The sequence below is a fragment of the Neomonachus schauinslandi genome, chromosome 3 (genome assembly GCF_002201575.2).
Source record: "Neomonachus schauinslandi chromosome 3, ASM220157v2, whole genome shotgun sequence".
NCBI classification, from domain to species: domain Eukaryota; kingdom Metazoa; phylum Chordata; class Mammalia; order Carnivora; family Phocidae; genus Neomonachus; species Neomonachus schauinslandi.
Genome location: NC_058405.1, coordinates 148,210,342 through 148,498,699, shown reverse-complemented (window position 1 = coordinate 148,498,699; position 288,358 = coordinate 148,210,342). Strand labels below are relative to the sequence as shown.

The 288,358-nt window shown below is 36.3% G+C and overlaps 2 protein-coding genes and 1 pseudogene across 2 annotated transcripts; 2 read left to right on the top strand and 1 right to left on the bottom strand.

Moving 5' to 3' along the window:
* The first annotated feature begins 91,112 nt into the window (after positions 1-91,112).
* On the top strand, positions 91,113-234,316 carry COL5A2 (collagen type V alpha 2 chain). Its single transcript, XM_021703353.2, has 54 exons — positions 91,113-91,412; positions 161,649-161,873; positions 164,427-164,440; positions 168,789-168,821; positions 169,897-169,929; positions 170,900-170,953; positions 176,344-176,454; positions 178,007-178,084; positions 179,678-179,722; positions 180,711-180,764; positions 181,161-181,214; positions 182,557-182,610; positions 185,526-185,579; positions 188,130-188,183; positions 189,151-189,195; positions 189,881-189,934; positions 192,980-193,024; positions 194,135-194,188; positions 196,627-196,725; positions 197,059-197,103; positions 197,221-197,319; positions 198,533-198,586; positions 198,817-198,924; positions 200,013-200,066; positions 200,656-200,754; positions 201,897-201,950; positions 202,798-202,896; positions 203,006-203,059; positions 203,168-203,221; positions 204,687-204,740; positions 205,481-205,534; positions 208,367-208,411; positions 208,751-208,849; positions 209,893-210,000; positions 210,320-210,373; positions 212,616-212,669; positions 212,879-212,932; positions 213,364-213,417; positions 213,848-213,955; positions 214,074-214,127; positions 214,648-214,701; positions 215,395-215,556; positions 216,197-216,304; positions 217,452-217,559; positions 218,993-219,046; positions 221,252-221,359; positions 221,900-221,953; positions 224,547-224,654; positions 225,053-225,106; positions 226,100-226,207; positions 228,224-228,515; positions 229,458-229,645; positions 231,681-231,920; positions 232,594-234,316. The coding sequence occupies exons 1-54, from the start codon at positions 91,316-91,318 to the stop codon at positions 232,738-232,740; spliced, it is 4,500 nt and encodes a 1,499-aa protein (XP_021559028.1). The 5' UTR covers positions 91,113-91,315; the 3' UTR covers positions 232,741-234,316.
* Positions 186,115-186,931, top strand: LOC123324302 (annotated as a pseudogene).
* A 14,686-nt stretch (positions 234,317-249,002) lies between the features above and the next one.
* COL3A1 (collagen type III alpha 1 chain) lies at positions 249,003-288,018 on the bottom strand. The gene is made up of 51 exons (XM_021702871.2): positions 287,813-288,018; positions 277,128-277,330; positions 276,819-276,869; positions 276,266-276,379; positions 274,876-274,953; positions 273,019-273,072; positions 272,500-272,553; positions 271,655-271,708; positions 270,963-271,016; positions 270,742-270,795; positions 270,054-270,107; positions 269,581-269,625; positions 269,389-269,442; positions 268,759-268,803; positions 268,102-268,155; positions 267,622-267,720; positions 267,067-267,111; positions 266,814-266,912; positions 266,558-266,611; positions 266,362-266,469; positions 266,085-266,138; positions 265,383-265,481; positions 265,035-265,088; positions 264,687-264,785; positions 264,267-264,320; positions 264,099-264,152; positions 263,724-263,777; positions 263,124-263,177; positions 262,754-262,798; positions 261,851-261,949; positions 261,656-261,763; positions 261,163-261,216; positions 260,720-260,773; positions 260,581-260,634; positions 259,811-259,864; positions 259,087-259,194; positions 258,579-258,632; positions 258,231-258,284; positions 257,882-258,043; positions 257,657-257,764; positions 256,527-256,634; positions 255,804-255,857; positions 255,608-255,715; positions 255,104-255,157; positions 254,627-254,734; positions 254,276-254,329; positions 254,074-254,181; positions 252,927-253,221; positions 251,689-251,876; positions 251,041-251,283; positions 249,003-250,094 (listed from the first exon to the last, which is right to left on the bottom strand). The coding sequence occupies exons 1-51, from the start codon at positions 287,889-287,891 to the stop codon at positions 249,948-249,950; spliced, it is 4,395 nt and encodes a 1,464-aa protein (XP_021558546.1). The 5' UTR covers positions 287,892-288,018; the 3' UTR covers positions 249,003-249,947.
* Between the last annotated feature and the right edge of the window lie 340 nt (positions 288,019-288,358).

The window sequence follows — 288,358 nt, the reverse complement described above, 5'->3', positions numbered from 1 at the left end:
AGTGAATCTCTAAGAGGCAGCATATAGATGGGTCTTGTTTTTTTTTGTTTGTTCGTTTTGTTTTGTTTTTTGTTTTTATCCATTCTGATACCCTATGTCTTTTGATTAGAGCATTTAGTCCACTTATATTCAGAGTGATTATTGATAGATATGAATTCAGTGCCATTGTATTTCCTGTAAAGTCATTGTTTCTAGAGATTTTCTCTGTTCCTTTCCAGTTTTTGTTGCTTTTGCTTATTCTTTCCCACTCAAAGAGTCCCCTTTAATATTTCTTGCTGGGCTGGTTTAGTGTTCACAGACTCCTTCAGTTTTTATTTGTATGGGGAACTCTTTATCTCTCCTTCTATTCTGAATGACAGCCTTGCTGGATAAAGTATTCTTGGCTGCCTATTTTCCCCCTTCAATGTTTGAATATATCCTGCTACTCTCTTCTGGCTTTCCAGGTTTCTGTGGAGAGATCTTCTGCTATCCTAATCTGTTTTATCTTGTAGGTTAGGGATTTCCTCTCCCTTGCTACTTTCAGGATGCTTTCCTTACCTCTGTATTTTGCAAATTTTACTATGATATGTCTTGGTGTTGGCTGTCTTTTGTTGATTTTGATGAGTGTTCTCTGTGCCTCCTGGGTTTGGATGTCTGTTTCTTTCCCCAAATTGGGAAGTTTTCAGCTATAATTTGCTCAAATAATCCTTCTGCCCCCTTTTCCCTCTCTTCTTCTGGAACTCCTATGATATGAATGTTATTATGCTTTATGGAGTCTCTGAGTTCTCTCAGTCTATATTCATGATCCAATATTTTTCTTTCCCTCTTCTTTTTGGTTACATTATTTTCCATAATTTAATCTTCTATGTTACTTATTTGTTCCTCTGCTTCTTCCATCCTTATGGTCATTACATCCAGTCAGTTTCACATCTTGGTTGTAGCATTTTTTATTTTAGGCTGACTAGATTTTAAGTCTTCTATATCTGCAGTAAAGGTCTCTCTTGTTTCTTCTATGCTTTTCTCAAGCCCAGCTAGTATCTTTATGACTGTTGTTTTAAATTCTGATTGAGGCATATTACTTACATCTCTTTTGATTAGCTCCCTATTTGTGACCTCTTCTTGTTCTTTCTTTTGGGATGAATTCCTCTGTCTTGACATTTTGTCTAGGTATCTCCCTGGTCCTATTTCAACTAGAGGTGAATCTATGCAGTACCCTATGATCAGTAGACCTGGTGCATGCGGGGCAGAAGGGGGGTTGTGCTGGTCATCTAGGGGAGGGGCCTGCTACTGCTCTGGCTCTGAATCACACTTGTCCTATTAAAAAAGACACCTGCAGAGTGCAATGGGGTGGGACTTGGTGTAAGTGGCTCAAGCCTCCACTGTGTACACTGTGCCACTTGCTGAAGTCTGTCTATGCTGATGGGAGGGTGAACAATGGCTTTGGCCTGCTCTCTTTACTGGAGAGAGGAGTTTGCATCTACACTGTTCAGGAAGCCCTCACAGAAGAGTGAACAATCTCCCTTCTTGTGTCCCAGGCTTCCATCAGATCCCTGCCTTCACCCTGTATGTGTCTGTGCTGTTTACCCACCCAGCAGTGGTGCAGTCTTCCTGTGTTTTATCTCAGGTGCGTGGCTCTGTTTCAAAACTTCAAATATTAGGGACCTTGCACAACTTGGACCTGCAGTGATCCTGGGGGAAGGTCTCGTCATGCTGTGGTTGGTGCCAGTTTTTCCCAGAAAAGCAGTCACACCACCACACAGAGGCTTGGATTTTATGGTAAAGTGTAGCAAAAAGCTGGTGCCCAGGTTAGCTGCCCTCATCAGGTGTCTCTGCTTGTATGCTAATGAAGGGGGCAGCTCAATGGCACCTGCTGGCTCTTTTGTCCCCTGAGAGGCAGTGCACCTCTCCCAAATGCACTCCAAGAAGTAGAACTCTCTCCCAGTGTGACCCAGGGATCCTCAGAGCATGTTGTCCACTCCTGGGCCTCTGCCCTTCTTCTCCACAGGAGTACCACTACTTTTGCCAGGCTTGACCCTGGTGATGGCGTGGACTTCTAAAACTTCAGACTTTGTGCTCTGCTGCTTGTAAAAACTAGTCAGTGGTTTTGGGGAAGTGTTTTTCTTGTGCAGCCCTCTGCATGCTGCCTTAGCTCTCTCTCTCTCTCTCAATCTCTTTCTCTGTTTCTCCTCTCTCCGTCATCAGGACTCCCTCCCCTCTGCTGCACCTGTGATTCTTTTCTCCCCTAAATCACATCACTGCACCTCCTACCTTACCTGATGTGGCCTCTTTTCTCCCTCTACTTGTGCAGTTTGTTCTCTCAGTCCTCAGATCAATTTCCTGTGTGTTCAGAATGATTTGATAATTATTTAGCTGTGTTCGAGGGAGGAGGCAAGCATAAGGTCCTCCTACTACCCCACCATCTTAACTCCTCCTCTGCTTCTAATTCCTCCTTTAATTTTGAAAGCTTACCCTCTTCTCTCCAATCTCTGTTCCCTTTCCTTTACTAAGTTCTTGACATATTGGTATATGTCTGTTTTTTCTTCCTTTCGTATTTCTTTCCTTTTCATCTTCCTACCATTCTTTTCCTTCTTTTTCTTTTTGGACTAGGATTTTTAATATAAAATGAAAATAGAGTTTGAAAACAAAGGTGATGGATTGAACTTAAGTTTACTTCCATCTCCTCAATGTTGTAAATATATGAAATATCACATTCCAGAGGAAGAACAAATTAAACAAACAAAAGAATTTAAAATAGGCATAATAAATATTTTCAGAGTGCTAAGGGAGTATAATTAAAACATGAGGCAGAAACAAACTCTTATGGAGAGGAACCAGTTGGAGGTGATGGCTATGATAACATGATTATTAAAATAACAAATTAAATTTAACTAAATAGAAAAGATACAGCTTAACAGTTTATTAATGATTTTAAATTTTAGGTCAGTGAACTCTCCTAGAAGGCATTAGAATGAGATAAAGTGATAGAAAGATTGAGAAAATAGTTAAGAGATACAGAGAACAAAAGAAGTATCAGTATCTAATAGCAGTCACAGAAAAAGAGAAAATTTTTAAAAAGAAATAAAAATATTTCAAGAAGTAATTACAAAGAATTTTTAAGAACTGAAGAAAAGTGGAAGACTTCAGATTCAAAGAACTCACAATGTGCCAAATAGCATATAAGAAAAATCCAACATGAGATCCTTTATAATGCATTTTAAGAATGAAGGCAAAGAGAAGTTTCTAAAAGCTATTTGAAATCTGGTCTCACGCCCTCTAAAGTTTTTTCTATTTCTCCCCAGAAGTATACTTTACATATTGTTGATATACAATAAATTTTTTTGACAGACTATTTTTCTTAATTATTAACCAAGGAAAAAGGTAATGCCATCTATTATCTTGCAGCAAAATTTCCTGGATAAAAACCAAGAAGATGGAAAACTCTATTGTCACTGAGAAGCGACTTGGTTAATTAATTTTTCAGAAATTAAAAAAGTATTTGATTCTTCATGGGAAGTTAAATATTTTTTTTTCTAAATTTAGCTATTCCTGCCCCCATGTCTGGCCAGGAGGAGAATATTTAATTTAACTTACAAAGAGGAAGGATATAATAAAGACACTATCAAACTGTGATTTAAAAATGTGGCAGAAAATATTTTCTAAGATACTTTCCTATTTACCCAGCAGAATGTTAACTGAAATATAAATATTTGTGCACACACACATATGGAAGCTTTATGTTCCTCATAATATCCAAAGTCACCCAAAGTGTTTCCTGTTTGGGTTACATTTCTGGAGCTAATGGTAAGGATGTCATTTGCACATCAATTCTTGGTTATGTTTATAACAACCTCCAGACTGTCAGGTTATAGTATCTAATAACTTGAAATCAAATCAAAGAATTGTTTGAGAAAACATTTAAGGTAAATTCTATCCAACAGTTAACTTAGGTATGAATATAATTCTTTGCATTTATCTTAAAGTGAGTTTCTTTTCTAGGAATTTATGTCTATCTAGGCTTGGTTGTCCAAAGTCACGTTCTAATTCACCTTCTGGTCATCTCTTACTCTTCTGCATCATTTGGTCCTAGTCAAAAATTTCAAATCAAGACTTACCAGTTGGCTGCAACCTTTCTCAGATGCTTCCATTTAGCTTCAAGTAAGTCATCTACTTTGATTCAAGTATAATTTTAGACCCAGGTTTTGTTTGCACACTACATTGTTAAAGGTGATGCACTGGGCCTTGTAGTGCTTAATTTTCCTTGTATGCTCATAGCTCATTCTCAGTATTGACTATTTTCTTTGTTTGAACCACTAAGATTGGGAATCAAGTCTCCTATTTTTCCAGGGGATCCTGCTTTAGCCCCATGATTATAGAATCAATTATGTAATCTTTCATATAGATTATTTTTCACATTGACCACCCTGGACACACTGGTCAGTGTGGCTTCATCTCCAGCACTGACCATACCCTGTCTATTCTGGCTTTATGGTTAGTATTGATTGCACTGAAGTGCTTATCTACAGTTTCTATTTCTTGCTCTTATTTGAACATCTCTCAGGTGTCTGCTGCTAGCATACTGGGAATGGGAGCTATTTATTTTCCTGGAGGAAACTCCGTATTTTTAGTATTAGAAGTAATGTTTCCAGGGAACCCTACTTGACCCCTTGGGACTCATCCATTTTGGAAACCTAAGCAGATTCTGATTGTTCCTATAAGGGAAAGGAAGTTCTTAACCCATTTTTAGATACTACCAGTGGGAATTGGCAAATCACCATTGGTTTGTTCAATGTATTTGGTCAAGTAATAAATAAACACTGACAACTGGCCAATCTTTTAGAATATTTTAAATAAACCCATGATGAAGAAGATGCTGGATCTATAATTAACTATATGTAATTATAATACAGGGAAATCTACTTTGGTTTTATTTTAACACATATTGTTTCCATAGAATTTGTGCATACCTTGTGGCTAGCAAGGCTTTTCTTGTTTCTGAAACCTAGTGTCTTCCCAAACTATAGCCTGCAAAGGACTCTGCCCTGTGATTCTTAAGTCTAGGAAAAATAGCTAGGTAGGCCTTTGTAATGTCTGTAATGCTTTGCTCTTATGGGATATAGAGAGGGGCAAGGATTTATGATGAGTGAGTTAAATTCACAGGTAATAATTAACCCAGTCCCTGTGTTTGCAACCCCTTATTTAACTAAATAAGCCATACTTGTTCTTGCTTACTTGATTTACCTTAATTCTGTGATGTGTTTCAGTGAATCTTAGGGTCATGTTAAGAATATTTTGATTAACTTATTCATATGTGTAGATAGGCCTTAGATAATTAAAAGATCTATGATTAGAGAACTTCTTGTTTTGGTTTATTGGGTAAATAATAATACTGGTAATAAATAGTACTTTTATTCACCACTTCATATAGGTCAGTAATAAAATTATATATTTTATATTTGTTGCCTCATTTAATTTCTACATATGATTTTTTTTAGAAAGCATCTTTTTAAAAAATTTTTAAAGTTTTTAAATTTAAATTCAATTTAGTTAACATATACTGTATTACTAGTTTCAGGGGTAGAGTTTAGTGATTCATCAGTTGAATATAACACCCAGTGCTTATTACATCAAGTGCCCTCCTTAATCTCCATCACTCAATTACCCCATCCCTCCATCCACCACCCCTCCAGCAACCCTCAGTTTGTTTCCTATAGTTAAGAGTCTCTTAAGTTTTGCTTCCCTCTCTGTTTTCATCTTATTTTATTTTTCCTTCCTTTCCCCTATGTTCATCTGTTTTGTTTCTTAAATTCCATATATGAGTGACATCATACGGTATTTATCTTTCTCTGACTGACTTATTTCACTTAGCATAATACCCTCTAGTTCCATCCATGTCATTGCAAATGACAAGATTTCATACTTTTTTTTTCAGATTTTATTTATTTATTTAACAGAGAGAGAGAGACAGCCAGAGAAGGAACACAAGCAGGGGGAGTGGGAGAGGGAGAAGCAGGCCTCCTGCTGAGTAGGGAGCCTGATGCAGGGCTATATCCCAGGACCCTGGGATCATGACCTGAGCCGAAGGCAGACGCTTAATGACTGAGCCACCCAGGCGCCCCAAGATTTCATTCTTTTTGATGGCTGAGTAGAATTCTATTGTATATATACACCATATCTTCTTTATCCATTCATCTGTCAATGGACATCTGGGCTCTTTCCATATTTTGGCTATTATTGATAATGCTGCTGTAAACATTGTATCCTTAGGATAAATACCTAGTAGTGCAATTGCTCTATTTTTTAACTTTTTGAGGAATGTCCATACTATTTTCCAGAGTGGCTGTACCAGTTTGCATTCCCACCAACAGTGTAAGAGGTTTCCCCTTTCTCTGCATCCTGGCTACATCTGTTGTTTCCTGAATTGTTAATTTTAGCCATTCTGACCAGAGTGAGATGGTATCTCATTGTGGTTTTGATTTGTATTTTCCTGATGATGAGTGATGTTGAGCATTTTTTCATGTCTGTTAGCCATTTCTATGTCTTCTCTGGAGAAATGTCTGTTCATGTCTTCTGTCCATTTCTTGACTGGATTTTTTGTGGGTTTTTTTTTTTTTTTGGTGTTGAGTTTGATAAGTTCTTTATAGGTTTTGGATACTAGCCCTTTATCTGATAAGTCATTTCCAAATATCTTCTCCCATTCTGCAGGTTGCCTTTTAATTTTGTTGACTGTTGCTTTGCTGTGCAAAAGCTTTTTATCCCGATGAAATCCCAATAGTTCATTTTTGCTTCTCTTTCCCTTGCTTTTGGAGACATGTCTAGCAAGAAGTTGCTGTGGCTGAAGTCAAAGAGGTTGCTGCCTGTGTTCTCCTCTAGGATTCTGATGGTTTCCTGTCTCACATTTGGGTCTTTCATCCTTTTTGAGTTTATTTTTGTGTATGGTGTAAGAAAGTGGTCCAATTTCATTCTTCTGCATGTGGCTGTCCAATTTTCCCAACACCATTTATTGAAGAGACACTTTTTGCATTGGATATTCTTTCCTGCTCTGTTGAAGATTAGGTGACCATAGAGTTGAGAATCCATTTCTGGGTTCTCTGTTCTGTTCCATTGATCTATGTGTCTGTTTTTGTGCCAGTACCACACTGTCTTGATGATTGCAACTTTGTAATATAGCTTGAAGTCTGGAATTGTGATGACTCCAGCTCTGCTTTTGTTTTTCAACATACTTTGGCTTTTCAGGGTCTTTTCTGGTTCCATACAAATTTTAGGATTTTTTTTTCTAGCTCTGTGAAAAACGTTGTTGGTATTTTGATAAGGATTGCATTGAATGGGTAGTATAGACATTTTAACACTGTTTGTTCTTCCAATCCAAGATCATGGAATGTTTTTCAATTTCTTTGTGTCATCTTCAATTTCTTTCATAAGTGTTTTATAGTTTTCAGAGTACAGATCCTTTACCTCTTTGGTTAGGTTTATTCCTTGCTATCTTAGGGTTTTTGTTGCAATTGTAAATGGGATCGATTCCTTGATTTATCTTTCTTCTGCTTCACTGTTAATGTATAGAAATGCAACTGACTTCTGTGCATCAATTTTATATCCGGTGACTTTTCTGAATTCCTGTATCAGTTCTAGCAATTTTTGGTGGAGTCTTTTGGGTTTTCTACATAAAGTATCACAACAGTACATTAAAAGGATTATTCACCATGACCAAATGGGATTTATTCCTGGGCTGCAGAGGTGGTTCAAGATCCGCAAACCAATCAGTGTGATACAACACATTAATAAAGGAAAGGACAAGAACCATATGATCCCCTCAATAGATGCAGAAGAGCATTTGACAAAATACATCATCCTTTCTTGATAAAAACTCTCTGCCATGTAGGAATAGAGGGAACATACTTCAATATCATAAAAATCATAAACAAAAGGCCCACAGTGAATATCATCCTCAATGGGGAAAAACTGAGAGCTTTTCCCCAAGGTCAGGAACACGACAGGGATGTCCACTCTCACCACTGTTGTTCAACATAGTACTAGAAATCCAGCCTCAGCAATCAGACAACAAAAAGAAAAGAAGGCATCCAAATTGGCAAAGAAGAAGTCAAACTTTCACTCTTCACAGACAACATGATGCATATAATTTTTTAGTATCATCATCTTACAAATGAGAAAACAGAGTTAGAGAAGTAAAATAATGTTCCCAAAGTTTCATAGCTGGTACATGGCAGAGTTGAGATTCAAATGCAGATCTGTTTTACTCCAAAATTCAACTTAATATATAATGATCAACATTCATGAAATATACATTTTCTACATTAGAAAAATAGGAAAATTAAAATGCTACCAAGTTAAGAATTTAATTTTTAGACATGATTTATGGCAATTGAATGGCAAGTTCAAAATAACAGAAATAGTAGAAATGAGAACTAAAAAAATTGGAAAATTACCAAAAAGTGTGAAATAAGCCAATATGTTATTGCATGGGAGAAAATAAATCTTGTATTTTTTAATATATTAAATCTAAATTACGATGCTATTCCAGAAATAATACAAAAACATGTCAACTTCTGTTTAATTATGTTTTCAAAGTATGTTTCTAAAATGCTAGAGCCTTCAGTGAGTCAAACTTATGTAATATGACTCATAAGTGAGCATTTCCTAAGGAGAATTTAAATGTGGCAATAAGACAATAATTGCGTGCAATGTGGTAAGCATTCACTTTAAAAACCTAGTTCATATTTATCGGCATCTTGGAAGTCTGATGTCATTGGTAAAACCAGAAAACAATTCCCAGGTTTTTCTATGTCCTTAACCTCAAAGGAAACAGTCTACCATAAGTAAGCCAGTGGGTAAGGCATCTCAGCAGACATGTAATCTAGGAAATATATGGCATTAAATAGCATGTGGTGCTCATTACACATAGTGAATAAAAGTCCTTAAACTCAACCAACTCCCATTCTGCCCCAGCATACAGACTGCCTAATTTGGAGAAAAGAAATATACAAGTTGGTTTTGGTTGAGACAAAATTTGAAATCAGAAGCAGTGTGTGTAGTGCGTATGACCGATTACCACAAATTCCTAGAGGCTCTAGGTGTAACTGAAAGGAAGGGAGATGGCTCAATATTTTTTTCTGGGCTGGAAAAATAATTGTTAGTTTAAACCATAGAAAATTGGTGATACTTGGCCATTTTTGACCTAAAAAGTGGCAATTTCATAAGGTTCAACCTAATAAAATACTAAATCAATTGGTCTATCATGTTGGCTTGTTATAAATCATCAAAGAAGAATATTGTTATTTGGAAATAAAAAAGCTTTCTGTATTCTTACATATTTGCAGCTAATAGATTAATTGGTAGTATTTAGAAGGAAAGGCTTAAAATATAAAACAAAGCAAATTAATGGGAATCTGTAAGATTTGCCTCCAGCATTAATTCCAAGGAGTTGGAATTTTTTTAAAAAGATTTATTTATTTATTTGAGAGAGAGCACGTGAGTGAGCGGGGGGAGGGCAGAGGGATCAGAGGGATAGAATTTTCAAGCAGTCTCCCTCCTGAATGTGGAGCCCTGACATGAGGGGGCTCAGTCTTACAATCCATGAGGTCATGACTTGAACCAAAACCAAGAGTTGGATGCTCAACCGACTGAGCTACCCAGGCACCCCTAAGAGGTTGGAATTTTTGAAGTAAGCATTCTTTTTTATTTGAAAAAAATATATACATATGTATAATTAAAGGGATATTCCATGTTTCAACTGTTGTATATTAATTAATTTACCATATAAATAACATTTTGAAAAAAGATTTAAATGACAAATTAGAAAAATATGCTGCAGATATTTAGAAGGCAATATTTTGTTTCTTTAATGAGAAGAATTTAATGCTAATAAAAATACTTTGCTAACATTTAAATTATGAGGTTTAGAAACCAAATGTCATACAATTTAATAACTTCTATGCAAAAGTAGGCAAGATTTGTAATAGAAAAATAAATAGTCTTAAAGATGATTTTCCTGTTAATGATCTCAGAGTGGTAGTAAAATTTACTGTTGTGTGGCCAAAGTTTGGTTTACTATAGCCAAAAGAATTAAAATCACAGAAGAGCTTATCAAGTCAAGGGCCATTCTTCTAGAAATAATTCATTTAGCAGCGCAAAACTGGAATACCATAAGTAGAGATAAAACACGGGTTAGGTAAGATAAAAATAATTATATGCTAGCTTACAAAAATAATAGTACCTATTCAATCACTACCCCCTAGGTCTTGCTTTGAAGAGTATCAATGCATTTGGTTTTGATTTTTTAACTACAGCCATTGACCATGGACACTAGAAATATTTGAAACTATAAATTGTAAAGCAGGAAACAGCAGTATCTGAAGATTAAAATACTTACCATGATTCAGTATTTATTATTTTCAGTTTTTAGCATGACATAAAAACTATCTTTGGTGCAGTTTCCCACAAGGATAAATGAAGAAAGGTAATATTCATCAAGTACCTTATCAAGAAAGGTCTTTGCTTTTGTAGTAGTTAAAACAGGTACCCATAATTCTCCAGTGCCTTCTGTCTTTTACTGAGCACTTTCTAGGGGAAGGTCTATGTTTTTAGGCAGAACCTGGGACTGGGCCGAATTGTTCACATAACAAAGAGCAGGACAGTCAAAGCGATGAAGATGATACAAGAGAAAGAAGATGAGCACCTGCAATGCTGAACTCAAGATTAGGAAAGACAGGCCTTGTGGCCACAATCTGGGGAAGATTGAAGAGAACTATGAGTGAAATGTATGTATACCCCCTGAGACCTTGTAAATCTTCAGCAAAAATACCCAAATTATAATAGGCTTGCTATAAATGGATTTCCTGTTGTTGCTTGTGACAGATCCTAATTTTGTGTCAGGGTTGTACGAGAGTTAGCCTGAGTGGACATGAGGGTAATATACATCCGGGTTGTACCTTAATTATCTAACTGAAATCTCACAACAATCGTAGGAGGTACATATTGTTATTCTCAATTATTTTTGAGGAAACTTAAGGCCCAGAGAGAGTAAGTGACAACCTATGAAATGACATAGGCTGTCAGGTGATAGTGACACAATTTTGAATCAGATCTCACATTTAAAACTTTTTATACTTTCTGTCATCATATTGCCTTTCATCCTAGCAATTTAATTTTATCTGAGATCTCTTGTACAAAAGCAGAACACATGTCTACATTGCTATTGTATGAGATCAGAAAATAGTCAGTGTTTTGATCCACCTAATTTGAAATGTGTCTTTCCATAGAATACTATAAAGAAAAGCCATTTGTACCTTCTTCTGGTTTGTGGATGGTAGAGGAGAACCACCCAGTCATTTACACTGGCATTCTTGGGAAAGAGCAGGTTATAATCATTTCACAAAATTGGTGGTCCTGATATACAAGGAGTGAAGGTTTTCTGAGTTCCTGAAATATCTGTGCTCCTTGTCCATGTGCACAACTGGTAGAGAATTACACAGAGTTCTTTTCAAATCCTGTATGCATTTTGTTGTCTGGATTTAGGATCCATAGCTAAAATCTAGAAAACTTGGTGTAGAATAACAGAAAAGCCACCACATGATTAAATAGTTGGAAATTGAGATTTTTAAGGAAAGTTTGGGACTATTTCGCCTGGAAAAAAATGTGAGGTGTGATTTATTAGCTCTATTCTAGTATGGAATTAAATTTTTTCCATACAAGGGAAAGTAATCATCCATTTTCTAGCCACATTATAGAAAGAATTATTGGAAAGGCTTAAGATTTAGGTTATTCAAGAAGAATTTCCTGATCATGAAAATGGTTAAGTATTGCAGTTGGTAACCAACCAAATGTTTGGAATCTCTCATTTCATTCCATTAAGACGAGGCTAGACTTTCGTTTCAGAGAATTACAGAATTTTAGGGACACAAGTGATCGTCTTATTTACTATCCTTCCTTTACTAAGGCTCTGAGAGGTTAAGCAACTGCTGAGTAGTTGCTAACACCCAAATCTGATTTGTGTAAAATTGTCTTAACCAAAAGTGACACCATTTTTTGGTCTTCCCTAATGTGTAGCTTTGTGTAAAAGGGATATTGTTTTAATGGAGAATTAAATTAATACAAAGTAGCCACAAATAGTGGCATTTGTTTCCTGTAGGGTTTTGTTTGTAAAAAGGGGTGATTCATCTTTTGGCCAATTGGTAAAGTGCTCCTTGTGTATTCTTTAAAATTTATTCCCAGGGGCACCTGGGTGGCTCAGTCGTTAAGCGTCTGCCTTCGGCTCAGGTCATGGTCCCAGGATCCTGGGATCGAGCCCTACATCAGGCTTCCCGCTCTGCGGGAGGCCTGCTTCTCCCTCTCCCACTCCCCCTGCTTGTGTTCCTTCTCTTGCTGTGTCTCTTTCTGTCAAATAAATAAATAAAATCTTTAAAAAATAAATAAAATAAAATCTATTCCCAGAAAAAGCATATTGTTCTCTATATGCTCACTCAAAGTTGAGAAATTTCTTTTAATCCATTAAGCAACGACCAAATCTATGCTTGTCAGACATGGATTTTCTCTAGTACCTCAGACACACTAATTCTCATTGCTTCTTACTCCTTGGAGGTAGGGTGTCTGTCTGAAAAGTTGTTTCTAAGTGAAGAGTATGCTGAATAGAATTTGTTCAGATGACTAACGTAAAAATAGCATGAGGTCTGGAAATAATTTAAACTTCTGCCACATATTCAGTAATCCAGAGAAATGGTGCTGGAACTGACGATTTTAGGCAACAAAGTGAAGTTTTATTCAAAGAGAAGAGAATGTTATATCTTAGAAATGAAATGATAATTTTGTTTCTTGTGGACATAATGCCAGTTTTCTTAGAATCTTTATTTTGGTGATTGCAAGACTGAGTAAATGAAGAGGCCATAGTAATGAAGAACTTCCGTTTTAAAATGATTTTAAAAAATTCTGTGACCCAAAGGGTGTGGGAAAAAATAAACCAGAACTCTATCTGAATAATATTTATTGATTGTAAAAAAAATAGTGGAATACTTTATTTTTAATGCCAATTTGGGGATAGGGAGACAAATGAAGACTACATATATGAGGATATATTTTTGTACTAAATAGTCAATAAAAGACAGTATAGGAGGAATTGTAATATATAAAAGTATATAAAAAAGAACAAATGGATTGATAAAAAGCACAAAGCTATGAAACTAACTAAAATATATAATGGCAAGACTCTTATTACGAGTTTGGTTGGCTTATTTAGTCCGCTAAAGTTATTTTCATAGTTGACCAAATGACTTTTAGTAAACCACTTATTCTTGACTTTAAAAACATTTCTGTAAACATAAATATAATGTAAGACACATCATCCATATTTACTCTAATGCTGGTCCATTAAATGGAGTCAGCCTGCCCTTGTGAATCATGTCTCTAGGTGCTTATAAAAGCCCAGACTTAGGCAACAACCTCCATTTTATTCAGACTATTCAATTCCCTGGCATTCTTATTTTATTGCTATTTTAAAATGATAGGCACATGACATAGGAATTAATTCCCTTTTATTTCTGTATATATTACTCCTATTTTCTTCCTTACCCCTTAGGCAACCATTTAAATGTATTTAATGTATATCTTTCATTGTATTGTGTTGTAAGAATTCATATGTATTCTTGCAAAATGAATATTTTTGTGCATGAATTTTATATAATGAATATATGCATTTTTTGCCAAGCATCATGTTGTTGAGATTCACCCACATAGAAACATTGAAATATGTGCATCTAATCTGGTTTTTTTTTTTGTTTTTTGAATGATTGCTTAATACTACAGTGTGCATCTACCATATTTTATCTGTACTTTTTTACTGAGGGAAATTCAGGTTGCCTCCAACTTCCCAGCACTACATATTGCACTATTATAAACATTTTCAGAGATGTTATTATGTAACTGTCCAAGAATTTTTGGATATATACACACACACACACATACACACACACACAGGTAGGAGTAGAATGACTGCGTCGTAGTTACCTGTATACTTCATATGACTAGTGACAGAAAATTCTTTTGAGCAATATTTTAGTTTCTTTTTCTAATAATTTTATTGAGATATAGGTAATATACTATAAATTCACCCTTTTAAAGTGTACAGTTCAGTGTTTTATAGTATATTCACAGAGTGCAAGCGATACTACTAGTATTTAATTTTAGAATATTTTAATGAACCCCAAAAGAAACCCTGTACCCAGCTCCCCCCAGTTTGGGACATTTCATTACATAGAATCATACAATATATGTCTTTTTTGCATCTGTCTGGTTCTTTCACTTAGCAAAAAGTTTTCAAGGTTCATCCATGTGATAGCATATATCAGTACTTCATTTCTTTTTATGGCTGAATAATATTTTGTTGTATGGATTTACCATATGACTGTTTATCCATATGACTGTTTATCCATTGATCAGTTGATGGGCATTTGGGTTGTTTTCATCTTTTGATTATTATTATTATTATTATTATTATTATTATTTTTTTTTTTTTTAAGATTTTATTTATTTATTTGACAGAGAGACACAGCCAGAGAGGGAACACAAGTAGGGGGAGTGGAGAGGGAGAAGCAGGCTTCCTGCAGAGCAGAGAGCCTGATGTGGGGCTCGATCCCAGGACCCTGGGATCATGACCTGAGCTGAAGGCAGACGCTTAACGACTGAGCCACCCAGGCGCCCCTGATTATTATTATTATTAACAGTGGGGATATAAATATTGGTGTACAAGTTTTTATGTAGACATAAGTTTTCAGTTCTCCTGTGTATATACCTAGGAGTGGAATTGCTGGGTCATGTGGTAACTCTTTTTTAACTTTCTGAGGAACTGTCAGACTTTTTTTTCAAAGTGGCAGCATCATTTCACGTACCTACTACCAGAATATGAAGGTTTCAGTTTTTCTACTTCTTGCCAACACTTGTTATTATCTTTTGATTCTAGTCTTGTTAGTGGATGTGAAGCGGTATCTCACTGTGGTTTTGATTTGCAGTTCCTTGATGGCTAAAGATGTTGAACATCTTTTCATGTGCTTAGCAGCCATTTGTATATCTTCTTTCAAGAACTGTCTGTTCACATCTGCTATAGATTCGTGAAAAGATTTATTGACGCCCTAACTCCCTGATACTTTGAATGTGACCTCATTTGAAAATAGGATCTATTTTTTTCTTTTGTTGATTGTTCTTTTGGTGTCATACAAGAAACCTTTGCCTTAGCCAAGTCTGCTAAGATTTACTCCTTTGCTTTCTTCTAAGAATTTTAGTTTTCATCTTACATTTCGGTCTGTGATTAATTTTGAATTAGTTTTTATACGTGGTCTTAGTGTACAGGGGTTTTTAAAATAACATTTGGCCCTTTATAACTGTTCTGATCTCTCTGTGTGCCCCTTACCATGTTCAAGCCACTGATACAAATTCAGTATGTTCCTCGGTACCACTGTGATTGCTTAAATCAGTGAGTTTTCTACTAGGTCTACTTCTGCAGTCTTTCATTTCCTCTTCAACTTGTACAATATTTTAGCTTAGTAGAGAATTCTTTTTAGACAGTACTTTTCCTCAGAACTTTGAAGATATGACCTTGTGAGAAATATTCTTTTTAGGTCATCTGTCTATTCTTTTTGAATGCTTTCAAGATCTTTGTCCTTTCAGCCTTACTATGAGGTATATAGTGAGAATTCCAATTTTTTATTGTTTTTCTTGAGTCTAAGCATTCATATCTTCTGCTTACTTTTTTTTTTTAAAGTTTTTATTTATTTATTTGACAGAGAGAGACAGCGAGAGAGGGAACACAAGCAGGGGGAGTGGGAGAGGGAGAAGCAGGCTTCCCGCCGAGCAGGGAGCCCGATGCGGGGCTCGATCCCAGGACCCTGAGATCATGACCTGAGCCGAAGGCAGACGCTTAACGACTGAGCCACCCAGGCACCCCTTCTGCTTACTTTTTATTGGGTTGTATGCATATTATCATATTGAAGCCCTCAGCATGGCCATTCCTGCTTGTAACCTACTTCCCTCTAGAGTTAACCACTATTCTGATTTTTACTGTATATATCTCCTTGCTTTTCTTATAGTTACCCCACCCATTTATGTATCAATAAACAACATTTTTAGTTTTTTCTGTTTTTGAACTTGTTATATATATAATTATACAGTAAATATGCTTTTTAGTCTGCCTGTCTTTTACTAAAGTTATGTTTCTAAGATTTATCTGTGGTGATGCAAATAGTTATAGTTTGTCCATTTTCATCACTGCATGTATTCCTTTGTAAGAGTCATATCACTAGTTATTAATCCATTTTTACTGTTAATGGGCATTTGAGTTGTTTCTGAATTTGGGCAATTAAAATTTGCTGCTTTGAAGCAGTCTTGTACATGTGTCCTGGCATTCACTTTATACTACACAAACCCTTTGTCAGTTATATGCTTTTCAAATATATTCTCCCAGTGTGGCTTGTCTTAAATGTGTTTTGGTGATTTTCATCCTAATTAATTTTATGATTTATATTTTTTGTTTGTTTTAAGAAAAGTAAAATCAGAAATTTGTTCTATATTTTTTCTACAATTAAAAAATGCTTTTTAAAAATATTCTCAGTTCATGTGAGATAGTTCATCTTTCCGCACTACTTTGCAATGCTCCCTATTTTATATTTAAAGTTTTTATATATGCATGAATTTATCATTGGGTTCTCAATTTTGTTCCATTGCATCATTTGTCTTTTGCTGAACTAATACTACATATCTTATTTATTATCTTGATAAATTTTAGAATTAACTTGTTAATTTATACAGAAAATAGTCCCATGAGATTTTTTTTGGTATGGATTTTATATAATCTATTCTAATAGATGTGTAGTGGTAACTCATTTATCAGGTATTTTTTTTTTTTCCAAAGGTTTTCTCTGTCTGTGGGTTGTCTTTTCATTCTCTTAACAGTGTATTTCACAAAACAGAAATCTTTAATTTTAATGAAGCTAAGCTTATCAACTATTTCTTTCTTTTTTTTTATTATGTTCAGTTAGCCAACATATAGTACATCATTAGTTTTTGATATAGTGTTCAGCGATTCATTAGTTGTGTATAACACCCAGTGCTCAACTGTTTCTTTCATGCATCATGCCTTTGGTGCTGTATCTAAAAAGTCATCACCAAACCCAAGGTTATCTATGTTATGTAGAAGTTTTATAATTTTGAGTTTTACATTTAAGTCTGTGATCCATATTGCATTAATTTTTATAAAGGATGTAAGGTCTGTGTCTAGATTAATTTTTTTGCATATGGTTGTCCAATTATCCTAGGACCATTTGTTGAAAGGTCTGTTTTTTCTCCATTGCATTGTCTTTGTCAAAAATCAGTTGGCAATATTTATATGGGGTTATTTCTGGACTCTATTCTGCTCCATTGATCTGTTTGTCTATTCTTTCACCAATACCACATTGTTTTAATTACTGTAGCCTTATAGTAAATCTTTAAGTCAGGTAGTACCAGTACCCTAACTTTGTTCTCTTCAATATTGTGTTGGCTATTGTGAATCTTCTGCTGTTCATGTAAACCTTAGAAGCAGTTTCTCAATATCCCCAAAATAACTTGCTGGGATTTTGATTGGGACATCATTGAATTTATAGATCAAGTTGGGAGGAATTGATATCTTGATTGAGTCTTTCTGTCTGTCACCATGGAATATATCTCTATTTATTATAGTTTTTTTATTTCATGCATCAGTTTTCAGTTTTCCTCATACAGATCTTATACATATTTTGTTATATTTCTACCTAAATATTTCATTTTAGGGGATGCCAATGTAAATGGTATTGTGTTTTTAATTTCATCAATTGATCATTGCTGGTACATGGGAAAGCAATTGAATTTTATATATTAACTTTGTGTCCTGCAACTTTGCTATCATCACTTATTAGTTCCAGGAGTTTTTTGTTGTGTGTGTGTGAGTTTATAATGGAAGGACTGAGGAAACCATAAAACTTTTAGAGAAAAAAAGTGAAGGAGGTAGAGTTTGGACAGGTGGTGTCTTTTTTTCCTTTGTGGCTTACATTTGGTGCTGCTAATATTTTCCTTTTCAACTGGAAGGCTAGCTGGAAACAGCTCTAAAGGAATGGAATAATTTCAAATTATTCATATATAATCTTAAAAAGTCAGCATTTGGAAACTTTGGATTAGAATTCTTATTTTGAAACTGTTCTTTTAATTTGTAGTTCATTAGAAATTGAGGTTAAACCATTTAACAAATTCTTAGATAGTAATATTGGCAAACAGTAATATAAAATAGTTATATTTTTATGAAGAATACTGTTAACTGTGATGTGGATTCTCTTAGTTTTCATGCCTCGGGGCTGTGTTTGAAAGTTCTTTAACTACTTTCATACCTCTCTGTATTTGGAATTGCTTACCTTTTCCTCTAACTCTGCCTTTTAGATCGTCTGTTTAGTCTGTTGCTATAGCAGTTACTACTGTGCTTCCTCATGTTTGACTAGAAAGTCAAACTTCCGCTGGAGGTGATAGACATGGCAATTTTGTTTTAGCAATTGGCCAAAATAAAGGATGGTGTGAATGGATGGGAGGATTGTGATACTGTACCTCAAATTCTGTGTGAGTTCAAGCAATGTATATTTCAAATGAAAGAACAGGAAATCTAAGTGTGGTTATGAAGCCAAATATATAAAGTAGTTCCTGCCTCTTACAAGTAAGACCAAGAACTAGCTAGCAGATGTCTGATTCAGATACACTGTATGATGAAGGAGATAGACTTTTATGATTCACAGTTTTTCCTGACCAGCTGCCAACTCTCTTTTCTGACTGACTGACTAAATGTCAAATATCCTTTGGAGGTTTTCGTGGTTTTTTTAGTCAATCTGTAAATCTCATTAGTTGCCTAACAGTCTTTCCAGAACTTCTTTTGTATTTATTTTTCCATTATTTTCTGCATAGTTTTCCAGAGTGTACTTTACTTAAGATATTATTTTCAACATGTACGTATATATAGATATGAGAATTATTTTGCCTAAAAAACATAATTTCAAAAGTTGTAATTGGACTGCTATATCTTGATGTTTTCACTATTAATTCTTATTCATAAATACTAATTTGAATTAACAGTAATACTGAAGATGATGAATGGATTCTGTGAGATTATGTTGACTATGAATTATATTAAGCATATTTTTATTCTCAAAAATTTTGTGTAGAAATGTTTGGGTGAAGTGTCAGATTAGAGGAATTCAGTGGATTTCAAAAGTAATTATAAAAATTGTTAAATAAATATCAAATATACATAAGCCAGTCTTTCAGAGAATTTGAATATGTCCATATATGTCTGACCTGATCACTTGTTTCTGACAACCCTTATTTTCAAATTAGTGAAAACATACAAGCATCTGTTCTATTTTTAAATATTTCATTGAAGGAGAATAACAATGTTCATCAGTCACTCTGTCTCATGCTTTACAAATTTCATTGGATGGAAGATTTTCCTTTTATATAACCTGAATTCTTCCTACTGTAATGTAATTTTCCTTTTATAGATTCTAAATGGAGAACATCTGGTCACCATCTTTCTTTCTTTCATTCTTTTTACCTTTTGTCAAAGCCATTAGCAGAACCCTGACCTCTGACCTTTACTATCCAAGTCTGACCCTTAAAATCCCACTATTTTTGTCTGTGTTGTTTGGGCATGGTGCACAGGCAGCAGATTCTTTGATTGTCTCAGCCTCATTGGATTTTTCAACCTTTGCTATACTCAGTTCCCATGAGCTGGGCCCACTGATTTTTCACACCACAAGTTAGCTCTGCTCCACAGGACATTTGGAAAGTGGTAATAAATAGGCTTAGCTTCCCATGGAGGCTAACTCTATTAATTAAAATCCCAATTCTAGAAACTGGGGACTCCTCACTGGTCAGTGGGCTATCCAAACAGTCTTAGTTGCCAACTAGATTTGGCATTTACTCGTCACTGAACTCCTAGATCACCCTACAAAGTCACATCTCTCTTTGCTAAAGGTTTTTAATTGAAGTCTATTGGTAACTTTCTAAGAAGCTGTGAGTCCCTTGAAATTGCTGTAAGACATCACATGCATATTTTTTTTCTGACACCGTATGTTTCAGTAGTTTCTCAAAGAGGTATGTAATACAACAAAGTTTATAAACAACTTATATTTTAGAGTTGTATGCTAGATTTAAGAATGCAATATCATATCTACAGCCAATATAAAATAAAATTAAAGAAATAAACACTTTACTTACTTCCATATGTCCTTGTGCCCAGTATTGGGTGTTTTCTTTGGTTCCTGATAACCCACATTGCCCTTATCTGTCTCATTCCTGTGTGGATTTTTAGTACTAACTGGGATCTCAGCCCAGTTGTCAAGGTTCTTTGGTCCTTGTATATTCTGCCCAGAAGACAACTGCTCTATCTAGCTTCCTAAACTTAGTTGGCTTCTTTCTCTCATTAAGGACCCTAATATCTCCACTTGGAAATATCACTAACAATAGAACAGTCCTGACTTAGCCTTTCTTCCAGCCCTTCTTCACTCTGTGAGGTCAGTTACTATAGCCAAATATCTCCTAGTGTCTGTGTCTACCTAAAGGGTAAATCTATATCAGGTTCCAACTTCTTCAGTCACCACATCAGCTTGTGAAGCCATTAACCAAGTACAAAGATGTGAAATATGAAAATCTGGGTCTCTCCTTAGTCTGTTCTTCTCATATCAAGTTTGTTATTATAATCAGGGAAGAAAGACACAGAAAGGGAATAATTAAGTATATATGTAATCATATTCCCTAAATTAAAAAAAAAGAGATAAAGTCCAAAGCTTGGTCTAAATTTGGAACAAAATGATTAGAATTGAGGGTGCCTTGGAAAATTGGTGACATATGGTTACCATAGTGAAGTAGAACAAGCACATTTTTACTGTGTGAAGTTAAAAATAACCTTGGAAAATTACACTTGAATGAATATTACTATAAGACTCTATAAATGGAAAATCTTAGAATGGCTTACAATATTCAGTTACACATTTTTTTCACATTTTGAGAAGGAAATTAATACACATTTCAAGAAGGAAATTAATACACATTTCTTGCTTGTGTAATTATCTCCTGGTGCACATTTTTCTTTGAATAGCAACTGATCTGCCACCAAAGACATTTATCATTTAAAATGGACCAAGGGTTCATTACAGATTACTTGACTGATGTGTGTAAAACGAGTCACAATTAACTCCTTTCCTAACTCAGATAAACTTTACTTCTCTTAACTGCTGTGTTTGGGTGGTGAGAGTGAGGGTTGGATAAGGATGGAATTATCAGAACATACACAGAATATTGGACCAGGAAGGAATCTTGGAGATCATATGGTCAGACTTTTCAGCTGAGGAAACAGATCAAGATTTGGCAGATAATTTGCCTTGGCTCATTTGGCTGCAGAGCTGAGGTTGACATTGGTTCTGCTGGCTCCTGGGTGTATATTCTTTCTGTGTCACTATTCTTGCCCCTAACCACTAGGCTATTTTCTGGGCTTCTACAGCTCCCTGTCCTTCCTCTTTCTGTAAGAAAGAAAAAGAATCCTTTTTTGGGTGGGGGAGGGCAGAGAGAGAATCTTAATCAGGCTCCATACCCAGTGGAGAGCCTGACCTGAGGCGTGATCTCACAACCCTGAGATCATGACCTGAGCTGAAATCAGGAGTCAGAGGCTTAACTCACTAAGCCACCCAGGTGTTCTGAAAAAGAATCCTTTTAGTATTACATGTCTCCTGTTTTGCACACAAACTCAAACATATATCACCTTCCTTACAATCTTCTTTGAAGGTAGGATTTAATTAAGAAACTCCATATTGCAATGCAAATGCATACTGCATTTCTGCAATACTGGGCCCAGAATTACTATGTTAAACAAAAATTGGAAGCTTTCATTTTTTACTGAATTGGTTATCATCTCCTCTTCCCGATGAGAAGATAGAGTGTCATTAGCCAAGACATCTGTTCATCTGTTCAGAAAAGGATGGTAATTTAAAATTATAGAGAAAATACAACAATATAATGAATTATTTTGGATACAAAATTGGATATAATTAGAGTAATTATTAGCCCAGATATTTTAGTTTTTGTGGAACAGTGGAAGAAAATATGAGGCATGTGTTTACTCTGCCAAAGTTTGTGGTATTATCTGTTTAATCATCTGGAACTATACTCTTACATTGACAGAAATTAAGTTCACAACAGAAATAACAGGAATTTACCCAGCAGAACTTACTTCTACAATAAACTTAAATATACTTATTTCACAACAAGAGGGATTACATGTATTTTAATAACAGATAGTATGGTATAGGTAAAATGATTTTTAAATGGATAAGATAAAATATATACATCTCCATTTGGGGTTATATCATACTTGGAACGATTGTTTTAAATGTATATTTTATGATAATTGGTAACTGGCAGGAGCAACCATTTCTTATCTTTCCATTCCCAAGATCTGGTCCATTTTTTTACATTTCATGCATGTTAAAAGTGGTTTATAAAAGACATCTAGAAATGAAGGAACCTTGCATAAAAATCTAAACAGTGTTTTGGTAAACATGGTGGACACAAATCGGTTCTCTCATATGTTGCTGTACAACTCCTATGAAGAACAATTTAACAATATCTACTAAAATTATGACTGTAAGTAACTTTGATTCTGGGTACTTTTCCTAAAGATAAACTCAAAAGTGTGTGAAATGAGGAATGTACATGTCACTAACTGTGGTACTGTTTGTAATAGAAAAGTTTGGCAGTAATTTAAATTCCAATAATAGTAGACCAATTAAATCATTATGGTACATTCAAAAGCATGTAAAAAATATTGATGGCACAGATTTGGAAAGATCTCCGAATTTTCCTAATTATGAAGTCCTGAATTAGCCACCCTACCCACCCAGTTGTAGTCAACTGTGGACAACTTGGAGAAGCTGAGACAAACGTGAGTTCTCTGAGGGCAGGAAGAGAAATGATCAGGGCTCTGTGCCTGGTTTATCCTTTGAAATTTGCCAATCTGGTCAGTCATTTTTCCACCTCAGCATGAGAAGAGAAACCATGGGTAATATTGCTATTCGCCCTCATTCTGCCAGAAAGGAAGCAGCACAGGAGGGAAATAGGTGTCCCTCAAGACATACCCATCTTCCCATTTTCAATCTTTTGTCCCTCCAATCTGTGTAACATGTTACTGAAGGTGCTCTCAGAATACAGTTTCATTTACTCTGTCGTTTCTGCAAAGACCTTCAGAAGTTTCTTGTTGCCCAAAAATGTAATAAAATTTTAAATTTGCCTTCCAGATTTTCTAGACAGGAAGGCATGGACTGACTCTTAATCCCCATTGAATCCTCAGTACCAAGTGCTCTGCTTGGAATACAACAGACATGCAGTAAATACATCCAAATGTATAGTAAATAAGTAACAAATAAATGCTGAAAGTCAAAATCATTCTCTAATCACCTTTAAAGCCCCACCTCCTTATTCCAGCTCCCCATATACTCTAGCCATTCCACATTGTCAGTCCCTTCATCCTCCTTGTACTTTCAAGGCATGATGTTCCAGAAAGTAAATATTTTGTCAATTCTTTTTTTTTTAAAAGATTTATTTATTTATTTTTGGAGAGAGAGACAGAGAGGAAGGGCAGAGGGAGAGAATCTTTCAAGCAGACTCCCTGCTGAGTGAGAAGCCCAACATGGGGCTCAGTCCCCCAACCCATGAGATCATGACCTGAGCTGAAACCAAGAGTCGGTTGCTAAACTGACAGGGCCACCCAGGTGCCCCTCTGCCAATTCTTTTCTATCACAGTCATGTTTCAGGGTGCTTGAGTGCCATTTCCTTGATGAAACTTTACCTGATTCCCCTCATCAAGATGAATAGTTTCTCCTACTTTACTCTTACAACATGTTTGCAGTTCACTTTAGTTCTTACATCATTCCACTGTATGTTGTAGTTGAATAATTTTTTTTAGTGTTATGTTATGTTAATCACCAAAGGCAAGGGAAGCAAGGGCAAAAACGAACTATTGGGACCTCATCAAGATAAAAAGCTTTTGCATAGCAAAAGAAACGGTCAACAAAACCAAAAGACAACCGACAGAATGGGAGAAGATATTTGCAAATGACATATCAGATAAAGGGCTAGTAGTTGAATAATTTTATATATATTTTACCAATTAGATTATAAGCTCTTTGAGGGAGCTTATTTTATTATATATAGTGCCTAACATTGGAACCAACCTATAGTAAGAATTAATAACTTTAAATTGAATCATGTCAAAATTTAAAAAAACATAAAATATTTGTGTATTTGGCAGTGACTCTTTTGATGCAAAAAGAATTATTATATCAGGGACAATATAAATTTAGTTTGTTTTGTGAAAATATCGGCATTTTTCCAACATTTATCCAAGTTATAGTGGGTTTCAGAACAGAGATTTGGGGAGTTGGGGTTGAGAAGAAGAAGGTGGCCATTTGGATGGAGAAAAGTTAAGAGTACAGATGGCATTAAAATTACCTTATAAATTTTATTGCACACTGGAAAGAATGTCAAATGACTACACAAATTTGACTGTTTTAATAATTAATTGGGGAGTACAAATTTTTAACTCACATGGAATTTATATTTGAACTAGACTTTTGATATGTTTGGGTTTTAACTATTTTTAAATTAACTTAATCACATATTCACTTAATCAACACTTGAAGTTTATGTTTGGATTCTTAGACTCATATCAACCGAAGTCTTTGGATCAGAGGCACATATTTGTAATATGTGTAAAATAGCCTATTTTCTGATTGGTGGAAGGAGGAATGATACATCACTTTTGCCTTCTATGACTTAAGGTCTACTTCTTGGGAAGGGATGTAAGAGGGAGTGTGCAAATACTTTCTCTGTGCACTTTATTAATAGCATAACAACTGTAGGTGACAGGATAGTGTTTATAAGACACAGAATGATTATGGTGTCTTCAAAATGAAAGAGGTATGTGTACTGATACTTTCAAATATTGCTAGATTAAGCAAGAATCTGTGAGGTGGTTTACTTCCCAAACTGGTGCGAGGTTCACATTTTTCCTGGCATCCCTCAGCAGCATTTGCTTCTAATGCAGTGAAATACTGTCTTTTGGCTTCTGGTGACAAGCAGAGGTAACTTGATTCTGTATTCAGTGTAATGTCAGGGGAAATGTTCTGTGTCACACAGAGCCCGGAGTGGCAGCAGTTATGTGGGAGTGCTGTCAAGGGCCCAGGCAGAACACAGCACCAGAGGCCAGAAGTGGCCATGAGGATGCTGTCTGCCCTGAGCCTGGTCAGGCAGGTTTTTTTCCCTTCTCAGACCCAGACTTGGAAATCTGGAGGGCACATGTATTTGGCTGGCTGCCCTCCCAAGACATTTGTAAGCCCTGCCCAAGATCTTTTAGTGGAACAGTGATACTGGCTTAAATCATTGGCCAGAGAAGCCTTAAGTTTCTAAACAAAGTATAAGCCAACCAATATTTACACCGCTCATAACTGCTATTTGTGAAACATTCAGATGCCTGCCCACACAATAAAATGTAATGTGACCCAAGCAGGATAAGCAGCTATCATCTCTGTTAAATTATAGTACAGCATATGTTTAAAAGTTAAAATTATCTTAATTGAGAAGATATGAGTTTCATTTTTGGAAAGACTTTGTGAGAATAATAAAATACTCAAGGGCAATCAACAGAAGACCAAATTGCGTGAACTCAAGATTACTAAATGAGTACTTTTCAGATTACTTCCTGGCAACAGGTTCCATAATGATGACACATGAAAGTTTATTATTGACTACAAGGACAGTCAGTTTATAGCAATAAGGAATTTATAATCTATTTGGTGGCCTTCCTTTGAATTACCTGCCATTGCATGAGTGAGTGATTCATCAAATAGTTATGCATTGGATTTATTCTTCTAAGACACCAATCTGATCAGGTATAAAGCACCAGGAAAGTTGCAGTGGGGAAGTGACTCATGGAGCAATGTGGGGAGATGAGTTATGTACACCAAGCCCTCAGATGCAAGACTGTATGTGATAAGGTTCAAAAGGACCCAAAGTCCTATGAAAGTTCAGGGGCTTGTTTGGCGAAGTTTTTAGAGAACTTTGATCAAATTTAATTCAAACCTTATGAACTTAAGTGCTGGGAATTTTAAAGATATGACTAAACCATGGACTGTGGTATTAGCTTGGATTTTGGCAGGTGGAAATCAAAGTGAAAGAGATGGCCTGAAGAATGATCTACTAGAGGTAAAAAAAAAAATTGCAATTATGTGTAGAATATAAGGACGTTTAGCAAATTTGAGGGCACACAAAGCTGGGGGGAAGACCTATAGTCCAGACAATGCATCTAACTCTCCACATTGTAGGGATACAGGTTTATAGCTAATATTTATAGAACAGTTAGCCAGTTATGGTGCCAAAAACTTGGTATAAACTATTGACTTTAATTCTCACAGCATCTCTAGAGGTAGATATTATGATTATCTCTACTTTACAGATGAGAAAAAAATGGATCTAAGGGAGGTATGTTAATTTACCTAAATCAGACAGTAAGTGGGAAAGACAGGCTGGGACAAGTGCAGTCTGACTCCAGAGCCACATAACCATTAAACCACTCTGCCAACCTTACTGATAGTAACTGAAATATTTCTTAGGAATGAGATCCTTCACTCCATCAGTGAAGGATCATCACTCCACTGCATTATTTAGCTATCACCATCTCTCATCCTTACAGTATTACTGTCTTACCTCTCTTCTTCAAATTTACTCTAACATTGCCTCCAGAACATTGGAAAATACAGATTTGATCATATCACTCCTTTGTTAAAACAGATAATGTCTGATTGCCTTTAACAGCAAGCTCAGGGGCGCCTGTGTGGCTCAGTAGGTTAAGTGTCTGACTCTTGACTGGCTCAGGTCATGATCTCAGGATGATAAGATAGAGCCCTGTGTTGGGCTTCATGCTGGGCATGTAGCCTGCTTAAGATTCTGTCTCTCCCTCTGCCCCAAATCTGACCCTCCCTTTCTAAAAAAACAAAACAAAAAGCAAACTCAGACTTCTTAGTGTGGCATATAATTTCCTTTATAATCTAGCCCTAGTCCAGTTTTCCTTCACAGCCCCATCATCTGCAACTCCACCCTCTCCTCAAGCCTCTCAAATATCACAGCCATAGTTAAATACACTTCAATTCTAAAACCCAGCAGAAGCTTTAGAGTCCCTTTAAAATATTGTTTTTTATGTCTCCTGAGAGTTCATATATGGGAAAGTTGGAATAGTAAGAAATAAACTAAAAAACAGATTGAAGTAAAAAAAAATACATTGAATGACAGGCTAAGGGGTTTGAAATTTATTAAATAGACAATGAAGAACTGCTGAAGACTTTCAAACAAGGCAAGAACCTATCATGGTGGTTCTTTAGAAAGATTAATTTGTTGGAGTGGGCAAAATTAGACAGTAGAGGGATTTTTTTCTGCTTAGTTCACTGATGAATTCCAGGTGCCAAGAATAATGCCTAGAACAAGTAGGTGCTCTATAAATATTTGCTGAATGAATGAATTCTAGAGCATCTCCTAGGAATTAGTGCTTACACAATATCATTCTCTCTTTCTCCCTTTTGACCCCTCTCTCTCTTTCTCCTTCACACAGATGTGCTCTCTCCTTTTCATCCATTCTGATCTCTTTCCTCCCTTATTATAAAGGATAATTTCCTAACATAATTATTACTACAGCCGTTATAATTCACAGTCAGCAAGTATTTCCTAATTATTGTGTTCCAAGATGAGTTTGAGTGGTATTCTCACACTTGATCACATGTAATTCTCACAAGAACCCAATGGGATGGGTATCATTGCTCACATTTTGCAACTGATTGGTGTCAAGAATCCATACCATTAAGCAGGGTAGATTTCTGTCTTCAAGTCTTGATCTCTTTACACCAGAGCATTTGAACAATTCATATTGTGATTTCTTTTTGGTCTCTGACTAAATGACCATGACTGACTTAACCACCTTTTAAAAATTAAAATAAAAATTGCAAGAGGTAAAGGAGTGAAGATGGGATGATAGTTTTAGAGGGGAGCATGGTTGAGGGATTATTTTCTTGAAGGAAGTAGAGATGTGAATATGTTATAGTCTTGGGCAAAGGAAGAAATATTGTGCAGTAGTGTGAGGACAGTTATGAATCAAGATAATTTATAGAGTATGGTAGGACATGGAATTAAGCACTAAAGTGGGACCTTGAATTAGTGTTGGCAAGGAAGAGGGATACTTATTCCTTCAATGAAGGAAGAAAGTAGAGAAAACAGTGCACTAAGATGAATTTTCAAGGAGGGGAGGGAAGGAATTGCAGGAAATCACATCAGCAGGTTGAGACATTCTATTGAAGATTCTAGCTAAAGTGACTCCAAATTGGTTGGACACAGAACATTTGGAGCAATTGGCTAAAATATTTGTCTCTAGGAATGCAAAAGATCCTGGTTAAACTTCATTACTTGGTTAAGAGAATGGATTATGAAGTCAAACTGTGTAGGTTTTAACCATGGCTCCTGTTTACCAACTGCATGATCATTAGCCATCACTTAATCACTCATGCTTTAATCATCATCTATAAAATGGGATGATATAGTACTAACCTTATAGGTTTGCGGTGCGAATTAAATGAGTTAATATATCTAAAGCTCTAGGAATGGTACTCTTGATTTTTTTTTAAGATTTTATTTATTTATTTGACAGAGAAAGAGTGAAAGAGCACAAGCAGGGGAGCGGCAGAGGGAGAGGGAGAAGCAGGGAGCCTGATGTGGTGCTCGATCCCAGGACCCTGGGATCATGAGCTGAGCTGAAGGCAGACGCTTAACTGAATGAGCCACCCAGGCGCCCCTAGGAATGGTACTCTTAATACAATAAGCCTTAAAATAAGTGGGAGCTGCTGTTCCAGTTCCCTACTACCTTAAGCATCTTGAATATTGTTTATCCTTTTCATATAGTATATTTTCTTTGGAAGGTGTGGCTTAGCTGTAGACTAGAAGTGAAATGTGCTGTTCTTTCCTCCACTTATACAGCCGTACTCATGTACATGGAATGGGATACATAACTACACTGGCCTTAATCCAGCTGACAGCTGTGACTGAGTGGTGTGTTTGTTATTTGGATTGTCTTATTTTTAATTAACTACTTAAGCAGGAGTATTCAATCAAAAGTGACCATAGATAAAAAGACTGCTTTTAAAACCTTAATTTGGAATTCTGTAATAAAATGACAAAGACAATTTATTGTACTTCAAGTATGCTAAAACACCTAATAAGTTCTGGATTATTTTTAAAGATTTTTTTTTTTTTTATTTGACAGAGAGAGACACAGCGAGAGAGAGAACACAAGCAGCGGGAGAGGGAGAGGGAGAAGCAGGCCCCCCGCGGAGCAGGGAGCCCGATGCGGGGCTCGATCCCAGGACCCTGGGATCATGGCCTGAGCTGAAGGCAGACGCTTAATGACTGAGCCACCCAGGCGCCCCTGGATTATTTTTAAATACAGAAATTTTGGATCCTGCGTTACCATAGGAAACTATAACCAATCTACTATGTAGTCATAAATTAGTAAGTTGCTGGAGTTTGGCCATAACATACACAGTAAAGCTTAAAGTTCAAGGCCAACTGGAGAAAGAATATAAGTTTTGCATTAATGACAGTTTCATTGCTTTAAAGCTGCTACCTTCTTTTGATGTGACATGTAGACAGTCTCTGAATTTTGACTGTTTTGATATATGATTTCATTAGTGATAAAAATAGTAACAAATTTCAGCAGCCATCCTAGAGAATTTTAGCAAAGGGAAAAATAATCTGATATAACATATGCTTATTCTATATATTGCTAAACTTCATCCCCTGCAAGTGTGTTTTAATAAAATCTTTCTTGGTATGCCAAAGAAAACTACAGAATTGGCTATCCCTGTGACAAATGCTTAAGAAAATTCATTGCAAGATTTTGAGTTAAGCCAACTAATGCTTCCCCCCCCAAACCTTTGAAATATTATAATAACCTTCTTTTTAGTGAAATCATCTTTTAATCTATCCACCAAAAGAGTCTTAAAGATACTTTAAAGCTATTTTAATGATGTGGAAAGATAGCTTGACCAGAAATAAAGTGAACATATTATGCAAAATGACCAGATATGCCCAGAAACTGAATTATTACTCAACCACAAGAATCTCTCAGAAATTATTGTGAAACAGTAGTAGATCATGAATTAGTCTATTTTCTCAAGCAAGTGTTAGTTTACAAGCTATAGTAGAAATTAAATGGTAGAGGGCGTCTGGGTGGCTCAGTTGGTTAAGTGACTGCCTTCGGCTCAGGTCATGATCCTGGAGTCCCGGGATCGAGTCCCACATCGGGCTCCCTGCTCGGCTGGGAGTCTGCTTCTCCCTCTGACCCTCCTCCCTCTCATGCTCTCTGTCTCTCATTCTCTCTCTCGCAAATAAATAAAATCTTAAAAAAAAAAGAAATTAAATGGTAGAAAGGATGGGTAAAATCATCAGGGTTAATTTTAAAAATCACAGATTATAGTAAGCAGAAGGAACTTGAAATATTTTCAATATATTCCATGTCTGAGTAGCTACATAGAGTTTTATAGAGACTGAAAATTATGATGAAATATAATATTCTCTACAAGTTGGTTTTCATATTAATAAAGGTTTATATAATACACATCACTATTGTCTCATTTCAAATTAGTTTTTTCTTTCAAGAAAAGTACATGCAAAATAAACTTGCCATGTATACAGAGCTGTTCTTCCACTAATGCTCCAGCACTTGCTGCCAAATATTTTTGAAATAGTTTGAAATATGTATCACTATTCAACATCTGTTTCTTCTCCAATTTTTTAAAACATGGAAATAGCTGTAGATAAGGGAAACTTCTCTGAAATGTCAGACTTAATTTACAAACATAAATTATGACATACACAGCCATATCTTGATACAGAAAACTACTAATTTGGACATTGATAAAAGCACATGCTATTAGGATAAAAACTGTGACATTTTGTAGATTAAATATATACATTCCTTTTTTCTAATATTTTGGAACTAATAGAACTAGCTAAAACTAAGTTGTTGTTGTTTTTTTTTTTTTTAAACTCCAGCTAAACTATTTGGAGAATGAAATATTTCCAAGTGAATTATAACAGTTAATTTTACTTCTAGTAAAATGAGAATATGTATTGATTTTAAAGGTTTTGAACATTCATCAAATACATCTTCAGAACCCTATCATTGAACAGTGATGCACTGGGTTGCATGCTATGTTGTGTTAGTTTAAAAACTATAAATTTGCTAGGTTTTCTTAAACTTACATGCCATGTAAACCTCGGTGTGACAATGGGGATGTTGAAAAAAAATTGCCCCAAGGGCAGATAAATTTGATCATTTTAGGTTTCTCTACTGCAGAGCTTTTCAAACTCTTAATACGTATTGTGAATCTGGAAGGGGGCTTATGGGAACATATTTCACAATCCTATTTAACCACAGAACCTCTCTGGGGAGAGAGGATGGGGTACATAGCCCCCATTAAATCATTACCCACTGATTTGTGGACACTAAATAAACTGTTGGGTAAACAGTTCCCAGCTTTCTAATGGTTCTCTCTCTTTTATTTGGCTCTCTGGGATTTCCCAAAGGAAGGTTCATTTTTTAGTCTCTTCTTTAATTCACTCCATAGTCCTGCACCTTTACTTTTGTACATGCCATCTTTCTGGGCTGTTGTCCATTACTCTGCTCCTCACTTTGATGCTTCTTGTACCATATGTGATGTTGTCAGCATCATCTTGGTCTATCTGCAGGAGCCATGACCTGCCCAGATCCCTTGTTAAGGTTCATAGACAACCAGCTTCTCTACTACTTGTGCTTGGACCCCCTCACTATTTGACCTGTTTTAGATCAAGGCCAGCAGAGAAACATTTCCTTCATCTCAGGCTTGCTTTTTTGTTTTGTTTATAAGTGGAAGGGCAGTTATTATTCCTCAGAAGAATTGGCTTGACGAAGTTCTTTGAGTAGGAAGCAATAGAGTTGTTTCACGTTTACCCCAGAGTCTTCTCTTTCTCAGTGACCACAGGTAGCCCTCCCCAGTCCAGAAGGCCAGATCTGATGGCTTCAAATATCTCTTTAGGCTCTATTTTCAACCACCAGCCTCTTTCATTAAGGATATGTTTTGCCAAATCTGGCCCACTGGACCAGTTATTCTCCATTTGTGCTTTTATCCATTATTCCATATTCTCCATTCCATATTCCATATATTCCATATTTTCTGCTTATGATTTTTCTTTCAGGGGAGCCTCACTCTCTATCAGCCTGTTATTTGGCTTTGGGTACACTTTACCCACTGCAGTCTATCACATGTCTGTGTATAACTAAAGCCCAAATGTGGACAGGTTCAGTTTTCTATGTGGTTCCCCAGTCTCATGTAGCCAAGGCAGATAGCTAAGTGCTATTGGAATATCACCTATTTTCATTTACTACAGTTCCCAGCCTCAGCTGTGACATAGCTGGGACAACTCTTTTGATAAATTATTCTATGAAACGAAGATATCAAACTAGAACTAATGAGAAATTAACTAATGTGTGACATGCTATAATTTGGATTATATTTCTGGGTTAGAACTAGATTTTTTCAGTATTTGTGAGAAAATGGAAAGTTTCATATGATATACTTTTTTCTAGAAAGATTGAATTTTTTTCAAAAATAAAATGACATATGCCTGTTTAAAATAACCAACTATATCATCGTAAGTATTTGCAATGGTCTGTAAGGAAAATTGACAACATCAACAAATTTCTGTTTATTGAAGTCTAATTTATTTTCATCGTAGGCTAAATGCTTTTGTGGTTTCCATAATATTAGCAATGAAATGGTTCAACAGCACATACCATGAGCTTCTCCAGTTAGAGGAATCATACTAAACACAAATTGTAATGGTAATGGCATTGATAAGGAAAACAGCTTCAACTCTAACTCTACCAAAATAGTGAACTGTTCTTCTAAGCAAAATTAATTCTAAAAATGTCCCTTTACCGTATTGCAGTTAAGAATACGAAGGATCAAAACATAACCAATGGAAGGGAGGAAAGAATAATCAGAGAGAAAAACTACATCTGTAGAGAACTTAGGAAAAATGCACAGGTCTTTGGGGGATTATATTTTTGGACAATAGCTTGTCCAGTATTTTTGGGCTAATATTTTAAGAGGTCAATTGATAAATATTTAAGTTTAGAAATGTCTTAAAGAATGTCTGAGGCACAAGTGACAACCTACAAGGTCTATATTTCACTGGACAGGTGCACACAGAGGAAGTGTTTGGGAAACCCAGGAAGAGGCATTCTCTTTAGACTGCCGAAGAGAAAGTTCTACCGTGGCTAAGAATTGAAACTGTCTTGACTGGTGAGGAGGAAAATGGAAGTTCATATTGGATCCCAACTGTATATTATTTAGTTTTTAAAAAAATTTAAGTATCCCTAAGTTAACTTTAGAGTAAAACACATATAGCATGCATACCATAGTTTGAGCTTCATCATCTCAAATAATCCATTTAAGTTTTTATTTAAAGCATCTCTTCCAGGTATAAATTTTATCTAATTATTGCAATTAAGTTTCTGTGTCTGGAGTGGGTGATACCAAGGAAGTAGCATCCTTTATAAAATATTGCTCTGTTGTGGTTCTATTGTGGTCTTTTGAATTATTTGAATAGAAAAAAAAAGAGGTATAAATAACAGCTCTCAATAAACCTGGAATTCTTATAAATTAGGAGAAACTGTAGTCATGAATCCCATAGTTCAATGCTAGATTTTTGCTAGATTGAACTTATATAAAAGCAATTGCAAAAGACAAATGCCTTCTTCCTTCTTTCCCTTGCCTTTTGTTTTTTTATTCCCCCCCCTTCTTTCTTTCCTTTCCTTCCTACCTTTCTGTTTTTCCCCCTCGAAACCAATGAATCTGGCCTGACAGAAAAGGCTATGTTTATTCGCTGAATATCTACCTCACTTTCCTCTCCTTCCTGTAAACTTCTGGTATTCTTCTGCCCTCCATTCATTTTATTTTTATTTACTTATTTATTTTTTTTGGTCTTCTCTTCCTGAGTGGTGACATTTTCCTGACCCACTTGGGAGCTCACTGCATTCCTATTATCTGCCCCTCTATCCCAATCCATCAAAACAGGGCAGGCTCTCATAACAGTGATTTTTTTTTTTCTTGGCTCATCTATTCTGGTGTCTCCATTTAGTTCTTGGACTCCATGAGTGTTAAGGTGTTAAGAGGGATTTGGGCTGGTCAGTCCGCTCCATCCTACTGGAAGCTGCTGGGAACTGAGAGGTCTGTGTCCTACTTTTCCAACTTCTCCAGGATCATTTGATAGGTTCCTCCCTGCAAACTCTTCGCTTATCCATTGTTTGTTCTTCCCATATATCTGCTTCATGGAGTTCAACCTGCTTCATGGAGTTTTCAAATTTTCCGCTTTATATTTTCTGTTTGAAAGTGTACTTTAAAGTTAATATATTGTAATTTGACATTTTTAGCATTATGTTAATGATTTTTCTCACAAAATATATTATCTTTGAATGGAAGCCAGCAAAATTTGAATCAGATGTAAAGGATGGGTAAAGTTTGAATAGATCGGTTTTAGTAAGAAGTGAACACAGTGAAGTAGCACCCAATAAGGCATGTTTATCTGTGAGGCATACAGTGAAAAGAAGGAGGGCTTGGTGTTGGGTAGAGCTGTATTTGAATCTTATATCTGCTGCTTACTTGTTATATAGCCTTGTGCAAGACAATGTACCTCTTTAAGTTTCAGTTTCAAGAATTGAGTTATGTGTCAGAGAGTAATAAGGATATATAGTGGGATAAGGTGATTATATTTGATGTGGAAGAAAATAGGGCACCACTGAACATTATAGAAGATTGAAGAATGAAAATGAAAGTTATATAAAACAATATGACTATACAAAGAGGGATTAGTAGATCTTTTTTTTTTTCTGAATGGTAAGCTATAGTTGATCCTTGAACAACACAGGGGCACTGTCCCACCCGTGCAGTTGAATATCCACATAATAACTTTTGGCTCCCCCAGAACTTAAATACTGATAACCTACCACTGACTGGAAGCCTTACTAATAACATAAACAGTCAATTAACGTAAATTTTATATGTTATATGTATTATATACCGTATTCTTTAAGTTAAAGAAATGTTTTTAAGAAAAACTTATGGAAGAGAAAATACATTACAGTACTGTGCTGTATTTATGGAAAAAAAATCTATGTATAAGTGGACCCACATGGTTCAAACCTGTTATTCAAGGATCAACTGTACTTGGGTTTAATGATAAAACAAAAACAATATGTGACTAGACTTGGGAATTTGAAGTCCATGTGAGGGAACAAATACCCATGGATAGGAAAGGCAAAATATTGTGAATACGGTTTTGTTCATGATGTGTATTTCTGAACATATTTTAATGTCTTAGATTTTCCCTCCACAGATTTATTGACTGATTAATCCATTAATCCCTTATTGTATGTCACTAATATTTATGTGTTCTATCATGCATTGACTGCACTTGAGAGCTACGATAAGCTTCCTCTGAGAATCTGGAAGTAAAGTAAGATGTCCTGTGGGAGTTATATGATGAAAACAACACACAAAGTGTTTAGAGAAGAGATCTACAAAGCTATCTTAAAGACACTGGCTGACTACTGGACCAACAGGACTAGAGTAAAACCCAGATAAGCCAATCACAGGAGACACTGGTTGGGTAGAGAAACACAAAAAGAAGAAAGGAACGTCAAGCCATAAAATACTGATAGAATGCAACCCTGTACTCTATAGGGAAGAGTTCATCTTAAGTTAGTTAACACTTTATTTATTTATTTTTTAAAAAGATTTTGTTTTATTTATTCATGAGAGACAGAGAGAGAGAGAAGCAGAGGGAGAAGCAGGCTCCCAAGGAGCAGGGAGCCCGATGTGGGACTCGATCCCAGGACCCTGGGATCATGACCTGAGCTGAAGACAGACGCTTAACCATCTGAGCCACGCAGGCGCCCAAGTTAGTTAACACTTTAAACATTACTATTCTGTTGGTAAGGCTGTCTTTAATATCTTCTCAAATGTACTTATTTTTATAGTCTAAAGGCTAGAACTTGGCCCACAGATATGATTAGCTTGGCTTGCTTAGAGTTTTTTTAAAATATTGCATTAGTTTCATAATACTGCCATAATAATATATCACACATGCAGTGGCTTAAAGATACAAATTTATATCTTATATTTCTGGAAACCAGAAGTGTGAAATGGATCTTATTTGGCTAAAAAACAGGTGTGGACAGGCTGCATTCCTTTTGGAGGCTCTAGGGTACAGTGGGTTTCCTTATCTTCTTTAGCATATAGAAGCCACCTGCATTACTTGTCTCCCCTCCCCTGTTCCATCTTCAAAACCAGAAACTTTGTACCTTCAAATATTTCTCTGACTCTGACCCTTGCTTTTGTCATCACATCTCCTTCCCTGCTTCTTCCTTTCTCTTAAGGACCTTTATGATTAAATTGGGCCCACTTGGATAATCTAAAATAGTCTCGCCATCTCAGGTTCTTAACTGAATCACATCTGCAAAATCTTTTTTGCCAGATGAGGTTATATATTTATAGCTTCTGAGGATTCATGGGTATAGTTGGAAGGCCATTATTCTATTACAGTTTCAAACATTTATAAATATGAGGATAAACATTAAAATTTGAAATTCTGGAGTTTCTTGAAAAATTAGAAGATCAGATGAAGTCACAGAGATGTCAACAGGGATCATTTCTGACTTTTCTCCCTGTCATAAGAAGAGCAACTAATATCTGTTCAAGAATAAGACACCACTGAGAAAATCCTAGAACATGAAGGTGAAGCTGAAGCACCGTCAGCACCTCAGAATCCAAGACAGACTACATTAGAAGAGTAACAGAAGGGGCTACATGTTGACTGTTTGCCCCTCCCCCAGAACAGTGCAATACCATGTGGAGAAGTTTCCCCTGAGCCTCTGGTTCCTCCAGTGAGAAAAGAGAAGCCAGGTGGGACAACCAGCCTCCCCCAGCATTTGGGTCACTTTCTGGGAGTCCCTATTCTGATCTCATATCATGGAGATTTACAGGGGAATCTTCAGGGTCCAGCCACTGAGAGTCTGACCGTGTTAGAGAAGGGGAAAGTCTTGAAACAGCACACAGCTCTTGGCAGACTGAGTTCATAGTTGAAGTGCCCAAGTAGGAATTCCAACTGTTCATCTGCAGAACTAAGTTGGGGGTGCATTCTGACCTGGGAACTTGGAAGGATTCAGATCTGCCTGATTTGGATCCTCAAATGAGGAGCTTTGCATGCCCTAGCACCCTATTTGCCCACGCATGGGCAAGGTGCTGAATCACAACCCCATTGTGGAGAGTGCCTTCCAGCCCTATCTAACCAGAAGGGCTAATGAAAACACCTGAAAGCTCTGCGGCCTAGAGGTGTTCGAGCCAAGAAAATCTCAGACAGAGCAAAGCCGGTGGCCCTGTTCAGCCAGGGAAGTTGGGATGCAAATTGGCTTGAGGTAAGACAAGAGCTTTACCAGTTTAAGAGCTCTTCTCTCACTGCACCCAGGCAGGGAATCTAATTTGTAACCCTGCTTATTGCTGAATGTACCCTTCAGCCTATCCAAACAGGAAACTTAACCAGAGCACATGGTAAGCTGTATAGCCCACTCAACTGCCAAGTGCTTGCAGTGGCACTTAAATAGAGAGCACATTCTGTGGATTCCCCTGTCTATAGAGCAAAACTAGTGGCCTCACCTGACCAGGGAATTAAGTGTACACTCAGGCCTGATTTAGGTCCCCAAACAATGAGCTATATAAGCCCTGGGCCCTAGACGCTTGCCCTGCTGGTACAGAGAAGCCAATTCATAATGCCATCACCACTGAATATAGTACCCAGTCCCAACTATATGTAAGCCTGATCAGAGAATTCAGGCAACTGCAGAGCCTACCTGCAGCCTCACTTGGGTAGCCAGCAGTCCTATCCAACTGTTTTCAGCCAGTGGAACACCTTGCCATCCTCATCCTTAGAACTCAAACAGTTGCCTTGCCCAAAATTGGACCATAATAGCAGGTTCGTCTTGCCCAGAGACATTATCAACAGACAAACCCAGAAACCCAAACTGAGCTGACTGGTGAGGAACTGCCTTTGCCAAAGCAAACCTGTAAAGTCTAGAAGAGGAGCCCATTAATCAAATGAGCAGATACCAATGTAAAAAATCAAGGATCACAAAAGATCAGGTTAATATGATATCACTGAAGGAAATTAATAAAGCTCCAATAACTGACCCTAAAGAAATTAATATCTATGAAATGTCAAAGAATTTTGAATCATTCTCTTAAGGAAGTTTAGGGAACTATAAGAAAACACAGGACAACTAAATGAAATTAGGAAAACAATGCATTAACAAAATGAGAAGTTTGGCAAGGAGATAGCAATCATAAAAACATAAATTCTAGAGTTGAACAATACAATAACTGACCTGAAGAATTCAATAGAGAGTTTCAAAAGTAGACTTGACCATGGAGAAGAATCAATGACCTGGTGGGTGGGACATTGGAAATTACCCAGTCAGAGGAGCAGGAAAAAAGTGAGAGAGAGGAGAGAGAATGAAAAAGAGTGAAGAAGGCCTATGGGAGTTCATTACCACTGGATCTGCCTTACAAGAATGGCTAAAGGGAGTTCTTTGAGTGGAAATAAAAGAATGCTAATTAACATCATAAAAACACAAAAAGGTAGCATATATCTCACTGGTAATGGTAATATATAGTCATGATTAGACTGCAATATAGTAATAATGGTGCATAACTCACAACTTTAGTTTATAAGTTAAAAAAAGAATGTAGCAAAAATAACCACAAATACATAATTTGTTATTAGTTATACAATATAAAAAGCATGTAAATTGTAACAGCAATAACCTAAAATATGAGAGGAAGAGAAGTAATGTGTCAAGTATATAAATTCTATTGAGGTTATGTTGTTACCAGTTTAAAATAGAGTGTTACAAGTTTAAGATATTTCATGTAAGCCTCATGGAAACCACAAGGGAAAATCTGGTAGTAATTACACAGAAAGAACGTAATAGAGAAGACAAAGCATACTGATACCAAAAGACATCAAAACACAGAAAAAGACAGTAGGATAAGGAACAAGGAACAATGGATCTACAAAGAAGTAGAAAACAATAAACAAAATAGCAATAGTAAGTCCTTACCTGTAAATAATTACTTTATAGATAGATGGATTAAATTCTCAAATCAAAAGACATAGAATGACTTAAGGGTTAAACACACACACACACACACACACACACACACACACACATACACACCACAAGATCCAAAAATATGCTGCCTACAAGAGACTCATTTTAGCCTTAAAGACACTCATAGACAGAATGAAGAGATGGAAAAACTACAAGACATTGGTGAAAGAAATTGAAGGAAACACACATAAATGCAAAGTTTTCCCATGTTCATGGATTGGAAGAATTAATATTGTTAAAATGTCCATACTACCATCTATGGATTCAAAGCAATCCCTATCCAGATTCTTATGGCATTTTTTACAGAAGTAGCTAAAACAGTCCTAAAATTTACATGGGACCACAAAACATACCAAATAGCCAAAACAATCCTAAGAAAGATGAAAAAATAGGAGGGATCACACATTCTGATTTCCAAATATACTATAGAGCTATAGTCATCAATGCAGTAGTGGCATAAAAACAAATAGACCAATGGAACAGAATTGAGAACCCAGGAATAAACTCAAGCATATATGGTGAACTAACATTTGATAAGGGAGCCAAGAATACTCAATGGAGAAAAGACAGCCTCTTCAATAAATGGTGCTGGGATCATTGGATATTCACGTATAAAAGGATGAAACTGAACCTATATCTTATGCCACTCACAAAAATTAACTTGAAATGGATTAAGACTTAAATGCAAGGCCTGAAATCATAAAACTCCTAGAATAAAGCATGACTTTGGTCTCAGTTATGATTTTTTTTGGATATGACATCTAAAGCACACAAAAAAAGTAGAAAATAAACAAGTGGGACTACGTCAAATTAAAAAGTTTCTGTACAGCAAAAGAAACCATCAACAAAATGAAAAAAAAAACAAATTACAAAATGGGAAAAAGTATTTGCAAACCATATGTCTGATAAAGAGTTACTATCTAAAACATATAAAGAGCTGATACAACTCAATAGCAAAAAATAAATAACCCAATTCTCCTAAGAAGATAAATGAAAAGCTAACAAGTACCTGAAAAGATGCTCAGTACCACTAGTCATTAGGAAAATGCAAATGAAAACCACAAAGAGCTACCACCTCAGGCCTGTTAGAATGGCCCTTGTCGAAAAGACAAGAGACAACAAATGCTGGTGTAGTTGTGGAGAGAAGGAAAGCCTTGTTTACTATTGGTAGGATTGTAAATGGGCACAGCCACTATGGAAAACAATATGGAGGATCCTCAGAAAATTAAAAATAGAACTACAATATGATTCAGCAATTTCACTTTTAGGAATATATCCAAAGATAATGAAAACTCTAACTTGAAAAAGTATCTACATGCCCATGTTTATATCAGCATTATTTATAGTAGCCAAAACATGGAAACAATTTAGTATCCATCAATGGATTAATGGATAAAGAAGTTGTGATATATATGTGATATATATATATATATATACATATATATATATACACACACACATACATATATATATTTTTCAACCATAAAAAATGAGAAAATCCTACCATTTGCAACAACATGGATGGAACTTGAAGGTATTATGCTAAGTGACATAAGTCAGAAAGAGAAAGACAAAATACTCTGTGATATCACTTTTATGTGGCATCTAAAAAAGTAAAGAAAAAAACCCCAAACTTGTGATTACCAGAGGTGGAGAATAGGGGTAGGAGGAATTGGAGGAAGGTGGTCAAAAGACACAAACTTCCAGTTATAAGGTAAATAAGTACTAGGAATGCAAGGTACATGATGACTGTAGCTAACACTGTTGTATGATATATAGGAAGTTGTTAAGAGAGTAAATCCTGAGTTCTCATCACAAGGAGAAAAAGTTTTTCTTTTATTCTTCTTTCTTTTCTTTTTATTGTATCTCTATATGAGAAGATAGATGTTAGCTGAACCTATTGTGGTAATCATTTCAAAATATACGTAAATCAAACCATTATGTTATATTCCTTAAATTTACACAGCATGTGTGTCCATTATTTCTCAATCAAAGTGGAAAAAGAACATACAAAAATCGGAAGATCTGTCAACAATGGATCTATACTCCCTCATTACAATGATCAACTAGAGATTTCTGGTAGCTCTTTTGTTAAGAATCTATGGTCCTTCAGTTCACCAAAGTCTTCATTTGAGATTCCTTTGCTAACTGATATTACTTACCTGACCTCTAAGGTATTTGAAATTTTGTTCTCTGTTGCAAAAAGATATGTAATGCTACAGTAGGATCTAGTAAATATTTATTTTTTCTAAGTAATTACCTTTTTTAAAAAAGTGATCTCTAATTATATTTGGTTTCTCATGTACATTTTCCTAGCGAGAGATACGAAGATTCTAGTTCTATTTAGAATCTTATTTCTCACTGAATGTTTATCCATTTGAACTTTGAATTCATACTTCAGGATTATGATCCATTGACAATGTCCAGGAAAAGTCAGGTCTTTGAGGCTGCAAATGGGAGGCCCATTTCCTGGTCAGCAATTAACTAATCGAAATGGTGATACTCAGTAAGATTCCTTGGAATCTTACTTGTCCTTCTGGCTACCTTACTTGCATTTTGAAACATCAGCAGAAGGAAAAAGAAATCATGTTTATGACAGAGCAGACGAAGGGGTCTAATAATGGAGCAATGCAAATTCTCAAGCAGAAAAAGGAATGTAACTAGAAATATTCTGGAAATTAGAATGAACTTTTATTACATGCATATATATTTCAACTCTGAATGCAGAACATAATAGCTCACAAAGAGTGTATTTTATTCCTGAATCCCATTGCTAATTTTAGTTATGATGAGGATATTTAGTTTCTATGAAAAGCCTGACTAAGGTCAGTTCTTATTTTCATTTGGTTCAATGAAAGCGTCAGACTGGCCTTAATAGCTTTAATACATAACCTTAAATAACATGGTGATGTTTACATATGTTTGATTCATAATTGGAACTTGCCATATTCAGTGCCAAGGAAATCCAAAATCCATCAAATGTAGAATTATAATTTCTATGTCATGTTTAATTATTGCTTGACTTTCATAAACTTCCATGAACAAATGGAACATTTGAGCCAAATAAAAATATAGATTTTGGTTCATTTTTAATAGTATGCATTATACTCTGTCATTGTGAATTTGTATGGTCCATATATTGCCAAGATAACTAAATACCAGTTATTACACATATTTTGGCTCTTACCACAGTAATGTTCTTATTATCACATCATCAAACTCACCAACTTCTCTGAGGTACATTCCTTTTTAACCCTGGACCAATGTGATTCCTCACTCCTTTGAATTCTTATGCTACTTAGTATGTGTATTATTTTATATGTAATTAAAAAAAACTTTTTTACTGTAATAGTGACTTCTTTTTCATTTCTTGAGCCCAGCTGCCTTGTTTGCTGTTATTGTCTTGCAGTGGTAATCATTTCTGTGATCTTATTCTCTTCCTCTTTTGTGAACTCTATAAAATAAGAGATAAAGTTGAGAGAACAATAAAAGAGAATGAAACAGAAAGATAACATAACTTCTAAAGAAATGATCACAAATAGAGCATATCAGAGTGGGAAGCAATAGTGTTTCCAGAGGAAAGACAGAAGAAATGGAGCAGGAAAATATTAAAATATATAATTACAAAGAAAAGCTTTCTTGAACTGATGTAAACAGTAAACCTACAGATCAAAAGGGTACAACTTATCACAGAGAAAATAAAGAGTAATCAATTGTGAATCAAATTCTGGAGAGGTTATTTGACTTCAAGGAAAAAGAAAGACTTCACCACATGCAAAGAATCATTTCCAGTGGATTGTAGATCTAAATGTAAAAGGTAAAAGAGTAAATCATTTAGAAGAAGCATAGGAGGACATCTTTATGACTTTGGGGGTAGTAAATATTTCTTAAACAAGACACACAAACTGCTAGGTATAAAGGAAAAAAAATTGATAAACTACATTAAAGTTAAGAACTTCTGCTTACTACAAGTTAACATGAGGAGAGTGAGTGGGAGAAAATATTTGTCATATTATAAATAAATATACAGACGTTCATATATAAATAATAAAGATCTTATGTATGGAATACATAAAGAATACCTACAAAATCAATAAGGAAAAGTAAAACAACCCAGTAGAAAAATTGGCAAAGACCGAACAGACGTATTACAATAGAGGATATACAAGAAGCCTATAAACAGATGAAAAGCTCAACTTTAGTTAATCATCAAGGAAATTGTAAATTAAAACCAAAATGATATGTCACTCTGCACTCACCAAATTGGCTAAGCTGAAAATGCCAAGTGTTAGGATGGTTGTGGATAACTAGAACTCTCATAAACTATTGCTAGGAGTGTGAACTGATGTAACTACTAAAATGATTTTTCAGTATTAGTAAAGCTGAATATATATCCTATGAACCAACAATTCCACTCCTTTGTATATGTATTTAACATATTTTTACCAAAAGGCATACACAAGAATATTCGTAGTAGCCCTAGCCCTGTGTCGGGGATTGCCGAGACTACCCCCCAAGTTTGATGATTCACTAGAGGACTCACAGGACTCAACAAGCCCAGGGTCATGCTCATCAGTGTAATTTATTATAGTAAAAGGGTAACAAAGCAAAGCAGAATCAGTACAGGGAAAAGCTTATGGGGCAAAGTCCTGAGGAAACCTGGAAAACTTCCAGAATCCTGCCCCTGTGGAGTCACACAGGACATGCTTAATTCTTCCAACAACAAGGTGTAACAACATCTGTGAAATACTGTCTTTCCGGGAACCTCAAGAGAGACTCAGTACTCCAGGTTTTTGTTGGGGCCGGTCAACTATGCAGCCTCCACCTGGCATGTACCAGAATTCCAGACTTCCAGAAGGAAAGCAGATGTTCACATAAACCATATTGTTTTTACAGTTTGGGTGCAATGAGTCTTTCTTAAAATTAGGATGGTGGGAAACCTTCCAAAATCCAAGTTCTCAGGTACCAGCCAAAGGCCAACAGTACGTGCAATCCTGTCTAAGGATAGCAGTCAGGTCTGCTACGTTAACTTGTTTCTGCACAAGCTCTAAACTGGAATTAATTCAAAAGTCTATCAACAATAGAATGGAAGAATGCATAAATAAATTTTTGTATATTCATACAATGGAATACTATATAACCATGAAAAGTATAATCCAAACTCTTATGCAATGTGGATGAAACATAATGCTGAGCAAAAGAAACCAGACATAAAAGGATACACATTGTATGTTTGTATTTGTATAAAGGTCAGAGATAGGTAAAATTAAACACCATAGTGATTGAAGTCACCTGGAGAGGTTATAACTGGAATAGATAGGGGAACTTCTGAGGTACAGGTATTGTTTTGTTTATTGATTTGAGTGGAGGTTACATGTTCACTGTGTAAATATTCTTTGGGTCAGCACTTATAATTTGTGCTTTTTTCTGTATTATGTTATATTTCAATGAAAACTTTACTTAGAAACAGTTTTTAAGTGCGCCTGGGTGGCTCAGTCGTTAGGCGTCTGCCTTCGGCTCGGGTCATGATCCCAGGGTCCTGGGATCGAGCCCCACATTGGGCTCCCTACTCAGCGGGAAGCCTGCTTCTCCCTCTCCCACTCCCCCTGCTTGTATTCCCTCTCTCGCTGTGTCTCTCTCTGTCAAATAAATGAAGTCTTTAAAAAAAAAAAAAAGAAAAGAAACAGTTTTTAAGCTAAAAATAAAAAGAGTCCTGCATATATTTAGGCAGAAGAAATTATTTAAAAAACAAAAGAGTTTTCTGAGAGTACTAATGTATAATATTAAATAAAAGTTCTGTATAATTTTAAAACAGTAAGAATATATATAATTTAGTGAATGTTTGTATCAGGTACCCTATTGAGTTATATTATATTGCTCTACACTCTCCAGTATGGCAGCCACTAGATATATGTGCTTACTGAGCACTTGAAATGTAGCACGTCCAAATTTATATATGTTATATGTTTATGCTATAAATGTATATTATAGCTGTATGGTATAAGTATGAAATATACACCACATTTTGAAGAGTTAGTAAAAAAGAATATTTTTATATTGTTTATATATTGAAATGACAGTGTAGTATTGACTATATTGGGTTAAGTAAAAAATATTATTTAAATTAATATGATCTTTTTTAAAAGATTTTGTTTGCTTTAGAGAGTGCACGTGTGCATGCATGTGCATGTGCATGTGTGTGAGCTGGGGGAGGGGTGAAGGAGAGGGAGAGAAAATCCTCAAGTAGACTTCCCGCCGAGCGTGGATCCTGTTATGGGGCTCAATCCCAGGACCCTGAGGTCATGACCTGAGCTGAAATCAGGAGTTGGCTGTTTTAACTAACTGAGCCACCCAGACACCCCTATCTTTTTGTTTTTACCTTTTACATGTGAGTGCTAGAAAATTTAAAACTACATATGTGGTTCATGTTATATCTCTATTAGATAGCATTAATACAGATCATGTCATTAATTTCTTACATCAATCCTGAGGGATAATTGTCCCATTTTACAGATGAGAACACTGAGATGTAGAATATAAAGAAAGGGGTATGTAATTTATAAAGGTTACATAGCAAGTAATTAGCAGAGCCAAAATTAAATATATATATAATTCTAGGTCCTGTGCTGTTCACCTGTGTGCTGTACTCTTAGAAGATTGGGGAGCATTATCTACCAGATTTTCAGGGGAGAATGAATTTGATTCAAGAATTCTATATCTCACTGAGCTATTATTCCCATAAAAATGTGACAAAAAAGTTTTCTTATGCAACCAAAGGCTCAGGAAATACATTACTTACATATCTGTCTTACCAAAATCTCCATCTAAACACTCAATTCAGCCATTTAGAGAAATTGAATAAGGAATTCATAGTGTGAAAGGGGTGGTGGTGGGTTTTGAGTTATTTAAGCATAGAACTGAGTCTAATTATTATCATAAGTAGAATTATAAGAGATAAATACAATTCCTTGAATAAGATATATTATAATTTTTAAATAATTTTTTGATGTAACAATAGTATTGATTTCAAAAAGCATAAAAGCAAAAACTAGGGTGTGTATAGAGAGGTGGGACAAGGTCGAGGAAGTGTAATTCAATAATTTCTTTGGAGGAAGTTAATAGAATTTATTTCATTCCTGAACTTGATAAGCTGCCAACTATGCCCTTAAGAAATGTCATTAACAAATATAAAAGTAAACACTAATGGAACTAAAAACAGAATTCACAACTTACAATATACTGAGAATAGATATTTTCTATGATATCGTAGAAAACATAGACCATAAAATAAAAGAGAGAAAAGAAAGAAAATAGCACAGAATCAGAAGTAAAACAGAATCTTTAAAATAAGATGACTGAAAGATCAAATATAGCTATCCCAAGAGTAAAAGAAAATGAGATAAACTTAAAATATAAAGATTGAGTTGAAAGAAGATTAAGAGCAGAAATATGATATAGACATGTTTACTCTTAGATTTTATTTTCCAAATACAAAAGTAAAGTTGTAGTATCAGAGTTATATTTAATAACTCCAAGGTATCTAAATCCATATGCTTTTCTCATTTCTATTTTTCATAGTTCTTAGGGTCTCAAATATTGTTGACTATTTAATATGTTTATGTTCATTGACAAACAGCAGTATGAATTAGAAATGGTAATGTCTCATTTTTTTTTTTTAATTTTTTTTTTAATTTATTTATTTGAGAGAGAGAATGAGAGAGAGCACATGAGAAGGGGGAGGGTCAGAGGGAGAAGCAGACTCCCTGCCGAGCAGGGAGCCCGATGCGGGACTCGATCCCGGGACTCCAGGATCATGACCTGAGCCGAAGGCAGTCGCTTAACCAACTGAGCCACCCAGGCGCCCCGGTAATGTCTCATTTTTAATCATCTCTGTTTAACTTGTGACTACATGTAGTTTTGCTTTAGAATGTAACACTAACTTTATTCTTAAATGGAAGCATTTAAAACACTTTATCTTTCCTAGATCTCAGCCTCTAATTACCTAGAAACAAAATGAAGGCAGTAAGAATAAAGGTACAAATATCAGCAGGAAAACAATAATTTGTACACTCAGTATAATAATCATAAATATCTTTGATGTGGAGACTATTGTTTCTACATGTTTTCTTTTGACTGAAATTTCTTGTCTTTTTTTTGGAGAAATTTCTGAAATAGCAAACTTGGTGTACCAGAAATCTAGCTGCTTATTCTTTTAAATTTTACTGATTTATCAGTATTCCCAGGCCATTCCAGCATTGAGGCATAAACTAAGTCTCAATAATAGTCACACAAAAGAACACATTTTTTTCAGGTGTGCTCCCACCCATTCATTAGAAACACAAATGCTCTTCCACCATCTACTCCTTTGCTCAGCACGTATTTTTCCCCTCTACTTCAGGCACAAATCCTCCCATCAACTACAAGATAATCACCTATTCTTTTTTCTCCTGCTTCACTTCATTGTGGTAATGTTTCCTGTGTTCCCAGCAGGGAAGTTTATCATTCATGCTCATTCAAGATATTGGTGTGGATGCATTCAAGAGAGGTTGCAGTTACTCTCTGGAGTTGAGTGCTTATGGTTACATCAGCCTTCTACCACTAGTTTGCTGCAGTCTACATGTGAGCTGTTGCTGATGTCTGATGTTGAGGTCACTGATATGTGAATCATCCCCATCTTCTTTTACTGCTGCCAAAGCCACTGGCTCCATCTCCCATCACTGCTGAAGCTGTTGACAGCAATGTCTTTAATGCCTTGCATTTCCAATGATACATATATATGGAAAACAGTATGGCAGTTCCTCAAAAAATTAAAAATAGGACTACCATATGATGCAGCAGTTCCACTGCTGGATATATAACCAAAAGAACTAAAAGCACAGTATCAAAGAGATATTTGTACACCCATGTTTATTGCTTCATTATTCATAATAGCTAAAATGTAGAAGCAACCCAAATGTCCATCTACAGATAAATGGATAAGCAAAATGTGGTATATACGTACAGTGGAATAGTATTCAGCCTTTAAAAGGAAGGAAATGCTGATATATGCTACAACATGGATGAACCTGGAGGACGTTATGGTAAGTGACATAAACCAGTCAATAAAAGAAAAATACTGTGTGATTCCACTTAGATGAGATACTTAAGAGTAGTCAAATCATAGAGACAGAAAAGTATAATGTGGTTGCCAGGGGGTGGTGGGAGAGGGGAAAGGTGAGTTATTGTTTAATGACTGTAGAGTTTCAGTTTTACAAGATGAAAAATCTATGGAGATGGATGGTGGTGATGATTTCACAAAATTATGAATGTACTTAATACCACACACAATGTACACTTTAAAATGGCTGAAATGGTAAACTTAATGTTATGTGCATTTTATCATAAAAAAAATTGAAAAAAGAAGTTATCAATCAAAATGGAAGACTCATTTTAGGTAGCTAGGGAGTCAAGCCAGTTCTGTATGTGCATAGTAGGTATCCACATTAATGAGGACCTGGCTATCTTAAATGCAATTTTGTAGAAGTGTTGTTTTGTTTTGTTTTGTTTTACGAAGTGAACAGTTTTTAGAGAAGGGATCAAAAGTTTTGGGTGTGGGTGACAATCCCAGGTTTTTGTGAGGTTACCTTTCAGAAGGGGCTCTCCTTTTTCTTTCTTCACTCCATCCTCATATGTTACTATTCTTTCTGATAGAGTTATTATTCCTTTACCTCTGTTAGAATTATTATTATTTACCATCTGTCATTGTGGTAAATGTGGTAAAAAGCGTTTAACATGAGATCTACCCTCTTAAATTTTTAAGTGAGAAGTTTTGTTAACTATAAGCACAGAATGTTAGATTTATGGTCTGGTCTTCTCTTATCCTTCCCAAGGAGAAGTCAGGAGGTGGGAGTTTCCTCTCAACTGTGTGATGCTCTGCCAGGGAGAGGGATCATGGCAAGACAGTACCACGAATTTTCCCACTGGCTTCACTTTGGCCATGTGCTCTCCTGGGGAACAGGAGCCTCTGAACTGTCTGGATATCTCATATAGGGAATTGGTCCACATATTGTGGAGTCAGTGTTTCTGTAGGAGGAAGGAGGGTCTGGGGCATCCTAGCCCACCAACTTGCTGTCATCACTCCTCTGTCATTCCTCTGTTTAGTACTAGTTCTTGTTATTTACATATGCTTTTATGGTTTGAGTACTTGGAAATGTGATTGCCAACTAATCATGCTCTGTGCTTCTTATCTGTATTAAAGGAAACAGGTAAGAGATATAGATGTAAGATAGACACTGTTTATTAAGCACTTTTACTGCATCAACAACTATACTAAATGTTTATACAATGATATTTAATTTTCACAAAAGCATTGTAGATATGTTACTATTCTTTTCCTAATTTTATAGAGGAAGAAACTTATGCACAGAGAAAATATTTAACTTGCCCCAAATTCTGTCACTTATTGGTAGAAGAATTGGGAATTAAACCAGGCAGTGTAACAACTCAGTGGTTGTTCTAGAAGTAGAAAACAATAGGAAAAAGCAAAACAATATAATAACATAAAAATTTTTAAAAATCCATAAAATCCTCAAAATTCAGTGTCCAACTTGGAACATGCATTATATGTTGAAGAGTTTTTGTTGTTATTTGTTTGTTTTTACTGTTGTTGCTCTGGTTTGTTTTTGTTTTTTTTTTTTTAAGATTTTTATTTATTTCTTTTGGGAGAGAGAGCAAGCGGGGGAGGGGGAGTAGAGGAAGAAGGAAAGAATCTCAAGCAGACTCTGTGCTGAGCACAGAGCCCAACATGGGGCTCGATCTCACCACCCTGAGATCACGACCCTAAAATAATGACCTGAGCCAAAATCAAGTGTAGGATGCTTAACCCACTGAGCCACCCAGGTGCTCCACTCTGGCTTTGTTTTTAAACAGTTAATTATTTTTATTTTTCATAGTTGAAAAGTATTTTTTGTTTAAAAATAATTATTTTTAAAACATTCATCATATTCTCTTTGTTGTAAATAGGAAAAAAATAGCTTTATCTTCTAGCAAAATAATGCAAAGAGAACACAACTGATGTTTTGCCAAATTCAAATACAGATTTCTCTGAGAGTCTGTGATGATTGAGATGTAGCAAGAATATTTTAGGTTGAAACAATATTAGAGACTATTTTTCAAGATAGAAGAGGTTTTTATCCTTTTGGGTCAGATTGTCATGAATAGTTTTCTTCATTTTTAACCTCCTCATGTTGTGAACAACCCAGAAAGCCCCCTTTACCAACACCCAATCAGTATCTTTCCTCCTCCCTTCAGTTAACCGTTATTCTGATTTATAACACCACAGATTATTGTTTCCTGAGTTTGAACTTTATATAAATGGAAATATACAGTATGTACCAACAATATAATATTGGCTGTCTTTGCTCAACATTATGTTTATAAGATGTTTGCATAATTGTACATAATTATAGATCATTTGTTCCCATTGGTGTATGATCATAACCATAAATTTATTTATCCATTCTGTTATTGGTACACATTTGGGTGGTTACTGATTTTTTAGCTATTAGGAATAGTTCTGCTATGAATATTCTTATACATGTCTTTTGGAGAATATCATTACAACCTGATTAGCTTTTTTTTTTAGATTTTCTGGCTTATTTCTGACCTACAGACTGCCTACATTGTTCTAGTATTCACAGAAACCCGGTGGTGGAGGTTTCTTATGTGCTAAGTCATTTGGAGAAATTTATTTTCTAATGAACATAAGCTAGTAAGATATTTTAGTATAAAACTAATTCATATGGAGCACATTTTTAGCTGGGCTCATGTAGAGAAAACCCAGATATTTGTCCATTTTGACTAAAATTTAGAATTTATTTATTTATAGTCCTTCAATGTTGTCCATGGGGTATTCTGACATACATCCTGGGAATACTTGTGCTGGGTGAATGAGAATTTCTCAGCATAGGAGACTAGAGCAATCTCATATGAAGTAGCTCTCAGGACCAATGCTGACTTACTCTTGTCCTGAGATCTGTTTTTGATATGTTCAGTGATATTCTGCATTCAGCCTGCAGCAGAACTGGGAATTCTGGGAGGCTTTCTACTGGGCATCAGTTATTTCCTTTCCTAAACTACAAACACAACTGACCCTTCTGTGGAGGAAAAGAGACAGGTTTGCCTTGGCCAAAGTCTGATGGCCCAGAGTCAAGCCCTTAAGTGCTTTTTCAAGTGCCCAGTCTAGGTTCTCTGAAGATCAGTCTGTTAGGTTGCCCAAGAAGGAAATTACCCAGTCATTTCTATTCTGGCATTTACCAGTACACAGATGTTTCTTTTGATTTTGTAGGAGAATAAACTTGAACTGGCACTTTTCCTGGATAGGAGGATACAACTGGTAGGAGATACAAAATATTCTTTATTGACCTAGATGTATTAGAGAATATATTATGAAAAATAATACTTAATAAACTTTTATCCATCAAGTGTTCCTTGTCCATTTCACATAATAATGTTAGAAAGTCCCACAAAAATCTAGCAAAAACTTGGAAATGTATAGGTATCTATTCCAATGTTTCTTAATATGTGGACCATACTTCCAGTCCTATTAATTTGTAATCTTTGGGAAGGGGCCTATAGATTTCCATTTTTATCAGTCATCTCAGGTAATTCTGATGTACACTAACATATGAAGACATATATGGCTTAAACTCCAAAGCACACTCAGATGAATTTACTAGTTAGAATCTATTTGAGAATAAGAGGAAATTTAAGTGGCAATGAAATGATAGTGATTTACCTAGATCAATTGACATAGTTAAGCATTATTTTAAGTGCTTAATTCTAGTAATAACCTTGAATTTTTTTTTCAAGGCCTCAGGGCTATAACTTAGAATGAACTCAAGCTAAATTCCCTTCACTTTGAGTCTTAAATAGATCCACAGTATAGAATATTCCATTCCGTAGACAAATAAGGTTATGGTGGACACATGGTGGGCCATGGAGATAAGCTGCCCAGGTCTCCCTCCAGGACAAGCTTTGTTGCCCAGCATAATTAATTTGTCAAATTTTAGTCCAACTTTTATAACATTACTATGCACTATTTTTCTCTCTTGTCACCATAGAGGAGCAGATGAGGAGAGAAGAGAATGAAAAAATTAAATGAATTTTTTTGGGGGACATGATCTATTAAATGGGAATTCCTATATACAGAGTCGAGAGAGGCTAATGTCTAATTTCCATGTGCCTTCTTTTTTTAGCAACCTAAATGTAAGCTTATCTAATACTGTAATAATGTAATATCTAATTACATTTCTTGAATAAGTATCTTTTGGTAAAGAAGTTGTAATGTTTGGATATAGGCTTCGTACCAAACATGTACTTTCAGTATTAATGTTAGCATGACTATAATTTTTTTTTCTTTTTAACATTTATTTCCTTGCTCTTACTTTCTACCCTGAGGATTTAAGTTCCTATGTCTCTGTGAACGATCAGATCTTAATTATATCCTGATAGGCCAAATAGAAACCAAGCTTTATTACTAGTACCAGATACTATTCTCTAGATTTTTCTCTATTTTAAAAAAAGAATGAGAATAACATCTTTTGGCTATTTAAGGTAACTTTTAGACTGCACCAAAAGCCTATCATCCACAAACTAAACTTCAAACTGGTTTATGCTGTAATTATTTTTAATAATTTGCAAAGTATAATAGCACTTTGCTTTTGCTAATTGTGCAAATGTGGATTTATGGATTCTATATTTTTAGTTATAATTTTAGGAAGGTTTGATAAATTTCTATGTACTCATTCATTCACTCAACAACTTATTTTAGAGTACTGATTGTGGGTTAGCCAATCTTCTTTGTCCTGGGGATATGGTAGTGAACAGAACTGGCAAAAAGCCCTGACCTCATAGACCTTGTAGAGGGAGGAGATAGGCAATGAAAATAGCAAATACAAATGTAAGTTCAAAGGAAATCATTGCTTTGGGGAAAAAAAGAGCAGGGTAGGAGGGGTGGGAAGGGTTGGGTGATGATCTTCATGCTTATCATCTTGCTTACATACCACAGAGCATCAGAAATAACATTGGGATGCTAAATATTGTTTACATTGGTTCTTTTGCTTTATATACTGTAACTACCAGTGTTTTATTTCTTAATTTATAACCAGGGTTACTGATGTGTTTCCAGAATCCGCTGAATTTAAAATCATCCTAAAATATGACCTTATTTGGAATAGTCTACTTGAAATGTATAGCTGAGTAAAGTTTGTTTTGTTTTGTTTTAGAGAAAAGGAGAAGTGGTGGAGGTGCAGAGGAAGAGGGACAGGGAGAGAGAGAATCCTAAGCAGGCTCCATACCCAGCATGTGAGCCCAGTACAGGGCTCAGTCTCACAACCCTGAGATCCTGACCTGAGCTGAAATCAAGAGTTGGATGCTTAACTGACTGAGCCACCCAAGCACCCCTAGCTAAATGAAATTTAATTTAAAAAGACAGAGACTGGGGGCACCTGGCTAGCTTAGTTGGTTAAGCATCTGCCTTGGCTCAGGTCGTGATCCTGGGGTCCTGGGATTGAGCCCCATATCGGGCTCCCTGCTCCAGTGGCGACTCTGCTTCACCCACTCCTCTCCCTCTGCCCCTGCTCATACTGTCTCTCCCTCTCAAATAAATAAAATCTGTAAAAAATAATAAAAAGACAGAGACTGAAAATTCTCTGTATTGGTTAATGTGGGAGCAGTTGGCATATTAAACCCCAGTAGAAAATTAGTCCTTGTCTTTTTTCTTTAGTGCACTGAATTTATGTTACAGTTATAAATTTAAAGTTAAAATGCAATTAAAATAATTTGAGTTCTCTCACTAAGGAATTTTCTCAGTAAGAAAGAAATTTGAGTATGAAATTTTCTCACTAAGTCATTAAGAGTCAGGAAAATGACTTAGACTTCTGGGAATCTTTACATACTTATAATGAGAAAAGAGAAAATTGGGCAACTGAAGTTATCTTTTAAAGTGTTGCAAGAAGATCTTAACACAACATCCAATAAATGGGCATCATGCCAATGGTGGAAATGGAAACAGACTGCCTAGGGCCCCCTCCAGACAACTTGTTTCCCAGCTATCAGCAACTGCAGGGTGGGCCTCCACTGCAGAGTGTCTCCTTACCTGAAGTCACATCCTAGTTGTGGCAGCCCACAGCTGGTGACAGCCAGCCAGACATTAGAAGTACCATTTCAGCTCTACATGGGCTGTCGTGACAGGCCTGTGTGTTCTACAGAGAACTGGCTACATAATTTGCAGGGCTCAGTGCAAAATGAAAATGTGGACCACCATGTTCAAAACTTACTACGAAGTTCAAGAAGATGGCAGAATAATGAACAAGCACGGGGCACTCTAAATGTGGAGCCCATTGCACATATACAGGTGCCCCTGTAGCTTATAAAGCTGACCCTGGCTCCACAGCATCCTACGTGCTTGGCCAAGGCATTGTGTGGGCTTACACTGCATTGCACTTCAACCTGGATGCCATGCCCATTCTTGTGTAACCAAGAAAATACTTTATACTGAAAAATTTAAACTGTATTTTGCTGGTTCACTTGTAGCTCTAAATACCATGACATGAACAACTCTGGTATCTATCATTCTGTTTTATACGTTATATCCAAATGTTTTACAGTATAATCTCCACCTTCCTACCTAAGTCATCATGAATGTGATGCTTTTGTTCATCCATTTCCTTTTTGCCCTCCAGTGAGGTACGTTCTTACCCAATTTGAGAGAAGACTTCTATAAGAAAAAGAATAGAAAATTACAAATACAAATTTGGTATGCAAGTTAATATTTACTTAAAGTGAGAAAAAAAGTAATAATAAATATGAATATGAAAACTTGACAAATGCCATATATGTAGGAGTTTTCTGATTGAATTTTAACCAGTCTTTTTTAGTTAATGTTTTTGGCGTCTGCTAGGACTGTTATATTTGAATTTTGATATAACCAAAAATTGTGAAAAATATACAAAACTAACTTAAAACCATAAGGAAGAGCAATTTAAGTGTATTTTTAAATGGCTGTTCTTTTGTATTGAGCTATGCAGTTATACTTTATACATTGACTGATGTGTATGTGTGCAGTAGTTTTGTTACTGGAACACTAGCTTTTTCAATTTTTCTGCATTGGTGGAATTTGCATTTTGTTTGCTCCACCCTGTCAGAATAAGATGAAATAGATATACTAAAATATAATCCAGTACCTTGAAATGCATACAAAACAAGCAGTTTCACATTTTGAGGTACTTCCTGTTTTTACTACAGCTATGGGTTGTGTCCTACAAATAGAGGTAACTGACAATTCCATTTAGTGCACTTCCCACCAATCCCACCCCCCCCCAAAATGCATTGTTCATTTACAATCGTGTGCATTGAATTATCAAATATATTGCTGAGAGGAGAGAACTTTCACTTTGACTATGCATGAATGAGAGCCTAATACTGTGATTCGGTCATACACAGCTGATGATTGGAAGACTTTTCCAGACTAGTTTCTGGTTTTATACATTTCAAATCTTGTATTTTCTCCACTACCTACCTATTTTTTAAATTTTTTTGCAAGGCACTGTAGGACATGTTCATGTTAATATATAAGTTCTAGCCCTGAGCCTTTGTGTTATGTTGCTGGGCCAGTCAGCACAACAGGCAGGAGTATTTCCTGAAGTCATGCCTATACTGGGCCTGCTAGTAACATCTTAACTGTATGTGGAAGGTAGTGTGAGCCAATTACATATATCCCACCAAATCAACAATAAATGTTTCCCCAACTCAGCTTCTTAGTTGGATTCCCAAAATACCTGTGGCTGCTTCAACACTACTGGACCATAAAGGAAAGTGTGACAAAGAAGTCAGCATGGAAAGTGACCTTAATTGATTACAGTTAAAATATCTTATTTTTTACAGATTTTACAAAAAATATGATTATGTGCATATGTTGTTAGGGCACATGCCACAATTCAGAAGAGTGAACCTACTCAACTCTTACACTGATTATAGTCCTGATCCCCTTTAAGGAATTTCTCACCACCACTATTATGTCTTTCTATGACAATAAGATGCTGATGCTCCTACTTCAGGAAGCAAATAAATGCAAAGACTGTATGGAGCTATTCAATATTATTTGTAACTAATGAGTCCTCATTCATAAATAATGAACCAGTATTAATTTTTTTAAGAATTATTTTATTAAATCAGGCAGGCACAATACAATATTGTCACATGGTTACTTGCTGTCACCTTCCCCCCCTTCCTTTTCTGTACTCTTTCAAAGTAAATTTTTGCAATTTCTTCATGTTGGTCCTCCACTAATCAATGAAATATTCATGGGTCTGTCCATACCATTTTCTCCAGCAAATTTAGATTTTATTAGATCCATTCAATAATAAAAAAAATGTACATTTTTGAGTGTACAGAATATATCAGAGAGAATTCTAAGGGCTCAGAGTATTACTGAGCTTATTTATTCCTTAATAACATTCTGAGGTGGTATTACCATTTTCTCTTTTTGAAGGAATAGAGACTGAGGAAGCCCAGTTGCCCAACTTCACACAGCTAGTGAGTGACAGTGTTCAGAATTAGAATTTAGAGTTGCTTGACTCCAGAGTTTGTGATCTTAACCATTTTATTATACTATTTTTTCTTTAGAATCCTACTATCTGCTCTCCAATGTGACTTATTTAACCTGATTAATACATCCTAGTGACATATACAACTTCTACTGTAGCACTAATAACATTATAGTATTTTTTGTTTACATATTTGATCTTAAGATCTTGAGGCAGCAGGTATTTTATTTTTTTTATCTTTGAATTCTCATCTCTAGCAAAAATAATACTGAATGAATAAGTGAATTAGTAAATTGCTGAATGAATCTAACAACATACAGTATAGAGTTTAGTGGCTCGACTCAAAGAGGTCACATAGTCTATAGAGAATTTTTCAAAACTGAACTACTGGAAGTTGATCTGCTTTATGTTATCAGCCTCCACTGGCAATTCTAAACAATGTCAGTGACAAAATAATCCTCTCCACCTGGATGGATCAGTCTCACTGTGCCACCTCCACCTCCAAGCAATTGATCTCAAGCCAGGCTACTGGATTTTTCAGTGAATACTTGCTGGCAGCTATTTGGAGATTGTCTTGTTTCTCAAGTCATTAGATGCCTCTTGGCTTCTCTTGACTTTCTCTTGCACAGCTTTCCATCCCATGCAGGTTTGAGGCTGTTAGTGGTTTGTCCCCACACATTTGTATATTGCCATCTAGTATTGTTGTATTGTTGTAAATGTTGTCCATGGGTTTTTAGTTTTCTCTCTAGCTCTTCCCTCCATTTTTATGTAGGTTTGCTGGAAAACCCAAAAACTATGCTGTTTCTACTTTTGTCATTTTCCCAGGATCCCCCTGGGTATTTTCATTTTTGATCTTTGTCAGTATGAAATGTGAGAATGGTACCTCAGTGGTTTTTTTTTTTAAGACTTTATTTATTTATTTGAGAGAGAGAGAGAATGAAGCAGTGGGGAGGGGCGGAGGGAGAGGAAGAGAGAAGCCGGCTCCCTGCTGAGCAGGAAGCCTGAGGCAGGGCTTGATCCAGGACCTAGAGATCATGACCTGAGAGCTGAGGGCAACACTTAACCAACTGAGCCACCCAGGCACCTCAGTACCTCAGTGTTTTTAACTTTTCATTACTTGATTTTTAGTAATTCTGGTAATTATTTTCATATGTATGTATTTATTATTGGCCTTTTTTTTTTTCTACATTGCCTGTTCATAGTTTTGCCCATTTTTCTATTGGAGTCTGCCTTTTTCTTAATGATATGTAAGAACTTTTCTTAAGGGGCACCTGAGGGGCTCAGTCAGTTAAGCGTCTGCCTTTGGTTCCGGCATGATCTCAGGGTCCTGGAATTGATCCCACATTGGGCTCCCTGCTCATCAGGGAGCCTGCTTCTTCCCCTCCCTCTACTGCTCCCCCTGCTTTGCTCTCTGGCTCTCTCTCTGTCAAATGAATCAATAAAATCTTAAAAAAAAAACTCTTTAAGATATAAATCTTAATTCTTTGTCTATCATATGTTATAGTAACAACAACAATAATAATTTTTAACAGTGTGGCATTTGTCATCTAAATTTATTTTGACATAACATGGTTTTGAACTTTGAATCAATTTCTCAATATTTTTTCTATGTGGTTTTTGGTTATATTTAGAAAGACCTACCCACTGGTTGTTGAAGAGTTTAATAAGTTTAATAAGTTTTACTGATGAAAAAGATTTAATTAATGTCACTACAGAACAAAGAACAATGAAGCAGCACATTGTCTTACTATGAAATGATATCAAATAGAGTTGTTTCCATTCATAGATGATCTCTACATGCTCTGGTCTATTAATACATAATAAGTAAGGTTTATACAGTGCCTTATAGGTTAAAGACTTCTTTCACTTATATAATTTGGGCCTCACAATAATTCATGTACTTAGAAAAATAACTGCCTAAAGTCAGCAGCAATGGATCTCTTTTCCAAGTGAATTCTGCCTAATTCTAAGTCTTTTTTGTTGTTAAGGGATCTGAAGGTCAGTATTAGCAACTACAGTTTAAAAAAAAAAAACCAAAAAAACAAACAAACAAAAAAAACATGAACAAACCAGTTAGCAGACATTTGCCAGGAAATGGATTGTTTGCAGATTACTTGGCATAGATCCCTGTAAAGAAGCAAATCTGTTCCCACTTCTTTACTCTGCTTTTCCTGCCTGTTCTGTTCCAAAGAAGCAAATGTTTAGATACATTTGAATCATCCAAACTAGGAGTTTATACTAATCTGAACAAGATAAGTTATAAAGACCAGGTGATATTCAAATATTACTTATTTTTTCTATAGTTGATATTTATATTTTAAAAAAGATTACAGAAGGTAATTTTTTTAGGGTTTTCTCTGTTTGGTTTTAAGTTATAAGTTTAAGAAAGCCATAAAACATTTTTATGTAACTTGGGAAATTATTTCTTGAATAGAAGTTTTTTTTTTTTAAGTCTTTTTAAGTCAAACTTAGTTCCTATGATGCTGCAATTCTGGTGAGTCAGAAACAAACCATATTTGGACTTTCAATTTTCCACTTTCAATGGCTTCCTGTGTCTTTTTTTTTTTCCAAGCTCAACAAATGTAAAATATTTTAATCAAGTGGAAACAGACGAAAATGTGACTCATTTTACTCGGCTAAGGGATTGGCTTGCTGATGTCATCTCAGTCTCTGTTGCCAAATCATTCTAAGACATATGATCAATCTAAGGAATCCTGCATTTTAGTGCAGGAACTAAAGCATTTTGTTCTAAACTGTCTTTATCTCCCATTTCCCTCTACTTCACGTTTCCTTTAAAAAAAAAAATACCAAAAACCTCTTGAATCATTTCATGCTTTTCTTGTGTGTCATACCACATACATTTCCTTTCATTCTCTGTGTCTCCATTCCACTGCTTAATATATATTTCTTCTGAAGGCTGTTTGCTCTTCTTTATGTAGAAAAAAGAGTCATAAGATTTATACTTAACCGCTTGAAAACTCTGCTCACTCTCTTTCTGTAGTCTCCCTTTTAGAGCAGGCATTACCATCTGCTTTCATGACTTTATCTAGCATCTTTGTTCTGAGAACTCTGAAATCTGTATCTTTATGTCAGCCATTTAAATGACCTAACTCAAATTCAGCTTTCAACTGACATCACTCCTCACCTTTCCCACATTCACCTTTAATTTAAAATATTCAAAACTGAATTAATTATTTGTACCAGGCACCCAAAGTTGATCTTTTAAAAAGATTTCCATTATCATTAATAGCTTTATCATCCACCCATTCACTGAAGTATGTCTTTGAAATTTTTTTTTTACTTCTCCTTCTTTATGATCTTTTCTGTTGAACGAGTGTTCAAATACTATTGCATCTTTCTCAGAAATAATTCAATAATTCTATTCCTTTTTAGTTGTTAAAAGGAAGGACTTTGGAACTAGAAGACTGGGGTTTAAATCTTGTTTCCACCATTACTATTTGTGTGACCTGGGGCCTGTTACTTAAAACCTCCCTGGGCCTCAATTTTCTTGTCTATAAAATGGAACTAAGTCTAGTATCTATATCATAAGGATTATCGTCCTAGAATAGTGCTTGGTGTATTGTAAGTGCTCCATAAATATTAACTATTATTATTTGCATCACTATCTTCACTCTTCCCAGCTTCTCTGATTTATCTCTTATCTAGAATATTAAAATTGTCTTTTAATTGATCTTCTAACTTCAGTTTTTACCACTGTATTTTATAACCCATAGGGAAGTGTTTATGCCAGTTAGGGTCCATTAAGAACCATAGAAGTCCCACATGGAGAATTAAAGATGTATTGAACAATAAGTTATTAGAAGACTGAAAAAATACAAAAGAATACCAGAGGAATAATTGCAGAAGCTGCTACTTCTCCTAGGACTGAGGGAACAGAGACATGAGGTTGCAGTATTTAGCAAGAAAGTTAGAGGAAGGACCCTATGAAGGGGAACTCAAACTTGGGGGAAGGAACAGAGCTTGGAAGTTACTGGTACCTCCATAACTGGTCATGGGAGGGCCAAAAGAAGGACAAGGGCCATGGTAGGGTGATTCTGATAAAAACATGAATCAAACAGGAAAGAGGGAGTCCACTTTCCCTTTTACCAGTCTTCTAGTTTCCCTTTACAGTCCCCTATTGACAGAATCTAACAGAACCAGGTGGCAAGACGGTGATTTGCAGAGTGTCAGCATTAGCATCCTAGAACAGAGTATGGATGGATGGATTGGAGATGAGCATCAATAGCTTAATCACCAATACAGTATGCTTTCTTGAACACAGATCATCCCTCCTCCTCAACTTGGAAATCATCAATGGGTCCTAGTTGCCTATGGGATAAAGTTAAGACTCCTCACACTCTGGTCACAATCTACTTTTTCATCTCTTTTTCCAATCTTCCCTTTCCTCCTTTATGACTGTCCCCACCCCATCTCCCAGCTTCCAGTGCCTGCTTCACCATGCCTTTTGCTCTGTAGTCTTCAATTCATTCTCCTGAAACATTTAATACTTCCATTGTTTTACTTCTGTTGCCTCCTCTGCTTCCTTTTTATCTTGACAATATCCTGTTCATCCTTCAAAAGTGAACTGTTCTATTAAATTGAGTTCCATATAAAATTAATGACTGGTTCCTCTGTACTTCCAAAGATTGTTCATTCATTCAAATGAAGTGTGCATTAATCCCTTATTATGTTATAGATATTGTGCAAAGCACTGTACATTCATGGTGAACCAAATGCCCTTGGTCTCTACTGCATGGAATTTCCCGAGGAAGTGACTTTTGAACTGGGATTAAAAGTAAGTAAGCAAGGAGGGTGGATTGGAGGAGAACGGTAATGAGTTTGGTTTCAGACAAGTGGAGTTTGATATTTCTTCGAGACAACCAAGAGGAATATTAGAACAATGATGTATAAATCAGTGTGTAGCTCATGAGTAAAAGAAAAGTACATTGAGACTCTAGCATAGACATTCCAATCAAGGGTTTGGAGAGAGAGGGGAGTAAAGAAAAGAAGACAATGCCTAAGTTTTTAATAAGTGCAACAAGTAAAGGCTGAGTCAGGGAATATGACACCAAAAGGAGAGAAAGAGTGATTAGAGAAGCAGGATTAAGAACAGAACCAGTAAGAAAAAATTCCAAAAAGATGGAGTAGCAACAGTGTTGATTGCTGCCAGGGTTTGGTAAGGTAACCGTGCATGCAGACTTTTGCCCGGGACTTAGTGATCACAGGGGGATCCTCTTCATTGGAAAGATGGCCCTGCTGCATAGAGTAGAGTGAAGAATGAGGAGGTGAAAGTGAAGACAGATAATGTAGAGAACTTGTTACAGAAATCTGGCCAGAAAAAGCAGTGACCCAGAGCACTTATTTCCTTCTATTATAGTTATTTATCAGCTTTTCTAAACCACTAGAATGTGCACTTCTTGTGGGCAGCTTGTTGATCTTTGCAACCTTAGCACTTAGACCAGAGACTGGCACCTACTAGATGCTTGGTAAAGGAGTTGTATGACTGATGCAGGTCATTAAAGCAGATTAATTGAAACTGTAGGGCGCCTGGGTGGCTCAGTTGGTTAAGCGACTGCCTTCAGCTCAGGTCATGATCCTGGAGTCCCGGGATCGAGTCCCACATCGGGCTCCCTGCTCAGCAGGGGGTCTGCTTCTCCCTCTGCCCTCTTCCCTCTCGTGCTCTCTGTCTCTCATTCTCTCTCTCTCAAATAAATAATAAATAAAATCTTTAAAAAAAATTGAAACTGTAAAATAACAGAGTGTCTTAGTCTGTTTGGCCTACTATTACAAAATACCACAGATGGGGTGGTTATAAACAACAGACATTTATTTCTCATAGTTTTGGAGGCTGGAAGTCCAAGGTCAGGGTGTTAGCATTGTCACATTCTGGGGAAGGCTCTCTTCTGGGCTATAGACTTCTTATTGTGTCCTTCACATGATGGAAGGGGTTAAGGATTTCTCTGGAGGCTCTTTTATAAGGCACTAATTCATCAGGGTTCTACCCCCATGATTTAAACACCTCCCAAAGAGCCCACCTATTGATACCATCACCTTTTAAAAAGGAGTTAGGATTTCAACATATGAAATTTTGGGGGTATACAAACATTCAGACCATAGCACAGAGTAAGCTCTTTCTGGCTTAAGTTTAATAGAATGGAAGCTGAAGTGCTTGTTATTTTTTTCCCGAGTTACTCTTGGCCTAATTTTGAAGATATGTTTTAATGATGCAAAAATATTTTGCATACTTAACAATAGAGGTTAGAGGAGCCAACTAAAATATAGCCAATTTTTGAAAATACCACCATTCAATAAACTTCACAACTCTAGTCTACAGTCTTCTTGTTTAAGTTTGAAAAGTCATACATTTACCCTAGTTTAATTCCAATTTAACATATACAAGAAGAAAACTAAGCTTTTGTTTGATCTGCAGTAGTATTGATCGTTTCTTTTCACATATATTCTCCAATATTGTAGGAGCACACATTGCCGTTTTTTAGCCTTGAATTTGCATAAAATCCAAGGATATTTTTCCAAAATCACTTTTGCTACTTTTAAAAGTATAAATTGAATTATGTGTAAAAATCATCTCTAATATTACTAGTCAAAGAATTTTAATTTAGGTTTCCAAATTTAATATTACCTAGACGTTCTTATTGAATTGCTGCTCACAATACAGTTGAAAATAATTCTATATAAACTTTACAAGCATGTGACATTGTTATCAAAGGCTTCTAATGTCACCTTTCACAGTCCTGTGGTGCCCTGTGGCTCTTCTTTCCCTCTCTGCCTCCCACATTTTATTCATCTCAAACAACTTCCACAAAATTGCTGGCAGGGTGAATATGTTGGGCAAATACTTTTTCAGGTGAGTTGTAAATAACAAAGATGAGTGGATTTTCCTTCCTCCTCAGGGGTTATTCAGGCTTGACTCTAACACTTCAGTTAACAGGGAACCACTCCTTAGTTCGAAGGACTTTTATTCATCACATGATATTTTTAGAGAAGAAGCTTATTTCCTCTCAAATCACAACATACAGGCAGCTACTATTTCTGCCTCTGTATGTAGCTGGCCTGGAGGGCACATGCATCCAATGTGAATCCACTTGTGTTCTCTGTCCAAGCTGTGTTTTGTGTCCTTAGGATTCTGAGTGCTATAATAGATAAGGACAGTGGAATTTGGCCTGGGCCTCTGTACATGTACACCTTTGTTGAATTTACTCCCCTGGGGCTCCTTTCAGCATTTGGTTTAAGATTGGATATTATTGCTCTTGCCACCTTTTTTTGTGGCTATAGTCACCTGCCTGGCTTTGACATATTTCTAACCACTTGCCTTTCTTATGGAGTCCATCAATGAGCCTGGACTCACGTGAACCAGCTCTTTCTCTATTCCTAGTCAGTCATGTCAGGGGCCCATTATCTCCACACATCTCTTACCCCTCCCCACTCCCTACTCAGTTCTTCCACTCCTAAGCCACGATGGGACAGACGCACCTAATGATCATTTAAAAAGTTTTTTGTAGACTTAGGAGAGGCTAAGAATAGTTTGTTGCAGGGGAAGGGAGTGCTTGCTCTTCTACTTTAAATAGATCATTTTAGGAAATGAGGAATCTGGCAGGGTGGTATGAGTTTGGTCCTATAGTGACTTAAAAACTCAACCAATTTTTCTCATAAATGTGATATCTTGATTCTAATGTGTTACACAAATTTGTAATTATTTTAAAAGGTTCATTACTTTTGCTTCTCCAGTGAATTATAAATCCTTTTTTTAACCCTAAAGATCTGATTACCTATAGGAATTGTAAGAAATTAAAATATGAGTGTAGACAGCCCACACTTATTGACATCTACTATTGGTCAGATATCTTATATGCAATTATTTTACTAATCTTTGTAATTACTCCACCATTTAGGGAGCATTACCTCCATTTTACGTACAAGCAAGAGTGGCTCATAGAGACGGGGTTAGGTAACAAGTACAGCATGGACATTGGAATCTAATGCAAGACCAAACACTAACTGTGCTGTTTCTGAACACTAATATTCAGTTCAGTTATTTTAGTAGGACTTATAGATGGCCTATTGTCTCATTTAGAGACATTGCCTCCCATTGTAACTTAAAATACAGGGTTCGGAATTAGATTTCCTGGGTTTCATATTTCTTCTCTGCTATTCACCAGAGCTGAGGCTTTGAGCACATCCCCAAACTCTCTTTTATTATTTCTAAATTAGAGATGATGATGGTAAAGATGTCAGTAGTTCCTTTCTTCCAGAATTGTCTGTGCTAAATGATATGATCCATGTAAGGCAGTTAGCGTGGTGACTGGTGTAAACTAAACACAAAGTAATTATTCTTTTATTAACTCAGATATTTTGACTTAAAAAAATAGCTTTCTTCTCTTTTGGCTAACAAAATAGGAATTAGAAAAAGCTATCTTTTCAAGGCAGGGGTCTCCACATTCCTGAGTTTCCTCAAAAAGTTAAAAATAGAATTACCCTACAGTCCTATACTTGCCCTACTGGGTATTTACCCCCCAAATACAAAAACACTAATTCAAAGGGATACATGCACCTCTGTGTTTATAGCAGCATTATCTACAATAGCCAAATTATGGTAGAAGCTCAAGTGTCCATCAATAGATGAATGGATAAAGAAGATTATATATATATATATATATATATATATTCCATATACACACACACACACAATGGAACATTATTCAGCCATAAAAAGAATGAAATCTTGCCATTTACAATGACAGGGATGGAGCTAGAGAGTGTAATGCTAAGTGAAGTAAGTCTAGTCAGAGAAAGACAAATACCATATGATTTCACTTATATGTGGAATTTAAGAAACAAAACAAATGAGCAAAGGGGAAAAAAAAGAGAGGAAGAGAGAGAGACAAGCCAAGAAAGAGACTCTTAGGTTTTGAGAACAAACTGATGGTTACCAGAGGAGAGGTAGGTCAGGATGGGTGAAGTAGGTGTTGGGGATTAAGGAGTGCACCTGTCGTGATGAGCACCGGGTGATGTATGGAATTGTTGGATCACTATATTTTACACCTGAAACAAACAACACTGTAGATTACTAAACTGGAATTAAAATACCAGATTAAAAAAACACAGACAAAAAAACCCCATGAGATAGAAGGAAATTCTTCAATCTGTGAAAATATGGATAAACCTCGAAGACATTATGCAAAATGAGATAAGTCAGACAGTGAAAGACGAATCCGTATGATATTACTTATATGTGGCATATAAAAGAGCTAAACTCACAAAAACCTAGAGTAAGATGATGATTACCATGGGCTGGGGTGTGGGGAAATAGAGATACTGTTTAAAGACTCAAATTTGCAGCCAGTAGTCAGATGAGTCCTGGAAATCCAATGCACAGTATACAGCATATGGACAACAATATCGTATTATAATCATCAATTTTGGTAAGATCTTTGTTATTCCCACCATAAAAAAGAAAAACAATTATATGTTGTGGTGGAAGTGCTAACGATCACTACAAAGGTAACCATATCACAACATATAAATGTATCAAATCCACATGTACACCTTAAATTTATATAATGTCTTATGTCAAACATAATTCAATGAAAGGGAAAGCTGATTTCCATAAAAAAAGAAAATAAATGGCAAGTATTCTACCACTTTTCACCCCACCATTCCAAGTCCATAGCAGACATAATTAATCCAGCACTATATTATTTCTTGCTTAATGCAGAGACTTGTCCTCAAGCTCTTCCTAGTAAAATGTTCCAGGCAGTCACTATGAATCAATCAGAAGTCAGCCCACAGGTTGAAGTCTTTTGAAGTCTAATTGTAGCCTTTGTGAAATGTTCATTTAAAAAAAAAATAGTATAGGGACAAGAAATCTAAAGGGAAAATAAAGTAGGGAAATAGTCTAGTGTGCTGAGATTAAACTTTAAAGATGAAATGGATTTGATAATTTGAAAGTAAGTCTAGGTCAATTCAACAACAGTTACTGAAACACAGATAGGTCTAAAACTGAATCAGTAGGGAAGTCAGACACACATGAACACATAATTTAGAAACAAGGTAAGTTGTAGTAGGTTGTGGTTAATTGGCCCAGAAAGAAGTCCTAAAAATTTCCAAGAATGGGACAAGTAAGGCACTAAGGGACCATTTAGTCATTATTCATTCAGGAAACATCTTTGGGCAAAGCCCTGCTTGGTAAATGAAAAGGTGTTTCTTTTTCACTTTCATTTTTGAAATACTAAAGACCTAAACTTCTCCATAAAACATCATAAATTATTAAATTGGAAAATTAACATTTATGTGGAATTAAGGCTTATGTGAAAAAGCCTCATTCTTATACAGGGATAGCTTTGGATCAAGTTCTCTAATTTTATTCTCAATAATTTTCTAGCATTACTCTTCAGAATTTCAATGTGAGATATTTCACTTTTATTAAAGTTCTCACACATATGTAACTAATTATATATTCAGTTAAGTCTCTTTTAGGCTAAAGGGTCACCAGCTCCTCTGGAGTTTTCCTGTGCTACATTTGTGGCAAATAGTAAAATATCCAAATTGGAACAAGAAATATAGCCATGTAAGTAAGATGTGGCTCTCAATATTGAAGCGGGAACTACTGTGTTACAACTGACATGGTGACAAAAACACTTAATAGAGGTCACTTATTCCATTAAAATTTAAAAAATAGAATGGCACTCAGTTCTCTAAACTTGCTGATACATTGCAACTTTGGATATTCTTTTGTGTCTGATTCAGCAGTTTTAGAAACACGAAAGTACTCAGCATACAGCTGTGTTCCTATTTGCACAGTCTCCGCATCTGCCAAAGCAAATACTGGTCTGCTCCCTGTAATTCTATTGTGCCACCAGACTTTCTCCTGTATTTATGGGATGGGTGTGTTGATTGTAAGTTAGAGTTCTGGTGTTTGGTTCTTGACTACATTGTACTTAAGTTCATTCTATGTTTTTTTTTTTTTTTTTGGTTAGAACTTGAAAGCAATGCCACTTTTAGATTTGGGACGGTGCAAAGAAATAAGGCAGAATAATTATATTATAGTCATGATATATCCTCATTTTATTTCCTTGACTTGTACGTATGTTTGAAGGACTCATCTTTTCTCTTGTTTTCAAACTATACTTCAAAAAACTGCATTTCAGATATTGAGCTATTAAGCAAAACTCTTTAAAGAGTAAGTAATTTCACTTAAAAATTGATAAATTTAAGTATAACAAGTAGTGAAATATGAGTGATTGAAACTGTTCTCTAGAAAAGGTTAATAAATGAGCATATATCTTTGATCCCACTTTCTCTTATGCTCATCCTCATTCCTCCTTTCCGGCCAAATCTTCCAACAAAGATAATGATTTTCATGATGATTCTCAAGATCATTATGCCTAGAGTGAACCTTCCTTAAAGTGAATCATTCCTCAAAGTGAATGGTGGAATCTCATATTCTAATCTCTCTCCTTCATTTACCCTACATGCCTATATACTACTTTTATAATTTCTTTATTTCGCTCAGCAGCTCTCTTTTCTACCATATGAATTCTAAACCTGGAAAAATTAATTTTTCCTGTTTCTGAATGTGAAGCCTCTGCCTACTCTGGCCAGTTCACTTATCACCTCTTGAGTAAGTCAGTTATTCCATCCTCCACACTTTCCTTGCTCTTATTCTTTTCACTTCTCTCCCATTCATCCAAATCCTACCTTTCCTCATGACCCAGTCTGATCATCTGTGGCTTTTAACTGCATAATTCAGTTTATTTACATTTACTACAACTTAATTTTTAACATTGCATTTTATTCTTCTGATTTATCCTACTTTTTCTGCTTTTTCCATTCTTGTTTTTTCAGGGAAGAGGTTAATAGATTTTGGGTTTTTTTCACATTTTAATCTTCCACCCCCAGCTAGAGTATATTTTATGCATTTAATTTTTCTTTTAATTATTGTCTTAGATATTTTCATACACATGTTAAAATTAATAATCTAAAATTAATATTTTTAACTTCTTACCAGCTAAATCAGGCACTTAAAATGCTTTACTTCCAAAACCCAGCAGATATATTACAATTTTAGTTTTGTATTGTTTTTATTAACCTGTCTGATTTTTTAGGAATTGTTTTATATGGTCAATAATTGTTTAGGTTTACCCATATGTATAACATTTTTCTTTGCTTGCATCTCAGACTTCTTTTCTGAGATAACTTTTGTTTTCTTCCTAAAGTGTAGTCCTAAAGTAACTTACACTGCCTTCTGGTTTCTTTTCTTGTTAGAAAGTCAGTTTTTAGCTTATTTATTGTTCCTTTCAGTTATTTGCCTTTCTTTTTCCAATTCTGCTTTTATAATGTTTGTCTTTAGTGTGCTGTAGTTTTAATACAATGTGCTTATGTGTGAGTTCCTTTTTATTTATTCTGTTTAGGTTTTTGTTTTTGTTTTTTACACTTTCTACCTTTGAGGATCGGGTTAGTTTTCAATTTTGAAAATTATTAGCCATTATCTTTTAAAGTATTGCCCTTTTTCCATTTTCTTGACTTCATCCTTTTGGAATTCTAATCAGATATATGTTATAGTTTCTTACTCTAACCTTTGTATCTCTTAATGTCCTTTTTATATTTCTTATTTTATTGTTTTTCCATGTTGCATTCTGGATATTTTCTTAAGTTGTGTCTTCCAAATCATCAGTTCTCTCTTTAGCTATGTCTAGTCTGCCTTTGGATGATAATATTTTGTATGATTCCATTTTATCTCCATTATGGATTTATGAATAATACCTATTTTTAATACTTTGTTAGTGGTTGCTCTAGGGTTCAAAATACACATTTTTTAATCAGAATCAACCTTCACATGCAGTGTTAAACTTTACAACAGTATAATTCCACTCTCTCATTCCCACTTTTATGCTACTTTTATCATATAGTTTACTTTTTCATATGTTATAATTGCTACTTTTGCTGTTTTAGAAATTCAATTATGATTTAGAGTAAAAACAATAATAAAAATCTTTTATATTTACTTTTACTTTAACTTTTTCCAGAGATCTTTATTTCTTTGAGTGGACCCAAGTTTCTATCATATTCCTTTTACTTGAATAATTTTCTTTAACTTTTCTTATAGTGTAGGACTTCCAGTAATGGGCTTGAAAGATGTTTATACTGTGTAAAATATTTTTGGTTTCTTTCACCACTTTAAAAATGATATCCTATTGTCTCCAGTCTTACAAAGTTTCTGATGAGAAATCTGGTGCAATTATTTATATATTATGTATTTGTCTTTTTAGTCTAGGTGCCTTAAATATTTTTTTTATCTTTGGTTTTCAGAAGTTTGAATATGATGTTTTGTTTTTCCTCTTTGTTATTTATCCTGCTTGGTGTTCTCTGAGTTTCTTGAATCAGTACCTTTAATATATATATAATATATATATATATATATATATAATTATGATTTTGAAGGTTATCTGGCTTTTACTTATTATTAGGATGGGGAAAATGCACTTGTTAGCTTTATACTTCCTACTTAGAAGCTAGATGTCCTTTTGTTCCATAATTCATTTTGAGATAGGATCTAATGACTTTTAGCAATGAAAAAAATGAAAATCAGTACATTTTATTTTCCTTTTCCTTTCCTCTTCTCCAACTCCTAATTTGGATTACTTTGTTATTTAGGCCATCAAGCTTAACACATGTTTTTTCTTTTCCTTTAGTCACATTTTTTTCAGTTTGTAGCACGATCATTTCATATTTGTGCCTCCATTTCACTGTACTTAAAGCGGTCTCTTCACTGGCTAACTTTGATCACTGCAGATTTTATTTTTAAGAATAATTATTGAGCCACTTTTCTTTTTCCTCTGTATTTTCTAGATATTACTCCATTTTTTTCTGGTGCTGAATATTACTTTAAAAAATCTCCAAGCCAACTTGATTTTTCTCCTTTGTATCAGACTTTTAACTACCTCAGTATTCACATAATTTTTATTAATCATGAAAGTTCAGTAAATCCAACAAGATATGACCTGGTATTGATCATCCAGTAACAACTTTGTTATGATACATGTACTCTTTCTATATGTATATTCAAGATGTTCTTTCCTTTCATTAAAAATGTTTTTTCTCTCATATCTTTGGATATGTTTTCTGTTCATTTTTGTTCTATTTTTTAATTCAAGAGCACCAATTATGTATATATTGAATCTCTGATTTCTTTAGTCGTCCAATATCTATCTTTGCCTTTGTATATTTAAATAATTGTATTATCTTCCACTTGATTTTTGTGTGAGTACCTCTAGCTTGTTCACTATCTCTCTGTTTTCAGGAATATTTATTTTTATGTTCACGTATGGCTTTTGTTCTAAATATTTTAAATTTTATCTTCCATTTCTTTTTTGAGCACTGATAAACTTATTTTACATCTCCTATTAGTATATAAACTTTTTGGCTCACAATTTATTATTTTTGTGATTTGTTAATAGAAATAGTACACACTAATTTTATTGAGAGTCTGAAAAACTCTTTGTGTAAATTATGCCTCTGTTTTCTTGTGTGTTGTGCTGTTCTTCCTCTGCCTTCTCCTTGAATGTCTTTTCTCCTTTTATTTTTCAGTTTCTCTTTTTAGTTTCCATGCTGGCAGTTTATGGGGCTGGAAATTTGCTGAAAAGTAAAGTGGTGAAAGAAAAGTAGCAAAGAAACAAGGTGGAAAGGTCTGTAGCTTTGACTGAGATTTATTTTCTTGAGCATTCCTTTAACGTCCACCTTCACTTAGTTCTCAGCATCCATGGGATTGGCATGGCTGACAGTGAAATTTATAGTGAAGCTCTCCTTTCTGCCAGCCTATTCTCTTCCCATAGACTTTTTGAGTTTGATCTGGTAAATATTACAGGTCATTTGATTAAGATGCTATGCTACCTCCTCATGTTTATGACTATATATACATATATATATATAATGTAAAAATTGAAAAAGGTAGAAATTATATGGCTAAATAATTACCGTTTGGTGACATTGTGTTGTAGTTGAGGGAATGGACTCTGGATTCAAAAATACTGGAGTTTGAAACCCAATTCCAATCACTATCTTTCTCTGATTATACTTAACCATTCTAGGTTTTGGTTTTCTTATCTTTGAACCTATCTCAAGATGGTGTTTGTAATAAATGATATAATGCTTGGATAACTCGTAGTAGAATGCCAGGCACAGAGTATTCAATAAATATAATTTTTCTTCATTTTTATTATATAGTTTTACTTTTTTTTTTTTTAAAGATTTTATTTATTTATTTGAGACAGAGAGAATGAGAGAGAGCACATGAGAGGGGGGAGGGTCAGAGGGAGAAGCAGACTCCCCGCCGTGCAGGGAGCCCGATGCGGGACTCGATCCAGGGACTCCAGGATCATGACCTGAGCCGAAGGCAGTCGCTTAACCAACTGAGCCACCCAGGCGCCCTATAGTTTTACTTTTAAGTACTAATTCTTACTCATAAATTGGTGAATTCCTTAACCACAAGTTGCTAAAGCAAGTATCTGCCTTGCTTTCACCTGGTTCATCTTTTCTCAGTTATCTTTTTCTATGTCTCTCACTAACACTCTTCTGTATCCAACACTTGGATGCATTCTGTTTTTGATGGATTATATCTATCAGGATACTGGCCCACAAGAGATGAAATCCTCAATAGAGATAAAGGAGGACAATGCAGTCACTCTTTACAAAGGTGTGGGAAGGAAAGTAAGACCAACAGCACATGGTAAAGCACCGGGACCTGACTTTATCATCCTTAGGCCTAAAGGAGAAAGAGGAGAGCAGTTCCTGGAAACTGGGGAGGTACTGCTGTAGGAAAAAGCTACTCCTCAGGAATGCAGCCTTTCTCTAACCACAACCTGGCAGGAGGGGGCCAGGAGAATAAATACTCTGACCTCATTCTCTTCCTGCTTTCTAATTCCCCACTGTGCTCCCCAATGGCCAAGCCATAATAAGTAGTCAGAGGACAAGATTGTCTGCTGATGCAACCTGTAAATGTCAGCGTCTTGGGGTAAAGAGATGTGAAAAAGGATGGCAAGTGAATCTGAAGTGGCAAAAGGAGAAAACCAAGTAATTTGTTGCTTCCTTTGGCAAATTTATTATATTAGGATAGAAAGTCTAACTGTAGAAAGTTCTATAGCTGTATTTGTACATAATTTAGACTTTAAATTGAACAACCTTTATCAACTGAATTTTTAGAGTTCTATTTTTTTTTAATTGGCCATTCTATAGCTTTGTGATTTGATGAACTCAAACAAACAGAACTTGAGGGTTGTTCTAGATTTTAAAGAGAAGAGAAAAAATAAAATGCTACCTTAATAAATCTTACTCTGTAGTTACTTATAGCATTATCTCATGGTTCATCTTTTTTGCTAGCATTAATCAGATACTTTTACATTTAAGTTTTTAATGACCACTTACATGTGGATTATATAAATCCTTGCTGAATAAGAACAGAATTAATAAAGTATCCAATCTTACTTTGTGATCATGGACTTGCCCAACAATTCATATATATGGGAATCCAGCTCACAGAAGTTTAAAAAAAAATAATCTTAATTCTTCTCCTACCCATAGTCTACTAGTCTAAAGAGATAAAACATCACTTGAAAGCATACATATACACATTAGTATATTACATGTGGGGAATTAACTATTCAGGTTAATAAGTGTATAGGACCTTATTTTATTTTATTTATTTATTTATTTATTTTATAGTTATTTAAGAGAGAGAGAGTGAGCCTGCACAGAGCTGGGGGAAGAGTGGAGGGAGAGGGACAAGCAGACTCCCTGCTGAGCAGGGAGCCTGGCACAGAGCTCATCTCAGGACCCTGAGATCATGACCTGAGCTGAAATCAAGAGTCAGACCTTCAATCAACTGAGCCACCCAGGCACCCTGAAGTGTATAGGACTTTTGAGAAAGAAAAATATTAACATGGTTGAATGAATGAATGATTAGATAAAATAGTTGATGAATAAATTATAAATTAGGGTAGAATTGGCCTAATGTTTACCATCATTTGTATGCATTTGTATGAGCTTTTGCTGGAGTTTTCTTCCCCTGGAAATTCTCATGGCTAGCTACTTTCTCATTTGAATCTCAGCTTAAATATCATTAATAAACTAAATAAATAAACCTAAATAAACATAAAGCCAATTCAGCAGCTGTAACACACCCTTCCTTAACCACAACAAAGGATATGTGTGCCTCCAGGTGCCTTCATTTACCGCTCAGAAACTTAGAGAATCTTACTAGGAACCCTCTCTGCTTTCCTTTATTTGTAATATTTTAAATCGGGAACAGCTCAAGTAACTAACAATAGGAGAGTAGCTCAATAAGTTATAGAGTGGATATGATAGAATATTATACAGTCATTAAGAGAGGTGTTCATAGAATTTTTAGTAGCATGCATGAAATTCTTATCTCTGTTAATTGGGGGGAAAAGCAATATATTAAGCAAGAGATTACATATTGAAAATGTATTCTCAAATGAAAAAAATCTTTGAAGAGAAATAGATGTTGTAAATGTTACCAATGATTATATCAAGGGGGTGGGTTTATTAGTGAAATGATTTTTAAAATATTTTCTTCATTTTCTCTTCTCTATGGGTGGGAGGAAAAGCCTGTTCTACTTTGTAGACTTGAAAATTAAATACTGTATTAAAAATGTAGAAGAGAAATGGACATGCTTGGGCTATGGTATAAATGTTTCTCAAATTGTCATTTTGGTCTCAGGAGCCCTTTGTACTTTTTTAATTATTGAGGACCCTAAATAAAATTTAGTAGATTATACCTATTGATATTCACCATTTTAGAAATAAAACTGAGAATTTTTTGTTATTAATTTATTTAAAATAATAATATGCCCATTTTGTGTTAACATAAATGGTGTATTTTTATGAAAGTAGCAATACTTACCAAAACAAAAAGTTAATGAGAAGAGTGGCATTATTTTACATATTTGCAAATCTCTTTAATGTCTGATTTAATAGAAAGCAGCAGGATTCTCATATTTGCATCTGATTTCAAGCTGTTGCCATTTGTTTTAATGTTTAAAGTGTATGAAAGATTTTGGCCTTGTATAGATATGTATTTGGAAAAGGGAAAACTTCACAGACTCACCCTTAACTCCCCAAAAAGAAGATCCTGTGCGCACCTAGGAATGCTTAGACCCTCTAAAGTAGGGGACGAACTGGAAGTCAGATCTGGGTTTCCTGCATGATTTACTTACTAGTTGTGTAACTTTTGCATCTCATTTAACCCTACCGAACTTAATGTTAATTACCTATAACATGAGATTTTTAACCTACTGTATGGTTGAGAGAATTCAACGGGGTGTCCTTGTGAAAGTCCTTCGCGGTATCAAAACAAAAACTTGGGATTCCATGCATGTCATTTTTCTATTTTCTCTATGTAATCAAATCAAATCTTTTATAGTAGTTATGTTTGAAATTTTCATAGTCATAAATTGTAAAGGAATAATATTTAGCTAATGTACATTACTTTTAAGCAAATGGAAAGTCTATTTTTTCCAGGGGGTTATCAGATACTTTCTCTCATTATTCTTTCCCATCTTTTCTCTTCCAAACACTTATACTCTCCTTTTAGCTCATTCTTTTAGATCAACCCTCAAATTGGAAGTTCTGAGTTCAGGCAGCCTGAAGGGAATCCTGCCAAACTAGGCATTGCTCACTTGTCTTGTCCTTTTATCCACTGAAAATATGTTTTAAATGGCTAAAAATAAGTGCAGGATCCCGCACTGTCCATTATTAAGCAAAGAATTGAATAGAGCTTTTCTCAAACAGCCTATTTGTATTTAATCATCCCTCAAATGTAGTAAGAATAAGAATGATAGCTTATATTTTATTAATTTTCAGAATTTGTAATACTCACTCATGAATGGTTCCTGTAATAATACTTGGAAATATGAAGGGTCTTTTACTGTCTAATTTTTCAAACAAGGACTTGGGCTCTGCCAATGTATGGAGCTCTCCTTAGGTCAAGTGGTTAGTCAGAGGCTGTCTTGGGACCAGAGCTCATATTTCCTATGGCCCACTATTATCAGAGATAATATTCTGTGGAACAGTCCTGTCAGAGAGATCACACTTCAAGTTCTTAATGACGCAAAAGGAGTTTTTGTTAATTTCCTTGTTTGTTTTTTTTTAACCTAAAATTAGTTTGATTATACTAGCTATTCATTCCCTTTCTTCAGGATTTGGAATTTGAAGCTGTATTTTTCTTTCTAAATACTTTAAAGGGCTAGTAACATTCACAGACTTACATCAGAGAGGGACTTACAAATATGTTTTCCATTTCTCTTTGCTGTGTTGACTCTCAGGCTGCTGAAAAACCACTTTGGAGTGAACTTAGAAGATGAGATGAGGTTGTTATGTGAAAAACAGCATTCTAATCTATGTATGGTTACTGATTCATGCACATTTTTTCTTGAGCTATGTCTTCTTTTGGAAGAGAGATGTGGGTGTGGTTCTACAAGAAATAAAACCATGCAGAGTGTTAGAAATACTTTTTTTTTTTTGCTGCATGAATAAAGATGTAGGCATGTTATTGATGTCTTTCTGTCCCTCTCCAGTGAGAGAGCATTCTGAAGAATATAGTCCAGTAGTATGTTAGTTTAGTAAAATCATTAAAAAACCCATAATACCATGAGGTAGAATAATTAGCATAGATATTATCTTGAAATACTGACTAGACTGTTAAAAGATGAAAATCTTGTTAGGGTTGGGATTTATTGCAGTTGGCTTTTAAATATTTCCTGGCCCCACTTCCCATTTCCTTTACTGTAAATACTTCATGCTTTCAAAATATTATGTTTTACTTAATAAATTGCTAGGTATTAATTTATTTATTGTTTATATATATTTTTTATTTATTAATAAGTATTTAAGTTTTACTTAAATATTTCATGTTTTGTACTATTGAGTGGCCTCAATATTGTACCATTGAGATTTAACTCTGCTAGGCTATTAACAATTTCTTTAAGCCACTTGAATATTTTCCTCTCTGTCTTCCCTAACCTTCCTTTAGCCAATCTCTATTGGAAAGCTATCTATTCTTGGAAGCTCTGCTTAAATTCTACCACCTCCATAAACTCTAGATTCCCTGTGACTCTATGTCTTTTTACCCTATTCTGTTTTTCTGTGGTTCTGTGCACTTCTATAATAGAACTCATCCTGGTAGTACGTGGATTATAGATATCAATGCTTATGTCTATTACCACCAAACCAGGTGAGCCCTTGGAGGGCAACGACTATATCCTATATATATTTGTATCCTCAAAGTAATCTCTCAATAAGTGTGCATTATATTGAATTGCATGTAACTTTTGAAACCAGAACCCTCAAACCTACCCTTAAGTAGGTAGGATGGATATATTAGGATGTTCAAGGTACATTTCAAACAAGAGTGTGGTGGCTGATGCTCATGCCTCAGGAGCACAATAACTTCTTAATTCTTTCTTTTACTGACAATTTCCATATCCCAAATAATTGAAGTAATTTGGAGACTTTTTAATAGATTCATAAAAATTGAGCAAAATTAAGAATAAATTTAGTAAATTAAGTACACTATGGCTTCTGGAGCCAACTGATGGGCCTTAGAGATTAACTATAAAATGCAAATTAAAAAAGGATTTCTTCTTACAATTAAATGTGTATAAATTTGATTATAGTTAAAGTAACAGGGAGAGAAATTGCCAAAGTTCTAAGGGTCCCTTGATTGTTTTAGCTATGTATTATATTTATGGAAAAAGAGATTTCAGATGTTCCAGGGACAATTCTCCAGATTCCTCTCATTCCAAAATCATGGAAGTAGAGATGATGCTGAAAGGAAGACAAGGCACATTTATAAAATCTCACTCATCCAATAATATCTTATAATTGCAATTATTCCAGAGAAAACAAAAGTAAGTCTCTGTAAAACAAGAAAATGAGGTCCATGTGTTCTTCCAAATCTCAGGAGCCAATATCACTCACATACTTTTTTTTTTTTTTTTAAGATTTTATTTATTTATTTGAGAGAGAGAATGAGAGAGGGAGAGCACACGAGAAGGGGGGAGGGTCAGAGGGAGAAGCAGACTCCCTGCTGAGCAGGGAGCCCGATGCAGGACTCGATCCCGGGACTCCAGGATCATGACCTGAGCCGAAGGCAGCCGCCCAACCGACTGAGCCACCCAGGCGCCCTATCACTCACATACTTAAAAAAACCCATTAAAATAATATACTCCAACTGGTGAGTGAAACCCGTGTTAGTATTTTCTATGTATTAGGAATAACAACCCAGTTTTTGTAGGAAGTGATCACAGGAGGCTTTGATATTCTCATCTTTAGGTGTCAAGGAGGACTCAGATTTATGTGGGTACAGTAACTTAAGATCATACTCAAAATCAAGTTTATGAATTACCTTTTCACCAACTCTTTTTGTATGGGTATATGTTTTTGTATATGGATATCTACATATTTTAATTCAGTAGTAATTAGGGCAATATGATCTAGATATACAGAATGTTTCTGATTTCTAAGCAGTATAATCAATGAGCCACTGGATCCTTGTGGTGTTTAGGACATTGAAAAGAGCCCAAATGTCCATCAGCTGATGAATGGATAAAGAAGATGTGATTGATATGTGATTTTATATATATTTGCATCCTCAAAGTAATCTCTCAATAAGCGTGCATTAAATTGAATTGCATGTAACTTTTGAAACCAGAACCCTCAAACCTACCCTTAAGTAGGTAGGATGGATATATTAGGATGTTCAAGGTACATTTGAAACAAGGGTGTGGTGGCTGATGCTCATGCCTCAGGAACACAGTAACTTCTTAATTCTTTCTTTTACTGACAATTTCCATATCTGAAATAATTGAAGTAATTTGGAGAGTTTTTAATAGATTCATAAAAAAATTGAGCAGAAAATGGAATATTACTCAACCGTCAAAAAGAATGAAATCTTACCATTTGCAATGATGGGGATGGAGCTAGAATGTATTGTGCTAAGTGAAATAAGTCATCAGAGAAAGACAGATACCATATGATTTCACTCATGTGTAATTTAAGAAACAAAACAGATGAACATAGGGGGAAGGGGAAAAATAAAAGAGAGAGGGAAGCAAACCATAAGAGACTCTTAACTATAGAGAACAACTGAAGGTTACTGAAGGGGAGATGGGTGGGGAGATTGGTTAACTGGGTGATGGGTATTAAGGAGGGCACTTTGTGAAGAGCACTGGGTATTATATATAAGGGATGAATCACTAAATTCTACTCTAGGAACTAAAATATAAATAAAAACTTGAAACAGGAAAAAAAAAGACTGAAAAACAGCTACAGTTGCTGGGTCGTACGGTAGCTCTATTTTCAACTTTTTGAGGAACCTCCATACTGTTTTCCAGAGTGGCTGCACCAGCTTGCATTCCCACCAACAGTGTAGGAGGGTTCCCCTTTCTCCGCATCCCCGCCAACATCTGTCGCTTCCTGACTTGTTAATTTTAGCCATTCTGACTGGTGTGAGGTGGTATCTCATTGAGGTTTTGATTTGGATTTCCCTGATGCCGAGCGATGTTGAGCACTTTTTCATGTGTCTGTTGGCCATTTGAATGTCTTCTTTGGAAAAATGTCTGTTCATGTCTTCTGCCCATTTCTTGATTGGATCATTTGTTCTTTGGGTGTTGGGTTTGATAAGTTCTTTATAGATTTTGGATACTAGCCCTTTATCTGATATGTCATTTGCAAATATCTTCTCCCATTCTGTCAATTGTCTTTTGGTTTCGTTGACTGTTTCCTTTGCAGGGCAAAAGCTTTTTATCTTGATGAAGTCCCAATAGTTCATTTTTGCCCTTGCTTCCCTTGCCTTTGGTGCTGTTTCTAGGAAGAGGTTGCTGCGGCTGAGGTCGAAGACGTTGCTGCCTGTGTTCTCCTTTAGGATTTTGATGGGCTCCTGTCTCACATTTAGGTCTTTGAACCATTTTGAGTCTATTTCTGTGTGTGGTGTAAGGAAATTCTTCTGCGTGTGGCTGTCCAATTTTCCCAATACCATTTGTTGAAAAGACTGTCTTCTTTCCATTGGACATTCTTTCCTGCTCTGTCAAAGATTAGTTGACCGTAGAGTTGAGCGTCCATTTCTGGGCTCTCTATTCTGTTCCATTGATCTATGTGTCTGTTTTTGTGCCAGTACCATACTGTCTTGATGTTTACAGCTTTGTAATAGAGCTTGAAGTCCGGAATTGTGATGCCACCAGCTTTGGTTTCCTTTTTCAACATTCCTCTGGCTATTCAGGGTCTTTTCTGGTTCCATACAAATTTTAGGATTATTTGTTCCATTTCTTTGAAAAAAGTGGATGGTATTTTGATGGGGATTGCATTGAACATGTAGATTGCTCTAGGTAGCATTGACATCTTCACAATATTTGTTCTTCCAATCCATGAACATGGAACATTTTTCCATTTCTTTGTGTCTTCCTCAGTTTCTTTCATGAGTATTTTATAGTTTTCTGAGTACAGATTCTTTGCCTCTTTGGTTAGATTTATTCCTAGGTATCTTATGGTTTGGGGTGCAATTGTAAATGGAATCAACTCCTTAATTTCTCTTTCTTCTGTCTTGTTGTTGGTGTATATAAATGCAACTAATTTCTGTGCATTGATTTTATATCCTGCCACTTTCCTGAATTCCTGTATGAGTTCTAGCAGTTTTGGGGTGGAGTCTTTTGGGTTTTCCACATAAAGTATCATATCATCTGCAAAGAGTGAGAGTACCCCAAAGATACAAATGTAGTGATCCGAAGGGGTATGTGCACCCCGATGTTTATGGCAGCAATGTCCACAATAGACAAACTATGGAAAGAGCCAAGAAGTCCATCAACAGATGAATGGATAAAGAAGTTGTGGTATATATATACACAATGGAATATTACGCCGCCGTCAAAAACACAAAATCTTGCCATTTGCAACGACGTGGATAGAACTAGAGGGTATTATGCTAAGCAAAATAAGTCAATCAGAGAAAGACATGTATCATATGATCTCACTGATATGAGGAATTCTTAATCTCAGGAAACAAACTGAGGGTTGCTGGAGTGCTGGGGGGTGGGAGGGATGGGGTAGCTGGGTGATGGACATTGGGGAGGGTATGTGCTATGGTGAGTGCTGTGAACTGTGTAAGACTGATGAATCACAGACCTGTACCTCTGAAACAAATAATACATTATATGTTAAAAAAGAAGAAGAATGGGCGCCTGGGTGGCTCAGTTGGTTAAGCGACTGCCTTCGGCTCACGTCATGATCCTGGAGTTCCAGGATCGAGTCCCACATCGGGCTCCCTGCACAGCAGGGAGTCTGCTTCTCCCTCTGACCCTCCCCCCTCTCATGCTCTCTCTCTATCTCATTCTCTCTCTCAAATAAATAAATAAAATCTTAAAAAAAAAAGAAGAAGAAGAAGATAGTAGGAAGGGAAAAATGAAGAGGGGGAAATCAGAGGGGGAGATGAACCATGAGAGACTATGGACTCTGAGAAACAAACTGAGGGTTCTAGAGGGGAGGGGTGGGGGGATGGGTTAACCTGGTGATGGGTATTAAAGAGGGCACATGGAGCACTGGGTGTTATACACAAACAATGAATCATGGAACATTACATCAAAAATTAATGATGTAATGTATGGTGATTAACATAACATAATAAAATAAAATTAAAAAAATAAAATAAAAAAGATGATTCAAAAAAAAGAAAAATGGCTACATAGTGACACATTTTAATATTTATTTATTTATTTATTTATTTATTTATTTATTTATATAAGATTTTATTTATTGATTTGAGAGAGAGCACGCACAAGCAGGGGGAGCGGCAGGCAGAGGCAGAGAGAGAAGCAGACTCCCTGCTAAGTAAGGAGCCTGATGCAGGGCTTGATCCCAGGACCCTGGGATCATGACCTGAGCCAAAGTCAGATGCTTAACTGACTGAGCCACACATTTTGATATTTAATTAAGACTTCAATTACTGTAGTCAGAGCCCTTCTGAATTCATAATTGTATATTTATACCAAAATGAGCTTATTGATTACTTGAAGACATTTAAATAAAAAATTATAATCCAAATGCATCATGTATTTTTCATTCAATAATGTCATTTTAGCTTCTTAATGATTATTAAAGTACTTGAATATTATAAAGAATTGTGAAAATAGGTATTGTGAACAGAAGTTTCTGTCTTTCCACAGTGATTAAGACTTGACCACTGACGGTCATTTCCTATTTGATATGTCTACATTGGGGAGAGGGAGATGGGTTGAATCTTTTTATTATTCATAGATTATCTAAAAAAGTATTTTTTTTATTTTTAAAGATTTTATTTATTTATTTGAGAGAGAGAGAATGAGAGAGAGCACATGAGAGGTGGGAGGGTCAGAGGGAGAAGCAGACTCCCTGTCGAGCAGGGAGCCCGATGCGGGACTCGATCCAGGGACTCCAGGATCATGACCTGAGCTGAAGGCAGTCGCTTAACCAACTGAGCCACCCAGGCGCCCTCTAAAAAAGTATTTTAAAAAATTGTTATTGAGTGCTCTGATATAACTGATGCCTGGTATAATTATTTTTATTCAAACACTGGACACAAATATGAAATGTGAAACAAAACTACAACATAAATGACACTTAAAAATGGCTCTTTTATATAGAATTCTATCCTTTCTTAAGAGCCAACTTATAAAATCTTCTTGCATAGTGTCTCAAAGGCAGAGAATTCCTCAGCTCTACAAAACAACTGATGTTATTAGAGGAGCTGAAGGAGTAGTTTGCCCTGATGTACAGGAAAATTTAAAATATTAAACAAAGTACTGATGGGCTTGTGAAATGTGAAAAAAATACATCCCATTAATTTCCTTGCCCTTTACCTCCCTCTCCATACCAAGGACACAATTCCCAGAACTTTGGCTGCCACATAATTGTCAACAGAACTGAATCACTCCTTATTTTGTTGAGAAACAGCTTAAGACTCTTAGGCTTTTAATTTTTTAAAAGCAGTATATGGAGCATAACAAGCTCATTTGGTATAAATGGCCTTTGGTGTCATTGAGTTTCTGGACAATTTCTCCTTTGTAGCCTGTACCTAGTCCTGCCATCTAAAAAGTTTCCCTGAGGGGAAGCCCTGACTCATGGACTCTCATTTTAGCTACAGAGAATTGTCTATTCCAATACAAACAATCATCTGTGTTTTAGGATTTATTAGGCTTAATAAACAATAGATTAATGGTTAAGAATGAGAGAATAAATTTAAACATGTAAATATAGAAATTTAAGAAAAGGAATGAACTGCTGTAGCATGGATGAAATCACAAAACCAGACAAAAAAGGCTACATACTTTTATTTTTTTTAAAGATTTTATTTATTTATTTGACAGATAGAGAGACAGCGAGAGAGGGAACACAAGCAGGGGGAGTGGGAGAGGAAGAAGCAGGCTTCCTGCTAAGCAGAGAGCCTGATGTGGGGCTTGATCCCAGGACTCTGGGATCATGATCTGAGCCGAAGGCAGATGCTTAACAACTGAGACACCCAGGCGCCTCCGACTACATACTTTCAAATTTCATTTATATAACATTCTGGAATGTTATTTCTATAGTGATGGAAATCAGATCAATGGTGCCAGGGATGGGATGGGAGAAGATTGGCTCAAAATGGAGGAACTTTGTGGGGGCAAGAAAATATCCTCTAGATTGTGATGATGGTTACATGATTGTATGCATTTGTCAAAACTCAAAGAACCATACACCTAAAAATGTGAATTTTGCTCTATTTAAAGCACGCCTTGAGGTACCTGCTGGCTCAGTCAGTAGAGCATGAGACAATTTCAGGTTGTGAGTTCAAGCCCCACATTAGATGTAGAGATTACTTAAAAATAAAAAAATCTTTAAAAAAAAGAAAAGAAATAAAGCATGCCTTAATAAACATAATATAAAAAAAAACACAGTGAGGGAATTACTGGAGCATACTATGGTAGATAATTAAACTTCCTTCTAGTTACCTTAGGTTTTCATCTTTATGTAAATTTTAACAGTTAAATTTTATTTTATTAAGAATTTTTATTGAAGTATTGCTGACATACAATGTTATATTAGTTTCAGGTGTGCAACATAGTGATTTGACAATTCTATATATTACATAATGCTCGCCATGGTAAGTGTAGTTACCATAAGTTACCATATACTGTTATTTGCAATGTTATTGATTATATTCCCCATATGTACTTTTCATCCCAGTGACTAATTTATTCTACAACTGGAAGTTTGTTACTTCTTAATCCCCTTTATCTATTTCACCTGTCTCCCAAATCTTCTCCCCTCTGGCAACTATGAGTTCTTTGTATTTATGATTCTATTTCTATTTTGTTTATTTGTTCATTTGTTTTATTTTTTTAGACTCCACATGTAAGTGAAATCATATGGTATTTGTCTTTCTCTGTCTGAGTTGTTTCACTTAGCATAATACTCTCTAGGTCCATCCATGTTGTCCCCAATGGCAAGATTTTATTTTTTTATGGCTGAGTAATATTCCATTGTATACATATTAACAGTTAAATTTTAAACTGATGACAAATTATGTTTTTTAAAAGAAGCACTAATGCTGTTACTTGTTTTTATTTAACCAAAACATATATAGTAACATTACCTTTATGCCAGACATTGTCTAAGAGCTTTACAAATATCAACCTATTTAATCCCCAAAACAACCCAGTGAGGTAGGCAATGTTATTATTCTCATTATGCAGACAAGGAAACTAAGCTTTCTGCAGAAAGACATGCAATTTTTTTCATAGTCACCCAGCTGGTAAGTGGTGGGCCAAGATTTGGACTCTGTCTAGCTTGAGAGTCTGTGCTCATAACCACTACAATTCTGAAGACTTTATTGTTACTGTTATTATTTTAGTTTTTTTCTAGCTTTTTTGAGGTATAATTGATAAGTAAAATTATGTATACCTAAGGTATAGAAAGTGATGATTTGATATATATGTACCTTGTGAAAAAATAACTGTAATCAAGTTAATTAACACAACCATCATCTCACATACTTACCTTTTTGTGTGTATGGTAAGAACATTTAAGACCTACTCTTTTAGAAAATTTCAAGTATACAGTAATTAGTAAAATTTGAATTATAGTTTAGTTATCGTGAGGTACAATGGATAGAGTGCTAGGACTTGGAAGCCTATGTTTGAAGACTGTTGTTTGCATTGTGTAACTTCTGAAGAGTCACTAATCTCTCTGAATCCCAGTATAAATGGAAATAATCATCCTGACCATATTACTTTACTGGGTTATAGTGAGTCTCAAAGACTATGATATACTCAAACAGTATGTAGAGAAGCGGGTGCTACAGAAGCTAGTATTATTTATCAGATCACTTATGATTTTGGCTCACAAGACTTTTCATAACTTCTAAATGTGGCTGTTGATTGCCTCAGAAGATAAGATAGTATTTTGGAGGGTAAAATCGCAAACTTTTCTCAAAATATGACTTATTCTGAAACATATTTAGATTAAAATGAAAGTTTATAATTTAAGAAGTTTACAATTTCTAATACAAAAAAATTATTTCTAATTTTGCCTAGATGTAGAAAGATATATTTTTAGTACAAATACTCAGCTAGAAGTAACCTGTATTTACAAAGTTTGGATATAGATAGTATTTGTAATTAAATTCATTGGTTCATATATTTGTTTACTTGAAAAAATATTATGCTAAATGCATTTCAAGGGATTCTCCCAGTATTGTCATTTATTAAAAAAAAAAATCGGTGATGGAGTTTAAGCTAAGGAAATAAACATCCTATAATTTCTTTGAACCTCAACTCCTTGTTACGAGAGGACTATGCAGCCAGAGTTCTAAACCTGGATCTGGTAATTTCTTGATGTATGCCTTGACACAAGTTACTTAGCTTCTATGAGCCTCAATTTCCTTTCTTCATCTGTAAAACAGGAAAAATAATAGCACTTATCCCATAGCATTGATTTAAGGATTATAGTAATTAATACATAGAAAATGCTTACATAGCATTTGACACATGGTAAGTACTTAATATATTTTACCCATTATTACTATTCTTATGGTTATTATTTTCACAGTGGCTTTCTGCCAGAAAGAGAGTATATTCATAATACGCAGGCTTTTTCTGTTCAGAAATTATGGTTATGCTATTTCATAGCATACATGTGCAGAGATGCGCCTAATCTGTTATGTGCTCTTCTTCAACTCTATTACCAGTTTCTCTTCCTAGCCGAGATAGTTCTTTCACCAGGATCATCATTTTCCTAGTCCTCTGGGTTGGCATCTTAGAATCATTCTTATTTATGCTCACTGCCATGTCTGTCATGGCCTTTCAGTCATCAAGTTCCACTGATTCTTTACCAAATGACATGTGTTCAACAAATAACTCTTGGGCAAATATAAATAACCAAACAATGTTTGTAGTCATAGGGAGCTTCCAGTCTGATAGGAAAAACAGACATGTAAATATCATGAGACGTTAGCGAGGTCTGCACAGAACATGTCCCTCGGTTCTATGAAGGAACAGGCTGGTTTGCCTGTGAGGAAGGTGGGCTGGTAAAACTTAAGCTTCGCTGGCTCTATCATCCTCTTAGTTGGCAGAGATGTCCTCCTCAATTTTTCCCTTTATCGAACTTCTCATTGACTGTATTTCCAGAATACATCTGGAATCCCTCTGCTTCTTTCTGTTTTCACTGCACTTCCCCAGTCCAAACCACCATCATGTCTCATTTGGAGTAAAAGTGCTTCCTAACTTGTGTCCTCACTTCCATTCTTGCCTTGGTAGAATACATTTCTTATAAGCCATTCAGATTTTTTAAAAATCAGCACATTAGAGTATATTATTCCAGTGGGGATCTTTCTTAGATTCTCATTGCGTTTAGAAAAAAAAAAATCTAAAGTCCTCTCTGTGACCTGTAACACTTTACTAACCGACCCTAGCCAGAAAGGGCTTTTCTTTCTATTCTTGCCCATTCAGAGTTTATTCCCATATATGGAAAGGGGAATAATGGCCTTTCAAAGATGTCCATGTTTTAATCTTCGGAAACTGTACTTTTCATGTCAAAAGGGATTTTGCAGATGTGATTAAAGATCTTGAGATGGGAGAAATTATCCTGGATTAGACAGGTGGGACCAGTACAGTCACACTGTGTCCTTAAACGCAGAGAACCTTTCTTGCCTGCGGTCAGAGAAAGAGATGTGGCCACAAAAAAAGTGTCAGTGTGATACTGGGTTGCTGGCTTTGAAATGGAGAAAGAGGCTGTGAGAATGTGAGTGACCCCTAGAAGTTTAAAAAGGCAAAGAAATAGTTTCTCCCCTAGACCCATAAAGGAATGCAGGCCTGCTGACACCTTCATTTTAGTCCAGTGAGACACAGACTTGTGACTCACAGAACTGTAAGGTAGTACATTGTACTATTTTAAATGACTAAGTTTGTGAGGATTTTTATGGCAGCCATAGAAAGGTAATATATCATTCCAGGCCACTTACACTTGCTGTTCCTGCTTGGAATGCCATTTTCTCCCAGTTCTCTGGGGATAGATACTTTTTCAAATTTTAGGTCTCAGATTCACTGTTACCTCTTTCAGTGGGTCTGCCCTGATGGCCCTAGTCTGCAGCATTCTTCCTACCACCAACTTCTGAACAACTCTAAAACAACACACTATTTATTTCCTTCATAGCATATCATTGTCTGAAATTACCTGTTTGCATATTTGCTCACTTATTTATTGCTGTTTTTCCACTCAAGGTTGTAAGCTCCACAGCATCAGGGACCTCGTTTGTGTTGTTCACAGATATATCCTTAGATCCTTGAGTAGAACCTGGCAAATAATAGGCATTCAACAAATCTTGTTGAATAAGGGACTGAATTAGACCAGGGAAATTGTTGTTTCAGGCAAAGGTCAGAGCCTGAGCAAAATTCCGAGGTGTGAAACTGCTTATGTGCCTGGGAAAAATCTGTGTTTCCAATGGCTGAAGCCAAAAGAGGAAAGCATAAAGAAATGGAAACCAAGAAATAGGCATTTTCCTCTTCCCCTCTCCCCTCCCCTCCCCCATCTCCTCTTCCCCTTCTTCTTATTTTAAAATATCATATAACTTTATCTTGTAAGTACTTGGGAGTTAATTTAGTTTTTTAAGAAAGGAGAAATAAACGAGTGAAGAAATGCATAACAAAATCAACAAGACTTGGCCATCAATTGGATGTAGGTTGAGGGAGAAGAAAGGGTGTCTTTCTATGTTCCTGATCTTTGGGACTAGAATAATGGTGACAGTGTTAATGGGTATAAAGAACAATGAGAGATAATGGTTTCATTTTGGCCTCTGAGTTTCATGGACTTGTGCAGAGAAAGGTGTTCAGTGCAGACACTTAGAAATACAAGTCTGCAGATCTACAACTGAAGAGGAAAGTCTTGACTGGAAATCATTAGCATGTAAATGGAAATAAAGTCCAGGGATCTAATAGTTAAAATAGCCCAAGAGAATGGGCAAGGAGGGTAAAATGCTGATAGGACAATGCTGGAAAGCACAATAACTCTATGAAAGGAATTAGAAAAGGAAGTTTGACCAGAAAAGCAGGGCATATAAGAGAAGTATGTGGGACCAGGGAGTCTTGGGAGGAAGGTGAGTTTCAGTAAGAAGGGAGTAGTCAGAGTACCAAATACTACAGGGAGAAAAGACAAAAGGTCTTGGGTTTATCAACAAAGAGATATTGATGTGTCTTGCAGTGCTGGTGATGATATTCTAATGAGGATGGTAAAGTATAACTGGGTGGTGAGGAAGTAGAAGGAAAAAAGGAGACTATAGAAGATGAGTAGTTAGGGGAAATCTTTGGGGGGTTTTTGTTTCTTTTTGTGAAGATAGAGAGAAGGACACAGAATAATGTCCTGAAGGAGACGTGAAGGGATAGGATAAAGAGTACAGAGGGAAGGACTGACCCTGAAGGTGCTGAGACATCTTTTCTTTGGAAACTGGAAATATTGGTGTCAGACTGATCTAAGAGCTAGGAAGAAGTGAGAGTACTCACTTTGGAGTCAGATATTTCTGAAATAGAACCCTAAGTCTACCACTTAGTAGCTGAGCAAACTTGAGCAGGTAAAGTTCTCTGAACCATAAATCCTTATATATGATTTAAGAAAAATAATAACTTTCAAGGTTGCTGTGAAAGTCGATTTGGTACAAACTTACCCAGGAGGCATGTATTATTATAATATGTACACTTGGGAGGGGCTTCCTTGAAATTGTGATGGATTTCTGAGCTCCCCACTTAAGCACCGAGGCCTAGAATCAGTTCTTCAAGGACTAAGAAATGGTTGAGTCCTCTATACTGAATGCAACCAACACACCTGGTCAACACCTGTGTACGTTTTACTCTTTTCCAAGTTGTAATGTAGGATCCTGAAGCCGATCACAGAGGAAAAGCCCAAGTCACACAGCTCGCAAAGACGAGCTAATTTATCACAGCTGTCCTGAAAATATTTGCTATGTCCCTGTCACACCATATGCTTTTGGTTTGATAGGAAGAAGAGGCTGAAACTGGAGGGAACCGTGAGAGGTTGAATTGTGTTTTTAATCTTTCTTATAAAAATGAAAAATTAAACTGAGAGGTGCAGCGTTAGAGCTGCTTGTAAAGTTGACCCCCTCTGGAATATTTCTCAAGAGATTCTAGCTCCAAGCTAAAAATCAGAGGTTCTTGGGTTTCTTCTACTAAAAGTGACAGGGCATTACTTACCTAATCGTGCCCTATAATCTCTCCTTTCTCGGAATTCCTCCTGGGGTTAATGCACCCACACATATTTATATGCTTCAGCTTATATTTCTTTGTTTCATGTAAATTTATTTTCTTTTAGCATTTTTAGCATCTACATGTGTTCCTTAAAGGCAACGGGCATGGCTTTCACTTCTTTTGGGTCATTGTCTCCCTCAGTGCTTAGCACAGTGCAAGGTGCCTGATCACTGCTGAGTTACTATAGACCGTTGACTCACCTGTATTATATAGCATAGCCATTCTAGGTGGAGTCAAGGTAGAAAATGTATTAGATTATGTAGAACATTCTGAGGTCATTAAGATCTTGGCAAGCATGAGAAGTGGCCCCAATATTTATGAATATTGCTGTTAAATAGCATGTGTCACTGGAACTGCCACAGTCCCTGAAACACTGGTGTAGGAATAATAACACCACCATCTACTCTTATGTAGCTCTTTGTAATTTGGAACTTAGTTAATAATACATTACTCATTTTAGTGTCACTAAACCCTGTACACTGGTCAGGGCAAAGCCCTTTTCTCAAATGAGAAAATAGGAGTGCGCAGAGATAAAGGAGTTTGTGTTTATGAAATTGGTAAGTGGCAGAGTTGTTGTTTGAAGCGAGACTTTCTGCGTCCAAATGCGGTATACTTCCCATCCCTTTACGGGAACATAGTAGACTAGTTTTCAACAGAATAAAACTTTCTGGGACAGGAGGGACCTGCAGATGTGTTCCCCTAAACAAGAGATGTGGAGAAATCCGGAGATAATCTTAAAGTATGACGCATCACAAATTTGTCTGAAACAGTCTCTTCACCTGGACTTGAATTGGACACAGTTTTAATGGTCCCCTTACAAAATCTGGGCAAAGAAACAGAACCTGGCAGGGAGACAAGAATACATCCTCTTCAGTAAAAAGAAAGGGTTAAAATTTGATCCTTTGCAAGTTTAAGGTGGACGAGAGTCCTGGATTATCTAGACTCCAAAAACTAGGCTAAAAGGCTGTATTTCCTCCCTAATGTCTTTTTCAGTTTATAGGGAAAAAGTGAAGGGGTGTGTCTGGGGGAAGGATTAGGGAGGGGAGAATAGGACTATTTTCTTCTAACAGTCTGTCTTAAAAAAAAAAAAAAAGAAGAAAAGAAAAAAAAAGAAAGAGAAATAAACGTTTGTTTCTGTGATTAAGCCCCCATTTATGTTTAAAACATAAATGAAGAAGGGACAGTTCAAGGCACAGAGGCGCGTGTTCTGATTTGGTTGTTTACCATCAATCAGACCGTTGCTTGGCAGACACTGGATGGTTATGAGCCTGAACAAGCTGAAAAGGGGCAGGAAAAGAAGTGGAGGCAGCATTCTTCCTATTTAAAGCTGCATCGCTTGAAAAAAGTTTTCTCAGACTGTGCTGGAGCTGGTGCTGAAAAAGGGGGTTTGCAAAGGCTGCCCCGGGGCCGGTGCTGAAAGAGCCCGCAGCTGACTTCATGGTGCTACAGTAACCTTAGAATCTACTTTTCACTCCCAGGAGGACCCACATGTCTAATATTTAGACATGATGGCAAACTGGGTGGAAGCAAGACCTCTCCTCATTCTGACTGTTTTATTAGGGCAGTTTGTCTCAATAAAAGCCCAGGAAGAAGGCGAGGATGGTGAGTTTGCCGTTTGCTTTGCTTGTGGTGTTTCTTGCACGGTTTGGGAAATAGGTGGAATGTTAAGCCTCGGGAAGGAAGAGCATGAAGAGGAAGTTCTGGTTTGAAGCTGAGAAGGGGGCTGACAGATTTGCACCTGGGAAATGGATCTGAAGACAGTCAGGCTGTTTGTAAATCTGGAGCTTCTACATCTGCCATGGGGCAGAGTATACTACTGAATATTTCTGGGAGAGTCTAGGATAAGTCCTTTTGCCTGAATGTGGAGAGTGGGACGTTTAAAAGAAGAGTGCTTAAAACGGAGCACTAAAGGCACTTTAAGTCAGAGGAGTTCTGTTCTGTGGGCTGGAGTTTTCAGAGCGAGGAAAAGTCGCAGCAGAAGCTGGGTAGGGTGGAGTCTTTTTTGTACTGAACTAAAGCTGCTTCATACAATTCTTTGTTTAGAAAAACCTCTGCAGCCACTCTGATAACTGATTTTTCTTTGTCTTTGGCTCCTTGTTCTTCTCTCTTTACAGACTTTTACTTCTTTCCCATTTTCATTTGTGATGTTAAAACCACTTTTGCTTACTGAGAGCCAGTCTCCTTTACTTCTCCGTGACAGAGGCTGATAGAAGCCAGATTTCTTAAACAGTGGTATTTTCCCACCCTACTGACTTGATTATCAGGACAGTGGTGGTTCCCTGCTGGATGGCGGAAGGCAGCAAATCAGCATGCCTTATATATAGAATGTATTTATCATGGAGCATTTGCATGGGCATTATCCTTTAGACGCAAGTTTCTTTTCCTTTTTTTTTTTTTTTTTCCTATTTTAAGATGAACCTTGCCTGGTTACCAACTTTTTTTTTTTCCTATGCAATTTGCTCATGTGAGGTTGGGTTGTATGGTATGGTTAAGCAAAAATGCCTGGCTCCTATAGAATATAAGAAAATACTTAATTTGGTTCCACTGATTATTAAATCCTTATTCTCCAGACATGTTCTTTTTCATAATAGGCCATTATAGATTTTCATAACTATTTAACATCAAACTCAAGTTTTTAAAACTTAGCACATTTAAACTTTTCTGTTATTGTCTTTCATATATACTTTTGTGTATATGTAAATATGCAGACATATGCATATATGTATGTATATATATTTTTAATACCTACTACTGAGTCTTTTTGCTCTGAAGATGATCATAAAATTAATCTAGAGGCCACAGGTTCTAAGAATAATTTTCAGAGTGAAAATAAGAATGTGAGATGAATACCCAACAATCTGTCCAGAGTCCCATAGAGGGGGCACTTTCTAAAATCTTGGAACTTTTTATGTTACTTTTTATGTTTTCAAAAACGAGGCAATTGACAAAAGGTAAAACTCTTGAGTTTTTTTTGTAATGGTGTGAACAACAACCGTTGTTTGGAAGGGTGGGGAAAATAATTGGGAAGTAGAAGTCAGGAAAGGGGAGAGAGAAAACACAGAAAAATTACAATAGAAATAGCAAATCTAATTATAAAAGGGACAGTTCACTCCACTCACCCACCAAAACAATCAACAACTTTAATTTAAAACCTAATTAACACAATGTTCCTTGTTAGTATATTTTAAAATAGATAACTTACTTTTATAAAGTGTGGAAATAATTGAACATGTGAATAAACAAAAGGAGTGTTTCATAAGGTATATGGAATAGGCTGTATGTTAACAGACTTCCCCAAGTAGTTGTAATTACTCTGTAGGTGTTTCTGAAAAATAAGGAGAGCTTAATTTTTCTTAGTATTAATTTACATAAAAGTTAGAAATTTGTTATTAGGTGCAAAACTGTCCCCATCTCCATACCAACCTCTCTTCCCCCAATATAACCAAACAGCACAGCAACTGGAATCCCAAATATCAGATTTTACAGAAAAAAGTATAATTCCTTGCATTCACATTGCAAAAAATAATTTCCTCTGTTTTATTACTCGACCTAGGAGAGTATATGTGATAAAAATTCAATAGCAAAAGAAAGTAGTATGGCCCTAATTAAAGGTAATCTAGAAAAGAATTCAGGAATCCAGTATACTCAGAGTTTCGTAACTTATTTTGGTTTCAGTTATATTGAATGGATACTTGGCAATACTTTATTTCCCCTGTTCAGGCTTGACACAAGCTTAATAAACAAGTCAGAATTTTGAAACTCCACGTGATTTTAAGTTTGGGGAAGAGTAAGTTCAGGTAAATGCTTTAAACTAAAGAAATACCTAAGGTACACACGCAAAACAAGTATGTTTTTCAAATTTTAGTTATAACTAAGTCATATAATGTGGTATTAACTTTGCGTACAAGTATGTCCCCTTTGAAATGGAGAGACGTGTTATCACATGTAAGTGGATATTTACAAACTTTCATATTTTTCATCTATTTGACTGTGGTTATTTACCAGAAATGTAAACATAAGCATAGTGCCTGCTTGATAGAAATACTTATGAATGATGAGATAAAAGTAAGTAAATCAAGTTTTAGGCCTTTTAGGCCCAAACATTGCTACTTGTTAGTAAATTCTAAGAACTGAATTGGTTTTTTAAATTCCTAAGAACTGAAAAAATAAAATAAAATAAATTCCTAAAAACTGAAAGGAAGTTGGGCTAACTTTAGTTGAAACTGTTAAGTAACCAGAATCAGAGTTAAGATGGCAAAATCAGCTTTTCATGAGTTTTTGGGTATGTGTGTTTGTGATGTGGTGGTGGGGTGCTTTAAAAGATTTCCCATTTGTTTTTTGTAGAAGAAAATACTAGTGCATTTGTAATAATTTTTACATTCCTAAACAAAGTTCCAACACCTAGTGAGTTATATGCACTCTTGCTATTAGAAATGGACAGACTTAATCTTAGAAAATCATCTTTGGTATGAAGGGGTATGAATCAAGGGGTATGAATCACTGATTTCAACAACAGAGAGGTAACAGAGAGAAGGGAAGGTGCAGAAATGTACCATTTTATTTTCAGAGGCCAGGCAGGTAGCATAAATAAGTGAAGTAAATGAGTGTACATCAACAGGGAATGATGGGCCTGTGGAGAACTGAAGATGCATGTCCACTTTAAGGCATTCAAAATTAACGTTTTCAGAAAGCATTGCATAAGCCAAATGCAATATTTGAGTGCCAAGTTTGGCTCATGGACCATAAATTTGCAACCCTCTTGTTGCAACTCTACAGTGATATCCTGGACCCAACCCAGCTTCTGATTACTAAGAGATGAGGGGCTCACAGTCCTTTTTATATCATGGTCTCTTGTATTTTATTATGTTATATCTGCCATTTATCTCATCGTGAAAATACAAATTTGAAGAAACAAATGCTTATTGCTCAGTATTACTTGGATCAGATCATTTTAAAGGAAGTAGAGAATATGAATACATAGCTTAAGATACTTGATCACTCATAAATTGTTTTAAACACATTACTATTGAAATAGATACTTTGGATCATGTAGGACATGCAAACTTTTCTTTTATCATGGATGTTTTAATCTAGGTTCAGCTGCATCTAGCAGAATGCAATAGTTTAAAAAATGTATTTTTTTTCTCTTTTTAAAAGAAGCTTTTAGTTAAGTAATGAAAAGCTGGTATATTAGCTCTACAAAGTCACCAAAGTCTCAATCTCTTTCTAGTTCTCTACTCTCATATCCCTAGGGTATAATCCTTGAAGTTACACTCCTAGATGGCTGCTGGAGTTCCAGCCATTACATTTACTTTCCAGGCATCTGGATAGAGGATGAGAGACAAAGGTGGTGATTCTTTTTTCATGGAGATAATTAGGTCTTCATTCCATTTCAACTTACTTATAGTGGCTGAAATTTACTCACATAGTCACACAAAGCTACAAGGGTGACTAGGAAATGTAGTCTTTTAGCTAGGTAGCACTAGCTATGTACTCTACTGAATGGAGTTATGTTATGAAGGATATAAAAGAGACAATAGCTGTTAGGAAGCAACTATAATCCCAACCACAATGAGTGTCAGCCACTTTAAGTGGAACAATCTTCTAGTTTCAATGGGCAGGATATAGTTGTGTGATTAGATCTACCCTGGTTATTGTTCATTTCTGAGTAGTATATAAGCCAAGAACATTGGATGGCATTTATTCTTTGCTTCCTAATTCTTTCCAGATAAATTTAGAAGTACCTATAACTTCTATTCAAACTAAAATGAGGCTTTACTTTGAAGAGTATATCTCTCTATGTATATGTAGACTGTAGATGAAGAGATAAAAGACAATTTTTTTAGATTTATTTATTTGAAAGAGAGAGAAAGAGAGGGGAGAGCATGGCGGATGGGCAGAGGAAGGGGGGTAGAGAGTCTTTTAAGCAAATTCGGGACTGAGCTTCAGAGCCTGATGGGAGGCTCAATCTCAAGATCCTGAGATCACCACCTGGGCCAAAACCAAGAGTCAACCACGCTCAACAGACTGTCATCCATGTGCTTTGATACAGATAATTTTTTTATATTGACAAATACAACATATGCTTTGACCGTGACTCTTTAGGTTAGTAGGTAAACAATCCACAGATCCATGTTGAGCTGGCTGTATGATCATCTGAAGAGCTTGTTACCAATATAGATTCTAGGCTCCTCTCCTTTCCAAATACCCTGGTTTAGTAGGTTTGGATGGAATTTGGGAAGCTCTCTAGGTGATTCTGATTCATGTTAGTTAACCACTGTATTACATCTCTGCCTAAGACTCTTTTGATCTTGATGTAGACCAGTTGGCTTCTTGTTCCAAGACTACACAACTGTGACTTGGTAGTAACTTGCTACTCCAGTTATTCCTTTCAGTTACAAGTCTGCCTAATTAAAGTTTATAGATAAACCATTGCAAATTCACTGTCAATTCTGGAAAAATAACTTGATGCCCAAATCCTCTTCATAGGAGCTTAGGTAAATCATTCTACTATACAGTGGGCACATGTTTTTAAAATATATTTTCAGGTGAATATATTTCTTTTTCTCTCTTTTACTTCCTGTTCTTCATACTTTTAGCACTGTCACTGCAGACCTACAATTCATTGTGTTGATCATTCCAGAAATGCACATAATGCTGGAAATGAGGTAGAAACAGAAAGAGAATGCTTTGTTTTGAGGAGCTTGGACTTACAAGATTGGAATCATGTTCATCTATGGTCACAGAAAGAAATCTATTTAATCAAACAATGTTCTCCTACTTGAAGGACAGTCCATACATCATCACTTGGCCTTTTATCACATTTATAAAATGTTTAAATGTCAGCCATTTTTTGATCTACCATTTTTTGCTCTGAGATCACAACATTAAAAAATTTAGATTTACATATGAGAGATGTAGTAATGGTAGGGGAAGAGACTAAAATTGTTAGTTATTAATTGATTCATTGTATAAATTTGGGCAAGTTGTGCAAGTTTATATAAAACAAAGGAGTTGGGAAGATATTGACAATTCAGTTTTTCTCTTAATTTCTTTCCATGTGGATTTCATCTAAATTTCCTGTAAGACTGTTGAGTCATGATAGTCAATATTTTTAAAAGTATCTACTTTTGGCATTTGCTGGAGGGGGCAGACTCTCATATGGAAAATTTGCCTTAAAACTGTGGCCACATTGGCAACTATAGTGTTTTTATTATATTTTATTGATATGTTCTAAACTAAGCCCTTCAGAAGAAATCAAGGTGTTTTCATCTTATACTGAATATATTCACTAAGGAACAGTGTATAAGAGAAATCACAATAGTGCAAGATTCTTCTTATCCACATGCCTTTTACATAGAAGGTAGCAATGTTAACAATATTAATGAATTAATATTAATAAATTAAAGGAAACTTGTCCCTGTAGCTCTGTGGTATAATGTTCAAACTCAAAAATGTTTACATGCTTTTCTTTTTTAGTTTCTCCTGGGAAGGAGAAAAGACATCTCACAGTTCTTTTCTCTCTCTCTCTTTCTCTCTCTTTTTTTTTTTCTTTTTTGGGTGTCTGCTCAATCAGAATTTATAATTCAGTTTCAAGAGACAACAAATATATTCTCAGTGGAAATGTTGCTTGCATCCTAAGTGTCATAGCCTTATTGTAGTATACATACTTTAGTAAGGAAAGTAAGCCCAGTCAAGTAATCACTGGGAAGACACCTGGTTTTGCTCTGCTATTTAGCAGTTTTGCAACCTGCAAAGAATGTTTTAGCCTCACTAAACCTTTGGGTCCTCATCTAAAATTGGGAAAATGTACACTCCTGTCAGTCTGATGGTACTCTTAGGCAGATCATTTGGGAACTTTACCTGAAGGTAATTTTAGAACACTTAAATGAGACACAGAAAGTGATATTACAGTCTGATTTCAGTCATCACAGATACAAACCTTAGTGGCATATTTTCTGATCAGTTACTAAATTTTACCATTCTATCTGCTAAATACTTCCCAAATATACCTCTTCTCCCTCTCTTCTACAAATGCCTTGGTTCAGGCCCACATCAAATCCCTGGATTATTGCAATAACATTTAAATTCCCTGCCGTGCCTTGTATGTGGCCACTTCCCACTCACAGGTATATAGACCCCCCTCTGTTGCCACTGTGATATAAAACTAAAATCTGCTCACATCGTTACCAGCCCTATAACCTTCTGCTGACTCCCATAAAGAATAATGTTCAGGGCTCCTAAGCATGGCATACAAGACCTTCTATGATCTGGCTCATTTCTAGAATTTTAGTCAGATCAGCTGTCACTCTCTGCCTCAAAATAAGAAATTGCTTGTAGTTCCCAACTCCCACTGCATATACACACATGCACTTTTCCTTCTTTTCTTACCTCTGCTTTCCAGATTCCACTCCATGTTATGAATTCATTTTATGTATTAGGTACATGATAGTTATTCCATGCATATATACCAATTGAATATTATTCTTGAAAATCTAAAAAAAAATTTTCCACCATTTATTCAAGTACTAGCACACTTACTTCAAACTCAATTTTTGCAAATTTGCATAATCTTGAGCAATATTTTCTATTTCTCTATTTCTTAGTTTCTTCATCTACAAAATTGGAATAATAATATTTACCTCAAATAATTATTATGAAGACCATCATGTATATAAACCACCTATGTAGTATAGATCCTGACAAATAGCAGGAGCTCATTAGATGATAGTTGATACTATTATTCCATTACTATTTAATAATATTGCAATAACAATAAATGCTTATTAGGTGATTATGAGAATGAAAATATTAGATATTATGGAAAAATAAAAGAAACAACTTTTGCTCTCAAAGAGATGAAAGCCTAGTGTAAAACTTAAAATGCAAATTTTACCTACCATTGTATTATGGTCATTTTGATAATACATCAAAATATGTAACTCATTTCTAACTGGGCTATATTTTAAACCCATTTTAAAATGTTACTCTTCAAACAGTAGAGCTTTATTGTATTGGCTCCTTGTGTAGGTTTACTATGGGAAATAACAAAAGAAACAAAAACATCTTTCCATTGGAGACTGTCTCAAGGCCATGTGGTTTGAAGCATCACCCCACCTCTCCCATTTCACACCCCACACACACATTTCATTCTCTGCAATGGTTTCCAGTGTGTGAGCAAGCCAACCACGATTCCTTCCATGCCCCAGTGCTACCTCATGCCTGTCCACTAGCTATGTCTGTTTCAGAGTTTATTTTCTGAAAACATGATAGTCATAAAAGTCTCTATTCAAAATTGGAAGCTTATTTTCCTCACTGCATTGCCCTGGGTTGCATTTGGAATGAGAGGAATTGCTTCACGACACAGGGATTTACAAGGTAGCTCCCAGGACTATTTGGATGCAGTCATGGGGGTGACCATCTTTTCCCAGACTGTTCAGCAAGCCTCTTCATTTTCCAAAGGCTGCTGGTTTCTTCACTCCTTTTACTCCCAGGAGATTTTTGGGAGGATTACTCCAGAAAGCAGAAACTGGTGTAGGAAGTAGGCACATGATTCACACTCACTCACACTTTCCTTACTTTGCTGCACTTTTGTTTCTTCTCAGTTTTTTAAACTTAAACAAAATGACGGGTTTGACTTAGAAGGGAGGTATGCATATGGAAACTTACCAGGTTATTTGTAGCTAATAATTCTTTTAATTAAATCTGTATTATTCAATATGTTGGTTCTGTGGCCATCAGTTTCAGATTTTTTCATCATGGAATTCTAAAAATATGGATGGGTTCCATTGCAAATAAATTCATTTATAGAGATTTAATATTTTCATTTATCTTAAATAGCAGTCATATGCTTATTATTTCCTCCTGAGGAAGAAGAATCTATCAGATTCCTTTACGCTAGTTTGAAGTTATTTTTAAGCCATTTTTCTCTCATTCTTTGCAGAGCTTTATATTGAAGAAATGATTAAGTTACAGTTTAATTCAGAAATCATCTTTCTCATGTTATTGCTAATTTTTTCAAAATATTTTATTTATTTGTCAGAGAGAGAGAGTGCACACAAGCAGGGGAAAGCGGCAGGCAGAGGGAGAAGCAGGCTCCCCGCTGAGCAAGGAGCCCAAAGCGGGACTTGATCCCAGCACCCTGGGCTCATGACCTGAGCCAAAGGCAGACGCTTAACTGACTGAGCCACCCAGGTGTCCCTGTTATTGCTAATTTTTGAGCTAGAATTTCTGGTAGGATGGACTGGTGGACAGTGAGGTTAACTGCTTACCATAGAAGATGAACTGCAAAAGAAGTTCCTCATTTTCTGGTCTTTGGCTATAAACACAAAACCTCTAAAGCTTTATAAGGAAGGTTTATACTTTATTTTGAGAAGGCAGAAGGATACTGGTCATTCCAAGGCAAATGAGTGATTCTGATATAAATATTTTCTTTTACACAAATTTGTACTTAAAACAAACAAACAAACAAAAAAAACGACTTGGGCCCTTGAAGGAGGAACAACTGAACATTTCCTCAGGGATCTTGTGTTCAAGCCTTAAGGAGCTAACAAATGTTATGTCTTTCTGAGTGTTCATAAAAAATATCACTTCTTTCTCTAACCACTTCCTATTTCTCCTCAAATCTTGACATCTACTGATTTGATTAGGCATGTATTTGTGCTTTTATTTTTCTTCCTTAAGCATAGTAAAACTGAACTGCATTTTGCTGAGAAACAACTAATAAATTCCTGAACAAATGGAGTTCTCATTAGCCTGGAAAGATTTCGGTCTTCTTACAATCTGTTTATTTTACTTAAAAAAAAGTGGGGTAATTATGTAGAGAATGAGACAAAAATGAAACAGAATTAGTGCTATAGAGATTAACCAGTGAATACATTCAAAGTTCCATTGGCAGTGCTTGTGTTTGGATACAGGGAGGAGGATGAAATAAAATTAAATTAGTATTTTTATGAAAATTAAGCTAGTATTTTTAAATAATATTTTGGCATATTCAGCATATAAATAAGTATGTTTCATAAACTTGCCAAAGTTACACTTACCTGAGCTACCTTGTATTCCTTCTACATCTGTTCCATGGATGCAATGTTACAGAGTCCTGAGCAGGTTCAGTTCTAGAAAAACAGTTTTAAAATAGATGACTTTTATTTTGTTTTGTTTTAGGAAAATATGCTTTCAAGATCCTTTCTGTTTGAAGGGAAAGCATTGAGAATTCTGCATGAGAATCAGGGTCTCCCACTGCAGCTCCACCTGGATGTCACCTTCCCAAATTTTGCTTCAAATTACAGACTTTTCCTTGGAGCCTGACCCCCTATCAAAACTTAACTGTTTGGTGTCCTCTTCTTTCCTATTCCATGAGAAACTAATATACAACACATGCTCCCTATAGTTACTATAGTTACTATTCTAATGCACAGTTTTAATAGTATTACTCACTTACAATGAGAGCCAATTATGTGGTAATTTGCCTTTTGTAATCTTTTTTCCACTCTTCTGTGGCCATCAGACTCAGCAGACATCGTGGCCCTGGGTGAAAACCTACTATCAGGTCAACTCTGCGGGTCACGCTTTAGGCGGATGAAACATGGCTGTCATGGACATTCTGTACTTGCCCATGGAGGGTTCCACAGTCAAAACATTAGAATCATTTCAGATCCATTCTAATTGAAACTAGAAGTTGCCTACGTATAATCAAAATGGAAATTTGCCTACCACATTCCCACTATTTCTGAAGAGGACTTTTGAGTTTCTTTAGGATAGAACCCTGTGGTAGTGCATCATATGGAAGGCATAAGTGCATGGAAAGATGGGTTCTCTGTGGGTATGCAAGGGTGCCAATTAGCATCATTGTAATACAATAAAATGTAAGGCACCAAGCTAATGTGAGACTTCATGATTGTACCCATATCATGTCTTGTGAGATTTATTTAGAGAATTTCAAAGAGGTTGAGGAAGTTTGTGACATCTCTTAATTTTTGTTCTTTAATTTCTCTATTTTTTTTACCCCATCTACCTAAAACATAGCCATTTTAGAATAAAGAAATAGATAGACACTACCATGATACTATCTCTCTCTCTCTTTTTTTTTTTTTGAGCCAACAGCATATATACTGTCAATTGGGCCTATGGACAGAAAGAACAACAGGTCATTGTTTCATAGTGAGTTTTTTTTTTTTCTAGGAAATTACCTCAGTTCCCAACTATTAACATTTTTCAATACTTAGGGCCTTTAACAGTTAGCAATTTCTACATTTCAAATTTCTTCCACTTACTTTCAATAAGTAGTTAATAAAGCATGGGTCTTTGGAGTCTCACATTTGAGTCCTGATTTTGCCATTTGCAATCGTGTGACCTTGAGCAGGTTACTCATCTTTTTTTTTTTTTTTAAAGATTTTATTTATTTATTTGAGACAGAGAGAATGAGAGACAGAGAGCATGAGAGGGAGGAGGGTCAGAGGGAGAAGCAGACTCCCTGCCGAGCAGGGAGCCCGATGTGGGACTCGATCCCGGGACTCCAGGATCATGACCTGAGCCGAAGGCAGTTGCTTAACCAACTGAGCCACCCAGACGCCCCAGGTTACTCATCTTTGAAACTCAGTTTTTTCATCTGTATGTTAAAGAATTGAGTCAAAATTCTTGGCACTTTAAAGTCACTAAAGAAAAGCAGATATTATTAATACTTAGGATGGATTCCCTGATTAGGCAATTGCAGACTTATTTCTCCATAACTGAAATAATTTCTATCAATCCACTCCAAGTTACTAGGTGTAATAGGAGGAAGAATGGGGGAGCAGTGACTTCTAGGCATGAGGGGTAGAATGGGAGGTTAGGAGGGAGAGGTATAATTGGGAGGTTTGAAATGGTAATAAATAATTTTTATTTATCTCATGTTTTTTCCTTGAGCCAGGCCTCTGCCCAACTCTTGATTATTCACAAAGCAAGTTAGGAAAAGCAAACAAGCAAAACCCCTGAAAGTTATACTTTGGTATTAGGATGCATTTCACCAATTTGGCAGTACATTTACTCATTTAATTTTATTCTTTTTTTCTAATATAATGATTTTAGCAACTGTTTGCACATTTGGTTCAGGTAGAGTTGTTTAAGAAAAGTGAAACTCTACTTCATATATAAAACTTCTGTTTACCCACCTCATATTTTACTGATGTCAAGGCAGACTTATTTAAACCCTGGGCAATGTTTTTGTGAGGTATGGCATGTGCCTCCACCTGGGTGGTCAGTGGAGAGTAAGGCGCTGTGTGTGTGTGAGCTCACTCAGCTTCTACTAACTCAACATGGCAATAGGACTTAGAGAGCACTAGCCCGGAGCAGATGACTAGAATAAAGTGGGACTCCTTCCTTATAAATTCTTTATAAATACAATGTTCTGGAGCCTTAATTTCCTCATTTATAAAACAGGGATAATACTTTTTATTTTATTATCTTACAGGTACAAAATAAAGAAGTCATAATATGTGTGGAAATCCTGATACCTATAAAGGCCAATATAGGGGTAGTGTTATTATCTTAGCATGCCTTTACTCTGAGGAACAGTTAGCTGAATGCAAACTCAGTGTTTTCTTTTAAGTAAATAATAATGTTAGTGATCCAAAAGAATATAAGACTCTCCATTGACATGAAAGAAAGCAAGTTAGGGTGTTTTTTTAAACCTTGAATTGAGGAAAGTAAAATACCTTCTTATATAACTATCTAGGAACATCCCAAAGCCCCCAAATAGGAATTAAATAGGAAAAAATTAGAACAGAGGCTTTGACTAGAGGATAAACAGAACAAACAGAAAAAGAAAACATGATTTTTGTGATATAACTGGACTGTAGTCTCTCCACAAGCAAAAACATAGCTTCCTGGCAGACGGCTGAATCCACTATTATCATTACTTTTCCCCTATTCATCTCTCATCAGGAAGCCTGTCTCAAAATCAAAGTGAAGCTCTGAGGGTCTGTTTGTAGCATGGTATCCCTTTTCCCAAGGTCAGAAGGTGACTTTGAGCTAAAAGTTTAAACTGGTGACAAATATCCACAGCAATATGAGCCAAGTGTTTAGACAAAGGTTCCATCATCCCTCAGGCCTGTCTACTTTCCGGTATATTTTAAGACTCTCTACTTGTACGGAGAGAAACATGCAGTTAAAGAGATGAGGGCTTCAACTAAATAGACTGTTACTTTCTTTCATGAATAAATTGTTGAAATAATTTTAAAGAAAAGCTTCTAGATTAAAACTGGACCAGGACAGGAAATCTGCATTCTAATTGCAGTTCTATCATGAACTAACTGGGTGATTTTGTGGAAGTGACTTAAATTCTCTGGCCTTCAGTTTCTTTTTCTTTCTTTCTTTTTTTTTTTTTGTGAAACTTGTGATATATTATCCAGAGCAGTTCTTCCTGCTCTGAAAGTCTGTGACTATAGAAGGATTACAGAAACTTTACTCCACATAGGCTAGATTTGTGCTATACTCCTGTGAAGAATCTCATGTACACTTTTGGTAGATTGAGGAATCATGCATAATCTCTGTAGATAATGTGTTTCTGTACTTTTAAAAGTATTTGAAATTTTTATCCAGGTTTCTAGTTATTGACCCAACTCTCGTTCATTCAGGAATACAACTTCCAATATATAACTTCGGAAAATGATCTGCTTTTCAGTGAATGGCTTTACAACAAAGTTTCTAGAGAAGTTTCTAAAAGGAGACAAAATTTCTAGGCAAAATTCTTTCTTTTGGGGGGTGCAGAGGGAGAGGGAGAGAGAGAATCTTAAGCAGGCCCCACGCCCAGCATGGAGCCCGACATGGGGCTCTGTCCCACATCCCTGGGATCATGACCTGAGCCGAAATCGAGTCAGACGCTTAACCGACAGAGCTAGGCAAAATTTCTAAGAGGAGGTTATGAAAAAAATTTACAGTAATATGGCCTCAAATTAGGTAGGTTTCAGATAATTTTGAACTTTCCAACAACAGAGAAAATGTGTAAACGTATCATGTATTGTATTACACCATTACAACCGTAAGACACCATGTTCTCTGGATATTTTTTGGTGAGGCGGGTGGTCAGAGTTAAGCAGTATCCTAGGCTCTCACCCTTAGAGCTGATGGACTTGTCTTTGTGGCAGAGACACTGTTTGCTTTTCCTGATGACTGGACATACTAAACTGCTAGTCTGTCCAGACTTTAAACAAAGAAAAAAAGGAGAAAAAGGAGAATGAAAAGGTTATGGGCTTACATGTGAGGAGTAGATTATGGGATGGTCATACTTGTTTTTCAGTCCATATTTTATTCTTATTCTTGAGTCATTATTTTTTGCAATTATGTTTTTTGGAAGATATGTACATGTTTACTCTGAATATCTAGAAGGTTTGATTTATTTCACTAATATTTCTTAAACACAGAACTTGTTATAACATATTGCTTGCCCTCCTTTTACTTCAGGAAAATGAGACTCCATTTCTGTGCTTCTTTTCCCAATTTTCCTCCTTCAGTAGTACTGACTGAGTCTTCTAAACATTTGTGTTCCCAGGTCCTGCTAGAAGTTTACTCCCAGACATTCTCGGGGTAGAGAACAGCCTTTTTTTTTAAATGTCTTTACAATAACTATGTATCTAATTCAGGTGCATGAGATATTTAGATTAAAAATCTGAAAAGAATAAAAAAAATACTACTCACAAATGCTCACCTCCATGTTCAAATCAGAGATGCCAGTGGGAGAAAACTGTCAGATTCTAGACAAATGTACTCTTCAATTAGTGAGATCTACTTGGTCATTTTACAGCACTTGGTAATAATTTACTTCCTGGTGGGGGGAATGTAAATCCCCCTCCAAGGTCATTATAAAGTTGTGTTAGTGACATTGGAATTTAATTCAGATGATTCTGAAATTTTTGACTTTCTATTAAAGGAAATAATGCTCTAATCTCAAGTGATGGTAATTTTGACTGGCTTTTCTCTACAGAGGAAGATCGTCCCACTATACACCTATGAGGCTCTTACTTGCCTTCCTTCATTTATTTATTACTTCAGTAAACATTTACTGAGTACCTGTTGTTTACCAGGCACTTTACTGACTGCTGCAGAAACAAACATTTAATCCTTGCCCCCAAGGAGCTAATCATGAAACGGGCACAAGTAAAATAAAGGACAATACTGTGTGGTCTGTGCCGAGATGGAGGCAGGCAGAGGATCCTAGGGGCACCAGAAGACATTCCTGCCACATATTGCCTCGGAGGTGGAGGGCTGGGATGGGAGGTCAGGGAAGGTCTGAGAGGAGGGAACACCAGAGCACAGTCATTCCCCTGCATTCACTCCATTATCTCCTTCATCTGCCTCCGTCCTGTCTTTCATACATCCAAGTCCTTCACATCATAATCGGGTCTGATGTGCCTCCTTTTAAAAACTTTCTGATGATCCCAGACGTCTTTGTTCTTTTCGTCTAAAGGACAGCATTTCCCCTTTCTGTGACACCTTTGGTACTCGAAAGAACCTTTTCTGTGTTGTCCATTGTTTTAGTTCATTTATCAATAAACGTCATTGATATTTTAGTTTTATCATATGCTCCTTCAGAATAAAGACCATCTCTCAATGAGTTAAATAGGTGATGGGTGTTACAGACAGTGCTTGTTGTGATGGGCACTGGGTGTTGGATGTACACACCTAAATTGGACACCTGAAACTGATGGTACACTGTATGTTAACTAACTGGAATTTAAATAAAAATGCACAAAAAAAAGGCCGTCTCTCAAACCCAGAAAATCAAATGCATTTCCAGTGCTATGCATATTGTAGATACTCAATAAATGTTTGTGGTTAATAATTAAAGCAAAATATATTTTTGATGGTTCAAAATCAAGTGGCTTTTCTCAGTTAATTATCAGATTCTTTTCTAATTATATTACTCAATCTTGCTGAAGTTTTTATATCAATAGCAAACTTAAAAAAAGTTGAATCAGCTTTTATGTAAAGGTTAGCTATATTTATGTGCCTCTTTGTGTGAAGCCTCATAAAAATATATACTCTGAAGCACACAAATTGGGTACAGAATAGAAACAAAAGTTAATTTTATAGTTTATCTATTTTATTTATAGTGACTTTAGTCAGGCTTTAGGGACACAAAGATGATTAACACACTATCCAATATTTAAGGGACATGTGTAATGAGGGGAGTCGACATATGAGCCAAAAAGTGAAACACAATTATAATGAATACAATGAGAAAGAGTGCATAGGGTTATCCAGCTCACCTCTGAGAGCAAGTGACCCCAAACATAAATGATGGATGTGTGGTAACCAGCAGAAAGGAGACAAGAGAGGAGCAAGAGGAGGATGGCATCCAGTTAGGAAAAAAAGACATGAAGAAATACTCAGAAGCATTAATCAGCATTGTTTTGCAGGAAAAGTGCAAAAAACTGCAGAAAACTATAGCTACTTTAATGTCTTGGAGCATAGAAGGGAAGGTAGAATTATCTCATTCATTATTAGGAATGTAATTTTCTTTTTTTCTTCAGATTTTATTTATTTGTTTGACAGGGAGAGAGATAGGGAGAGCAGGAACACAAGCAGGGGGAGTGGGAGTGGAAGAAGCAGGCCTCCCACAGAGCAGGGAGCCTGAGGTGGGGCTCGATCCCAGGACCCTGGGATCATGACCTGAGCCAAAGGCAGACGCTTAACCACTGAGCCACCCAGGCGCCCCAGAAATGTGATTTTCTAGACAATTTATTGATTCATTATCTATAAATTCTGTATTTAATAGTCATAGAGATAGCAAGTATAGGTTATTATTTTTCTTTCCCTATCCATTAAAAAGCTGAGTTGTGAAGTCATGAAGAAATACAGGACCATAGTTGGGATAAGAGGTAGAGTCAAGTAAGGATTTTTGCTTTATTTTATTTTCAGATGACAGAATGGGATGTTTATAGTCTGAGAGAATGTGTCCCAGGGAGAGGGAGATCTTGAAGGTACAGAAAGAAAGGGCAATAAAGACTAACCACGATTCTGAAAGGCACAGCATTGCATGTAAAGGTAGAGAGGTTAGTCTCAAAGAGGAGATGGGATTATTATATGTTTGACACTAGAAGCAAGGAGGCAAAGATGCAGATGTAGCTGCAGGTGAAAGCGGTCTGTTTGGGGTCCAAAGGGCAGGAGTGGAAGGTTGTGATAGCTCATGCTTGAACACATTATTTTTATTGCTTCAATTTAATGTTTCAGTTACTTTAATGCATCAATTTCAATTCAATACAAAATTAAATCCATTTAATGTAACTAATTAAATTGCATATCTTGGAATGGCCCTCGGGACCAACTGTTCTAACTATAGGTCTGTTTGGGCTAACGTGATGGGCAAAGATTAAATTATCAGTAAATTACTTGTTTTTATTGAGAATGTTGGTTGTCAGACAGTTGCTCAAAATGCTTCTGCATCATGATGCATAATGTTATTTTTTCCAGCTGGGTGGTATGCTATTCTTTTGGACAGTCAGCTTCAACTTTCCATCCGTCCCTAACTACCCTGCCCCACCCCCACCACCTGTTACTAAATCACAATGATTCAAAGAGATTCCCTTTCTCAGAGGTAAGGCTGGGGTTTTCTGTATAGGCCAGTGGTCTATATTCAGTTGACATTTATTTGTAGAGTTAGCTTCCTCTATGAGTAATATCACACTCTAGGTAGGATTGTACAGTTCACAAAGTACATTTACTCATTTGATGCACGCATAAAACCTAAGAACCTTAGTTTACAGATGAGGAAACAGACTCACAAAAGATAAATGATGCAGTGGATTTTGGACAGGGATATAGAACTTAGGTTTTCTGGCTCCCAATCCACAGCTCTTTCTATTGTATCTTATACAGAGGAGAAAAGGAAAGGAGCGAGACTGTTTTAGTCAAAAGAAAAGCACTCCACACTACATGAAAATCGTGTTTGTTTAGTGCTGCATTCTTAGAGACCTCAGTGAGACCAAACCTGTGGCAGGCAATGATTAGGGAAAGTATCATTTGATCTTGTAGAAGTTTAGATTTTTTTTTTTTAGATTTTTTTTCAGACATGAAAGTTGGGGATTATCATGAAGAGCTGTAATGAGGAAATAAACAAGCAACTTTTAATTTACCCAACTAAAAATTTTACTTGAGATGAAACAGGAAACCTTGTAAGCAGGACTCTGCATAGAGTTGAAAACAGATGCAATCACAGGATGTGTTACAGGGTAAAAGCCAAAAATTACTTTGGAAAGAAAAAATTATGCGGATTTAGCACTCAGTGAGACACCTTTAATTATTAGGTTTTCTGTCCTGGCTTTCTACACTCTGCTGATTATAAAATTAATGAAAAAGTCACTGGTCAAATATTATTGTGTGCTTCCTCAATCCCTGGATTCTAAGCTCCAGGTCAGACACTGGAAGTAGAAAGAGAAATAAGAAATGGTCTTCTTACTTATCGAGTCCTAGTATGAGAGATACAACTAGCTGTAAATTTTTATAAAGAGAACTGATAGATAACAGCATGTGTGCAGATCTGCTGAAGCTGGTCTATAAATTAGTTAAAAGCCACAAAAACCAGACATCTACACCAAACACTTTCAGTAGGAGGATCTCCAATGAAAATGTTTGTTAAGAAAATATTTTCTTCCTTCTGTACTGACATTTTTTTTTATCAAAACATTTGTTCATCTTTCCATGAAGGTAGTTACAAATGAGTTGAAGATTTAATCACCTGCAGAAGTGTTTTACATTTATGTAAATGCTGCCCATTGATAATGAATCAATCTACAATAAAAAATATTTGTCTGACTTCTGTGTACCAAGCCAAGTGCTATGGTACACTCAATCTATGTATTTATTAATAAATTCAGAACTAGAAGCCATGGTTCCTCACCTTAGGAAGTTTCTAATTTAGTCGGCAAAGTAAACACTTGAAATAATTAAGCTAAGAAATAGGATACATAAACACTGAACAAAAATACATTAATTCTTGAGAATAAGGCTGAAGTAAATTTAGGAAAGGGGAAAATTGGCTGGAGCTGTTAGAAAATGAGTGAAGGTTTCAGAGAGGAAGCAGGCAGGAGAATTTGGTGTTGCTGTGGAAACCATCAGAAAGGTTCTCAGATTGGGGTGCCTGGATGGCTCGGTTGGTGAAGCATCTGCCTTCGGCTCAGGTCATGATCCAGGGTCCTGGGATCAGATGGAGCCCCACATCAGATTCCCTGCTTAGCGGGGAGTCTGCTTCTCCCTCTGCCTGTGGCTCCCCCACCAACTTGTGCGCTCTCTCTCTCACTCTCTGCATTCTATCAAATAAATAAATTTTAAAAATCTGAAAAAAAGAAAAAAGGTTCTCAGATCAATGGTAATTTTTTCACAGAGATCCAAGGGAAAGGCAATAGAAGAAAGGTACTGGATCCTGCAGTGTGGAGTTTTCTGACCTTTCTCAAAGGTCTTTGAGAGAATAGTTTTCCAAAGAGTTAAGAACCAAAGCAAAATTGCCAGTGGTTAGATTTCTCATATGTTCAAATATATTGATTTCTGAACTAATTTCATATAGTGGTTATTTAAGTACATATTTAAGTAAAATTCTACTCAGCCAATTTTAGTTCTGTATTATTTTCTAAAGGACTAATTGGATGTTATTAATGAAATGATGGATACAATCTGCTGGTGTTTCTGCAGTGTGAATATTTTTAGTGCTAGGAAATAATTTGTAGTGCTGATGAGGTCTTGTACAAAAGTAGAGGACTGTGATCAGTGGATTATATAAGCAAATTGCATAAAATCCACCTTGGCTTGGTGATATTTAATCTATATGTGATAAGAATACTTGTTATCATAAAAAATGACACAAATTTCCATAAATTACTCAATAAAGCCATTACTATGGAGTCCGTAATTGCACATCTCGTTAGGTATTACAGTGCAGATTCTCAGAGACCCTTCTATTAATTACTGGTATGATGACCTAAAGACTTTGACTTTCTAATTAAAATTCAGCAAGTATTTGTTGGATATGCACTGTGTTCCAGCTACTGTACAAGGCTCTGGGAGTACCACAGTGTAAGATACACTCCCTGCCCTCACTGAATTCAGTCTGTCAAGAGAGAGGGAAAAGCAAGTATATAGAATGGGAATTTTTTTAAATTTTTTAAAAGATTTTTAAAATTTAAAAAAAATTTATTAGAGAGATTGTGAGCATGAGTGGGGGTGGGGCAAAGGGGGGGGGAGAAGCAGACTCCCCACTGAGCAGGGAGCCCAAAGAAGGGTTCGATTCCAGGATTCCAGGCCCCCTGATATCATGAGGAGAAGGAAGACGCTTAACTGACTGAGTCACCCAGGTGCCCCTAGAATGGGAATGTTTTAAAAATTTAGTTGTCACAAATAAACCTTTTTATTCCTATTTAGGTAAAGGAATAATCACATAGTATAGTTAATATCAGATAAAAATAGTTTATTATTTCAGCCATTTCATTGATTGTAAAAATGGCAAGTTGTTTCTTCCAACCAGGACATACCAGGGAGAATAGGGCATTTTGACCTAACTCTTGGCAAAGTTTTATTTCAAGCCAGGATACCACAAAACATTTAGTTCACCGAAGAATTAGCCCACATTTTATTTTTGTCATCCGAAGCACATTACGTTCCAGACTTCCTGTTACTGGCATGTGTGAAATACACTTTGAAGTAGACAGTAGTCTGGGTTGGGGTTCTTTGCTGTCCATTCTGTCCAGTCACATTGGCAAAGTGGTGCAAATATCACCTCTTCTAGCATAAGAAGATAACAGAACACTGTGTGATTAAAGTTCAAGATGAATGAGGAAATGATATTTCTGTTCTTTTTGGGCCTTTTTATTGAAACGTCTTTAACATGCTCTGTTAACTCAATGAATGTTTTCAATTCTTCTCTACCACTGTCGTTTTTTTGCTTTTGTCTTGGGTGAAACTTCTAGATGTGTTATTATTTGTATATGCTTTAATAAACACAGAAGAAACAAATCTTTTTAAAAGTTAGCAAATTGGGACAACTTTTAATGTGATCTAAACATATTAGCATTATTTGTATTTACATCTTTATATATATATACATATATTTATATATATGGGAGAGAGAGATATCTATATATTTATATATACTTTTCATTAAATAGTACAGAATATTTAACTGCTTGCTTCATTATAGCCTGAGTGCTGAGTGTTGTCCATTGGGGAGATGGGTGAAAAATGAGAAGTAGTCAGAACCATTACGTAGTCATATTAACAGTTGCCTAAGCCGAATTTTCCATTTTGTTACCAGATGGTATTTTTTAGCTACCATGGCAACTAATCCTCAATCATATTTTCACTATTTTATTGCAAATTATTACAGTAACTTAATAGAGCATATGCTTATTATATTCCCTCATGTAAATTAGTACTGGATTTTGTACTAGCTGTTTTGGAAGTTACAGATGATAATGAGATTTTATACTGTCAGTTTAATGGAATTTATTCTTAGATAACAGATTCAAATATTTGGCACAAAAATGCAGTTGAAACAAATCAATATATGTTTGGGGTATACAAAAATAACATTAATTTTTTCTATTAGTGCATCAGTGTGTGATAACATTCTGCTCATTTAATGCATGTGTCTCATAGGGGCAATCTCTCCAACAAAGCAGACTAACCAGATTCTTCTAAAATTAATATATGGGGGCAAGGCCATCAATATATATCAGAAAACTGAGCATATTTGAAACTTCCAAGTCTTGGCAAGTCCTTCTGAAAGGAAAAATATGTTGAAGAGAAGAAACAATATATTGGTTTGTTTTCAAATGTAATATAAATGATAATTTTATCGTGTTTTTTGTTCTTTTATTTTTTAAATTCTACAGTCTTCAATATCCATAGCCAAGAATTATTTCCCTAAAAAAGGAAACTTAAAATTCATTTATTTAACAAATATTTATCAAGTGCCATGTGACAGCCACATTCCCTGCCTCTGGGGCTGTAGCAGTGAGCAGGCCTCTGACCACATGGAACTGTGATCAGGAATTCTCCTGTAGGGTGCGGCTGGCAATTAACAGCACTCCAAAGATGCCCATGCTCTAATCCCTGTAACCATGAATGTGTTACCTCACACGGGAAGGGATAATTAAGTTTATGGATGGCATTGTGGAGACTCATCAGCTGACTGCAAGAGAGGGAGATGAACTTGCATTAACTGGGTGGGCCCAACGTAATCGGAAGGAAGAAGAAGAAATGCAGTTGCAAAAGAAGATGTGACAATGAAAGCAGGGGTCAGAATCAGAGAGAGAGATTGGAAGATGCTACTCTGCTGGTTATAAAAATTAGGGAAGGGTCCACACGTCAAGGATTGCAAATGGCCTCTAAAAGCCGGAAAAGACAAAGTAAATGAATTTTTTTCTAGGGTGTCTAGAGTGAGTGCAGCGCAGTTGACACTTTGATTTTAGCCTATTGTATCCCATTTCAGACTTCTGATGTCTAGAACTGTAAGATAATAAATTTGTGTGAAGCCAGTAAATTTGTAGTAATTTGTTACAACTGCAGTAAGAAATGAATACAATATAAAAGTGGGAGAGGGAATTGGATAGAAGAATCAGAGAGACAGCAGTATGAGATGGATGGGCCTGATGTCACTGGTTTTGAAGCTGGGATGGAGCCATGAGCCAAGGAATACAGGTAGCCTCTAGAAGCTGACAAAGGCAATGCAATGAATTCCCTACTGACACCCATGGGAGGAAAGCCAACCCCTTGATTTTAGCCAGTGAGACTCATCTGGGACTTCTGAGCTCCAGAGATATCAGATAAAAAATTGGGGTTGTCTTTAAGCCACTAAGTCTATGACCGTTTGTTACAGCAACAAATAAAAATTAATACAACAGGATAAGACAATATATAAACAAGATATTTTAGAAAATAGATAATTTTTTATAGTAATTGGCATAAAAGAATTAAAACAAAGTAAGGTCTGGAGCTGTGTGGTCCAGGATAATATCCACTAACCACTTACAGCTACTTACATTAAATTAAATTTAAATTAATTAAAATCTAAGTGCTGCCAGTATGGCTAGTGACTATTGAATGGGATAGTTTAGATAGTAGAAGATTTCCGTCATCACAGAAAGTTCTCTTGGACAGTGCTGTTCTGGAGAGTGGACTACTTTACATAAGGTGGATTCAGTTTGTGTGAAGATCTGGATCAGAAGGAATTGGGTATGTGAAAGGCTGTGGAAGGGGCATTGCAGGTAGAAGGAGCAAAATGCAAAGCAGTAAGTGCCTGGTCATTTTGTGGAACTGATTCATCCAGGCAAAAACACAACTCGCTTCAGTGGAAGAAGTAATGGTAGCTGTCATGAATTATGGCTTACCTATCAAAAGAGGCTCATCTTTAGTAAACTTTAAGTCCTTCTACTGATAAGTCTTGAACTAGAACTTTACGTTGGTAGTGTATGTTTGTTGTTTTTTTCTATATATTCATTTCATTGTTCTTTTGCAGTTTATATTAGTGGTATTGATTTTCAATGATCATATCTTATGGATTAAAAAATAGAGTTTCTGATATGGTTGTCTCCATTAAGGAATCCAGAGAATTTGTGTGTGTGTGTGTATGTGTGTGTGTGCTCTTTTGTTTGCTTGATCATTTGTTTTAATTTTTTCCTTTTAAACTATTTTAACTTCAGGATGTTATAACACTGATTCATAAAATATGTCATTACTAACATGATAGAAAGTGCCAGAGTTTGCAGTCAGTGGGTTCCAATATAACCAGAGAATATTGGAGAGCTGTTACTCAAAGGTAATGTGGAATCTCAGGGGGTCTATATGGGAACTACCTTTTAAGGCAAATGTATCTTACCAGTGAAAGTGATGGAGGATGATTTCCAGATGTTGAAATGCTTGTTTTGGCAACTGCTACAGAAAACTGAAACATGTCTTGCCAGAACAACCAGAAGGGATGTGAAGCACTGATATAAGTGGGATCAGGCACATGGCAGGCAAAGCAAACAGAACCCAGAAAGTATAGATACAGGGAAGATAGGTGAGCCAAGAGAGCAAAATTCAGAACCCCAATTCATTGCATGTCATGAAAGCATGTTTGCCTCTGTTGTGGGATGCACACACACGTTTATCACTGCTTTACATGCCACTCACCCCTTCCTCTACCTTCATTATCTTTCCTGTAAAGATTGATGTCAGTATGCTAACCAGGGAAACTCTTCCCAGGTAATATGTTTGTTAGATATTATGGGGTTAGTAAAACATGCATGGCTGGAGTCAAACAGATTTGTCTTCCAGTCCTGGGTTCATTATTTACCGCCAGGATGACCTTGACTTAATTGCTTAACCCCAATAGTCCAATTTTTTTATCTGTAGAAGGGAAGTTATAATCTCATTGCCAAAGTCCTTTGTGAAAATCAAATGAAATAGTGTATATGAAGTGCATGCAGAAATGAGTTTTTCTTTCCATCTGCCCCTTCTGACAAACCTCCAGAATTCACATGTTTTTGTACAGTTAGGAAAAACACATTTTCAGAAGACATCTGAGAATTGAATCTAATGTTGACAAACTCCTAGATCAGATATTTTTAGCCAGGTGGGCTTTTTGTGAGCTCTTGTAATAGAATCACATAGGCAACCAGGGATTCTCTTTACACATCAGGCACCCTCTGGGGATTGTTTCATAAAAGGTGAAGAAAATACGAAAATGAGGTACAGGTCTCTGATTCAACCATCTTACACAATTCACAGTGCTCACCATAGCACATACCCTCCCCAATGTCTTATCACCCAGCCACCCCATCCCTCCCACCCACCACCACTCCAGCAACCCTCATTTTGTTTCCTGAGATTAAGAGTTCCTCATATCAGTGAGATCATATGATACATGTCTTTCTCTGGTTGACTTATTTCGCTCAGCATAATACCCTCCAGTTCCATCCACATCGTTGCAAATGGCAAGATTTCACTCTTTTGATGGCTGCATAATATTCCATTGTATATATATATACACCACATTTTCTTTATCCATTCATCTGTCGATGGACATCTTGGCTCTTTCCATAGTTTGGCTATTGTGGACATTGCTGCTATAAACATTGGGGTGCACGTACCCCTTCGGATCACTACATTTGTATCTTTGGGGTAAATACCCAGTAGTGCAATTGCTGGGTTGTAGGGCAGCTCTATTTTCAACTTTTTGAAGAACCTCCGTACTGTTTTCCAGAGTGGCTGCACCAGCTTGCATTCCCACCAACAGTGTAGGAGGGTTCCCCTTTCTCCGCATCCTTGCCAACATCTGTCATTTCCTGACTTCTTCATTTTAGCCATTCTGACTGGTGTGAGGTGGTATCTCATTGAGGTTTTGATTTGGATTTCCCTGATGCCAAGCAATGTTGAGCACTTTTTCATGTGTCTGTTGGCCATTTGGATGTCTTCTTTGGAAAAATGTCTGTTCATGTCTTCTGCCCATTTCTTGATTGGATCATTTGTTCTTTGGGTGTTGAGTTTGATAAGTTCTTTATAGATTTTGGATACTAGCCCTTTATCTGATATGTCATTTGCAAATATCTTCTTCCATTCTGTCGGTTGTCTTTTGGTTTCGTTGACTGTTTCCTTTGCAGGGCAAAAGCTTTTTATCTTGATGAAGTCCCAATAGTTCATTTTTGCCCTTGCTTCCCTTGCCTTTGGCGATGTTTCTAGGAAGAGTTGCTGCAGCTGAGGTCAAAGAGGTTGCTGCCTGTGTTCTCCTTTAGGATTTTGATGGACTCATGTCTCATATTTAGGCCTTTCAACAATTTTGAGTCTAGTTCTGTGTGTGGTGTAAGGAAATGGTCCAGTTTCATTGTTCTGCATGTGGCTGTCCAATTTTCCCAACACCATTTGTTGAAGAGACTGTCTTTTTTTCCATTGGACATTCTTTCCTGCTTTGTCGAAGATTAGTTGACCATAGAGTTGAGGGTCCATTTCTGGGCTCTCTATTCTGTTCCATTGATTTATGTGTCTGTTTTTGTACCAGTACCATACCGTCTTGATGATTACAGCTTTGTAATAGAGCTTAAAGTCTGGAATTGTGATGCTACCAGCTTTGCTTTTCTTTTTCAACATTCCTATTCTGGGTCTTTTCTGGTTCCATACAAATTTTAGGATTATTTGTTCCTGTTGAATCACAGACCTGTACCTCTGAAACAAATAATACATTATATGTTTTTTAAAAAAGAAGATAGTAGGAAGGGAGAAATGAAAGGGGGTAATCGGAGGGGGAGACAAACCATGAGAGACTATGGACTCTGAGAAACAAACTGAGGGTTCTAGAGGGGAGGGGGGTGGGGGGATGGGTTAGCCTGGTGATGGGTATTAAAGAGGGCACGTACTGAATGGAGCCCTGGGTGTTATACGCAAACAATGAATCATGGAACACTACATCAAAAACTAATGATGTAATGTATGGTGATTAACATAATAAAAAAAAGAAAATACGAAAATGAACATCCATCCTCAATGGAATATTTTCTTTTACACACTGAATATCCAAGGTGCTTCTTTTACTCCAACATTTTTTTAACCTGTGTGTTGATTTTAAAATGCAGACTGTAGGGGTGCCTGGGTGGCTCAGTCTATTGAGCGTCTCAGCATCATGAGATCAAGCCCTCCCATCAGGCTCCAAGCTGGGTGCAGAGTCTGCTTAGGATTCTTTCCCTTTCCTCTCCCTCTGCCCCTCCCCACAACACTCTCTCTTTCTCTCTCAAATAAATAAATAAAATCTTTAAAATGCAGACTATTAATTGTCATCCCAAACTACCCAACCAGCTCCATGCAATTGAAGATAAATGAAATTCTCTGCCTCCACATCTTGGTCAGATCTTGGACTTTCATTTCTTTTTTTTTTTTAAGATTTTATTTATTTCTTTATTTGAGAGAGATAGAATGCACGCAAGTGAGTGCAAGCAGGGGCAGGGAGAGGGACAAGCAGACTCCTCACTGAGCAAACAGCCCCATGAGGGGCTCCATCTCACTTCTCACAACCCTGAGATCATGACCCTGAGATCATGACCTGAGCCAAAACCAGGAGTCAGACACTTAACTGGTGGAGCCACCCACGTGTCCCGGACTTTCATTTCTAAATCATTTTGATTTCTCCCCCTTCCATCTACAACACTCTCTGCCCCAGATCTTTTCTGAAATAGAGATTTTTTTTTTCTAATCTCTGCGCTAAGCCTAGCCCTGGACCAGAAAAGGCCAGATTCTTCCAAAAGGCCAGCCCCTGCAAGAGTTGGAACCTAAAAACCTAATTCATACTCCCAACTATTTTTCCAAGGGGCAGAGTAATAGGAGCCAGGATAACAGGAAGAGATCCCTGTGGGGAACTAGCTCATTCCACACCTGGACATCTGGCTGTGTTCCACTGTGAATTTACTGGGGAAGCTTTGAAGTCTAAATTTTCAATGGAGCTACACTGTGTGTTGATCTCCCTGCCATTTCAAATTAGCACATTAGCTTCCCTGCCCTTTGTCATCCTATTTTCTCTGAAGAAACATCACAGAGATACAATTCAGAATTTTTTGGTATCATGACTTAATCTTAGGATGCTGACCTTACTTATTATTATACTTGGAGTTGGAAGTTTTCAGCGTAAATCCTAGTGCCTCCATCCATTAGCTGCCTGATCTTCTATTTTAAATCATACACATTGGGCCTCAGGTTTTAAATCTGTAAAATGTAGACGGTAAGATACTTGCTCTGACTACTTCATGGTGTGTGAGGATTGAATGAGATCATGTGTGTCAAAGCACATAAAACAGAGCAGATGACTCCTATGTCAGTTCTCTGAAATTTTGCATTTTTCTGTTCACATTGCACTGTCATTACTTGACTCTCTCTCCTTAGTGACTAAAGGATAGAGATCACTTTTATTTCTGTGTATTTGTCTCAGCCCCGGTACCCGTACTTGCTTGGTCCAGGGGAAGGAGGTATATAGAACATTCTTAAGAGTGGGGCCTCTAAAGTCCTGTTGCAACAAATCCATATCTCAGGCCACCTCGTGCTATGTGATTTTGAGCAGGACAATTAACCTCACCAAGCCTCAGTTACCTCATCTGTAAAATGGGATGAGAGTCACTGCTTACCTACTTCCTTTCACAAACAAGAGAGCACCTAAAACATTTAACACAATGTGTGGTATGGATTAAGTTTACAAAATTTCTTAACTTTTATTTGTACTACAGGTACTTAAATAAATGTCCCCAATGAGATTTTCCTTACCTAATACAATTTTTCTTTTATACTAGATGATTATGCTTTTTTATTCTCCTAAAAGTTTGGAAACAATTTTATGCCTTGAATTATAAGGCTCTGTCTTTTCAAGACTCTTCAGCAAACAAAGGAACATCACAGATCTCTTTCTAAAGTAAATACTAGGATCACATAACCAACAATACAGTTTTCAGGTGGACTCCATAGTTACACGATTAAAAAAAAAACCAAAAAAACAAAGTGGCTTTTAAAATAAAAATGGCTGTTCTATCCATTCTTACCAGGGTATAGTTTTACCAAAGCTACTGAGAAATATGTAAGATGTGTGCAGTCAGTTGAAAAAGCTCAGTTATGGCAGAGCTTTGAACATAATTATAGAGAGTAAAATTTGAGAAGGTACTCTAGTAGTTCTGAAGTTGAGAACATAAGAAAGAGTTGTAGAGGAATATGTGTTTTTAATTAATTAAATTAAATTAAATTAAATTAATTAAAACACACCTTGATTTTAATTTTTTAATTTTTTATTGTTATGTTAATCACCATACATTACATTATTAGTTTTTGATGTAGTGTTCCACGATTCATTGTTTGTGTATAACACCCAGTGCTCCATGCAGAACGTGCCCTCTTTAATACCCACCACCAGGCTAACCCATCCTCCCACCCCCCTCCCCTCTAGAATCCTCAGTTTGTTTTTCAGAGTCCATCATCTCTCATGGTTCGTCTCCCCCTCCAATTGTGCTATGGTGAACGATGTGAATTGTGCAAGACTGTTGAATCATAGATTTTAATTTAAACACACCTTGGCAACTCATTGTGGAAGAGGAGTAAGCTAACTGAAATAGAATCTTATAAAAGCAATAGCTCAATGTCAGGTGTTTACTTAATTTGCAGGTTATCTAGACCATCACTTCTCTAAGCCTTTGCCATGCATTCATGTCTTTAGTCATGGATATAATAGAAAATAAGACAGTCAAAGCACAATTATTTTCATTATTGCTTTTCTTGAGAGGATTTGCTATCTAGATTATAAGTGTCTTCAGTCTGAAGATTGCTTCATTTGTCATTATGCCTTTATTAAATGTAAACCATAAAACAATTTTGGGATTGACTCCAACACCATTTGCCATAGAGATCCTTTTAGTTTAAAGAAAGTACATTTTGGAAGTATGTCCAGGGGAGAATATGATCATTCTTTTGTAATACAATGGGTGAAGTAATTGAGTTCATATCACAGAAGATAAGAAAGGAAGATAAGAGGGTTGGGCCCCTGTTAGTGTGTCTCAAAATACTTGAAGGAATCTTCTGTGTGGAAATGAATTAGACTTATTTCTTATAACTCCAACGGACCAAGGTAGCTCCATATAGTAGAAAGTGTAGGTAGGTCAATTTCGGCTGCCCGGTAATCCATGGTATGTTGATTGAATTACAGTAAAGAGTACTGGTCAGTATTTATACATAGACACACTCTCTAAAATGCCATGTGGATTCCCTGTGGAAGATCTTAACCATTTGACCTACCTGAAAATAGAACGGGCTTGCATTGAGGTGGGAAATTCTTCATCTCTGGAAGTAACCAAGCAGAAGCTTTACAGTCACTTAGGGATGCTATAGAAGGGATTCGTAAGACATTGGACTAAATAGCTTCTTGTTTTCTTCTGATGATCTGTGTAAATGAATCTCATGTTCAAGAAGCCAAAGACAAGCTCCATAAGTTCATTCTAGAACAAAGATCTGAGAATGGTTTTCAATGAATCTCATGAAACATTTATTATATATATGAAACTCTTTATCTTTCAAAGATTTTTTTTTTTTTAATGGAGGTGATGAAATGCAAGCCTGGTTTAGGTTGATTTCCTTATAAGATGAAAATTAATGGTAGACCACAGAGATACTAACATTGAAAATTAACATTTGAATCTTTGAGAACTTTTATAGGACTTTAAAATTTACATCTTCAAATATTTTTGTCCCAAAGGATTTTAGTTGACTAAATTTCAAATAGAAATTCCTTCTATGCACTGTGTCTCAAGATTTTTATATTGACCTAACAGAATGAGATTTGTGTTTGTGGCCCGATATGTAACAGTTAGCTGAACTCTTTTGCTGTTGCTTGTCATCTGAGAGCATTTTGGATGTAATTTATTGCCTGTTAAGCCATCTCCAAAGTACAATTGTAATATAGGAAACAATCACAACCGTTTAGTGGCTGAACAATTGGTTGCTTTCATTTGACCTTGCTGTGTTCTGTGAGCCTGTTAGTTTGATTCCTGGAGGCACACACATTGTTCAGGAATGTTTGCCAGTAATGAGTGAGGGCTAGTTTTCCATACTGACCTCATACATAATTACATAAATTAAAGCAAACCATAACAACTGAGGATACACATAAAATATACTTCACAGAGGGATTTTAAAGCCCTTGCATTGCACTAAGCTTGAAATTACATGGCCATATAGGACATATATCATTTTTGAAAAGTGTATGTTTAAGTTTCTACTAAGACTTTACAAAGAACACTGAATAAAAGGTTCTATTTCAATAAGTGTTATCATGGAGTTTTTTCTCTAGAAAAATTTGACTATGGAAGAGAAATATTGGCATAGAAGGCCACATTTTATTCTGGAGGTTAATGATTTGATAATAGAAATTTCTAATGCTAGCCTTCCAAACTATCTTGAAACCACTAAATACTTAAAAAGCAAAGGGGAAATGTCGATTGTAGATCTTAACCCACTGGAAAAAATCCGTCATTTTTAATGTACTTACAGTTTCTTCGTTTTATGCATTTCCAGAATATGTTGATATTTAGCCAAGTCCAATTTAATTTTGTAATTGACTCTTATCATGTGTGATTTATTTCTTTGGTTAATAGTATGGTGGATTCTTATTTTTTAAGTGTAAAGATTATATTAGTTTTTATTCTGTTAGACCTCTGCAAATGATATTGCATTTCATGTGGCTATTTAAAGAATCATAGACTTTTAGAACTAAATAGAATTTAGATCTGGCATTAAATATACTAGTAAGTAATTTATTTTAGATTGTGGAAAGCCAAAAATTTTAGTAATCAATCAAATATCAATCTAACAAGGTTATTAATCAGCAAGTATTACTGCATTTATTTCACTTCTAAAACAATCTTGTTTGAAGTTTGTAGAAATTTAGTTCTAGTTGTCTTCATCACCAGTTTCTGAAACAAGAAAAAAAGATTTCATAAAATACCATAAAAGACGATGAGAAAATCTTCACCTAAAATTTCGTATCAAGTTTTCTTTTTGATAAGAAGAGAGTGAAGTTGCCTTGATGGAGGCGTAACATTTTCCATACTTCAAACTTCTATAGAGTGCAATCAGTATTTCTTATAGAAGACCATATCACATTAAAAGGAACTTCACACATTTTAGGAATTCCATCTTTGGTTAAGACCATGATCTATATGAACTAGTAATCTTTATATGGGATCAAATTTGTGCAGTGAAGCTTCTTTGCAGAAAAATGAAGATTCAGCTAAATTTATGACTCTAGAATATGTAGGGGTAAAAGACTTTTAAAGGTACTTCCAAATATATTTATACCTTGTCTGGTATTCCTAGGTTTAGCTAAATCTTGGTCATTGCAGTATTTTATAATTTTCTACCACCATATTGGAGGGCAATATGGATTTTATGTTTAATACCAACTCTGTAATGTTCTTTTCTTTTTACTCCTCTATTTACATCTTTCCAGTCTCAGTTGACCCCCTCCAAGACTTAGTACACTTTGCTGGCCTATCACACTCTTCCTGACTTCATTTTCTCAGCCTGGAAGCCTCACATCTTCTCTGTGGATTTATTCAGATTGCTTACCTCCCTTGGGTTTGTGCTTGCCTTTCACTGGATTCTTTCTATCTCTATGTATTTTTCCTTAGCAGTGGCAACGTAAGTCCCATGACGTTTTCTAGGCTCAGCTATATTATGACTTTGTTAAGCATCAAAGACTACTTTATGTATATACTTTCTCTCTTCACAAATATGTTGGCTTTTTAAACTAAGATCTTGCCAGATTATCTTCAGGGTGAACTGTGCAGAAACTCAGATTATTTTTCTGAGTCTTTCCCATCATAATGTAGCATGTCATCTAAGGGGAAATTTGGATTCCTCCACCACCCAATGAATAGAAATTTATTTTTGTATGAATTTAAGTATATTTTCTCCAAAGAAGTTCATTAGTCCTTTGTCTGTCTACTAAGAGCATCATAGAACTTTTTGATAGTCATTCACAATTTGGTTTTTTAATTCCTAGAAGGATTTAGGATTGCCCTGTAGTGATTCTAAGGATTTGTGATAAAATGCTCAAGAATTCCCTAGCAGCTCATTTGATAGAGGCCCAAAAATCCTCAGAGAGGAGATGAAACTTCTCTTTCTCCTCCCCACCCCCTCCTATTCTTCTCTCATCTCCTTACTCAAGAGAACTTGCTGGGTGCTAGAATTTTGGCGAAGGCTTGTGGACAGATTCAAAGGTAAAAATCACTCTGATGTTATATATAAGTCTAGAGAATTCTTTTTTTTTTTTAAGATTTAATTATTTATTTTAGAGAGAGAGAGCATGCATGGGGGAGGGAGGGCCGGGCAGAGGGAGAGAATCCTTAAGCAGACTCCTGGCTGAGCACAGATCCTGATGTGGGGCTCAATCCCAGGACCCTGAGATCATGACCTGAGCTGAAATCAAGAGTTGGATGCCCAACTGACTGAGCCACCCAGGTGCCCCAAGTCTAGGGAATTCTATGGGAATTGCTTTTTCTAGAGAAGTTATAGCATTCCACTCCTTGGAAGATTCTAGCATTTGAACTTCTCTACCTGAGGAGATACTTATTTGGCCCTACTTTTTGTTTCCTGACTCTAAACTGGCTCTTTATGCATGTCAGAACATCTTCCTAAATCCCATGGTGACTCAACATTCAAGTAGTTTTGGTATGAACCTTGTCAGAGACTTTTAGAAAATACAAATAAATTACATCCACCAGTTCTCTCCTGTCCAAATGCTTACTTAGCTTGACAACTCTAATAGGTTAGTCAAGCATCATTTCCTCTTCCATGACCATGGTTCCTCTGTGAGTTCTGTTGTGTGAAGTACATAGTTATCCTCCACTTTATAACAGATTCCATAAAATTGCCTGGATGAAATGAGTCTTAGATTTCCAAGGTCTTCACTGTGTTTATTAATGGAGTCATGAGAATTTACCTTCTCTGGCTTGGTATAATTTGTTATTGACAGGTAACATGTCTTGACTCCCTATTCAACATTTCACTCTTAACTCTTCCATAGTTTTTGTGTAGATGCTATAGCATCACAGATGTTTTTTCTGTGCCAGATTTCCTAATGAATGAAACACCTAATGTGTTTTTGGCAATTTGACTTTGGCACCTCTGACATGCCTACCTCAATATACAGTTTAGGTGTTGAAATCTTCAAATGAATAAACCAACCAAAACAGAAAATAACTAAACATTCTTTGAGTATTCCCCCAATGTACTAGTTTTATATTTAGGATTCCTTTGTTTTCTGTGCTTGGATTCCTTCTCTTTAACATTTTTAAGGATCCTTTTCATTATTGGCTTTGAAGTTCCTTGTAAGATAGTCTTGCAAATATTTTTCTGGTCTGCCTAATTTTTAATTGTATCTGATCTGTCACATTTAGGAGGCTTCCTTTTTTCCCTTATATTTGGAAATCTTTACAGTTTATGCCTATTACTCTCTGCGAAGTCAGCTTTTACTGTACCAATTTGCTGTGAAAGCATTTTTTCTTTCTTTCTTTTTTGCATCTGGCTTGTTTTTATGATTCATGACAAAAAATTCATCTTGGGCTTCTAATGGTGTATTTTAAAATAGTCTCCAGACTTTCTGTGGTTTATTTTATTTTAAACTATTCCTTTTTACTTTTTTATAATGACCACATTTTCCTAAGCTCCCTTTCCTGAAATTAAATGATTTTATATAGCTTTCCTTCTTTTGCCCAAATGCTGAGCTGAATTGTAAACAATTAGTAGACAGAAATGGGTACCCATGATACAGCCTGCATCAGTTCCTGCTCAAATCTGCCTTGATGCTGAAAATTCAGGTCTAGCAAGCAGATGTCTGTAATGGCCTGTATTTTTGCATTCCAACGTGTATACTATCTGCCTATGTGAAAATGACAATATAAATCCACGTTATTATTACTTTATTAGATATCTTCACTTTCTTAATTGTTGTATACTCTTCTGATTATTTTGTTTAAAATGTCCCCTATAACATTGAGAATATGGTTCAAATTCTTTAGTTTAACAACCAAAGATTTTAATAATTTGGCCCCTAATTACGCTGTCTTCATTTACTCCCCACATGAGCTTTTTCTTTTCTTTCCCAGTATAGTTCTTCCTAAATGGTATCATTTCACAACTTTGTACGTTCTCCCAGATCTTTCTGGAAGACTTTTCCCCATCTTCTTCATCGTCCATATATATTCAAATGTAATGAAGATGTCTTCACTATAACCAAAATGTTAGCTGTCAGCCACTTTCCAGTTAAATTGCATGTAACTTCCCCTAAGTCCATGATCCTTTGCTTTCTGTGTAATTCTACTCTCTTGCCTTGTTGTAAGTCCAGATGTGAGAGTCAGCACCTCACTCATATACCCAGTAAAAGCCATTCATGCCAAGTCTTTGAGGATTTAATAATTGAATTGAAGATTTAGGGTTCCAAAAAAGGGTCGCATTATTAAGGACTAAGATCTCAATTATTTTCTTTCCCCATCCTTCCTCAATCCTCTCTCTCCCCTCTCTCTCTCTGCCTCTGTGTCCTTATCTCTATCTCTCTTTTTTCTTCCTTATCTTCCTTCTCAGAGAAAAAATATTTTTTTCCTTATCTTATACATTTTTATAGCCTGAACTCACTTTTCATACAGGGTATCTCTGATCAGTAACTTAGCAAATATATTCTTTTCTTTAAAATATTGTACTTGCCCCATAGAAATCCTACTGAATGAAATCTTTAGCTCATTACATGACAATAATTTTTTAAATGCCTGCAATTATCTAGGCAACATAGTAGACACTGATTATACAGTGGTATAAGTGCAGATAAAATTTTTGCCTTCATAGAGTTTCTAATTTAGTATGTGATCCAAATAACTATGCATAATTGCAAACTATTTGATTTGAATCCCATTCCTATGGCTACCATAACATCCAGTACATACTTCTATTCCTACATGTAACCGTGCACTATTATAACTGATTATTTGTGAGTTGACCTCCTCTATTAGTCTGTAAATCTCAAAGGAGGGATGATGTCTTAATTCACTTTGTGTTCTTGGAATTCAGTATAGCACCTACATAGTATGCTCTACTGTAATGGATATTCAATAAATACTTGGGGTTTTAGGAAAGAATCTTTTATATTTTCAGCTTAGTTGCATGATTTTAGTGAGCAATATTTGTATTACTATATATTTACTATTAAATAGGAAATTCAATGAACACTGCTTTGAACCTATGGAAAAATATCAAACAAGAAAAAGCTGCTCAAGGAATAAGTTATTCTTAATTCCTGATGTGATTTTTTTTCACATTATTTCACTTACTTAAGATATCTATTGAATTTATAGTACCCTTGTAGTATTTCTAATGCTTTCTATATGCAAGAATCCTTAAATCCTCTTACATCCCACTTATTCAGAATCTGGGATAAGGAAGTGCATGGCTTCCATTGTTCCATAATGTAGAGATTTAAAAAGAATTCTTCAGTGCTCTGAAGGTAATGCTGGTTGTGGACTAGATTAGCTCAGCTTTCCATGAGGTTCCAAACTCAAAAAAGCACTAGTTCAGTAAGAGTAACAGTAGGGAAATTGCGTGCTAATGTATTCCAGGAGATGGTGAAATAAATTTCTTATCTTATTAATTTGGCAGTGCAGAGTTCCTCTTATGTAGAATGTAATTTCCTCTCTAAAAGAAAGTGAGGCATCTGTTCCTACTCAGAACCAAATGGAGAATTCTTCATTCACATCAGCATGTCAGGGCTGCTCAGTGTTCAAACTGTACTTACTGCTCAGGATATTCTACTCATCCAGACTCGATAGTGTATCTCATGTTTCACATTATTTGTTGAAATTATAACCACTTACCATTTCCCAAGTTCATTATGATTTAAAAAACCTGATAAGAAAGTGTGTATTTTTAAAATTTAATAAGATGGCTCATGGAATTCATTCAGTCAGATTATTTGAAAAATAATCCTATATATTATGTTTGGTTATATATTTTTGTTTGGTCCCAGTCTTTCAGCACTGTGGAGTTATGAGGACATTGCAGCCTACTGAGTCCTTATGAAGCTAGAGATATATTTATAAAATCACTGTCCAGTTTTCTAATTCAACATTTGCAATAAACAAGCACTTATTATTTGTTTTTCCTTCCTCCCCTTTAAGAAAACTCTTGCTCAAAAATAAAGCTTTTGCTCCCCTAACTAGGTAAAAGTAAGCAAATTCCCAACTATGTACTCACTTACTGAAACTGAGATTCCTTTTTTTAGTCTGTGTCACCCTGCATATTTTTTTCTTTATCTCTCTTTTGATTTTTTGAATTGTTCGGAAAGCCCTCAAGTGCTTTTGAGTTTACTGTTTTTAGAGGCTCAAGAGTCTTACATCATAGCAACATGCTTCTTACAGGCGAAGAAGGTCTTTGAGAGCCCGCACCCCTTTCCATAACCATCTGGTTTGCAGATGATAAATACAAACACTAGGGGTTTTTTTCCCCTCCCCTAAAGATCTGGGAAACAGATTGGACCTAAAATTCTGCCCTGGTGATCCCTAATACATTAATCTTCATTATCATGTCAAATTCTTTAAGAATTACATTCTCCAGCTATATGTTTTTAAAGACTGAACACACTGTACCTGTGACATTCCACCTGTGGGATGTTTTCCATGGTGCTGTAATATCTTCATTCTTTTCTTTAGCCTGGCCACATCTCACTCTTTTTTCAAAAGCTGGTTGAAGACCTGCTTCCTCTGTGAAGTTTTTCCTGGTTAATCTAATATTCATGTATCTCTCTTTCATTGCCTGGAGCACTAGTCTTCACTGGAAATCAAATTGTATGGTGGTTTGAATGTTTTGCCTGTGTGCTTTGGTTCTCTGATCAGAGTTTGAGTTGTTTGATAACAAGATTCTTTGTTTTTGTTTTATTTTGTAAAGTATAAGGGACATAATGGATATTCAGGACCTAGTTGTTGAATGAAGACTGCATTCAAGCCTTCAAAGAAGCCTCACTCTAATAGGGAATGTGGGAGAGACTAGATTAGGAAGCGATTAAGTTAGGGGAAAATTCTACAAAGTGAAGTATTAACCTTGACTCCAGGGCCAAGTCTAGCCTTTACATAGCTTTGGTGTGAATTGGAGAAGGCATCCCCTCTGGGTGTAGGCAAGTGGAGAGTAGTACCCTTGTGCAAGCAAAAAGTCCTCCCTCCTTCCAATAGGTGTGGCCTTCGAGCTCAGAGCATGGCACCCGGGAACTTGGAATGAATGTCGCTGCCACTGGCTCCCTCAGTTGGAGACTTTGTGAAGTGTACAAGCTGCAACAATATACAGCAGCCCTCCGAACAAGTGGTGTAGATGCAAGTATAGGAAGCTTGGTAGTCTAGGAAGTACTTACTCTAGGCATATTCTGTGTGGCATGAGGCCAGAGGCTGAGAACTGAGGGAATATTACGGGTCACAAACTGTGAGAGATACGTGGGTAGTTGTGGCTGATGTGAAAAGGATTTATTTATTTATTTAATCTAGGTTTTTAATTAGCATACAAAATAACATTTAAGAGAACGAAGAGGCCAGTTCACAGACAGATAAGGGAACAGTAGATGAAGTTTGTAAGGTGTGAGCAACGATCAGAGTGAAGAAAAGGACACAATTCTGAAGGTGTGGATGAATTTGTTATTGGGGCAGAGCATAGTGAGGGCAATGGCTGAGGTTTAAGAAAGGTGACATGGTTGGAGTGCCACTTAAGACAGTTTTAGTAGCTACATTTAAAATAGATTGCAGGGTAGCAACAGTAGAATGAAATCTGCAGGATGTCTGTGATCTTGAAAGCAGAAAGAAAGGGAAAAATGATCAAGGTGAAGTATGGAGCGAAATTTCTAGTTGACTCTATGTGAGTATAAAATCTGAGGATAAGTGCTCTGAAAGCTGAGGAAATGGAATGTATAATAATGATTTAAGTTATAATTCCTTAGTGGATATTTATGAATATAACAATAATTATTATTATTGAGTCCCTAGTATGTGCACTCAGTTATTAAGTCTAGGTCCCATGCATTATTATAAGTAAAGCAAGTATATTGTGCTGAGGTAGCGTTCAAAAATATAATCTCCTAGGTATAGGTTTAAAGTATTATTTTTTATGAAAGGATTATTTGTTATCAGCTGACTTTAAAAATTACTGACACTCTAAAATTCTATGATCTATGGGAATGTTTCCCAAAGTGTAAGACATTAGTCTCAATGCTACATGAGATACTTTTAGGTAGCATACAGCATTTAATTTTTTGCAAGTTTGGTGTTGACATGTATATTAGGAAAAACTATATAGCTTATCAAATCTGAGGTTTGTTTAGAACAAAGTTTAAAAATTTAAAGCTTAAAAAATGGAAGAGTCAACTTAAAATAGATTTTAATGGAAAATATACATAAATAATGGTACACAATATACACAAATACAGAAAAATTACAATTATGGTGAGCTCGTTGATGCCAAATGGAAGATCCTAATCTACAGTCTACTTACAAGCGTTTATCTCAAAAATTAAAAAAAAAAAAAAAAGGAATTGGGGAGAATTGTAAATGTTTAGACATATTTAGTTGGAAAGTAGTAGAAAGAATTTTACTATTTTAAAGAGATTTTTGGTTTAAAATTATTTTTAACCATCAAAATATAGTTTTAATTTAAATCTTTTAGAATAGTCTGTACTATTCTATCTAAATCATCTAAATAAATACCTAAAACATCTAAAATGTTTTCAATATTTACATAGATTAGGGAAAACTCTAGCTATTAATTACATCAAATTTATATTATCACTTAGCATGAGATGTAAGAGACTCCAGAGAAGAGTTTGATACTATCTATACAATGATTATCCGTAAAATATCTCAAGTTCTTTCCTCAGTATCCTGAAGCTTAACTTTTGGTCTTTGATCCTTGACATAAAAACTTCATTATGAAATTAAGTAACTAAATTTTATTGGACAACTGGATTTTTAAAGATTTTAAAAGAGACAGCTTCACTACTAAATCCTATAACCTCTTTGACCCAGTTAACTGGCCAGTTAACTTTTTTTATGGGTCAGAATACACCTTAAGAATCCAGAGGAAAGTTAGCAGTGCATTTCAGTCTCTCTCTGCAGCACTGGTAAATTTCAAGAATTCAGGGGAGAGTTGAGAGAAGAGAATTTGTTAACTTTAAATGTTGCTTTAACCGTGTGACCCATGTGACTGTATAAACTTATTTTATTTATTGGGTGAGAGGAGATCTCTAACCAGAGCCACAAATAAATCATCCTAGTCAGAAGGGCACTCTACTATATACTAACTACATAGCTGTTGGCTGAGGTTATATGAAGAACACACCTTCTGCAGTCACATAAATAAGGCTTTGACAACTGACTCTTCACTACTTTGGGAAATCAGTGGCCCCTGTGAGCCCCAGTCCCTTTATCTGTAATATGGGGAAATAGGAAAATAATTCCCACCTCAAATAAAAATTTGAGCATTTATAAGATAACATCTGAAAAATGCCTTGTATAGAATAAACACTTAATAAATGGTTTTATTATTACTGGTGACCTGAAGCATGCTAATTATGCAATATGATCTGTTGCACACTACATTTCCAACTTATTTCATCCACGCTAAACCATCTGGAATCCTTAGCTCATGTTACTCATCTCCCCTCTCTCTGCCTGTCAATCCTGCTTTAATTCCCAGAATACCTTACTTTCAGCACATCTCTATTAAAAGGAATACGTCTGGCTATTTTATAGTTCCTTTCAATAAAAGAATAATTATTTGTTATTAAAAATATATTTAAATCTCAAATGGGCAAGGTATGATTTTTTAGTGATTTTAGAATATTTGAATTAGATCAACCAGCAAGAAATATTTGTCGTGCTTAACAGTTTACACTTTTTTTAAAAAAAATTTTATTATGTTATGTTAGTCACCGTACAATACATCATTGGTTTTTGATGTGGTGATCCACGATCCATTGTTTTCATATAACACCCAGTGCTCCAGGCGGTTTACACTTTTTAATGTAGATTATCTCATTTTATTTGAGGTGAGAATTATTTTTTTTAAAGCTTTTATTTATTTATTTGAGAGAGAGAGAATGAGAGACAGAGAGCACGAGAGGGAAGAGGGCAGAGGGGGAAGCAGACCCCCCGCCGAGCAGGGAGCCCGATGCGGGACTCGATCCCGGGACTCCGGGATCATGACCTGAGCCGAAGGCAGTCGCTTAACCAACTGAGCCACCCAGGCGCCCCGAGGTGAGAATTATTAAACCTAGTTCTTAAATTGGAAAAATCGAGCCTTAGGAAAAGAAATAACTTACTCAAGGTGTCCCTGCTAGTAATTAGTAGAGCTGGCTCTTCTGATACCAGACACTGTTTTTCCTAGTGTATATTAAACTTCTACAGTGAATAATAAGACTTAATACAAAAATCAGAAAGGGTAAAGATAATAGCCTAAGCGGAAAGGAGTATGGAGATTTAAAGCTCTGAAAATACGACAGTATACATTTTGAGCAAAGATAAACTTCCCCATTCTCTCTCTCCCTTTCTCTCTGTACACACATATCCATACATTTTCTGTATCCTTATCATTTGTCTTGCTGTATAGTACAGTGGTATCTCTGTGTTGAGCTTCCTGGTCTATAAACATATCTTTGTTTCATAATTAGGTGCCCAGTTTGCGACCCAGATTAAAAATGTACTGATGTTCACAACAGTTCTCTAATCTGTTTAAAATGGAGTAAAGAAAAGAAGGCAACTTGGCCCCCAGGCAAGAGCTCTGGGGTGGGAATCAGAGGACTCTTCATCTTTGAAGCCTTGGGTGTGTTCTTTGTGTTTTCATGTGCTGGGAAATTTTTGTTTTGCTCTTTTCTCTGTATGGTGCTATATGGAGTATGTATATATGGTAAAATGAATTCTCTGTTGGTATAAATGATTTTCTTAACTTTGATGCTTGTTTTCATTTTTGCTTTTTATACTAGATAATTATAGAAATGCTAAGCAATTATGCTTTGACATACTTCAACTTCTGGTCATTTTTTAAAATATATTTTTATTTTAGAAGTTATAGATTTACAGAAAAATTGTAAAGATGCACTCCAGGTTTAATTTCCCCTCTTCTTACCATCTTCTATTAACAACTAATTAACTAGTATTGACAGTTTATTATTAACTAAAGTCCATATTTATTCAGATCTCCTTGGGTTTTACCTAATGACCTCTTTCTGTCCCAGGATCCCATCCAGGATACCATATCACCTTTAGTTGTCACATCTTTGTAGGCTCCTCTTGGCCGTGAGAGTTTCCTAGACTTACCTTGTGTTTCATGACCTTGACAGTTTTGAGGAGTACTGGTTAGTTATTTTATAGAATGTTGCTTAATTGGGATTTTTCTAACTTTTCTTTTAAAGATTAGACTGAGGTGGTGGATTTTGGGGAGGACAACCTCAGAGGTAAAGTGCCATTCTCAACTCTCATCATGAGGTAATGTTTGTCAGGTGTCTCCACTGTAAATTTACTATTGTTCTTCCTTTCTATATTGCACTCTTTGGAAGAAAGTCACTGTGTGCAGCCTACACCTAAGGAGAAGGAGTTATGTTCCATCCATAATTTATTTGGAATTCTGCACATTCCATCCATTCATTCATTCATTCATTTGTTTTCATTTATGTATATCAGTGTGGATTTGTGGATATTTATTTTAAACTTTGGGTAATAATTCATTGCTACTTTCCTTTTTAGATTTTTCCTACTTTGACCATTGGGAATTCTTCCAGGTGGCTCTGGTATCTCTTTGACATACCCCCATCATTGTGGGTTTTTTTTTTTCCTTTTTTCTTTTTTTAGTACTATCTTACTTTATAGCATTCTAAGATGCTCCAGGCTTATCTTGAATATTTCCTGTCTTAGTCATAGAATCAGCCATTTCTTCAAAGAGCCTCCTTTTATTGGAGTATGGTAGTAGAAACCACAATCTGAGGCCTAGATATATATCGTCATTGCTACTGGGAGTCATTTTTTTTACCCCTCTCAATTGACAGAGCAAGGAAATATATGCATGTATACAAACAGGTGTATATACATACACCTATAAATATTTTAATGAATTATGTATCTACAATATTTTAGAAGCAAGGACACCTTGGGAGTAGGATAGCTTTGGCTTTTATAACAGTTCTCCCCAAGCTTTCCATGTGTGGGCTATCATATAAAAAAGATGCAAATTAGGACACATTAACAAATACCATAAAGGTAGAGCTAAGCAAAGGCTTGAAACATATCATAAAAGTATCCCTAAACTAGACATTCCTTCCTGGAGTTCCCAGGCCGAATGGGCCTGCGCATATGTTCTGTTTGTTGCACACAGTGCTTTTAAAACTATTTGAATTACATAACATTAAAAAAGTGAGAGATGTCAAATACAAATATTGATTCCTAGATTCTCTTTAAATTTTATCATATCTGAGAAACTCTGGACCCTCATTATTCATGTAACAATCGCCTTGCATTGAACAGTAGTTCAGATCTTGGTGAGGACTGCACAAGCTCCAGTCCACAATAAGCCAGGCTCTCCATCCCCACCCCCACCTCATTTTCTCCTGGATACTGAAGAGCCTGCTGAGGGTACATCCCACATGTGCTGTTGTTTTTCCCATGGTAAGGAGGAAAGGAAAATATTTTTTGAATCCATGGCTAACACAGTGGGAAAATGAAAGGTTGTCTACAATATATATATAAATTAAGTAAGATGAGAGAAAGCATGTTTCTCTATGCAAGTGGGAAATATTCCTATTTGCTTAATATGCAAAGTGTGACTGCATCAAAATACTACTACTTAAAATTCCAATGTGAAATGAACCCTTGACCAGTAAATTTGGATGTCTGCCTTAATCCTTCATTCTCCAATAAGGATCAGAACATAAGCCTTCTTGCCACTTCTACAAAATGACTTCATAAAGTAATATGATCCAACACAGAGTTCGGATTTTGTCGTGGCTTTGATGTATATACCATTAATATATGGCCTACTTTTAAATCTTTAGAAGACATCTCTATGTCTTTTATTTTCTATGAAAATTTTTATAAATCTTGAACCACGTTATTTTGTGTAAAAGGCCAATAATAAATAATTTATCCAAGGTCTATAAGTACATTTTTCTGCTATATTAAAGCACTATGTTTGTAATTTTGTCTACAGAGTCCAGTTAGTTTTATTCAGAAGGAACATGATTAAAGGAAAATGTTATTAATTGTAGAATATAGATTTCTAGCCACTAAATATATGGAATATGGATTCAGCATTTTATTTGACATTTTTCTTTTGTTTTCAAAATGATGAACATTATGAGGAAATAAAAAGTCAGAGCCATTAGTAGTTAAATGAAAATAAAATCTAGGTTATAAGTAGCTGGAAGGGAAGCAAGCTTGTAGCTTCCCATGTTTTACTGACTGAACCAAATTCAATATATTTGTCAAGAAAATGAATTTATGGCAAGAAGAAAAAAAGTGTTGTAATTATTGGAATAAAGGTGAATTTAGATAGAATTTTAAGTATAAAAATAAATATAGTATAAAATAAAATTTAAAAGTATGAGAAATAAACCACATTTAGCTATTTGACCATCTCCCTCTTCCCCCAATATCACTGCATAATTGTCAGCATCATAAGATTTTATCATGTTTATGCATGTCTATTTGCATGTATGTATAAGTATAAAAACACATAATTTTACCATGTTTATACATATGTAATATCTTTGTCTATATATGTATTTGTAAAATAATCTACAGCTGCCTAATATGAGTGTGTATAACCATTTCTATAAAAGAACATATCTACAACCACAATACACACATATGAAATGATATTTCATATATATATATTTACATACATAACACTAATGTTCCAATTAGACAAAGCTAATAAACTCAATGGAAACTCCTGGTCTGTGGAATATGTTGAGTTTCACATAATTTCTTAGGAACATTTGCCACATAAATTAGCATTCAGAAAAACTGATGAATACAGCTTGAGTTAACCATGAAGATTCCAGACTTTCAGTGCTGAGCCAGAAATTGAATCAGGACTCTACCTCAGCAGGTTCCATGCTATGAGCCATTTTATTCTAACACCTCCCTGACCACTGCCTATCCAGGGAATGAATGTGATTGAGGAAGAATGTGTGATTAACAAGGCCTTGCTTCTCTGCTGATCTTCTTTCTGGATGGAAAAGCTTACCCCTGCAATAATACTGCCTCGTTTCAAATCTGGGCCTATCACTTCTGAGGAGTGGGCATCTTGGCCCCAGGACAAACTGTTTAATCACTGTGAGCTATTACTGTCACCTCGTGGGAATGATACGATGTTGAAGATTACATGAGATCAAGAATGTAAAGCTTTTGGGCTGCACTTAGCACATAAAGTATTCAGTTGACTTCTATGGCTACTTCTGCTTCCACTACTATCAATTTAAAGAAAGTCCTTGTAAACTGAATTGTCTTCTATTTTAATAACTCTTATAAAATAAAAAAAGACCAACATCCAACTTGTGAGTCACCAGTTCATCGTCATCAGTGTGGAGGTTTCCTGAGTGTGTAGGTCTGGCCATAATGTTTGCAACTGTTTGAAACTGAAGCAATTGAAACGCTTGAGCCTGCAGATTATCATTAACAATAAACTGTCAAGTGGAGTAGTACATTCAGTTTTTCAGTTCACTGTTTGTAACCACTATTTATGACACAAATGAGTAGGATTTGCTAGAAATCATTGCAGTATCTTATTTGCAAGCTTAGGTAATGTTTCTCTTACCAGGTAGGCACTCCGCAGTTTCATGGAGCATTGGAAACGTGTGTGTTACTGTTAGTATTTGGCAATATTTGGTCATAAAGTATTTTCACTATAAATTACATATGACATGTTATTATGCAGGTTATGGAAGAAGAAAGTTGCTAAAGGGGTTGAGATAATAATCTAGAAATCCGTGACCATCTGTGGTGGGTTCTGTTTTTGCTGTTTGGTTGGTTTGAATGAGAAGTTTTGTGTTTCTAAAGTAAGCTAGTACTTTATTATTATTTGACTTTGGCCGTAAATGTAAGCTGAAATGGAAAACAGAAATCGAAGGTAAATTATGACATAAATTGAAGATTTGCCATATATATTACATATATTCCAGCTAAACCTAGGTTGTGAAGCCGGAGATATGGATACTGTTCTTAAGGGCAAGATGACTTTCCAAAGCTTTGAAATGCCTCTTATAACTTCTCAGATTGTACTAATTTCATGTGGTTAATAAGGCATGTAGGAGCTAGTGTTTTCACTAATAATGGATTAATTGGAACTAGGGGGATTTCATTTTGTAAGTCTTAAAACTAATTATCCACCCCATCTCCCTCTGTTTAGCCAGGCTTAAGAGATAGAAATGAAACTGTTTGCATTGCCATTTATGATACGATTTGTCTCATTTTCCTGGTTTGCCCTTTATTTATTGGTGTCTGGTGTCTCCTAAATTCCAAAATCTTTTTTTTTTTTAGGTAGTTTTTTTTTTTTACTTTATAGTTCATCAAATTTGAATTTGCTTTATGCAAAACTGTTGAAAATTATGTACTCCAACACAGTCCAGCAAACCACCAAGAGACTGTCATGTTTATATTGTCAACTACCTTAATAGAATCATTTTCAGGCTCAGGTTATGATTACTATCAACTCTGTAAAGGCTTCCTGGTTGGTGAGAAGGTAATCTGCCAAGCGACTGACACTGGAACAGAACGGAGGGCTAGAGGTACTAATAACTCTCAGAGTGGCCTGAAGAAGATGTTAGATCTAGGAATCTGTCTTGATACCAAAGAACACTGATCAGCATTATCATTTCTGATATTTGTTACTTTTTTATTGGCAAAAGAAGAGCTTTCAGGAATGGTGAACCAATTCTATACAGCTATGTCTTCACTAGTCTTTAAGGTCCGTGAAGGGCAGGGTAGTGATTACCAGTATGTTCCGAAATAGACACCTGAGAGAAAACTGAAACGGTCTTTCCACTCTTTAAGGCAGGACAAACTGCTCCAAAAAATCTTCATTTCGTAAGAAACAGAACTGAACTCCTCTGACTTTGTCACCAACATCAGGCTTCACATGTCTCCCTAACTTCTTTCTCTTTTTTCCCTTCTGTCCTTAGGCTGAACCCTCCTTGATTCATCCTAGGACCAGAATAATGACCACCTATCTGGTTTGCTGCATGGAATCTTTCTCTCCTCTATGATTCTCTCATCTTACTCTACAATCTCAGAAGATTCAATCTTCCTTCTTTCATTTTGCTGCTCAATGAAGGAAAAGACTTCAATGCTATCATATTACCATCAACCAAGTTAAATACCATACTGTCAGTTGGTGTTCAGGGTTGCTGTGATTGGAAGCAACTGACACTTTCTGGCATTTCTTCCACTTATTCCCTAGATAGAATACTCAGTATCAGGCAGACCAAATACAAGAATGCTCCCCAAGCACACCCCATCTTCAACTCCTCATCTCTGAGTAATTGCTTAAGTTCTCCCCAGGTATTATTACCAAGCTCCTAGCCAAGCATTCACAGGCAGTGAGTGCTCAATTAATTTGTTTTCTTACATTTTGACAGTAAATGAGATGGATAGTTAAAAATTATACACCTTTTATTCAGATACATTATGGTTTGGTTATTTGAATTTCACTCACTGTTTTTCAATTCTATTATGCTTTTCTAAAAACAATTTATGGTATTTAGTTTAAATAAAAGTACTGTCAAATTATTAGAAAGTTAAGATAGCTCCTGCTTAATATTTGGAGCCAGGTCTGAAACACTTGTACAACTCCCTTAAGCACACAAAATTAATTTTATCTCATTAACTAAAGGCATTCTTTTAAAAAATTGTTTTAATGTACAATCAGGTTTGTAACCTTTCCTAAAACAAGTTCTGTTTTTTTCTCTGATTTTCTGAAGTTGTCTGTACCAAAATGATACTGTTATTCTGGAATGCTGATGTGGTAGGAAACTTCTACTTAGGTCTCTAAAAAGTAGGCTATGATTATATATCATAAAAATAGATGTAAAACGTGGCTATTCTGGCCTCTTGAGGTCAGAGAACCTTGCCATGAGCATCTTTAATCACATGTCTGTACATCTCAGTGACTTAATATTTCAAATAACAGATGTTTTAATACAAGACAATGAAAATATAAACTTCAGTGGATGAATTAATAGATACTTCATAATCTAATCTATTATCCTCTGAATTAATGAAAACTTAGTGTTCATTTTTTAAAATTTTATCAATTACATTACATAGAATTATTTTTTTCAAAATATTCAAATCTTAGCATGAGAAATATGTAATTATTAACACATAGACTCTCTCCTTTTCTCCTCTAATTGTTTTGCTAAGTACAAGAAGTGAGTTTAGCTAAAGTTATCTACGTATATGATGAAATTCTCTCAGAGGAACTGTAAAGCAAATTGAATCATAGTTGAGTATTCATCCTTGTCAACAATTCAGTTATTTTTTTTAAGTTTTTACTTATTTTTTTAAGTTTTTACTTATTTATTTAAGTAATCTCTACACCCAACATGGGGCTCGAACTCATGACCCTCAGATTAAGGATGGCATGCTCTTCTGACCAAGCCAGCCCAGCAATGTAGTTCTTAGATTGACATTTCATTAGTGTCATTAGATTTTCAGTTTTTTGGACTAAAGAGAGTGCCATCATTATGCTTTCCTGAAGCCAGATTGCATGGAGAATCATCATGTATTTTCCTTCCCCCAGGTCCAGACAGGCTGGGTGTCTCATCAATGAGTTCCAAACCCTAGGTGCTTGATTGTTTCTGCACAACAGAGACCCACTGGTCATGACACAGACCTTTCTCTATGAATTAAGCAGAACGTTTATAGCTGCCCTCAGTGTCCAATAGCAGTTCAAAGCCAACCTTTGATTCAAATTTTTTGTCCAACAAGGTGTCCTAAGACCATCTATTTTGTGTCTTAAGACAATCTAATTCATTAAGCTTCTTTCTTTTTCAGCCGAGAGCTCTTTAAACAAAAGTTAAATTTTCTCACTGACATATTGCCATATTTTCATGAAATTTTTGAAATGGCATGAACATTTTAAGGGCAAAGAGGGATACTTTTGATGCTTTGTGTTATATTTGCTGTTAAGTTACATTGGCAAAGTGTCCCATTATATAAACTTTGTGATACATTTAACCATCAAAATCATTTCCTGTAGCCCAAGAAAGAACTTGAGATTGCTGTTCATGATGATAGTACTTAAAGATGACATTTCTCCTAATAAAAATAGTAATTTAAAAATGTTAGAATCTCAGGCGTGTGGGTGGCTCAGTTGGTTAAGTGACTGCCTTCAGCTCAGGTCATGATCCTGGAGTCCCGGGATCGAGTCCCGCATCGGGCTCCCTGCTTGGCAGGGAGTCTGCTTCTCTCTCTGACCCTCCCCCCTCTCATGCTCGCTCTCATTCTCTCTCTCAAATAAATAAATAAAATCTTAAAAAAAAAAGTTAAAATCTCTGTGAGATTACCCCTGTTTATTAAAAATTAACCCTAGTTTCCCCTCCCCATTCAATTCATGTCTCTCCTAGCACTTTCTGTCTTTACCTTCTGAAGTTTGCTTTGTAACATTTGTCAGTATTAGACATATTAAATGATTATGTGTTTATTTGCTTATTTTCTGTTTCCCTCCACTAGTGTGTAAACTCCTTAAGGACTAGACTTTTTCTGTTCTGTTCTGTTCACACTTAACATTCCTAACACTGGTCTGGTGCCTAATAGATAGTAGGTACTCAAATATATATGTATGGAATGAATGAAAGAGAAATAAATTGAACCTTTTGATGTGACTTGGGATTTAAAAACTGGACTCATAATTCAAGGTTACTTGTGCCAAAGGTAGGATTGTAGACTACTTTATCCTCTGAATATTTATTCATCTATAAAATGAAATGGACACTTATCCCTGTAGAAGAGGTGATAGGTATGTGTGAAATCTTCTCAGAGCCAAAGTGGCTATTTAAATATGATAGCAATCCTCTGATTTTATTTCCTTCCTTCCCTTTTAGTTCACAAAGCTCAACGAACACGCACTCTGTCTCATATCCCCTACTAGATGTCAAGGATATAGCTATGAACAAGACAGAGATACCCTGCCTTGCTAGCCAAGACAGAGTGGAGGGTGCAGTCTAGGAGGTGGTAGAACAAAAGTTAGGATGAATCTGGTCAGCGTTTTTAGAGGTAAGCACCCTTTGAAATTGAGCACACATGAGGTGCTCAACAAATAATTGCTAAATAAATGAGGAAAATGAAGCTTTAAAGAAATTCTAAATCTGAATTTCATCTCTTTTAACTTATTTCTATACATGGAAAGTCAAACTTTTTTTAATAGATTCTCCTCTCACAATTTCTCTGTGATTAATAGGATTTGGGGGTAAATTGTCCAAAAGCTCACACAGAGATTCTACCTACAGGATACGACCATTTTTCTATGAATTACTAGAGGAAGGAAAATTCTCATGCAAAATCAGGAGAGACAGTTCCTTTCAGAAATAAAAGTATTCAGGAATGCGTTGCCCATAACTCCATCACTAGTGTCCAGGGAAGTGTCTGGCATAAACAAGACAGAAAGTGCATTTTTGTCAAATTGAACTGAAGGAATATAAGGAGGAAAAGTATGTTAGTTCTGTGGCCAAAACAATCTCTAATATATCACAACACAGACATCTTACTTCAGTTAACTGTTCATTTCTTTAAAGGAATCTCTCTGTGCTTCGGGGTCAGTTATGGTAATAAAATTCATAACTGCTGTAGACAGAACCATTGAAAGAGCACAAGTTGAAACAACTAAAGTGTTCCTGCCATATGAGGCCATGAACTTGATATCACTATAAACCTCCTAGCACACTATCTTCTATAATGTAGCCACATAATAGGTGGCTAAATTATAATCCAACCACTCCCTCCAAATTTTAGCATATATGAAGTTCGAGTGGATGCATGTAATACAGTTGAGTCACTTTTCGATTCCTGCCTTGAAAATAGTTTCCTAGACCGCATACTATAATTTGTCCATTTTTAGATTAAATAGGTGATTTATGAAAGTAAACATCACCTAGTAGTTTTTGCATGTAAAATAGAGAATAGGGTTTTAAAAGGTGAAAACAATATCATTTGACATATAAACTATTATTTGGGCCACATTATTTTCTCTTTATTCTTGGATATTTAAGGCATGTCTCAAAATCATCTCTCAAAATAAAAGGAACTAAAAGGTCATTCTTCAATCATTTTACATAGTTCATATTTAAAATATGGATTTTTTTATTCCTCTAGTGAATTATTTATGGGCTGGGCCCCTTTTGGTAAAATGTAAGGGATTTTTCCTGCCAACTTATAAAAGCACAGAAAACAAATTGAAGCCACAGCTAGCGGCCTTTCCAGCTTTAGTAACGCAAGTCATCTGTTTTCTATAAGGTAGTTGTTTTTTCTTGTTAAATTCTCCCTGCGAAATGTTTTTCTTGAGATTTCTTTTTTTGGTCTGTGAATTCTACCCAGTGATACTACTCACTCGTCGACCATAAAGGCACAAATGGATTCTGGGGGAGCTTTGTAACTTCTGATATTCACACCGCAATCTCACTGGACTGATCGAAATTCGATACTTTTCCAGGGAGATAGATGTCTGAAATACGCAAAAGTCATACTAATTAAAGTGATTTTAATGTAAGAGTTTTTACACCTTAAATAAGAGATGATTATTGAGATTTCAGGTTTGTGGTAATTTTTAGTGGTAAATTTTCCTACTACTGGGGCGGGGGGAGTGCCAGTTACCTTTTCTCGGTGTTGTTTTAAGGAAGGAGCAGAAAATACATTCTTTTCTAACAACTGGACATAAGGAAGTTGAAAGGCCCCAAATAGGCATGATCTTTCTAAGAAACAACAGTTCTCTTGTTGTTTCTTCCACTTAAAGAAAGTAGTGCCTCACTGGAAGTGCTTACTGTGATGACTAAAGTAATTATACCCGAATCTGGCATCAAAATACTGGAGAAGCCTTTAAGAAGCCTACAGATTTCCAGTTGCAAAACAAAATCAGAATTACAAGAGGTAGGGTCTAGGAGGTGATTTTTTTAAGAGAAGTTCTTTGAGTGATTCTTTTGCAAAGCCAGATTTGAGAAGCATGAACTTAAAACAGAATCCAGGCTGAAATCTAAAATAAAATAAAATTAAGTTAAATGAAAAATTTAAAAACATTTAAAAAGAAACTCTTCAATTTGAGGGATACATGGCATTTAAAGTACCAAAACACATACAATTTTTATTTTGGGTGAAATCTTTGAATGAAGGAAGAACTGAAAGATCATAAAATATAGTCATAAAATAACCTGAAACTTTAAATGGCTCTGAAAGATGATACTGGGGTTTGCCTTCCAACCCTGCAGGCTCAATGCCACCTACTTTTTAAAAACGTATCTTGTAAGGTATGGGTCATATTGGCTGAAGTCACAAAATATTCTGTCACAGCTTAAAAAGCCTCCTGTCAAGGCTACCATATAATTAGTCTCAAAAGCTTTCCGGCTGTAATTATATTAAACACAGGTGTATTGCTGTGGGCAAGTGGCTCAGGTATTGTGGCATTAATAGGCCATACTAATGACTACAATGGCTTTGTCCAATATCATATGCCAACTCAGAAAAATTCCTCTTGCCCTACAGAAATCACCTTTTCCTCTCTTTCTGTGTTATCACTGCTCTTCTTGAAATCTGAGCACACTCCTGTGTTGTGATCTGATTTATATGGACAGACCCAAAGCCTGGCTGTTAAATACTTCACCTCAGGGTGTTTTGTGGGAGAAACAGGATTCCTCCACTGTCATCATAGCCCCATACAAGTGGATTTCTCTCAATATAAGGTAATACATGATTTATCTCTCCTCCTTCACCCTACTCCAGATGCTGATAGGTCCCCACGTTGGGGAGAGAAGTGAGCATGAATTTGCTTTTGATATACATGTAAATGGGGTTGAGACAAGCAAGAGGAGTCTGGGAAAATCTATGCTAAGTAATAATGGTTGTGTTTAAATAACATACTGATTTTTTCAGAGCACCTTCACATCTATTTGATTCTCAGAACAGCCTTGGGGTGGGGGAGTATATTACCCCTATTTTTAGATGGAAAAATTTGAGGATCAAATAAGTTGTCATTTGCCAAATATTACATAACAAGTAATTTTCAGCGCCGGAGTTAAAAAAGCAAAATCAAACAAAAAGCTCAGGTTTCTCTGACTCCTTCAGGTCCATTGCCCCCGCATCACTTTGCCTTTTAGGGGCTCCCAATGACTAGCTTAAGAGTGAAAATACATCTGAAAGGCTTGCGAGTTAAAGCTGCATTTTGCCCTCTAGTTCCCCATTCCTCATTCTCTTGATTTAAGTTGGCAGAGTTCTAACTACCCTGAAGGTGAAGCCAAAGTAGGAGGTGCTGAAATGCACCAGAAATTTATGCTCCAGCCCCCCATGCTGCCATCTCTTCCAGCTCTGTCCCTTTACCCACCACTCAATCTCTTTCTTCTGCTTTCTCTTCTCTCCCTCTCTTCCTTCTAACCATAGTGAATTACATATGGCTCCTGGTTAAATTCTACTTCTTCCTCGATTCTCAGTTGACACAACACTTCCACCAGAAAGACTAACCTACTCCTCCTACAAAATGCCTTAAACAATGTTTGCTCATACACTCTTGGCATCCTATATTTATTTCTATCAGGGTACTTACCATTATGTACTTTAATTGCTTGACTGTCTGACTGTCTTAAGTCTCTTTGGGCTATAGCTACTTGGAATTTGAATGCTGTCCTTTTTTTTTTGTTCGGCTCTAGTACCTAGTGGAGAAATGGTACATAGTAGGTGCTCAGTATTTGTTGGATGGATAAAGATCATATTCTCTCTGCTCATGACCTTAGTATTCCTTGGAGTATTTCTGTGGATATTTCTTTGGAGATTCTAAATCATTCCTTTACCTTGCCAAGACCTTTCAAGGCCCCTACATAGCACACTGGGTTATATATATGTCATTTTATTAAATAATGTCATTTAACAGGGGAAATTAGATTTGATTTACATTATTTCGTTTGCACACGCTTTACTAAAAACATGTTATTCCTCCTGAGTTTTAGGACATTTTGACTTTTTGGTATAATTGCCAAAGAGCCGATTTCCTCTTCCTCCTAAGAAATCCTGCAGAATTTCCTACTTAATGTGCTCTAAGTGCCAAATCATTTTTCTTGAAATTGACTCTTATTTAGCAACATGAAAAGAAATAAAATTTTATAATTTTTTAAACATTAGGGAGGTACTTTCTTTTGACAATAAAATACTTCTTAAGTATTAATATTCTTAAAAATAAGAAATATTAATTTAGTGTTAGCAATGATAACTGAGAGAAATTTGCCATAGTCTCTTTCCATCACACAAAATATTTCCTTTATAAAGAATCCACATAAACTAATAGATAATAGACACTTTGCTACCTTATTGTCACGTTGGCTTTTTTCTTTATTAAATTTTAAATTATTGGGGCGCCTGGGTGGCTCAGTCGGTAAGCATCTGCCTTTGGCTCAGGTCATGATCCCAGGGTCCTGGGATCAAGCCCCTCATCGGGCTCCCTGCTCCACAGGAAGCCTGCTTCACCCTCTCCCACTCCCCCTGCTTGTGTTCCCTCTCTCGCTGTGTTTCTCTCTGTGAAATATATAAATAAAATCTTAAATTTTTTTTTAAATTATTTAAGCTATATAATTTAAACTATTAAGTTTAAGCTATAATTTTGAACTATTAACATGGACAGACTGAATGATTAAGATAAATTAATCCCAAGTAATTTTAAATGTAATCTAATACCTATATAAAAACAAATTTTTAAGTTTCTGACATCTTTAGCACACTAAATAACAGAATTTATAATTCATTATACATGGGCTGGCATAAAGTAGGACAAGGCTTATCACTGTGTATTTTCATATTCCTCTAAGTTCTTGGTAAACTCTTTCCTCACTCATAGATAGTTAAAGGAATCCAGAGCCTGAGGGCCCATAATTTTGAGTGGTAGAATAATGTTGCATATATGAATTCTGCTGTACTTGTAACTTGGTATGGATATAGAGAATGATTTTTCTATTCCTAGAATTCCTAACTCCCAGAGAATTGGTAAATGTAGATGGACATGAAATAATGCTTCTAAATTTACTATTCTGTTCAGCAATGCAGCTGCCTGAATGGCCTTACTCCTCTATGGTTGAACCTCTACAACTCCAGAGAGATTTCTATTGGTGGAGTCGTGCTTTAAGTATCTTTTTGTATCTACCCAACCTTGTCATCTCGTTTGGTAATGTGGTCCAGTCATGAAAAGTTTAGCTGAGTTCACAATAAATCCCATCAACCTTTGTACTTGATCTTTAACTAATAAAATTCCATTAAGTAACTTTTAATCACTGCTACGCCATTAACATCATAAGAATATCCAGTTTCAGGGGGCCTGGGTGGCTCAGTCGTTAGGCGTCTGCCTTCTGCTTGGGTCATGATCCCAGGGTCCTGGGATCGAGCCCCGCATCGGGCTCCCTGCTCCGCGGGAAGCCTGCTTCTCCCTCTCCCGCTCCCCCTGCTTGTGTTCCCTCTCTCGCTGTGTCTCTCTCTGTCAAATAAATAAAAATTAAAAAAAAAAAAGAATATCCAGTTTCACCCAATTATCTCCCATTAAATCAGTATGCAAATGGATCAGGTTTAAAATTTTTTTTATTAGTTCACATACTCTCTTTTAAAACAAAACTAGTTCTCACTTTTATTCCATTATTTGCTTTTATTTCTCATCATTATTGTCATTCAAATTAATTGTGACTGAACTGGTCATTACTAAACAGGAGAAAATGAAAATTGTACCTTGATCCTTGGAGGGAGGTTTCTATTTTCAAAGCTCTTAACACAAGATTAAATTAAAAAAAAAAAAACAATTAAGAACTTTTGTGAAGACTAGTTTAGACTTTGGAAAAATGAAAGGAAATGGAAACCTGAATAAGGTGCAATTTAAAAAGCAGTTGGTTATTGGTTTGCTTTAAATTGTATTTTTCAATGTTGAATTTTATTAGATTTTCCCCAGTGGGTTTTTCAGCATCACCTCTTTAGTTTAAATAAAGTAGGTAGAATAAAGTATATTGCTTGTTATTAGAGGAGTCATATTTATATAGTGTAAGCTGAATTTTCTAGAGGAAAATTTCATTTCCTGTGTCCTATAAACTAATCTACAAAGGACTGAATAATAATTGGTATGCAGTCATTTACTATTCATACTCATCAAGATGCCTGAAGGCTTATTTTTGTCATGGAGACAGTTTTTCCACATCAATATCCTGTGAAGCCTCAGGAAAGTTAGGGGAAATTTCACAGGATATTAGGATGGTAACATTTGGTGGCTAAACCAGCATAACGTCAGGAAATGAAATATTGACTGTTTTGAATTGGGAGCTGAATAGAAAGAAAGAATGGAGTTCACGTTCTTAGTATGTTTCACTCGCTTCCCCTTGATAACAAATTCAGTTTTTAAAAAACCCACGGTAATCTCTCTTTTCTTATCTCTAAGGTAAACCATGCTTTACTCTTTTTTCCTTTCAAGTTAATCCAGACTTCTCTTGCTCTTCATTCTTTGTATGGGTTGTCAGTTTATTGCTGTCACTTACTCAAAATATGCACTTAGAGTGTAAATTTTAAATTGTATATGTATAAACCTGCCTTCCCTTTATTCTCTCTCTAAAGTAGCAGTCCAACTGTCTAACTTAGAATGTAATAATTAGGAGTGTGTGGTTGTTCGGGTGTTTTCTCTGCCACTCACTCACTTTGTGAGGATTGGCTCCAAGTCTCTCTCAGAGTGGTTGGAAGGATTAAGTACAGAATTTACGTAAGACACTTAGCATAGCTCTTGCAACACAATAAATAGTAGCTATTAGTATTTCTACTGGATTGTTCCTCTTTAATGTACATCCTAATGTGCCTTAAATAGGGTTTAAAATTTTTCCAATCAAGTTTATTTATCTTGGGCGCCTGGGTGGCTCAGATGGTTAAGCGTCTGCCTTCGGCTCAGGTCATGATCCCAGGGTCCTGGGATCGAGTCCCGCATCGGGCTCCCTGCTCCTTGGGAGCCTGCTTCTCCCTCTGCTTCTCTCTCTCTCTCTCTGTCTCTCATGAATAAATTAAAAAAAAAAAAAGTTTATTTATCTTTCCCAAACTTGTATTCTATTCAATGTCTGTACCATTCTGCTATCCTCTAGATATCTGTATTCATTTTTAGGCTGCTGTGTAACAAAATATGACAAACTGGGTGGCTTAAAACAACAGAAATGTATTGTCTCAATTCTGAAGGCTAGAAGTTCCAAATCAAGATATTGGCAGGGCCATATTCCCTCTGAACCCTGTAGAGGGAGAATCCTTCCCTGCCTCTTCTTAGCCCCCTGTGCTTGCCCGCAGTTCTCCACTGTCCTGGGTTTGCAGCTATGGTTCAGTCTCTGCCTCTAGCACATGAGTCTTTGTCTCTTTGTGTCTTCTCTTTTCTTCTTTAGGACACCAGTCACATTGGATTAAGGGCCCAGTGTACTCTGGTATGACCTCATCTAAAATAATTACATCTTCAAAGGACTTATTTCCAAATAAGGTCAACATATCACTTTAGGGCACATAACTCAACTCGTAACCATATCTGGTAGATGTTACTTCCTGTATTCATTCCTGAGCCTTGGAAGTCATTTTTAAAATTTTTCTAATACCTTGTCCCACCTGTAGTTAATCAAACCTTGCATATTTTATATCTGGTGTCTCATGGATTTACCCCTCTTTCTTCATTCCCAGAATAACTATTTCTCCTTCCTACAGTATAACATTTTTTTTAAAGGTTTTTTTTTTTTTTTTTATTTGAGAGAGAGAGAATGAGAGACAGAGAGCATGAGAGGGAGGAGGGTCAGAGGGAGAAGCAGACCCCCTGCTGAGCGGGGAGCCCGATATGGGACTCGATCCCGGGACTCCAGGATCATGACCTGAGCCGAAGGCAGTCGCTTAACCAACTGAGCCACCCAGGCGCCCCAGTATAACATTTTTAACTAGTAGCCTTTAGTCTTATCTGCTTCCAGTTCATTTTCAATTCTGTTGTTAGATTAATGTTCCTGAGGGTTACTTATACTTCCTTCTATTTATTCACTTATTTACTCAACAAGCATTTATCAGACACTATTCTGCACTAATGATACAGAGATAAATTAAATGTTGTTTACCCTCAATAAAAGTATAACCTGGTAACGCTTACATGTAAACAAACAAGTACATTTGAAGACTGTTGCAGGTGCTTCGTTAGGTGTACGGAGGAGGTGAAGTCAGAGTACAGAGAAGAGAGCAGCCAAATTACATGTGGGAAAGGGGCAAGTCATGGAAATCCTTTCTTGAGGCAGAGGTATTATTCTTCCCAGAATTCACAACACTCTTTTTCCCTATAAATGGAACCATCCCCTTCTGATATGACATGTTTGCCCTCCTCTCTATGCCTTTTTTTTTTTGGTGTTTTTTTGGTGGTGGTTTCTGCTCCATTCTCAGGGAATCTTCCTTACCTTCACCATCTCAAACATCTTGTGTTTTTCAAGACCTACTTTAGAGCCCACTTCTGTTCATCCCTCCTCAGATAATATCAGCTCACAGTGATCCCATCTTTTCAAACCTCTTATATAGAATTCTTCACACCTAGTATCTTACACAAAGGACTTGCCAACTTAGGGAATCTGTGAAAATGGATATAAATGGATTTGCTAGGAATAAAATAAATGAGCTTCTAGCACAGGTATTTGATACCTTATTTTGTACTATGTTCTAGATTATAAACTTGCATCTATGGACGAAATTCAGGGTCTTTCAAAGTAGATGTTATATAATGCAACTATGTTTGACTTCCTAAAATGCCAAGGCCATATAATCCAGAATTCTGTACTAAATTTGAAAAGTGGTAATAAATTGGGTTTTGCTGAATTTCCAAATGGTTGTAGAATTAGACCTGGAAAAATACATTTATACTTCATCCCAGCATTGCCAGACTTAGTCATTGGGGCAACTGGTTCCTCCCATGTTGCTGGCCTCTGCACAGCTGGTTGGCGCCATGACCAATGAGCTGCACTGTCACTCCTCTCTGAGGCACCTACCTATGGAGGCACGAGGAGGTTTAGAAACAAGAGTGCTGTTGTTTTACCCTCAGGCAAGAGAAGAGATGGCAAAAAATAAATAAATAAATAAATAAATAAATAAATAAATAAATAAATAAATAAATAAGGAAGGAAGTAATGAGTGAGAGGAAGTGCCTGTACTCCTTCAGATCCATCCTGGCCAGCTGGCAGAGAGAAGGAGTCCATTGCCAATTACCAGCAATGAGCCAGGAGTGACAATATTATACAACTTGGAAGTGAGTTTTTGGAAGAAACCACTTTGAATCTTAGTTTTCTCACTCAAAGAAAAAGAAAAAAGAAAAAAATGGAAAAGAAAAAGAAAAACTAAGAATGTATTAAATTAAAGGAGGGAAATAAAGAAATAACAGAACTTGAATCACAGAACTCTTTTGATTTTCCTTACCTCCAGCCTACATGAAGTGTCCCTCCTAAGTATTTCTATCCAACCTGGGTTTGCCTCTAGTTTTATACTTAAAGAATGGTGTTCTAATAGTCTATTCCTGGACTGGTTCCCTCATAGAGGGAGTGAGCTCCTTAAGGGGGGGGGAAGGAATTCATTACATTACCTCTGTATTCCCAATGTTTGGCAAAGTAACAGATAATAAATATTTTTTGAATAAACTATATTACCAAAATGCATTCATTCTGTTGTTTTGATATTTGCTTCAAGAGTAAGTACATTTACTTTATCATCTGAAAGCATTATTTTTTTAAAGATTTTTATTTATTTATTTGAGAGAGAGAGAGAGAAAGCATGAGCAGAGCAGGGGGAGGGGCAGAGGGAGAAGCGGCTCCCCACTGAGCAAGGAGCCTGATATGTGGCAGGACCCTGGGATCATGACTGAGCTGAAGGCATAGGCTTAACTGACTGAGCCACCCAGGTGCCCTCATATGAAAGATTCTCAATGCCAAAGATGTTGGAAGACTAAAACATAGAAAGAAGGCTGAAACCCATGCAGGGGATCTTGTAACTATGGCCTTAGCGTAAGATAGCTGTATGATGAGAACTCGTTGGATGATGTGCATTTGTGGGTTTCTACTCTCCTACTGATAATGAATTCAGACTGTTCTAGAGTTTGAAATACACTTTATTACCATTTGGACACAGAAGGACAGTCAAATAGGTGATCAGTCTGCTCTTAAGATAATTCAATGTCATTTGGAATTCTGTATTCTCTTTACTCCTAGCTTACTTGAAGTCTGCTTTTATAAACATAACTTTCTCCCCCAAATGATTGAAGATTGTTTTTGTTTTAGAATCTAGAAAATCCTCAGGTTGACATTGCAGAGAATTGGTTCTATCTGATTAAAGTAAATAGCATTAGGCAAAGACCTTTCAAAACACAGAGGGAGATTTCCAGAATTGAGTTTATAAAATTTCAATGTGTATGCAAATTTTCCAGAATGTACAATTGGAATACATGTATATGCAAACTTATTTTTTCCTACAAGAAAGTCTCATTACCTTTTGAAGTTTTTGTATATTTTGATTGTTTTTGGCAAGGAAGTTGGACTCCAAATGTCTCATTTCATGATCCACAGTTACTCTTGTATTAGACAAGTATCTGGTAAAATTTGCTATATAAATAAATATTGACTAAATGGATTAAATAATGCCTCCATTCCATTTGCCAGATTGACTAATTTATTTAGATTAACTTTTAGCACAGTTTAGAGGCAAACTTATTTGTGATATCCTAGAATATTTCATTTCACCTGAAAGTAAAGGCTCATATTTTATTTTTTCCTATACAGTAATAAACAGAGACACTGAGACTTGTTTTTCATGTACTAAAGTAAACAACCTAGTTACTCTGTCTTTTTGTGCAACCTAAATTTTACATACCACAGGTTAGCAAATATCCTACATCCTTCTGATTTCAACCCTACTGCTAGCCACCATTAGTACAAAATAAGTGTTCCATCACTATTTGGGATTGAATAAATAATAAATAGTTTTTGAAAACTCTAAATCTTCCTATAGATATTTTAAGAAAATAATGAGTGTTGTTTTCTTTTACATACATTCATAGCCACCATGTTTTTAGAAATTAGCATATGAATTAAACAGCAGTGATAAAATTCAGTTTAAACAAAACCAAAAGGAATAATTCTGAATAATTGTAAATAATTTAAAGCTTTTGAAATTTAATAAAGCTTGTCATGTTCATATTACTTCTACAAAAGGGTGTTTTAATTTGGTCTCCATTCATTTACTTATTAAAAGAAGTAACTTCTCAAAAGCACATAGATTTACAGGTCAAAATCTTGGATTCCATTTTTGTATTTTTCTTATCCAAACGTAGGATAAGGAAATATCCCTAGGTGAGTTCTGTGTTTTGCCAAAGAAACTTGCAAATCTTCCTTCTCAGTGTAGTAAAAGTATATAGGAAAAAAAAAATTGTCTTGGTTGGTCTCAGCCTCCTTCCCCTCCCCCTCTCCCTTCTCCTCCTCCCCTTCTTCCTCCTCCTCTTCCTTTTCTCTCTTTGCTTTTTGCTTTCCTTCTCTATTGTTCCCCTTACAAACATAGAAATTTCCCAATGAAAGTTTTGCTGTGCATATAGAAAGTTATTAATATAACTTTTCAGTAAAGGCACAGCTTCTCTTTCTCCTCCTGAATATTACTGTGGCATTTGTCTGGCATTGAGATTCGGTGTATACTGGGGCTTGATCTTAAAACTGCAACAAATAAGGTGGCTAGTCTACAGTCATGAATGTGCATTAGAGAAGGTAAGCTGAACATGAAGATGAAGAGATGGATTTAGATTCTGAAATAATGGTTTTAGTCTTATTTTAAATAATCTGTTACCTGCTCTAGAAGTGATTTGAGTAAGGAATGCCAGAAAGAAGGGTAAAATCCATTTTCATTTCTGTTCTTCAGTGAAATCACCCTCTAATTTTGAAATAGCCACAGAATAGACATAAATTCAATCTAGGTAGATCAGGACAAAAGTGGGTATTATGGGTACTAGTTCAAGTCCCTAAATAGACCCATATGGAGAAAATTAGAAATTGTGCCTTCAGGATGAAAGCAGGAGGGCCCCCTTCCTCCAGAACTGAACTCCCAAGGGAGGAGTGCAGAAAGAGACAGCCACTTTAGGTCCCCTTTCCACACTTAAAGGTATTTTAGAATTCTTGATAGTAAAATGGATGGACTCAAAGAGCCATTGAGAACTGTGGAATGTTTCGTTGATTGTAAAAGAAATTTCAGTTTGGTCAGGGCAAGGGCAGTGGGTAAAGAATAAACCAATAAAGAATAAATTAGAAGAAATAAACTGACGACAATGTCTGGATTTACTCTAGTGGCCTAAATCTTCTTCTGTGTCAGGGAACGCAAGAAAAGAAAGCAAAATTTAGCGCAAAGAAATCATAAGATACAGAGTTGAAATCATCCTAAAAATGTTTCATCATATAAAGTATTTAATTTTATACCCATCTTTTGTTTTTGAGTATAGTGGACACATAATGTTACATTTGTTTCAGGTGTATAGCTTAGTGATTCAAGGACTCTATACCTTATGCTATGCTCACTGCAAGTACAGCTACATCTGTCATTCAGATCTGAGTACCCCATACTGAATATTCTCTTAATATATAAAAATAACTTTTTCATTATAAAAATGAATATGTCCTTTTCAGGACAAAATACCTGGAATAAATAACATGAATACATGATATTCCCACAATGCCAGGTATTTTATTTTATTTTATTTTATTTTATTTTATTTTATTTTATTTTATTTATTTATTTTACAATGCCAGGTATTTTAAATCCCTGTAGATATGGCCCACATTTAAATAGTAGTGAAAAATTAGGCATTTCTAAAAATTATGTAAGTCCAAAATCAAAGCAAATAGTTTTATATCCAATATGGTCTAGATCTTTTCCTGGTATTCTTATAATTGAATATTCAACAAATTAATTCATCAAATACTTACTGAGCATCTACTATGATCCTGACACTATTATAAGATATTGGGATATATCGATGGACAAGCCAGAATAAATTCCATCCTTATAAAGCTATTATTCTATCATGGGGAGACAAACAATAAACATAAGTACAATAATATAGGAGGCTTGAAAGTGATAAGTACTAAATTAAAAGGAAAAAAAGAGCAGGAACTCGTGGACTGAGAGTGACGTGGGTGTGTGTATGTGTGTGTGCTAATTTTCAAGTTTTTTGTAAGGTGGTTAGAGGAGGCTTTATGGAGAAGGTAACATTTGAGATAAGACTTGAAGGAAATGATGGAAATCTGGAATGCAAGTACTATGTGTTGCTCAGAATTTGCTGCTTACTTACTTTATCTCCAGACTACATAAAAGCCACGATACCACCCATTTGACAGAAAAATAGCTAGGCAGATTTTTGGTTCTCCTCTTTATTTCAAGCAGTATCATGCTGGGGAGAGATTAAGTAGACTGACTTCATTCAAAACAATTCAAAACTGTTCATGCATTTAGGTAGGGAAGCACATTTGGCATAGCACAGATTGTATTGAACTCATTCACTGAGGATTAACATCTGAGAAAAGGACTAGGGTTTGCTTAGAAATTACTACTGAAATTTCTAGTGTATTCAATATAAGGCAGGCTTAATTTTCTTTGTGGTGTTTTTACAGCTATTCAATAGCTTGAGCCATGTTTTCAGAGAAAAAAAAAAATCTGTGTCAAATGCATTAGCAGACTGTAAGTTGGTTTTCCAGACAAAATTGTAGATGAGCATTGCGTGTGCATTATGTGTAATTTTAGTTTCACATTTTGGCCACAATCATTTCGATTTCCCAATGATACATGGAAAGAAACTTAAGTAGTACCTAACATGAGAGATTTTCCTTTTTATTTTTTCCATTTTAACTAAAGTGAAAACAGCAGTTTTATTTAACTGAAAAGCCTTTACATAGGAGATTAAGAAATGTTGACCGGTTGCACTGAAGAAAATACTCACCATTGTAGACAGTTCATCTAATTTCATTTTATTTCTATAGTTCACTGAAATGCTGTATATGAGTTGTCTTCTGTTTACTTTCTCAGATTTTAAGGTCATTTTTCAAAATTATTTATTACATTGCTTTAGAATATAAAATATGATTGTCCTTCACAATATAGAAATTTAACTCAGCTCAAATAATCATTGAATGCCTATTCTTGTTCAGTTGGTGCAATAAAGAGAGGAGGTGGGTACAACAAAAGTTAACAATTTGGATAACCATCCTAAAAGGAGATTTAAATTTGAAAAGTGAAAGTCTATCGTGGATGGAAGAACAAAGGATGCAAACTCCATAAGCCTGCTCCTTATTCACCTATCCCCTTACCCTCTCCGGGACCTTGAGGCTGAGGGGGAAAAATATCATCCAAGTACGTGACAGATCCCCCTCCACTATCCCTGACGGCTTCCTATGTATCTAATGTTTTAAATGAGGAAAGAGGAGGAAAGAGAAATGATGAATGTGAAATTGTTGGCCTATACTCAGAAGAGTCCAAAGGAAGCACTTGAATACTCTAACCTCTTTGTCTCTCCTTGGTGATAAACAATGCCCAAGAGCAGAGGGAATGGAGGGAATTCCTTGGAAGATGTTCTGGAACGAAAGCCAGCAGCTGGGACGATGCTGTGTGCTGCTGGAAAAGGCAGCATCTGTGGTTCGGTCCAGGGGGCCACGTGGGACTGCCCTGCTGCTACTTCCTGTGAATGTGAATGCCCTAAGGCGGTGTCTGCCCATTTCATGAGGGCGGCAGCTGATGCTGCCTTGATTGCAGTCCTTTAAAGACTTGTACAGTTAGAGAAACTTCAAATAATGTTAGCCCAGACCTTCATAACCTCAGCAGGCACCGAGGCCAGCTGGGTTAGGAAGGCGGGAGGGCTGCTATAGCTTTCTGAAAATTGTTCCAAAATATGAGCTGTTGTGACTGACACGGTCTTCTTCCTTTCTGGCCCCACAGAGGTCTAGATATGAGGGACACACTTGGAAGGAACCATCAAGTGACCTCTTTCCTTTTCATTCAAAATAGGAGTCCCAAGGGTATATCCTCTCTGAGAAGTTTAGGGAAGGAAGAAGGACAGCTTCATGTGCTGTCTTTTTAATAAGTACATCAATGAGGGCGCCTGGGTGGCTCAGTTGGTTAAGCGACTGCCTTCGGCTCAGGTCATGATCCTGGAGTCCCTGGATCGAGTCCCGCATCGGGCTTCCTGCTCGGCAGGGAGTCTGCTTCTCCCTTTGACCCTCCCCTCTCTCATGTGCTCTCTCTCAAATAAATAAAATCTTTAAAAAAAAAATAAGTACATCAATGAACAATTCCTTCCTTCCTTCACTCATGCATTCATCCACCCTGCAAATATGTTCATCAAAGGCTGATTATATGACATTGGGTGTGAAGGTTACTGAGATGAACATAGTTCTGGCTCCCAAGGAGCTCACAGTCCAGTGGGGAAAATTATCTGAGCAAACGCTTGTCTGAATACGAGATTTAAAATTTGTGTGACACGTGAGAACTCTACATTATTTCTGCAAGGAAGAACTTCAGTTAGTGTCTAGGGAATGTCCAGCATAGGCTTAGGGACTTTTATTTCCTGTATTTCCCGAAGTTTTTAAGTAGACCCCAATAATTTACTACACAAAGAGAATCACATCTTTCCTGGGCAGTCAAAGGTTTCAATATGGCCATTTCTATGCAGGCTTTTTTGTACAAATATAATTCTATAAAGGAATGTGGACCTAGGGCATGGCCAGTAGGTGAGCAGCAGTTCTGATGACTGAATTTCTAATTATCTGTTATAATAAGATAGTGGATTTGGTCTGCCATCTAGTGATTAAAACTGAATTCTTAGAACTACATTTAAAAGCACATAAAAGCTTTATGAGAAGACACATCTACACAGGACATTTGAGTTACTCTGGAATAAAATGTGGTCAGATAAAATACATCTTGTCTGTCTAAGATATCAGTGCCAGGACGTTTGTGGTAATGGCTTCACAATGGACTGGTTCAATTTGTTGGAATATGATAAGGGTAAAAGAACCCTGCAGCTTGGAAGACAAAATTTTTGGAAGTTGAGACACCACAGAAGATCACAAAATAATGGCGATATTATCAGACATCTACCAATCCTCCTCAATTTTAAGAACGATAAAGAAACATAAATAGCAAACTACAAGTGTCACAATATTGCAGTTTGGGAATGTTTCTTTCAGATTTTATTTTAAAAAAATTGTTTACCCATGTACTTTAGGACCAGTAACTGTTTAAGTTCTAGGCCTTAAATCAAGGTTCATGTTAACTTGGGTTAATTTTTATGATTTCTGTAGAGGAATCAGGACAGTACTGAACCTCTCAGAATGTCATATGAACATTTCTATTTGTTTTTTTATAATATTGTCATTTATAAAATAATTGTGTCATGACAACTTCACTGCAAATTGTCTACAATTTTGCTTTCTATTTTACTTTTCTTCTCATTGAAGTAAACATCTATGGAAAAACAGGAGGGCCAACCTAATCATCAGGCCCACAACTACCATGTACAAACCCGAGAATGGCAAGCCACCCTGTATTTTCTACTCGGTGTTTCTTTGTACATGTCTTTCATTCAGACATGAACAATGAGAGTTCACTGAGTTTTTGTGCCCTCTGTAATGTGTGTGGATTCTTGTGCGGGGGAAGAGAAGACAGGGTTTAGCAGCAAATGTGGTTTTTCATCTCCTTGCCATTTAAAAGTATTCCAACTAACTTCCCACATCATCTTTTTTTTTTTTTTTAAAGATTTTATTTATTTATTTGACAGAGAGAGACATAGCGAGAGCAGGAACACAAGCAGGGGGAGTGGGAGAGGGAGAAGCAGGCTTCCCGCCAAGCAGGGAGCCTGATGTGGGACTTGATCCCACGACCCTGGGATCATGACCTGAGCCGAAGGCAGACGCTTAACGACTGAGCCACCCAGGCGCCCCCACATCATCTTAAATTTAATTATAAATTCTCAGGGGAAAAGGACCAGTGATGACTCAGAGTATATAACTAGCTTTTAACATTGTCATTTAAAGAAAGTCATACAGTGGCTTACTTCTTTGCCCCTTGGGTTGAGGTCATGCTGTCTTAAACTTCCAGGAAGAAAGTGACCTTCTATGAGTTAACACAAAAGAGAGGATGTGTCTTTTTATTCTAACCCCAAAGGAGCCACAGAGAACGGGATAACTCACCCCAAAGAGTCTCTCACACATTTTAATGATATTTAATTGACATTATTGCACGGCATCTTGATTTTTGTTTGTTTTTTATATTCTCTAATTTCCATATATCTAATTGTTTCATTGGTGCAACTGATAATGATAATATATACTTTTTGAAAACAAACAGAACTTTCAATATTTTGCACTCACAGTACTAGGCACATACCCCCTTAACTCTCAGTAAATATGTCAAACACTTTTGCCCCTCAGGGTGTGGAAAGGGAGAAGCAAGCTTCTTGAAATTACGGTGAATCTCTTTTTCAGCCAATGGCATTTAGTGTTTGTGATTAGATTATTTCTTTCTCAATCAAAACTTAATGAACAAAGTTACTCTTAAATTATTTACTTAATTGGATTGTTCAATAGACTATAGATATAAGTCCATTTCTGTATAGGTTGTGTTTTGTGGAAATGTTTGTCATGGAGTTACATTGTTTCACAGTGATTTTTCATCTAAAAGTAACACGGCTATTTGATGTACAGATTTTTTAATTTACTTCAAAACAGTCCTGCATTACAGCATGTTAAGGCATGAGTTCTATTTTCTCCCCCGTTTAAAATTCCTAAAATACACTGAGTCAATACTGTTTTGGTCAGCAGTGTGTTTTGTGATAAACCTCTTTTGTTGAAGATGAAACAGATTAGAAACTTAGCGCCTTAGTTATCTTCTTGTGATCGGCACAGAAACCAGAATGTGGCGTTGTGCTTTGAAAGCAACTCTCCATTTGCCACATAGCTGGGATGAAGGACTAGATACGTGAAGCAAAAGCATTCCGTGGAGCAGTGAGAAGAATGTTACCCAAGAAAAGCTTTCTAGAGTTAGGAGGATAGATATTTGGGTCAATGTCTCCCCTGAACTGAAATTTTTATCTGTAGCTCTGCACTGAGTATATTGGCAAATGATAAGTTCTTTCTATTGTAATACTTTGTATACTGACAGATAGTTACTACATTTATTGTGGTAGCATTTTGTAATGTATGTAATTGTGGAATCACTATGTTGTACACCTGAAAATATAATATTGTATGTCAACTACATTTCAATTAAAAATAAAGAAAAAAATATAAATTCTTTTATATACTAATCACAAATGCATTTTTTATTTTTAGTTTTATTTTTGTAAAATACAAAGTTAACACCAGTGCAATTAAGTTAGCGAACCATAATTTAGGCTCATTCACGCATTCCCATCTATCCATTGAACAACTATTTGTTGAATGTTGGCTCCCTGAAAGGTTTGGAGTCAAGCTTTAGAAATACCATGATGAACGAGAAAAACTAGTCCTTATCTTCATGGAATTTACTGGCTAGTGAAGGAGATAAGGAAATAAATAAAAATAGTAAATTGATACTACTTGTGATAAGTTTTATGAGGGCAGTGATTTTTGCCTGTCTGTTCACATTTTAGAAACTGATTAATTAGCTGGCATATAATACAAAATGAATGAATGGGTGGATGAGTGAATAAGTTGGATAAAGGAGGTCTGCTTTTGCAGAGGGGCCAGAATTGTGGGGGCAGGTGACAAGCAAACCGTAATAGTGAGCGCTGTGTGCCTGGCATGAGGGAAGGGGAGGTTGTGCAAAGACTGGGAAGGGGGATCTTTGGGCTTCAGAATTTAAGTAGTTTGGAGGATTCTAAAGGAACTAAGCAAGGTTGCTATGATCCACATTGCATTTTAAAATACTATAGTTTCTTTCATGAGTATTTTATAGTTTTCTGAGTACAGATCCTTTGCCTCTTTGGTTAGATTTATTCCTAGGTATCTTATGGTTTTGGGTGCAATTGTAAATGGGATCGACTCCTTAATTTCTCTTTCTTCTGTCTTGTTGTTGGTGTATAGGAATGCCACTGATTTCTGTGCATTGATTTTATATCCTGCCACCTTACTGAATTCCTGTATGAGTTCTAGCAGTTTTGGGGTGGAGTCTTTTGGGTTTTCCCCATTAAGTATCATATCATCTGCAAAGAGTGAGAGTTTGACTTCTTCTTTGCCAATTTGAATGCCTTTTATTTCTTTTTGTTGTCTGATTGCTGTGGCTAGGACTTCTAATACTATGTTGAATAGCAGTGGTGATCCCTGTCGCGTTCCTGACCTTAGGGGGAAAGCTCTTAGTTTTTCCCCATTGAGAATGATATTCGCTGTAGGTTTTTCATAGATGGCTTTTATGATATTGAGGTATGTACCCTCTATCCCTATACTCTGAAGAGTTTTGATCAAGAAAGGATGCTGTACTTTGTCAAATGCTTTTTCTGCATCTTTTGAGAGGATCATATGACTCTTGTTCTTTCTTTTGTTAATGTATTGTATCACGTTGATTGATTTGTGGATGTTGAACCAACCTTGCAGCCCAGGGATAAATCCCACTTGGTCGTGGTGAATAATCCTTTTAATGTACTGTTGGATCCTATTGGCTAGTATTTTGGTGAGAATTTTTGCATTCATGTTCATCAAGGATATTGGCCTCACTGATACGAGGAATTCTTAATTTCAAGAATCAAACTGAGGGTTGCTGGAGGTGGGGGGTGGGATGGGAGGGATGGGGTGGCTGGGTGATAGACACTGGGGAGGGTATGTGCTATGGTGAGCACTGTGAATCGTGCAAGACCATTGAATTGAATCACAGATCTGTACCTCTGAAACAAATAATGCAATATATGTTAAGAAAAAAAAAAGAAGAAGATAACAGGAGGGGAAGAATGAAGGGGGGGAATCGGAGGGGGAGACAAACCATGAGAGACGATGGACTCTGAAAAACAAACTGAGGGTTCTAGAGGGGAGGGGGGTAGGAGGATGGGTTAGCCTGGTGATGGGTATTAAAGAGGGCACGTCCTGCATGGAGCACTGGGTGTTATGCACAAACAATGAATCATGGAACACTACATCAAAAACTAATGATGTAATGTATGGTGATTAACATAACAGTAAAAAATTAAAAATTAAATACTATAGTTTTATTTCTTAAAAGTCACAAAGTTGAAGAAGTAATATATTTATCTTATAATAATTGTATAATAGAATTGTTATATGTATAAATGTGTGTATATATTTTCCAAATCTGCATTACATTTTTATCTAAATGTAGAAAAGTATTTGGCAGATATTATATAATAGCTTACCATATTGTTGTGGTTATGTCTTTCCTTAATTAATTTTGATGCGAAGATAATGCATTGCCTGTTTAAGCTTTGCTTGTCCTTTGTGGTTTAGTAAGCATCTTTAGTTTAGTAAATACATCCCATGAAATGAGATACTGGTATTCTTTTCTACCTTATGTTTAAAACTAATTTTTAAAAACCCATACACTTCTTTTTTAAAGTTTTTCTTCATGGAACAAGAATACATATTGTCTTCTGTTGTTTCGGGATTTATTAATCTAAAGTTTCTAGTGATTGAAAATCACATATGGGTTCACCAAACATGGAAATTATATATTCCCTTTTGAATTATTCTTCTTCTCCCCCTTTCAGATTTTTTTTTAATCTCTTCTTACTGATCTTCCTATTTTTGGTTATTTAAACCTTCACAAATGAAATCTTTTGGGAAACATTACCTGCTTTCAACTTTGGATCACTTTTTTTCCCTCCCCCTGTCATGGTAGGATATAAGTATCATAATCATTTCAATGTGAATTACATATTACTTAGTATGTAAATACCACTGAATAAGTTCATCTGTGTTTTGCCTCCTCGATAGGTTACTGCTTAGCCCAGAATTTTTTGAACCCACAGGATGACTCACCTTAACTATTTCCCAGATTCCAAAATTTCAGAAGATTACTAACCTCCTCCCCCCACCCCATCTTTTTCTTCTTATTCTAGAAGGATATGGTGAAGAAATAGCCTGTACTCAGAATGGTCAGATGTACTTAAACAGAGACATTTGGAAGCCTGCCCCTTGCCAGATCTGTGTCTGTGACAATGGAGCCATTCTTTGTGACAAGATACAGTGCCAGGATGTACTTGAATGTGCTGACCCTGTAACTCCTCCTGGAGAATGCTGTCCTGTCTGCCCACACACAACTGGAGGTGGCAATACGAATTTTGGTAAGAATGCTTAAGGCCAACGCAGAACTGATCCAATGACTCATCTTTATAGTTGCAGTGCTTTTTGCTCTCAGAATTCAGCAACCAAAGAGAATAATGAAGCCACTCGTCATTGACGTTTGGGGTTAATGGTTTTGCTCACCCATCTTATCTAACATTAGTGAGAGGGAGAGGATAATTTCCTGTCTTCTTAAAAACCAGGGGAATTTGGGGCTGAGTTTTATGTGGTTATGTCTAATCTGAGAATTTCTTATAGTCATTTCAGATGGTCGTTTGTTACCTTGTCCATGCTGGATGCTTCCAAAATATTTGTTGGTATTGTGAGGTCCATTAATGTCCAAGAAGAGATCTAGAAAACACATTTGTCTTCTCTGGTGCCAAGGTTGCTCTTGGGAATTGAATAATTATTTCTAATCTAATTTAATGCCAGAGCACCCTCTGTTACATCGACTCATAAATGCAGAATGCTTTTAATGATGGCTCAGAAAGACAAAAGAATGAGATGGATTTCCTGAAGAAAAGAATGATATAAATTCCTGGTTTTTAAAACTTTTTTTGGAGGCAAATATCTGTGTTTAATATAGACTGTATTTGAATACATGTGTTAAAGACACATATTAGAGAAACAAGTTCATATTTATATGTTTTGATGAACCAGGTAAGATTAATATTAAACTACTAGGTTATTTGTTTTAGTAGTCATGAATGTTTTAGCGGTGCGTGCATCATTGTCAAGATAGTGTTAAGGCTTTATTCTCCTCTGCTCAAAATTCCATTGCAAATAACAAAAAATAAAATGAGGTATTCAGCCATACTTTCGTGAAATATTAGACAGTAATTTACCAGTTCTCCTCTTGGATATCATTCAACAGTAACAGTGTGCCTTGAATAAATACCTAAACTCAATTTTTTGCAATGTAATCAGAAAGATATAATGGGAAGAATTAAAAATATGACACCTAAGGGCTATCCAAAGCTGATGCAGTCTGCAAAGAAGCTCCGGGAACAAAGTAAAATTAAACCTGTGGGGATAAGTAAGTTGGGACAATAGTGGCAAATAAAAAAAATGGCAAAATATGTGACCTTCTGCAAATAGCTGGGTTTGGAAAGTCCAGTTTGTTCCAAAATGAATAATAAAAACAGAGCTAGCAACAGCATTGATGCAAAGATACTTTAAGAAAAAAGGTGGGAGAGTTTAGCTACATTTACAAAACAAAGAACATGCTGGTAAATATATTACCACAGAACTGATAAAAATTATGACCATTTCACCATAAACTAAATAAAACTTAGTGGAGTAATTTATTAAGAAAGGCCTACATTAGAAATACAAAATAATTAATGATGAAGAAAAAAGTAGAAAGAAAACCAAAAACCATCATAGGGAAATGAAGATGACAGAGGAAGAAGCACAGGAAGAATCAACGCTGCTATTAAAAAAATAATTATTTTAACAGATCTATGAAAAAAGAGCATTTGCTTTTCCTCATAATTGAAATAAAGATATTTGGCAAAAATGAATGAATATTCTTGATAAAGATGCTTAGTAACTTAATACCAAATGGCATTTCATTAACATGATAAAATATTTACTTCTCAGCTTAAAAGCTTCATTATGTTTAGTACTAGACTTATTTTCTTTAAACTCAGAGATAGAACATGGATATCCATCATCACAACTACAATTTAATATTATTGAATATACCTGAACAAACAATTAGATAAGAAAAAGAAATGAAAGTTTTAGAAATTAGAAGAGAGGTAAAATGATTAGTTGCAGAAAATATAATTGGGAATGGAGTAAAAAACTACTAAAAATTAATTTAGTAAGACAATGCATTGTAAAATCAACAAATTAGTAGATTTACTATATACCAACAATCACCCCATAGAATAAATAATGGAAATAAAAAATACCTCATTTATAATAGCAACAGATAGGATAAAATGGCTAAGAATAAACAACATGAAATGTATAAGATCTACCTGAAAAAAACTGTAAAACACTACTAACTCAAATGACAACTTTAAAAAATGGAATGTCCCATTATATTTTTGGTTAGGAAGACTAGTAACAGAAAAATCACTAATAGTGGCCGCCTCCGGGGGTTTGAAATATGGGAAATAGGGGAAAGGGACAGGATAGAAGAAGCTTTTTTCACTCTATAATTGTATACATTTAATGTATTTTGGTTTTTTAGCTGTATGAATGAAGAGCCTACTCAAAACAAAAATATAAAATATTGATTGAAGATAATTCATTACAATTTTAATAGTTAATTTTACAATTTAATGAACTTTAAATGCTATATGAATGGTGTGAAGAATATTTACATAGTCAGAATTTTCTAAAGGGATGTATTACTTTGTCTGTTATGGAAATATTGATCTAAAACAACTTTTGAGTTCTGTCTACTGGTAATAAGGAAACCTGTTTAAGTTAAATTCTACACCCCAAAAACCTATTACTGAAAATAAATATTTAGGAGATCCTCAATAACTGTTTCTCCTTAAAATAACATATTTAATGTATTTATTCTTCTCTTTTTATAGGTAGAGGAAGAAAGGTAAGTTTTACTTTGCATAGTTTCATTTTCATAAAATATCTTTTTCATTCTAATACTGTCCCCTCAGGACTGTACTTTATAGTATTTGAAAGCCTTTTGTAAAGTACAAATTGCCAAATATAAATATATGAGATATTTTGCTTATAGATTACAGCTGCCTCTATTTTATTCACTTTGTTAATTTTTGTTTATAGATGTTTCTTTTAGAAGGTTCTAAATCCCTTAGGGATTGAGACTATTCCACATTAACCTTCGAATTACTTGCATTTATTGGGGTGCCTGGGTGGCTCAGTCTGTTAAGTGACTGATTCTTGATTTTGGCTCAGGTCAGGGTCTCAGGGTCATGAGATGGAGCCCCCTGTCAGGCTCCATGCTGGGCGTGGAGCCTGCTTAAGATTCTCCCTCTTCCTCTGACTCTCCTCCCCCTCCCTCTCTAAAAAAAAAAAGAACAAATTATTTGCATTTACCACTGTGCTTAGTATATACCTTACACATATTAGAAGTTCAGCAACTGCTTAATTGAAGGAAGGATGGATGGAAGGAAGGAAGAAAGAAAGAGTGGGTGGGGGGGTGATGGTTGTGCCCTCAGTGGGGTTGTGGCCCCTCTTCTATTGGTTGGAAAGTAAATATTCACTTAAAAGAAGTAATTGAACACTTTACCAAACACACATCACCTTCTCTTCTCTCCCCTTCCCCCGGTTCAAGGAGCCTATAATCTAATAATCCCAGAAACAATCCTTACACTCAAGAGGACAGCGTGGTACAATTTAGCCATGACCCTAGATATAGCTGGCCAGTTTAGCCACTTGTCTTCTGGATATGGGTAATCCCCCTGAGTGAAGAGAGTTCCATTCCCTTGGAATTGTTCTCAGTTTTCTAGTTAATTTGAAAACGGTGGCATTTTCTTCAGTCTTATCCAGATGGGATGGACTCAAGGATCAGGAATGGAAATAGGCAGTCATCCTGAATTTCATGGCAGATATTAGGCAGATTACCATCAACTTTAAATTGTCTTTACTTTTGCATACAGTAGAACTTCAGTAAGGTGAAAATCAGATAATCAGATAAAGCAATGCTATACCTTCATGGTAAATGAAAGTGATGCTATCAAGGGGAGGTCCTGGCTACTTTTACACTTTTTAGTTAAAGGGGCAATACCATAAATTGTCTTATTTGGAACAAATATCAGTGAAGCCATTTAGATTTGAATAGATGTCAAAGGAGTAGGTCTACAAATACCAGCTCACATTTAATTTACTTTTGAAATTAAATCTGAAATTTCCCAAAGGCAGTGCTGGAGGAGGGCACCCTCAAAGAAGCTGCCAATTTACCACATTCTAGTTATGTGCCACTATCTTCATGACTCTGTCATTTATTATCAAGTGCCATCAGAACTATCAGAGCAGAAATGTAATGTAATAAAAGTGTATTTTGTGCTTGGTTTATATGAATATTGATTTTATTTATAACATATTCGTTCATTCATGTTAACCCCCAAATAAGTACTGAGCCTTTGTCATATCCCTGTATGAGGCAAAGGATACAGATGATGCAATGATGGGAAAAACACTGTGATGGTCTCCATGGTAACGCCATCCTGTAAAAGTGGTGAGGCATGTCCATGTGGCATTAAGTGATGAATAATAGACAAGAAGCAAAATTAAGCTATAATTCTCATCCGAATCTGAGTATTTGAATTTTAGGTTTCCCAGTGGGTTTGAAAATCAAATTTAGCAAAAGCTTAGACATTAACTTACTCAAAGCCCATATTTAAAAAAAAAGCAACAAATACTTACACTTGTGGCTTATTTCCAAAATAAGAGTCATTATTGAATCATTAGAAAAATGTATTATTAGACTGATAATGGAGCACTTAATCCCATATCAAGTATTGTGGAACAACAGAAAGTTCATAATAGGATATCAAAAGCCTTACAATTTAGCTGAGAAAGATATCAGCGAGTTCCATTCTCCTAAAACAAAGTAAGAGCCAAGGCTGCATTTTAATTTCTGGTCTCTTAAAATGGAGATTTCTCAACCATTCTTAGCGGACTATCCCATTTTTCTCTTTTTGGCTGAAATAATTCCTCTTCACTTTTGACTTGTTTTTCTAGATTTGTTCTAGAAAGGAACTTTTTTTTTTCAGCATTATTCTCTTAAAGTCCTTTAGGTATTGGGCATGGATTTATCTACCCTTTCTAAATAATTCAAATTCTTTCAGTATCTCAAAGAAAGCTCTTACAACTCTTAAGAGGTTAATTTTTAGGTTATGTTAAAAATAGGAAGACCTGGGCTAGAAGTTAGACTTAGAAATGCAGAAATAAGCCTGCTCTGTTTTGCTGCCCATATGTGATGATCCCTTTCTTCTAGTCTTTTTGTAGGTTGTCTTTTAGTCTCTTGTGTCCTACCTTGAACATACTCAGATAGAGCTCCATCCTGCTTCTGTAGAACCATTTCCCACTGCTGAATTCTAACCTTAGCATTAGAATCAGCAGGTGTGATCAGGGTTTGTTTCTGCCATCGAATCCATTACTAAGACTATGAGGATTGTAAAATAGTTTTTAAATTTCACTTTACAAAATTTTGTCAGATGTGAGATACTACTGGAAGGATATAATTTCATTGTACCTTTCAGGAGTATGCTTAAGTGATCTAGATCAAAAACCTGAAAAATATGTATGATCTTTAACCCACAACTTTAAATTCTAGAAATACATCCTAAGGCATTAACTAGAGATGCTACACAAATATTTATAAACAAGGATATTCATTGTAGTTATTTTTAATTGTAAAAATGAAACTGTATTCTAAGAGTAAAATATTGGGGCATTGATGAGGTAAATCAAGTTCAGGTACATGATGGAAAACTAAGAATACAAGAATGTTAAAAGCAGTTGTCTCCTGGGTGTTGAGTATGATATTTAGTTACTTCTGTAAGTTTCCTCTATTTTCAAAATTCCCCGTTAACCCATATTATTTTTATAATCAGATAAAAGAGCATTATATGTGAAAAGAGAAATTAAATAAAATAGAACTCGGGGCGCCTGGGTGGCTCAGTCATTAAGCGTCTGCCTTCTGCTCAGATCATGATCCCGGGGTCCTGGGATTGAGCCCCGCATCGGGCTCCCTGCTCGGCGGGGGGCCTGCTTCTCCCTCTCCCCCTCCCCCTGCTTGTGTTCCCTCTCTCCCTCCCCCTGCTTGTGTTCTCTCTCTCGTTGTGCCTCTCTCTGTCAAATAAATAAATAAAATCTTTAAAAAAAAAATTTGTTGGAAGACAAATTCCAAAATAAATAATAGAAGTAAATATATGATAAAATGGAGCCATATAAGGTACAATTCATCCAATATTATTTAATCTATGTACTTGAAATCATGCTATGAGAATACGATTTTTGAGAAACTGAAGTTCTAAGGATCCCATCTATATCTGTTGTGTTTGCTGCATCTATTGTAAAAGCCAGCTAAACTGCCTGATGTTATTTCCTTTAAGTTATGATTGTTTCTTGTGTTATTTTCATTTTCCTATTCAGTTAATATTTTTTCTAGATTTTCCTCAGATATTGAAAATTGTCTAACCAATATTATGTCTTTTCTTTCTTTCTTCCTTTTTTTTTTTTTGGTAGCTAAGCAAACTTACCTCTTGTTTTTTCTCAGATTCTTCCATGAGTTTTAAAAAAGATGGCAAGAGTTTTAGAAATGGCATCTGGAAGTTACTAAAAATTAGGTGGCATGTAGTATGAGTGTGAAAATTCAGACATATCCAAATGTTGGATTTTCTTTTGAGTTTTCAGACTTTGGGTAGTTTTCCTATGGTGCTTTGACTTTACAGCTTTTCATGACAAGTATCTCCTGGTCTAGTCAATTTGTTCGCCTTATTCACTATAAAAACTAAGGTGAAATAACTTTATGCTTTTCAAATATTGGATTGATATTTTTGTGTCTTTTGTATGAGTAGTAATTTTTTTCATCAATAATGTCTGACTACTGTAAATATTGTTTCTTTTCTCATCTCCTTTTTGTTTTTTACATTTCTTTTTTTTAAGATTTTATTTATTTGAGAGAGAGAGTGTGAGCAAGAGGGAGAGCATGAGCAGGGGGGAGGGGCAGAGAGAGGGGGAGAAGCAGACCCCCCACTGAACAGGGAGCCTGACATGGGGCTCAAACCTAGGACTTCGGGATCATGACCTGAGCCAAAGGCAGATACTTCACCGACTGAGCCACCCTGGCACCCATTTTTTACGTTTCTTACATTGAGATTCCCAGTGTTTATATGAAATATTCTAGTATGACATGATTATGCTCAACAAGCTATTATATTTTGATAATTGAACATTTTTTTGCTTCATAGGGACAAAAAGGAGAACCAGGATTAGTGCCTGTTGTAAGTATATATATATACATTGTTTTTTGTGTCTTTAATAAACTTATAGTTGTATATTATTGTTTACATACATACTCTCATAGAAAGGGAAATTAGTTATTTTATAACCAAGTTTTAGTATAAGACAAGCAAACCAAGAGATTGATTCTTTAATATAATATTTAATGTTTATTTATTACAATATTCCTGACTTTTATTGTCCCACAACTGAAAGTGAACATCAGGATCTTACAAAGTTAAGCACATTATATATGGATGTAAAGTGATAGTTAAGATGTATATTTTTTACAGTATAAATAGCCATGTAATCCAAATAGAAAGGCATGATTTAATGTTCCACACTTCTGGAAATATGTCTTGCCATTATCCTGATTGAAATTCCCTATTTTATAAGAATTCTTAAGTTATTTAGACCTGTACATGATCAAAAAGTATATTATTAAGTAGGATGAAAATTCTTCAACCAGCAGTCTCATCGATCTCAAAGGAGTTGTCATCACTCTGTCAAGACAAAAAGTATATGCATGTTGATTTATTTGGCAGTGTTTGCATTTTTGCTTTGCCTTGAAATTGGCTTGTTTTTAACAAAGATTACCTAGAAAGTAAATCATTCATTTGTTATCTTTCATTTAAAAACCCTTACGTGTACTTACTATGCCTTAGGTGCTATTTTAAGTGCTTTACAAATATTTATTTGTCTTCACAACTCTGCCAGGGAGGTAATTTTATAGTCATCATCACCATTTTGCAGAAGGAGGGATATTAAGCACGGAGAGGATAAGTCCAATGTCACACCACTGGGAGGGGATAGAGTTAGTGAGGATTTGAACCCAGGCCTCGTGGCTCCAGCTTTGGTGCTCAATCACTGTAACAGTACAGTCTCCCTGTATTAGAGTTCAAATTAGATAGTGTCCTAACACATAAGCAAGGAGGACACGGGCATCAATTGACAACATCCATTTGCTCTAAAAAATTTCACTGGGATTTTTGTGGTTATTCTTACTTGTTTGACTATTGATTTTTCTAAAACTCTGTCAAAACTTCATCTTTACAGATTATCTTGTTTGTCGTTTAGGTAACAGGCATACGTGGGCGTCCAGGACCAGCAGTAAGTAGTTTCCTCCAACATTCATGGTACTCTTAAGTTCTTCGAGATACTGAAAATCTTTATGACTATTATACCCATCAAAAGACAATAGAATGCAAAACCATGGTGCTTGGCTTCTTGAAACATTTGTTTTTGAAACGGCTTCAAGTTCAAGTGTTCCTTTGCAGCAATGAATGATGCATAAAAGATCATTTCGTTCTGAAATTGATGAACCCTGTTATTTCTCTGGGTTAGTGTCCTTGTTGGTTATGTGAAAGGCAAAGCGATCTGTTGTTACATTGTTAATTTTAGATTAGCTTTACTCCTTGAAATTAGGGCACACCTGTCTATTGTTTGACAATGATTAAAGTTAGGCTACTTTTATCTGTTTAAAACTGTTAATTTCATCTGTTAATTATATTAAATCATATTTCCATAGCATTTGAGAAATTACACATCAGAATAGCATATTACTGCTTTAGCATAGAAGACTACTGATTTCAGGTTTGGATTAGCAGTAGCATTCCTAGGTAACTAGATGGAAAACACACACGTATGTTCCCTCAGATCACTGATAATTTGGGGTTCGCACATCTATGTAGTTCTAAAAATCCGAACTGTATTTTAGTGGCCATCATTTAGTAGCAAAGGCTTGCTTGGGACAAGACAGCAAAAATGATCCTTATAAATTTTGCAATTATTGTTCAAGTAATATGTTCAGCTCACTGGGCTCCGTGACACTATGATGTAGCACTTAATTCTTTAATTCTTTACAGGCCTTTAAGCTTCATTGCTAACATAAAAAGCCTTTCTGTGTACACAGGGCTTTTATATGCACATGGCTTTATTTTCTATAGTCTTCGACTGAATCGAATTAGAAAAGAAGAGTGATATTTCTGTTTTCCAGTTTTCTTAGATCAAGCGAACATTTAAAACAAAAACATCTGAAGGATGTGTGTTTTGCAGGCCTACTCATCATTTTCTGTTTTAGGGACCTCCCGGATCACAAGGACCAAGAGGAGAGAGGGGCCCAAAGGGAAAACCTGTAAGTTGACAGCAGAGTCGCCTTTTTTGTGAATTGTGCCCTGTACCGAGTCAGCGCATCGAGACTGCATTCCGTGGATGCAGCGAAGAGTTGGTAGCACTGTTTCTCTCTCAACTCTATCAGATGGGACAGAATTCAGGTCATGAAGTGATTGTGTGTCTCTTCTGATTCAGAGGAAATGATCACATGGTAATAATTACCTATTATCTTCGTAGGTAACACAAACGACGTTTCTTCGTCCCTCAGGAGGCCAAACTAAAATAAAGTAGAACCTAAGGAAACATAATGAATACCTCATGTTGTTTTCAGAAGTTGTAAATCATGAGTGAACAATGCCAGGAATGCACTGTTGAGATAAAACACCCTAGTTCTGTGATCTGTGGTTGCTACAGGAATAACCAAACTGCATAAAGGAAAAAATTATTAGAGGACTAAATTTTCTTTCAAGTGGTTGTACAGTGAATTTATTTCCCAAGTAGCACTCTATCTTTTTTCACTGCACAGCCGATACAGAGTTATCAAAGGAGTCATTTTAAAAAATCAAAAAATCCATTACCAGAACAAAGGGAACACCTCTAAATTTAAATGATCAACTTTATACCCTTGAGATAAAACATGAAGATATTATATATGCCAGATTTTTTTTCTTATTACCAAGTCCTAGGATAGCAATTCTTTTTCTTTTTAGATCTCACCCTCAGAAACTAATGTCTTTCATGTATTAAATAACTGGAATAATTTTTGTATTGCTGTCAGTATCTTATGTTTTAATCAGAAAAATTTGTGCTGTTTAATTTTCTGTCGAATGACATCTACTAAATTTAACTCTCTAGATTTTTAGCCTTCCAAATATGTGTTTATCCATATGTGGATGGGAGAAATAGATGAGCAAGGAAGCAACAAACCACCTTGAATATATAAATAAGGAAAAATATATTTTAGATCCTGTCACTAGAAACTCTTGCCACTGGTTTCCTCTTTGATATTATTTTATGCTTCCACACATTTGACCAAGTATAGCATGATGACAATACTTTTTCCAAACTGATGCTGGAGTTATGGATGGTATTGGCAGGCGTGCCGGTAAATGACAGTTTTCCCAAGGAAACGGGGCATAGTCCTATAGGTGTGTAGGAAGGCTGTGTTCTGATGACCCTAGGCTGTTCTTCATTCTTCATGCTGTGCTTACTGAGCTGCCTCAGCAGTGTTGGGAGCCTGAACACTGTTAGTGGCTCTCCAGATGTCTGCCCAGGGTCTAGAAGGACAGAAACAGATAGAAGATAACTTCAGTTAGGTGAAGCGCAGGGGACCATGCAGAAAATAATGTGCATCACTGTACTCATGCCCTTAAATAATTGATAACACTGAGTCCTAAGTCTAGGTGGAAGTTACTACGGAAATAGTGGTTAGACTTTCAGAATTCCTTATTAGGATTCAGTGAGTCTACTCTTGCCCCGCCTTCTCTACTTGACTTAGTGTGTGATATGCTCCACTTCCTATCTTGGTTAACAATGAGACAGTCAATGAGAATTAGGGGTGTGTGTGTGTGTGTGTGTGTGTGTGTGTGTGTGTGTAAGAGGAGTAGCTATTTATTTGGAATTAAGCAAAACAATCTTGGCAGATGCCCAAATAGGAAATCTGTTCTCTTAATCCTAGCAAGCAGTGGTGTGATGGTAGGTGTTTAACAATTGACTCGTTAAAAAAAGACGTGCCTGTACTTTTGCTGATTTCCCTGGTGTAAATGCTTCCAACATGGCCAGTTGCAAGATCCTGGCATGATGTCACAAAATACCTGTAGGTAGAGTACTTTGCCTCAGGTCCTAAGACATGGAGAAGCCGCTTACCAGACAAAAGCCGTGGCTGGCACAATGTAGGCTGCTACTGCAATCTTAAATACCAGTTTCTCCCTCTGCTTCCATTACCATCAAGAACACACAGAAATCTCACAATGGAAAGCATGGTTTCTCAAGCTCAACACTATTGGTATTTGGGGCCACGTGATTCCTATGCATTGTAGGATGATTGGCAGCATTTCTGATTTCTACCCACTAGATGCCAGTGGCAATACCTGTCCTCCTCCTTCATACAATTGTGATAGCTAAAAATGTCTCTTGATGTTACCGAATGTCCCCCTGGGGAAGGAGAGCAACAGTGCTCAGGATCAAGAACTACTGCTACAGAGATACTCTCACGAAACCTTCGTTCCTAGCCAATGACCATCGGGACTGTCTCTCATCATATGTCCTTGGTTTTAACTAAGTTAGCCTGATAACTTTATAGTGACAAACTAGCAATTTGTCTGTCAGAAGATGGACAATGGTGTGCTGAGTTCTAATTGCACATGACACTTAACCTCTGTAGATCTGTTTCCTCATCTGTAAAATGGGACAATCTCACCAACTCTAACATTTCATGATGTGTGTGTGTGTCTGTGTATGTGTCTGTGTCTGTGTGTGTGTCTGTGTGTGTTTGTGGTGAATAAAGTTCTTGACCATTGAGGTAATTTATTAGTCTTTTCTATTTGTGGATGTTTAAAGGTCGCCACCTAGTGGCAATATGTAAGTACTTTTTTATGTTATGTTAATCACCATACATTACATCATTAGTTTTTGATGTAATGTTCCATGATTCATTGTTTGCGTATAACACCCAGTGCTACATTCAGTACGTGCCCTCTTTAATACCCATCACCAGGCTAACCCATCCTCCTACCCCCCCTCCCCTCTAGAACCCTCAGTTTGTTTCTCAGAGTCCATAGTCTTTCATGGTTCGTCTCCCCCTCCGATTCCTCCCCCTTCATTTTTCCCTTCCTACTATCTTCTTCTTTTTTTTTTTTTAACATATAATGTATTATTTGTTTCAGAGGTACAGGTCTGTATTCATCAGTCTTACACAATAAGTACTTTTCATTGTAGATGGCTGACTAAGATTAGTACTAGAGTATCCTGGGGGATGGGTGGGAATGAGGATAAATGGAATATTTACCTTAATATAAAATGTATATAATTCAGCTCACTTAGAAATATGAAGGTATATATTTTAATGTGTTCCCAAATTATAGTTTTTGTTTTCAATGTTTCTTAGTAAAACTGCTCATGTACTATATTTTTCTTACTTTCACTTACAATTATGTTCACTTAATTTTGGATAATTTTTACAAATTTTTATTAATTTTAATCTCAATTTGCATAAGAGTAAATCATGTAGGTTATTTAGAGTAGATGCTTTGGAGACACAGAGTGCATCATGAAGTCAATAGAAAAGTGGGCTGTCTTCAGAGTGGACTTTAAAACATGATTATTAATCACAGAGGATGGAGAAAGGACACAATTTTTGAGGATTAATATTACCCAAACTTCTCTCTATTCTCACTGACACTAAATGTAGTTTTTGGTGTTGTCTTTAGAAATCCCCTTGGGAGCAGAGATGTTTCAGCTCACTTCTTGTATAACAATACCTGGTTATCAATTAGCAATTTCACATTTCAAAAAGACATTAGAAATTTTCCACACAAGGCTCTTTGAGTAGATCAGACTACTACATTTTCTGTGCCACTATTGACAATATGAACTTCCAGCTGATGGTGCTCACATTCCTATGATCCAGGAGTCCTAGATAGCAATTAAAATCAGCCTCTTAAGTATAATTAAAAGAGTTCAGTGAATTGACAGTGGTTTAGGAGTCAGAAAATGTTTGAGTTGATAAAGGAGGAGAATAATTTTCTGAGAAATTAGTTTTTAAAGTGGAAGTTTTTCAGACTACCTACTTCTATTTGAATAGATAAGTTTGCTTATATTCTACTCTTCCAAGAAGTAAACATATCTATATGAATCTATATAAATGTTTGAATATATTAATTAAATTACTGAATAGCTATTATGCCACCCTCCCCAAAGCCATTATATGCAAACTGCCCCCTTTCCCATCTCAGCTTGTTTTATATTTATTCTTTCTGCCGTATCAACTCATATTTTAATTACTTATTGTAAGCCAGGAGGTGTTCTCATGTTTAGGCATGAGAAGCTTCTTTTATTAAACTCCAATTCCCTTACTATATTTTTCTTGATCCCTGCTTCTAATTATGAAAATCATACTGACTTTTGAGTTCTTTGGTCCCTTCTTTCTTTTGAAAGTCTGTTAAGACTTCAGGGTTAAAAAGTCAGAAAATGCTTCACAAGGCTTGTGGGAATGATGAGGTTGGGGGATGGAGCATTTCCAGCACTGAGGACGTGGCTGTTCACCAAGCTGCCTTCAGAATGTGGGTTGGGAGGAGGGTGGAATTTGGCAGCTAGAAATCATTGCTCACTTCTCTGAGAACTAGACTTGGCTAGTTCTACTTGACCTAGGCTGGGTCACGGTGCCTTTCCCTCTGTTTCTCATTGGTCTGGTCTACCTTTGGGGGTGGTAAAGGAAATAAAGTGTGCCAGACTTGAAGGACTAGAATAAAGAGGATTGAAATGTGAAAATGTAATAAGCATATATTGTGCCTACTTTGTTCCAAGAACTATACAAAACATTTAAAAAATTAGAAATGAAAAAACCACAAACCCCAGTCAAGGGGCTTTCAGATATTTTTTTGGTGGGAGGAGGTTAAGTAGGCACATATATAGTTAACTGTAATCTAAGACAGACAAGTGAATTTAGAAATTTTTATTAAACACCACAAAACCAACCAAATAGGGAAGCTTGTTCTAGAATACTGGTGAACTGAATGCAATTTTATAATTATTCCAAGAAGGCTCATTACTGGGGATTTCATACATCAAGAGTGAAGCTTTTACCCAGAATGTACAGCCATGCCCTGATGGAGAGGCTGTGACCAGTGCTGAAATCAGCAGTGTCAGCAGAGCTGATGAAATTACTGTAGGTGGCTGGATTGCTATTGATTTTTTTTTATAGGACTTTATTATTTTCTTTTTAGAGAAGTTTGAGGTTCACATAAAAATTTAAAGGTGGGCACAGAGAGTTCTCATATACGCTCCGTCCCCATATATCCATAGCCTTCCCCATTATCAAGATCCCCCATCAGAATCCATAGTTTACATTAGAATTGCTCTTGATGGTGTACATTTTATGGGTTTGGACGAGCGTATACTGGCACATATTCATCATCAAAGTATCACACAGAGTGTTTTCACTGTTCTAAAATTCTTCTGTGCTCCGCCTTTTCATCTCCCCATTCCCACCCCAGTCCCTGGCCACCGCTAATCTTTTTACTGTCTCCATAATTTCGCCTTTTCCAGAATGTCATAGAATTGGAAGTGTACAGTATGTCTATTCCTTTTTAAAATAATGAACACTTCATCTCCATCAAGAAGTCTGTGCTTTTAGCTTTCTACTAAGTACATATTTGGCAATGTGTTCTAATTTGTGCTGGCTTGTTTTCCCAGGGTCCTCGTGGTCCTCAGGGAATTGATGGAGAACCAGGTGTTCCTGGTCAACCCGGTGCCCCAGGGCCTCCTGGACATCCATCCCACCCAGGACCTGATGGCATGAGCAGGGTGAGTTCTATGCATTATTCAATATTATATTTAGATAATATGTTAATTTTAAAATTTTTATTATTGAAGGATAGTTGACATACAATGTTCTAGTAGTTTTGGGTGTACAATGTAGTGATTCAACAATTCTATACGTTCCTCAATGCTCACCATGGTAAGTGTAGTCACTGTCTGTCACCATACAATATTATTACAGTATTATTGTTTGTATCCCCTATGCTGTACTTTTCATCCCTGTGACTTATTATTTCATAACCAGAAGTTTGTGCCTCTTCATCCCCTTCACCTATTTTGCCCATTCCCCCCACCTAAGTTTTTGATTTATTATTATGATTTTAAGTTGTCTTAGTTCACATGTTGGCCCTTGACTGGAAGAGCAGCTAAGTGAATGCAGTGCTACTATGGAGTGACAATAAAACTAGGAAATCCACAGAGAATTGTTGGAAAATTCAAAATAGCATTTTTCAAAGTACCACTTCAAATTACTTGTGTTTTTCAATGTCAGTTCTGGACTCTGCAGTTTTGTTCTTTCCATTGATTCTAAAGGACTACTAATACTCTCCCCAATATAAATTGAAAAGAGCGACATCTTTCTTCTTCGGCTGTTCTCTAGGCTCAGAATGCTCACAAAATCTGTGTCATGTTGAGTTGACTGAAAAATGCTATCTGATGATTTCCCAATTTTAGTTCCCTGCCAGAAATAAAATAAAACAAAATACCTTTCTATATATGCTTCCTTGAATTCTTAGTGGCAGACGGGGATTTATGAGTAGATGCATAGCAAAACTAGGGAACATATGGACTGAAATCGGATTTTTGTTTTATTATAATTTATACAGTTGCTTCTCAACTGATTGCAGAAGGAATTGCCAATTTATTTTTTTCAACAGTATGCACATTTCCCCCACTAAGATCTGGAAATTAATCAAACTCCTGGAATATATATGGACAGTTTTGGTCAGTTGGGTTACCAGAGTCTTTGTGATGTGAAAGAGAATAGATAAAACCATTGCCAATTCTTGGAACAGTCAGAGAGTCATTAAAAGGGTTATAAAATCTTTATCAACTTACATAAATACAGTTAGAGTTTACTGGTCATGAACAAAGAAACAAGAATATAATCTAAGTAAAATAGTCTGAAATGGAAACTGGAATCTTCAGGACAAATGTTTTAAAAGCATCTTTTAGGCTTTGTTCAGACATTTGGAATGCTCCAATTGTGGGAGGAAATCAGATAAAGAGATTTAAAGCTGAAAACGATTAGACCAGCAGAACAGTATATGCTTTTACCAAGGAGGAGACATTTGGCCCATTGCAGTAGTTGTTCTGAAGGAACTTAGTTATAAAATACTCTGAGGAAGACTGTTCAATCAAAAACACATACAATGAAAAAGAACTCAAATCTCTTTCTGTGCTTTAAAGTCAAAAGTATAAAATGATTCTCAGAAGAGTCATTCTATGAGAATCCCAGAGAATGTGCATTTCTCAATTTAAAAGTTTGTTGATCTATGTCTTTTACTGTGGAAATAACATGACCAATTTGCTTTTACAGCCATTTTCAGCTCAGATGGCTGGGTTAGATGAAAAATCTGGACTTGGGAGTCAAGTAGGCCTCATGCCTGGCTCTGTGGTAAGTGCAGATTTTACTGATAACCAAAGTTTCTTGTGGAAAATAACATTATATAAAGCAAGGTTTGAATTAGCTAGTTAAAAAGTAGTATGTGTCTTCTTAAACAAATCCATCCCTCCATTAACTCATTCAGTTTATTTGTCAAACCCTGCCGTGTACCAATTAAAAGCCCAGTGGTGTTCCATTCATAACTGTGCAAAGAATTTGTTGACTTTAATAAAGGGCTGCCTGTATATTTCATTTAATATTTGAAGAAAATAAAGGATTTTAAAACATATAACCACCACAACAAAACCCATACTTTTTATGGTGTTGTTAGAAACAGTGATTTGGCAAATCACTTTGACATGGGAAGTTTTGCCATTTTAATTTTCATTATTTCCTATTTAATATCCTCTGGCTGCTTATGCCAACAACTCTACAGTTTCCTGACTGGGCCTAGTAACCATTCCCATCGTCTTTTGAATTTCTTCAACTGCCAAAGAGTCCCATTTTCTCTGGGCAAGTACTTTAACGTGGGTATTGGGAGAATACAATCTCACTGAACAAATTAACACTTATCCATCCAACTCTCCCATGCTTTTTTGCTCATAACATAATTCAAAGTCATCCCAGATTAATGGAATTCTGGGCAATAGCAAGTGTAAAGTTAGACTACATACATAACCACCTCTTTTACCCATCCTTAAACACTGCCTGTCTGTCTACTTTTTAAATCACTAGCAGTATGGGCTCATTCAATGATTACCTTGGGATATGTTTCTGAAATATATGTGTTTCCATCCATTTGAAGTTCAAATTGCATATATGTTTATTTTTTAAATGGAGCTTTTGTTTTCTTACTAGCTAAAACCCAGATCAATTCAAAATAAAAATTTAAATTTTTCCTATAAGAACAAACTTGATTTTGATTTAATTGGTTTTGCGTTTTCTGACACCTCAAAAATTATATGGATATATGATTAATACAATTTTTAAAATGGCATTTTCCTTTCCTTCCCTTTGTCATGCCTCGGTGTAATCATTTCATGTTTAAATGGAAAAAGCCTATGTGGATACTTTAAATGTTTGTTATGAAAGAAAGAAATAATCCAGAAATCTCAGTGCCATAGAAAATTTTAAACTTACATTTAATATAATCTAGTCAATATTATTGATAGCTTCCTAAATCTTTAATTCAATGTACTCATTAAAGCTATAAGAGTTACCTGCCGTGATGCTGAAGAACGCAATAGACAGTTTGAGAATTACTTAACTGCCTGCCAAGATTTTTCTTTTGTTGGATATTCTGGTTTAACAGAGCCACCCCTTAAGCATGCAAATGTTCTTGTCCCAGAGGCACTGGGTGTATACAGGCATATTCTTTTTTCTCTTTATGAGAGTGAAAGTATGTATAAAATCATCCCAAATGTTGCCCGAACCTTAATCTTCTTGAATTTAGCTGCATTCCAGATGAGTACAAATGGAGAATGTCATCATCTTTCACTGTCAAAGCTTCACTTTTCCAGATTCTAAGCCTGATTCAACATTTTTGAACTCTTTGGCCTAATTGTCATGAACACTATGCAACTTTTCTTCTCATTTGTTTTTAAGGGTCCTGTTGGCCCAAGGGGACCTCAAGGCTTACAAGGGCAGCAAGTAAGTCTTTTTATAATTAAACTACATACTATAGCAAGATAAAAACATACAAATAAGGTCTCTGTGACATGCGTGCTTTCAGCTGGCCTTTAAATTTCATATTGTAATGCTCACTTTGAACAGGCTGTATTCAATTAACTTCTATTCAGAAATATATGCTGCATGTTTTTCAAAGTTTCTTCATGGGGCTAAAGTTTTATCATCTGGTTTCTTTATGTGACTGGCCTCAATACAAAGGATTTTTATATGCCTTTGGTCATGAGATCATTATCTCATGTCATAATGAAAATTCTCCTAATTGGTTATGTGCTAACTCTGAGGCTGTGAAACCAGATCATTGAAGGCTACCACCATGTGGTATTAGAAATCACAGCCAAGGTAATCACTCCATGGGATCTTTACAAAGAGTATAATACTATCTTTCTGTAGCATGTCAAATACCAATCAAATAGTGTAGAGATATTTTTAATTTTTGTAGTGATTTGACGGGCAGTAGGAAATAATTTTTCAAAAGAAAGGGAAAAAAAAGAATTTTTAGCTCTGTCAAAGATTTCGTATTGTCATTATCATGTGTGTGGAGTCTTACTTCAAGCCATTTTATATTACTGCCCTGGATGAATAGAAAACTGTAGTTGTTGATGGTGATGAGGAAGACGATGGTCAGGATCATGATGATAAGTACCACCGATGGAACACTCCCTCTGTGCAGCACTATTCTAGGTTCTTAGCATGCAGTTGTTATCAAGAGAGCTGTAACAGCTTAATGAAGTAGGTAGCATTATTATTCTTATTTCACAGTTAGGAAATTGAGGTTTAGAGAGATTAAGTAACTCCCCCAAAGGCACAGAGCTGGAATGTGGGAGAGCCAGCAGTTTAAGCAATTGCACTATCCTGCAGGAATATATGATTTAGCATTCTGTTTTCTTTGGTTTGTATATGTAATTTACATATAATTATATTTATTTGCATAATTTGTTCCCAATTTTAGGGTGGCGTTGGCCCTACAGGACCTCCTGGTGAACCTGGCGAACCTGGACCAATGGTAAATGTCAAGTAAGCGTGTAGACCCAGTTAAAGATGGGTCCACCATCATAATGACGTTGTGAGCTCTTTCTTTTGTCAGCCCTTTCCTAACGTAGCGAGAAATTAGGGTCCAGTTCAGGAGGCCAGTATTATGTTTCTTGTGGCAGAGTATTTAAATTCAGAGGCTTTGAATATGGTTAGCAGACCATGCCGAGATACTTGCATTTGTGAAATTAAAATTTTTTCCTTTGAGTATGTAATCTGAGGCATGCAACATAAAATTCAGAATATAAATAAAGCTGTTTTCTCTGAAATTTTTCATTTGTCTCAAGAATATTTTAGATTATATCATTGGTAGGTATAGGCAAATGTAAGTAAATCTTCTTTTTTCCCTTTCATTTTGCTTTGTTTTTAGGGTCCAGTAGGTACACGTGGACCAGAGGGCCCTCCTGGAAAACCTGGTGAAGATGTAAGCTGCCTGCCTTCATTATGCTTTGCAATTTTGAAGAGGTTAAGAAGGAGCTACAGTGTTAACATGGATATTATTCATTAACTCCCAGTGTATTTTCCTCGCTCTTAGCTTTCATTAAATGCACGCAAAACTGGAGAACTCAGAGTGTAGTTCTACAAAAATCTAAAAGTATTCTTAATTTCTATGGTTTTATATTATTAGGTTCTGGTTTTTTCTTGCATCTCCCCCCACCCCAAGTTTTCCATTCTGATTTCTCCATAATATATTAGAATTGCTGTCACAATAACCGCAACTTTTGCTGGTGGAAACTCTGAAGTGAACTTAAAGAAAAATACATTGCTCTGATGGCAAAACATCATTATGAGAGCTTCATTAAGTGGAATTTTTTAATGTATTAATAATATAGCACCGATATTGCTCTCCAATGCTGAAAAAGCCATTTCTTCAATTGGATTTTTTTTAAAGATTTTATTTATTTATTTGACAGAGAGAGTGAGAGAGGGAACACAAGCAGGGGGGAGTGGGAGAGGGAGAAGCAGGCTTCCCGCGGAGCAGGAAGCCCGATGCATGGCTCCATCCCAGGACCCTGGGATCACGACCTGAGCCGAAAGCAGACGTTTAATGACTGAGCCACCCAGGTGCCCCTTCAATTGGATTTTTAAAGTTAAGACTCAACTTCAGGTTTTTACAATGATAACATGTGATCTAAGAACAGGATACAAAAACAGATTTGATTTTCTGGATTTTTTTTCTTAGTTGTACCAAAGTTGAGGATAAATCATGGGTAAACCATTAATTTCTATGTGATACTAAAACAAGTAAATATTTTCTCTTTGTGTCTCAAAGAGATTTATTTCAGCAGATTACATTGAATTTGGTCATAAAGAAAATATGTCTAGTAGTTCTTAATTATTTTATCACAAGAAAAGAAATGACAAGTCATGTTCTAAGAAACTTTTAATTCAGTGCCACATGTTGATATAGAATTTCATAGCATGTACCTGTGTGTTGTATCTGTGTGTAAATTTTGATGTTTGTAAAAAGGTGAGCTAGGTCAAATGAGTATAATTTATATTAATTTCTCCTTCGGATAAATTAATGAAACCTTCACACCTGACTTGCTATAATAGATTGCCATCAGAAATAGAGCCCAATCTCACTTTTACACTGTTTAGAGCATTGGGCATGTGCTTTCTTTTTTGGGGGGGGGGGGGGGGTCATGAGCTTTCTAAAAAAGACTTTTATCTGCAATTGACTTGTCATCTAGTCTCAGAAGGGAGCATTTTAATCCTGTTTGCCTCCCCCTCACCTTGTGCGTTTTGTTTTTTTAACCTTAAAGGGTGAACCAGGTAGAAATGGAAATCCCGGTGAAGTGGGATTTGCAGGATCTCCGGTAAGTTTATACTTATCAACACAATGCCATAGAGGCAAACTTTGAAAAGGAAAGACCATTAAAATTACCTTGTAATTCATTATATACATGTGCACTAGACACTATCACCAAGATATGTTCCCTTCTGTCATTGTGAAACAGTACATTTTGCTAGAGTGATAGCTAATTCCAATTTCCTATTTTGCATTGGCACCATATGAATAATCCTCCTAGAGCTAGATAATTATTTCATAACCTAACACGGATACTCTCCAAACTGAATGTCAAATTTACAAAGTCACCAACCTGACCTATTTCTATTTCACAACTTCCTAATCCCATTATCTTTTTAATATTTTTATTTTGTATTGTTCACTTGTCAAAAAGAACAGCTTGAGAGTTTATTGATTTGTTTTTTTATATGCTAGGGACAATAAATTATGGACAGAATGCCTCTTTGGCTGCTCCTCAAACCCTCATGTTGGCTGAAATTTGTTGTTCTGGACCCTAAAATCTTATGACAAAATACACTGATGGCCAGCACTCCTAACATAGCTACTTCTCCCCTTGGCTTACTGCAGGGACCTGTCCCTGGTAACACACTCCACCAGAATTCAGGACCTGGGCCACTTGGCCATACTCTAAACCCACCTCTCTGTCCTCACTCAGGTTACTTTGATAGGCCCTCTCCTAGGATATGCTACACAGGCAATGGGGAAAATTAGAGATAAGCAAGCAAAAATCTTCTTAACATTCTTGCTCTTGAAGTTTCTCCTTGTCTGACAACCCCTAAACGGATTCAACTTTCTATTTCCTACATTTCCTATACTCTTCTGATGTTCCTTCCCCTCAATACAACCAACAGTACTGAATTATTCTCCACTTACTTCCTGAAAATTGATGAAGTTCAATGCTGGGATTTTTTAAAAAAACAAATGAGTGCTTATCTTTTAAGGGAACTTATAGGACTCCAAGGATTATTTAGTTTCAAATATAAAACCAGTTCCCCAGCTCCCTGCTCTCTCTCTTCCCTTTCCTCCCCCAGCAGCCTGGGGAGTCAGTGCAGACCGAGGCATGAGGTTTAATTAGCACAGATGTCCACATCAGCCAACGCAGGCTCGAACATCCCATCCTACTGTGCTCTCGCACATCCTCTCGGTGTGGGCCCTCTGTGGGGAGGAAGCAGGCCCTGCCAGCATGTCGCAGATGCACCCGGCAAGTTCTGTGCAAGGACACATGTGATTGGGGTGTGATGACAGTCTCGGGTCAGCAGAAAGAGAAAATTCTATGAGTACTAGTACATCTGGTTCATTTTCTTGCTGCACTAGAGATATGTAATTGCATGAGAATTCCCTTGCAGACCACAAAAACTCAAAGTTAAGTAATTATTTGAAATAGCATAGCTCAGTAATTCTCCTATAGGCTGAGTATATGGAGTTCCCTGCTCAGGAAGGAGGGGGAACAAATATCAGTAAAGGGGAGCATTCCAGTGGACAGACCTACAGGAAATGCTTGAAGTGAAGAATTCCCAAGCAGGGCTGCATAAACAGAGGAATTAGTGGAATTTTATTTGTTCAGAGAGACATGGTTTGATGTGCCCTGACTGTTAAAACCCCTCCTTAAAACATTACAGAAACATTCTCCCTAAAAGAGGTCACAGAGGAATGATTGCTTTGCTTTTATCATATGAATTTCATTTATTGAGTAGTTAGTACACAGTGAATGAAGGCAATGATGTACAGAACAGAAGATTTTGCCATCTGTCTGAGATTGTGTTAGCACAAGAGAAGTTCCTTAGGAAAGGTTTAGGAGAAGTGCTATGAGTGTTAAGACAAATGTTAAATCATTTCTTCAGTTGTTTCTTCAGTGATTATTCACTGAATGCCCACTCACCAGGCATAAGGCTAAGTGCCAGGGACATGCAGATTAATAGTAATGGTTGATAATAATTGATACATGAATCTACGCTAGCAATGTACTCAGTCTACTGGTGCCAGTGTTAATGGCATTCAATTCAAAACCAAATTAATGTAGACAATGAGAATAAGTGAATAATTAAGTCACTGGGTCCTTACCTATTTTAAGAGGGTATGAGGAAAAAGTTGCAAGCATCATTTCAAAATAGTTATACCATTTGCATTTAATTTTCTGTTTGATTCCTATTGTTTTTTAATCTACTATGCTTAGGTGGAGGATGCATAAAATTAACACAAATTAGGGAATTATTGAGTCTAGGATCCAACTTGTTCTCTCCATAATTCTTGACCAACCCTTCTGTTGGATATTTCCTTTCTTCAGTTAATCTTTAAAACCATCATAGATCCATAAAACTTCTCCTGAACATTTTACTTAAAATAATTTTGATCACATTTTAATGTGATCTTTCTAATCCTATTCTGCTGCCAATATTTAGTAGTTCAGAGAAAATAAAACACCTTGATGTGTACAGACGTATTTATTCTTCTACCACAAGTAAAGCACAATATAGAGAAAGCATAGTTTTCCTTAAGTTCCTTCCCTGATTTTTTTCCACATACAATTGATATAGTTGATCCAGACATTGAACACGTTGACTCTGGCTTATTTTCCTGTATTTTATCTGTTTGGGTTTTGTTTGTTTTTATGTTGTTTTGTTTTTTGCTACTAATTATAATACAGTGATATAGTTTAAAAATTTGGAAATGTCATCAAATCAATACCTGGCACTAATCCAGGTCTTTGTGTAAGTCATGTTTCCATTCCTAACAGTGAGTTTTCTTTGCTAATTTTGATCACATAGGTGTATTTTGACACAGGAAAGTATACTGCTCCTTTCTCTTCTTTGATATTTTGCTAAACAAAACTATAGTATTAGATTTTTGGAGAACAAAATTATGTTAAACAATTTCCTATTCTTATTAATAACTCTCAAATGCCTTACCTATTTTTTTACACAGGGAGCTCGAGGATTTCCTGGGGCTCCTGGTCTTCCAGGCCTGAAGGGTCACCGAGTAAGTTCAATCCTTCATCATCCTTTCAGATACTATGGCTTATTGAGTAGGGTCTGGGGAGCATTACCTTCAAAATCTTTACAATTCTGTTTGTCAGTTGTCCTTAGCTGGCTCTGGTCTCAGTATTCATCTGTGGTTGCCAAATTCACAATGTTTTTTTATATTTCCTTTGAATTTCATTTGATTGTATAAACAAATATATTTTGTGTTCTTACTATATGCTGGATACTGTACTCCAAAAGAGGACACAGTGATGAACGAGGAAAATCCATAGCCTCAGCCTCAGGCTAATGAGGGTTACGGTTACAAAAAGACATAATGACTACATAGTGGAATAAGTGACATGATACTAGAGAGCGCTAGATCATGGGAGGGATCCAGTCAGCCCAAACTGGGGAGGCCATAGAATGCTTCTGTCTTTATAACTCAAGATAATTAATATGTAATTATTATATGTTATGTACATATATAGAAATTACATATCACTCAAAATGGAGGTAAGGCCTCCATTGCAGCAACAACGTATGCTTGACCACACAAGGTTGATGGGCATGTAACGGAACCAAAGAGAGCCGTTTCTAGAAAGGATTCTGTAAAGCCTGATGCCCATCTAGCAGTGAAGAAAGTTTCCATCAGCGGTATTAAAGAAGATACAGAAGAATAGAATCTGAGAGACTACTTCAAAAAGTATGGCAAGATTGAAACCATAGAAATTATGGAAAAAAGGCAGACTGGAAAAAAGAGAGGATTTGCTTTTGTAACTTTTAATGATAATGATGCAGTTGGTAAAATTGTTGTTCAGAAAAAGCACACTATTAATGGGCATAATTGTGAAGTGGAAAAGGCCCTTTCTACAGAAATGCAGTCTGCTGGATTACAAGGAAGTCATGGAGGTAGATCTGGCAACTTTATGGGTGGTGGAGGAAACTTTGGTGGAAGGTGAGGCTCTGGTGGTGGAAGTGGTGGCAGCAGAGGTAGCTAAGGAGGAGGTGATTGTGGCAACGATGGTGGTGGTCCTGGTTAGAGCGGTAGAGGAGGCTGTGGTGGTGGTGGACCAGGATATGGACACCAAGGAGGCAGATATGGTGGTAGTGGTGGAGGATATGATGGTTACAATGAAGGAAGACATTTTGGAGAAAACTATGGTGGTGGTGGGTGCCATAATGATTTTGGAAATTACAGTGGACAACAGCAATCAAATTATGGACTGATGAAGGGGGACAGTTTTGGTGGAAGAAGCTCGGGCAGTCCCTGTGGTGGTGGTTATGGGTCTGGTGGTAGAAGTGATGGATATGGTAGCAGAAGGTTCTAAAAAAACTCAGAAGAAAAGGCTACAGTTCTTAGCAGGAGAGAGAGTGAGGAGTTGTCAGAAAAGCTGCAGGTTACTTTGAGACAGTCGTCCCAAATGCATTAGAAGAACTGTAGAACTCTGCCACAGAAGGAATGATGATCCATAGTCAGAGAAGTTACTGCAGCTTAAACAGGAACCCCTTCTTGCTCAGGACTGTCATCACCCCAGTTTGCAAACAGTGTAGCTATGGATTAATGCAATGTAGTGTCAATTATATGAGGTCTTTTATCTGTTATAGCTTTTGCTTTTTCGTTTCATTACATCAGGTGTAGTGCCTGGTAAATTGTGGTAGTGCAGCCAGGAATAAAAAGTTGAAAGATTTGTAACTTTTCAATATTTGTGTAGTTCAGTTTTTCTACTTTGTATAGTTCAGTTTTTCTACATTATAGTACAGAAACTTTAACAAAATGCAGTTTTGAAGGTGTTTCCTTGTGAGTTAACAAGGAAAGAAGATCATTGTTAATTACTATTTCGTATGAATTTTGCTAAAATTAACTGTAAAGAAATACTTGCTGACTTGCAGTTTAAGGGAAATCTATTCTCCGCATTTCCAAACCATGAAATGAATGGGCTCTGACATGTGGCGAGAATAGGTATTTGTATGTTTGCAATATGTTTTAGATAAATAGAATTGGGTATTTGGATTAGCATATTTGTGAATTTAATAGCATTAAGATTTACTCTGAAATGAAAGAAGATCGCAAAATTCCAGAAAAAAAAATTACATATCTATCAGTCTATCATCTATCTATCAGAAAGCATGGCTGATATTTGATAAGTATATACGGGCTGTCCTCTGTTTTGAGTAGTTGAACTTCTGATTAGAATGCTTGCTGCTATACTAGTTATTAATTATTTTGAATGTCTTCCCTAGCTATAACCCATATTCTATAACTGTATAACCTCCACAATTACTTGTCTTCTCTAAAACCACCATAGATTTTTCATTTGTAGCTATAGATTAAATTTCTGTGAAGTCACAAAGATCTGAAAGGTGAGGACATTGCAAGTTAAGAATGGTACTTTAATTTTCTTTGAATAGGCTTTCAAAAAATGTTGAGAATTTGGAAACATTCTGGGTAACAACTTTAAATATCTGTTTTTATAAGACACTTTCTGTGAGCTTATTTTTGGTTCTTCTTTTATATATCTGAGAATAAAAAAAGCAGTAAAATACAAATTTATATTTTTCTCCTTAGGGACACAAAGGTCTTGAAGGCCCTAAAGGTGAAGTTGGAGCAACTGGTTCCAAGGTAACTGTATAAAACCTAAATCTAACATCACCATTGCATTTCTGGCTTGCTTCAAGTGCCTACCAACTTTTCAGAACCCCCTTAAATTTTGGAGGAAAGAGGAGTATAAAAAAAAGAGATAGTTGAGTAGATAAATACAATTTTTCATAGATGAGTGGCAATAGATTTGGCAGGATACATGACATGGCTTAACTTTGCCACCAAGATTCGACATCATGGCACTGGGTTTCTGCCAATGTAGGATGGGTGCTTTCCTCACATGAAGATGGTACTATGAATTCACCTTCTAAAACACAGTCACTGTTTTATTTCTTCAAAAATATCTGAGAGGTTTAAATAGTTTATTAGCTCCATTATTTAGTACCCTTTTGATTCCAGGGCCTTCTAGCCATTGTTTCTTCCCAAGATGTGTTTATGTTTCTAGAGGAAGAAAGAGACCATAAAAGAAGTACAGAGGACTTTTTAGTGGGAAGCATCATGTGAGATATATGAACATATATACACATATATAAGTGTGATGTATGTATGATATATGTATGTGTATATATATGTGTGTGTATATATATATATATGCATTGGCTTTAATTATTTTATTTTTAAACTTCTTATAATCTTAAAGGAATATTAGTCAATTTTAGCTTTCTGAAGTTTTACTTGGACTAAAGTATTATCAGACATAAACATATAATTACCTTTTTGATACTAATTAATGTGAACAGATGTGATAGTTTCATCAATCTTGTTTACATCCTCACTTTTATTTTATACTTTCTTCTATAGAAACTAAATTGCCATTGCATTTTAAGAAAAAGTAATACAACAGAATTTTGAGTTCCTTCATTTCAAGTATGCCTTTCAAATGCTCAGTTTGAAAATACACTTTTAAAATGACACACACATGGAAACAGTGATATGAATATCAGTTGTAGGTTTTTCGTACTATAATGTAATCTCATTTTTGCTTTAGGGTGAAGCTGGCCCTACTGGTCCAATGGGTGCCCTGGGTCCAATGGTATGTATCAATTTAATTCTTTGGTGTTTTTTTTTTTTTCTTTTTAGTCTATATAAAGAGAATGTTTAAATGGAAACAAAACGACATGGAGAAAATATGTTAGCTGATGAAGTAATCTTGATTACCAGCTGACAGACAAGCACATCCAGAGAATTGCACCCTTTGAATAGAAAAGACTTCTTGCATTTCATTGTTTTCCTTAATCATTTAACGCTCTTATTCTTTTTCTATAGTTAGTGTTCACATCAGGATTAGTGTAGATTTAGCCCATTTTGGCTACATTAATTGAAATCTATTTAGGTAAGAGGTGGTAGGTTATGTATCCCCACAGGTAGAGATTTTTTTTTTTTAAGATTTTATTTATTTATTTGACAGAGAGAGCACAAGCAGGGAGGAGTGGCAGGCAGAGGGAGAGGGAGAAGCAGACTCCCTGAGGAGCAGGGAGCCTGATGCTGGGCTCGATCCCAGCACCCCGGGATCATGACCCGAACTGAAGGCGCTCACTTAACCAACTGAGCCACCCAGGTGCCCTGGTGGAGATTTTTTCAAACCCAAAGTTGCCCCTAGAAATACTACTGTTTGGTAGCCAATTATATTGAGTCTCAATTGAATTGAGTGATGTAGTCAAACTACCTTAGAATTCAAATAAGATGCTTCAAAGGTGTTTTTTCTCTCTCATCTGTAGGGTCCAAGGGGAATGCCAGGAGAAAGAGGGAGGCTTGGGCCACAGGGGGCTCCTGTAAGTATGCATATTTCAACTCTCTCAAATGAACTGAATATGTCTTTTAAATGAGAATATAGTACTGGTTGCCTACTTTTTAATTTTTCAATTTTCTTCCTTGCTTTTTATTTTGAAATAATTTTATGTTTACAGAAAATTTGCAAAGGTAGTATAGAGAGTTCCTGTGCATGCTTTACGTAACTTCTGTTAATGTTAACATCTTATATAACCACAGTACATTTGTTGCCTACTTATATTAATACCAAAGTTAAGAAAATTATAAAAAACCTATAGCAGCATGGAATATAGTCCGTGGAAAAAATATAAAATTTGGAATAGTAGTAAAATTATGATAACAGGTACCATTTATCAAGCAGTTATTATATGCCAAGCATTCTTCCACGCTTTACTTCATATTCATCACAATCCTGAAAGGTAAGTACTATGAGTGTACCCTTTTTAAAGAGCTGAGTTTCCTGGTCATCTGTCTTTGATTTATTTTATTATTTTTAAAATATTTTTTATTTGTTCATGAGAGAGAGAGCACGTGTGAGCAAGAGCACGAGCAGGGGGGAGGGGCAGAGGGTGGGAGAAGCAAACTTCCCACTGAGCAAGGAAAGGGCTCGAACCCAGGACCCTGAGATCATGACCTGAACTGAAGGCAGACACTTAACTGACTGAACCACCCAAGCACCCCTGTGCTTTATTTTACATGTATAGATTGAGAAATGCCCTTGCTGTCTGCCTATGTACCTTGAACCTAGCTAGGTAGGGGGCATATTCTATTGATTCTCTTCACAGCTCTCTGAAGGTTAGGCTCTACTTGCTAATATTTCAACCTTGCAGTTCATTATATTGCACCCACTTTAATTTGGACAATTAAGGACTGCACCTAGCCTCTATTATTACGGGATCTTATCATCCCTATTAATATTAGGAGTCCCAGGTTTACAGCATCCCCTGCTGTTATCCCTAGCTACAGAAGACAGCCACTTTAGAATTTCTCAATAGTACCAAAGTCAGAGCCCTGGTTGGGGAGAAGTGAGACCCTCTCACTAGGCCCTTGTATCCCTTTGAAGATAAAGTGTCCTCTGGAAACGTAGAAACTACTATAGAATGTAGTCAGCTGTTGCTTATCCATCCTTCCATGGTATATCCGATCTCGTATGTTCACTTCTCTGTGCTTTATTCTACTCTCTGCCAAGGCAGTTTTGGCATTGCTACATCACTCAGTGTGGGCCATTGCTCTTTCTAAACCATCTCTCATGTTAACACCATTTTTTCAGAGTCTTCATCAGAGTGTTAAATATGTATCATGGGAGAGTATTTCCATATTATTAAAGTTCTCCACTTTATGTCTTTTCCCTCACGATCCGGTACCCTCAGGACCTACTTCCACACATTCTCTTTTGGATTCTGCCTCTACATGATGTAAGGGACTCATAGCTCCTTTGGTGTGTATCTTTCCTCTTTTATCAGAAGCAGCTTTTCCTCAACTCAGTTATTTCGTGACTTGATGCTAGTTATTGATCTGGTGGCTGAGCAGCAGGGGCAGGTGGTGGTGGTGGTAGCATATATTGTCTGGTAAAGTAGAGACTTCCGCATTATCTTTAAGTGAGGAAGAATAAGCTGTTAATGGTGGGAATTTCTACAGGCCCACAGACTTCGGAGTTGAGATTTCAGAGTTCCCAATGCCAAATTTCATTTCTTCTAATCAAGGGCCCTGACCATAGGGCATAACAGACTTTCTGTGGTTTAGAATTCAACCTTCTCAAGAGCTCTTGAAGCTTTATCAAGTCCTGGGTCCAATCTTCAGCTTTTTCTTCCCTCTGATTGTAGAAGATTACAATATCTTAAAGTGCTTCCAAGGAGTCTTATATTGATGATAAATCACCATTAGCCTTTCAATGTCTTTCTCCAATGTATTCATTTAACAAGATCCATGCAATTCCATCAACTTGATAATTGCTACTTCTTCGAATCCTTCGCAAGTGTCTGAGCTATGTACCCATAGCCCTTTCTCTTACGCTTGTGCCCTATCTCAATTTGCCACTGGAGACAATATCTATTGCTGCATCGCCCCAGGATGTCAAGAGTGAGTCATACTTCATCTAGATAGTCAGTGAGGAATCCAGCTTTAAATTTCCATTTTAGAGTCTGCTTTCTTGTACTTCTTCTGGCACCAATGGTATTAGGATGTCAGGTCAGGTTTCCTAGGAAACAGCATCAAAGAAAAGACTTGTGTGCAGGGAATTTATTGGGGAGTGATCTCAGAAGCTACATTTGTGAGGAAATGAATAAAAAGCAGGGTTTGTCACAAGGAGAATTTAAGCTGTATACAATTACAACAAAGAGCCCAGTCTCCATGAGTTGTCAGTTCCATGAGAACTATGGGGTTGGGATGGCTCATCAGACTTGTCTTAATGTGGGGGGGGGGGGGGCGGCGGCCAATCCTTTGTACTACTGCATTGACCTTGGAAGAGGCATAACCTCGGGAGTGCTAACTCCTTTGCTGAGGGCAGTTGGTGGGAGGGTCTTAACTATGAGCCATCAGCTTACACCACTTCCAGCAGTGGTAGAATGATTACTTCAGTGCTGAAGGAAGATCTAGATGATCACCATAGCATTCACTACTACTTAATTTCCTGTGTGTGTGTGTATGTGTGTGTGTATGTACTTTATTTTGCTGTTGTTTTTACGAGGAGCACATTCCTCCTCTGAGTTAATCTGCCTATTAGAAAGACTGAGGTGTATAAAATTTCATTGTCTTTGAGTTCATTTGATTGCAAATCATACATTCAAATAAAAAGGATCATTTTAATCAGTTCCATTTTTTTTCAATCTTGATTTTTCTTTGTTATTGTTGTAAGGATGGGTGTGTTTATTACTACCCTATCAATGTTGTACAAAAATGTATTTTTATTGCTATTGACCCAGTTGAGGTTGTTGTCAGTTAATATTTATTCTTCAGTTTTTAACATGGAAATTTTTATAAAACAAGTGAATTATGAGCAAATACTGTAGAAAATGTAATTTTACCTTGTCTCTTTTTCTCCTAATTAGGGACAACGAGGTACACATGGTGTGCCTGGAAAACCTGGGCCAATGGTGAGTTGTACTACTTTCATATTCACTTCATTCATTTATTCTTCCATTTGTACATTTGTTAACATTTACAGAGTACTCACTGTGTCCCAGATACTTGGAATAAAAAGGTGAAAAACACATAGTACTTATCTTTGGTAACTGCCTTGTCTATCAAGGAGAGATACATCGATTAATATTGTAGCATAATGCTGTTGCTAAGTGCTATGCTGTACACTGTAACGTGAAGTTCAAATATGGGAACCTACTGGTACCTAGACCTATAGTGAGATACAGATATTAAGGAAGACTTAAAGAAGAACAACTTTCAAGCTAAGTCTTGAAAGATGAGTATATAAAATGAGCTGTAATATAGCGTGGTCTATAGGATGGATAGATGAAAAAAAACATGAGGAGCTCAGGAAAATACAAGGAGGGTATCAGATTTGAAATGATTTGCCCTTAGGATCTTTCGTGCCTTTTCTTCATAAAAAGGAAACAAAAAGATAGGAGGAAAAAATAAAAATAGTTTAAAAGGGATTTTATTACTGTAAAACAGATGGAATTACAATACAGTCCTCAAAGAAGAATCAGGATAACCTAGAATGGAATTCCTCTTACACTCACTCATTTCCTTTAAATCTGGCCTTTAAATCAATGGTTTAAACTCTATGCACACCTTCCCAAATATGGGATAGTGACAAATATCCACATATTAGCCTGAAAAAAATCACTCTAAAATACCCAGATGATTCTTAAGCATCATTTTTATAAAGTGCAGTCCTGGGTTTTGGTACAAAACCTAACTTTCTAAAAACTGTATCACTTGGTCAGCACAAAGAAAGTTCATCTCTCAAGAAGCAATTGTTTCAATAATTTGTATTTGTGACTGACTTATTCTCTAATACACTACAACAACAAGTGTTTAACACCACTGGACATGGCTTTTAGCACTATTCCATACCAATGTTGGAAAGTACTTATAATAAAATGACATTATCTTTGTGATTTGAAAGTACTAAGTGGATTAATCCTATGTGTCAAAATACAGAATGTTGTCAAAGAATGAAAGATGACTCAATTAGATACTGATTAAAAAACATGTCTGATCACTTTTCTGGTTTCTTTTAACAGGGTCCTCTTGGGATAGCTGGATCGTCTGGTTTTCCAGGAAATCCTGGGATGAAGGTAAAATGTTAATATATTTAGCTCTTGATTACAAGAATTACTTGATTATATGAATCCTGAAGTGAAGAATGGCATTTCCTTAATTGTATGGAGGTTGCTTAACTAAGGAAAAAGCCTGGAGCATTCTCAGTGTCTATTATGGTAGGGAAAAAAATTACTGTAAAAATTTAAAAATGAGATTACTAAACAATATGTAATTAAAAGAGAATTACTGATAATCATACAATTGTAATATCAAAGAATCTGTTGTGTTAGAACTCTAAGCTAGACAATTGTAACAGCTGCAAGGAATAAGAACTTGAACTGAATTGGAACTCTGTTCTTGGATACAGTGCCTGGCAGTAATAAATAGCAGAATGTTCTAAACAATAGGAGGTTAAAATAAATCAGAGGTTGTCAAAAGGCTGTTCTCTCACACAATGCTGGCTTTCGCTCCTCCCCCTGCCCCTACCATTTACACAACCCATTAAAGGAATAGTCAGGGAGGCTCTTTGCCTTTCCACATGGGAATGATTAAAGTATTCTGTTGGGATGGTTTACATTTGTAGGGAGTCACAGTTTGTTCTTTCAGTGTTTTGGATGATAAATTCAAGGATTATAGTAGGAGGTTATTAAGATTATATTAGCTAAATTAGTGAATATATTCAGAACACTTCTTTCAAATGTTAAACAACACAATACATTTGACTACCCCTCACACCCAGTTTCCCCTTGGCAATAATTTTCTTCATCTCACAGAGGGATTTACTCACAAGATTCTGCTGTACAAAAATGACTGTAGCTATGGCAATCACCTCACTTCTCTCAATCTTGTCTTCTCATGGAATTTCGTTGAAGGTTAAGTGATGCCCTCAATATAGATCCAGGCTTCTTGTGAGGAGTGCTACTCAAATGGGCTTTGAACCTGTTGTTTAAAACCACCACCACCACCACCAACAACAACAACAACAAAATTTTAAATACTGTGAAATGTGATCGTCATCAAGTCAAATTATTCTTCAGGCTCTCTCTAATGCTGTCTTTAAACTCTGTGCCACAGAGATGTGGCTGCTTTAAAATGATACCCTAAGTCATTTCACTAACCAGTCCCTTCTTTCTGTGCACTTGGGCTCCTAGGACCTTCTTGAGGTCCCCTCTGTTTCTGATCTGCGCCCCTAAGTCCTAATCCTGCTGCTCCTGGCTCTGGCCATGGAGGGCCCATCTTCCCTATGTTCCCTGATCAAAATATGCAAAATCCCTTCCCCTTTCATGTGAGACCCTCTACCCTCAAACTGAGCTCTGGCCAGAGATTTAAGGATAGAATACTCACAATGGCCCGGACTGAGATTTAGCAGAAAGTGGTTTCTACTCCTACTGTGGCATCTAGATAAGACTCTTAGAATCACAATTTATATAGCAGTTCACTCTGCATACTTCCTTTTCCTCCTGGGGTTTTCTAGCACTGGCTGTTGGCTACTGAAAACTGCTTAAAAAGTCAAACACTTTGCAAAACTGTTTTTCTCAGAAATTATTTGCCTATCCTATTCCCACCTCCCCAGGCATAAAATTCCCAGATCTTTGTTTTTGGCCAGGATTCTGCTATACCTGTTAAATTCTTCCATGGTCTCTGTTTTTCCAAATGAAGAATAAACTTCCACATCCAGTTCTTTGTATTTCAAGGATTCAATAGAGATTTTATATGTCTTATTGGCACTAATGAACACCCTAAGGCTTAGAATTTTAGTTCTTTTTTTTTTTTTAAAGATTTTATTTATTTATTTGAGACAGAATGAGAGAGAGAGAGAGCTCATGAGAGGGGGGAGGGTCAGAGGGAGAAGCAGGCTCCCCAACGAGCAGGGAGCCCGATGTGGGACTCGATCCCGGGACTCCAGGATCATGACCTGAGCCGAAGGCAGTCGTTTAACCGACTGAGCCACCCAGGCACCCTAGAATTTTAGTTCTAAAATTCCAGATCCAGGTCCCTCTAGGATTAGATCTACATAAGGACCTAATATATTATATAAAATACAGAAACCCACTTAGCTTTAAATTTCAGATAAATAAAGAAAAAATTTTCATATAGATAGGGCTCAAATATTGCCTGGGACAAACTTATACTTAAATTATTTGTTATTCATGTCAATTAAAATTTAACTCAGCAGCTGTACTTGTATTTACTATCTGGACCGCTCTCTTGGGTTGAAATAAGAGTAGCTATCAGGTAACCTTGACCACTTGGCTCTGCTGTTAATGCTGCAGACATCCTCACACTCGAAGGGGTAGGAAAGTGAGTCCACTCCTTAAGCTAGGTTAGGCACACATCCCTTGTAGACCAGTTTGTGCTCATGACCACTTAAAATACTGGAGGATAAAATGTGAAGCTCCAAATAAGCAATAAACTTTGAACCACACCACGTTTATATTTTTCTTAAATTAATATTTCTTTTGTGCCCTGTTAGGGAGAAGCAGGTCCCACTGGAGCAAGAGGCCCTGAAGGTCCCCAAGGGCAAAGAGGTGAAACTGGGCCACCAGGTCCAGTTGGCTCTCAGGGTCTTCCTGTAAGTTCCTAGCACATTTAAGAATGATGTTCTTAACAGAAAGCTTGACACGTTTTATAACATCAGAACGAAGGCAATCTATTTTAATATATCTTCTTTGAATTCTGAAGGAGTGTTTGCAACTGATTTTAGAAAACATATTTCTCTTGACAACTCTGCAAAATTTTATCTATTTTTATGGAAAGGGAATTAGTTATAAAAGTGAGTTTTATGATATAATGGTGGTTGATGTTTTTATAATAATTTTCTGCCTCCTTTTAGAATATGGGTGGACATCCAAAGACCACCCTAAACATGGCTTAATGTCTTATAAACTTTTCATATATCTTTTAGGGTGCGGTAGGAACTGATGGGACACCTGGTGCCAAAGGCCCAACGGTAAGTAACTAACTGCATTCATGCCACGAGAAACTCAAATGGACATAATCATTTGGACGTTGACCACAGACTTCTACATAGGTCTGTGCTCATCATGTCACTCTTTCACTCTGCTAGGGCTCTCCTGGTACGTCTGGTCCTCCTGGCTTAGCAGGTCCCCCTGGATCTCCAGGACCTCAAGGTAGCACAGGACCTCCAGGAATTCGAGGCCAACCGGTAATGTCCTTTACAATAATTATCATCTATTAGTATAATCCAACTAAGATCACCAAGAAATATAGTATTCAGTGAGATGCAATGAAACATAGATAATGTGACTTATCTGAATGAGGCAATTGAAGATAGAAATCTTTGTGAAGTAGAAGCCAAGTGTTAATGAACAGTTTAGGGGTTTAAATTCAAAGGGGAACATTACTGTGTTGTTTTGGATTTTAGTGGGTTTTTTATTTAAAATAATAAGGTCGTGACTTTATGGTTTTCCTCATAGAATTTTATCAGTAGCTGAATAATAACCATTGTGGAAATATTTTTGCAAGCCAGTGTGAAGAAATGTGGAGGTTAGAATGACAGTTTGGTGAAAAATGGATTCAACAGCCATTTCTTGAGAGTTATCGTGAAGAGTGACCCCACCATATTGTTCAAATTGAGTGAATTTCCATATTTTGTGAAATTATTTATTAGAAAAAATTATGATGAGCCCATAAGAAATAAACGCATTGAGAAGTTGTGCTTATATATTTTTAGCTTGATATGTAAAAATTAAAACTTTCTTAGCACTACCTAAAATAAATACTTTGAATTCTGTTCCAAGTAACTTAGTTATGCTAATAAATCCTTTTAAATGCTGGTGACAGATTTATTAAAACATGAGTGTTGCTGATATTTCACATTCGATGTTATCATGTTCTCAATTTAGCAATCTGTTTCCCACAAGTTTAACTGGTATTTAAAGAGACAGATACATAAAACCTCAGAACACTCCAAAGATGAAATGCCATATTTGGAGCTATCAAACTGTCAATAAAGAGAACATAAATATAAAATTATTTTGATTCTGGGTAAATAAGTCTATTTCCTAAAATAAACCTGAAATAGATTTATCTGTAGAAGTTGTCATTGTTAGTTCTAATTTTAATTAGCAAATTGGAATAACTGAATAATTCTAATTTTTCTAGTATGTATGATAAAACAAACAAGATTTTAAAAATAAGTCTCTTGAAGACCACCGTAAAATAGACAAGCTGCTACCTAATTATACTAGATTTTATAAAATTTCACATACATTCTACAAGACTTGCAAAATTAAAAAAAAATGATAATACAGACTCAGCTGCAGAAAGTTTTCAAGGCCCATTTACTGTAATTAATTAAAGCAGGTTGGACTGGCTAAATGTCCTGGTTCTCATAACTATTCATACTTTTATTTTAGGGTGATCCAGGAGTTCCAGGTTTCAAAGGAGAAGCTGGCCCAAAAGGGGAACCAGTAAGGCTTCATTATTTTTGTTTAAATGATAAGAAGAGCACAAATATTGTCCAGGAGTGCACAGGTCAAAATGCTCAAGTGTTTCAAATAATAACAATGACGAATATAGCTTTGGATGGAAATAGTTTAATATAGTTTCAAATTTGTAACTGACTTCATTGAATGAAGCTTTTGACTATAACTCCCTTGTACTCTGGCTCTTTCTGGTAACCTCCTTCTGTTTTTACTAGGGGCCACATGGTATTCAGGGTCCAATAGGCCCAGCTGGTGAAGAAGGCAAAAGAGGTCCCCGAGGTGATCCAGGAACAGTCGGTCCTCCAGGCCCAGTGGGAGAAAGGGTAAAATTTGAATAATAAAATAAATTCTTAGAGTTGTGGGGGAATTACATGGGTAAGTTTTGGGATAGTAAGGAAAGCTAGAGCAGTTAAAAGAAATGCTTGCAAGTGCATTGCATGGTTCAGTATGGTTGTCTGTGAATTCAAGGAGCCAACTGTTTAATTATTGCTCATTCATTCATTCATTCATTCAACTAATACTGATTGAACAACTACATTCTGCCAGTTTGATATATTAATATATTGATATATAGTTGATATATTGGTGCTCAGTGAAAAAGAAGGCTGTGATCCCAGCCTTCATGTGGGGGCTAGTAAACAATAGCTTGTTCTAGTAGGGAGATAAACAATAAGTCAACAGGCAAACAAAAATATAATTGTACATTTTAGTAAGTGTGGTATACACTTAGGAAATAACAGGTGATGTGGTAGAGAGTAACTTTGAGTATATGACGATAGTGTAATATTAGATTAGGTGATTAGGAAACAGGATTCTTTGGGAAGATGGCATTTTAGCTGACATCTGAAGATGAGGATGAGCCAGAAAGAGAACTTGGGAGAAAGAACATTGTCAGCAGAAGAAATAGGAAATGCAAAGCTTGGAGGCCAGGAGGGTTGGTGATTTCAGAGATTAGAAGATGTTGCTGTGGCTGGAATGTAATGAAACAGGTCTGAACGGGACAACAGCATTATCACCTTACATTTGTAGAGACTTTCAGAGAATGCAAAGTGCTTCACATAGAAGACAATACAAATGCATGTTATCACTGACATTTTGATCATAGTAGATGGTGCCATTCTTTGCTGCTCATATCTAGATATCAGTTTTCCTCTATGTTTAATTTTACAATGAATTGTTAGTATAGTTCTTAATTTGAATAATTTTTGGCTCAGTACTTAAGTATTCTCCAAAATTTAAAATTTCTTTCCATGTAGTTAGGTTTTTTTTTTTCCCCCTTATATGTATCTATTGCCATGTTGGCTTGATCATGGCTCCTAAAACCTTATAATAATAAAATTAAAAATTACCCACTCATTATACATTTCAAGAACATCAACAACAATAAAGAATCACATTTTGGTCATTATAGGGTGCTCCTGGCAATCGTGGTTTTCCGGGCTCTGATGGTTTACCTGGACCAAAGGTGAGGTTATCCCATCGATGTTGACACTTGTGTGGCTGGTGGTCCAAAAGATGCCATTGTCCAGAATAGCGATCTAGCTTTGGTCCACATGGGAGCAGATCAAGAAAAGAGTCAAACGCAGACATCAAGCCTAATGTCAAATCCCTCTTGTGCAGTTTCTATATTACAGAGGGCTAGGGAAGAAGGATAATGTTTGGAAGCATGTAGAAGTTTATTTTCAGACTTTCTCGGGACACTGCTGAGAAGAAAAAGTCATACACCTTTCCTTTAGCTGATATATAGAATTTTTTCTTTATGTAGAAATTTAGACTCTAAAATTTTGGTGTTTTTTTTCCCAAATTTAGATTATCGGAGTGGTAATCTGAACATAATTTTCATTAGTTAATGATGAAAAACCACTATTCTTGGAGAAAGACAAATGAGAATAGAATATGTAGTGATACTTTCTGTAACTTTATAACTACTTGATAAAAGTATTTGTATGGTATACTAGTGCTTTGATTTGTAAAACATAAATTTTATATTTCCTTGCTTTTATTTTCCTGCACTGTTTCTTTTTTCTGACACATTCTGCTTTGCATTGGAACAGGGGGCTCAAGGAGAAAGGGGTCCTGTGGGTTCTTCGGGACCTAAAGGAGGTCAGGGGGACCCAGGACGGCCAGGTGAACCTGGGCTGCCAGGTGCTCGGGTAAGAACACAGCCGTTTGCTACATCAACCCAAGAGAACTGCTCCTGAGAACTCAGCAAAAGGACTTTCTAATTGAGTTAGTCTTGACAAGTGGGAGCATGTCTTTGTTTTTACAATTTTGACCCGACTCACTATTTTTAAAATACTGTTTTGTTATTTTTATCATGTATATAAAATACAGCCATTTCTAGTCTCCCTTTCCCAAGGGAGTATGCATTAATCATTTTGCCACTTGACATGGAAGAAAATCCCGTTTGTCAATATTTATTTTTTTTCTTTACTTGCTGACAAATAATTTATTGGCTTTTGGCAGAGAGAATTCCTGATAAATTTCCTTTTGACCAAATGTCACTTGAAAATTCATTTGGATTGTGGAATTCCTCTCATATTCAGTTGTCAACAGTGCTCCTCAAAGAGAAAGGAATTATACAAAAAGTTGTTGGATGGAAATGTACATTTGGCTTCACATAATCTTGAACCCAGTGTTAAATATACGAGTAAAAGTCTATTATAGCCCTTCCTCCTTCTACGTGGGAAACCGACATTTTCTTAGAAATTCCTCCCTAGATACTTGATAAAGTTGGTATACCAGCTGAAAGAGCAGTCAACATTGCTAATAGTAAAAAATGACCCCTGACTGTAGACCACATTTGGACTGGGAGGACTATGAATTATAAACACCTGGTGGGAGGCATAGCTTTGGGTGTTAGGAGTTCGGAGGAACTAGGACCTGCACATTCACCTTGCCAGGATCGGTATACTACGTTCAAAGTGCTCTTACAAGTACTGGTTACATGAGATTTCTAAACCAGAGTGGCTCCTGTGCCCACCATGTAGACTCATTGCCTCCCATGTGACCTCTCCAGTGTGGGAGGCTGTGCTGTGAGGGCTCCCCCCCAGTGAAGAGTCCCACGTGGTGCTGCCTGTTGGCACGCTCTGTTTTCTGCCCTGCATCCTTCCAAAGCCAGGCTGGCTGAGGTCCATGATTGGCCTGTGAGTTTGTCTAGAGGAGCCTAAGACCACCGAGAATGGGCATTGCAAAGTGGAACTGGATCCTTTTAACACAGTACTATTTCTACTCTCTAGAATCTTTACTTCAGTTGCAAGTCAGCAACAAAATGACAATTGCTTTTAATTTTCAGGGTCTGACGGGAAATCCTGGTGTTCAAGGTCCTGAAGGAAAACTTGGGCCTTTGGTAAGTATTTTACATAAAACTCCTTAGGGTGCCTGGGTGGCTCAGTCAGTTATGCATCCAACTCTTGATCTCAGCTCAAGTCTTGATCTCAGGGTCATGAGTTCAAGCCCCATGTGGAGCCTACTTAAAATAAATAAATAAACGCAACTCCACAACCATTAATATTGCTCAATAGACCTACAACTTAAATGGTAAGATGTTTATTTGAGGTTAATGTTTTTAATAGGGTGGATGATATATACATGTTTAAAATGCCGAAGCAAATTCATAGGATCTTCATATTTTAAAATTCACCAAAAATTGATCAAATTTAATTGATACAAATATTTGAGATTGAAATTGCTTCTCTGACATCAGTGGAAAAAGTTGAAATTATGTATTCTTCCAGTATTGGTCAAATATGTCTATTAGAAACATTCTCTTTTCTTGATGTCCTCCCAATTGTACAGGTTTAAGAAACAGGTAGGTATGACTTTTGACAGCTCATATATTCTGGGCCCTTCCTTTATGCCAAAAATGTGAAACAGAAGTACCAAATTTTCATTACCACAAGCTCGAGTAAATTAAAGAAGAAAGAAAAATTTTCCCTATGAATATGAGAGTGTAAGGAGTTGTGAAGATGAGGTTTGTGTATAGAAAAAGAGTGAAATCTCTGTTCTAAATACTCAGAATACTTCAGCAATTTTTTTTTAAACACTCAACTTTTCTGATGCACTAAGTAAAAGGTGAAGGATAATTTAAAACTTATGTAACTTGTATAAGTAAGGAAAGGCAAGTGATGTTTTGGGTCATACGATATTTAGAGAGAATTTACATAAAACTTACTCTGCTCCTGTGAATTTTGTAGGGTGCTCCAGGGGAGGATGGCCGGCCGGGTCCTCCAGGCTCCATAGGAATCAGAGGGCAACCTGGGAGTATGGGTCTTCCAGGCCCCAAAGGTAGCAGTGTGAGTACGGTGTATAATAAGTTTGCTATCTCATCATAATCCTCACTTGAAGCAGGCATGTTTTGAGCAAATCGATTGAATTTTAAAATAGTTTCTAATTTTTCTCTAGGGCGACCCTGGAAAACCTGGAGAGGCAGGAAATGCTGGTGTTCCTGGGCAGAGGGTAACTATACATTTTCTGCCAAGGGGGAGAAATATACATATATGTATATATGAAATTATCCAAATGTCTTGTGGCCTCACTTCACATATCATCTCTGTGTGATACTAGGGAGCTCCTGGAAAAGATGGTGAAGTTGGTCCTTCTGGTCCCGTGGGCCCCCCGGTAGGTGATCTTTCAACGAGAATGTATTCACATTGCATTTTTCATTGATGTTTGTTTATAACTTGACTTTGAGTAAGTTTCAGGGGAAGTAAATATGAAAGTACAGGATTGAAGAATTTCAGTTATAATCTTTTCTTTTGATTTCTCTTCTGGCACCTTCTGCCTTTTTAAATTGAGTGATTGGACTTTTCATTTTAAACTTCTTTAAAATGTTGATGGTAAAAGCTACCTCATCATCTTTTTGTGTCGAAGAATATGTCAACTGAGGAAAATCAGTTTGACGAATGTTTTGACAAATATTTTGTACTGTCTTTTATTAATAATATATAAATACTGAATTATACCTATATTCTTCTAATGATGTCTTATAGCAGTTTTTATTTAAGCTGACTTATTTTTTTTGGAGGACTAAAAAATGAAAAATTTTATCCTTTGAGGTACATTTGCATCCAAGGATTCTAAAATTAAATATTTATCAGAAATATTTTGGCATATTTATTTGTTTGCAATGGGGCAATTTAAGTATCTTTCTAAAATGTTAGCTTTGCTTTCTTCAGTTGTTCTAGTGTTTGAAACCTTGACTAATACTTTTTATGACACTGAAAAATAAATTGGAATAGAAATACAGGTTTCCCCCATTATCTGAAAGTAGAGTGTTCCTGGGGAAACTTTTATAAGCTGAAATGGTATAAAGCAAAGAAACAATTATCATTAATTTATATGGAAAATTTTCTTAAAATTCCCAGACTCCAAAAAGAACCTCTCCTAGGCTTTTCTAATACCTTAGCACATATCTTGTTGTAACACATGCACAAAATAAATGTAGATAAAACGCAGATGCTCACAGACACAGCTCAGCGCTCTGGTGGCTTGATGCTGAGATGCCAAGTGTGGTTCCCCAGGAAGGAGGAGACTGTACCGGCCACTCTTGCTCCTAGGGGTGCACTGCCTCTGTGACAGCTCCCTGCAAAAAAACGCTGAATGCTTTTTTTTGCTTTTTGCCTTTTTTCCTAAAAGCAAACCTTCTCTTCAGATTTCTTGAAGTTAGCAGAAAGCTAATATAGACCTTCCATAAAAGTGAAGTGCTAGAACACGAACTTTGGAAAAGCAGGGGATACTTGTATTACTTGCTTAGATTAGATATATGAAAGTAATGAATTTTTCCATGTTCAACTTATCCAATTTCCCCACAATTTTATGGTTGGCTCTAGACATTTTATGTTTGGATCAAAAAATAAACATATGTCATCAGTGTCTTTGCTGGCTTTGGAAGATATTTTCTCACCAGCAAGGACTTCCACCAATACCATTAAACTATTTCATTATAATGCTAGTTCATTATCTGGTTAAAGTGAAAACATGTGATTAGAAAAAAGGCAAATATCAATACTTCTAGTAGGTCACAAAACAGGAAGCAGGTGTAAAGATTGGTTCTATTCATGATGTTCTTTCCTTCATGACTTAGGGTCTAGCTGGGGAGAGAGGAGAACAGGGACCTCCAGGCCCCACTGGCTTTCAGGTATGCACAAATTCCTTTTTCCATTTCTTCTACCATTTATTAAATTGCTTTTTTAAAATATGAAAAGATATGGTCAAATGATGTGAAATTCCACAATTTTCAAAAAAGTCATCCCTCTTCTAGTAAGTAGATAAAATGGATAAAACCCAACATTTTTGTTCAGAGAGAAGGAACAGACTTCCCTGAAAAACTGATCAAAATCCAAAATTATTAACAAATTAAAAATTATAAAATGTTTTTGTTAAGCTTTATTGAACTGTTTTAAGGTTTATCTAGTTTTACAGACACAATGTCTTAAAATTTTTGTTAAACAAATTTTTAAGATTTATCTAAATATATTGTATGGGAAATTATTTAATAATGGATAATGATAATTTGGTAAAAAAAAAAAAACACTTTCAGGAGTGACTTTCAGTACTATACTAGCAACCTAAAATATTGCTTTCAGACCCATAAAAACTTGACAGATGTTAAGAATCTCCTGTTAGATTCTTATCTTTTTTTTTTTTTTTTTGCTAAGTGGTGTCCAAATGAAAATCTAAACCTATAAGCTGACCAGTTGCTGCATTATGGTAGAAGATAGAGTTTTCTTATTCTGCTTTGCTTGTCTTTAAGCAATATCCTTTGCTTGAGAAAGTATAGTCATGGAGGCCCCATGAATTATAAAGGTAAACTGTTAACTCTAGTGGCCTATTAAACTTTCACCAATTCACAATTTCATTTTCTTCCTTTTCCTTTAGGGGCTTCCTGGTCCTCCAGGGCCTCCTGGGGAAGGTGGAAAGCCAGGTGATCAGGTAAGTTCATTTAAAATAATAATAATAATAGCAATAATAAAAATTGCTGGGCCATTATATGTGAAGTTCTGTTCTGGTTTGCTTTGTAAATGTTATCTCTTTTAATCCTCAAAACAACCCTATATATCTAGGTACTAGTAGGATGCCTATTTTTCAGATGAGGAAAATGAGACACAGACATGTTAGGTGACTTTCCCAAAGTCACACATCTGGTATAATTTGAATCTTGGTAGGCTGCTTCCCAAGACTGTGTTTTTAATCACTAAATATATATCTTCTCATAATTACAGAGTTTTACTGGAGACTTTATAAATGGTTATAAACAGATACTATTTTATTTCTATTATTTTACCAGGACATCAGTTAATTTATTTTTCTATGAGTGATTTGTTCATTCATTTGACCATTCAACAAATATTTGCTGAGCACTCTGTGCTTAGTTGTATTAAGCCCTGGCCCTAACCAACTGAACAAGATGGACATGAACCTAGCCTTTATATTACATCATAGTAGGAGATAGAGAGTTTCTGGGGAGGCACTCTGTGCGTGGAAACATAGAAGATGCACCGAATTCGGACTTGGAGATTTAGGAAAAGTTTCCCAGACAAAGTAATATCTTTTATGAGTAAGGGGGGAGGAGGGAAGGTAGTAAAATACTCCAGAAAATGGGAACAGCAGGTGCAAAGGTTTTGTGGTCAAATGAAGGCACTGAAAAAGTTGCTAAGTCAGGAATGCATAGTATAGGTTGATGTGGAGGTGAGGCTGGACGGGGAATCAGGAGTCCGATTATGGAAAGTCTGAATTTGAACGTAGTTTGTTTGGATTCTTCTTTTTTTAAAATATTTTGTTTATTTATTTGAGAAAGAGAGAGCGAGCACAAGCAGGGGGGAGGGGTAGAGGGAGAGGGAGAAGCAGACTCCCCGCTGAGCAGAGAGCCTGCAGGACTCGATCCCAGGAGCCTGGGATCATGACCCGAGCTGAAGGCAGACGCTTAACGGACTGAGCCACCCAGGCCCCCTGTTCAGATTCTTCTAATGGAAGATGATGAAGGGCTTTTAAGTAGGGAGTAGTACCATTAGATTTGGGTGTTAGGGAGGTCATACCACATGGAGGACAATACATTGCAGGGGAGAAAACTGGAGGCCCACTTGATACACTTTTCGTTTTGTTTCATTTTTTTAGTGAAAGGCAAGGCTTATTTGAGGAACTGACATAAAAGGTGGGTCACTAAGTCACTAGCAGCAGTGATGTTCTAGTGTGACTGCCACCAGCTTGTGTGTAGGTGCTACATGTGGAGGGAATGCTAGCCCTCCATTTTGGAGGACGTGACGTTACTGTCCAAGGACAGCACATGCTTCTTCATGTTTCACTTCCCCTGGCATCATCCTGGGTTGGGGATGGAGGATAGACACTGATGCCTCTAAAGTGAAGACATATATCCATGTGCCCAAGAGAACTCTTCCGTCACACTAGTGAAAATGTCTCATGATGGGGGATTACAATGGAAGCAAACATATTGAGTATATTGAGATTAACATTTGTGATTTTGTAAACATAGATGGTAGTGGTTTTAGGTGTCATTGTTATCTGTTATCATCCAAACTATCAGACATAGGCTACTTTGTCAAAAATATACTCTATTCAGAATATTGCAGGGTGTTACAGTGTAAATCAAGACACTATGAATAGTGCACTATCTGCCACAAAATTGCAAGCCATATCATATTTAGAAATCGCAAGATGTACCATTACTTACATATCACTACAAAACACCACATGATGCTGATTAAGCTACCACGATGTTTTCTTATGAGATAAAATATTACTGAAAGAACTCTCGGATATATTTATACTTAGGTTTTCTTTTAAACCACATATGACCCATTAGCATACATAAAAAGGAAAATGAGAGATAAATAATTTGATTAAATCATTCTTAAAACTTGACATTCAGGATCAACCCAAAGTCTAAATTAGTTTTCATCCCAGTCTTCGATGACCATGACTTTCTACACAACAGCTTTCTTTGTCATTAGTTATTATTTTTAATCAAAGAGAGACATTTTCAACTTTTTGGCAAACTTTCTTTTAGTTAAGAATAAACTGAAACTCGTAACATAGTCATGACTGCACTAGTTTGAACCCACAATTCCCGGTAGACTGCACTGTCCATAGTATATGGTCAAGAAATATTTACTAAATTGAATTGAATTGGCTCTGTTTAAGAGATCAGCTCTTTATGGCTTTTTATTCCAGTTTCCTTTATTAAAATGTTTTCACATTAAGAAATAAAATTACTGGGGCGCCTGGGTGGCTCAGTCGTTAAGCGTCTGCCTTCGGCTCAGGTCATGATCCCAGGGTCCTGGGATCGAGCCCCGCATTGGGCTCCCTGCTCGGCGGGAAGCCTGCTTCTCCCTCTCCCACTCCCCCTGCTTGTGTTCCCTCTCTTGCTGTGTCTCTCTCTGTCAAATGGATAAATAAAATCTTTAAAAAAAAAAAAGAAGAAATAAAATTACTATATATTTTGTTGTCCTTAAAAAAACCAGTGCACTCTATTTGTGAGATAATATTTTGCATGTTTTCATTGCCCAAAATCAAGGATTCAGCTTCAATAAACATTTTTTTTTCTGGAAAAATAATTTCCATCCATGTATGGGATATCCCCTCATTTATAAAAGTATACATATTTTTCTTTCTTCAGTATTATAGGCTTATTCAAACTTCTAATAGTACATTAAAAGAAATTAGGTGTGTGGTATGGAAAGATTTCTAGTAAATACCTAAAAATTAGCTCAAAGCGTTTCTTACAATTTTTAAAATTATATTTTATAGGGAGTTCCTGGAGATCCTGGAGCAGTTGGCCCATTAGGACCTAGAGTGAGTACTTTCTCCTTCATCATTAACTTTGTTTCCACTGCCTTCAGTTTAAAAAAAAAACAAAAACAAAAAACTTTTGTCATAAACTGGGCTTTATTTTAAGAATTAAAATTATTTTCCTTGATGAAAATAAATCTTGTGAGAAAATCCTGTGCTGCGAAACTAGTATATTCTTATTTCAAGTTCATTTCTTATCACTAAATTAGAAAATTGAGCCTCATTAGTGGCTCATTTCTCAGTTTTTATCCAGTAGAAGCAGTTTTGCAGATTTCCAGAAACATTTTTAACCCACTTTCTGAACAGTCGCTAAGCTTGCTTGACATCCCAATGTTGCACTAGGGAGAACGCGGAAATCCAGGCGAGAGAGGAGAACCAGGAATAACCGGACTCCCCGGGGAGAAGGGAATGGCTGGGGGCCACGGCCCTGACGGTCCAAAAGTAAGTATGGCGGTGAGCTGGGCGCTTCAGGATGTTCCAAGAGTTATAGCCCAATAAACACATGATGGAACTAAAGTGTAGTTCTCTTGTTGTTGCAAGGTAATTCGATTATATAATTTTCTTCTTCAACAAGGATTCAGTAAGCATCTACTAGGCTTTCTCCTTGGCACTCAAGAGTCAGCTGAAAAGAAGTCTCTTTTCTGTGATGGGATTTAGGGTTTAGTGCACATAATGATACATTCTCATATAGAAACCCATTCCTAATATTTATTTATAGAACTTTTACTAGTGACTTCCATTAATAAGCAGAGGCAATAAATAGACAATTGGATAATTCCATTAATAAGCAGAGGCAATAAATAGAAAACCGTATAATTTATTAAGAGATATTCCTAATTATATGCTCCATTTTTTTGGTCTCAGGTTCTGCTTACTAACCATAAGAAAGTATGTCATTTTTGAAATCGGAAAGTAAAATACATCATAAGGCAAAGATCAGTACCATTTCCTTTGGGTGCCATTTAAGATTGGTAGAAGACAAGGTGATCAATTTCAGTATAAACAATTAAAGTAGAATTTTTCATGATCATATAACATTAGGTCCCTCATCATTTTTAAGGTCCAGAGTGATTACATAGTATCTGCTTCAATTTAATCACTGACTTAGCCTATAAGCAAGCTTAATATCATGGGTTCATTAGTGAGAGTGAAATACTTTCTAAAAGTAATGTCTTCTTTCTTTATCAGGATCCCCATGATGTTGTCAAAGAAAAAGGAAGGCAACCATTAATTTTATTTGAATTAATGCTCAATTTCCCCCAAAGAAAAAAGTTGAAAACATAAATCAACAAAGAGAAAGGCAAAGTCTTTTTTATTTCAAAAAATGACCTCAGACAATTTTCACAAATGAAAAGTATAAGCACTAAGCTGAACCATATGAAATTGCTGATATTCCACTCTTTTTGACTTACCAGCAGAGAAATTTCATGTGGCTCAATCTTAATACTGTATTGGTGAGGTCACTTATTGTTGGTTCATTTTAGGGCAGTCCAGGACCATCAGGGACCCCTGGAGATACAGGCCCACCAGGACTTCAAGGTATGCCAGGAGAAAGAGGAATTGCAGGAACTCCGGGCCCCAAGGGTGACAGAGTAAGTCTGTTGTTTTGTCTTGTTTTGTTTTAGTTCATTCATTTAGGCTTTCTCAATTCCTCCTGAAAATTATTTCTTGGCCAGGCTTTTATGTCTACCATCCTAAGTCACAAGTCAATCTTCCCTCCCTCCCTCCCTTTCTCTTTCTTTTGTTCAGTATCTATATTTATTGAGAAAAATATACAATGCCAGGCACTGCTCTAGGCTCAAGGGTATATAACTATGAAGAAGAGAGATAAGCCCCTGCCCTCATGAAGCTTCCACAAAGTGAGAGAAAAAGATAATTAAATGAAAAATGGCATTTTGTGTGTTTCCCCAGGGTGGCATAGGAGAGAAGGGTGCTGAAGGAACAGCTGGAAATGATGGAGCAAGAGTAAGTGAAATCATTTCTTTTCCCAGCTAAGCTAGGAATCAACATTATCATTATTACATGAATTTGCCTGAACTTTCCAAAATAAAGTTCATTGTGTTTCCATATGGTCAGGATTTGGAAGATGATGAATTTTGAGCTTTGATGTTGATCAATCATGGATACTCATTTTGCTTACTTTGAATTAGAGCAAGCCATAAAGTGGTCATTCTTGAGGGAATGAAACAGAACACATTTTACTGTGCATATGAGAACAGTGCTTTAAGCAGTAGGGCCCTCTTTATCTTTCTCCATCTTCTTTTTTATTTCATATGCAATGTTTATTTTTTGTTCAAGTGTTAGTCTAATGAGCTATCCTAGACCTCATTCCAGAGCAGGCAAGTAGAGTTTTGCAGAGTAGCCAAGTTGAGGCTTGAGCTGGCTGGACGTTAGGGGTGACAAAATTACTGCACAATGAATCGTCATTAATGCTTTCATCAATAAAGAGGATGAAGAAGTGAAATGTAAAGAAGGGTGGTTGACCCCAAGGCATTGTTTAATGTCATGTCAGAAGCTGACCTTTAACAAGCTTTTGATTCTCAAACATAGAATACATTTGCAATTCTAAGGACAGACTGGATATAATTTTTTAGACGTTAATGAAATTATTCTCTCATGTAAGAGCAGATAGATACAGCTGCTCAGACGTTCAACATTTCCTGGAATAATTCCTGATATTTGAGGAATAATTTCTGTTTCAGTGTGACATGGTTTGCTGGTAGTTGTCATTCTGTGCCCTGGTAAGAGCACTTGTACCATAAAAAAGAGCTCACATTGAACCATCGTTAACATATTGATTCGGCACATTGAGCCACTGTTAATGCACTGATTATATTAACTTTTGATAAAGACAGTAAAGTAAAATAAAGAAAATTTTTAGTCTGAGTGGTAATTACCCCTTTTTTCTTTTTTCTGAAAATCTACTTAAGAGTGACGTCACATGCTTAACTTAGCAAATTATGAACATGAGATGTTTCTTGCCTTGTACTTAGCTCTAATATTTGATTTTGTATTTCAAGAAAGGTCTAAGTATATGTGGCAGGTTGTTTGTATCTTATGTCATAGATGGTCTACAGTGAGTAGTAAAATAGTGCAGTGCTGTTTGAAGGAGTGTTGCATTGACAGTTAATTTTAAGGTGAAATTTGAAATATTTATCTATTGTTCCTATGAACTAACTTTAAAATGCAGTGTAATAGAAACAGGACTTGAGCAATGACTACTTTATTTTCAGTAAGGACAATACATTGCTTTAAGGAGGAAGCAGAGCAGACTGCTTGCTGTAATCTCATAGTAAAGGGAAAAAATGAATAACATGTTTTCTCTGTAAGAAAAAATAAAAGGGGGGGTGAATTTAATGAAGTGATCTTTATATTTAATCTGATTCTTTAAGGAAATATATTAGGTAAATTATTGGAAGAATATTGTTCTATTATAGATCTAGAGAATATATGGTCACAGTTTTCTCATGTTCTTATAAGAATATAAATTTAAGAAGTCCTTTTTGTTCCTTAAATTCCTTCCATAATACATACAAAAATTAAGTAACAAAAGAATAGTTGGGCTGCATATGAAGAGGCAATGCACAAATATCAGATAGAAAATTTGTTCCAGAAAAGACTCCACTATAGTCCAGTTTAAAGATTGTGACCACATGTCAAGAAGACCCAGTTGGAACCTCCATGTGATAGCTCCCTGGGCTCTGAGCATAAAGAACCCCAACCTCAGTGTAGTTGGGTAGTCACACTCCTTGTAATCTTAAGAGAATGTAGAAAACTCAATGCCTTATCACAGTTTCACTTAAAAAAAAATAGAGTGGTACTTTGTTCATGTAATTTAAGAATATAATATTCTCTACAAAAGAAGAAAAGCTTTTTTCAATCTACACTCAAATTTCAAAATTAAATGGGCCAGGAAACATAGAAACATTGTAGAAGAGTAGCATTAATTTAGAACTAATGTTTGAAGACAGTATTATGTAGGGATGAGTTGAGATGGATGAAAGAGATTAGAACATTTTGTGGAGAACATCCAGGAAATTGTTTTAGAGTAAAGAGAAAAATCTTAAGAATATACAAATTATATCATTTATTAGACAATGTTTTGCAAAAGCAGCTAAGCTATAACAAAATGGTACCTCCTTTGTTTAATCATGGAGAGTTTCATGCATTCTCTTCTTCAATATGTCTATGTTCTGTTCATTGACAGGGTCTTCCGGGTCCCTTGGGTCCTCCGGGTCCTGCAGGTCCCACTGGAGAAAAGGTAAATTGATGTTTTGTGGGCTCAGAGTCAGGAAGTCTGGATGATAGCTCTTTCTCATGCTGTTTTCTCTTTCATAACATGTGGTAACTGGGCAAGATCATCTCAGAGTTCTCCCCACCATCTGCCCTACACATAGCACTCAGTGCCCTCCAGTTGCATTATGTTTTGCTCCTGCTTTGGACAATAACCATCTAACGTCTGCTTTCTAGGGTGAACCTGGCCCTCGAGGTTTAGTTGGCCCTCCTGGCTCCCGTGGCAATCCTGTAAGTGACAGTATTTTGATTGTTTTTTTTAGAGTGGGACTGACCAGGAAAACAGTTCATCATTTTGTCCTGATATTTATATAAAACCATGCCTGTTGGTTCAGGCTATTTGTAACTTCTTAGTTTTCAGCTCTTACTTCTCTCATTAAACTCAAAAACTTACCAGTCTTGTTATTTGTATGCAACCTATTAAATCTTGGTAAGCAACTCATTTACTAAATAATTAAGACAGTTTTTAGAGACTTCAGACCTTGGAAATTTTGTCCTATGGCCCTTATCTCTATATCACCCTTAAGAGTCTTCCTCAAGAAATACATCTAATCATCTATCTATACATTTCAAAATACTGTAAGTTTATATAATTGTATTTTTAAATACTGTTCCCATTTAGAATAAAGTGTGAAAGCTACAGTAATTTTGTTTTATCCTAGGGTTCTCGCGGTGAAAATGGCCCCACTGGAGCTGTTGGTTTTGCTGGACCTCAGGTATAATTTTCAAATATCTCTAATTTACGATGAACACTCTTCTTATGATAGCAATAAATTCAATTAATTATCATTGTCCTGTGTGTTGAAGGTATATTAAAGATGCTGGAAAGTTTACAGTTTTCTAGGCAATATTCTCATTTTCAATATATTCTTTCATACATTCTTCCATGACTGGCACTAAAATGGATGGGTTCGCACTATTTCAAATTCTATACTTATTTGGTATAATAAAAATGTGGTGGGATAACTTATTTTCTCAGACTGCCTTCAAAGACCTCATTAGGGCATTTTCTTCTCCTATGCTCTAATACTGAACACAAAGCACCATTTAACAATATATGGTTAAATGATATGTTGGTAATAATTACTGTCGAATAGCTTGTCTGTAAGTGTTATAATTGATTGTTTATTTAAACAATTGATATAGGGTCCCGATGGGCAGCCTGGAATAAAAGGGGAACCCGGAGAGCCAGGACAGAAGGGAGATGCAGGCTCTCCTGGGCCACAAGGTCTAGCAGGATCCCCAGGCCCTCATGTAAGTGGAAAGCAAAGCAAACACCAATAACCTGAGTCACATGCCCAATGGTGAGACTTTGTGTTTAGCCCATGTTGCTTTCCTTATAGTGATCTTTTGTTCATGTTTTTCTATGTAGGGTCCTAATGGTGTTCCTGGACTCAAAGGTGGCCGAGGAACTCAGGGTCCACCCGTAAGTTGGTTTGAAACTCTGGGAATTACACACAGCTAGTCGCAGACGCCTAGCACTTCATGGCCATTTTGAAGTTAATCTGAAGCTGTAACAACAAGTTTTTACTTGTATAAGTAAACTGTTGTGGAGATCTGGGTTACAATTAGTTTTATGATCTTGGAGACCCAGCTGCCTCCCATATAACATAAAGAATATATTACCTGTGGAAGAGGTGAGGAATAATGGGGAACTACTCTACAGGATTCTGTGATGCAAAAGATTAATGTGATCCTAGCACGAGCCTTGAACATACTTGTATGTGTTCAAGATAAATGGAAAGTAGAAAGAGAAAAATAGCATCCTTCCTACTGATTAATGCAGATCCATTCCCAAAAACATAGTATACAAGAAAAAAAAATCTATTGTTTATAACAAGGAAGGGAATCTAAAGCCTAAGCATCCCTGTGAAAAAAATAGATCCCAGAAAGTATATGTAATTAATAGTTATTTTAAAATTGCTTATATGATATTGTATTTCTAGGGTGCTACAGGGTTTCCTGGTTCTGCTGGCAGAGTTGGACCTCCAGGCCCTCCTGTAAGTCAATTCAGTAACTCAAATCATTGGTAGTGGAGTAATCACCCATACACACACATGAAAATACACACAAACACACATATATACACATTATATAAATACACATATATGAGTTACTGTTTATTCTTTTATTTAATCCCTTAATGATTTGTTAACCCATGTTAACAATCATTATCCTAATAATTCATACACACTGGTATCCTATCAAAGTAAATTCACCTTTAATCATCCAGTGTTTCCTGGAGGAGCTTATTTACAAGTCCTTTTTAGCCCCAATGTTTGACTATTACTCCATTTGAGTACTAAATTCTAACGGTATTGTGTGCTAATAACCATTTCCTCCAGTTAGGAAGCATCTCTGAAACTTCGTTTAATAAATGTTGTTCTTTCATGATAAGATCAGGTCAGACAGAATAAAATGTTATATATTCACTGATGGAGCAGAGGCTTAAGATGTTTAAAAATTCAAGTTAATTTCAACACACTTTTGATATTGAGTCAAAGGTAATTGTCTGCAAATAATTTAGATTTCCTCCTGGGAAATGAATCTGCAGCTCTGTTTTGTTTAATTTTGTTTAAATCCACCGAGTGACTGATTATCTAACAGGAAAAATGGACCCGAGAGGCCACTGCATCAAGTCCTCTAATGTGGCTTCCACTCTGCCGTCCCGGGTTTCTTTCTATCTTTACTAGGGAGCTCCAGGACCTGCAGGGCCCTTAGGGGAACCTGGGAAGGAGGGACCGCCAGGTCTTCGTGGGGACCCTGGCTCTCATGGGCGAGTAGGAGATCGAGGACCAGCTGGCCCCCCTGGTGGCCCAGGAGACAAAGGAGACCCAGGAGAAGACGGGCAACCGGCAAGTTTGGCATCTTGGTTTGCGGCCACCTCTATTAGAGATATTTACTGATAGATACCCGTAATATTCACTGCTGAAAAGAAACTGTATACATTAACCTGGGTGCTTTCATAAATCCTTAGGCCCTATATGTTTTAAATTTACACTTCTCTGCTCTAGGAAAAAAAAAGGATATGTAGAAGTATAAAATATAACAGTAATGGGCATGGTGTTCAAAAACTAAAGAGAACATTCTTTGTTAAGTATCTGTGCTGTATAAAGACAATTTTTTAAAAATACGTTATTTTATTTGATATCTAAATGTCTCGAAATACTAATGTGTTAGGTTGCTATTTCTTTTCTTTATTTAAAAAATTTGTCTTTTTAAAAAGAGGAAAAATAGTTGCCTGAATAGTTACCTCTTTCATTCCTTCAGTATTCACATTACTCTTCAAGTTTCTTGGAAATCAATGAGCTGCTTTCACCTTTAAACAATGTTAGAGGCTCTGTGTGGAGTATAAATTATGACTACTCCTATGTAGTAGGGTTTTATGAAACAGAATTGGTTTTTTGGTCTGAAAAACCTATAAAGCTGTGATCTGGTCCTTGCATATGGTTTTATCCTGGAGGATTTCTAATTATAGTTTATCCTCAAAATTAGGGTCCTGACGGTCCCCCGGGCCCAGCTGGAACCACTGGACAAAGAGGAATTGTGGGCATGCCAGGACAGCGTGGAGAGCGAGGCATGCCCGGCCTGCCGGGCCCAGCGGTGAGTGGCCGTGTCGGTCAATATTTCATCTGATTATGTGCAATATAATTTGCGAAGAGAGAATTTATCTTTTATTTCTTAGTAGATTTAAAGTCTTTTTTAGGGGCGCCTGGGTGGCTCAGTCGGTTAAGCGACTGCCTTCGGCTCAGGTCATGATCCCGGAGTCCCGGGATCGAGTCCCACATCGGGCTCCCTGCTCAGTGGGGAGTCTGCTTCTCCCTCTGACCCTCCTCCCCTCATGCTCTCTGTCTCTCATTCTCTCTCTCAAATAAATAAATAAATAAAATCTTTAAAAAAAAATAAAGTCTTTTTTAGACACAAATTCTGAGTATCGTAAAAACCTTTGAATTTGAATGTCAAATTCTTTACTTAAGCACCTTGCAAAGTCTTTGAAAATATATTTATTTAACCCGGGGACCAGAGAGGTAGACAAATAAGGATATGGATTTTGGGTGATTCTAAATCTTTCTTCAAAGATTAAAAATACCCGTGGAGCTAGAGAAAGGGGATAATCTCCTCTGGTGAGTAGGTAGCCTCTTTTTAAATAAACATGCCTAACCAAAACACCCATATTTCACAGTTCAGAGGGCAAGTTTTCATAAATCATCAAAGGGAAGAAGTAGTTGAACCAAAGTAATATTGGAGGTGAAAGTGGGGTGAGCGATAAAGATAGACTCTGAAAGTAATCTCCTGTTCCCTGGAGGCTGCTAAGAACCTCACATTCCCTGGAGCGGGGATAGAAGTTTGACTTACTCTTAGCTTTGAAGAGATTAAATTTTACCGCTAAAAGTTTACATGCTTGTGAGGGAAAAAAATGATGTTTTTATACGGAATGTGGACAGAGATGTACTGCTGGGACCTTGGAACTGGGGGAATGTGGGTAGAGACCTGAAACCAGCAAACCTGGAGTTAGGGAAGATTTTACTGTTACCAGAAGTGAGCCAAGCACCCAGAAGCACAATCTCCCAATAAGATAGTGAAACCCAAGTGCCGGGATACAGAAATAAAGTGAGGATTGTGGGGTAATGGATAATTAAAATTATAGAAGGCAGGACTGAGGTGCCATTTGAATAAACGTAGCCTTTATGTAAACTGGCTTTCTTACATTTCTTCAGAAGTGGTTGACGTATTTATATGCTTATTTCAGGGCACACCAGGAAAAGTAGGACCTACTGGTGCACCAGGGGATAAAGGTCCGCCTGGCCCCGTGGGACCCCCGGGCTCAAATGGCCCTGTAGGGGAGCCTGGACCCGAAGTGAGTGCTGCATCAAAATAACTCTCCTCTTGTCATCTGGGTGTCATGGGAACAGCTTTTTTTTTTTTATTTAGAAATCAATTTAGAAATTTAGAAATCGATGGCGCATTTGACCGGAAGTTTCTTAGTGATGTTATTTGATGTACTTTACTTCCCCAGTGAGTTGTCTACATGAGGACAGAAAGAGAAGGTAATAAGCACTGACTTCATCTAGTCTGGAACCAAGGATTTTAGTTGATTTAGGTTGTTGCCAAATTGTTTTGAAGGTGAAAGGACACATTCATCCATCGTTTATCTTATTTCACTCTATAATGGCATATTTCTCAAAATTGCCAAGTTTTGTGGTAATAGGATTAATATGACAATTGCAGCTTGTGAAAAGAGAAAAGTAAGGAGAGATCATTCTACTTAAATATCACTATAAAGTAACATTATGCATGTCATGTTCCCTGAGTCTCATTTGAGAGGAAATCAATTTTTGAAAAGTGATTTGAGAAGTTATAGGTTGGAATCTCCTCTGTTCAGTGCTTTCATGGGTAAATTACCAGACAGTGTCACATTTTCTTGAAACAATCAATACCTTTCAGGGCAATTTTTCATCAAATGATAAAAACATAGTTCTGAAAAAAATCAAAGTAATGTAGGAAGAGAAGAATGTACATTGTAAAAAGTTATTTCATATCTAAACCCAGTTGTTTTATTTTTAAACTTCAAGGATATTGTTTCGATAAGCTTAAGATATGAAAGGGAGGAAAACCATTCACTGGTGATACAAACAAAACCTAAAATTCCAAGAATAAAATTATTGCCTATGTATTTCAAAGGATTTAGAATTCCGCCCCCCCCCAGTTTTAAAATAAAAAATAGAAATGAAGAATTTAGATTAAATGCAGGACACATTCTGGGAGTGCCTGGGGTGGGCTTCCCTGGTGGTGGGGCTCCTCCAACTGGTGCTGCCTGGTCTGAGCCCACCATTGAAGAGGTTGATTAAGCCAACCTGAGCATAGATTTAGTATTGTTCCACACAAAGCACTGAAGGACCCAAATTTATAGCAAATTCCATGATAGTTTTAAAGTTGAGCTGCCATAGTAAATAACTGGGTATTCTTAATGCTTGAATATGGACTATGTGCACAGGGCAAGGAAATAACATTGAACTTTCTAAGCACTGGATTGTAAGTGGAAAATGCAGTGTCTCCTATAAAACTGTATTAAAATTGGCACCAAAAAAAGTAAGAATGTGTTAATAATCTTACAAGCAATTCCAAGTAATAGAAAACATGGCAGAAGACTTTCTTCTACTAAAATTTCCATAAGTGCTAATTTATACTTTATGGAAGAGAGGTGGTAACATGCTGTAATTTTTCTGGCAATTGGAATGAGATTTTTTTCATTACTCAGTTAACTCATTTTTCAAACATGATTCTTTATAGGGTCCAGCTGGTAATGATGGTACTCCAGGACGGGACGGTGCTGTTGGAGAACGTGTAAGGGCACTTTCACTGATTAGAAAATCAGCAGAATGTAAATCTGAAATCTTTGTAATACTAAAGAGTAAAATTTACCCTTTCTTTCATAGCTCTCGGGCAGCCCCGATTTTCTTGATAGTAGCTACCTTTTCTGTAATGTCATAATTTAGGTAGATCTTGTCAATGAAATGAGATTTGAGTACACAGCAAAGTGAGATGGCATTTCTTATTAATTGTAGGAAAGCACATTGCTTTCATATCTGGTGCAACATGAAGGCTTTGGATGAGGATACAGATGAAGTAGCCTCAATTTCAAACTCATTCACAAAAGTACAGAAGCAGAAATAGAGCTGGGTGATATCTAAATTTCTCTACTCCTCTCCTCAAGTGAATGCCCCATGAGAAAATAAACCATGTGGCTTTCTACATATCGTATATCCCATGATGTGTTCTAAATCTCATGACTTATGCTGAACTGAAAATATCCCCAACTTTTTCTGAAGTCCCAGTCCCTTTGGGTAGTCACACAGTTGTCTCATATCAGTCCACGGAGGGCAAAAAATCAGTCCCCCAGTCTAACGTCTATTATGACACAATGACTCTTTTCACTCTGAAAGCTCATCATGCAGCAGAATGGGCTCTAAAGTCAGACAGACTTTGACTGGAATCTTGATTCCCTTAAGTAACCAGCAGTGCAGCCTTGAACAAATACTCTAAACCTCAGTTTTTAAATACTTTAAATAGGATGACTACTTATTCCCCTGGACATTTGTGCATTAAATAACATGTTTAGAGTATCTAGTAGGCACTCAAAAGAAAGAGTTTTGAGAAATCTTGGAGTAAGCCCTCCCCCCATCTATCATAAAGCCAGGGAATGCAAATTCTCTTGACATGTGGATTTTTCCCTTAGTCAGTATACATTGTACAATGCAGTAGTCTTCAAAGATTTTGCAGATGTCTTCCCTGGTATAATTTTGAAAATCTAAGAACCCCTATGCACAATTTAAGTTGCCATCACATTTTATTTTAATCATAAGTTTAAATAGTTGGAAAGGGGGTAATCATTGGTAAATTCTAAATGTGCTTTCAATATATATTTTTTTCAAAATCCTGTATTTGCCCATTTAGCTTATCCAGTGTATTCATGCCCATTCTCTAGCCTAATTGCCAAGGTTTATCCTGGCTGCCAAACTGATCAGTCAAATAAGAACTTCTGCCAGCAGAATAGGTCTGACTCCATTTTTCAAGTCAAATAATTATGATAATACATGTTCATATGACAATAATCTCACCTCTGACTTCCTAAGGAGACAATAAGATTTGGAGCCTTGTCATAGTTGGGTCACCTGGATGAAATAAGGAGCAGCCTCTTTCTTTCCAAATACCTCATTGCTTTATTCTCAAGTGAACTATGCATTCTGGAAAAGTCCTTAGTTTGGTGGCCAAAGGTGTTCACTCCTTGGGGCACTACGCCATAATAAGATTGCAGATAGATAAGAATGCTTTTCCTTTCATAAAATGGGAGAGGGGTGATTATTAAAGAGGAAGTAGGGAAGGATACTTCAGATCAGTTCTCTGAGAGAACACATATGGAGTTGAAAATCTACAAAGTGGTTTCCTTAAAATTTTCCCAGTTTTCACACTCTGGAAAGTGTTTATCCCAAGTGAAAGGATACGCTTGAAGACTGCTTGGTGTAAGAAACATGCTAAATTCTGGAGGTGACACTGTTACACTCCAGTAATCTTGACTGTGGGAGTCATAGGGTAAGAGTGAGGGGAGGGAGGACATCTGAAATTGGGGGAAATATTCTTATTCTTTTCAGTTTGATTTATTAGTAAGTAAATACAAGTAAAATATTTAAGTAAAATATAAGTTGAATAATAAAAATCAGGTTTAAAAAAGGTATAGGGCGCCTGGGTGGCTCAGTTGGTTAAGCGACTGCCTTCGGCTCAGGTCATGATCCTGGAGTCCCTGGATCGAGTCCCGCATCGGGCTCCCTGCTCGGCAGGGAGTCTGCTTCGTCCTCTGACCCTATCCCCTCTTATGTGTTCTCTCTCTCTCATTCTCTCTCTCTCAAATAAATAAATAAAATCTTTAAAAAAATAAATAAATAAAAAAATTAAAAAGGTATATATTTTCTTACCATGAATAGTATGAGCATATAGAATGCCGCTGGTTTAGGATAAATATGAAAAGAATAATACCATGGTTATTCTCGTCAGGGTGATCGTGGAGACCCTGGACCTGCAGGTCTGCCAGGCTCTCAGGGTGCCCCTGGAACTCCTGGCCCAGTTGGTGCCCCAGGAGATGCAGGACAAAGAGGAGATCCGGTAAGGAGAGTCAGTTTCATCCTGACAGTTACAAACATCAGTGTGCCATATTGTGAGCTACATGCATGCACGCACAGAATCATACAAGCACATTTGATTAAGGACTCTAAACAAAGAAGGATAAACAGCCAATTATGACTTAAACTGTTTTAATGTTAATGGAAAACATTTGGTTTCTAAAAGATATTCAAAAATCCTGATGCTTTGAATTTCATCATCTAAAGATGTTGTGATTGATAGGAAATGTAGTAAGTATGCATCATGGTAAATTTAAGCAAATAATGTCTTAGCGTAATCCACTCAGGGGATCTTCAGTCAGTGAAGTCAATTAATGAAATTGACTAAAGAAGTGTCATTGGGGTTGTAGTGAACACATCTTATGCCTAAGGACATTAGCTTGATTTTAATCAGTTAGACATAAGAGTATGCACGTAGATATACATAAACATATATAAGTACCCAACATATATTTTTGAATTCTGTATCTATATAGTATATGCATATTTTTTACACACTAATTTTTGTGAAAATTTCTTCTAGGGTTCTCGGGGTCCTATAGGACCACCTGGTCGAACCGGAAAACGTGGCTTACTTGTAAGTTCTCTGTTTTTCTTTAAAAATAAAAATCTTCTCACATAAAATATATATACTCTCAAAGAAGCACAATTTAAGATTCATAAATGAAAATTAGCAAGTTCCTCAAACTGTGGACAAAAATATTAATTTAATATCCAGAAGTTTGTATTTTTTTATAATTTTAACATATGTCCTCTGAATTTCACTGTGAATTCTTTCAATAATCAATAAAGACCTTTAGAGTCATAGGTTTCTCTCAAAATAATAGGCATCTTAGTGCCCTTTTTAGAGATTTTCTAGAAATCACATAGGAAAATGGGTTTGAAATCTCTTTGTAAACTTGAAAAGTGCTAGTCAAATATTTTTTATTTTCAGCTAGACTACTCTGCTCATGTTCTGATCTTTTTGCTATTGGCAATTACTTCCAGGTTAATGATTATTATATAGATATTTTACTGTGAATGAATCATCTCTGATGGCAGCCTAATAGGCCATGTTCCTTTCACACTCATTATATAAATTAATATCTATATTGATGAAGAAAAATTATAGCCTTAAATTCATGGCCTATTATTACATTGTAATTCTCAGCTTTGATTTGAGCCTCACTGGAGAAGATTTCATAGTTCTATGGCATGTCAAGTGAATGATTTTCTAACTAGTTACAAAAACAATGTGGTTTATTTTTCATGATTAAGTGAACTTTAGTTAGTAATTTAAATAGGTGCTTTCTGGTTTAGTTTATTTTCAATTATGAAGTTTTAGGACACCCCAAGACAAAAGAACCTCTCTAATGTGAAAACATTCAGGCTGATTTTAGTATTTAAATTTGCATTACTATATAAAATATGTAAAAGTAACTAAGATCTACTCTTTTTATGATAAAAAGATTCCCGTACTGTTTGACAATTAGGATGTCCAAATTAAAAAAAGATAGAGAGAGAACCAAACAAAATAACAAGAAACTAATAAGAAAATAATTAACCTGAGAGCCAGTCTATTTGATGATATTTTCCATTCTCCAAAGTCAGATTGATAGAGTTTGAATTATCTTTTAGGAAAACTAAATACAACAGAAGTTGTCCCTATAGTAGGTGACCCTATATAGGCCTCTTGTCTGTTTACTGTGAACCACTGGATTCCTGGAGTTGCTCCCATTTTCTAAGACTTTAAAAAATGAAACAAAACAAAACAAACAAACGAAAAAAACAAAGAAAAAGGCAGCCCAAGACTGATCAGATTAATCTGGTAATTTCTACCTCTTCTCTAGGCATAGCTTCTATCCTACAAGAAGATGCTTAATTATTGCTTTTTTCTTTAGTTTCTCAGGATCAGGATTGATGAATTTGGGTACAGATATTGCAGATATAAGGATAACAAGCATTTCTTTGTGTTTTCTTTAGAGGAGAGTGGCTTAATGATGATATTCCTCTTCTATTTGCTTAAACAAGGCTTTGCCAATTTTTTATTCCCCCCCCAAGTTTGAGATATAATTGGCATATAACATTATTACAGTGCATAGCACAATGATTTGATGTATGTATATATTGTGAAATGATTATCACAAGTTCACAGTAAGTTTAATTGGCACCCATCATCTCACATATTTGCAAATTTTATTTTCTTGTGATGAGAACTTTTAACGTCTACTCTCTTAGCAACTTTCAAATATGGCCAACTTCCTTAATATACTCCCAGCTGGCATATCCAGTTAGCTTATCTACATGTGCAAATTTAATAAACATTCCTTTCTTAGAGGAAAAGTAAGTAAGAACTCATGTTTTAGTTTAAAAGAATCCATGTATGGTGGCAATATTTTTACATAATGATATCAGCATAATATGTGAAATACAATCTTTGGAAAATGTTTCAGATCAGTTAGATCAAACTTAAAAATACATCATTTTAGTATGAATGCAGGGTAGGCATTTAACAAACTGAATCTTTTGGAAAGCATTATTATATATCTTATGTTTTTAGTGATCACCTTCATTCCTTGAGGAAAATAGACAAAAACTTCTAGGTCTAATTCTGTTTAGATAAGTAACTATGTTAGTTCATACAGTAGTCCCCCCCTTATCCGCCATTTCACTCTGCGGGGTTTCCGTTACCCGCGGTTAACTGCAGTCAGGAAGCTAATGATCCTCCTTCTGACATATCATCAGAAGGTCAATAGTAGCCTAATGCTACGTCACAATGCCTACGTCATTCACCTCACTTCATCTCCTCACGTAGGCATTTTATTATCTCACATCATCACAAGAAGAAAAACGGTGAATATAATACAATAAGATACTCTGAGAGAGAGAGCAAATTCACATAACTTTTATCATAGTACATTGTTGTAATTGTTCTTTTTGTTATTCATTACTGTTAGTCTAATTTGTGCCTAATTTATAAATTTAACTTTATCATAGGTATGTATGTATAGGAAAAATCATAGTGTATATAGTGTTCGGTCATCCACTGTGGGTCACGGAACATATCCCCCGTGGATAAGGGGGGGGCTGCTGTACAGTATTCAAAAGTGTAGTAAATACAACTATAAAAATTAACATTGCAGTAAATTATAATCTCACCAAGCAATACCATGTCATGACCCTATTTCTAGGGACCCCAAGGACCTCGAGGTGACAAAGGTGATCACGGAGACCGAGGTGACCGAGGTCAAAAGGGTCACAGGGGCTTCACTGGTCTTCAAGGGCTTCCTGGACCTCCTGTAAGTTATTCCTTTAAGTATTATTTGCCTTCCATGTGAAAATACACAGGTATCTTGACAGGAATATTTATTTGTCCATAAAATGGTTGGACTTTTTATATCTTATTTTCATTTGAAAGCATATCTTGAATATTTAATTACCCAGTTACTCATTGTAATTTGCCATATATCAGCTGTAATTTTGTAGGAAGAAATAAAGCAAAAGGACATATGTACCATTACTCTACAGTTTAGTATTAGTCAACTCATGTAGACATCGTAGAGACTGATGACTTCAAGAAATTAGTTTATCCTGCTAAAGTCAATGACAGCACATTTTTAATCATTTTTAAAAGCTGAGAATGGCAAAATGTAGGTGTAAATATTTTGGCGACATTTTTTACTTTTTTCCTACTTAGGGTCCAAATGGTGAACAAGGCAGTGCTGGAATTCCTGGACCATTTGGCCCAAGAGTAAGTAACAAAACCTACTAAGTTGCAGATGTAAATAACCACAATGCTTTTGGTGACACAGTGCTAGGGCTTGAGTATCATTTTTATGGCGTTGAAGCTGGAGTCAGCCCAGGTTTTCTGAAGCTGACAGCAAATGTATGAGACAAACCATTTAAGCAGAAATATTCTGAAACATTGCTTCATGGGCCCACATTAAAACCTTTTACCTACCCTGTATATACTGATCTGTTACTTCATTTTGTTAGTTTGTGTTCATTGAAATTTCACTGAACCCTTTAAGAAGATACAATAGGACTTACTATGAGGTAGAAACAGATTTTGAAGCTGGATATGTTTTTTTTTTCCTTTAAGTAATTGAGATACTTTTTCAGAAGTAGTTTGCATAAGGCTAATTCAGAAGCAAATCATAAAATGAAACCAATATTTGAAGCTTTTCAAAATCCTACATTGGTATCAGTGCTGCCTCCAATAGGCCATTAATGTCCTAAGCCAATTGACACACATAATTACCTAGGACAGTCGTGGGAAGAATTTCTGCTATGTCTAAATACAGTGTAAACAAATCATACATAACATTGAGAAGAGTAGTATTAATATAACTGGGATGTGATGAGATCCTGGGGAATAAGCACAGAAGTTTAACTTACATTAATCACTCATACCTCTGCCATTTTCTTAGTCCTAATTAATTAAATTTCTAATTAACTTTATAATACATGAGATTTGATGAAATAGCCTTCATCCCATAAAAGTGGATGATCAGTCCAGTAAAGTTTTTGACTGATGGGGGTCTTTTACCATGTATGGATGATGGAGAATCCAAGTGTGATCAAACAGTGAACATTAAGGAGCCAGAACTCCATTGATTAGTCAGCAGGACAATGAATGAGAAACCACTGTGATTGCTCTGTAAGGAAAACAGTTCTTTGATTAGACAGTCATTGTAAAAAGTTCTCTTCATAGAATCTAAAATACAGTCCTTTTTTCTGGCAGGGTCCTCCAGGTCCAGTCGGTCCCTCGGGTAAAGAAGGAAACCCTGGACCACTTGGGCCTGTCGGGCCCCCTGGTGTGCGGGGCAGTGTTGGAGAAGCAGGACCTGAGGTAATCGCAGGGGTTTGCATGCAGGAAATGCTGTTGGTTCCCAAAGCTTGGACTCTACCCAAGGAACATCTGTGCGGCATGGTGGACAAGAGATCTAAAGGACTCTGGAAACAAACCTAGAAGTCATCCAAGAACTTGTCCATATGAGTAACCATTTCAAGTATTTTAATACAGATTATTCAGAGCATATTAAATTAGAGTCCAAGCTACGGAAGCCTGGACTTCGTGTGACACCAGTGAGAGAAAATAGCAGGTTATGATTGTATTTATAATTAAAGTTACGAAAATGTCGCTTCGCTTTAAATGGCAATATACTAAACGTGAGATTGATGAGTACAGTCATTCAGGAAAAGGCTGGCAAGGGAAAAGTACAAAATTAAAGTTTTTCTCTATGGAAAATGCCATTCAGAAAGGATTTAAATTAAAACTTCTTATAAAACATTCCAATAGTATCAACTTGGGAAACATCAGGAATTTGGGAAACATGCTCCCATTTCTGCCATGCACCCATGTGCGTGTATGTATGTGAGTTTACACATCCCTCTGTGCTATTTCTTCCTCTTTGGTCTTATTTACCTTTCCCTTTTTATTCTGTCTCTTCCCTTTACTGATATTAACACTAAACCAAATATTTATTATTTATTATATGGATGGAACAGCCTTATTTTTCCCATGGTCAAGAGGAATATTTCCTATCTATTTCTCTGGGAATGGAAAACAGCTGCAGAATTGGAATACCTCTGACTTATGTGGCTCTTGATTGACTTTATTCTGTGGTCCGGTGGTCCTTAATAGAAAAAAAAAATCTCTTCCCCCCGATTAGCATAAAGGAATGCATAGAATCACGATATGACCTTAAAGGGAAAAAACCCAACGGCTTTACCCGTCTGTTGAGGGTGAGGCCAGGTTGGCAGTGTGAAGCGACTTGCTCAGAGCCACCTAACACGGTGCGGCTAGTATAGAACTCCAGCCCTCTGACAGCCAGCACTGCGCTCCCCACGTGAAAGGTGGACTACACACCCCTGCAGGCTGTCCCCCGATCCCCTCAAGTTGCTGAGCTCTTCCCTGGGAAGCGATTGATAGGGAGGATCCACTGCTAAGCACTTTCTGTGCTTATGTCCCTATTACTCCAATAGTTCTTGTATGGCAAGAAAAGTAAGAGAGCTGTTTATTTTTGTTAATAAAAAGGCTAAAGAGAACTTTATTCAATTTTGTTTAGTACAGAGAAATTTGATCTACACATTAATTAATGCACATAAAAAGACTTCCTATACTTTCCTCTGTATTTGGAAGTAGGGGAAAATTCTTTCAGGGTGTTTCTTGCGGGTATTTCCCTTGATATAGATGTGAGGTCTTAAAGAACTAGCACCCACAACTCCTCTGCATCTCCTCCTCCAGCTTCTGTCCGTAAGTCTTTTTGAAATATTTTAGTTTGCCTTGCCCCAGTTTGGAAATGAATGTACATACCTACACATTCTTAACATAAAATATATTGCATCTGCAAGGTAAACGTCGGAGCAAATATTTTATGCTTTGATTTTTATTGGTCTCAGATGCTGGCTTGCAGATCTGTTGCCTGATAAAAGTTATGCATCATTTCTCATGCTTGAAAAGTTACAGGAGCAGGCCCAGAGCCATCTAGTTTTAAAAAGTCATGAGGTCAGGGGCGCCTGGGTGGCTCAGTGGGTTAAGCTTCTGACTTCGGCTCAGGTCATGATCTCAGGGTCCTGGGATCGAGCCCCATTAGGGCTCACCGCTCAGTGGGGAGTCTGCTTCTCCCTCTCCCTCTAGAGGCCCCTCTCCCCCACTCATACTCACCTGTGTTCACGCTCTATCTCTAATAAATAAATAAATCTTAAGGAAAAAAAATCATGAGATCACAGATCTGTCGGTACCATCAAACTGGGATATCGCACTAACTCCCCACATACAAGTCTCATCAATGCCTTTGTGTCCAGTTGAAAAGCAAAACCAAAAAATATATATTAACTACATTTCTGATTTTTTAAAAATTAGGGTCCTCCTGGTGAGCCTGGCCCCCCTGGTCCCCCCGGTCCTGCGGGCCACCTTACAGCTGCTCTTGGAGATATCATGGGTCACTACGATGACAGCATGCCAGATCCACTTCCAGAGTTTACCGAAGATCAGGCGGCTCCGGATGACAAAAACAAAACTGACCCAGGGGTTCATGCTACCCTGAAGTCACTCAGTAGTCAGATTGAAACCATGCGCAGTCCTGATGGCTCTAAAAAGCATCCAGCACGGACGTGTGATGACTTAAAGCTTTGCCATTCTGCAAAGCAGAGCGGTGGGTAGACACCTCCCCATTTCAGCAAGGTCCGTTGTTTCTGATTGTGTTCTCAACTGCATCCCTAAATATTTTACTGAGTCTCTACTTAAGTGACAGACACAAGAAGTAAAATGGCAAGCCTGTCATAGAATTTATGCTTTAGTGGTGGGGACAGTCAATGACGTGAAAAATTATAGGATGAGATGATAAGTATTATAAAAGAGGGCATACTCTATTAATGATACCATTTCATGTAGTTCCAGAGATAATTTATAGCATTCTAACTGTAGTTCAACTCATTTACTTACTTTATTCATAGATTATTAATTCCAATTATATTTTGCTTTAAAATACCGGCTTTCTAAATTTAATGAGAACACATCCATTTTGGCAAAGCCATGTAATTATTGTGGATTGTCTCTTTTTGGTACAGTTTTCTAATCTATAAGATGGGTATAATGATATTTCCTTCCCATGTCTGTTTTGAGCCTTCAGCACATGATGTGGCAAAGTGCCTTAGAACAGTGCCTGGCGGGACGCCTGGGTGGCTCAGTCGGTTAAGCGGCTGCCTTTGGCGCAGGTCATGATCCCAGGGTCCTGGGATCGAGCCCCGCATCAGGCTCCCTGCTCGGCGGGAAGTCTGCTTCTCCCTTTCCCACTCCCCCTGCTTGTGTTCCCTCTCTCGCTGTCCCTCTCTGTGTCAAATAAATAAATAAAATCTTTAAAAACAAACAAACAAAACAAAACAAAAAAACCAGTGCCTGGCAGTAGAAAGTGCTCAGATGTGTAACAGTTACTTTCTCCTAGCTGCAGAGTATTTCCTGAACAGAGATACTCTCTCTTAAAAGAGTCCTTCATCAGTGAGTTCATATCTTCAAACCCTCTGTTAATTCTTTCAGAGACTCATAATCATGTTTGAAATTCTCTTTATTTAGCACGTACTTTTATTTTGGAAAATAGGTGAGTACTGGATTGATCCTAACCAGGGATCTGTTGAAGATGCAATCAAAGTTTACTGCAACATGGACACAGGAGAAACATGTATTTCAGCAAACCCATCCAGCGTACCACGTAAGACCTGGTGGGCCAGCAAGTCTTCTGACCATAAGCCTGTTTGGTATGGTCTTGATATGAATAGAGGATCTCAGGTAATTTAATATACTTTCTAAAAATTATATTCTTTGCTTTTCATTATTTATTGTATTTTATTATTTATTTAGGACTATGCTATTATTTTTGACCAGGTTTATTATTACATAAATAAATTTTACTATGAATTATATTAACATAAATTTTGAATGATAATTTTCCCATTGATGGAATGTGGAAAAGTAATTGTTTTTACTATTAGTACTTTTAATGCATGTGACACTGACTGTGCAGTATACTTAAAAGGATCTTGCCACAGTTGAAAGACATAGATTATATTTAGCATCAGGAGAACTTGGTGACTAGCACCTGGATCTCTTGCTGACTTTGTGACCTCAGGAAGTCACTTAACCTTTTGGAGCCTCAGTTTTGCCATTTTAAAGTGAAAGTGATGGGGCACCTGGGTGACTCAGTCGGTAGAGCCTCTGACTCTTGGTTTTGGCTCAGGTCATGATCTCAGGGTCCTGGATCGAGCCCTGTGTTGGGCTCCGTGCTCAGCGGGGGAGGGGGGTCTGCTTGAGGATCTCTCTCTCTCTCCTTCTCCCTCTGCCCCTCCATCCGCTCATGCATGCTCTCTCTCTCTCAAATAAATAAATTTAAAAAAAAATTTTTTAAATAAAGTGAAAGTGATAATATTTATCTCACAGTCTCTGTGTGACTATAATAAGCTTAATATATTATTTAGTACCTGGTAAGCTACAAATAAATATTAGATAGTTACCATAATAGTATTTTTAATAATTAGATCACTATGTAAACTTTGTTGTATTATTTAAACTTAAGGCATTTGTATAATTACAGTCTATCCTTGAACACAGGGGTTAGGGAGAAAAATCAGTCAAAAATCTATGCAGTCAGAAATCCTCGTACAACTTTTGACTGCCCTCAAAGTTTACTAATAGTCTACTGTTGACTACAAGCATTATCCATAACATAAACAGATGATTAATGCATATTTTGTATGGTGTATATATTACATACTATATTCTTACAATAAAGTAAGCTAGAGAAAAGAAAATGCATTAAGAAAATCCTGAGGAGGAGAAAATACATTTGTAGTACCGTATACTGTATATACTGAAAAATTCTGTGTATAAGTGGACCCAGGCAGTTCAAACCCATGTTCTTCAAGGGTCAACTGCATATGAATTCTTTTAATATTTTTAAGTCCATTCTCCTTTATGTTTCTTTCATGGTCCTGTATTTTGATTCTCAACCAGCCTTGCCACTTCCTATTGTAATGTGAATATTTCATTCTGGATCGCCTTATGGCAGCCTAACTCTGCAATTTTCCTCTCACCTCTGCTTCTGATCTTTCCTCAGAACACGTGTTCATAGCAAACATAATGAGACATTATGGATGTGTGTAGGATATACTAGACTCTACCCTTGTTTAATGAGTAGGAAATTTTAAAATTTAAATATACCCAGTTGAAATATAACTTAATTAATATAATATGTAAGAGGCTTAAATAGGAGCATTGAAAATAAAATTCGAAATAGAAGATAAGTAGAAAAGAACCTGTAGGAAAATATTTTTGATTATCTGTTTTTGTTAGCTAATGGAAAGTTTGTAATTCGTATTTCCTCTAAGTATGTAACAGTGGGTTTTAAAAGATTTTAAGCCAGTAATTGAGTCCCAGTTCTTATTATAATTAGCAATAAAAACAGGGAGTAATTTTTGATACACGATTAAGTCAATGCTTAAGTATAACTTCTAAAAAGCAATATCCAAGACTTTTTAAACAAATAGAGAAGCAGATTTCAAAAATACTTAAATTTCCTCTGATGAGTTATAATTATCATTGGTTTCATTACCTTTTGTTTGGGATAGTAAGGACAGAGGTCCTTATTTGTGAATATTCATAGAAGTTTCAAAATATTTTTATATATAGGTAAAGTATGTTGTTATATGAAAGAATAAAAGTAATATTTCTCAAAACTGATGTCTGAAATCAAAACAGATACACACACACAGAGGGCACTATGAAACCCTTCAGTGTTTCATATAACAAAGACTCTTTGTTTCTGTAGTTTGTTTATGGAGATCATCAGTCACCTAATGCAGCCATTACTCAAATGACCTTCTTGCGCCTTCTATCAAAAGAAGCCTCCCAGAACATTACTTACATCTGTAAGAACAGTGTAGGATACATGGATGATCAAGCCAAGAACCTCAAGAAAGCTGTGGTTCTCAAAGGGTCAAATGACTTGGAAATCAAAGCAGAGGGAAATGTTAGATTCAGATATATCGTTCTTCATGATACTTGCTCTGTAAGTACTTTTGACCTACATTGATCTGGTTGAAGAAGAAATTTATTTTTGATAAAAATACTGTCATGGCAGAAGTGGGGGCAATCTTACTCTCACTTTGTTTATACTTGTTCTTTAGGGTAAACATGAATGTGTGTTAGTCCATGAAGCACAGTAGAAGTTTTAATACAAAATAACTAACAAAGGACTGGGTCCTTGGGATTTAACCCAGCTCTTCTGTAAACTCTTCGGTGGTTCTTCTGCAAGTTACTTTATTTAATCTCAGTTCCAGGCCTAAAATTCCTCGATTCTAAAACATATATTCATTCTGAGATACCCCTTACCTTTTTCACTGATTTGTATGTCTCCTCACTTGCATATATAGATATAAAAGGGAAAATATTTATTGATGAATTATAGTTTCATTTGTGAAAAGCAAAAAGGCTTTCATAATTTATGTTAGTGACCATTTTGGAAGCCGTAAAAGAACAAAAGGCATTTCCTCAATTTAAACATGAAGGAAATGCCTGCCAGCCATGCCAGGACCTAACTTGATGTTAGCAGTGCTCTTAATTTTAAGTAGTGCTCTAAAAATCATTGCTTTCACATTATAAAATTTGGCTTGGAAATTTATATCTAACATCTTTGGAATAACTTGTCTATACCATTAACCCGTTGCATCATTTAATTCCAGAAACGAAATGGAAATGTGGGCAAGACCATCTTTGAATATAGAACGCAGAACGTGGCACGCTTACCCATCATAGATCTTGCCCCTGTGGATGTTGGCAGCACAGACCAAGAATTTGGCATCGAAATTGGGCCAGTTTGTTTTGTGTAAAGCAAGCCAAGATACATTGACAATGAGCACCACCCCCGCCATCAATGACCACCCCATTCACAAGAATTTTGACTGTTTGAAGCTGATCCTGAGACTCTTGAAATAATGGCTGATCCTGCATCAGCATTGTATATATGGTCTTAAGTGCCTGGCCTCCTTTCCTTCAGAATATTTATTTTACTTACAATCCTCAAGTTTTAATTGATTTAAAATATTTTTCAATACAGCAGTTTAGGTTTAAGATGACCAATGACAATGACCACCTTTTAAAAAAGTAAACTGATTGAATAAATGAATCTCTGTTTTCTTCAATTTATTTCAATGTAATGACAAAGTTGCTTAGTATTTATGAGAAAATTCTTCTTCCTGGCAGGTAGCTTAAAGAGTGGGGTATGTAAAACCACAATACATGTTTATTTCACTTGGCTGTAGTTTGAAAAATAGAAAGTAGTGCCCTTCTGTGACCTCTCATTCCCAGATTATCAATTAAAAATGAAATCAAAATGTTTATCCTTGTGAGTGAAACCCACATGCATGTCTTGATATTGTTTAACTACCATAAAAACTCTTTAAAGAGAACTTTGGGGAAAAAAATCAGTTTCTCAGTGTCTCAAATGGAATTTTTAAGTAATATATATTCAGTGGAATTTCTGGAAAACAAAGTGATCTTAAATTTTTGTAAAGTGTGGTAAGTTCAGACTTTTTTGTCATTCAAATTTAAAGGTATCTTTCCCTCTTGACTCCATCAATGTAGATAGACGTTACATGAGTATACCATTGAATACATTTGCACTTTCTTGTTTAAGAAGACATTGAATGCAAAATAATTTACATGTACAACTTTATAAACATATGTCCAGGACCCAAAGTCGAGAGTCTTCCACATGTACAATCTCATCATCCTGAAGCCTATAATGAAGAAAAAGATTTAGAAACTCAAGTTGTGGAGCTGACTCTAATCAAATGTGATGATTGGAATTAGAACATTTGGCCTTTGAACTCTCGTAGGAAAAGTGACCCAACATTTCTTAGCATGAGCTACCTCATCTCTAGAAGCTGGGATGGACTTACTATTCTTGTTTATATTTTAGATACTAAAAGGTGCTATGCTTCTGTTATTATTCCAAGACTGGAGATAGGCAGGGCTAAAATGTATTATTATTTTTCCTCTAATGATGGTGCTAAAGTTCCTTTTATAAAATTCTTTAAAAATAAAGATGGTTTCATCAATACCATTTGTGAAAAAATAATTGTTAGACTTCCCATTTCTGAAAGAAGGAGCATTGTTCCAGTGCCTTTTCATTGTTCATCTGTCATACTGTATCTGGAATGTTTTGTGATACTTGCATGTTTCTTAGACCAGAACATGTAGGTCCCCTTGTGTCTCAAGGTTTTTTCCCCCCTTAATTGCATTTGTTGGCTCCATTTTTATTTTTTCTTTAAAAATAAACAGCTGGAACCATCCCAAAGGCCAAGCCATGCACACAACTTTAGTCATGTATCTCTGCAAAACATCAAATTAAATGCACGCTTTTGTCATGTCAATGGTTTTCGTTTTGTGAAATTCCTTTGAACATATTAGATCCATTTTACTTCCAATGGTGAAAATTAAAGTGTTGTAGTATTATTTTTGGTCATTCGTTTAAAGGATAAAACAACAAGTACATTCCATTTTGTATATAATGGCTCAGAAACGAAAATCAATTTTCAACATCACCCACAAAGGCAACATGACACTAATTATCACTGTCTATGCCCTTAAAAATCTCAGGGTAGGATTATTGATAAAAAGAGAAAAGCAACTGATTTTTCATGGTTGAATAAACTGTGATAATAAAACATATGCTTCCAAGTATATCACATACGAATTTAGCCTAAATGATTTCAGAGTTTTATTTTCAATATTTATTTCACAACATTGTTTTTTCCCAAATTGGTTATTATTTGAGCTCTACATCTTCCATTTGAATGTTTATGTACCTGAAGACATTTGTGAGTTTGGTTTGTATTGAAACTTCCTTCAAGTCCAACCTATACATTTTGTACAAGTTCAGATAGATGGACCAGAAATATGTGGTGATTCTGTTAAGTCAAAAACACTAATAATCTCTAGCTATAGAAATACCAGCTCTTATTTGGAGCTCAGGAATGAAAGGTTGACCTAGACAATTCCAAAGGCCCTCAAATTACTTGTCTGAGATCTAGATCCATAGATCCCACTAGACCGGTGGACTTCTTTACCTTCCTAACTGATAACCTCAAACTCTACATGATCAAAAGTGAAATAATCTACATCTGGGGAGGATGGTGACATTCATTGATTATGAATTTATTAAAAATACAAGTGAAAACTTCCAAAATTAACAGAAATTAAGAAAAAGAAGAAAAATAGCAAAGAAAGCATAAAGAATGCTGAAAAAAATCCCAAACTCATAAAATTTGGCAAATCATGGCCAAGTTGAAGGTAATTTATTCCAAATTGACAAGAGATTCAGGGAAATTGTAGACAACATCCGTTCTCAACAGAATCATGTTATATGGCTGGGAGCTAGTGCAAACAATTCTGAGGGGAGAAAAAGAAATACTGCAGAGTCCTTATCCCACTATGAATAAAGAGCATCTCAAGCTGTTTTTCTTTGAAATTATGAAGATTTCAGGAGGGACTAAGAATAATCTCTTTTTCTTTTCTGGTTTTGCTTTTTTTTTCTTTAATTTAATTTAAATTCAATTAATTAACATATAGTATGTTATTAATCTCTTAAAAGCTGATTTGGGGGCTGAGTCCCAACAATGGTAAACCAAGGCCATGATACCATATGACAACCACAAGTCTGTGGAGCACAAGACGTGTCAGGAAGCTGATTTTTTATCAAAATGGGTGGCTTACCCAAGAGCAGCTTTTCTTCCTAACCTCCTTTAGCAATGCATCATTTTATCCAAATTTAAGTGTCAGCATTCCCCAGGGATCAGTCTTTTCCTATTTACCTTCGCACTCAATACTCTGTCATCACCGGCCCTTATCCATGCCCACAGTTGTAATTACTATGTGTCAGTAGCTCCAAAATGCATAACATAGCACAAATCTCTCCTTGGAGCTCAAGAAATGCATACATAAATGTTTAACTCACCATCTTCATTTGAGTTTCAAAGGTACTTGTAGCTCAGTATGTTATTCCTATCTCAAAGCTGGTTTATGTTCTGTGTTCCCCATCTCAAGGCAATAGTCTCATTATCCATCCATTTAATCAGGCCAGAAACCGTGAGTCATTCTTGACACTTCTCTCCCTCACCATGCCAGAATTCTGGCATGGCTAAGTATTTTCAATTTTGCCTTGTGAAAATAAAAGAAACCTAATTTAAAACGGAGTTGGAAAGCCCTGAAGGGGGAACTCGCACAAAGTACCACTTGCTGTAAAGAAACGTAACTTGAATTTCCCAACAGAAAAGAAGCATACTTTACATACCCCAGCAGGAGGAAGGAGGAAGGATTTCTCCTTGCCCAGCAACAGCCCAGCTGATGAGAACTCAGTGCAACAGTCCCTCCCAGCTTCCTCCCTTCACCTATAAAAGCAAGCCCCTGTCCTCTGTTCTCCAGACTTGCATATGATTCGCCATAGTGTGTGGGTCCCAAATCGCTATTCGCAAATAAACTCATTTTGCTGGTGAAACAACTGACGCTTTCGCTTTTTTTGAAGTCGTGAGCCTAATAAATGTTTCTCTCTGTCTCCTCTGCCACGACACTGTCCACATTATCATTTCCTCTCTCCTGGGCTCCTTCAATAGCCTTCTTACAGGTTTTCAGGCATCCGTTCTTGCTCTTTTTTGAGCCCTTCTTCCCCAAGAGCTAGAGCGGTCAATTTGAAATACAAGTCTGAATATGTCACCTCACCCTCCTCCGCTCCATCCAACACACACACACACACACACACACACACACCCCTTAAAAAATTTCAGTGGTATCTTCCAGGATAAAGATAAAAATCCTTAAACTCAGAATCTCTGCCATGACCTGACACCTGACTCCTGAAGCTTCATGTTGTCATTATCTGCCCTACTCTCTGCTCCACACACAATGGATTTCTCTGTCCATTTCCCCAAAACAGGGTTCCCCATCCTGCCAAAGTCTATTTGCGTATGTATTCCTTTTGCCCAGTTTACTTGTACTCATCTTTTAGAGTTCTGTTCAAGGACATCCTCACCCTTCACCACCACCCAGGTTAGATAGAGTCCCTGTTATAAATTTTCTTGGCACTCTGTGCTTTTCCCTTATAGCACAATTACAATGCTTTACACAGTTTTATGATTATTTGATTAGGGTCGGTCTTCTCTATTGTATTTGTTACAAGGGCAGGGGCTATTTATAAGGATCCGACATACTGCCTGGTATACTTGTGTTTGTTCAAAATATATTCATTGAGTGAATGATGAGAAATTATATACTGTGTAACTGGAAAAGTACACTTAGAGAGTATTAATAATTGATTTATGTATTAGTGTGAAGCATGTATCACTATTACTATGTATTATTTGTATTATTGGATAGGAAACACAATAGAAGAAATGATTCTATCCCCAATGGCAGTAACAGCATACAACACCAAAGACTAGATCTGACAAGAAGTCTATAGAACCTGACTAAAAAACTATAACATTTCACTAAGATATGTAAAATAAGATAAAAATGGGAATAAATGTGCCTTATTCTCACATAGGGAAGCTCAGTATTTGGAAAATGTAATTCTTTTTCCTAAATTCATGCCTAAATTAAATACACAACCCCACTCAAAATCCCTATAGGATCTTAAAAACACGGAACATGACAAAATCGTTCTAAAGTTCATTGGAGTAAAAAATATGCAAGAAAAATGATAAAGCATGCCCCCCCCCCGAAAAAAAACCAGAAATGAGTAAAGTTGGGTCACTGGCCCTACTAGATAAAATTAGATGAAAAAAATATAATAAAAAGCTACTGGCCATGGTGAAAGAAGAGTATTTAGAAATGAATCTATGCATGTATATTATAATTTAATATATAATTAATTCTCATGTAGTCAGTAAATTATATTACAGAAACTTGATAAACATTTATCATTTTAAAGCATGTTTCCTTCTCTAGTCCTCGTACCAAGGCATTTCCCAAATGGACTGAATATTTCCATTTGAAAAGAAAAACCTCTAAATGTATTAGTATAAAATACTTTGAGCAGTTTAATAATCTTGGAATGAGAATGAAACAAATATATAAATAATAAATTAAAATGTTGGAAGATCAGATTCTAAAATGAATTTCAAATCTCGATTATAAAACTCTTATAAGCATGTTCAAACTGGGAAAATTTTTGTATTTAGTTTGACAGAAAATATTTAATAGATTGACTTGCAAAAATTCCTTAGGAATCAGGAAGGAAAAAAATTAAAATATGAAAATCCTACATAGAGAATTCGCAGAAGCCATAGTATAAAGGCCAATAAACATGTAGAAGATATTTAATATCATTAGAAAAAAAATGCAACCAAAACAATAAGAAATTAAACTCTATCAGAATTTGACAGATTTTAAAATGTCTGATTGTATTGGGTATAAAAGAAGATGCAAGGAAACATATACTTTTTGCCTGTTTTTTTTTTTTTTCACTGCATGGGGAAGGTATAGTTAAAGTCATTTTCTCAAATTGGTTTATTCAGATTCCTATTAGTATGAGGAGGGGCTGTGACCAGATGTGAGCTGTGGGAAAGAGAAAGAGCAGGATACAATGGGGTATATTCCAGGACCATTAATTTTACAGGATGACAAGTAACTGAAAGTATCATTTGTAAAAATTACAAGAACAGATATTAAACAGAGTGGAACTTAAAAACACATCACAAAACTGATTTCACAATGGTGGCAGATTGATTTAGACTATAGCCTAGGAATCAGGTGTGGGTGCTTGATTTGCATGTGTATTTCATGTAAGAATATTGGCATTTTTTATTTGGAATGTAAAATGATTATCCAATCAACAGGAAGCCACTCTTGTATATTTACCATTTAGTGGGTAAAACAGAACAACACACCAACTGAATTGAATAAATATGTGATGATAACTGATTTTAACGAAGTATTCACAGTGGAACCACAGGACTGAGCCATCTAAACTAGACTGGGATTTGGAAAGGAGGGGAAGCAAAGAAGAATACCTGAGGCTTGAACGATGAAAATAGTGTCTTGAGCAAGGGACCAGACATCAAGAATGACGTAGATCAAGGCATGGAGCTCTTAAAAGATGTGGTTTGTTTGGGGAACCCCAAGTGAGAAGTCAGGGCACCAGGACTAAATGCAGGGCATTACAGGGAAGTAAATAAAAGAAGCAGAAAGAGGCGTCAGGAAGGGACTTGTACGTCAAGCGAAAAAGATTGAAAATTATTCTGGAGGACTTTCTTTTAGGAAATTTTCGGTTTTCAGCTGAGAGTTTAACCATACCCTCTAGAGGGCCCTCAGAAATGTGTGAGGAGGGTGTTTGTGGTTAGCATAAAAACTGGGAAATAATCTAGGCGTTTCATGGATCGACCAAAGATGCTGAATATTTTGCATGCAGGGCTAATCCCTTTGAACAAAATCAGAACCATCCAAAATATAGATAGAACTCTTACTGCAAAATACTGAGTGAAGTGTTTTAAGCAAGTAAGACACGTATTGTGATTTGCATATTAGAAACATCATCTTGGCAGAATTTTTAAGTGAGTGTGACTGAAAATAGATTAGTTATAACAGTATTGGAGAAAAAGAAACAAGGAATAAGAAGTCAAGGCCATTGAGGATGGAGAAAGAGGGATGGATTGGGGAGATGCTTAAGAAATAGAATCAACAGAATATGACGAAAAAGAGGGGGTGAGGCAGCAAACAATTTCAAATAATTCTCGTTTCTGGCTTGGGTAGCTGGATGGAAGATGGTGGCATTTCCTAAAATGGGGAGCAGAATTGGGGAGAGGCTGAAGACATATGGAAAGTACCTGTGGAGCATCCAGCTGGACACAGGTTGGGGTTATACTTAAAGACATTCTAGCCATCCCATGGAGGAGCTGTTAGAGCTTCAAGTGGGAATGCGATCTCTCAAGAAGGAATTAAAAGGAGAGCAGTGAGCTAGGACAGATCACCAGGAGCACTGATGTTTAAGGGTGAAAAAAAAGAAAAAGAAAAGTTATATTCCTACTACTAGGAGTATTACTTCTCAATTACAGAATCCTGAACCTTAGTTGTTAAAGGTAACCACAAACTTTGGAAAGAGAACTGAAAGCCACCTCTGATGCTGTCCTGCATTCTTGTTCTCATCTTTACACTTTCATGACTAAAATCAAGGAGACAAATAGAAAAAAACATGAAGATGAAAATTCTGGTTGAAAAATCAATCTAGGCAAAGACACCAGTGAGATTATTATAATAAGAAGCCCTAAAAGGGTGCCTGAGTGGCTCAGTCAGTTAAGCATTGGACTCTTGATTTGGCTCAGGTCCTGATCTCAGGGTTGTAAGATCAAACCCCACACTGGGCTCCTCGCTCAGCAGAGTCTGCTTATCCCTCTCCCTCTGCTCCTCTCTCTCTCTCTCAAATAAATAAATAAATAAATAAATAAATAAATAAATAAATAAATAAAATCTTTTTAAAAAAGAAGCCCTAAAGATGAAATTGCACTAATTCAGCATAATTCTATATAATTTATGCTTATAATTCTCTGCTGGATTTTATTTTGCTGTCATCAAGAAACATCTCAAATGATATGCAATGCACATTAAAGCCTTACCATGTGACTATCTTACAAGTTAAAAAACCCAAAAACCCGAATTGCATTTATTTTTATCAAAGAATATGATTTACCACAATTTAGGGAGTGCATACCAAAAGCCTATGCACATAAGCAAGGATGGTTAAATGCCCTCAGTATTATAAGAGATTGGTCTGTACGTATGTGAAGTAAATCATGTGGCTTCGATGGTAATCAACAGAGGAAGGTAGAACTGTAATGTCAGTGTGAACAGTTTTCCCAGCAGTTGAAACGGTAATAAGCTATACAATGAAAGGCAGCTGGAGATACAGAATGATCACAATTATTAGCCACTTTAATGAGAACAACATAACAGGAAAGGAACACATCTGTAGTCAAAACGCAAGCCCTAAAGATTCAGATAAGGAAGAGGCACTGCAGTCCCTGCTCAACCCCACCCTCCGGGACGTCCGACATGTTTCCCCGCAGGATGCTGTGCTCTCTGCTCTGTGGGTTCTCCCAGGCAGGGAATGCCTGCATCCCTTCAAATCTGTGCTCTTGCCGCCTCCACAGAGAACAATCTCCAGGTGGTTTAAATTCAAGACAAAATCTGAAAATCAGGCCCGAATCATTTTTGTCAAGAGCATTAATGATACCTTCCTTCTGTTCAGTTTCCTCTCTGTGCTCATAGCCCTTGACTTCATCACAATCCAGCCCTCAAAATTAAACCCTCCTTTCTTCAGCCATTAAAAGCTACAGGATGCCAAATGAGACTCTTGCCTTTGCTCCCTCCACAGCCTCCCTCCCACCACACAAACACCACGCTGGCCTTTTCCCTCTTTCCTTTGGAAGTTTTGCTCCCTCATGATTTCATCTGGAGCCAGATGATTTCATCCACCATCTGTAGAAGGGTAATTTCCAAATCTGCTTAGCCGCCCCTGACCTCGTATTCTGCAATCAGTCACACATTTTATCATGTTCAACCGCTCTTCCAAGTGAATCACTGTTGTGTTGAACCGCCACATAGAGAGCTGTTAAGACTGGAGTTGTGTAACTTTCCACATAGCCCTCCTTTTTTAAACAGAAACAGCTCCTGCGTGACTCTTGATGTCCTCCTTTTGCTGACCCCATTTTCCCCTCTTAACCTAATTTTCCCAGCAAGGACGTCTACACTCTGTGACTCCTTAGTCTAGTCTTTGGGGGAAGAAAAGTGCCCTGATTTTTTTGTCAAGTCTTTTTCGTCTTATCCACTTCCTCCCTAAAATGGTGATTCATTCTTCCTTCTTCACAATAGATACGTCTTCACTGCCTGTTAATCTGATCTTGTCTCCCCACACTTTCCTCGACCTTGGACTCTCCTCAAGCAAGAATCTTCCAATAATTAAAACCTTTAAATGGCTCTACATTAAGAATCAGATCAAAAATAAAAACAAAAACAAAAACAAAAACAAAAACACTGTCACCTTACTATTGTAAGCTCTTTGGGCCAGACTATACTTCTAGCCTTGTCTTATTACACCACCGGTGAAACCTATGCTCCATCTGAAACTGGGCTAATTTAAACACCAGATATATTTCATAACTCTGCACCTCTTTCTTTACAGTATTTTCTGTGAACCTCCTTTCTCTTTCTCCTTGAAAATGTTGTTACTTAAAGTCTGCCTCAAAGGCCACTCTCTGCATATAGCCTTTTAAGTGGACATGATTGTTCCTTCCTTGTGTCTTTCTAGTACCTCATATCTCTCTAATACAAGTTATTATGTTGAGTCCCATGACATGTTATTTTCTAAATTGCATGGCATCTCATTCTCCTTGAATCTTCTTGAGCACTTGGTTCTGGGCCTTGCATTTAATAATTGCTCAATAATGTCGCTGAATTGAAATGAATGCATTTAGGTAGCCTGGATTCTTCACTATTCCACGAGCATAGAATAATCATTCTTGCTTCTATTTCTCTTCTTTTGTTTCTTAGTCTGAAATGGCTTTCCTTTTCTCCACCATTTGCCCAAATCATACTCCTTTATTCCACAGCTCAAGTTTTATCTTCTTAAAGACTGTCCTGACAATATAATCATCATTGGCCATTTCTTTTTTTCTGATGTAGTATCTATATCTCCTTGGTTGGTCCAGCACCATTTGGCACTTAATTGCTAACCATCTTGAATGCTTTTGTACCATTTCATATGGGTTCAACTTACCAATTCTTGATAGACAACACATTTCTAAGGAGGAGCAATTATATATTATATCCCCCTATAGTGTTTAGTAGAGCGCTGAGCAGAGAGTAGGGGTTATAGTAGATAGTATGTTGTTCCACTCAGATTTTCTCTTCAAAGCCAAAGCATTGACAGCCCCTTGGAATGCCTGTTATTGAAGATTCACCACCATTCCCCTCATTGAGAATTGCTTTTAGTCACCAAGACTGCCTTATTAAACATACCTCCCACCCCTTGCACATTCTGGTCTAGTCAATGACTGTCTTGAGTCAAGGATGCACAGACCCATCCCCCTTACTGTGAATTATAACAACTCAGAAAGGTCATCTCAGTTCCAGAACTTGTTATAAGATTGTATGAGACCTCGGTGTCAATTGCATGTGGGTCATCTTCTCCTTCAGTCCAAACCTGCCTTTCTGTATTTTCTGAAATGACTCCTTAATGAATCTTCTGCTCACAAGTTGCTACCTTGCAGTCTGTTTCCAGAGGACCCAATCTAAGACAGAGCTTAAATCTTTTTTTTTCTCCCACCTATTTAATTATGAAACGTCTCATTTTCAACATTGCAATGAGCGTATCCTTGTTTTCACATCATCATTAAACTGTATGAAATATAGTAATTCCCATTTATAAATTTTATGGACCACAAAGGGTAGCCTGACTTCTGTTAATAAGAATCATATCAGATATGATTGAAAAATGCCAAGTAATTCTGTGCATCTTAGTAAAACACGAAGGAGTTTTAAAAGGAAAAATGTCTTTGGTCAATGTTTAAAGAGATGAGAAGAAAAAGAGGAGAAAAATTATCATCAGAGAAGAATTTGTTTAAAAAATATTGGCCAGAGATGATATCATTTTTTTTCTTTGTGGCATGAACTCAGCAAGTGATTCTTTTATAAGATCTGTGAAAACTATAATGTGGCAGATTGGGGAACACAAAGATTTGGTGAGAGCTTTCATCTGTGCACTGTCATAGAGAATGTTTCACTAATATTCTATCAAGCTCACTTAGTGAGTTATGACTCAATGGAGAATTACGTCTGAAAGGGAAATATTTTTCACAGTTTCTGACTCACTTTTAAAAATAAGCACATTTCTCTAAGATAGAACCCAGACAAGTAAAATTTTAATATAAACTAGACAGAAGAAAGGATATTTTAGTGTGATTTCTAACTTCATAGCCATTACTTTTAAAAAATAGCTTCTTCTGTGTTTTTCCCAATTATTACCAAAATTAAAAAAAATTTAAATAAAGCGGTATCCCATTAAATGAAATAAGTGGCATACAAAATTGCATATGTAGTATTGTCCCAATTATGTTAGAATATACGTAGAATAAGGAAGTGTCCACTGATATGGGACAAGGTTAATCAATTTTCCTTCTTACTTGTCTGCATTTTCCAAATGTGTTATAATGTCTGTATAAATTTCATCCTCAAGACTTATAAAATAAATTTTATTTAAAACAAGGAAGTGTGGGCACCTGGGTAGCTCAGTCGTTAAGCATCTGCCTTCAGCTCAGGTCATGATCCCAGGGTCCTGGGATCGAGCCCCACATCGGGCTCCCTGCTCAGCGGGAAGCCTGCTTCTTCCTCTCCCACTCCCCCTGCTTGTGTTCCCTCTCTTGCTGTGTCTCTCTCTGTCAAATAAATAAATAAAGTCTTAAAAAATAAATAGATAAATAATAAAAAAATAAAACAAGGAAGTGAAATAATTGTTGTCAAATGCCAGATTGAAGGTAAAGAGAGTTGTATTCAATCTTTTAACAAGTAAGAGATAATTAAGTGATAATATGGCTTTAAAGTGGTAATATAAGTTGGGGGATTGCATCACATACATCACTGTCTGTAGTTTATAGGACATTGGAAAACTGATATAACCTCACTTGATCTCACTTTTTAAAATCTGTCATTAGCAGCCTTGGAATACATCAACTCTAAGCTTACCTATCCTTGTAATATGCTATGAATTTAACGTTGAGACAACAAACTTTTTTCCTACTTGCTGTCCGGGTCATTGTACTTTTCTGGTTTCCTTTCATTACATCTCCATCTTCTTTGCTGTTTCCTCTTCATTTCTCCAACTTATAAATATTGGACTACCCCAGAGTTCAGTCCTTCTTCCCTTTCTCCTTTCTTTCTACACTCACTTACTTGATGATTGCATCTGCTTCCATGGATGTAGAAGCCATGCCTATGCGGAAACTCGTAAGTGTGTTTCTCTAGCCTGGATCTCTCCTCTGACCTCTAGATTTGTCTAACCACCATCTCAGCAAGTCTACTTAGGTGATTGCGAGGCATCCCCAATGTAACCTTCCCAGCCTGAAATCTTGAACCCCTCAAAATCTTTAACCTTGACAGTCTCCTCCATCTCAGATATTGCCAACTCTTTTCTTCCAGTTACTCAGGCTGAAAGCTTTGGATTCATGCTTGACATCTCCCTTTCTCTTAGACCACACATCCACATTATTAGCAATTCCTGTTGCCTCTATATTCAACATCTATCTAGAACCCAACTACTTTTCATCACTTCCACTATTACCATCCTGGTGGAAGCTACACTATTATCTCAAAAGAGCAACCACAGCAACACTCTAAAACTCTAAGCCAGATCATGCTGTCCATTTGCTCAATGACTTCTCATCTCACTGAGAGCAAAGGCCAAGATCTTCACAGTGACCAAATAAAAGTCGGGTGGCCATTTAATATCATAAAATCAGAATATTTAGAGAGTTCTAAAATGCTGAATGTCATGAGACATCAAGAAAGTACCCATAAATAGTGCTCTCCCAGGCAAAGCTAGACCAAAGATCACCCTTCCTCTAAGACTCCATACAATCTATCCCCCTGTCTCTTTCGGTGGTCTTTTCTTGTACTACTCTCCCACATGCTAACTGCTCCAATCAGTCTCCCTTTGTTCTTCCTTGAACACACCAAGAACACCCCTCTCTCAATACCTCTACAATTGCTCTTCCCTCTGTCTGGTATGATCTTCTTCAAGATCTCCATATTGCTTGCTTCATGAAAGACATTTAGACACTTTAGTGGGGGTCTCAGTTAGGCCATTGAAAACATGGTTCATTTGTTCTACAAAATACAGATGTGAATTTGTGAGTTATCCTCAGTGAAAGTGCTGACTGAAGTTTTGGATATAGCTGAGATTGTCCAGGGGAGATATTAGGGAGACTAATGACACTCTCATGACTGGCAAGAGGATGTATCCTTAACATGGTAACTTTTAGACTGTTTGCTGTCATGGCTTAGAGTATCAGCTCTAAATTCAGATTGTTTGGGTTAAAATCTTAACCCCAAATTTTAACTTCTTACTAGCTAGGTGACCTTTGGCAATTTACCTAGTCTTTCATAATTTGTTTGTTTGGTGAAATGAAGATAATAGTACCTCATAGGATTGAAGTGAATTGTACATTAATAAGTTTAAGGTGACTAGAACAATGCTTGGTCATATTAATAATAATGCTTGGCTCATCAGTTATGTTGTTACTGTAGGAGACTTCCTCCAAAGCTCTGAACTTCATTCAGGGTACTGGATCTATGAACTGTCTCATAGTCTGGAAACTGGAGGGAAAGTCATATCCTGTATGATTGTTCAACCAAGCTCTCTTTCTACCAGCACTAGAATTGTTTGTCATTATTGTTTATGAAAAACTAAGTACAGCTGTCACAGTCAGCCCATCTAGCAGGACCCAAATAGTAGACCCTTTCTTAATTAGCCACCACCAAAGATATGATATTTCTGAGTTAGGCCTTTTTTTTTTTAAACCATTCTAGCCCTGTTGTCTCTTATAGTTATTCTCACTTTGTTTCTGGTGATCTAGAGATGCTTTTTGGCTTCTGTCCACTCCTGTCATCTCCAATGAAACCAAGAAGCTTATTTCAGCTGGTTTTTTCCTACTTCCATCTCTAGACTAAAGACACACTTCCAAGGAAGTTTTCAAACGTCTGGCAACATCTCACTATATATTTCTTAAGACCTTGGTGTTCCATCCTAAGAATATAGTTAGAAGGTAAGTTATGTCTCACATAGGATAAGCCATTCCAACTTTTCTATCTTAATTCTTCTTTAATTCTCCATCTGGCAGGATGTTTGCAATGTCTCAAATCATTTGTTCATTTAATTTGTGCTGCCTCTGAGGCCTGGTTCAGTCAACCAACCATGTTAATAATATAGCCTTTCTAGAATTTTCTATTAACATTCACATATTGGTGAATTTTGTCTAACCTGAATTGCACAATTCTTCCACACATATTGCCCAGATTTTAGAAAATACTATTTAATGAAATTTTTTCATTCTTTTTATGTGTAAGCCTCCTTCTGAGATTGACTTCTTAATTGTTACACAATGCATTCTGGGATCTGACTCTAGTTATAAATCTGGAGACAATAAGCAGTGGTGGGAGTGAAGTATGAGGAGAATTAGTCTTTTCTTGCAGGCATCTTGCATTTCAAGAAAGGCAGAAATATTAGCAAGCAGGAAATAAAGGGTCCTATTTTAAATGGCTAGAGTAATTCAATGTGAAAGAGGAATATTTGAAGAGAATTCTTTCAAAAACCCCATGCAAATTTCTGGGGTCCTATTACTTCCTAGTTATGTACCAATCAAACAAAGAATTCGAAAACCCATTTAGGTTTATGTTGAAGTTTGCTGATCTGCAATAAATTAAGATTTATATTTGCTCTTTGGTTATCTCAAACCTTTGCAAAGAGATGAGTTCTAAAATATGTTTTTTTCATGTTAATATATTTATTTTAGCACAGTCAGGGAAAGGCCATAGCTTTCCTTCTGCACGTTGAGCCAAGAAGATACGGATCTGAACTTGTCATTCTCTTCCTGTGGATCAGCAATAAAGCAGGCACACCTGCATGCTGTCCTGCAATTTCTCATGAAATTTAAATATCCTGTTGCGTAGCAGAGGTCGCTCACCCTCTTCAGCCTTAGCTTCACATTGCAAATCATTCCAGGCAACCACAGATGTGAGCCCTATCTCCACAGACTGACAAGTTCTCATCTCTGAATGCAAATTGGATTTTCCTATGTTTACCCCTAACCAGTACAATATTTGATCCCAGAGTTTTTCCATTTTCCTGAATTTCTGCTCACTGCCATTACTGCTATTATCAGTTGCTGGCCCAGTCGGGGTTCTTTGTTACAAACCACTTAAATGAACATTGGCTGTTTTAAGTAGAAATGTAATTTATAGATTTTGTCTAAATTTCAGGGAATTCAGAGAAAGCTATAGAACCCAGGCTCATAAAATAAACATATATGAAGAGAAGGCTCACTTTCAGAGCCATATTCAAAATCATACCCCAAAAGCAGCCTGGTGAAATCATCATAACACGGACACTAGATGCTATTTTGGGTATAAGGTTGCAGACAGAATTAAGGTTGGTCATCAAATGACCTTGAGATGAGGAGATTATCCTAAATTGTCCGGTTGCACCCAATGTAATTATAAAGGTCCTTATAAATGAAAGAGGGAGACAGGAGAGCCACTGTCAGTGTGAGTGAGGAAGACTTGGCCAAATACTTCTGGCTTTGAAGATGCCTAAATTTAAAACTCCAAGTAATTTAAAGGCATAATGCAAATTGGCTTGCTTTCTTTCTGTCTCTCTATCTCTGTCTCTCCATATCTCTGTATGTGTGTATGTGTATATATACTATTTCTGGAAAGATGCACAAGAAGCTGTTAACACTGGTTTCCTTTAACATGGAGGGTAAGTGGACGTCTTGACGTGACATTTGGCTGATAGAATTTTTATTTTGGAAAGTAGTATTATTGTTATAAACCATATAGAGTAAGCAAACTTCAAACTATAAAGTCAGATGTGCAAGACCATACTTACAGTAACTAAAAGAATAAGAATTTGAAGGTGGAAAAGGGCCAAGAGGGCAATGAGACAGTGTGTAGCAGCGGTAGAAAAGCCTCGACTTGAATTATTCTTAATTGTTTTGCCAGACCCTCCTTACTTCCAATAAATTACTGGCATCTTCCTCCCTGATTCCTTCCCTTTTGGGGACAACTGAATTTACTATGTTATTATTTCCAGGGATTGACTCAAAGAGCATGCCCTCAGTTTTCACTGAATATGATCTAAAAATCCTCAAGATTCCCCATTGAGCATTATCTCTCTTCTGAACATAGCTTATTATCTCATATTCTTGAGGTCATTGCATTATTAAGCTAGAGAGTTAGAATTCAATATGTTTTTTTCAAGAAGATCACCAGAGTTCTAGAGTGTACACGTGCATTTCTTATATCTATTAAAAGTGACAGAAACCAGGAATGTTTTATTATGATATTTTATTATGGGTGTCTGTAGGAAAAAAAAAAAGATCAACAACCACATACAAGCTCACAAAGTTAAATTTCAACACATTCTCTGTGTTACTGTGACAAAAGAAGCCCCATTATTTGTTTTTTGTTGTTGTTGACTTTTACAGGATCAAGGGAGAGAGTTCCCCGAAGTGACACACCAATAAATTTTTTTGATAGGAGACATGTACAGATGGTGTGCATTTATGTTTTGAATATAAGGCAACAATTCTGACCTAGAGTTTTTAAAGTGAAAATACATTAGCACCATAACATATGTCTTTAAAGCCTTCCCAAATATCGGTAATCTTGATAATTTCAGCAGTGACAAGAAAAGAGAAAAGCACCTTTAAAAGCAGTTGATATCCAAGATTAAAATAATTGTAGATTTTAAAATGTTTCTTCAAATTCTTGTACTATACTTTTTACCAATATTTTAGGAAATTATTGTTCAATTATATAAATTTTTTCATCTTCTGGGACTTCTAGAATTCATCTGTATTTCTGACCAGGTTGAGGTAGTTGAAACAGGGAAGTCTTTTCTAATTTCATGTTGACTATTTCAGAAAGAAAGATTATCTTTTAATGGTAAGCCTAGTCATTGCTCTGCAAATGGGATAGGATTCAAAGAATATAACACAGTGTTATTGTAAGAGTGTTGAAGTTTATTTATTATAGCACCATTGAGACATTTTGAAATTGGAATTGGTAAAAAAATAGAACAAAAAGCATTTGAACTGTATTTGGTGTAACAGCAAAAAAAAAATCCTTTTTTGCCAAATTATACTTTTTCCAAAACTTTTGGAAATAAATAACTGGAATTGAGTTGGTCACTTGTACTGGTTGACAAGGTTAGAATGAGAGGAACACATATGGAGTGTGAAATTTTTTGCTGGGGTTTCAGATAGAGTTTGATTTATAAAAAGCAAACAGGGCCAATGTCCACACCAAATTCTTGATCAGGACCACCAATATCATAGGGTGCAATATCTACAATAGGTAGTCTCACGGCCTTGCGCGTTCGATATTCGAAGACTGTTTTGCCCCATTCCCCAGTGTGTTTCTGTAAAAAAGAGGAAAAAAATGTGAGCTATCATGACATTACAATTACTTAGACACTTCCTCTGACTGACCAAGTTTAAAAACATAGTGTGCCCTAAGGGTGTTGCCAACCTGCCACGCTATCTTCCATGCATATGAGACCTCCTCCATTTTAACGTTATAATCATCCCAGATAATAAACCATATTGGGCTTTTTTAGAGATTGAGAGAGAAAGCATGTGCACATGAGGGGGCAGGGGTCGTGTGAGAGGGAGAGAGAATCTCAAGCAGGCTCTACCCCAGTGTGGAGCCCCACATGGGGCTTGATCTCACAACCCTGAGATCATGACCTAAGCAGAAATCAAAAGTTGGACGCTTAACCGATTGAGCCACCCAGGCACCCTAATAAACCATACTGTTAACCAAAAGCATTATGGAGCTTTAAGGTACATTCAGTAGAGATTGCCAATAGCCAGCCCATTTTCAGGAGGTCTGGTTCTGTCTGGTCACTGCTACCAGGTATATGGTTGGTTTACTAAAAAGTGAATAAGTCTCTCATGATGGAATTTGCTAGTATTAGAAGTGAATTCTCCCTTTGCTTATAAATGATAATAACAAAGAAAAGATTTAAAGCTAACCTTTAAAATTAAAGAGAAAGCAGAGATTTCAGATTGAGTCCATATGATAGCTATTATGGAGAATGTATAGTAACCACCCAGAAGTTTATATTATGAATTTAAATTTCTACTGATTTCATTTCAACTCGTTTCACCTGGAGGTTGGGAAGATATATATTTTTGTGTGTGGTATTTAATATTCCCTGCAATGAACCAGTAGATCCTACATAACTCACACCAAATGTTAACTTTTGTTCACCCTCATTATTTTTTTTTTCTTTTCAAAATAGCATGATTAAACTAGAAATGCTAAGATCATTATGGTCCATGCCTTTAAAAATGTTTACTTACAGTGCAACCATCGTCCAGGACTGTGTATGTGAATTTGCTATTTCCTTCAGCCTTGAATTCACCTTCATTTGAGCCCATCAGCCTCAAGGCTTTCTTTACATTCCCACTGGCATGATCCATGTATGCAATGCTATTCTTGCAGTGGTACGTGATGTTCTGGGAGGCCCGGCTGGAGAGAAGTCGGAGGAAGGCCAGCTGGACATCGAGGACATCTTCAGGAAGTTCAGGATTGCCATAGCTAAACTGTGATGGGGAAAAACACAGGTGATCAAACATCTTTGTTGCAACCATATGTCCTAAGGATTCATGTAGTATAGTATGGTCATTATAACGCAGGTTATCCATATATTTTATGTATGAATATTTTATATGTAAATATGTTCTTATTGCATGTGTAACATATAATGCTAGAGTAAAAAAGGTGTTAAGAATTGAAAGAAAGGTGGTTGCATACAACAAATAATTCAATCTAACTTAGCTTTGGGAGAGAAGGTATAAAAGTTATAAAGATAGTCATCTGAATATATAAAGCCATTTGGGTTCTCCTATTTATTAACTAATTCAGCATTGTGATGAAAAACTGGGAGGAATCAAAAAAGTTAGGTAAGTAGGAATGACTTAGTTAAAAAACGGTATATCCATTATTACCTGAAAACCACCATCCATAGATTCTCCAAACCAAACATGTTTCTTCTCAGCACTAGAATCTGTCCACCAGTTCTTACGTGGAACAGTCCAAGGACTGGCATTTATGCACGTTTCCCCAGTTTCCATATTGCAGAATACTTCAATAGCGTCCAACTTGCAACCTTGGTTAGGATCAACCCAATATTCTCCTGAATAGTCACAAAAGAGAATAATGGGAATTGGTTACAAAATCCAGTAGTGAAGTTGCGGCCAGAATGATTTTGTTTGTTTACCTGGTAAAGCATTCATAATGTTGTTTGTTAATTTACTTGTATTTTATAGTACAATATAATACAGAAACTTTTTATTGAAATTGTGGAGATTAAAAAGCGTTAGGTATAATAATTAGAAAGCATGAAGTAAAATATAGCTTCTTGATATGGAACAATGATGATATACTTAGCCAAGACATTTTGATTGGTGTATTGTATTGATTGAAATCTCTCCCTCTTTTTAAGACCATTATCCGTTTAATGTGGTTTTGCTAAATAATGTAAGCTTTCCGTCTAATCTAGATTTATGCCAGTAAGTTTAACCCAAAGTCCCTGTGACTGATGTTGTTCTCTTTCTTAAGTAATTTTCAGAAATGACTCCTAACAAAGGCAATGTTCCATGTCAAGGTATCTGAAAGCCTAAAATAATTTTTGCCTTTCAGAAAGAATTAACCCAATATATGTAAAATCTTACAGTATTACGGTATTTGATTTAATTTTATATAACTCTGGGATGTTTCATTTAACTGTTTCTTAATATGAAAAAGCTAATAATTAGATTTATCGCAAAAATTAATCTCATTAAATAAAGATTGCAAAAGTTAAGTTGCAAATTATGTCTGTATCAGGTTATATAAGTTTTGTCCTGAAAACACAGTGATCTATGTTGCTTTATCACTCAAACAACTTTAGACTGATATGCAGAAACATCCCAAACTATGACTTATATTAAAATTTCTACAAGACTATCTTGAAATTTTCCTACATTTGGAATATTTGGATTATTTATGTTCCATCTTAAGGATACCTGCAGTGTATACTTTCTGAAAGTATCAAGCAGTTTCAATTCAACCAACATTCTTTAAGTACTATTTCTGCTATAAAATATTTTCTATTCACAGTGAAACTTTTCTCTTCCCCCAATTCTCATCTAAGCAGCTTTCTCTGTAATCTTGTTGCCATGAGCCTGAAAGACTCCCCACATACCGCTCTTGAGCTCAGGATGGCAAAATTTCAGGTCTCGGCAGTTCCGAGCAGGGTGTTTACGGGACCCATCAGGACTAATGAGGCTTTCTAGTTGTCCGTTGACCCATTTGAGTGAAGTCATAATCTCCTCGGTGTTGATTTTGAAATCCATCGGTTCATCTCCATAATATGGGGCAAAACCACCAGCTTTTTCAGCCCCTCCGGGAGAACCTATGATAGCCCCACCACCACAGCACAGACCAGGAGCACCAGGAGGTCCAGGAGGGCCTGGTTGTCCTGGGTGGCCTGGGGAGCCCTAGGATGGGTAAGAACAGGCATCATGGAGGTGTACTTGCTCTTTGCTGAAAGAATATGTTGCTGGGTCAATACAATGCATTAGAAACAACCAATATGTCAACATAATTATTTTAAGAAAGGTTTACTTGAGTTGTTTTGTGATCAAATGATAACCAATGATAATAAATTTGTTGCCATGAAATTTATTGTGTTCCCCTGGGTACAAATCAGTGGAATGAGAGCACAAATTTTACTCCATCATGTTTCCTTCTGAATAAATTATGTAAACACTTCTAACTCTGACATGCCAGAGGGAATCTGATCAGGAAACCTAGATTCTGATCCCAGATTTGTCATTAACTTTGTGTCTTTGGGCTGATTACTATTTGTGTTCAATTATCAAATTTGTAACTCATGGGGATAATGGTTTTTATTCCGCTTATGCCAAAGATGTGGGATAGGAAGGTATTGGGAATGATGGTATTGGTAGCAAAACAGGAATCATGGAAGCTGTTTGAGAAGATGTGCCACGTGCTTGCCATTCATTACGATGGTCATAATTGTGCGATCTCCAACGTGAGATCAATGCCTGCAGAATTCATTTGGTTAATTGGGCTTTTGTCTTTATTCTGATAATGACTGCTCTCTGATCAAACGGTAAAAAAGGTTTTTGTTTTTTTTTTCTCTCTTGTTGTTATAGTGTGATGGCGAAAGGGTAGAGAATCTCTAAAAGTCATTGTTGATTTTCTAAGTTAAGTTGGGTGCTTCTATTGTATTGAACTCACTATCTAGCTTCCAAATCTTACAAAGCGTTTCTGAAACCTGAAGACTGTAGCAAATTAAACCCGGATATTTGTGAGTGCAGTCTTACCTCAGACCCTCTTTCACCTCTGTTCCCTCGAGGCCCTGGCGGTCCAATGGGACCCGGATGTCCGCTCGTGCCATCTTTGCCTGGGGGCCCACCGGGTCCAACAGGTCCCTAAAAAATGATCATGATATCACAATGCTAGGATATCTTCCTGCTAGAATATCTGAAAAATATGGATCTTCCAGTATCTTTCTATGCCACTTACTCGCGGGCCTGCAGGTCCTGGGCTACCAACGGCACCTTGGTGACCAGAAGGACCCTGAGAGGAAAAGAAGGGTAAATATGAAGGAAGACTTCTCAAAGATTTGGGAAACTGTACATTCAAGATCAAATCAAGAAACATGGGGGTCATGATGGAATATGATTGCCCTTTTTTTAATCTCCCCATTGCCTCATGCCAACTACTATTTCAACCAAGCCCTCGAATCCATGTCTCATCTCTTTTAACATAAACTTTTAAAGATGAGCACTTTTCTACTTTTGGTCTCCCAGAGTTGCCTAGCTCATCACTTCACATGCACCGAAGGGGGTTTTCTAACAAAGCGGATGCACTTACTGGAGGACCTGGGGCACCTGGATTACCAGGGAATCCTCGATGTCCTTTGATGCCACTAGAACCACGTTCACCTGTTTCACCTTTGTCACCACGTGGACCTTGGGGACCCTTTACAGACACATTTCAAATTAAGGTCATAAACACACATACATATTGGTAAAACAAAACAAAATTGATAGCAATTAAATCCAGTCCATGACATTCTATTAGCTAGAAATCCCATGGACACTGCATACATGCAACACTGAAGATTGTTCTTGTAGTTTTGATTTTGGACTGATAATTGCACGAAACCCCAGTAGTTGCTACAAAGGTCCTTGGCCCCAAGGAATTTTAGATCCTGAATTGCCTTCTGTATCATCAAAAGAAAGTTAAAATTCTGTTCCATAGTTGTGTATGTTGTCATCCCCTTTTCCTGAACATGCCAGAAAGTAGAACATTTCTTAGATTCTAGAATGAGTTTAAAAAACAACTCACAGGAGGACCTCGGGAACCAGCAGGACCCGGAGCACCAGAAGGGCCAGCGGGGCCCTGAAATAAAAACAGACACACAGGGAATTGTTTATTTATTGATAAAGCTTTGTTTTATTTAGAAGTTAACTTCACTGTGATGGACTAATAGTATGCACACGATTATTGAAAGTTAGTGTCATTTTCTCCTTCAAAGTGCTTTCTCTGTTTATATCTTTACCAAGGGGTCTAAACAGGAAAGCTGAGAGAGTCTTGCTAATTCAGCCTTGCATTTACCCAGTGAATATACACTTAGACTGATTAATGCTGCTTTGAATTTAGTAACGAATTCTTCATTAACTACTGCCAGAAACTTAGCAGATACCTTTTTTTACCCCAGTTGCCTAAGGAAAGAGTAGCATAAAAACGAAAAGAAATGATAGTAGATCATTTGGTTCTCAGATCTGACATCGTATCTTCCACCTACTAATCCCTTTACTGAGGAAAATAGGTAAGCAAAGAAAAACTCACAGTTTCTCCTCTGTCACCACTCTTTCCAGCTGGACCAATGGGACCAGGGGGGCCTGGATGACCAATAGCACCGGGGGCACCAGGGGAACCATTTTCTCCACGATCACCCTGAGAACAAATTCACAGATCCGACATAAATATGATCAGCAGTTATTACTTTAAGTACACAAACCCACTGCATCTATGTTCATTATACCTTGCCACCGGGAGCTCCATCTCGGCCTGGAAGACCATCCGATCCTGGGTTTCCCTGATTAAAAAAACAAGGAGAAAAGAAATCAAACTCTTTCGAACCATTCAAATACAAGCTAAGCCATGTATTCTCAATGGTAGCAATAGCATCCTAAAGAGGATAAAAATTGGTTCTTAGGACTAAAAAAATCTTAGATATTACAACAGCTGTGGCCCTTCAAAGGGTCATACCTAAATAGATAAGCAGTATACCTATGGCACTAAAATTTCACAGGTGAGAGAGGGAGAAGTGATTGGAAAGAAAAATATCTAAAAAAATCCTTTGGAAAGAGATAACAAATAAAAGCTTAAGAAACAGTAATTTAAGCTGATAATAGAAATCTACAATTTAAGAAAAGACTTAATCACACATAACATGCAGCACATTTTCATGCAGGAGGAATGCTATAAATTGGGGCATTCCCCATCCCCAACTTGTGTCTTTATTTAGCTAGCATTCATATTCTTCTCCATTAATGATCATTCATTGGGTAAATATTAATGAACATGAACATTTAAGATTATTCTAAATTGTAATAGAAGGGATATCTTATTTAAAAAAGAAGGAGAACTTTGGCATGTGACAATATTTACACTCTTAGACATTAAGGCACAATTTGACCTTTGCTTAAATACATTACCAAACACTACCAGGACAATTGGATATTTCCTAAGAACTAGTACTTACGTCTCTTCCAGGTTCACCAGCTGTACCAGCCAGACCAGGAAGACCCTGGGGTCCAGGAGGACCACGTTCTCCATTGTGACCAGCAGCTCCTGGTTTCCCACTTTCACCCTGTGCATAAAGAAATAAAAGACATTTTATTTTAACTTATTTTACCTTTTTTTAACCTTAAAAATTTTTTAAACTATTTTTTAACTTATCTTAGCAATCAATATGTTATGAGATGTTCTTATTTTTCAAGGAAAAACTTTGTTTTATTAAAAATTCTATTGAATTTGTTCCTAAAACTATCCCTACCCTTGAGGAAGAGCAAGTTTCTTGTATTTTCCAACTTTCCCAGTGACTCTGGATACCAAAAAGCTAAGTAATGGCAATGATTATATTATTTAGAATACATTCTAATATGAGATATATAAATAAGACATGGCCATTGTGAGAAAAAAATAATGATTAACCGTCATGAAATTATAGGTTTGTGGCGACCATCAGAATTAGTTTATATTGGACATCTGGCTCTATCTAAAAAATATACATTTACCAGATATGTTCATATAAATTGAATATGCTTAAATGTTATATCTTCATTTCATTACAATATTATATGACATTTTGTTTAAAGAGGTGCTCAAAGTGTCAAAATGTGAGCCCTAATAATACAGAATTTTATTACCCCTTTTGGTAAATGGATATTTAAGACAAATAAGTATAAGATGCCAGGATGTTACAGTAATATTAGGGAAAGAAAATTAGAAGTGTGAAACAAATTGAGTTGATGGAAAACTGGTATTAATTAAAGGCTTTCACAGGTCTATAAACTGACTATTTCCCTCTTCGAAACTGACAGTCAACAAAGTAAAGAATGCTCACACATCTCCTAACAGAGGTACTTAAGGTGGCAAGATATTTTCTGTGTTATCAATTTCTTAGTGTTTATGTTCAAGGCTGCCCTATGATGTGCATTGTTTTTGTGTTCGGCAGCCTTTTGATAATATGCATGCTTCCTGAAAATCTGAACATATCAAGAATTTGCATCTTTTACAGGAAAATTTGTTCATGACACGCTTGCTATGGTTAAGTGATCTCCGAAGGCTATCAGAGGAAACCAGAGTCCAGGGCAAGATGGCCACACTCACCTTGACACCCTGTGGGCCTGGGCTTCCCCTAGGACCCGGGATGCCCGGTGGTCCCGCGAGACCCCTGGCTCCGGTAATCCCGGCCATTCCCAGTGGGCCTGGAGGTCCCTGTTGAACAAATAAGAAAGCCTTAGTTCTTCTCTCTGTGATTAGGTTTTCCTCTGTGGAATTCATAATTCAAAATAAAAGAGTATTGTCAACCCATAGGGCACCATAGCCACTCACCGGGGGGCCCTGGGAGCCGGGGGATCCCTTCTCGCCGGGTTGGCCAGCATCACCTTTAGGTCCAGACGCTCCAGGGTTGCCGGGAGCACCATTGTTACCAGGTGGACCGGTGGCCCCGTCCTTGCCTGGAGCACCGCTGGGGCCCGGGGGGCCTGGGTTACCCTACAAAGACATTTTTTGAAATTGGAGTGTTTTATACTGAAAAGTGAATATTTCTTCCCTCTTTTACCTGCATTTTAGATGGGATTTAATCACAGAGAAAAGTAGCAATGGGTAAGTTTCTCCTCCTATGCATATATGAATGTTTTTTATGGAATAAAGAAAAAATATTTTTAGAAAAAATACTTACATTATTACCAGGAGGACCAGGAAGACCACGAGCACCAGGGAAGCCAGCAGAACCCTGGGAAATGATAATATATTTTTGAATTTCAAAAGTGAAGCAGAATGAATAATAAACTACTAAAAACAAATATAAAGGATAAGAAATGTGATCTGCATTCTACCCTGGGATCATTTATGGTTTGTTTTTTTTTTTCCTTTTAGAATTTACATATAACATATAATTAAGGGATTATAGTTTTTATACTCTCTTTCGGGATCTAGTGATTTCAAGGCAGTTTTTATACAGATTGGTATTAATTACTGCTTTTGAATCACAGTTTAGAGAATACTAGTTAAGAGAGTGAATACTTACAGGACCACCAGGACTGCCGCGTTCACCTTTGACGCCCTGGGGACCAGGGGGACCCTATATGGAATGGAGGTAGAAATGGTTCATCAGAATTCCACCACACTCAAAATTTGAAAGAAGCATTCAGCCTTTGAAAAACAGGAATTCTACTTATTGTGATAATCATTTTGCAACATATACATATATCGAATTGTTATGTCGTACACCTTAAACTTGTACAACGTTATATGTCAATTGTATCTTAATAAAACCGGGGGAGAAAAACTACAACAGACCTACAAATGAACAAACAAACAAAAATCAACAAAACAGTAACTCTGGGTAGGAAGTGGTTAGAACAACTTGATTGGGGTCATATCTAGACTATTAGAGCCAAGCTTCAAAGTCAGAACTGTACTCCTAGGAAGATGATACTCTTGTCACCTTGACAGGCTCTCTCAGTATGAAGTCTTGGACTATGGATACACCAAAGTGCTTTCCATTTGAAAACTGAATGAAAGAGAATACTCACAGCAGGCCCAGCACCCCCAGGGGGTCCTGCGATGCCAGGGAGCCCTCCTTCACCTTTCTCACCAGGAGCACCTCTTTCTCCTTTAGCACCAGGCTCACCATTCTGTCCCTACATTCAGAAATGACAACGACCTGTGAGCTGACGTCCTTCCCAATACACTTGGCCTATCAGACTCTTTCTTCAGAAAATAGAATTCTTCACGTGGCAAGATGTTGAAATAAAATTGGAAAAGGAGGTTCTCTGAAGACAGGCCAAACCAAAGTGTATCAAAATGCTTTCATGATAAAAGAAAACTATCAAGAAAATGTTAAAATGGATGTTATTTGTCCTACGGGAGAAAGCCTCTCCAAGGATTGTTCTTTGAAAATGAGCACCAGTAAATTCACTGGAGAAAGATAAGGCCTAGAGCAACTTTTAATTAGTATCATCTTACAATGGAATAACTTTTTAAATTTTCAGAGTGTTTTAAAATCTAGGGTATCATGTGAGTCTCATTAATGAAGCATAAAGGCAAGTCAAGTGTTTTTATCTCCATCTTTTAAAGAGTAAGAGTGAAGTAAAAAACAAAACACAAAACACAACAAAACAAAAAAACAGAAAAAAAAAGGGAGGGGTGGGTAAAGTCACCCTATAGGGAATGAGCAGCTGAGGCTTGACTAGAGTCCGGATTCAAACGTCTGTTTTTCAGCAAGAGAGTGCTTCTGGGCTGTGTATTCATACTTACAGGAGCACCAGGGAAGCCAGCAGGTCCTGGAGGCCCATGTTCGCCTCTCTCACCCTGAAGTGAAAAACATTCTCATTGGTCATGGTTGGTCACGGTGAAGACACCTTCCCACAGGGACAATGATATATCATCCTCTACATCATCTTATCTTTCTTTTGGCAGGAAGTATGCAAAGCTAACCAACACGGTGAAACTTGTGAAGACTTTTCCACTTCTCAACAAAATCAGGAGTAGACAACACCAGAACCTTTGGTCCTTTCTGCCTCTGATTGTGATATTATTTACAAGAAAAAAAATCTGAGAATTTTGAAGTGTTTAACACATGCAATCATATGACTTCTAAAAAATGTAAGCATTTAAAAATATACTAAAAGGGTTAATTGAGAAATCAATCAATTAATTAAGTAGGACCATTTATTATGTATCTGTCCTGAGTTGCAAACCCTGAAGGTAGAAAATTTTAGATCTAGAAGGGCCTCAGGCAAAGATCCTGCAGGTTTAAGAAATATTATTTATAAATGTATATTATTTGTGCCTTTTAAAAATTTTTTCCAGAATTATTTAGGGGAGAAGGCGTGATTTAAAAGGGTCTTTTGTGAATTTTAGATTTAAGAACTTTGACCTTCCTTTGCATGTCATAGGATTCCTGAAAACGGCATCCTGCCATTGAGACTTGGGGCCTGGGGGGCAGAATTGCTAAACAAGGAAGCAGGGATAGCTGCTGCCCAGGTGGGGTTAAAAAGCACACTGAAGATGACTTTAACACTTACAGGGCCACCACGAGGACCAGCTATACCCGGAAGTCCAGGGGCACCACCTTCACCCTGAAAAAAGAGGAAAAAAGTATTGCCCTGCATCCAAAAAACTAGGGATATTTTCTTGTTGTTTCTAAGTGGTATTAAGTGTTACCTTATCTCCAGGCTGACCAGCTGGGCCAGGGGGACCAATGGGACCCGTAGGACCCTAAAGAAAATAGAAATGCATTTTTAATTTTAGAGATAAAAAGCATCCTCTTTCCTATTGATCAAACAGAGTAAATAAACATAGCATTGATTATCTTGGATTTTAGTGACTCATTATGACTTTAGTTTGTAACCTTTATCATACTTTTAAGGGTTTTTTCTTTTTTTCTGAGGGTTTTTTCTATGCTCACATCACTGTTGAACCATCAGGTAAGGATAGATATAAAGCAGGAATTTTAACAAGTCATTTGGGTCTTCTTAATGGTCCGAAAATGGCAAAACATGGTCTAAGTAATGATGATGAGTTTTCAGAACAGTAGAAGTTGAGATGAGGAACTCTTCCACCTCACAGAGAGGTAAGTCCTGTTTTTCCCCAGTGGGAGTACTCACCCGCGGCCCGTCTTTCCCTGGAGCACCATCCGCCCCTGCGCTGCCTGGTTCGCCCTGTCAAACAAAAGCCAGAGTCATCAGATTAGAAGCATCCTCAGTGAGACTGCCAAGAAGAAGAGCAACCCTCAAGATGTGCTGTGATGGGTAGGTAGTAGATGTTCTCATTAATAGTTCCTCTAGCAATACATCTCAAATTTCACTTCCTGTCGAATGGTAACATTAAGCAGCGCGTTTTTTTGTTTTTTATTTATTTGACAGGGAGAGACACAGAGAGAGGGGGCAGCACAAGCAAGGGGAGCGGGAGAGGGAGAAGGAGGCTTCCCGTGGAGCAGGGAGCCCCATGCGGGGCTCGATCCCAGGACCCTGGGACCATGACCTGAGCCGAAGGCAGACGCTTAGCCACTGAGCCACCCAGAGGCCCCTGCATCAGCGCTTCTTGCCTTTCACCTATGAAGTTGGTTTTATGCCAGAATGAAAGCACAGCAGTTGGTACCTTGTCACCCTTTGGCCCGAGGCCTCCAGGACCTCCTCTTTCCCCAGGCATCCCTTGCAGACCAGGAGTCCCAGCAGACCCAGGTGGCCCAGGGGGTCCAGCAGCGCCCTGAAGTTAAAGGACAAAGAGTAAACCTCCAGAAGGAAATGGAGTGCATTTTGTAAAATCTAGGTGAACTGAATCGTGCGGAGTTACCTTTCCTCCTTCGGGACCAGGGGGGCCGGCTCCACCTCTCAGTCCCGGGGGCCCCACGGCTCCGGGAGGTCCTCGTTCGCCCGGGGCTCCCGAATCACCCTGGGGGTAGGAATATGGAATAGCCCTGTTAGCCAACCCAAGGCTAAAAACAAAACAAAACCACGCTCAATTGTATTCATTTTGATGCAGGTCAATGGGGGAACTTATATTTTTGTTTTTTGTTTTTTTTTTAAAGATTTTATTTATTTATTTGAGACAGAGAGAATGAGAGAGAGAGAGAGCACATGAGAGGGGGGAGGGTCAGAGAGGAGCAGACTCCCTGCCGAGCAGGGAGCTCGATGCGGGACTCGATCCAGGGACTCCAGGATCATGACCTGAGGCGAAAGCGGTCGCTTAACCAACTGAGCCACCCAGGCGCCCCGGAACTTATATTTTTGAACAATTTGGAAATGGTAGTTATAAAAGACATTTGATCAACGGAGTGAGATGGAAACTGAAAAAGAGTCAGTGTAAAGGAGGAAACTCTGATACCTGGTCTGATGAGCTGCCTCTGACACTGTTGTTATTATTTTACTCACGAGGGCTTTTTTTTTTTTTTTTTTTTTTAGTTTTTCTACCAACACAGTTTTCCTATGCAGAATCAATGCCCTGGAAAGATTTGTCTTTTGCAATCTCAGGCCCATAGTTGTTTCTGTAGTATTGCTGCATGTCAGAAGATGTGATCTTCCAGATGAAGCACATCTTATCTACTAAAATGTCTTGGGTTACCTTAAGTGTATTCACCAAATAGTTGCAATGTTGTGCTTCTAAAGAAAGACAATTTTGGTTTGATATGCTAAAACTGAATCACTAGTCAATTGCTCTATAAGATGTTGAAATTAGAAAATAAACAGAAATATTTACCTTGCCTCCTGGAGTTCCAGGTGAACCAGATTCACCCTTTGGACCCTAGAAGATTGGCATTATATGATTAGGCCTCTATCAGAATGCATGTTATAGGAATATAAGCAAAATAACACATTTGACTTCTTTGCATTTTGTACAATTTGTTAAATCTCGAGCTATGTACTCTTTATTTTATGGTAAAATTGAAACTTTCTATGTAATACCTATGATTGAATAATTTTTCTCTGTTTTGTTATTAAATATTTAAAAACTAAACGCTAAAACTCAGAAACCATGCATGAGAAAATGCAAAAGTTAATAACCGATAAATGATTACGATTTATTCTTTTGGTTTCTGAGTTTTTTTTAAAAAGGGCATGCAACTTACTGGTTCACCAGGTTTTCCATTTTCTCCTGGAGGTCCATTGGTTCCAGGCAAACCCTACAAAAAGTCATATTTGTATTGTGCAATCACTTCAAACACTGCTTACAGAAAAGCTTCTCACATGTATGTTTCTGCAAGGTATTCAAACTGGTCCTAGCAGTCTTTTTAAGGCTAGAAAATTTGTGGCTCTCAAAATCCAGTGACAGAGATGTGACAATCATATCTTCCAAACTTAATGTTTTTCTTCCTCTAGTTTTTCTGTTGCTGTATATAAAAATAAATCGATGAATATGGTAAAATGGATTTAGCTATGTGGATTTATATTATAATAAAAATACGTATAAGCATAAAAAATTTTGCATGCTTAATTAAAAAAATGACTAATGCACTCATTCTGGAATAGAAATGTCTATTGGCATTGCCTGTCATTTTATTTCAAGGTGGAAGACAGACCCACAAATTCTAAGCTTAGGATTAATTATAATTTAGTAGTGTCACAAAAAAATTGAACTCAATTAGCTCAACAAATACAACTCTCAAGGGTAAGACTGAATTGTCTAGTAGAAGCAGAAACCCAGTGATATTTAAATAAGAAGTTCTTACTGGCAATCCTTGTGGACCAGGGGGTCCTGCATCTCCTTTGTCACCAGCTGGCCCCTAATGTAGAAAAATATAATGAGATGTTCTGTTATAAAATATCCTTTCATATTTAGTCCACACAGTTTTCATTTCAACAGGCTCATTGCTTAGTTGAAAACTTAATGGTGTGAAGGAGGGCAGAGTTTGGCCTACAGAACTGATGCAATGGAGACATGGACGATATAATCTTTACTTCTAGCTAGTCAGCACTTAGCTAGCTAAGCAACCAAGCTTCAAAACCGCTTTGGTGAACTATGATGACATAACTACGATTCCCGAAGTCTTTCCTCTGCCCCACTCCCGCTGACTTCCATCTCCAAGTTATGTGAGCAAACTTACAGTAGGTCCTGGGGGACCCTGAGGTCCAGTTTCACCATTCTTTCCAGCAAGACCCTAAAAAAAACAAAAGCAGTTAGGGAAACAGAGATAACGGAGATAATAGAAGCCATAGGCCGGAAATGAATGCATCTATAGAAAGCTGGAAATAAGTTAATGAAAACTGTGTACCTGAGGGCCAGGACCTCCAGGGCCACCTCGTTCTCCATTCTTGCCAGGTGCACCCTAAAGAAGTAGCCAGTATTTACTAATTCTCAAAAGGAAATCATTCAGTGTCTTATTCCCTGATAGTTTTGATCTGCCTCTTCCACACACACATACATGCATCCACAACCCAAAACTACTTTCTAGAACTAGTTTTTCATAAAGTTTGCCACTCTTTCCCCAGAACTCCCCCCCCCCAAAAAAACAAAAACCCAAAAAACCCAAACAACAACAACAAATACTCCCTGTCTCACATGGTATTTTGATTTTCATATATTCTACTGTGCTTTGAAATAGAGATCAAATTTTGGCCGTCTCTGAACTCCCATATGGAAAAGAAAAGCCTTCTGTCAAATATTTATTGAAGAAATAAAGGAAGGAACTCACATCATTTCCTTTAGGACCAGGGAAACCCATGACACCCGGCTGACCTCGGGGACCAGATGGGCCTGGAGGACCTGGTCGACCGCTTTCTCCTTGACTTCCCTAATGAGAAAAAAAATTACATTAACAAGGGTTTGATAAAGATCTCATCAAAATATGCAATATATATGTATATATACACATATATGTATATATGTGTGTGTGAGTATGTGTGTGTGTGTGTGTGTGTGTATATATATATATATATATATATATATATATCAAGGCTCTATAATATGCATCAATGTTAGGCCAAACTATGCATTCCATTATTCACTGGGCTATAGAATGAGATGTTAAAAATGTACATACGGGAGGCCCTGGTTTTCCATCGCTGCCTGGCCCTCCTGGGCTTCCGGGCATACCCTAAATTGAAAAGGTCAGTCAGTCAGGTGATTTAAAATGATAATTAAATATATATATGTATCTGTAAAATTTTGAGATTTCATAGGTAGCCTTTTATTTGCACACATTTTCCTGTCTATGTCTCAGTCAAGTATTCTGTTTTTCTTCAATCAATTCTAATCTTAAGTTATCTTAAGAGTATTTTGTTTTGTTTTGAGGCTGTAAAATTATAGTCTGCTTTGAGTTGTCTTTGATCCTCTTTTATTTGCCCTTCTTCTTACTAAATGGCAGTGTCAAGCAAGCGTTTCTCGGTACCCTCATTCCTGGACCTCCAGGGACACCATCTCGGCCAGGTTCTCCAGGAGCTCCTCTGGGCCCTGCGGGGCCGGGACCACCACGCTCCCCAGAGGGACCCTACAAGGTGAAATAAATCAACAAATATGTAGAAGAACCTTCATTGACCTAGACATTGACCACCTTTAGGTTACAATTAGAAAACTTTCTTTTGTCTCTTAAAGAGAGTTGGTATGCTGCTGACATGCCATAAAATCACTGTTGTCTATTAGCTTGGATTATCATATTGGGAGTAGTTTGAGGCAACTTTGATGAACATCACATGTCAGCAATATTCAGTGGGTATCACGATATACTTCGGTGCATATAAAGTCAAATATCTTTGATGATATAAAATCATATTTGGATAGTATTTTAGAGTTTTCAAAGAACTTTCAGGCACTTTAATTGACTTTATTCTTGCAATGATGCTGAAATAAATAATTCTCTATTGACACATAAGTTAATGAATTCTCATAGAAGTTAAATGACTTGCTTTAGTTACAAAGCTAGAAGGACTGAGCAGGGGCTAGAATCATTGTTGTGTACTGGGAATTATAATTATTTTTAAACTCCAATATATTTCCTTCAGGTATTTAGGTTTTAGTTAATGGGAAACTGTGTGGAAGAACATAACTATTTGTAGTACCAGCATGTATAAAAATAGAAATTAAAGTTATTTACCTTTTCTCCTGGAAGGCCGTTGGCTCCAGCAGCCCCTCGGAATCCAGGCACACCCTGGAAATAGTGAAAGGCAAATGTTTCAGCCCAAAGCATGAAAACTTTTTCATAATTTCTGAGTAACAATAGAGATGTTCTCATGTTATACAATGCCCCCCAAACACATTTGGGATTGAGTACTCAGCTTAAGAAAAAGCATGGTTTCCTCACCCTGAAGGTCAAGTTCTATGTGGATGAAAGTGATAACTCTTCTCCTTGGAGATGCTTATGGGAAACGTACCCTTTCTCCTGCAGCTCCTGGAAGTCCGTTTGCACCAGGTTCTCCAGGCGAACCATCTTTGCCATCTTCACCTTTAGGTCCTGGAATACCTGGAGAACCAGCTTCCCCCTAAAAAGGATGCCAATAAAGGGATACATCTGGTTGCAAAATTTTAGCGGAAATAAAGACTAACCCATTCTGTTGGGGTAACACTTACACGTTCACCGCGTGGCCCTGGCTCTCCTTTGGCACCATTTTTACCAGGTTCGCCCTAAATGAAACAAAATCTTGGTTTAAAAACAGGGAGTACAGACTAAGAAAATCAGCAGTGGCAACTGCTGATCCAATGATAAAACCAGAGGGAAACCAACATAAAACCAAATAAACAAGTGCAAAAAGTTTGCTGTTTATATTTCTGTTGTGGGACTTGAGCCACACCTTTCAGGCAACTAGGGAAAAAATATGCAACTTACCGCACCACCTCGCTGTCCAGGAGCACCATTGGCACCAGGTGGTCCAGGAGGACCCCGGGCTCCTATCAGTCCAGGAGCTCCAGGAATGCCAGCAGGACCCTAAAAATAGCCCAAGAACACTAACGTTAGTTCAACTTGAACTCTCTTTTCTGAAGAGCTAACTTAGACACCACAAATGGGTTGTCATGCAAAATGCAAAGGAATCCAATAATGGGTGTGGATGAGATGAGCGTGGGGGGTGAGGGCAACTTACCATTTCACCTTTCCCACCAGGACTACCATTGCTCCCAGGAGGGCCCTAGAAGGGGAAAAGAGCCTAGTAAAAATAATGTAACTAGTGAATATACATTTGCAAAGTAAATTTATTGATGGGTGTTGGGCTTTGTAGAGATTCGGTGATTCCTCCAACTACAGCATAACACATAAAATGTAGGCAAAAGAATTATCATTATCTGAATAAATTAAAGATAATATGCACTTGGTCTAAATGATTAAGGAATAAATAGAAAAGGTGTTTAATCCTGTTTCTTCTCTGAATTTTTGTGACCAGTGATCAGTTGGAACACATTCTTTGTCCATCCTCCACTTTGTCAAATAAACATAAAATTCATAAATTTTGAAGAGGGTAAACCTCAAGACCCACGAATTTTAGTACTAACCAAATCAGTATTTATCACAGTAGAGTCATTTCAGAGCATCAAGCAACAATTTTTTTTCAAAAAATATTTCAGTCGATAGCAACATTAAAACATATGCTTTCACGAAAGAAGTGTAGCAACACTCCTCAATGGCCATATTTGTTACTTACAGGAGGACCTGCAGCACCAGCATGGCCCTGAGGTCCAGGTTCTCCTCTTTGTCCGGGGGAGCCGCTTGAACCAGGAGAGCCGGCAGGTCCAACTTCACCCTAAGGTGGAAAGCCCTAAGTAGTCAGTGTCTCTCGCCATTTGTAATCACTAAGCCAGTTTAAACCCATCTCCCAAATGAAGGAATAGTATGATGATACGCTCTATCATAAGCAAAGAATCATGAATCACGTAGGCACAGAAAAATGCTAACTATGTGTGTGATTATGTGATCTGATTTTCAGAAAGAGACTAGGAAAAGACGAAGAGATATCAGAATAGTCGAATGCCAGGGAATTAAAAATAGGGCTTTAAAGATCTGAATAGGTAAAAAGATATCTACTTGATGGGTAAAATATATATATTATTTTGAAGAAACAATCCAAAGATTTTCTGTTGTTCCAAGATCTATTTTATATTCTTCTATAAAAATGCATGTTTACCTTAGCACCAGGAGAACCAGGGAATCCTGCAGTTCCAGGGGGACCAGGAGGACCCTGAAAAACATTAAAGACAATTTCAAGAGCTCTTAATCAAGTAAACAGAAGCTAACATAACACTAACTAGTAAATAATAAGTTAGCACATACACAATACAGAAGACAATTATGCAGATAAAATAGTATTTATCATCCATGGGTGAATATTATGTAGAGAAACAATGTGGCAAAATACAAGAAAGTAAAATCTAAAGTTAGAAAAGTAGGATCCCCCTGCCTTCCACCACAAATTCTGTGATTTGTGCAATTTACTTAGCCCGAACTCTTGTACTCTTGTTTATAAAATGGAGGTAATATTACTATCTATTTTGCAGAGCGCTTTTAATTGCCATGTCCAGTACTGGTTATTAACTGACCCAGTGAACACTATACAGATGTTAGTAATTGGCCAAGTATAATGAGGAGTATCAGAATTTCACTTATGGGTTTAGTGTTTCTAGATTGTGTCTAGATTTAGTTTATGGACCTGGTGTCAGTTTGAATGAAATGTTTATGGACAATGTTGAGTTTTAGGCCTATATTCCGTATTATTCCAACATTCCATACCACATAATCTCTCATTACGCTGAAGCAACTCAGGGTTAGATAAAAAGTTACTCACTGGTTGTCCATCATTTCCGCGAGCACCATCATTACCTCGAGCCCCCTAAAAAGAGAAGTCTGTCTCAAATATCTTCTTAATTCTGAAAAGCCAGTCACGAGTAATGACTAAAATTATTTTTTTTAAAGATTTTATTTATTTATTTGAGAGCAAGAGAGAGAAAGAGAGCGACTCAATCCCAGGACTCCGGGATCATGACCTGAGCCAAAGGCAGAAGCTTAACCTGCTGAGCCACCCAGGCGCCCCCTTACTAAAATTCTGACTCCATTGAGTTGACTTTTCCTCCAGTGTATTAAAATCTGCTAAATATATATTTTTAGAGTCAAATTGTTAAAATTCTGATGTATACAGCAATGATCTGATGTAGAAGAACTGGCTTCTGTGTTTAACAGAACTAAATGTGAATTAATTGTTCTAATAACATAGGCAAAGTTAACACTTAAAAAAATTTTCAAAGGAGATAATAACTATAAAACCCTTATTTGTTTCCCTACAGTTATAGCTACGGTTTTATGGAGGCATCGTTAAATGCTATTTCATGGGAAAGATTTTCCTGGCGATTGCCACAGCCTGCAAACCTGGATGAGACCCTTATCTGGGATTCTGTGCAGTGTTGGTAGCAAGACTCACCGCAGCTCCTGGCAGTCCTGGCCGTCCTCTCTCACCAGGAGCTCCTCTGGGACCCTACAGAACCCAGATGAAAGAATGGTCTTACCTTAACCTTGCCGTGTGTAAGAACCGTTGGGGAAGGAGCAAGGCAAGTTTTGGGTTAGATGGAGGTTAATAAACTAAAACTGAAAATTACATAAGAAATATAATTACCATGGGTCCAGGGGCTCCATTTTCACCTGGGAGGCCATTTTCACCCTAGAAACATGTAAAATATGTTACCATTTTGTAGAACAGAGAGAGGAATGTAAAGTTTTTTAAATGCAGCACATTATGAAGAATATTATAGAACCTAAGAAAAAGATATTTTTTGGCAATATCAAATTTTTGGTAGCATTTTATTTACCATAATTCTCAATTTTTGCATTTTAAAAACTTGAGGATGAAACAGAAGTAATCAGTGAGTTACTCAGAGGTGCACAATCATTTCTAATCTAGATAGTCAAGCTATCAGCTTTCATGGAAGCCCCAATAGAACATCTGAATTAGTCACTGTTATTTAGCTCCTGGAATGCAAAATTCAGGTAAATTTCAGAAAAGGTTAAACCCCAAAGTATAAATCTTAAATATAGCTATAACATTTAAAGGAATTTACTTACAAAAATATGATTTTTGTTTTGATTTACCTTTAATCCAGGAGCACCTGTATCACCCTTTTCTCCATTTCGTCCATCAAAGCCCTAGGAAACGTATAAAAGTAGTAAAAATATTAAAGATCTGTTAACAATCCAGAATGGTTGAAAACTTTACATTGTATTTTTCATAACTAGTTTTTACCACATTCACTGATGTGAATAATGTAAAACTCTTTTAAATGGATTGAAGATATTTGACATTGATTTTATAGTAAAAAATCTGAATTAATAAGTACAATCTAGTTCAATTAGGAAGTTGCCTTAGTGATAGCAAATATCAACTTCACAGATTTTATTTCTATTAAATTGATAGATTTGGGGGTCAGTTGGTGGAATCTACCTAATGATTTGCATAGACTAATTTGCTTGATTCAATTGCAAATCACATTGACTAAGCCAATGAATAACGCGCATGGCTCTCAATAATACATTTTCATTTTTTTCTGGCAATGATGATAAGAAAATTAAATAATTTTTTCCCAAGCCTTTTCACATATTTAAAATCAGTCTAATTACTACCTGTAAAATTACTAGTTGGTTTGGTCAACAAAGTCAACTGACTGTTAAAAAATCAAATCAACCATTTTTGGCACATACTCAAATTGCCCAATAAAATTGGTTAGGCAAGTAAACATGGTTAAATGAAATAGCTTTTTGTTAATCTAGAAACTCTACTTACTCTATGTCCTTTCATACCAGGGAATCCAGGCATACCAGCTGGACCTTTTATACCCTAAAAATAAGGAATAGAACAGATATTAATGAATTTTCAAATAGAATCACAGTCCAGTTGTAAAATGCCTTCCATTTTTAAGTTTAATTCAATTTAATTATAGAATAATTTTCAAGCTAAGATCATCATGACTACTCCATGTAATTCACTGGATGCCAAAGACTTACTGGAGGTCCAGGCAACCCTCGCTCTCCAGGTCGTCCGGGTCTTCCTGATTCTCCCTAGGTGGAGAAATAAAAAATACGTAGGTGATTGTGGAAGAGAAAGCACATTGTGCCTAGTTAGCAAACCAATGACTTTGCATTTTTCTCATCAAGGACTCATGAAAATGGTTAGGCTAAACATTTAGTTGTTAGAACAGCTTTCCTAGTAGAAGGAATGGAGAGGACTTCTCCCATCTCAATATGAACTTATGAACATCACACGCATCACTCTTCACTGAAATATTATGATGCTCTCTCAATCCACTGAGAAGAATTTGCCATTGGAAATCAAATGGGAAAGGAAGAAGGACACAATATTAAAGGTGTTTTTAAGTTTTCAAGTTCATAAAGTATTGATACCAATTTCTTCATTACAAGAGGAAGAAAGAAGCTACTTTTTTCTCCTCCAGTTAAATGATCTATTCAGTGGGTGTACCTTCTTGACAGTGAAGAAGCACATTGAGGGGTTCCGTTAGTTTGGAATTCAAATTATGGTATTTACAGTTATACAAACACTGTACATTCAAAAATTAATATGAGCTAAAATGTCATTAGGATAGCAATGATTTTTTTGGTAAGGTTTTCCTGTGAGCCTAGCATACAGTATATTCCAACTTGGATTTTGCCATATCTCCATTCAATCTTTAAAGACTTACATCTTTTCCAGCAGGACCAGATGGACCTATAGCACCAGGGGGTCCTGGAGGGCCCTGAAAATAAGAAAATAAAAAACAAATGTATCTATAGGTTTTTCTTTTACAACAACTTATTGTTACATAGTATGTGTTTTCCTGAAAGGAACCTCCTTTTAGAAAATGCTCTCAATATTTTTCATGATGAAAATGACATTTGGAGTTAATATTATGCCTGTATTATATCCAGTTTTCACTGTTTAATGAACTTATTTTTAATAGGAATTAAAAATATCATGTATCTATATTTTATATCATATGCACTTATAAACCCATAGGCACTTTCACATTTTGTGAGATATTGAATTTTTTAATACACAGGGATTTCCAAATAGTTTGAAATATTAAATTGAACTAACTTCACCTCACTTGCTTGTTTATACAGCATGTTTTTTTGTGTTTTTTTTGGAGGACTCTGTTAGATTATACTTATTTCTACTAAATTAAGTTTTAAAAATTGTATGTCAGAAAAGCAGATATGCAGGTGAACTGAGTGATTACAGGAAAATTAAATCTATATTTAAGAGAAAGAAGATTTGTATCCACACTAGGAGGTGAACTATGATGGTGGCTAATTAGGCCAGGAATTCCTAGATTCAATAGCAAGTGTCTCTAGGAAATCTAAACCACTAAAGAGTCCAAAAGATCTTTGAAACCAGTTCAACTATCATAAGAAATATTATTTATTATTTTAATTTTGAGCATAAACAATCTATACATTATAGGACCTATGATGATATTTTAGAAAATAAAAGTGATTTCTACATAGAATTGTCAATTTATTAAATACAGATATAATTGTTACTTACTGATGGTCCAGGTTGCCCAGGTTCACCAGGGGGACCTTGGTATCCTGGAGAACCCTAGTGAGTAGAATAATGTGCAAATATTTTAAAAGTAATGTAATATTCACATTAAGCATTTACCTCTTGAAGACAGTATGAAATCAGGATTTGTGAATGCAATAGTAAATCTTATGCAAATTTATAAACACGGAAGCCAAAATTTTTCAGATCAGAAGAAAGCAAATTTATTCCATTATATCCACGTTATTCCATTGAAAATGAATTGTTTTGAACTTGAAGCCATATCACATGCAAATTAAGCCTATGGTTTAATTTTACCAAGGTTTTCATTATGAATAGTTGTTTGTGGAAAGGAATTAGGTATGAAATTCCATCTTTGAAGGAATGATAGTTTCCTGGGTGTGATTTCTCTCCTTAATTGGGATTATGCATGTTGGAATGGCTAAATTACAGCAAGATCTATGTAAACTCGATTTATATAAAATTCATGAAAAAGAAAGCACCACTAATGGCTACACTTACCTGGGAGCCAGAATGACCAGATGGACCAGGGGGACCAGGAGGGCCAGGGGGACCCTGGAATGTAAATGTAAAGGATAAATACAAAATAGATTTATCTGAAATACACTTTTTTCAGGCATCAAAGAGATGTCTCTGTTCGGAAATGATACTGACATTAAAAAAAAAATGAGAACAGCATGCCTCGTTATGTAGTAACTATTCACGGATATGATTAATTTTATTAGATATACAATAAAGATCTCACTACAAAAACATCACTCTAAATGGAATTCCCACAGAATCAATACAAATTATTAGTAAATGCTATAAAATGTTAGCCTGAACCCTCCATAAAAAGGGGTTTAAAATCTGGAAAAATCCATGCAAAAGGCTGTGGAAGTCCCTGCAATTAGAATGATACTTGTCCTGGTGAAGAAGCATTTTTTTTGCCTGCCAGCCAGATTCCTGTGGGAAAATATCTACATACTGTCAATCCCAGTTTCTAAAAACAATGATGTAAATCAACCCAGAAATTCTTAATTATGTCACTGAGTTATGTTAACATGAAGATTTAGATGTGCTTTTGAAAATCAGCATACATGGGACGATGATAAATTACAATTAGAACCAACTGATTTATCATTGCTCAGAAATACAGCTTACACTAGAAAATCTTCCATTTTATAGCATGCTGTTTCTAAATACTGATAACAAATTTATAAAACCACAGTTTGTAATTAAATGTTCTCTCGTAACCTCTTTTCTGGAATATTAAGTAGTGGGTTTTTTGTTTTGTTTTGTTTTGTTTTTTTAGTTTTTGTTTTTTTTAGTAAAAACTGTATATAGGATTGAAAAATAAGATTCATAATTTGAATCTAGTTGCATAAGACCAGATATTTACATTGTTAATATAATTTTCCTTCCGGCTTTAAAAGAAAAAAAAAATCACATCCCCCAAAACTTTAGAGATTTGTAAAATTCTCTTTTTACAATTTACATCAATTTTAAGGGTCTTTCTTTAACTGGTCATTTGGATCTACCAGCTAAATTTTGTCCTCTCTAGTTTTGGAAGTCACAAATATGGTGTCTAATGATCTGGTTGGAAACCTTCCATAATCCCTGAGAATCCAGCATCATGTTTCCTTTACACTTACATACCTGTTACTGGCAGTGAAGTGATGATCTTTCCCACATTGCTTCTCCCGAGAGCCTGGTCTACAATTAGGGTCATTTACGTGGGACACCATGCGTCATGCCCAGGTGCCCAGGTTTCAGTGATTTTTTTTTCTATTTTCTTCTATCAAAACTCTAGGTCATTTACATTAAGGGAAACCTTTTGGGTACAATGTGAATAGCTATCATGTGTAATAGGAAAACTTAAAGACTCAATAAATTCTGGAAATATTTGTATTTGATTTCAGGGTTTGAGGTGGGGCAGCTTGTAATATTGGACATTCATCACTCGGATTGTCATCTAGCAAGTAGCACTTAATTGATGAAAGCACATAAAAAAAGAAGATTCTGAACAACTTAGAACGAGGAAAAATGGAAGTGAAAAATAGCAAATTTTGGTTAAAATTAGGGAATATATAGGTGTGAGACCTAAGCACTAAGGCAGGTGGGCTCCTGGGATGCATGGTTGTATAAAGAAGGAAGGCGAGGCAGAACAGGCGTGAGATGAGAGGCAGTGAGGAAAAAATGAGTTAGGATAAGAAAGATCATGATAATCCTACCATTTGCTTTCCCAGCCTTAATGGAAAATAAGCTATTTTGTACGCGTATGTAATAATACCATATTACTAGGAAAACAATCATTCAAGAATTAACAAATTGGAAACTACATCATGCTCTAGAATGCTGAGAAACTCTTGTACATACAGGTGGCCCAGGATAGCCTGTGATTTGTCCTCCTATTCCAGCCTTGACGTCATATGACTCAAACTGGGGAGAATAGTTCTGTAGCAAAGAGACCAAGTAGATACGATCATTTTGATATATATGTCATAGTTTTTTCCAAAAACATTTAGAAGAGGTGCATGCAACATCTACCATTCACTGACAGAGAGTTTCTGCATGCCAGAAGATGTGGTATGTATTATTTCATCATCTTGCTTATCCTGTCTCTCTGTTGCTTCAGGTAGTAGATACTCTACAGAAATACTTGTTTATGTAGTACACACACCCTTCAACTAACTCTGTGCAATGTTATTCCCAAATAATTATTTCCTATATGATCTTACTCAAAATATCATTTTTATGTGATACCCACAGCTTTAGAAACATAGGATCATGGACTGTTTGAAGCTGAAAGAGCCTTGAAATCATATAATCTGATCGTCTCATTCTGAGCAGAAAAAAAATGGAAAAGTCAAATTACTTTACCAACATTTAATGATGAAAGTTAAATTTGTATCCCCTGGCTTCTGGTTAATATGCCTAACAAATTTACCCTCCAAATAAGCATCCCCATAGAAAATAGGCACAAGAATAATAGAAAAGCTCATGTGCTTATTGGATTTCTTTGGAGATTATTTTGTTTTGAATCCCAGTCCTACAAGTGGGTTATGTTTGGTACCAGGATAAGAATAAATAGATGGTATGCTTTGCTTTCTGTTGAATTGATTTTTGAATAGCATTTTTTAAAACTCAGAGTGATTTGTAGATATGTGGCTTCTAATTTCTCCTAACCGCATGCAACAGAAATTACATCTCATTTATTTGTTTGGTTGGTTGTTTTACATGTAGGGTTATTTGGCTGCCATGCTTTTTAGGAGAAGCAGGATGTGCTCTGAAGCCTTGGCAAGAGTATTTGCCTAGGCTTGAATCATCCTGTTGACTTAAAGTCAATAAGGAGTATTCACAGCTCTTTAACTGCTTTTTGTCCAGACTTTCAGAGGCTCTACCGTTGGGATTATAAGTAAAATAAGGCACAGTTACAGCAGTTCCTAGATCCTCCAGGTTAATTCATTTGGGAGTTGATGGCTCATTTCTCAAACATGGTGATAGATTCTATGTCTGCTGAGAAGTTGGGAAATGTTGCAAAGATATAATAACAATAGCATTGGCATTATGAGGAAAAGTAAAATTTATAAATCACTTAAAATAGTGTCCAGCACTTACAAGCACTAAATAAGGATTTGTTAAATACATACAATCAGAGAATAGATATAAGGAATCCACAAAAGTGAAATGTTTTATAGGCTAAAGAAAAGAAAATGAAGTAGGTAGTTTTAAAGGGAGGGGATCTTTTCGTCCTGGAATTTATTACCTGAGGACCAGTAGGGCATGATTCACAGATTCCAGGGGGGCCAGGAGACCCAGGGGAACCTGGTTGTCCTGGAATACCAGGATCACCATTTCTCCCAGGAATACCAGGTGGGCCCTAAAAGAATCAAAGACAAAAACTCATAAGACAGTGAAAAGGCCTCGTGATTCAGAATTATCATCAAATTGTAGCTTCTCTGCTTTATAATATGAGGAACCGATATAAGTGATACATTTTCTTGAGAATACATGTATTTTTTATCTAAATCATGTGAATAATTTCAGCATGATTTATTTCTTTGTAGATTGTCCTATATTTTATTTTTCAAATTGATAATGGGGATGAAGACATTATATAATGTTGGGGAAATTTAAGTATTCACATGTACAATTATGGATTCTCAGTTTGAGTTCTCTCGTGTCATTAAATAATGTAGTAGTCAAGGAAATGTCTGAATGATGAAGACTCAAATATGAAAAGGCTATTAGAAGAAGCAAAAAAAAAAAGCAGACTACTTAAATAACTCATTTCATTCTACTGAAGAATGTTTACTTACTGGATCTCCCTTAGGACCTTGAGGTCCATGACCATTAGGAGGGCGAGGAGGCTAATAAATGGAAAAGATACAGATTAAGTAAGACATAAGAGCAACTTTCCCATGAAGTGTGTCCCAATTTGCATATTTATTTCTTATCCCCAATTACATCCAATCCTTAGTTTTAAACCAGAATATTCATCTTTTACTTGTAATTCCAACATAGTTGGTAGACATTGCTTTCTTCTCCTTTCAAGCTCCTACGGTATAGGAACGATTCATGTGTTAAAATATAAATCTTGAAGATGTACAGATTTTCTTTAAACTCACAGCTGTTGGAGGCTGGGGGCACACTGCACAACATTCTCCAAATGGGATTTCTGGGTTGGGACAGTCCAATTCTTGTTCGTCACATATTATGTCATCACAGAGAACAGATCCTGAGTCACAGACACATATTTGGCAAGGTTCTGGCTTCCAGACATCTCTATCCGCATAGGACTGACCAAGATGGGAGCATCCTCCGTCAACAGCTGGAAAGTAAGTTAGATGGTGTGATGTTGTCTTAGGTTTTGCTGAAATATGATTTTTGTTATGCTGTCATGACTTCCCAATAACCAAAGTGGAGATAGTTTGAAACCAATAAGTTCTTCCTTTTATTAAACTAATTTGTATGTTCTTAGAAGCATGCTTATGCAAAAAAAAAAAAAATCCACAAATTAAATTACCAAGAATATCATATTCTCTATACATAATTTGCTAACTGGTAAAAGATTGCTTAAAATACCAAATCTTGTTTATTAGCTTCAAAATGGCACACCATAGTAAATTTTCCTTAAGGCCAATAAGAATTTTAATTTCAATTATAGTAAGAATTTAGCACGAATGGAAACCACACAAGACTTAAACATTTATTTATTAATTGTGTAATTGAAAACAAGCCTTTCTAGCAATCATTATCCTCTGCTTTAATAGTAGACAGGAGCATTAAACTATAATGACGATTTTGTCACTAACTCTGAAGACTTTCTGGATTTTATTAAGCTAATTGGGAAATTCAGAGGAAAACAGCTGTTCTTGGCAGCATAAAACTCTTCCAGATTCCTGGGAAAGCTTTAGCAAAGCTTGCTGTATGTATTGAATATCACTGTCAGCTCCACTGGGCATTAGTAGGTCAACATGATATGACATAATATATTGTATAGCCCATATGGATATAAAGAGAGTTCCAAATCACTAAAAATAAATAGTGTTTTTAAAAAATAAATATGGGCAGGGAATAAGTAAAAATAACAGGGAAAAATATGAATCATGGCCATGTGTATTTGTGGCTTAACATGGTCAAAAATTTGCTTCAACCAAAATTTTAAACTTGTTTCCTAATTATATGTAAGGTACTCAAATTTCAGCAGATATTAACAATGAATCAGCTTAGGGGTTGCCAAAACAAAACCTGGTCTCAATTCTTAAAGCATTAGCTGTGGATTGTGGTGAAATACAGCTTTAGTTCCTAAGGATTATTATGATAGTTTGCCAGTAATTGAGTAAATAAATAAGATGTTTCTAAACATCTGCAAAAATTGTTGCAAACAACAAATGATATACTGTTCAGTATTTATATTTTTGTGAAACAGTGAAACTTTATTTTCTCAGAGCCAACATCTTTAAAATGTCTGCTGAAAGAGGCCTGCTTGGGAGGAAGCAAGTAGTTTAATAACCATACTTTTTGCTGCCTTGTGGTCAAGAGGCCTTTGAGTGGGTCCTAAAGTTTTTCCATCTGGAGGTTGCATATGACCATGAAGATCACGTTTATAAGTTCCCAGTTCTATATCCTCTCATATCTGAGGTAATAATGATTTAGGTTCATGCTATATACTTTGGGTTTAGACGTTTAGCCGGTTTAACAAAAGTTCACAAAAGAGGGGTAATTGCAGAACCTGCAGACTGAAATGGCCTCCATTCGTCTTTTCCATTATTGTGTACAGATACGACTTTAACGATCTTGCACTATTATAATACCCTCCATCAATTCAGGAAGTTTCAAAGTCTGTTCTTACTGTGTGGGACCATTACCCAAAGTGGTCTACAGCTAATAAAAGAAAGCTTGTTTATTTTATTGCAATTTTAAGAAGGCAAGAATTTGTTTATTTTAAAAAGTTATTCTCATTCTTCCTCCATGTTTGAAACAGATATATGAGAACATTGGAAAGAAATACTGTCTAAGCTTTCGGAGGAGAATTCCTTTCTACTTAGTGAGCATAAAAGCTGAATGCCAGAATGCTTACCTAATGCAAATGAAGTAGGTCTATTTAAACAGTATTATGAAAGATATGCTTAAGAGAAGCCCAGTCTTTTTCACATTGTTATGAACAATAATAATATGAGAGGGGAGAGGCATCAAACTCATTTTTCTCTAAGCAGAACTGACATTTTATATTTAGGAACTAAGTTCACTGTTCTTCAGAAGAGGCCTGAATGTTTTAATTAGATGGAAGGTAGTTTAATAAATTGCATGAAATACATTCTGCAGTTTTTGGATTAGCTTCTGATTCTTAAAATGAAACATTTTAAAGCTTTCTCTAAATTAACATTATGGGAAATGTTCCAACAGATTATTTTTAGCTCAAGATTTCCCCATTAATAATGTGGACTTCAGGCTCCCCAGCCTTTCTGAAAATACCACTAGTGTACAGAATGTTGATTACAGGTAATAATAATGTATCGTATACTAGAGATTTGTTAAGAAAGTAGATTTTAAGTGTTTACACCCCCCCGCACACACACAAAAATGTGACTGTGGGGTGACTATTAGTTAACTCGATTGTGGTAATCATTTCACAATGTGTATGTATATCAAATCATCATGTTGTACACCTTAAATATACACACTTTTATTTGCCAATAATAGTTCAGTAAAGCTGTGGGGGGGGGGAGAAAATATAGTACTAATTTATACTAATGATTCCTTCAGCTCTTTGTCTCTGGATTGGGAATATCTTTCTACATTTAACACAGGACCTATGTTACAAAACTTAGCTATTGGATATTGATAATTTACTAAAGACAAATGATTAAAACAGTTAAAGGGAGAGTCAAGTATTTCATATTTTAAATATCTTTTCTTTGTTCTTCATCTGCCCTAAAATTAACATTTTTTTCCCTTGTATATTCATCCTCTCTGTTTATGTCTCATTGAAAGTATCACCACATCACTAGAAATACAGTGTTTTCCATTTGCTCTGCAAACTATTAAGTGAGCACAATATTTACTTTTTTTTAAAATTGTAAATGAATTCATTAGAGTTGGGTTAAAACCAATGTTACATAAATGAAAATTGTTACTTAGCTTCTTGTGTCCAAATTTTATTAGAAACCATATGTATTATGCCTCTTAAACCACAGAGGTCTCAGTATAGAGGTTGAGTCACTTTATTGTACATCTCTCTTTTTTTTTAAGTGATGTTGTTCTAAGGAAAAGAAGAAAGTTGGAATGCTTGAAAAATAAGAATTAATGCAGGTTGTTTATTGCCATACTTATTTCACATCCATTTAAAAGAAGTTTGGCTCTCCTGAAAAGTCAGTTTCTGTAGAAACTTGTGGTTGAGAGTCAGACTGTTCTCTGTTACTCTATTTCAGTCACCTTTGTTGAAAGGCAGTTTCCTCTAATTTCTTGTTCTGTGCGTGACAAGATATGGTTGGTGATATGTTCTCCTGGAAGCTAAACCTCTTACACAGATGTCTCATGGCCCTCAGTTTTAGTACCATAGTCTAATGATCTGTGGGAAAATCATGGGAAAGTCAAGAAAAAGAATGTTTTGTTCTCAAAAGGAATAACATTCTAGTTTGCCACTTGCAGCGTTTAGAAATGGTTTTAAAAATGGGATTCAGAAATTCAAAAATGTTAAATAAAAGGCAAATAATTTCATTTTTACTACTGGAGAAGAAATAGATTTTTCCAATTACTTCCTTTATTGTTATTGCTAAAATGAGGTCTCCCTGTTCCAATAAGTAATTAATTTTACACCCCACCTCTCATGTCACTTGGTGTTTCTGTTCCTTGTTACAAAGTACAGTCCTGAAATAAATTTATTTGTGGCCACACAAGCAAATGCATTAGACTAAATCATCTCCTTCCTGGGATCTAAATTATAAAACAAAATGAAGCTAGTCTATGACCTAATCCACTCTGAGCTTTTCTTTCTTAGCTCTCTGTTTTGAAACTTCAGAGAAAAATAAAACCAAGTAACATAATCTAATATTTTTAGATATGCTTAACACTTTCCTTTTTATTGTTTTTGTTTCCATTCTTTAAATATTAATTTATGCTGATTTGATAGAATTTTATTGTTGCGACTAACAAAAAGTATAAATTATGTTTGTCTCAATCCATTTTTGGAGTAAAAATAATATGCCCCAAAGCATCCAATCAAATTGTTAATTTGGCCTGAGTGATAGATTTCATTTCTTTTCTTCTCTTCTTACTGAATCCTTTTCAGGGAAAAGGTGCTCTTTAATCTGAAAATTAAAAATAACAGATGTGAAATGCAAATTATCATAATATTATTTTCCTGTTTCTTTAGGAAGCTGAATATTTTGTAAGTGTGAGTATATAGAGTGTATATAGCTTCCAACTGAAGTATGTTTTGCTTTTAAATGACACTGTTTGGAAAACATACATTTTGGTTAAATACGTTTCTGCTGCTTACATTTATCAGAATATTTTAAGATACGTTGGATGAGTTGACTAAAAGAACTTCAAGGAAATATCTGTAGACCTCTATAGGTGGATAACTTCAATTTCAAAATGTTGTTTTACATGGACAAGGTGGATTCTGATTATTCTTGTCCCCACCAGAAAAACCAAAAACCAAAAAAACTTTATGAATCATGTCTAGATGTTTCCTTGCTTTATTCTTTATAGATCTATGATTTTATGCCTCCAGTTAGAAATTTCCTTTAAGGTGATTAACATTTTGTCCTGGGAAAAATAAAAATAATTAGAGAATTAGAATTAAAAGTATCATATATCTCACGATCAGCAATTGCATTATAACATAAACTGATGAGTGACAAATTGTAGCAATACTGAAGAAAATATATTCTACCTGCTTTGTGGCAGTTGGTAAACATCTCATTTTTTTCCGTTGTCATTTTGATCTAATTTGTCTGATCACCAAACTGTACATCTTACTTTCCTTATCGCTAGGTCACTAAGTACTTTCACTCCCTACAGCAATTTTATTTTGCACTGGCAGTAAAAGTAATACTAGGCAGAACTGGTAGAGTGTCTCCTATGTTGTACGCACTCTTCTGAAGGTTCCGTACACCTATTTTACTTAATCTTCCTTATGGGTGAGTGCTGTCATCATCTTCATTTTACAGATGAGGAATCTGAGATACAGAGGTGTTGAAAAATTTTCCCAAGATTACGTGGTAGGAGTAAAGCTACGATTAGAACCTGAGAAAGCTAACTCTAAATTTGACACTTGTATTCCTTTCTGCAGTTTCAAGGTCAAGGTAGGGTTAAAAAAGCCAACTTCGGGCGCCTGGGTGGCTCAGTTGGTTAAGCGACTGCCTTCGGCTCAGGTCATGATCCCAGGGTCCTGGGATCGAGTCCCACATCGGGCTCCCAGCTCAGCAGGGAGCCTGCTTCTCCGCCTGACCCTCTCCTCTCTCACGCTGTTTCTCTCTCGCTCGCTCTCTGATAAATAAATAAATAAAATCTTTAAAAAAAAAAAAAAGCCAACTTCAAAGCTCTACCCCATTAGGGTTTCTAAGCCCTGCAAGCTCAGAATCAGAGTCTAAAAAGACAGTGGGGTTTTTTTTGGTTGTTATTATCTTAAGGGATAACAGTCGCCTACAGAATATTTTTTCTATCTGGTCTCAAAACAAGAAGATAGCATCTGGAGTTAAGTTCTGTTGTTTATTTTCTCCTGACCTTATGAAAAAGAGACGTATCTCCAAGGCCACCCTAATGACATCCAGACCACCGACAGAATTAGTGTGTGTTTGGAAAACTCAGCATACATTTTACTATATCCAGAGAAGCCTGATTCTCATAGCAACTCTGGTGCAGCAGCAACAAACAGATAAGGCTTAGGTATCGAACACACAAAAAAGCATATTTAGGGTGTCTCACTAAGACACCGGTTTTCAACTATCATAGCTATATAGTGTAGTAATGACTTAGTAGTTCTAGTTACTGAATGACTCATGTTAATGATCTTCTAACTTCATTAGAAGCTTCCCTTCTAACTTTGAACATTATGGACATACTTGCAGTTCCAAAGAGTGTTTCTCTGATTTTAATTAACTTGAGAAACACAGTCCCTGTTTGCCTTCTTCCACACCAAATACTATAGAAAGCACAGTTTCAGAAAAGTAAATGACATTTCATCGAACCAGGAATTTCTCAGTGCAAGTTTTCAAAACAAATTTAATTTTTAATAGGTTCTGGATCCTTTCTCTTTGATTTTTTTAGATCTTTGGGCATTCTAAGTTTTGCTTTCTTCTTTGAACTTTTGGTTTTGTTCATTAATTGTACATTTTAAATGGCAGTTCTTGACCTCAGTCATGGAAAATACAAGGGTTTTATTAGTTAATCTGAAAGGAATCCACTTCTGCTGTGTTTTCATTAGGCACAGACAGACATTCTAGTGGTTAATGTAACTCCCCAAACTGCAGTTAACAAATGATTTGTGGAAGAGTAGCTATCTCATTTTTTTCTGTTGTCATTTTGATACGAAACAGGCAAAGCTTCCCCCTTTGAAAACTCTAGATTTTTTTACACCACACCTCCCTCCTCCCCTTCTTCTTCTTCTCCTTTTTTTTTTTTTTTTTGAGTCTGGAAAACAATGGGACTGAGCTTTTTTCCAGGGAAAACCGTTTTACAAGAAACAGTCCACTGAGACATTTCCAAAAAGCTATTGCAGACCTGGAAATTTTACAAATGTTCTTCATGTCCAGCAAAGGCAATCAAATCTTTCATCTTTAAACCTTTAACTTTTAAGCAATCCTCTTTAACGACTTCAAGGCGGTGCTATCATTTGATGTTACAAAATAAAAGACTGGGCTACAAAATCTTTGGAACTTTGCACCAAAGAGTCATCCACAATGAAAACCATGAGGTTTCAGTAGATGGCACCCTTCTCTGAGTGACCCCTCAAGGTCTGGCAAGTGACTGTAGGTGTGAAATAGGGACTTTTCTTTTAGTTTGTCTCAACTACTCTTGGGAAAACTCATAGCCAATGGTCCTTGATTTTTTAAAATAAACCTGTAGCTCAGACATCAACCCAGGAATCTGAATTAGTTAAAAGGCACATGACCACAGTCTTTCCTTCTTTCCCAGAACTGTTCCAGTGGCTTTGTCTTTCCGCTTATGATAGTGGGATGTTTAATTCCAGAATTTAATCAGAATAACTATTTACCTATAGGTCTTTAGATCATATGATGTTGAATACTCTGTGGGTGGTAAAAACTGCAAGGTATCATGAATGAAAAACACAAAATTTTGTATCAATACTTTATTTACTTCAAGTTTATATTTTTACAGAACTGAAGATAATTTCTGGTTAAATCATAACTGAACATTTTGTTTCTCTTGTTTAAAGAATAGATTTACCAATTCAAAATTGAGTGTTAAACAGAGAAAAAAATCTACCTTTTCTCACCTTGAGAAACGCATTCATGGATATATTTTCTAGGACAATAGAAAATATTTTAGTATTGCCTTTCAGTGAGAAACAATTACAAAAATAAGAAAAGTCAGGTACTCTAGATTTAGTGTATGTTTTGTGTTCTCTAATTACTTAGGATTTAACAGAATTTCGGTCCTAGTCTTAACGCTGTCACTTCTGGGTTGTATAATCTCAACTAAAGCCCTGAATCCATGTGGGATGCTGACACTGAAATACATGAGCAATTATAAATTCTCTCCTCTTGAAGGGACAATTGTTTCCAGTGATTTTATGCTATATTTTCTTCACTCAGTATGTTTAATTCTGGGGGCAACACAAACCAGAAAACTTGATTGCTGCTTGATGGATTTCAAATTGTCTCCTTAAGCATAATGGAAAATAGACTCTCGTGACCTGTAATAGGGAATGGATTCTCTTAAGTCCATTTATTTTGTAATTCTAAAGCAATTAAAGTCTCGCAGTTCATTGTCATGGTGGAATTATCAGGGTAGCAAAATATAAGCAAAAACATTACAATACATTTAATTAAAATAAAGTTTATCTCCTTGCCCTTAATGAAGCAATATCACTAATCATATTGATCTATTTATTTATCCACCTATCTAATAAGCAGTGGCTAGAATACTTATGTCAAATAAGGACTACGTAAAAATACTTGACAAATATTAAACAAATAGTTACATGTTATATGTGGAATAGTCACCTGTGGAATTTTGAAAATGGCCATAACATTCAAGCTCATTTCCAAAGTTTCTGAATATTATTACCACGTGTTTGTGTGTATGTTTGTTGGGCAGTATTTTATCACTAATATACTTATTTCCTTAGGAAAGTAGTGTTTAATATTTAAAATTCACACATGTAATATTTTTAAATCTCATTCTAAAATATGGAATCCAGCCGTGTAACATTTATGTTGGCATTGGTCGTGTAAATGGTAACCCTGTCAGCCACTAGGTGGCTAGTCTTTGTGCTTATGATTTGGCATGTTTATAAACTACAGGAAATATAAAACAGACCACATCTCTCCATTGGTGGAATAAAATATGTGAATTAAATAGAACTTTCAGAAATCTGTAGAAGGACCAAATACTTTGTGAGGACATGTTTTAAGCTCCAGAAAACTTGTGTGAGTAGACTAAAAGTGAGTGCTATTTCTCTCTGGGATTCTCAAGAAATATGTAAGAAACCCATACCCCAGAACTATATTGAACTGTTCTTAGTGTGCTATATATTCGGCCACCTTCTGTAACCTCTCCAAAGCCAATCCACCTACAGAATTTCCTTATAAAATTTATAGGGAACACAAGAAGTACTATCTTAAAATACTTAACCTTTTTTCATGACAAATGAAAATAGTAAGCTGAACAAAATCCCTCTCAGCTTCTTTTGCGCTTAAAAGCACACAAATGTATCAGCAAAATTTCAGAACTATTATTTTCTATAGCTAAAGACAAAGAAGAATAGAAAGAACTTCTGTGATGTACAAATAATGAAGGTATTAAACACTTTTTTCCCCTCTAAAGTTGGATCAAAAAGAAAAGTAGCCATAGTGCTTATAAAAGATTGTAACCACCAGGCAACTACAAATATTTTGTCAATCTTTTGAACTAAACACCAAAGTTTTGTAATCTTTCCAATAAATGGCAACTCTGTCCCTACCCCCCCCCCCCCCCCCCCCACCGCCCCGAAAGCAGGAGAACTTAAGAGCTATAAAAATGGTAAATGTCTTTATTGAGGTACGGGTGTGGTGGAGGCATTTGGTACCCTAGCCAAGGACTGGGAGTTGTAGCATGTTCTGGGAGGGACAGAAAGGGAAGGGAGAGGGAAGAGTTCTAGGGAAAGAGAGTGGGAGGAGGCAAGAAGAAAGAAAAGAGATGGAGGTACAGGGAGGACACTTGGGGATGAGGGAGGGAGTGATAGAGGAAGAAGAGGAAGAGAGATGAGGAAACAGGGGCTTGCCTGGGAAAGGGGGTTGATGAGGGAAGGAATGAAAAGGGAGAGGAGGCTCAAAAGAGCCAACAGGGGTGAAGAGATGGGAAGGAGGGGACAGGAAGGGAAAAGAGGAATCAGTGGGAGAGGATATATGGGGAACAAGCAATATGGGTGTTTCTTTTCTTTCGTGGCCATGGGCCGATTGTAACTGAAGCAATGCCATTGGGTGTCCCCCCCTGCCTCCCCACTTATATATGACCTTAAAGGACATCAAAGATTTTATATGAATAAACAAAAACCATTTTCAGACACATGTTGCAAAAACTGAATTTAAATGTAAACATTTTGATTCTGTGCAAATAGAAACTGATGTGTAATGATTTCTTCTAACATCTTTAAATTTAACATTTAAATATTTATTTCTATGAAAGTTTGTACTCCAATGTGTCTGGCATTTTCATGACTATGAGAAACATATGAGTTAAAAGAAATGTTTTCACATAACCAGATAATGAAACAAGCGTGGTTTGGGGGAAACTAGAACATGAAAACCATTGTTTACAGTTATTTGAAAACACAACAAATCAACCTTCTAAAGTCAAACAGTACCAGCATCTTTTTTACCTTGTTTGCAGAAAAGTCAAACATTCCTGTTGGAAACACTTTTTAAATATTCGCTTCATTAATGCAAATGCAGTTAAAATGTAGAACATGTGAAAAACACTAGACCCTTAACAATAAACTATTAGAAATATGTATTAATCAACCATGGAAGTGTTTGAAACAGAATAAACATAGGGACGATGAAACATTCTTAGCAGTTTGTATCCATTTAAAGTACACGGGACGGTATCCGCTTGTTGCCATTCTATAGAAATATATTCCATAATTCTAATAATGTGTATTTCCCTTAATTCATGTTGTTTTTAAAATGCATTACCTTATTGAGAAAACAATGCTCAATAGTCTATCCTTACAAAGAATCCAGCATACAAAAGAGAGTATAAAATTGTTACAAAAGACCAAAAACTTCCAGACTGCCTAGGAAAGCATTCCAAGATGTTAACAGTCCAGAAGGGGAACTTTTTAAAAGCCATTTAAAAAGTTTCCAGTGCCGCTAACATGAAAACAAGTTAGTACAAGAACATCTTTATCTTAAACAACCAGAAAACTTTCAAATACAAAAATGACAATATTCTTTCTATGCAAATGTGAAAAAACAAAAAAACAAAAAAACACCATCACGCTCAGTTCTACGTTCCCCAGTTGGGAGCTTACAGAGGAAATTAACTTTGCGGAGGCTAATTTCCCCTTTATCCCTGTTTGTAAGGAGAAGGAAAGACAAAAACCCCAGAAAGTTTCTTGAAAGCAAGACCTACTCACCTTGCTGTTGTGCCAAAATAACAGTGGGATGAAGCAGAGCAAGAAGTAACCAGGCCCCCTTTTGCACAAAGCTCATCATGTCTAAATATCAGACATGAGACTCTTTGTGCAAAAAGGAGAAAAGAAAAGCAGTTCAAAGTAGCACCATCAGATGTCCCCTGCCCTTCAGCACCGGGCCCGTCATAAAACTCAGCCACTGAGATTCCTTTGCTTTGGCCTTAAATAGGAAAAAGTTTGGCTTCCCTCACTTTCCAGCCCCTTTCTGAAATATGAGAGCAGCACCCATCCCCTCAGCAGTAAAAGAAATGATTAATATGTCTTTTTCCCTTATAGAAGACACAACCCACAAAGTAAGAAAAAACACATCTGGAGTTTGTGTGCATCTGTTTGTATCTAAGTTTGTAACATATTTTCCTTACATACATGTTTGCATAACTTAAGAATATATGTCAAAATGCTCTGCCTTGCATTTTAATAGAAGAATTAAATGTATATATTTTTCAATTCCTCTGACAACATTAACAACTGCTTGATTTTGAGAAATTG

What these genes read in the sequence shown, in the direction of transcription:
- COL5A2 (XM_021703353.2), top strand. Translation starts at nt 91,316, where the DNA reads ATGATGGCAAACTGGGTGGAAGCAAGACCTCTCCTCATTCTGACTGTT. An exon ending in GTGGGCGTCCAGGACCAGCA is followed by an intron (nt 169,930 to 170,899) that starts GTAAGTAGTTTC and finishes TTTCTGTTTTAG; the next exon opens with GGACCTCCCGGATCACAAGG. An exon ending in TTGGACCTCCAGGCCCTCCT is followed by an intron (nt 214,702 to 215,394) that starts GTAAGTCAATTC and finishes TATCTTTACTAG; the next exon opens with GGAGCTCCAGGACCTGCAGG.
- COL3A1 (XM_021702871.2), bottom strand. Translation starts at nt 287,891, where the DNA reads ATGATGAGCTTTGTGCAAAAGGGGGCCTGGTTACTTCTTGCTCTGCTT. An exon ending in CAGGACTGCCAGGAGCTGCG is followed by an intron (nt 268,804 to 269,388) that starts GTGAGTCTTGCT and finishes TTCTCTTTTTAG; the next exon opens with GGGGCTCGAGGTAATGATGG. An exon ending in CTGGAGGTCCAGGAATGAGG is followed by an intron (nt 265,089 to 265,382) that starts GTACCGAGAAAC and finishes TTTTCAATTTAG; the next exon opens with GGTATGCCCGGAAGCCCAGG.